The following is a 284670-nucleotide window of genomic DNA, read 5'->3' as shown; positions in this document are numbered from 1 at the left end:
TACCACTTCATTAGACCGGAGGTGAGAGAAATCTCTGCCGATTTTGAATTGCATAAACATTAATGCATAAGAACTTCATCCTCTTCCTCTCATGACTCTTTCATCTTTAATAACTCAAATAGGATTTCTGAATGTTTCTTCTTTCAGATCATAGTAGATTGTTTATTCTTTGTACTTACATGAATGCTAGTTCCTTTTAAAAATGATATTTCTAATCAATCAAATGCTTGTGTCTTACTTGTAAAGTTACAATGAAAAATAGTTTTTTTTTTAGTTAAATCCTTAATGGTCAAAATACTTATATGTATGTCATTGTTTCCATGAGGACACAGGTGTCATCTAGACATTGAAGGGGTTAAAGAAAAACTAAAGCGATTTTAAACTGAGAATTGTGAAAACTGAATTAAGTCAAATTAATTTACTTGAAATATACTTTACAACCCCGATGTTTACCATCAGCCTTAAAATAAACTCTTTTACTGCTGAGAATGATACAGGAATCTAAAATATTTCAGGAAAGATAATAAATCCCACATTATGGAATAATTTTAGATAAAATAAATGCTCTACCCAACAATTCATGTAAATAAAATTAACTGAAGAATGTTTTTAAAGTATTTTTTAAGACATACTAATTAGCAGTCCAAAGTCTTGTTTTCCCTAGGTGTAAATATGACAGGACAGAGATCCATTTCTCTTAGCCACTGTGAAAAATGGATGACAAGAGGGCGGAGGTGTGCCGAGCTAAAAGGGTAAAACCAAAAGTAACGGTTGTCTGTCCCTAATAAATGAATCATTGGATTTAAATAAAACACGTTAATTTAAGTTGTACCTGATAGCTTGATGTTTCAGACACTTTCACATCCAGGGAACCAGAAAGGACAGCATACCAACTTGTACCAATGTCTCCCTGTCGAAACACTGTGAAGAAAATATTGCCAAGCTAAAGATTTATGATCAGTGAAATTTTTAATGAGCTGCCTATCGTTTTATCTGTTGAATTTTGACCTACGTGTTATCCCTTTTTCCAAGCACTCGTAGAACCCACACAAACAAATCTGCTGCAGCAAACGGGGGTGGAATCTCTCCAAAGCCTTCACATTTTTCAGGCGAGCCAGGATTATGTCGACATCTTCACCCGAGCGCTCTGCTGGTCTGGACAAACACAGCATTGAAATAGAAAATAAAAGTAGAAAGTCAAATATTAACATTACCAAAAGCTCAAACAACATGAGGTGAAAGATAAAGTTTAAATGAAATAACTTGAACAATTCTGCTGGCAAAATAAGAAGGTGAGATTTAAAGGGTAGTGTCTGTAAAAACCAAATGCATTCATGTAGTAGTTTAAATTGTTTATAATTCTAGTGTTTAGCATAAATTAGACCATGGAAGTTTCAAAATTGACAATAGCCCCCACATAAATTTTAATTGAAAATACAGTTTTCCATTCCATAGAAATACTGTCTAAAAGCCTATGTTTCTGTTTTACTTTGGTTCAGGCCTTTCTTTGTAACCCTAATTTATAGTGTTGATTTTATGTGTCTAGTTTTTCTTTGTTAGTCCAGTTTAATTATATCTAGTTATTCTTTAGTGTTAGATTCATTTTCTAATACAAGAAATTAGGAAATATGATGTGCACCCTCTCCCTTGCACCCTGTGCCATTTTCTCTCTCGCTCTGTCTCTCCTCACACCTGTAGCCCATTAGCTCATCAGCCCAGGTCTTTTGTTTCAGCGTTCACCCTCACAGTATCTAAACTACAGGTGTCAAATTCCAGTCCTGAAGGACCACTGCTGCCCTACAACTTTTAGATGTGCCTCTGCTGCACCACACATGAACAGAATAATTAGATCATTAGAAAGGCTCTGGAGAACTTATCTACACCAAACAATAAGTTCATTCCAGTGTTTTGTACCTGTGGCACATCTAAAAACTGCAGGACAGCAGCCCTCAGCAGTTTGACACCCCTGATCTTAACCCTTCTCATGCTCAGGAAGAACCAACACTACAGCATGTAATAAATCATTGTGAAAACTATAGGGTAAGTAGAGAAAAATTAAAACAAGAAATTAAGAAATATGATGTGGACAAAATAAAAACTAATAAGAAATTAGTTAAACACAACAAGATAAACAAAGCACTTATAAAATTTTTGAGGGAAACAAAATTGTATATGAGAGTTTAAATAATGGTTGATTATTTTTTCACCGTGGGTTAGGCTGGTTTGAATGTATCACTTAGCAAAATTCTATTTCTTTAATGTCAAAAAATTCAGACGGACAAGACAAATAAGGAAAACAAAGACATATCTAAGGGCAAATGCTTCTTATTGCACTTTGTATCCTTATAAATAAGCTCTTTTTTTTTATAAATGAGACAGCAATGCTGTTATGTGTTTTACATGCAGAGTGAACAAGGTGAGTTTGTTCTGTTTGTTGCGCTTAACTCTTTTCCTTTTCATGACTCCATGGTATTTGTTCAGCTCCTTCTATTACACTGCATCCATTTGAAATCTAGAGCCCCTAATGTATATGTAGGCAGTTGAAATGCAGCTTACAGCACCTAAAAGACACTGTCCTTTCAAAAAGTGAAACCGAATACCAGTAATGAGAAAAAAATTTTTTTTTTAAAAAAGCTTATGGCTCGCTGTTGTTCTAAAAACATTTTTTTGTACTTTGCTGTGTCTTCTACTCTGAAACTAATAATTGTTCATCATGTATTGTCTGACAAATCACTGTTGGGTCAAATGCTCTGCATCAGGGATCTACTTTATTTCACACTCTAAGTGTGAAATTTAAGACTTGGAGACATGCGTAGGAGCAAATCCTTTTTTTGTTTTTAAGTTGAAATCCATTTGAAATATTCTCAAGCTTGATAAATATTTTCTCTGATTTGACTTCATATCATAGATACACTTTTTGACCACTTCATTTAAATTTCAAGATTTGGACCTAATAACTGGGAGTACTGTGTTTGTCTTGGGTTTCATGTAGGAACTGTGCAGAAAAGGTTCTACATTCAAAATTGATTCAACCAAGAATGGTGACAATAAGAGGATTAAATTGGTCGGAAAAGATGAGTCACACAAGAATCAGTTGATTTAAGGGGAGCATGTGGCTTCTGCAAGCAACCAGCGGATGCTCGTGTGTAAATACATCTGGCTTACTCCCATCAGTTTGCTGGTTTTTATTGCTGATGAACTTTGGACCCACTCACTGTTTGCTTTCTTCATCCTTTACCTCTCGATGTATCTCTGCCTCCTACTCATCTCTGAGTGATGTTCAACCTCTGTGCTTCTCACATAAAACTTGTTTATAAGCCAAAAGTGTAAAGTAATGGTTACTATTTTATAAAATCCTTCACAAAACACAGTTTTTCTTAATCCTGATAAAATAATTGTAGTGATATAGCTTTGAAACTGAATTGAATGTGTTGACATCATACTTTGCTTTGCAGCTAATGAGTAAAGATAACTTTTGTTCTTGCATCACTGGATCTCCAGTGTTATGTCTTGGACGAGGAATTGGGCGCTCTCTTAACTTTCTCCTGCCTGTTCGTGAGTTGGACCTGCAGGGCAGGCTGATGCACAGACTTGTTACAAACCAGGCAGAGAACTGTGCTTCCACTTGTATCTCTAGGAACATCCAGGCCCTTTATGTCTGTTTGTTTATGTGAGAAGAGTATCTCTGAATGTTTGACTTAGTCACATTTCTAACATTTATCAGTTCTGGTATTTAAGAACTGATAAATTCTGATAAATTAAGTGTGCACCTAGCATCAGCACACTTGATGCTAGGTGACTCCTTGATTGGTTGCATCATTTGTACCTGAGATTAGCTCTAATATGCAAATATATGCGCTCATAATTCTGTTCAAGGGATGTGGATATTATAGCAGTCAATGGAAGTAGGATTAAGTGTGGAATTTGGATATGATTGTACTATTGATACCTTGTAATATTAGTTTTATTAAATTAATTTTCAACAACTGAGTCCAGTTGTGTTTTTAAAGATCGGCAACAATTGAAACAAATTCAAGTGAGGTAAGTGCTTTTCTCCTTGATTCTTAATAGTGGGGATGTCCTGTTGGTTAAAAAATAAACCATGCTCTCCAGTGTTCCCACTCAACAGCAGATCTTTCACTGTAAGGTTTGTCAAACAGGAGGTCAAAGGCTCCGTTCGCACACGGTAACCTTGGAGCTGTCCAAGGATGCACTATTTATACAGATCCATTAAGTTCCGCTGGGAAATTTAAACTACGGCCGCCTCTGCCGTGGTTGTTGGAAAACAACGCCAAGGTCCTACACGAGGAGAAGCCAAATAAATCTCTATGATAAAATCGTATATTAAGTAAACCAAGAAACTGGAGCATGTAGTTACCTTTTATCCAGACAAATAATCCACTCGGCAGATTCCGACGAATGAGAGGATGTGTGCGCTGCTACCATCGTGTCTGATCCAGTTAAAACTCCTGCTGTTTCTGCTGCTGTTGATGCTGCTGCGGCTGCAGAGGAGGAAGAGGAGAGGAGGAGCTGCTACAACCACTGCGCTTCATCTGCCTTCACTCACTCAGCACTGACTCCTCGCCTCACGCACTCGCTCACTCACTGATTTGGGGAAGAGAAAATCTTGTTATAAGAAAAAAAAAAAAGGCGTGAGCAAAGTCACTTTGTTCTTAGAAAGCTGCAAAAAAAAAAAAAAGGTTCTTGAAATATGAGGAAGGCAACAGTTTACAGAAGATTTGAGATCACTTTGTTTCTCTTTTAGAGTTTAAAGGAGGTCACAATCACTACAGTGCTTTTGCTTCTGCTTTGCGCATTTTTTTGCTAAATTAGTGCAGTCAGTTTGATACAACAGAGCCTTCTGATTTTATAAAGGATGCCAGGTGTTTTTCGAATTTCGTTTTAATTTACAAAATGTTATCAATTTTACTTTTCTCAAAAGTAAGTAGAAATTTTTAAATTTTGTCTTCATATTTAAAAGGCAAGAAAAACATAAAGTCGCTACCACAGAAAAAAACAACAATTTAGCCTTTTCCTTCCCATATTCCTTGACCTCTACATTTCTGTGACCGTCATGACGGGGACTCTAGATGGCGCTGTTTCTTCCTCACGCGTTGAGTTTCTCTCAGAGAGGAAGGTGCCGAATAGAGTAGATGTGTTTGAGGGAAAACCCAAAGCAAAGAGTCAGTAGTTCACACTGCATCAGGTTGTAATTCTCAGGTTAAAATGTGCTGTGATTTCCATTACAGTTTGCATTAAAAAATTTTGAGGTTGGGAGTTATTGGGTTACCATGCATATGGGAGGATACACATAATATGCACAGGACTCTTTGCACACATATAAAGTATGATTGATTTATGTCTATGGAAACAGTAAATTTGAATGCAAACTCTTTGATCTCCATTTTCATAATATCAATACATCTGACATAACGTATACTTGTCCAGGAAGTAATAAAGTAAAGAAGTAAAATCAGAAAATTATGAGCTACAGAAACAGAAACAAGACACAGTAGTCATGGTAAAGCAAAAAGACTGAGGCCATGACAGGGAAAATCTGCTGTGATTACTTAGTGTACAAGGACTCAAGCCACTCAAACTGTGTGCATTCAGCAATGTATTTTACTATTGCAGCCTTACTGCAACTGTAGTGTGGAGAATGGCATTGTATCTTAAGTGGGAACATTTCCATATTGCCCTGAAAAAAAAACATGCTTAGTAAGAAGAGGCCACATAATGAAAGGGTCATTGGCTTTTCTGTGTTACCTAGGAAACAAACTTTTACAGAAAGACTGTGGTGCAGCAATGCCGTCTGTGCTGGCAACATTGAAAAAGAAAAGTCATAGCAAGCCTTTGTTATTACACATTTTTATCACTTGCTGCCTAATGCACATTGTTAGATACAAAGGAAATTTCTCTCACTTCTTTCTCTCCTGGTAAGCTAAACTGCCATTAAAGGAGCATAATACCACACTGAATAATTTTGAAAAATCAGCATGTGCAGAAGAAAAATCCCATGTTAAGAAATTTTTGTTTTTAAAAAAAATATGCCAGTGGCACACTGGTAAATACATCTCCACCTTCATCATGCATCTATTATTGTCCTGCTGCAACTTTGGTCTTTTTCAAATGTCTCAAAACATGACACTAGAGGCCTTTGGCGGACAGAAATTGACCGCAAATGTACACCAAGGAAACAGAAATTAATTGATAATTAATTAGAAGTTTCTAGAAACACTGATGTGCTGAAAAAAATAGAAATATTAAAAAAAAATTTAAAAAACGACTGTCAATTATTTTTGATTCATAGAAGGAGTTGTCCAACAACTGAACCAGCTTTAAAAATAAAAAATAAAAATCTTAACAGGTTTTCTTTCCTCCCTGGTACAAAGGAATTAAAGTTAGCTATTTTTACAACAATTTCTTTAATATTACGCTTTTGAAATAAAGAATAAAATGCAGAGATTATGAAGTATAATGTTGTTTGGGTTAGTACATACCAGCGAAGCCATCACAGAATAAAATCCTCTTCTCCAAACATAAAGTGTAAATTCATAAATGAGTTACCACACAAAGTTTTAATAATTTCTGCTTTTGAAACCATTTCTAAGACAGACTCATCTTCTCTGCACAAGAGGGCGGCATTGTGTCTGTGTAGGGATACTGATGGGATTATGAGACATGAAATGATTAAAATCATGTTACAAAGAAAATAGAGGAGGATTATTTCTCCTGCATTCAAATTAACAAAAAAGTGGACTTTTGTCTGATGGCCTGAAATCATCTGCTTAATCTTTTGGATGTTGGACCTTAGATTAGGATTGTTTTGCCAGTGCCCCACTGGCACTGGCAAAACAACAATACTTGCTGTTGTAGTCTTGCCCTTGCTTGCAAAAGTAAATCTTGTTAAAGTAAATATCAGGGATACAGGACTGGGTTCAAGCTAGGGCACGCACAACACAAAACACGCATTCCTGTAATGCAGCATACCATCTTCTTCCAGCTGCCTCACATCAAAACATTGAAGAGGTTATGCACTGCTGCTTGTTACCATTACCTAAAGCTTACTGGTCACAGATAATATTCTGTTGGTAAGAGGTGTTACATCTTGTGATTTCATGCACAAAACCCTTTACTCTGATTCCTCTAAATAACATACAATAAATCAAATTGCCTTCTGAAAATCCCTGACAAATACATAGAGTCAACCTGTGTGCAATTTAACATGAGTATAAATACAGCTGTTCTGTCACGGTGTTAGAGGTTTGTTAGAGAGCTTCAGAGAACAAAAGGCATCATGAAGACCGAGAAACACAAATTTCTGGAGATGCATAAAACCAAAGTTGAATGATGAAACAATATCACAAAGTTTGATAACATACTGGTATTAAAGGTAGGTGGTTTTATTTGCTGTGAGTAAATAAGCTCAAAAGCATTTCTCCAAAGTAATAAGAGATGCAACTATGAGAGCTGCTTTGTCCCTACCTGCAAAGAAAATAAAAGATTTCCTGAACATCTCCACTTGTTCCTCTGACCAGATCACCTGCTAATTTCTCTTTACAGTTTCCTTTTCTTTTTCATTCCATGTTGTTTGACATGTTGCTACAGCGACCACTGTTGCTTGGACTTTACCCCAAGCCAGTAGACTGTGGGGCATTTCAGAGCTACAGTTGCTAGGAAATATTCCTGCAAGCTCCAAAAGTAAAACACAGAGACACATGGAGCCCTCATGTGCACATGCAGCATAAATCTTTAATGCGTCTGAGCATTTGGAAATAGACTGCTGGTATTTTGAATATATGCCTTTGGAGAATAAAGCAAATTTGAGATGTCGCTTTTGCTGCATATGCAGAAGTCTTTCTTTTAACAGCAAAATTAGAGTAATGAAATTGAGGTTAAAAACAGACTGCTCCATAACTGAGTCTGACTCCAAGGATTTACATAAAACAAATGAGGGGGAAAAGCCATATTTTACACTAACAACAAAGAGCTTGCATAACCTATGAACATGAGTGTGGATGTAAGTAAACTTAGAAAAGGCTCCACATATCAGATAATGACGCCTCAGATGGAATGTGAATGCAGATAACTCTAGAGGAAATGCCTGAGGACTGAGATTTTTCCAAAGACGTCTCATTAGACGCTTGAGGACATCAGTGTATGTACAAAAGCAGGAAACATGCATTTAATACATTCTTAAAATTATTTAGACCAGTGAGGGAGCATAAGAAGAAAATAATATAGAAAGTCAGCATTTTGTGTTACATACAGTTGAAACTGTAAGTGGGATATCTCCTTAGGCCACATAAAAAGATGACAGCGCTCTCAGAAAGCGCCCGATAACTAGAGCACCATCTGTCCAAAGCTTATGCTGCAGTCTGGTTTGTTTTTATCAATAATTGCTATGCTCTTTGCATTTTGTTGCACAATGCTGCGTTAAATAAGGCTGGGTGTTCAAAGTTCCTGATAGTAATTTATATATTGTATTGGAGCAATGAAAATTCATAACTGTGTTAAAATCTCATGTTTAGCAGATATCAATCAAAGTGGAGGTGAGACATATTGTCCTCCAAATCCACTAAACTGCTTTATTCAGTGTGTGTTTCCTGGGTCAGTTGGCTGGGTGATATTTTTGTAATGTAGGTTCTTTGCCACCGAGGAAATCAAAGTACAAGACACTGAATGGCAGTGTCTTGGTAGACAATCGCAGGAAACAGAAAATCTTTATTTCTGAGTGGAACAACTGAACTAAAACTGTATAATATTAGATGTCAGCAGTACAAAAAAATACCAGATATCAGCAATAAAGAGAAGAAAACTGTACTCTGGGGATATCTAAAGCAGGCGAAAACTTAAAACAAAAATTGAAAGTTCAGAAACTAAATAAATGAATAATATGCTGATTTAAGTTTTTTTAAATGAGCAAAAACTTCATGTACAAATATCTGATTGTGGCCTATTTTTATTGAGGTCACATATACACTTGGTGGATAATCTGGCTTTTCTTGTATTGTTCTAAGGAATACCAAAAGGAACCACAAAGCCACGTGACACTAACTTTAGAGGAGAGACAAGGCATGGAGAAACATCAATGACGTGGCATTTACTAACCATCTCAAGCTCAGAACTTTAAACCATACTGCATTAAGCTCAGGTGTTTTACTTGCTTCCTTGTTTTTAATGCTCCATTTTTTTTATCCCAGTGTTCCTGCTTGTTTATATTCTATTAAATGTTGCTGATATAAAACAACAGCTAATTGAGCTCACAGGCATGTCTCTTTCAAACGTGTCTCATAACAGGCTGCACCTTTCAAGCAGCTGTGATTCCTCATCTGCTATGAGCAAGAGGCCTTCTTCAAACATCTTGAACTGTCATGCACACAAAACAGGGATTATCTGGCAATGTTGTTCTGTTTTTAATGTTTGATTTAGCACAAATGTGAAGTTTTGCAATATGTGATAGAACAACAAAAAGTGGTGCATCATTTTGAAATGGAGGAAAAATTATGCAGCATTTTATATTACTTTACAAATAACATCTCGAAAAGTGGGGCAAATATTCCCCATTTTTTACTCCCATAGCTTTAACTTTATGCAATCAATTGCCTTCATAAATCAGTAAAAGGTTACGTCTGAGGCTTTAGTGAACAATCAACATCATGAAAAACAAGGAACACACCAACAAGATCAGGGAGAAAGTAGAAGAGAAATTTAAAGCAGTGATAGGCTATAAAACGATGTCCCAACCTGTTAACACATTTCTTCAAGTCATCGTCTGAAACTGGAAAGAGCAGGGCACAAACACAAAATCTATTAGCACACTAAAACAGAAGGAATGAGCATGGAGAGCAGTAATCCAACAGGTCCAGTGTAACACTGGATGAACTGCAGAGTTACACAGCTCAGGTGAAATAATCTGTCAACAGATAATGGTAAGAAGAAAGCCATTAAAGGAAGGTACTAAGATGTCATGTGTTCAGGCACCCATTAGTCAATGCAGGTAATACAGCAAGCATGTGGAAGAATGTTAGCTTTGACTAAAACTCAACGTTTTTTGCCCACATGCGAAATGCTGTGTCTGTCGGATACTAACATTGCACATCACCCTGAAAAAGTTAACACTTTTAGTGTAAGGTGGTGTTGGCAGTATCATGCCGTGGGGAAGGTTCTCAGTAATAGAGAAAAGGTGGTTGGTCAGAGTTAATGACAAGATGTAGATCAGTCCTGAAGGAGAACCTGTCAGAGGTTGTAAGAGACTGAGGTTAATCTTGCAACAAGACAAAACTCAAAATATTGAGCCAGCACTACAATGGAATAGCTTAATATCTGTTAAATAAAAAAAGTTCATGGGGCATCAACTTTTTGCAGCGGGATTTGAAGATAAAACATGTTATTTCAAACATGAAATAAAGTAATGCATTAAGTACTTGAGTTTGCTCTTTTTATTGCTCAAGCTTTTAGAGCTACTCCTTCAGTGACAAAAGGTAAGCTATCATAGCAGGAGAGTGAGGTCACTGCTAAAAGAATCCTGAAAGAAAGAAACTCCATCTATGTTAATCTGAGCCATTTACTGTTACAGTCCAATAACATTTCCATCTTCATACTCATGATGAGTCCTTTTTTCTTTAAGTAGTTCAACGTGAGCTCTAGTTCCCACGCCTTTCTTTTAACATTTCATTTCAATGCAAGCTGTGCTGTGGTGAAACTGTTGGTCGGGGGGGAAAAAAGAAAAGGAGTAGTGGGTTACAGTCCTGGAATGTGTGCGCGCTCCCGATCTCTGCGTTCCCGACTGGAAGTGGCTGACTGCGCGCGCAGCTAGCTCGCGGCACACACACGGGTCTGAGGAGGCAGGGAAACGCCGCTGGAGCGGGGAATGATGGCGGAGATCGAGAAGGAGCAAGTTTGATACCGGAGCAAAACTGGAATCTCGGATCGAGCTCTTCGGCTTCTAACTCTGTAACGCAACTAGGTGAGAGGCCGGGAAAGTTGTTGTTTACGTTTCGTGTTCACAGCAGGACCGTGTTTGACCGGTGCGAACTACTTCAACGACTCGTACTTGAAACGCAACAATCAATTGTTTGAAGCTGAGGTACTAACGTTCGGGCTTTATTGAAGTGTCGCCGGACTGAGTTGAACTTTGTGTCGCTCTTTATCTGTGGGTGGAGTTGCCAGTGGTACCAACACAGGTTAACCTACCGATTTAAGTACCGCAAATGGTTCTTTTTTGCGTTACTTTCGAGCCTGAGTAGTTTGGCTTAAGTTTAGCTCAAGCTAGCAGTCAAACAACTTATTATTCAGGTCCACTCAAACGGTTGTGCACGCGAGCTAACCTTAAAATCAATGTTACGTTGCACCTGAACCTTTCTGATTTCCGTCTAAAATGTGTTTTTATGTCATGACTAGTGTTCACAGGGTTGTACTAAGGAACGACCTCCCACCACTTTTCGCGGTTAACAACTATATTAAGGAAAGCACAAGTCTAACGTAACTTTTTTTTCTTTTTTAAAGATAAACAGAGCACAAGGACTTTAAAAAGCATATAAATTTAGTTGGATTACGACTTTGCAGTCTTTCTTCTGAGCTCTGTTGAACATTAAATTTGATTTTATGGTTTCCCAGGTCTGGGTAAGTATAGTAAAAGCGAAAACTGAATATGGATCAAAATACACTGACGTCACTCTTAGCAGCAAACCTTACCACCAAGCCCGGTGACATTTAGATGTTTCTTTAAGTTAAAAAAAATTTGTTTATGCTCCGACGAAATAAGAAGTAATTAATTAACTGCTGTGCTCTATTTGTTTTCATCTCCTAAAATAAACATTCCCAAACAACCTGAATGAGACATTTTGATTTATGGGAAAAGCTTGAGTTCCCAAACTTCATATCTTATTCCATTTTCTAAAAGTAGTATGGGACTCTATTAAAATTTTTAATTGAGTTAATTGCAGGGTATGAAATGTATTGCAATTAATCAGAAGTTAACTAGAACTATATGTCGACTAAATGAGCAGCATATAAACCCTTTTTAGACATTTGAGCTCAACAACAATTATATTTATCGTTTCTAATATGCTTGAATTTTTATTTTTATACATCATAAATTTAGTTACAAACAAATTTTGTTTTACTAAATAAAACTCATTTCCTCCATTGTGGAAATGGATGTAAAGAGCTAAAATTAATAATTGGTGGCAAATTCCAAAACACATGGCTCATATTTTGGTATCTGATTGTAGTTTTGGTGAAAAAACTATTGCTTTTCTCTTATCAATCTAACCTCTGTTTCAAATTTTTTGTCATCATTAATGGTTCTCTGAACCCTTTTTTGACTCTTAAAAAACAGAATACATTCTGCATCAATTTCATGCACGACAACTCCTCTCATTTTTTTATGATAGCTATTCCAAATATTAATGGACAGTAGTTGTGACTGAAAGTTCAGAAATTAAATAAATGAATAAGAAATAATATGCTGATTTAAGTTTTTTTAAATGAGCTAAATTATTAAGTTAAATTAAATGAGTTAAATTATTGTCATTTTTGAAATTGTTGTTTAATTCCGTCTCGTGTCTGTTAATTAATTAAAATGTTAATTTTCTTTTCTTTAGATGACTTCGCTTGAATTGAGAGGACAGTGCTCCAGAAAATCTCTGCCGGACCCATGGAAATGGTTGCCTAAACTCAGATTGTAGTTCTCCATCAAAACATTTGCAAGGCTGATTTGTTTTAGAGTAAAGTTGCAGTGATAAACAACCAAGATGATCAAAACAGAAAACAAAGGAGGGGAGAGGAGCCTGAGAAGTGCGTCCCCTCACAGAAATGCATACAAGTCTGACTTCCAAGCCATCAAGTGCTCCTTTGATGGGCCAAAGTCCGAGGATGCCTCAAAAACATTTGCAAACGGATCAAGTGAAACCCGGGATGAGTCTAGGGGAAGGCCTTTTGGAACCAGAGTGAATAAGATCAAGAACATATTTCTACAAATGGATGGACAGCAACCAGAGTCTCAAGAAGTCAAACAAACTTTAAAGTCTGATGCCCCCCATGTTTCCCCAACGAAGCTGCAGTTTCCAGTCAGCGCTCACAGAGTTAATTTAAACAGCGCTTCAAGCCCCGAATCCCACAGTTTAGAGAAAACACCCAAGGGGGAAGATGTTGAGATTGACAAAGTGTCTCTGGCGGAGAAGTTTTCTGTGACCAGAAAACTCTTTGAAAGAGGCGTCAAGGAGCAGCCAGCAGCTGAGAAACAGTCCCCAAATAGAGTGGTTAATCGTCTATCCCTCGGAAGTGCCTCAGATGAAGAGAAAAACGCAAGGAGAGCGTCGGGATGCAAAGAGAGTCCTGGCAAATTGGAGCAAACACCCACATCGGCAGCTAAAAGTTGCTCAGATGAGATAGCTGATGGTGAAAAAAGGCATGTGTCTAGAGTGTCGCTGAATGCAGGGCCTTTGTCAAAGAGGTTGGAAAATTATATAGTTGAGAATGACTCAGACGACAACAACACATCTGCTGGGAAAGAAGGTGTGGCATCTGCTAAACAACACAGCACCACTCAACACGTACAGCCTACCGTTGTATCCAAGGACGTCTCACACAAAGCTACTTCTCCTGTCAAAGAAGTCACTGACTCTTCATTTGCTAATAATGTCCTCATCAAAAATAAAGATAGCAAATCTGGGTCTTGGGGGTCAAATTTGGGAACTAAAGCGACATTACCAGCTAGTGGTGATGTATCTTTGGCAGCAGATGCCACTCCAAAACTTCGCTCATCAGAGCAAACGACCTCAATTAGCCACAGCTACAAGTGCCCCTCACCAGCAGTTGATAGATTTAGTAGGACATCTGTTGGTGATGGTGCTAAACCATCGAGTTCACCCCCAAGGGATGGGAAAGAGCCTTTGCCGTCAGCTGGCGGATTTCTGAACGCAGATCGGAATAAACACCCGGAAAAACTCAAGAGTAACGATGGCCCAGCTCTCAGCCCTACAGGGCCCAAGCCACAAAGCAAGACTTCATCACCTGACTCCAGAGGGGGAAGCACAGTGCGGGCTGAACTGGTGGTGGTACAGAACGAGTCCTCGGACAGTGAGGAGGATGAAATCACTGAAGATAAGCAGAAAGACGAATTCTGTGAAGACCTACAAAGAAGCTTTCCATCAGGACAAAACCTCAACTCTCATCAAATCTCCTCACAAGAGACTATAGAAGAAGCACAAAGGGGGGCAGACACTGAATATGAAGGTAGAGTCTCAGCAGATGACAAGAGATTTGGTTTAGAGAAAAAGGAGGATAACTTAGCTGTGAGTCAGGACACTAATGAAGAGGATGAAGCAGCGGAGGAGGAGGAAGAGGAGGAGGATTCACTAGAGAAGCAAGTGGAGGAGAACATTCTGGATAGAGTCTCTCCAGTAGTGTATGGGATAGAGAACGCAGCATTTGTGGATGATAGAGATGTAGACCAGGTCATCGGGGAAGAGGAGGAGAAGGAGGAGGAAGATGAGGAGGAGGATGATCAAATCTATGGGAATTATGATGAGTGTTACGAAGTTATTGGTCTCTCTGATGAGGATGACGCTCCCCCAAAAAGGAAAATTAGGTTCTCCACAGATCCCATTTTGGTAAGTGTGTTGTTTACGTGTAAAGCATTGTTATTCAGCTCAAATGTAAAATATGTTGTACAGTACTTTCATCATAAACCACTGTCTCACTGACTCAGCAATGGTGTCTGACCTGGTGTTCCCTGTAGACTCAGAACAAATTAGCAGAGGCTGAAAATGAATGCTTTTGTCTGCTATGCTCGCGTCACTCCGCAGAAATCTATCACCAGATAAGCTCTATGACTTAAGAAAAATAAAACGGTTTACTTAATCTTGTTGAACGGGAAGGCGGGTGGTTTGACAGCCTACCTCCTTAATCTCATGAGAGCTGTGAGAGGAGTTTGGAGACTAGGCCAATGTAGTAGTAACGGTATTTTTGGAAATAGTGTTGACTTTGCAAAGTTCCTGTGAAACCAGGACTATAGCCTGCAAAAGTTGCAGTCAGGGTTTCGTGTGAAACGTTATGCTGTATTGTAGAAAATCTCGGCCACTTCTGAGTGAGTGCTCTGAGTTGATGTTTTTCCAAGCATGCAAGGTTGTTTTGAGGATTTTATTGAAACATTTTTAGTTTACTAGATGCCTTTGTGTGACTTCATAGCTGTTTAAAGAAAGATTTCATATGACGTGACAGAAAAAATTTAATTGTTCAGGGGGTTACAAGGAATCTGTGCATATTTGTAGCACAAATTGCTTTCTTGCTGAATTTACGCTGCCTTGTTTTCATTTGTTGGTGCTGCTGGTTTGAATTAGTGAAGTATTGATGACTGAAAACAGTCTGTTTGAATAAGCTGTACATCTTCACAATATGCTGTAAATGGTGTGCTGCAATTATCTGGCCTCTTTCGTGAAATGCTTAAGCACCACTTCACTGTATTTTTGAAAATTTCTCCCACATAGGGTGGGACTTATTCATAAAGAAGAGAGATATTACCTGTGACCCCATTAGAGGTGGAGCTAATATTCAATTGCAAAATCAGTGTTTGTATAATTGCAGGCACAAAGAACTACTTGGATGCAGTACCTGGTAGCCAGTTATATTTTAAGTGCCAGGTGTCACGCTCTGCATCCTGATAAATATTTGACCAGTTGGATAGATTTTTCCTACCTTTGATTCCTAAACCTGATTCAGATTAGAGACAGATGGCAAAGCTTTTGGGTGATAGAAACTTCATTTTGAGGGAAAGGAAAAGTCCAGAATTTAAGTTGTGTGGATTTACTGCAACTTCTTCACTGTTCAACAATGATTCTTTAATTACATGTTATTCAAATATTATGCCCCATTTGGCTGCTGGTTATATTTTTGTGCCACAACTGTCTTGAGTGTTTGGAAGTAAAGAATATCCCTTCTATAGCCTGCTGGAAGTATATGACAGTCACCACAGCTCAGTAGATGTAGCTGCAGATAAAATCGGACTGTTTTTAACAACCGGTAACAAAAGAAGAGTTTCTAGTCTCTAACATTCCTGTCCTAAGCCATATCAGAGGATCCCAGTTTCATGTGTGACAATAGAGCATGCAACACAGTGAATTTTTTATTAGACACTGTTATGTAAATGTCATTTCTTGGTTACTTAATCTTAAGGTTAAATTAAATGAATGAAAGTGAAGCATACTGATTGTAGTTGAATTATGTGGAACTGAATTGACCTTAATCACACTATTAACCCCTCAAAAACTTTAATTACATCTGATATAGAAGGTTGCTGTGTGTTTAAAGAAGATATGTTTGTTCCACTGATGGAGTAAACACAAGAAATGCCTTGTGTTTTGGAAATGGATGTGATAAACGATTTGAATGAATACAAACGTCAAGTTTAAATTTATATATATATATATATATATATACATATATATATACTGTATGTGTGTGTGTAAATACATTTTTTGTTTTGTTTTACATGACTGCAATATCTAACCAACATTAAGATAACACAATCAAACAAAACAACACTCCCTTGTACCCCAGCACGGTTTTCCATGTTTATTCAGGCCTTCAAAATTTGGTGTTATCACAGGGTGTGGATCCCCCTCCCAGTTTCCATCCCAACCATCAGAGGGTCCTGGGAGAGGGAACCAGAAGATGACCCAGAGTGAAGACAAAAACAGATTGCTGTATGTGACTAAAATTAAACTGGGACATTTAAAAGCCTATCCTTCCAGTGTCATATCAGAGCAACAAGCCAGACAGTTGCTCTTTTTTAATTTTAGCTACTAAAGCTGCATAATAAATTGAAACACGACTGACTTTGTAATTTCAATGTTTTCTGTATTGCAAAGGATGAATTGGAAGCATGACTTGGTTGGACATCTTCTTTCAAGTGCCAGAGATTTAGGATCTGCCTGCCAACAATATATTTAGCCAATTGTATGGTCTCTAACTGCCCTTGATAAACACTTTATATATTTGTTGGTGGCTGAGATGCTAAAGCTCACAGAAAATGATGGGAACGTAAGGTAGAAGGCTGATAAAGACACATATGGTTTTCAAACATTTGTCTCTGACATTTGCACATAAATCTGGAAACTCCTATTGAGCTCATGCATTTTCTGCAATTGCAGTAGTACTTTTGGTACTGCAGTAAATATGTTGATACCTAATCTAATTGCTTTAAGAAATCATAATTTGTTCAAGTGGCAGTGATGAACGTATAATGCAGCGTGAGAGATTAAGAAATTAAGAGGAAGTACATAATTTAAAATGATGTGAAATATTGCTCTTTTGGTAGTTTGTAAGAGAAGAAACCTTGTGAAGACTTTAAATCCAAACTTTTGTCCTAAATATGTACCAGGTTTGGGTTCAACTGTTCGCTCAAGAGGTGGTGGCGAAAGGTTTGTGTCGCAGATATTGCTCTGTTTACATCTCTACATGTAGCTTGACTAGCTTTCCACTAACAGTACATTAGCTTTCCACTAACAGTACATTTTACTAGATAATTTGGCACTGGAATTGGATTCATTGGAGCTTTAGCTGACCAGGAGAGAAGAAGTGCTTTGTGCTTGTTGTTCACATCAGAATTGGATCCCTTAGTATCCTAGGTCTTCCTGACAGATGAGATGTCCTGTGTGGAAGAAAGATCCTCTTTGTGAAGGAAAGGAGGGAGCCACTTTCAATATGCAACAGCCGTATCTGGGCTAAAAAGGAAAGCTTGGATGAAGACAGCTTCAAGGACAGAAACAGAATAACTACTGCCAGATGAAGTTGGCGTCTGCTGCTCCACATGTGTAGCAGATCACAGAAAAGCAGAAAGTACCCGCTGCCATAAAAAAAAGTTGGGTTTTTTTTGTCATGCTTAAATGATTCAGATTATCAACTAATTTTAATGTCAGACGGAGATGACCAATGTAAATACAATATGGGCATCACCAGTTTTTATTAGGTGAAGAAAAATGTCGTACCCAACATATTAGAAAAAGATAATTGGCCTCTATTCGTCTGGATAGGGTTACAAAGCCATTTTGTAAGATGTGGGTACACCAGCAAACTACAGTGACTGCTATCCACAGAGGCATTGGTGAAACTGACCTTTTAATTTCTTTAATATGATTCATCCAGAAAGTCACTGAAGAACCCAGAGCATTATTTAAAGGAACAGAAGCCTCAGGTTTCTTGGTTAGTTGTAAGTGTTAATGATTCAACATTAACCAAAACCTAACGGGGAAAAAAGATCATTAAAGGGCATATCTGTCACATTTGCCAACAGTGGTCCCTTACTTCCCCAGTTCATCTTTAACTTTCTTGCTGTGGTTTCTTATATCATTTAATATCTCAGTCTTAAATGGATGAGTGCAGCAGGGGAGCTAAGGGTCTTAGACTTGTTAATAAATCTGGTTTATTCTGCAGAAATAAACTTAACAAGGTGGAATAATGTAATAGGCTAATATAAAACATGATGGCAAAGGCAATATTTACTTCTGGAGATTAATTGATGATGTTCATGATCAGACCTATTTCTTGGAGGGATTTTTTTCTTAAGTAGTTGCAGCAACTCCACAAGAAGTTGTGAAGTTGAGAAGGCAATGTCTTCCAAGTCATTCCTTTGAAAGAATACCACCAGGGCCACAGCAAATGTTTCGGACATTTACCTCTGTCATGCCATCCCTCGGAATAACTTAAAACATTTCAGGAATGCATGAAATCTATATGGTTGTATTAGAATTGAAATGAGCTTGAATGGTTGTAATCTGTCTTTTTACATATATTATCTGGAGCTGAGTGTTTCTCTGCATGTTCTAGTACCGGAAAAAAGTCAGAAGTAATAAAATGTGAAGTGTGCCATGCTGTAGGTGTGTCCTGTTTGGAGGACAAAGAGCACAGTACTTTTTAGAGCATGCTATGTTGTATATCTAAACAAGTTGTCATAGTATTTGTTTCATATTGAACAGAAAGACACTTAAAATGGTTGTCAAGAATAAAGTTCACAGGTCAAAACTAATATTTGCTCCTGCTGACTTTGCCCCACCCCCTACAAAAGAACAGGAAGCCCCAACTGTGGTTCAGTCGAGCAATTACCTTCTGTGTTCACTGGAAGCAGGTGTGGTTCAGGAATTTAGTTCATTGCATTATTTGTTTATCTTTTCTTTATTCCAGTGTTTGTGTTGCTCATGCAGGAAGCATGCACCTTCTGTAATCTGATTTACTTCCTGTGCACCTGCATTTTCGTCTGTAATCTGACTTGTGAATCCTTCACCTGTTTCAGAAAGAACAAAGTTTTAAGACATGTTTTACTTTGTTGTCTTTGCAAAATGCTCGGATTAATATTTTGGCGAGCGAGTCATTTTCAAATGCGCTTTAAATCTTGTTCTAACACTATCAATGCCAATCTGTATTAAAACCACACAAAAATAACAGCTTCCATCTGCAGCTAAATGACCGCTTCGCTGTCATGGTTTTGTTTTCGTTGCCAAAATGTCTCAAAGCAGATCTGACTTCCCTTCAGCCACCTGGGCTGGTGGGTGACAAGAGAGAGCAGAATACTAATGCAGGCAGACCAATGGTGTTTATTAACCCTGTATGTCGTGAGGTTAGAGGTAAATACTTTGAAAATGTCTCTGATTATTAACCTCTTACCACTTTCTACTGAAACAATAGATTAACTGTTGAGAGTTTTAGCAGCTTTGGCAAGGACAAAAATAGCTTTTTGTCGGCCACTTTTGGACAAACCTGTTAAACCTGTTCTTGTGCTCCAGTACTTTGGAAATTTGATCCTATCTGCAAACGTGAACTCTGTGGTTTTGTTTCACTTGACAGTTAAAAAAAAAGCCTAATTTATATAACAACTGAAAGATTTGTCACTGTCTGACTTTAACCCCTTTACAGACACGCACCCACACTCTTTATTGCATGCAGTGTCATTGTTTTTCTTTGACTACTCTTCCCCTGTTGTTTTTGCTTTATCTGCTGCATTCGGTGAACCTGTTGAGATGAGGAAATATTACCACAGTCGGCACATGCATGCAGTGCAGTAATAAAAATCGGTGCTGTCATTACGTCCATAAAAAGTCTTCGTTGGTGTTATTGAACAGGTACAGTTGTAGAAAACTACGATGCACAAGCTTTGCAAAATTGATACCTGACAGTAGAGGAGACAGAGTTATTAACTAGACATTTTGGAAAACATACCTTCAATTTTCAAATCTGAGTCAGAAGTCTGTCTGCATAGAGTTTGCAGAAAGACCCCTGTGAATGTTGGTTCTCTATGGGTACTCTGCCTTTCTTCTGGTATACAAAAACGTGATTTTTAGGTTAATTGGTACTCAGGTGTGAGTGTGTGTGCATGTTATCTGTCCTGTGTGTCTTTGTGTTCCCCAGTGATGTCAGCTAGCCCGCTGCTAGCCCAACGTCTGCTGGAGTTGGGCAGCATTGTAGGTTTCATTGCTATTTTCTGTGATTGCAGCATTTCTGTTTGCAGTGTGTTTCTGTTGCAATTCTTTTTTTTTTTTTTGGAGTTTGTAGCGTGTTTCACCTAAATGTTTTGACATTTGCTACGTGTTTGCACCTATGAATCACGGCATTATTCAGAACCAACAACAATGTCTTCACTAACAATTTGGTCGTTTGAGATACCAAATTAGATACTAAGTATTTCCTTGCACAGTTTATTTATATTTAGATTCACTTGCAATCATGTTGAATGGGCTCCATGGATAAATTGAAGTGCAGCAGACAGAGCAAGTCTTGTTGCAAAATAAGTTTTTCTGTTTCAAAAAACAAAGCTCACACAAATAGAAAGCCTTTCACTATTATCTCTTGTTTGTGTACCTGCTTCCTGAAGCAATCTCCGACTTTGTCAGTAAATCATTGTGAACTCAGTCAAGTGTTTATCATTTCAGAGGCATGTGCACAGGAAGTACTAGAGACATAATATGCTCATTTTCTGGTATTTATCCAGGATCTCAACCAGGCTCCAGTTCCTTTTCTCCCCCCCTGACTATGCTGTGGTGCCTCCTGGCTGCCACCCTTGGTCCAGCTCACCCTCACAGCAGGTTTTAATTTGTTGTCTTTTGGTGGTTCAGTTTACATTACATGCTCCCCAATCCAGTGGACAGCCTTTGTGTTTTTTTGCACTGGCAATAGGTTTTCTCTGGTTTGCCTTTCCTCACAGCTGCTGACTCATTTCCCATTCTGGTGTTCTGTAGTATGAGGGGGAATTGGAGGAAAGATGGAAAAAGTTTCATTTTGGGTGTGGGCATGGATGTGTCTGTGCGTTAAAACATACAGAGTCGGCACAGGCTATTAAGACTGTAGAACATGAAATATAAAACAGGCTGAAACCATCAGCAAGTAACTTATTAAAGCCTAGTGTAAAGGTTTCGTTTAGAATGTAAATTATGCTGTTCGATATGATCAGTGGTTCCAATGGGAACAGTTGGCTTTTAAATATGGTGAAACATGTTTGTTTTCTCTGCAGAAAAAGAAATATTGGGTAGTTTTAATTTGATCCAGACTGTGCATGTTCTGAACTGGTAATTGGAAAATTTGGCAAGAGTGGTCAGAGGGGACACTAACCTTTGTTTAAGGACATTTTTAGCTGGAAAAAGCTCATGAACTTATGATTGATTTTCTGTCTTTCTTACCAACAAAGATGTGATTGTGTGATCAGGTTTCTGCAAAGAACTTTTTTTTTTTTTTCAGAAAGAAGTTTTAGGATTTTGTGGCAGCAGGAAAGCCAGACCTAACTAATCAAGAGAAGATGAGAAGAACATTTTCAGCTCTTAATTACATAGTCTAAACTAAATCTTATATTTCTGCCTGATCTAGTTCTTAGGATGTTAATGTGAAATTTTACAGCTTTTGTCATTAGAGTTGCTTTTAAGTTTCGAAGGTCAACGTAAATAACTTAAATACAGTGAAAATCAGATAAAACAAATGTGTTCTAACCTTTGTTGGTTGCTTTTAAACCAATTAAAAGTCAATACTATAAATTTGTTTGTGAAATCTCAGTTAAACATGGAATCCAATAAATGGCATCAGCCTAAAATACAGACGGGGGGGGGGGGGGGGGGGCTGGTGTGTACATTTTAATTTTTGAAATAAGTGCAATATTCATCCAGCACATGCAGTGTTGTATAAAACTAACACTTATGCCTTCATGCCGGTGTCTACTATTCAGTATAAAATTGCTACAATGGCTTTCTTTGCCAATTAAAATATAGAGCTCGGTGAGTTATTCTGGAAATTTACTGTCTGCACTGCTTTGGGCGGCATCCAATGTCTACATAGTAGGGAGACTGAAGAATGACGATTTACTTTTTTTCATTAATTTCTCAACTGCTGCCGCCTTTTTTCCCACAGTAAAATAGCTTTTAACCTTGTGGCAGATTCCTCACCTGTTCTTATTCTATCATCGTAATCTTGTTATAATGACATCCTAAAAATGTTTTGTATTTAAATCTATCTTAGATATTAAAATTTCTTTTATCTGAGGAATTTAACAATAACAACTCTAAAAACAGAAGACGTGAAACACGTGAAAAAGTCCATTAAGACAGAACAGATTACTGGACTCCAGCTTTGGTTTGTGTCACCAGAAGCGCTGGGGCTTCTGTATAGAACCGTTTCAGAAAAGATCCCTGGGCTCTGCTACTCGGAGTGTCGGTCATCAACCAGATGCTGAAGATAATTAGCGGTTTATTCTATAATGTAATTTTTTTGTGCATAATGGGTGTTGCTAATCTAATCCGAAAAGATTTAACCTGCATGCATTTGAAAACTAAATCTGCATTATGGAAATCTGATCTCTTTGTTAGGAAACATTTCTAGTTTACAGTTGCGTTCTCTGAGCAAATCTATTATGTAACATCTTAAGAACCAAAACATAAGCAGGTTAAGTCAGTATGAACATTTCTATACTTTATCTACTCATGTCATTTAGGTTTTAAAATTAACTCTAAAAAATTCAAAAGATTAAGCTCCTCTGTTTGTTTTTAAGTCGTCTATTTACTGAGAGCTGTCATTCTCCTGTACAAATATTGCAGCCAAATTATCAACATGCTTGTGATGTTTTTGTGACAGAATCATCATGACTTCACCCAGATAAGCAATAGTAATGCTCTAAACTGAAGGTTTTTGTTGACGGTCCTTTGTTGGTTCATCCTTATAATGAGGCATAAGCTCCTCATGGAGTCTGCTAAACTAATCTGTTTTCTTATCAACAGTTCACAGGCTCTGTTCAGGATTTAATTAACTCCTGTCTTGTTTCTAATAAAAAAAATTTTTTTACACTCCAAAGTTCAAATCCAACATGCTGAATGGGTTTCTGTTTTGTTTGGCATTCTTGCAAACATGATTAATCAGTCAGACGCCATCATCCCACCTGAGTGTTGCATGTGTGCTTTTCAAATCCTATCAGAGATTTCGGATGACTGTGATGGCCACTCTAGTTTGGACCTGGAAACTTGCTTGTGATTGTTCTTTTGTTTGAAGGTCATTTCGCCATTGATTGCGTTTTCATTGTGGTCTGAAGTCCAGGAACAATTAGATACTTTATTTAGCTCAGTTTCTGCTGGGTGTCTGAGGAATGAATCTAAGATGCAACAGGATTATATGTTTAAGCTGTGGCTTCTGTAGCACTGTAGAAAAATCAACAATGCCAAACAGGTTTATGTTAAAGACTGTGTATTTTTCCTTTGCAAGCCCCTTGGTTTGTTCTATGTCTTTTTGAGTACATAGAACATGTGCAGAAACAATGTGATTCTGCAGGATCAGGGCTGTGATGAGAGCATATTCAGCAGACAGACTTCTGAGACTCTGAATGCAGGAACAATTTGGTCTTATGCCAATAACTGTGACTTGGATAAATGTTTTGTTTATAATAAACAATGTTTAGGAATCTAGTTATCATCAAAATATATTTTTTTCTTTGACATATATTCAATTTCTTTTCACTGAGAGGAATATTTGTCATACATCTTTGCTTGATTACCTCTCCACAGCTGTGCCCCACTTTCCACAGTACCTCATGATCATCACTACTGCATGTGAAAAGTCTTTTTGAGATGCATCCAACGCTCTGAGAAACCCGCCTGCAAATTTCACAACTCCTGACATCTCTGCAGCATATCGTTAGGGAATTCTTTTCATGCTTTAGTGTCATTACATCTGCCAAATATGTGAAGCGGCGGTCTCCACAGACAGATGAGTAAAAATTAGGCATCTATATATGTTCAAAAAAAAAAGGAGAGGGGATTTCAGTGTTGGTGGTCCAAAATCATTATCCATCTATCAGCAAGTGTTAAAGCAAAGTAGCTCATTTCTCTATAGGAGCTTAAATTGTGAGTGTAATCACACCGTTCTTAAGAAAAGCAACAAAAAAAAAACAATGCATCCTCCTTGCTTCACTGAAAAAGAGATGTTTAAAAATTGAAGCCATCCAAATAACCTATTTTAATATTTTGGACAGGTCTTCAGCACCTTCTCCAATGAGGATTATGATCGGCGTAATGATGATGTGGACCCTATTGCAGCGTCTGCAGAATATGAGCTGGAAAAGAGAGTGGAGAAAATGGATGTGTTTCCTGTGGAAATTCAAAAGGGTGAGTCACAAAAGGAAGTTTTAGTGTATTAAGCAAGTTAATTCAAGAGGAGCATGTAAGAAAAGTGACATTCAGATTGTTCTCCAACCTTCCACCTAAGGCAACGTCATTCTCACCGCAGAGGAGAGCAGCTGCTGTAGAACATAGAATTACAAGTTTTTTTAAAAACAAGACCGTACAATTAATAATTAGAGAGTTTAAGCAGATCTTAGCATCTGGTATCAGCTGTTGGTTTGGATAATGATCCTTCCCTGCAGGTTGTAACTTTGACCCTCAACTAAAGCCTCCCAGTATTTTTTAAATGCCCCATAATGGAGTGGTTTAAAACCCAAAAGGAAACAATAGAGCTACGTCAGTGATTTGGCGCATGAATTAACCACAAACATATCTCCATATAACAGGAAAGAATGTTTTCCTTTTTATTAGCTTTTTATCTCTGCCTTTTCTGTGACTCTGTTTTAAACACAAATATCCATCATTATCCATCCATTAAGTCTTTATCCCTCCATATAATTTATGTAATTTATTTATATAATTTTTAGCATTCTTTAATTACCAAGAGTTAAAACTTCAGGTTTGTTTTACCTTAAGCCAAATGTTAGGCATTTTTAATTTTTAATAAAACTGTGTAATGCAGCTTATTTGTCCGTTCTTCCTGTCTGTCCTTCTATATCAATATTTTTGTCTTCCAGCAGGAGACAATGGGCTTGGAATCAGTATCATAGGAATGGGAGTGGGAGCTGACCAGGGTTTGGAGAAACTCGGTATTTTTGTGAAAACTGTAACTGAGAATGGAGCGACTGAGAAAGATGGACGGTAAGTCTCTTCTGCGGTAGTTAGACCCGTCACAATACATTCTTCCCTTTTTTTCTATTATCTGAATTACAACACGGTGAAAAACGTTTCTATGTTTAACATAAGAGACATGAAAAAAACCCAATAATTTTTATAAGCTGTCTCAAAAGAAAGTAAGAGAAAATAGTTGTTTAATCCTGTCTTTTGAAGCACATTTAATATATTCTGTTTCATGTTGAAGGTGTGTGCATAACCCTACAGGAATGATGTGCTTTAAAATCCTCCTCACATGTTTAACTTCCTCTTCCTGTAGGATACAGGTGAATGATCAGATAGTAGAGGTTGATGGGACCAGTCTGGTGGGAGTAACCCAGCTGTTTGCTGCAACTGTCCTGAAGAACACCAAAGGCACAGTGAGGTTAGTTTAACTCCTCCTCTGCCCTCAGAACAACCTCAATCTAAATATCCAGCTGGCAGCCAAACTGTGCTGCTGTTATCCCACTATAATTAAATAAGCTGGTTGAGAAACTTTTCTTTCGTGAGAGTTTAGACAGGAGGCCAAGGTTCAGTGTACTATGGTAATGATTTATAGGCAAATTTAACTCCCCTGTATTACAAAGTGAGTTCAAAAACACATTTCTAGTTTTCATACTTTAGTGTCAAAGACACAAAAAGCTGTGTAGTAGGGTATCCAAAGCAACATGTGCAATACTACATTGTATAGTATGCTCGTTCTTATAAAAAAACAGGTTTCTGATTGGTCGAGAGAAGCCGGGAACTCAGAGCGAGGTGGCCCGCCTCATTAGTGAGACACTGGAGCAGGAGAGGAACCAGCAGCAGCAACACCTGGATGACCCTTACGACCACTCTACAGAGGAGGTGAGTCAGCTTCACAGTGACCCTTAAGCTGGTCATTTAGTACTTTGTATGAAAAATTTTTTTACAAAAGTAAATCCTGTAATTATGATAATGCAGTAATGACATTTGCGCAGCATTAGCCATTTTACCGCTCCCACACCAATCCCCCCTGGATCATCCAGGAAATTAGCAGCTACCTATGAGTAAGCCATGCGTCACAACTCTTCTGTTGGAAAATATTCATTCAGCTGCCATCCGTTCATCAGAGTTGGGAAATATTTGTTTTCTGAAGTTCAGGCCACCACAGCAGTCTAATTTTGCAACATTGAGACTATCCAGGGATTAAACAGGCTTTTTTAGAGCAGAGAAAGACAAACTTACAAAGGTGTGTGCCTGTGCAAAGAGTGTGGTCATAGTCTTATCTACTGAGTGGGTTGCTCATGTTTGCCTTTATTGCCATGAACATTCTTAGCCAAGCCCCTGAAGTGACTCCTGAGGACTAATTCAATGTTGTTTCCTTCAGGCAAGGGGTAAACCCTGGAAGTATCGCTGTACCAATGTTCAACGTGTATGAGGTCATCAGGGTGTGTTTGAACTCACAGTAACTGATATCTTTCAGGAGGAGAGGTATGAGGACGAGGATGACGACGTTATAGAAGAAAGAATTCTTGGGTCCAATTTCTCTCCAGGGAGAAACGTGGAGGTGTTGGAGCTGCCGGACTCGGAGGCCTTGTTCATGCCGACCGACATGAACAGCTCTCAGATGGCCTTCAAGTTCAAAGAGGTACACCAAATCTCTTCTCCGTTCATAAATGTTTAAACTTCTTGTTGATACAGTATCTGATTTATTAGATGGAACAAACTATCTAATTTTAATCATATCCCATAGCTGCAACTGAAGCACAGCGTTGCTACAGCTGAAATAAATCAACTGAAGGAAAAGGTAGGATAAGAAAAAATGTACGTATCTCGTTTAAAATTATACACATGGCAAATATTAGAACAAATGCAATACCTTGCAAAAGTAGTCACACTCTGAACCATTACAAATTTTGTGGCAACCACAAACTTCAGTATATGTCATTCGGGTTTTATGTGATGGACCAATACAAAGAAGAACATAGTTGTGAAGTGGAAGGACAACGGTTCATGATTTCTATTGTTTTCATGAAAAATAAGTGCAGCATTCATCGATAAGTCAATACTTTGTAGAAGCACATTTTGCTCCAATTAAAGCTGGATATTTTTGATATTGTTCTTCTTCTAGCTTTACATATACCACTATTATTGTCAATTTTGCAAAATAGTTCAATGTCAGTGAGATTTTATGAAGTGTACCTGTGAACATCGGTTTTCAGGTCTTACTACAGATTTTCATTTGTTAGAATGAACTTTGTCTGGACTATTCTAACACGTTTATTTGAAGCCATTTCACTGTTGCTCCAGCTGTATGTTTAGTTTCTTTGTCCTGCTGAAGTTCTGCTTTATTCTCAAGTCTGTAGCAGACTCTAGCAGATTATGTGGGATTTCCCCATGTTACATCCGTCTTACAATCAAGTCTGACTAGTAAATGGTAGCATGATACTGCCACAATCTTATTTCATTGTGGGGATGGTGTGGTCAGGGAGATATGAGGTGTAACCCTCCATCACAAATAGTTTAACTTTGGTCGCTTCTGGCCAGACGACCTTCTTCCATTTTTTGTTCTTCCTCTGCATGACTTGTGGAAAAATGCTCACAGGTTTTCTTACGATTTTTTTCTGTTGACTGATTCTTCATGGATCACTGCAGCTCCTCCAGTTTTACCATGGACCTCTTAGCTACTTCTCTGGTTATACCTTATTATCCTCGTCATGCTGGGTGTTTATATTTCATGCAACTTCATTACTTTGTGTCAATCCATCACATAAAATCCCAGTATAATAAATTAAAGTTTTTGGTTGTAAAATTACTAAATGTATCCAGGTTCAAGTAATATGAATATATTTGCCAGGTGGTGAATGTAGTGGCTCTAGACGGTACCGTAATTAGACAGTACCGGTAATTACAGTATATTGTTCCATATACAGTAATGTATATGGAACAATCTTTGTATTTTTAAATAATTGTTTCACCTATAATTGAAATGTTTCCCCTACTTTAGTATTTAGCTTTAAATTAAAACGCACAGTTGGCATCACAGCTAGAAGAAAACCAACATTTCTGTAAACTTGTGGTACAAGATTGTGTTTTTGTTGCAGCTAAGGAAATCAGAGGAGGACAAGTCTTTGTGGGAAGAAAGGCAATCTGCACTGGAGCAAAAAACTGAGGAGAGCAACGACAAAATCCTAAAGCTGGAGAATTACTGGCTGGAAGCCCAGGCTGTGTGCAAGAGTGTGAATGAACAATTAGCCGAGAATCAGGCTCAGTATGAGGCCCTGGACAAGAAGTACAACAAGGCCAAGAAACTGATCAAAGACTACCAACAAAAGTGAGTTTAATTTCTTTTTTCAGCTAAGATTATGATTTTTTTTTTTTTTAAGTGGTTTTATTAGCAATCAGCTGAAACCACTATGTCATTACCAAAAATACGTCTTCTTGGAGCAACATTTTTCATATCCCCAACAGAGAGATAGATTTTGTGAAGAAAGAGGAGGAGCTGAAAAAGACTCTGGACGAAAAAGACAAATGGTACAAGGAGCAGCTGGAGAGCCTGCAGAACAGGGTAAGAATCAGGGTCAGAAAGTGAAAGCTTCTACACCTGTTAACCTGCTGCTGTCACTGAAATAAACATGGCCATGACGTCTTCTGTCCACAGATTGCTGCCCTGGAGTCCAGAGGGGCTTCAGCTGTGGAGAGTCAGAGCGGTCTGGACTCTGCTGCTGAGGACAGACTCAGCAGCCAAGACTCTGTCAACAACTCACAATCCATTGACTCTCTCTTAGGTATAGTGCACGCTATGATTAAAATCTCAAAAAAAACATAAATCTGTAAAGGTGAACCCCCTTCTTCAGCAAGCACTGCTTATTTTTCTGTTGTAGATCAAGACTGGACTGAAGTGATCCCTGAAACAGCGCGCCTGGACACCAGCGCTCAGAAGGCCAAATGCCGGTTGGCTCAGATGAGCCGGCGCCAGGCTCCAACTCGAAACAAACTAAAGGAAGGCCTGGCTGAACCCGCTCATCATTCTCAGGTCTGAAACTCTGAAGCCCCTCTGTTCTGCTTTAGCATATGGGCAGCATGCTCACTATGGAGGTGGGATTCTGTGTCATAACCTGCAGGATGGACTGCAGATTTGATCAACTGTTGTGATATTTGAGTTTTTCATCATTCTCTCAATATACAGACGTGTTCTAAAAGACAGTAGAGTCCTTTCCTAACTCAGTTTGAAGATGATAACATAACATTGCAACACAGCTAACCAGAGCTTTCATCTACATAAATAGCTTTTATTCTCCCTTCCTTGCATTGTCCTTCTAAATAATTAACTCGATCCCTGCAGGAAACTGAAGAAGAGGTCGAGCAGGAGGAGCAGGAATCTGCCGGGAGGCAGCAGTCAACACAGGAGAGCCCAGCACTACCTGCCGACGTCTGCCACACTGGACAGAAAGACAATCCGGGCGAGACCGGAGATGCTTCTAAAAGCAAATTGGAGCTGTCCAGCAGTCCATCTTTGTCCCCGTCACTGGGGGACAGTGTTGAAAGCTGTAGCAATCCCTCGTTGTCTTCTCCAAAACACACGTCCTCACCACACTCTCCTTCGGGTTTTATGCGCAACGTGAAAAAGAGAGAGTCCAAAGGCAAAGGGAAAGAACTCAAAGGTACACAGGAAGCTAATTTGATGTCTGCAACAGCAAAGGCTTTTTCTTCTCTCTAATCTCTGCTGTTTTACAGAGGAGTTGAGTGAGTCTTCTACAGCGGTAAAACCTAAAAGGCGATTTCCAGATTTTGGGCAAGTATCTGAATTATTCACTGATCATTTGTAGCCAAGATCTCACCTTCTAAAAAAAATAAATAAATATCCCTAATGATCAAAACAGAGGCCTTCGGAAGTCAGGCGGCAAAGGGAGAAAAGACAAAGAGAAAGAGGCCATGAGAGCTTCTTTGGATAGCAGGTATTACTCTGCTAATATTCTATATTTTCTTAATGTTAAGATGTTTTCTAATTCACACCTAGCATCTAAATTCCTTCAAATTGATAAAATGTCATTGAAAAGTCAACTTCTACTTCTTTCAGCAATTCTGTTCCAAAAGTGAAAGTAAAGTATTACTTAGAATAAGCACAAACACATTTCTGTTGATTTAGAAGGTCAAAGTTAATAAAAACCTTAAATGTAGTTTCTCATCAAATTAAAATATTAGATAAGAGTAATAAAACAGTATTTTAAGAAATGCTACATTCTAGTCTTTGAGATACACAATATGCAATATCAGACTCTGGCCAGAAGCTAGATTGTCAAGACAATGCAAGACTTCACAGATTACTCATTATGAGGTTTGTGTCGGATATGAACCCCAAACAGAAAGGCATTAACAAAGTTTGTTTGTTTATAGTAAGTTATATCTTTACTTTCACCAAAATTATCACATATTGCATGTTTTCCTAATATTGTGCAGCCATAATATTCATCCTTATGTCGCACAAAGTGTATCAAAATCGGATATCATGAAAGTGTTATTTCCAAGCATTTTTTTTGGGGGGGGGGATTAATGGAAGGAAAAAGTGTGGTAGAAAATGGTGCATAAACAACTGGGATAACTGGGTTATCCCAGTTATCCCAGTTATAAACAACTGGGATAACCCAGTTATCCCAGTTGTTTATGCACCATCACTGCAGTCTTGAGAGGACCATGAAGCCAAGTCCATTCAAGAGTTTGCAGGAGAGGCTCTGAAGTTTCCGGTTCTGGTCCTGCTGTTGGTTCTGTGTTTTATCAAGTCCAAGTTTGTTGGAGATGCTGAGTTCATTTCCTACCTGGCCATTCTCCCAGAGGCTGGGAAACTGGGCTTCCTTAATGCCTCGGCAACAGTCTGATCATCTTTATGCATTCACTGCATTGATAGATGGATACATGCAAAAAAAAAAGCACACTTTCAGTAGGCAAAACCTTTTATTATTTTTACTATTAGTTTCAAAAATAAACACTTGAAGTATATCACTCTGTTGCAATTTCTACATTTTCAGTGATAACCTTAGTACAAACATGAGGGTGATTTATTTTAGGGTTGTTGCCATAGCAACTGAATAGCTGAGGCTTTGAAGCAGATAAATATTGTAGCTTTTGTCTTTTTTGATGTCAGAGTAGCAGAATTCTGTATCTCACTACTGATCTGATGTCCAGGGGTTCTGCAGAGTTACTAGAGGAATCTGGAGGGAACCTGTCTCCTGCAGAGTCCATGACCTCTGTCCCCACTTGTATGCCTTTCTCCTGGTTTGGAGACAAAGACAGAGACAGAGAGCCATCCTCGTCCAACAGCAGCCTGCCATACGCTGCAAATGAAACCAGCAGTGAGCAAAGCCAGGATCGTAAAACTAAGGTAGACAACTGTTTTGTGAATTTATTTATATAAATTGTAGGCACTGCATTTTATTTTATTTTAATTATATTTAATGTCTCTTCCTGTCCCTCAGTGTCTAAATATTGTGCGTAAAACTGTTCCAAATAGCCAGGATGAACTTCCTTCTTGACTTCCTTAGGCAAAATGTTTGGATCCATAGAGAATGTGGTAACTCCGTTCTGGTTGGGTCCTGTGGTGTTTTTCCATCACATGGTACTATGCAGTTCCTCATCAATAGATAGGCATAACATTTTGTGTATTTGGTAATTAGATGTTTCAACTTGTTTTACTTGGTTACTGTGGGAAAGTGGTTACAGCATTCAGCTGTTCGTATTAGAAATATTACAGTCTGAATCTGCAGTGATGCTGCAAATCTACTGAGTGGAAAGCCTGACTGTCACCCAGATTTTAGTGGGCTGCTGTCCCCACAATTCCCATTTAATGAGTTCAAGACGTGAGCTGAGGCTTTGGGTTCACTTATTGTAGAAATGACTGATTTTGTGGCTGTTTTCTTACTTTACTGCTTTGCTTTCTGACAAGTCTCCATTGACCATGTTTCTTTAAACAGACAAATCTCTCCTGGTCCTCTTTATTCAGTCGCTCTTTAGATTTGGTACAGTATACACGTTTTATTATCCTTCGACTCTAAATCACACTCAGTAGTGTATTACTAACCGATCCAGTCCTACATCCCTGGAATAATTCACTACTTGTTTTGTAGTGGGTATGTGGTAAAGTTTTAACTTCTAATTTTACCCGTTTTTTCCCCTCTTACATTTACTTTAAGAAAGAATTCAGGCTAGTTGGAGAACAAACAACCCATGGGTAATTTTCTAGACTTTATGGCTAATTGGAAAATGCTCTTAAGAGTTTTATGTGTAAATAAATATAAAGCGTTTGACTTCTGCCTAACTTGGTGTGTGTTATCTGAGTTTACGTATTTGTCATTCTAATGAGTCACTTTGATTAAACCAAACAGCCTGCCAGTTTGGATGTTATTTTCTTTCCTCCAAGCTCAGCAGTCTCCTTGTAAAAGTATTCACACCCTTTAATCTTACTCTTTCTTCATGTTAGAATCACAAACTTGAAATATTTTTTGAGGCTACGTACACACTGTGCTGAAAATCTGATCACGCCTTACCCACAGTGAAACATGGTGATGGCAGTAATACACTGTGGGGAAGCTGCAGGACAGCTGGTTGGAGTTTGTGATGATGGATGGAGATTAATACAAGGCAGTGCTTGGGTGAAAGTTCACCTTCAAGCAGGACCAGCAGCCTAAAAACACTGCCAGTAGAATGGTTTATAGCAAAGTATGTTCCTAAGTTAGAATGGCCTAGTCAAAGTTCAATCCTAAATCTTTAGACTTAATAATTATGCTCTACATCAAATCTCTCCACTTGTTCTATTTAGCAAAGAGCAGGCTAACCTTTAAGTCTCTAGATGAAAGAGGCCCCAAAAGACTTGAAGCTATCCACACTTTTTGGGTTCATGTTTGTGAAAAAAATTGAGAATTATATATTACTTTGCTATTTTACAATAATGGGCTGTTCTGTTAGCTTCTCACATTGAATGCTAATGAAATGCATAAACGTTTGTGGTTGCAACAGGGTAAAATGCGGAGACATTAAAGGGGTGTAAATACTTCTGCAAGGCTCAAAGTAACAAGTCAAACGTATAAACATTTATGAAATTAAATCCTTGCTGCTGAAATACCTTCATAGAAAACATTACCTCATACCTGGAGTTAGTGTTAGTATTTGTTTTTGTTGTGTTTTGTTTTTGGGGGGCCAGGTTCTCAGTAGAAATGACCTCCTTGTAGTTTAGAGTGTCATCATGTAATTTGGGTGGTGGATTGTTTGCAGTTTGTAGGATCTGATCTTTCTTCCTCTCACGTTTAAGGTCACAGTCATGACTGCTGTGTAATCAGTATTAACTACCACCACTGTAATTACTTTTAATCCCCATGAAAACATTTCTTCCCTCAGCTGTCGTCCTAAACAGAAACTGGTGTTTTGGTTGATGTTGCTTTAGTAAATGCGTTCCTTCTTTCCCATTGTTCCAGAGTTTTTCAGTCATAGATGATTCTAGCCCTGCCAGTCCCAGTACAGACATCTCTGGGTTAGTCGCTGAACCCAATCTGTCTGGGCGCTCACACACTTTAATCTTCTCTTCCAGCGAGGTGAGTGCTCTCCTTGTTGTTGCGGTCACAAAAGCTGTGTGGGGACGCCCTGGTGCAACTGAAAGGGGACATTCTCAAGCATGCCCTTTGAGCCTCGCCCCCTTTCATAGCACAGATTAAACCGTGAATGGACAGAGACAATATGAGCGCTGCATGTCTGTGTGTTAAAGCCGGTTTGTTTTGTGTTGCCGCAAGTCACGTGGCTTAGCTTTTTCTTAAGTTGGCTATGATTTGGATGGTGCATACTTATGCTTTATCGCGGCTGTGTCCTGTTTTTCCCTGTTTGCTTAGTGATGTTTCTTTCACCTTCTAATCTGATACAGTTCGTCTCTGCAGCTCAGTGTGAAAACTGCAGAGTTTTGGGGTGTTTTCTAGAAATGCACGCTTGTTTTTCTGTGTACTAGTTTGGGGAATGTTTATCAACTTTTACATGCTGTTGTTTACTTGTTTTTATAGATTTAGGAAAGTTAAAATTTGCTTTGCAGCATTTCTGACCCTTCAGTAGAAAGGTAAAGATTTTACTCTGCTTTCTCAACATACTTAAAGTCCTGTTGAAACATATTTCAGCTATCACCTGTTGTTAATATTGAGAAGCACTCTCACAGAAATAGTCATAATGCCATATCATGTGGCTGCTGAACCAAGTTGGGGGGAAATCAGTAGGGGTGCACCGATTTGAATCTTACCCACTGATGCCATCTACTACAGCAAAGGTCGAAAAATCAAGCACTGTCTTTTTCCTCTGCAGTGAGATAGATTTAACTGATAAACCGGCCCACCAGATTATTTCTGCACGTTTGCAGTTAAAAATAATTTTAAAAATCGGGGATCGGTGAAAAATACTGCAATCGGTGCACTCCTATTGATCAATTCTAAGTTTTGGTCAGAAATTTAAATAAACTCAACATCACCTTGAAAAGTACATTGATTTGGACCTTTTTTGATATGACATTTAAAGTTCAAGGAAGTGTCCTTGAACTTCAAATACAGGAATTTGGGATGATGTGAATTCACTGTGAAATTTTTCAATTACTCTGATAAACACGAAGTGAAAATTATGCATACAACCGAAATAGTCTATACATAGTTACAGAGAAAGTACATTTTTAATTTAACCATCAATAAACTGGTTTAGGTTTGACTGAAAATGTAACCTCATCAAAAAAAAAAAATTGAAGTCATTTCAATTTGTTCATTTTCATGTTGGAACAACCAGTTTTGTCTACCCTGCTTAACAGTTAGTGTTCCTATGGGCAAAACATGAACACAATTGTTTTTTCCAACAGCACAATGATCCTAAATGCACATCAAAACTTATATTGGACCCTGTTTCATATCATTTTAATTCGGTTTTTGGATTAGAAAAAAATTCACAGTTTAAACTTGCACACCCAGATCATGTTTTTAAACTTCACTGTAGTTGTATGTGGGATTAATATCCTACCCTGGAAAAAAATCAGGGACTATGATGAGTATATGCAAACTTCTGACTGGAGACGTGTGTCTTACTAAATTTTCTTTATGTAGTGGAAATAGCATAATCCGTAGGAGGAAACAAAAATAGTGCTGACAGCCAGCAGGCGCTCAACTTTTAGATTTGGTTTTCAAATACATTTCAATTAATTTAAACATTTTGCGTGAAGGCAAATAAACAATGGATTAAAAGCAGCAGTAGGTATATTTTTACTTCCATCTATAATATCTGTTTTCTTTACAGACCTTGGATGATGAACCAGTCCCTGTTGGGAAAGAGTATCAGTGGCAGAATCGGCCCATCTCCGATTGGACCAATCAGCAGGTCTGTCACTGGTTAATGGGCATGAACATGGATCAGTACACTCCTGAATTCACCGCAAAGGGAATCGATGGCCAGCAGCTGCTGCACTTAGACAGCGACAAACTGAAGGTAGAACAAATGCACTTTCAAATTATTCAGTAAGACCAAGAAATAATAAAATGTTACTCATTTTCCAGTGAATGCAGCATCACTTAACTCTGGTCTCATAGTTGCTGCCCCCTTCTGGCCAAAGTAAAATAACTTCTCTAGCTTATTGGAACAGAAAATTAGCTGACAGAATTAAACTTGCTGTAAATTAATTCAGGTAACACATTTGTATAGTTTGTCTCAGTGGTTGTGATTACATTTTTTTTTTACCCTAAGGCACTTGGTGTGACAAGTCAAAGTGATCGCTCAACTATCAAAAAGAAGCTGAAGGATATGCGGAAGGCCCAGGAGAAGCTGGAAAAACAGCGGGAGAAAAGAGAGAAAGAGGGCCGACGCAGTGGGAGGCTGCCGGTCCAGGGTGACTCCATCTGCTGATCAGAGCTGAATTAAGTCTTTCCTTGACTTTCGTCCCTGTTCAGAAAAAAAACAAAAAACTTTTCTGCATTTCTGATTCCATGATATTCCTTTCAGGAGATCACAGTGGTTAACACAGTTCGCTTCAATCATTTGGCCAGCTGTGAGGAGTTTTCTACCATTTTCTACCTGTGCAGCTTTTCTTCTGGTGTTTTTTTTTTACTTTTCTTTGCAGTCCAGAGACATTCATAGTGTGAATGAACTAATATAAGTTGTTCATTCGTTTTGGACGGACAACCATCCTTCTGTGACTCTACAGGATATTTGGAGAGAGCTGGTCTGGCTTCTCATGCTGAGACCGTGACGTGCCAGAAACCTCCTTGCAGGACCTGAGGTGGTGGTTTATATATAATAATAGAATGTTTCTATTATTGTTTTCTATCAGTTTCCATTAACTACAGCTAAAAAACATTCTAATTAAATGATAGGGGATATCAAGTTTGGTAAGAAACCAAAACAGATGTTCTAACACTTTTACCACTAAAAAATCTTGAAACTATAATTATTGAGATCTGTTTCCAGTTATATTGTACAGTCCAGATAAAAGCACTATCAATCTTTTAAGCTTCAAGGCAGCAAAGTTTTAAATGTATAAATGAGTTTTATACATGTGCCTGTTAACTGCATTTTTACTTAAATTCCTTATTTTATTGTATACTATCTACATTTTTCTACTAAGTAGAATAGCCAGACAATTTTTTTTTTTTTTTTTGTCAAAAAGGAAAAGAAATGAGAACCTTATCACGTAGGGACCAGGTGAATGCTGCTGCTGTGTGCCTGACTCAGACTGGCTTGAATGGTACCATGATGCTCTGTAAATACTCAAAGGATGAGCCTGTGGCGACGACTGGTGTGGATCCAGAGCCGTGTCACGTGTGAATGCAAGGCTGAACGATGAATGTTCTCCATGAAACCGAAGTGCTTCCTTTATTCTCAAGTCTAGCTCCATGTTTGTACAAAATATTAAGTGTTGGACCAGACGAAAACGATGTTTTCTGAACTCTCAGAGAAGCTAATTTTGGTACATACAGCATCAATAAACTAATAATCACTTCTTATGGCTTCTATTGTGTTTGCTTGTCTTCGTTTCTTAAGTCACAGCCAAATAGTGTACTACAAACGTTAGCTACCCCCAGTTAAAGCAACACGTGTCCTCTTCGGGTGGCATATGGTTTTGAGTTACCATGGAGATATAAACTATACCTATAAATCTCATGGAAACGAATAGTGACAGATTAAGAAATGTGGTCACATCTGGTGTAGGGCTGGGCAATAAATCAATAGCAACATAGATATCTCAAAAGTTCACTCCAATCCAGAACAGATTTCTGGGGGATGTAGGCAGAGGAAAGGCTTAGCCGGTCAACCTCTGATGGCGGGGTGGCAACCAAGGTAACTCCTTGGTTACCTAGAAACAGACTCTCGAGTAATTTGCGCAGCAGCTGTTTGAGGTTTTGCCACTGTGTCTCAGAATTGCTTAAAAATAAACAGGTGGCATGAAGGGACAAAATTATTGCTCAGAAAAAACGGGAATCACCATGACAACATGAGCAGTGACGTAAATTTAAGAGATTCTCAATACAACAGAGCAGGGCTTTAAAATAAACAAAACAAAGAGACTTGGAGTAAGTTTCATGTACGTGATGTGCTCAAAACAATAATTCAAATCAAACTCTTTCAGATAAGTTATATTGCTCAGGATAGATTATTGTAAATTCATGGTATGAAGAGCACTAACACCAGTGATGTGATCAAATTGTTAATTGGAAAAAAAATCTCACAATCTTCCATATATGTTTCAACCTTTCCAAGTTACTTCAAATAAAATTTGTTGTCAGGGTTTAATTAAATTAAATGGGTTAAATCTTTCTCATTTCTGTGACGAAAACTTTAAAAGTGTTTTGTTTTCTTAAACCTCCCTCTTTAGCTTCTTTAAGAATTTCCAATTCAGTTCTCTGCCAAATGTTCAACCTTCCCTAGTCTGAAACAGTGTCTTATGTTCAAAATATGGCTTTTAGTTACATTTTTTCCAGAATCCCAAAGATACCAGTTTAGCAGTTCAGCTGCTAACATGGCACCAACAATGTGCTTTTAAATTTAGTGAAATAAATTTAGTTTTGTGCTCATTTTTGCTGTAGTGAGTGTTACTTTACAACTAAACAGACTTTTAACAAACAGGCATTTTAAATAATTTATTCAAGCCTTTGTCCCAACAGAGCAGCATATACCATATTCTGAGAAACACACAGACACTGAATGTCCTCAACAGTCCAGCAACGTGGAGAGTTGCTGCAGTTGAACCAATATCTGAAGACTGAACCATCACCTCCCTCCCTCTACTCTGTTTGCATAGAGCTTTCAATACAAAATATTCTGTTAAATCTTACAGATAAGTGCTTCTAGTGCAAACATGTCAACAGTGAACTACAGCAAACACAAACAGCTCTCTATACTGCAGCATATTAGCTTATAGATGACAGGATCCTCATACGATCTCATTTGAAAGGTGCTGAATGTCGGTTGAAACAGAAAATCCAAAATGTTACAATAAAATGTCTAATGTAAATATTTTTATGACAGTTGTAACAGAGTCATGTTGAATATTTTCATCAAAACAAAGAAAAAAAAGGTGCAGGTTTGCTTTAAAGTTTCTCACCATCCTCAAGAAAAAAATATCTGAAAATCAAACAAAATTGTTCCAACAACCCAAAAAGCAGCTAATTTACATCAATGCCTCCTATTTGTTCCTCTTAAGACAAAATATCACCACATTTCAAGAAGCACAGCCACAAACTGAAACAACTGACGCCTTTTTAAAGCGAAAAGAAATTCTACCGAACTGCAGCAAAATTATGCTCTTATTCTCAATGCAACAGCTATACTTTAAAAAAAAAAATACCATATGACACCAATTCATTATTCAGATGACAGGAGTGAGAGCTTGGAAATGAATCCAGAGCTGGTTGTGCTTTCACAGGAAACCAGGTCCTAATCACCACATCTGGAGCCTCCCATACAAAACTAGTAAAATATATGGCACAAAACTTTCCTCCCGTTATACTTTTTTCTTCTTTCTTTGAACAAATCACCACCAGTCATCAACAGGAAGCTTCTTTTTTTTTTTTAAACACACTGCTGCAAACAAATTCACTCTTTGGGTTCAGAAACTGCGAAACGTGGTCAGGTCTTTGGGCTCCTTGCTGGGGACGCACCAGTCGTCGGCCTCGTGCATCGTCTTGTAGTGCTTCCAGGCCGACTTGTTGTACACCGGGAGCCTCTCGATTGACTCCGTGGACAGCGCCTGGAACAAGACCAAGAGGAAATTCTGCTATTTTATTTTTCTTCCTCTCGTTCAGCTGAAGAAGCCTTTAAATTCTTGCGCCGAAACTCGGGTTACCCGTATGTAGATCACTGCGTCGGTCCCATATCCCTCCAGAGAGTAGAGCTTCAGGTCTCCCTGGAAGTAGCGGGCGTACAGGCGAGAGATGGGCAGGCCGTAGCCGTAGCCAGCCTGTGGAAAAGCTTGAATGTAATTTTTTGGGGTTTTTTTTCCAATATTTCTCAATTAAGGAGATGTTTTCTTTAACCTCACATGGGTGGTTTCTATGCTGACTGAGCAACAGAATCAATAAATCTCTCCAGAACAGTGAAAATAGAGTTGACCCACTTGTTAACAATAGCCCACTGACATTATGCTTTATCAACACAGACCAGCAGCATAATTCACCTATAATAGAGTACAGAACAGACTATACCTTAAAAAATAAAACTTGTTCACAATAATTTAGGCAGGAACGAAAATAGCAACCAGGAGGTGATAATTAAAAGCCCTATTTATATAATAATGAGCAAGTGAGACCACATGCATGTGTGTGTGCGTTTGTTAACACAATGCCAATATAGAAAGACATCAGCAACGATCAGGGGGAGGAATTTGTTTCTTCTCATAAATCTGGGAAGTTATTGGAGCTAAATAAGTATATTTCCAAAAACATTTTAGAAACTGAAAAAAAAAATCTAAAACTAAAAAATGAAAGACTTGAAACTAAAAAACAATATGGAAACTATTTTTTTTTCCACCCTTGTTTCAATTTTATTTGTTGACAAAACAAAACAAAAATTGTGAGCCCACTTTAGCTCCATAGAGGGTTTTAAGTCTATTTCAAATCTGTTTTGATCTCCAACAGCGAGAGATTTTCCAAAGTATTAAAACACAACCGTGTGGCTCAGTTAGAGCAAGTGCACCACATGTAGAGGCTGCAGTTGTCTGGGTTTGATTTCCAGACTCTGGTTATTTGCTACATGCCTTCCACTTCTCTCTTCACCCTATTTCCAGTCAACTTACTGTTCAATAAAAAGCCATTTGTGCCGAAAACTATTTTTAGCAGCAAAACTCGGTCCGATTATATGATGCTCATCATAAAACGTCTGGGTACTCCATGTCAAGCCTAAAGTGCATGATGAGAACATTTTTAAAAAACCCTGAAAAAGCATGGCTTATTCGGAAGGCCCGACTTTTAAATCCAATAATATTTTAATTCCTTTATTTACTCTACGCAAAACAAATAGCACAAACAACATGGTGACACTACCATGATTTTCTCTTTAAACCGATGGATGATTTATCAAAAATCATCCGTCAGGAGGTAGATGAATTTTGGAGGTGAATTATTTTTGCCCCCTTTTTTTGGGGGGTAAACTTTCTGCTTATATCTTAAATTTATCTGGCCCAATGTGGTGCAAATCAAATTTCTAAAAAAGACATTGAGCAAGAAGAGAGGTGCTTTTTCACTGTTCTCACTGACCAGAGGAGCGGCTCGGGAGTCGTCGATGCTGGGCCGCGGGGCTGTGGAGTACGTGTAGGTGAACAGCCTGTCGATCTTACGCAGAGGCACGCCACCTCCACGGTCGCTCACCTGATCAAAAACACACAGATTAGTCCAACGAATGTGCAAACCGAAGCTTGAAGCTTTGCTTGTAAAGATTAAACCGGACTGGAGGTCAGTGGAAAAAACAACGAGAGTTTCCATTTTACCTTGACGGTGAGATCCTCAGAGCCCAGTGCAACCTGCGCATGAACGGGAGGATACTCCATCGCGTCGCCGTGTAACTCCATGGTGGCCCGCATGGCGTTCTGCAGCAAGCATGACAGAAAGCTTTGACAACGGTACACCAAGGTTTAGAAACTGAGAAACAAGAACAAGAGCAAAGAACGGCTCACCTTAAAAAGCTCAAACACCATGTGGTACAGATGAGACGGAACATAGACAACAGTGACGGGTTTCCCCTCTTCTTTGGCTGACGGGAAAAACAAGAAAACTGGATCAGCTGGAGCCCCTCCACTGTTAAATAGGACAAACATAACTGCTTTCTGAATAAATTACCGTTAAATTCCTCCAGAATGAGCTCAGGAGAGTTCATGTAGTAACGGTCACAAAGGTTTCTTGCATTTTCAAAGGCATCTGCAAGAAAGTGGAGGTTTTTTTTTTGTTTGTTTTGTTGTTGTTTTTTTAGACCTGAATCTTTAAAAAAACAAAACAAAAAAACAATAACAATGTCAACAACAGGTACCTCTGATAACCTCACTGACACCACAGTGCGGGTCGATGCTGCCAATCTGGTTGGGGTGTGCAGGATTCACCTTGACCTTCCCACCAAACAGGAGAGCTGCAAACAACAGGCAGACAGTGAGAGCGAATAACTCTACGCATTAAACGAGGAGCAGGAGTTCACTACGACGATATAAAAACACTGGAGCCAAAAAAATAAAAACACTTCCTGTTCGATACTAGACATAAACATGAACTTTTTCCTAAACATGTTCATATACAGTATGTGGTAGAGTAAATGATATAAATCTACAAATTTCTAAATAATTCACAACAGTTCATAACATTTTTTTTTTACATGTTTAACTGTATCTGACATTTAAAATGTTTATGCATTAAATGAATGACCTGAACTACAGCTATTTTGTGTTTTAAGCAGGTTAGATGGCAGAATCCTATGTGAGAATAGTAATTACAGCAACTACAGACCTGAACTCTGTTGGAGTAAAATATTTAGTTAGAGGGCTTTCAAACCAACCCATGTACAAAAAATTATTTAGCTATGTTTACAAGGTGAGAACATTTGACACTGCACTACACTTTTGTATCTCTTCAACACTGGCTTCAGTGAGTTACGCTTTTACTTGTAGAGGCAGATAAGCCACATGTAGCATCAGGTTTGTTATTGAACATGGAGGAGTGGGTGTGGAGTGTTTATTATGATTTTGTTCATGGCTTGGAGAGGGGGAAATTTCAAAAATGGCCGCAGGAAGTTTTCTGAAAAGACTCTTGAAACGTTTTAGCTTTGACCGCTGATAACAGCTAAATAATTGAATAAAGAGAACGTCTCACTGTGCTGGTTGAGCAGCATCCTGATGGATATCCTGCTCATGTAGAAGCGATCCAGAAAATACTGGACGTTCTGGCTGACCACCGGGTCTGTGCCGTACGTCTCCTTGTACTCCACCACCCCCTGAGCCATGGTGGGAATGACATCGTTGTGGCGATTTCTGATTTTTATCACCGCGTCTGTGAAACTAAGCAGAGAGAAAACGATTAACGAATCTAAACTGCAAGAGCAGAGTAGCTATTTGCATGAATGAAGCACAGAGAAACTCACTCGTATGTGACTTTCTCATCGTCTGCGTTTTTATCTTTGAACTCCAAAATATCCTGAAAGCTCTGCATGTACCTGGGAAAGAAAATAAAGCGGTTCTCTGCTGGTTTGGGAGTGAATGTGAATGAAAAAGATTTCTTTTTTTTTTTTTTTATTTAAAAAAATAAAGCAAAACCTGCCTACCAGCTCTGGACCAGCCCCACTGATGGAGTCTTCAGCAGGTTGTCTGGCAACAAGTTGATCTCCTTCATGATGTTGGCCAGCCTCACAGGAAGCTCATGCCTGAGGAAGGCGAAGGAGGTTTTCTCACACGCATTTTCTGAGCCTGTGAGAGAAATCGAGAGATTTCTGTGGGTGTGTAACTTCCCTCACATAGACCATATTATTATTTAGAACATATTATTCAGAATTTGTATTTATTTTTGGATAGGATAGAAAAATGCAAAAGTACTGCATCGCTCCCCTTCAACTTTATCATATAAATTCTGAATAAAGTACGTTAACCTTTCTGGCTGTATTCACTTCACTTTGAATTCAACAGGCTATGTGGCTTTACAATGCCGTTTCGTTTGGTTCCACCAACCTGTGCAGCTCTTACCGAAGTCCAAAAACTGCTTCATTGACAGCGGGGAAGGAGAAAACCTGGAGTAAAAGTCAACGTCCTTCCCAATGGAGACGCTGCTCCTCAGAAACCTCAAAAGCCTCATGATGACACCTTCCCGAACCTGCTGGAGTCAAGAAGAAGAGCTGCGTCCACGGCGAAGACTTCTTGTTACTGCCTCGCCGTTTGGAGGATTGTTTACACACACGGGAAATCGCAGGTGTTCAGTTGTTTTAATTAACCGTGGCGTACTTGACTTTTTAATTTTGCTTCTGTGTCCACAGTCCCACATACACTGCTGTGTTTCGGCATCGTCCTTTAATTCAGGTGGTCGCGGCTAAATCCGTGCAGGCAGAGAAGTCAACAAGCTAATCCAGAGAGCCATTACAAAGCCAAGAGAATTACCTCCCTTCTCGTCTTCGTGTTGCGTCATTTCTGTGATTGGAAACCGGCGTAAAGTAGCGCCATCTACAGGACTGGGGGGTAGAACAGTTGATATTTTAAAAAAAAAAAATCTAAAAGTATTCTAATCCTTATACTTTTTTTTATTATAGATATTTAACTATTAAACTGCTTGTACAGTTTTTTTACTTGTTTGAATGTTGTTTTTATTTCTACTCACCTGAATATTTTATCCTGAATGTTGAGGTTATTTTTAATCAGTAGAAAGTATCATTTATTTTATGTTGTAAATTTGTCCTTACTCTGTAGACATATTTTTATATATATTTTTTATTTTTGTGTGCTCCACCCACTGTTAGTAACAAACATACTGTAATCATGAGACAGAAACGAAACACACATCAAGTCTGAGTTCTTGTCTGTGCACAAGCTTTGTTGTTCCAATGTTATTTCCATCTGCGGTTCAAAGCGAAAACAAAACAAAATTATGAAAAGTTTTCACATCTGTCTATCTATTAGGGATGCTCCGATCAGGTTTTTTGCTGCCGATTCCGATACCGATCGCCCATGAGGCCGATGTTGCCGATCACCGATCTCTGCCGATCACCTGGATTGGCTGTTAATTTTTCGCTTTAAGTATAAATACTGCTACGGGATCTGGCAAAATGGAAAAATGATCTGGCAATAAATTCACCTAATTTAGATATCCATCCAACCCTTGTTCCTAGTGGGGTTGGGAGGGGTGCTGGTGCCTATCTCCTGCTAACGTTCCGGACAAGAGGCTGAGTTCACCCTGGACAGGTCGCCTGTCTGTCGCAAACAACCACACACACACTTACACCTAGAGAGAATTTAGAGAGACCAATTAACCTGACAGTCATGTTTTTGGACTGTGGGAGGAAGCCGGAGTACCCGGAGAACATTCAAACTCCGTGCAGAAATACCCCGGGCCGGGAATCGAACCCAGGACCTTCTTGCTGCAAGGCAACAGTAATACCAACTAGCTAGCGTGTAGCGGCGGTCCAACAGCGGGGGCAGAACCAGCGTCTTACACCGCTAGCTAGTTGACTTAAATTATTTTTCGGGTTATTTGTTTAGCTTTCTGACCGTGATGCTCTTCCGGGTGAGTGTTTGTAGTAGTGCGCTGCTATGCCTGCTATTTGGCCCCTCCGGAGGTCCCTTTTTTTTGCCTGCAGTGAGCCTCAATGTAGCCAAACTCCGTCAAATGTTTGTTTTTTTAACGTCATATCTATCTATCTATCCATCCATCCATCCATCTCTGTTTTGTATCCTTTCATACTCACAGCCCTGGCGACGGAGGATCACACTCTTTACTTTAATCATTCTTTGAAACTGTCAAAACTGTTTTATATCTCCCTAGTTTGTTTGCAAGGCCGCGAGTAGAACCAATCAAATTTCAGCTCCAAAATTTTCTAAGCTATGATTGGATAGAAGATGTGTCAATCGAGTTGAAAGGGGCGGGACCTCCTTCCGGCAAACAACAGGATGTGATCTCCTAACTGCCGTCATTTCCTCCATATAGCATCAGAAATGTCGGTTTGCAGGGCCACGTTTTGAAGAAGGGTATGTTTTTAGCTTTTAGTTGTTGTTAATTATGTGGAAACTATTTTAAAGCACCTGAGAGTGAGTTTATTTACCACCTTGTCCTGAAAAATCTTGCTAACAGACGCAGAGTTTCTTCGGCGGGGTAACTTAAAACAACTCCCGATCCCGACCCGCCAAAAGCCGCGGAGATTCACCGAGGAAGTAACCATTTTGTCCAGAGAGTGAAATCATGAGTGGTGGATTCAACTTCGGTCAGCCTTCAGGCTTCTTCCCAGCCCAGAAGACCACCGCTGGTGCTCCCGCCGCAGGTTTCGCTTTAACAAACTCCGCTCCTGCAGCCACCGGAGGCGGCTTCAGCTTCGGGGCTCCCACCGGTCAGACCAACCCCAACCCCAACCCCACCGGCTCCTTCAGCTTCGGCAACCCAGCGAAGAGCTCCGCACCCGGTACGAGTTTCTCTTTTGGGACCCCCACCACCACGTTTGGCCTGGGCACGGCCCCTCAAACCACAGCGGCGGCCCCGGGGCTCACTCTAGGCTCCATGTTGGCTCCCTCCACGGGGACTGGGTTCGCTCTGGGCGGGGGGTTGTCCTCTCAGACCACCGCTGCAGCTCCTGCAGGTGGAGGCTTCACCTTCGGAGGTGCCGCTCAGGCTCCAGCTGCATCAGCAGCTGCACCTGCAGCTACGACAGCAGTAGCAGCAGGCGGTGTTCCGTTTGGAGGCTTCAGCTTCGGGGGGTCCAAAGTCCTGGTGACCACAGCTTCAGCATCTCCTGCTCCAGCTGCACCAGCACCAACAGGAGCAGGAGGTGGAGGAGGGTTCAGCTTCGGCACCACTGCCCCCTCCACCTCCGCAGCTGCGACAATCCAGAGCGGAGGTGGAGGATTCAGCTTTGGGGTGAAACCATCGTCAACCCCGGCTCCGCCTGCCTACACCCAGGCTGCCTCTGCGGCTCCTTCAGGTCCATCTCTGTTTGCTTCACCCCTCACCACGGCGACAGCAGCCCCTGCAGCAACCACAGGGTTCTTGCTGGGGACAGCTCCGGCATCAATAGCGAGCACCGCAACACCGTCAGCTACAGGCGGGGGACTGAACTTCACCCTCAAGCCCCTGGGGTCAGCCGCTACCACGGCTGCTGCCTCCACCACCACAGCTCCAGCCGCCACGACTGGCACCGCGGTCGGTTTCAGCCTGGGAGTCAAACCTCTGTCCAGCACCGCCATGACAGCCATCACAACAGCCGCAACCCTCACCACTACCACCGCCGCCACCACTACGAATCCTCCGGTGATGAGCTACGCCCAGCTGGAGAACCTCATAAACAAGTGGAGCCTGGAGCTAGAGGACCAGGAGAGACACTTCCTGCAGCAGGCGACGCAGGTGAACGCCTGGGACCGCATGCTGGTGGAGAACGGAGAGAAGATCACGTCCCTGCACAAGGAGCTGGAGAAGGTGAAGCTGGACCAGCGGCGGCTCAACCAGGAGCTGGACTTCATCCTGTCGCAGCAGAAGGAGCTGGAGGACCTGCTCTGCCCGCTGGAGGAGTCGGTGAAGGAGCAGAGCGGCACCATCTACATGCAGAACGCCGACGAGGAGCGAGAGAGGACGTACAAGCTGGCTGAGAACGTGGACGCGCAGCTGAAGAGGATGTCGCAGGACCTGAAGGAGATCATTGAACACCTGAACACATCCAGCGGACCGGCAGACACCAGCGATCCGGTGAGTTAAGAGACCCTAGAACTGGGCAATAAATGGATTAGATCAATTTATTATTTATTTTTGTTGTTTTTAACGTTGCAGTAAATGACTTTAAAAAAAAGAACGTATATATCTAGAAACAACCAATCAGAGCCAGGAGGTGGGTCTTAGCACTGTCTATCACCTCTACATGTGGTGCTGCTCATTCCTTCTCCCCCTTGCTCTCTGCAGCTAGCAGAACCTGTAATGAGTGCTAAGGCTCATTAGCATGGCTAAAATGAATTAAAATCTAAGCTAGTATGGGTGGAAAAATCTGTCACCATTAAAGCTGCTCTGAAGATGATTGATTAACCTCTCTGTCTTGTTTGTTCTCCGCAGCTTCAGCAGATTTGTAAAATCCTCAACGCCCACATGGATTCTCTGCAGTGGATCGACCAGAACTCGGTTCTGCTACAGCGGAGGGTGGAGGAAGTGTCCAAACTGTGTGATACGCAGCGCAAGGAGCAGGAGAAAACCTTTCGCTTAACCTTTGACTGAAATAAATAGATCTGAATGTGCATTGACATAATGCTACTTTTTGGGAATTCCTTATTTCTCCTTTGCCTCTACATTACTCCTGTTTACCTCTACAGCTTTGTTGGTTTGCATAAATATGAATATTTTTGATTCCATAAGCTTTATAAACATGCGACTTCTTCTGTATTTGAGGAAAAATGTTTCTAATGTCTTTTGAATTAGTAGATAAATAAAATGGATATTTCTCAAAGTAGGTGTCCTTTGCAGAAAGCTGTCACTTGTTGGCACATTCTTCCTATTTGGTATGCTTAACATAAATTACAAGTGTAATGTGAAAGGGTTTATTTACATTCCTATTGCAATGCACTGATTTGATTCATCCTGGCTGGTAATGATTTTATGTTTTTAAGCTGATTGACCAGTTCTGATTTAGATTTTTTATTCTTACCACATAGGAATTTGTTGGTATTGGCTGTAGCATCAAATCCAGGAGGAAATGGAGCAGTTCTTCCCTGATGAGCATCAAAGCATATCTTTTTGATCTGTATTTGTTAAGCTAAGAGAAATATGCACAGTTGGTGCTTGTTGATACCTATATCAATGAAAAATGGACTAACGAAGTAATGAAAAGATTACATGTTCAAGATTGGACCTGCTGATCCCCCCCAAAAGTTGGCTGATAAATCTGTGCTCTTAACTTTTCAAAGCTATAAGGAGTTGAGTCCATTTTTTTGTGTATGTTTGCATTTTGAACATTTTGGGGGGTTTAAGATGAACTGAGGTTGTTGGGGGGCTTGTCAATTAAAGTTTGATTAAACATCAAGTCCCTAGCATAAATCTGGTAGCATAATTGACAGTTGTGCTTGGCAGAATCGTAATTGTTCATTAAAAAAGGTTGATTTTTAATATTAGCTTATTACTCGAAACCAGTTTTGATTCGTCTTTTGGTTTTTTATCCTATTAGTACAGAATTTACTTAGGTAACAACCAAAGAACCGCTGAGGTTGCTGCAATGCATAAACTGCGACATGACATGCAGCGTCACGGTCCACATTGAAGACAGTTTAACATTAACAATGAGGGACAACAACAAAGAATAGGCCTTGCTCCAAACAGCTGAAATTTGCTACTGACATGGATGAGAAATGTTCCTTCTGGAAAAAAGGGTTTTGTGATCAGATAAATGGAGCTGTTTGCTCAGAATCACAAACTTCTCATTCTGGAGCTGAGGTGAGGCTTTCTAGCTTACGGACAGTGCACACATGCAATAGAGCATGTACATCAGTAGTACTGATACAAAAGAATTAATCCTAATTCTTCATTCTAACAGCTAGATGGTTTAAACTTGTACATGGATACATGGTCCAACAGGAAAAGGGTTTGGCTAACACCAGGCTTCTGGCCTCACTGTGGATTTAAAGGCCAGGTTCAGACCAGAACAGTCAAGTAGTTTGAAAGAACTCGACAGGTTTCTCTGCTACTTCCTGAAACATCAAAGCAAACAGGGTGAATGTACTGTACTTCTGTACTAAATTTACAAATTTCTCTTTAAAAACTGCTTTGTCCTATATTCATTCACTTTTGTAAAAGAACATGATTAAAAAAAAGGTGCATCACCAAGTTTTGATAGACATTAAATTGAAGTAAAACTAAAATTTATAAAGTGTAGATTAGGAATGGTAAAGTGTCTACATCTTCACAAAACAAAATTGTCTTAAAGTGTTTTTATTTTTTTTATCCTTTCAACTTACAACACACATTACTGAAAAAAAAGTACAATTGTTGCTTTTTTAACATCTTCCCTTTGGATTCCTCGAAAAGATTCGCCTCAGTGATGATCTACAGTCCAGTGATTGCTACCTGAACATAAATTATGCTTTTAACATTTCATTTTTTGACCTGATGTACCTAAGATGAGTCAAAAAGGAAGGTTTGTAATAAAGTTCTGAAGGTAGAAATCTAGGGGTTTAAATTCATGTTACAGAAAGTGAGCTAGTTGTACCTTCTTTTCATAATTTGAGTTTAAAAATAAAAAATAAAAAAAAGACAGTACAGCTCCAGAAACAGCAGTAAACCAAACAGCTTCGGTTGTATGGCTATTTTCATATAAAAAAATAAATACAAAATGTGCAGAAATATTTCAATATATACAGCATAAAAAAAAAAATCCTTTTTACAGCGTGTAAATTCATTGTTTTCAACCCCAATTTAAAATAAAAGCACTCTATTCACACACCCAGGAAACATTAAAGTTTAGTGGCTCTAATCCAACCAGTTTGTAGAAAGAAATAAACATTCATGAATAATCGTCGTTGATCCACGTCGTCATCCACTGCTTCTTTTCTAAAGCACCAGGTTTCATTTTTCCATCGATGTGGCCCGGAGTTTCCTTTTTTATCCGCACTGCGTGGTAGCGAGGTATGCTGTCGTCTTGTTTGGAGCGTCTGAAGAACCCGCACTGGTGGGAAGAGACGAGATTTAAACAAGAAGTTCTTCAGAGGTGATAAATAAAGGAGAGGAGTGCAAGATGGTTAAACATGCTGTGCGGCGTTTGCTTTACAGAAAAGGCAAGGAAAAGCGGTCTGCAGAGAACAGCGCTGCACACGGAAATACGCTGAAGCATTTCTTGGCAGAACAGACACACATTCTGCAAAAAACGACCTAATTACTGAGCACAAGCTGTTACTCTCACACAGAAGAAAAAGATGTCTCTTTTCTGCTGACGTTAGATAGAAAGTTCCTCTAAGCGAAAGCCTCCAAATGACTCTCATCTTCTGCTCAGTACAATATGTGTCTGATTGAGAGTTTCTGCATTAGGTCAGCGGGTTTGGCTGGGAAAGCGAAGCTCGTTAGCAGCTGCGGTAATAATCACACTTCATGCCGACTTTACCCCCTGATCAGAGGGAGAGAGAATCAGGCTTCATCAGAGAGTTTGTCTTTGTCAGAGGGCTGAACGTGGATCTCTGCCTTGTGATATGCAGCACTGTATTGTTCTTTAGTAGGTCTCTTGAAGAAACCGCACTGAAGAGGGACAAGGGTGGGCAAAGGTTAAGCGTGTCATCATCCACTGAATGTTTCATGACTTTTTCAATCTAAACTCACATTTCTTTTCTTCCAGATTTCAGTTTTTAATATGAATATTTGGTTCTTTAAAAAAAAAGTATTGTATTACATATTAATTGAGAAAATGTTAGTCAAACTACAACTATGCAAATGAGTGTTGGAGCTCAAAACTATTAGAGAAAAGTTAATTGAGAGAGTTGTTCCTATAAGTCACCAAAACATGTACGATTCTAACTAAGACTCATTAGGCACCAACTAATTTAACATGTTTTATGCTGCTTTTCCTGACACTTTGCACTATAATTCCCTCAGCAACAACATCAGAAGCACTTGATAAGTAATATACATCTCTTTATTTATAGCACATAGATTTATCAGGTACACCCTGTTTGGTTGCTTTGTCTTGAAAAAGTATTGATTCCACTTCTGTGCTTTCATATTTTGTCACATTTGAAAGAAAAACATCTGTGTTTTTTATCAGGACTTTGTGTCACAAACAAATACAGCGTTGCTTCATGCCTGAACTTTAAAAAGTGACACTACATCAAAACAGAGAGGACGCTTAGCTATCGCTAAATGCTGATATTTGACATTAAAGTTTCCCATGTAGGAACAGGAAGAAAAAAAAGTGAACCCAACCAATATCAGCGTATGCATTTTTCATCCGTTTTCAATAACTTAAATCTCTCTTTATTAGACATGACATCCTGCTACTCACCACACACAACCCATACAATCATCTGCTTTGGTGATTCAACATAATGTGTGAAATCGATCAAATATTAAAGACAATTAGTTGATGTCAATGCCTTATTTGCATCTAATTTGTGCTTTTCGCTCACCTTCCACAACAGAAACACCATCAATGCCAAAATCAAGATTCCTGCCAGGACTGCTATCAGAATGATCCACCAAGGAACTCCGAACTGAGCCACGTCGCTGTCTGGGGATACGGGCACCTTCACCTAAAACACAATGTTAAGACAAAAATGCTGACCCCAGGGGATTTATATCAAGAATGCTGAGGTTAATATTTCCATTCAGCTGATGAAGTGCTTACAGTAAAGTCAGGAGATTTCAGGATAATGTTCTGAGCCTGAGACTCAAGTACAAGTGAAGCCTTCACAACTAAAGTTATGGTTGGAAAGGAAGCATATTCCTGTGTAAAAACAGAAACAAGAGCTTTAATAATCAATCTGGGCCTCCATCAATACACTAACCAACTCTCCATGGGAAAAAAGAGGTGATAAAAACTACAATTTGTTACCTCGATGAAGGTGGAGTTCCACAAACGAGATCTCAGCTCAACTGCAGTACCATCAATCCCCTGCAGAGGGCACTTTAGCACCACACATTTGCTTTCCTTCTCACAGGACTGCAAAAAAAGGAGATAAACCTATAAGCACTGCATATCTGCATGTTTAAAACAAAGCATGTTTACATCTACTCACCAAAACTTTAGTACTGCTTGAACGAAAAGCAATTTTGCCACCAAGTTTTCTTTCTTTTTTGACAATTTCCTGTTTTGTCAGGGAAGGAGATCTCTTCTGAAATCACATTTATTCATGTTAAACCAACACAGAACAAAAATGTAAATATCTGCAGGAATATTTGAGCTGAAAATAACGTTGTTTTAACACCAAATTCTTAGAAATACCAACCCAAATGTCTTTGAGAGAGTGAATTTCAGATTGAGGAGAGCAGGCGATTTTCTCAGGTCCATGAGATGTGACCTTCACCAAGTACAGAAGCCATTTCCCATCTTTATTGTCTCTGGGCCAATGAATGTGTAGAGTGACGGGGGGAGGAGAGATCGAAGGCGTCCACAAGTTACTTATCTGGAGGAGAAATTCAGATGGCCCAGCTCCTGAATAGAACTCTTAGAACAAGAATTAATGTTCTTACATAAGTTAGGACTAAACTCACTCTAAATGTAAAATTAATCAAACTTCCAGCATCCTCTTCTGTTTTCATTGCAGTTTCTGCTCTCACAACACCTCCAAAGGAAACCTGACTGGGTTTGGCTTCACTGATGGGGCAATAGAAAAACACTCAGTTTATATAAATAAAAAAAAATAAATAAATAAATTAAAAATATATATATATATACATATATCAATGTACCTACCCACTCAATGTCAAAGGGAATTCAGTTATCACTTTGCTCTTTATTTTCACAGAGGAAATATTTTGAGAACTTGTCCTAAATGAGAAGAATACAATTTTATCAAAAGACAGCTGTAAGTAACAATATTTTTGGGGGTCAAGTACAGTTAAAAACAAACATAAATAGTTAACTATAGAAATTTACAAAGAAATCAGTTTCTAGAACTAGAAACTTAAACTAGAACATACCATATCTTCAATAAGAAAGCTGCTACTGAGTGAATCCTTATTATTATTATTTATTGTTAGTGAGATATTTAAAAGATAAATAAAAAGTAATACAGATGTAAGAAGCTATTCAAAAGGAAACACATTTTTTTCTTGATTTTCAAATCAAGACAATGTCTGTGGTTCACTTTGAGAGAGAGCAAAACTTTTATCAGATAATAGGAAGGAGGATCAGAGAGCAGTGAAGTTGCTTCACTTGATCCTTTTTATGCTTCAACCTCAGGGACGCAATTCGTCCCTGAGGTTGGAAATGCTGACAGCCTTTAGAAAATCTCAGACTTTAGTTATAGGTCTTCAGGTAATATCCACAAACTTGAATTTTAGTAAAGGTAGCCAAACTACTCAAGCTTATCTTTTAAACAAATTCATTGATATTTAAAAAGTTATATCCACAATAATATTTTGTTTAAGAAAAATTAAAAACCCTATTTTATACTATCTGATATCTCAAACATACAACGTGATTTCTGCTCCTAAAGTGCAGTGCCATGAAATGCAGTCTTCCCTTTCCAGGTTTATCGTTTTTGATTTTTTTTTGTGACTGCTGGTGAAGAGCAACCTTTTTACTCCATTCCTGAATATTAAAGTGGCACGAAAAGTCATCTATAACATCATGGTTTCCAGGTAACATGATACAGTTTATCACTGCAATATGTAAAGCTCATCTATTGAAATGAGCAGATCACTTACGTTTGGAGGTGCAGATCAATCTCAAACTCAGTGGTATTGAGTTTTACAGCATTGTGCGCAGTGCTCAGAATGATGTAAAACATGACCTTGTGTAAAAAACAAAACAAAAAAAACATATCTCACCTTAAAGTAGCTATAACTTGTCAAGCAACTCTTAAAAGTTCATATGTTTACCTTTGAGTTGCTCTTAAATGGGTTTCCCAGCTCACACTCTGCTTCAGATCCATTATGGTTGGCAGTACAGAGGATCTGCTTGTTTGACTAAAAAGAAAAAAGAAGTTATTTTTAAACAGCACTCACATCCAAGCAGATTTTGACCAAGCAAATTCTATTCAATTAAAATTCCCAAGATAAATATAGTTCTGTTTCACTATAAAGTTGGAGATCTTAAAGCACTACATCCGCTTCACACTGCATATTTTCTGCCCTTTGTCTTAAAGGCTTAAATGAGGCTCCTACATCCACTCGTTTTACACATTTTCCATCCATGCTGGCATAAGAGGAACCCGCATTACACAGGTCTAAACATGCTAAATGAATTTTGTAGAACATCAAGTTAACTCATGACTTTGAAGAATGTGTATCATGTTTTAGGTCAAGCAGTGTTCTGTTGCATCGGGACAGCAGAACTTTGCTCTACGAGAATCCCCCAAGTGTTAGTCAAATTTATCAAAAAGATGGGTAGGGTTGTTTGTTTCACTTTTAGTTTTAAGCAACCGACATGCCGAGGTGAGTAAATCTTCACCAGTGTACACAAAGAATCTGCATTACTTGGAATGAGCTTAATTGATAAGAATTTTGCGTCAATGGTGCAATAATATTTGTATTGCAGTTGCTTTGACAATCAGTGGTACACATGAGCGACATACACTGGCTTTGATGGCTGTGAAATTTACCACATTTTTAAACATATCTTGTGATCAAATTCTGCGTCCAATAGTGTCAAAATGTACCAAAGTGATGCTGGAGCATTATTGTTCATTATTGTCATGTCTTTCTATGGCATTGACACAAAAAGCAGGAAGTAGCGTTTACAATTTGATTTACCGTGCATATTTAGATTACACGTCTTCTACCCCTATTCAAAATTCATGACATTATGTGAAAACATGACCACATACAGTAACATCAAAAAGGAAATCTTCCTTTCACATTCAAAAACGTCCTACTGCTTGTCATGTCTGTGCTGCTGTGTTGTAAAGTTCTCACTGTGGACTCGTACTTACAGATCGAACTCCAGAATACGACAGGATTTCTGGGAATTTCCCCACAAGCTTTGCTTCGTAGGCATCGTCACCATTTTTATTGGTCACCGTCACCTTCACAGCCAAGTCCTTCTTCTCGTAAGTCAGCTTAAACTCTGGTATATTATGTGCGCTGCAGAGATACACAAACCTAAGAATCAGCTTTGAGGAAACAAAATTTCTAACATAAATTTACATTTAGAAGCTCAAAATCTTATCCAATGTAGACAAAGCAGACTTACTCGTAGTAACTAAAAGAAAATAAGGATTTTTTGTTTTACTGCAGTAAATAAACTCAAGCTCAGAGCTTTGTCTTAATTCTAGTTGGATTTACAATTACCATGATATGATTTTACATTATAATTTTTTTTAACAATACAAAATTTTTATTTGAACCTTTTGCTTAACGGGGTGAATTCATTCTTGCTGATTGGTATGTAGTGCAGACTGTTCTCCATTTTTAAATTGCTATAACAAATCCTTTTATTTTTACATCCCTCCTTTACAAAGTTTACCTGCAACAATAAACCAAAAACAAGATGTCATTAACAAGATAAAAATAGCAGTTTCCACAACCTGATATGAAAAAGTATTCATAACACTTCAACATTTTTACAAGTCGCATAACAACCGCAAGCTTAAATTTATTTCAATGACATTTAATTTACTAGACCAGCATGAAGTAAAGCAAACATGTGAAGTAGAAGAACAGTGACACATAGTTCTGTAAATATTTTGACAATAAAAATCTGAGAAGTGTGGAGTGCATTCATATTTGGTTAATTCAGGTAATGATTTTTGGAACCAAGTTTTGGTGCACTCATAGCTGCAAGAACCAGATTGAATAGGCAACATTTATGAACCGTTTTCAAGTATCATCAGATATAGAATTGGATTTGGACCTTGACTTTAACTAGGTCATTCCAACACAATAATAAGCCTTGAAATCATCCTATTGTAGCTATGGTTGTGTGTTTAAGGTAAATGTCCTGCTGTCCCAGTGTTAAGTCTTCTGCAGCCTCAGATTTTCTTTCAGGTTTGGTCTGAATTTAGCTCCAAATGTTTTGCATATTATTCTTCTGTCTTTGCACAATGGTTTTCTTCTTGCAGCTCTTCCATAAAAGTCAGATTTTACACTGGATGTCTAATAGTTTTCTTGTTTTTACGTTCTCCAACATCAGCGCTGTATGACTTTGGACAACCTGAGATTGAATTACACATTAAATACACTATTTACTTCAAAAAGTTACCACTTTGTGTTGGTCTATCACATACAATCCCAATACAATTAACTGAACTTGATGGATGTAAAATGATAAAATATAAATAACTGAAGTGATGTGATTAATTTTGCAAGACACTGTTAAAACTGATATGTGACTTTTTACCTCTGTGACAGCTTGTCGTGGCTGGGTGGCGTCTAAAACTGGCATTATCTGAGGTAGACCATTTCCCATTTTTTTTAGTTTTGCTTTGATAATTTCTGCAGAAACTTCAATGACAACGCTGCGCATCTTGTCCTTAATGTTGTCCTGAGCAAATGCAACACAGTTAAAAATTGAATAAGTTGAATATTTTCCTGTTTAAATACATTAGCCAGTAATAAAAAAAGTCAAACTGACAAAGATCTATTGGGATTGGATTCAGACCTACATATTTTCACTGATAATATCTTTCAGATTCAAGCTAATTTCAATCTGACAATTGTGATTTACCTTAAGCCCGACGTTTATGCTGACACACTGTCCTGCATTTTGATTCTGGAGCTCCAAGGTGCCATTAAACAGGACGTCTGATTCAGGATGAGTCTTAGTCAGAAAAATCACTCTGGAGTTCAGTCCTTGTTTCCTGCGTTCTCCATCTGCCTCTATGAAGTAGCTGATTGCTGCAGGATCAAATTTAATCAGATGTTATTAAAACTAGTAAACATCTACGCACCATGAAAAGTTCTTTTTGTACTCACTGAGCCTCTTGTTGTAGGATGTTGCTGTGTAGTTGAAACATGCTTTCACAGTGAAGCTAATGGTAAAAAAGGAAAATTAACAAACAGAACATCCTGTCTGCAGAGTCTGAGTGCAAGAACATCTGAAGACCCACCAAAAACTGGAATCACAGCCAACACTGAGGTCAATTTCCTCAGGAGAAACCGTAATGTTTTTCCTGATGTTAACAATTGGTCTCGCCCTGGAAGAAGGTTGTTAAATTAAAAAATTAAAGACAACAGTAAAATCTTCATTTATTTTCCTCTTCCTCCATGTTTACCTGTAAATCAAAGCTGCATCTGACAGAGATCCTACAGCCAGGTCTGGATAAGAGTTACCATCCAGGTCCATGTTTCCTGCCAGAGAATATCCAAAATATCGAAGGCTGTGCTCTTTGCCTGAAAGGATCTGAAATGAAGAAGAAGAGATTTTAGAGGATAATGAGAAGAAAAATTAACCAGAACCTGTACAGCAGTAATACTTGTTGCATCTGCATTAGTTTAACTGCTGGGAGTAAAAGATATAATTTATAGTTATAATTAAAATGTGCTTATGGTGAAGTAAAGAATGAATATCTGGATTCAGAATTGTTGTCTGATTGTCAGAAGAATCTCAACATGTTTACTTTCACAAGAGGAGCATTACAGCAAAAGCTATAATGCTCCACTTGATATATAGTTGATAGATATAAGGAAAAAGACAGAAGGTGGAACAAAAAGTTAAGAAAGAATGAAGAATAAAGAGAATACAACATCCTAGTCTGCTTTACAATTGCAGAAAGAGAGAGAAAAAACAGAGAACTAAGAAACCACAGCGACTAACAACATACAGTATGTATATATAACAATGTCACTGAAATTGAAATTATTTATATTGAAATTATTATAATTGAAAAATTATTGGCAGCCACAGTCCAAAATAGAGAGCATCTGCACACATGAATCCAAACTCGTCTAAGTTTAAAATAACAAGCTAAAAGTTAGATTCATGTCACTTGAGCGATAAAGTCCAACTTGTTCAGCTTTCAACAGAGGTACACATATAATCCACAATACAAAAATTATGATACTAAAACAAAATGTCGTTAGAGCCAACCTGTGCAGGAGTTGTTTTTATCCCTTGTGCAGATCCATGATAAATGTAGACTCTTCCTGCCCCCTCATCGTCCTGTGGCGCTCCAACTGCAATATCTACACAGGTATAATTGCTGATTATTTATATACTCAAGCTGCTGAGACTGCAAAGGTTTATTCACTCCTTTGCAGAATCATGTCCCTATTCTTTACCAACATGTAAGGATTCAAAGTTGTCTGATCCAGCTTTCACTTCTAAACTGGGCCTTATTACATTTTAAGTACAACTTCTGTGTATTTAACAGGGATTAATGCGATAGACCAACCCATTAAAGCATAGCATTTCAAAGTGGAAAAAACAATGATGGTATAAATTAAAGTGTCCTGCATTATTCCACCCCTAAATCAATATTTTTCAGAAGCACCTGTTGCTGCAATTTTATGTCCAAATCTATTGGGGTATGTCTCTGCCAGCTTCGCACATCTAGATTAAAATATTCGTCCATTTTTCTTTTTAAAGCATTTCAGTCTCTGACTGAATGGACAGAGTCGACAAGACCAGTTTTCAAGTTTTGCTAAGTTTTTTATGAATATCCTGGATTTGGCCCTAAGAAACCCAATCAAGTATGGCCATCTTGTTGCAAAAGAAAAGCATAAACAAAGCATGATGCTGCCACCATCATGTTTCAAGGGTCAGGCTGCACATTTAGGATGATGTGCAGTGTCAGATTCATCCTTCCATAGTAGTGGGGGAGCTGGCGCCTATCATTAGCTGTCAATTAGCCTGTCTAAAGAGTCAACAATTTTAAATGTAGCTTCCTTCACTGTCTTTTTTCTATAAAAAACACATTTCTTAAGTGCATGACTGACAATTGTCAGGCCAACAAATTTTCCTAATTAATTGTGGTTTTACTCTCTTCTTGATAACTTTTAAAAATCAGTCAGCAAGTGCGAAATGCCCGAAAACAAGATTTATGTTTCAAAGCAGATAAATTACCATTAAGTGAGTCCTGATTAACATCCCCGATGTTTTCCACTGCCAGTCCGAACACTGAATCTTTGGTCCCATTTAGGCGAATCGGAGTTACATTATCCCACTGTCCTGCTTTGTTGATATAAACATAAACGGCTCCACCGATGTCTGTGTCCTTCATGTAGAAGTAAGGGGCTCCCACGACAATGTCTTGCCATCTAAATCATATACAGAAAATATAGGGACACTGTTAGCTTGCAGGACCATCAAAGATTACAGGAGAATTTTCTTCATCTGATGTAATTCTAAGGTAATGTAAGCTTTTAGGCCAAAACTTGGGCCTGTTCATAACCTCAGTTCTTTGTGAATAAAAGCAACCCCAGAGCATGACGGCGCCTCCACCGTAGTTCACTGTAGGAACAAGGTTCCTTCTGTGACAAATTTTTAATTTTAAACCAAAAGATCCAATTTGGATTCACAACACATTCAGCAATGGAAGACTTTGGAGGATTTTATCTAGGCCTCGATGCTTTAATTGGAAGAAAATAATTCTGTCTTGCAGGCTCTACCTACACAGGCGCACCACCAGCACTTGTTGGAAATTCCTGCAGCTCCTCTAGTGCTGCTGTCCTTACAGCCTCCCTGACTAATTTCAGTTTCAGTTCATCTCTTCTTCAATTTTTGAGAAATTTCTGGTTTGGGGAATCTACCAGTTGTCATATACAATGATCATATATCCTTTGTAGCTGATTAGCAAACTAAGACGTCAGCTGAAGGCCACAAATGAATCCAACAAAACTTAACTTAATTTCAACTATTGTAACTGGTATAAGCTATACTGAAAAAAAACTACAAAACGTTCCCTACCCATCACCATTCAGGTCGACCACAGCCACATCGTATCCAAATGAGGATCCCAGTCCTGGGCCATGCAGAAGTTGCTCCACTACGAGTTGCTCGACAAATTTTTTCTTCAGCAGGGCTACAAGTCCCTTGTGATTGGCTCTCGGTGCTCCAGCCACCACGGTCAGATCACGGCTCTTCATGATGTGGTGCCCGGTGTCCAGAGAGAACCCTTTAGTTGAAACATCAATATGGAGCAAAAACTATTTAACTTATAAGGAGAATGGAAAAAAGATGGTAATTACACATTAGTTTGATCTCATTGAAACTGACGTAATTGACACAGACCTCAGTTGTTTCTCTTCTACCTCTTCCTCTTTCTAGTCTATGCCCAAACATGTTAGACAAACACGCAGGCTGCCGTAGGATGTCCTAAATCTATGCATTTTGGAGGCAGGTTTTCCCAATATAGGTTGCTTTAGTCAATCCAAATGTTACTCTCCACCCAGATTGAGTAAAATCTACTCAATCAATGTGTGTGTGTGTTGATTTGAGAGGAACCAACATATACGCACGTTGGCTGCTGTTTGTGATCTTGTAAGTTGTTTGAAGCACATTATTGCACATCTTATGTAAAACCCTTGGTATGATATATATTAACATCTCATGTTTTGCAGCAATCAGTCGGAAACTGTCATTACAAAGTAGCCCAAGTGATACACAAACATTATGTACAGTCTGTTTTTTAGGTAAATAACTCACCAAGGTAGCTGTGGGCTGGCACAGGGTTGTTGGGGTGTTTAAAGTTGTCGTTGTCGTTTTCATACTCATACGGTCCATCGTTATATATACCCCTTTCTATCAACGTGATGTTTCTTTGTTCCACTCGTACCATCCCTGGAGATAATTTCAAAAAACAAAACTTTGATGCAACAACACTGGGTGTAGAAAAATGGTTAAGATAAAAACAGTCTAAGGAATATATAATGATAATGACCTTTCCAGTTTCTTGCTCCTGGGGCTCCAAACACCACATAATGGTAGTCCTTGGTGAAGGTGACCCCCAGACCTTGTTGACAGACTCCATACGATACATGGTCGGTTTCTCCTCGTCTCCCTTCACAAAATTTCCATTGACCTCCATCCATATCATCGTTGTTGATGGTCAAATTCTGACTGAAGACATAACAGCGCCCGAGGACAGACTGGGAAACTCTGCTATGCTTTTGATATCGATGCGCACATGTCTGAAACGAGATCATCCAGAGTTCAGCAACGCAGAGCAATAAGAAGACACAGAGAGCAATGGTACGAAAATGTGCTGTGACGTACCACAACCTTTCCCCCGGGTCCCTGACTCTGCACAGACACACCCATCCACTGGTCCTGCTTACTCTCCTGGCTTGGATCCTCTTTCAGTTGAGGCAACCAAAGAGAAAGAAACAAGACTTGTGTTATTCAAACAGGCAGGTAGGATAGTAGGTATGTAGGCAGGTCGATTGGTTTCTCACCGTCATTATCAAATTCAATGCGCTCACAATTATCAGACTCAGAGATTTCACACTTAAAAAGGCCCCCAGTCACATTGGATTTTTGGTTTTTTAAAGCCTTGGCTCTCGGGGCACCAATTAGTAACCTGAGAAAACAAAAACACAACAAAACATTTTATTTTAAAGATTGTACGCTAGCTTCCACCGTCATAATGCTGCATTTGAGATTCGATCACAATCAAATACAGTAGATCCTCGTTTTTCGCGGGGGTTACGTTCCAAAAAGAACCCGATAGGCGAAATCCGTGAAGTAGAAACCTTTTTGTTTTTTTTTTACAATTATTATACAATGAAATACTCCATTATACATTAAAACCAAAGAACAAAATCTTTTTACAAGCCCAAGCATTTGTTTAACAAATAAAAGTACTGTATAAACGTTTTTTGTTTTTTTTAACAAATAACTACTGTACTGTAAAATAATAATTTTAATCATCAATACGAACTGAAGGCTTCAAATTGCGGAGATCAGCACCGCGACCCGAGTCATTGAATTAGAACGGGAGAAAATGAAAAATGATTATGAAAAAAAATACAAAGTACAGTAGGACAAATAGTGACTGGCATGTATTTCACTGCTCTTCTGACTGAGTCGCTGCATCCTGACTCCGCTCTGTAGCGTTTTTTTCTTCTAAAGCCCGCGGTGCAGATGTGTTTTTTCGAGAGAAGAACATAGTTATTGGTAGTTGTTGTCGCTCTTTTTTCTTCTGGCAAAAAGATTCTTGAAATTGGCAAGCTGTTTTACGTAGCCTACGTGTACATATTAAACGGCGACGTCATTGACACAGGTAGAGAAGAAGCGGAGAGACTGTTTAGCCAATCAGAATGCAGAACACAATGCACGATGCAAATCCGTGAAGCAGCGAGACCGCGAAAGGTGAACCGCGATATAGCGAGGGTTCACTGCACACACTTTTCAAAAAGGTTACACAGAAGCATTTTGTTGTAGATGGAATATTTTGTTCATATCAACAGTAACAATGACAGCAAGCAAGCCCAGAAAACAGAATATAATTAGAATTTTAATTTATTTTTGTCCGTCCTAGTACCGTTTACCAAATTAAGAGAAAATGATCAGCAAACTAACCTCTCACACTCATTTGTCTGGGTATAATCTCGCCCTGTCCACAGCTGCGACTGTCAAAAATGAAACAACAGCGGCATCCTGTTTTGTTAAGCCACAACATCTCTTTTCATTTCTATGAAGTGACCTTTGTTGCATACCTCACTGATGCACAGTTTCCTCTCAGCAGTCTCACTATCAAGTCCATTTGTTCAAAGCATATCAGAAGAAAAAACAGATTCACAAAGACATAACCAATATAGAACTGTTCATACACAAATATTACAATAAAAAGGAACAAACATATAGAGCAAAAGCCCAAACTTCCCAAAAATACTAGTTAAATTAGCAAAAGGACAATTAAGACGAAAACATTTTCCTGATATCCCGAGCAACAATAACTATAAATGTTTCAAGTCCATTTGAGAGGAACACAAAAAACTGATTACATGCCAGAGTTTTTATTCTATTTTTGTCCATAAATTTCGACACATCAAAACCTGTTTATTTGCATAAATAGTACAGTTACAGAAAAAAAAACTAAGTACATCTTTGTTGCTTCAGCTGCATCTTAGACAGTAGCAGCCAAATCAAAGGTTGCCAATTGAATACCTTTGATTATGTAAAACATCATCTAGTGTTATCACCTGAATAATGGCAAGGTTTGACTTTGCATTGTGCAATTCAAATAGTATCAGCATATGAGTTGTTCCCCCACACTGCAAAAACACAAAATCTTAGCAAGTAGTTTTGGTCTAGTTTCTAATTCCACTGGCTGATTATTTCACTTATAACAAAACATTTTCCCCATGTTATAAGTGAAATAATCTACATCAACATTTTTCATCAGTATTAAAGGATTATTGACTCTATTCAAGCTCTTATATCTTGCTGAAAAGCTACTTATGAGCTAGTTTTGTCTTATTTTAAGTTCACTAAGATATTTCCACTAAAAACTAGACCAAAATTGTTGGTAAGATTTTGAGTTTTTACAGTGCATGCTGGTAAACAGCAGCTTCTAGCACAAAGAAACACTAACACCGCAGCCTGTAAACAGCTGGTAATTGTTGAGAATTGATTAAGTTTGCAGGTGTTCACATGCCCCCAAAATCTGGATTTTCATCATGTGACAGGTCTGGAGCTTACAGGTGTTTGTGTTAACACAATGCCAGGATGGAAAGACATCAGCAACAACCTTAGAGACAACTTCTATTCAACCCAAAATCAAGCTTAAAAACCAAAAAGTTTGATCGTCTTACCTTTACTGACCTGAGTTATCATTTTAATCTTACTAAAATTCTGTACGGTACGATGAGAAAAAGACCCACTGAACTCAGGATTTCATCTGTTAAGCACGATGGTGGAGGGGTGATGATTTGGCAGCCACAGTTGTTAAGTAGACCATGAACTCCTCTGTGTGTCAAAGTGTTTAAGAGCCAAATGTGAGGCCATCTGTCAGCTGAAGCTCAGCCCAAAGTGGGTCAGAAGTAGACAATGCATTTCGGTGATTTCTCAACAATGCAGTTATTATGTCCAACCTCAGGCTGAACTCAAGCTGCCACAGAGCGCCAACAAGGAGGACACTGTGTCTCATGGCTGACTCATACCACTGGTCGAGGGGTAGATGATAATCAACACAATTTTGAACTTATCAAAGGGCTTAATAGATGGTTATTTAGGATTCATTCTCTTCAAAAGGTGTTTGAAATCAAGGAGTTATACATCATCTGGACTTTGGATCAGAACTTTGGAAGGTTTTAGGAGACATTTATGGCCAAAAGAAACATACTTGTAAAGTTCTACCTATATGGATGAATTTTCACATGATGAGACGGCAGCTGTCAAGCAACTCTCTGACTGACGCTGTCAAAGTTGTGAAAATGTGCAAAGTAAAACCACAGTCTAGCTCGTGTTTCCTGTCAAAGTTCATAAAGCAATCAGCTATAACAGGTACACCAGCTCCTGATTACAGGGCTTCTTCTTATACTGAGGAACTTAAAGTTCAGTATTTTTTTCCTATCAAGAGAACTTCAGTACCCGTCATTTCTAGACCATCTAAAAGGCTCCTCACCTGCTGAACCAGCTCACAGTTCCAGTGCATGAGGCAGATAACACATCTAGCTCTAATTATTACTACCATTTATTTTCTTTTCAATAGAAGGTACCTCTGACCCACTGGTTCTGTGTTTGCATCTCCCTTTAGAGCTCTCATCCTGCATCCGACTGAAGCAGATGATTGATTAAAGAGAGTGGTTTCTCTCAATCATCGGATATTTCATACAATCTGTTCTACTACCATTGTAAATATGACAATGTAATAAATTAAACAACAGACTGTTGGGCTGTTCGTAATTGGAGTCAAACCTGACTGTATGTGGATTGAATTGGACCACAGATTACTTTTGTTGTGAATATCTATTCATATTTATAAGTTTTCTTCTAAAATCTCATATCCACTGTTCAAATCTACATCTATATAAATGTCATAAAACATTTACAGCTTCAAGAGCTTTAAGATAGAGGTTGTCAGACTGAAAGATTAAGCAGCAGTGAGGTCAGCTTGTTGTTCTTATCTAATTAGTTCACAAAAAAACATTAAATAACCTAAAAATGAGAAGCTACAGAGTCATGTGTGCATTACCAAACTCACCATTCTTAAACTCACAATAGTTTATTTCTTCAAATGTGGGAGAGGAAACCCTGCCCACCCTGTTCTCCTCCCCGCAACCCTGCTGTTTCCTCTCAAACCCATCTATTGATCTGTGATGCAGTGCTGTGGCTCCTCGTTAGCTCAACAAGGACCAGAGGCATCCAAACACACCACAGGACACTTTACAGCCAGCTCCAATTTCATATTTGCACCTTTCTGCATCACAGCCTGATTAAAGAGATAATATCATAATCTAGTATCACAATCTGATTGCTGCACAATTTAAAAAAAAAGTCATATGATGAGCGCATTCTTCAAAAACAAACAAAAATAAATAATAGTAGATACAAACAATATACAATATATTGTACATGTTCATCTTAACCAACAGCATCATCACAATTTTCATAACAGTATTACAATTCTGCACACAAAGACCTCCTTGGCATTTTCTTTAAGTTTTTAATTTCTGCTGATGGGACATAGCTTGGGTCGTTTTTACCAAATATTGGGTCAAATATTGTGGCCCAGTTTTGTTGGGTTGGAGAAGAGACCAGAAGAAGCTTCATGATTGTTTACAGGCTGTCATTTTGAAGCGTACCTTTTCAACGGGATGAAATTAAGATATGATAAGATGTTTAAATTATGCACTTATGATAACGTTGTTTTTGATAATATTTTCAGAAAAACAAACCTAGACCTAACGCATTAGAAATGCGGCAACAATCACATTGATCAGGTTTTAACATCTAGAAGTCATTTTCAGCTAAAATCCTCATCAAAACATTATGTCTCTCACTGTAGAGTAAATGAAAACGGGTAGAGGTCAGTATGGACTCACAAAGTTACCTCACAGGACGTCTTGGCGCACTAAGACTCCCGCAGCTGTACCTTCTTTAGCTAGAGGAGCCTCCACAGCTGTTCTCACTGATTCACTTTACACAAAATACTCTGGCTGCTGCTGACCTGCAAACAGCTGGACACGCATCACAGAAGAAGGTGCAAATATTCAGCATCACATCAATTGAGCAATAAAGTCCACAAGTTTCTATATTCTCTGCTTTAAGTCAAACTTCCTTATCGCTAGGGAAGTTTGACTGGAATGTCTCAGTTGATGATTCACCGATGCCTTTAATCTATCGGGTTACATGCCCACAGATGGTCATGCATGTCCAGTCTAATGGCCTTTTTCTCTGGTTTCGCTGAGGGAATCCAGATCATTTACTCAACATCTTATTCATCCAGGAGGTATCTGACTGCTTCTTCTGTGGTAAATCAGGAATCCTCTTTCACTCAGCCTAACATTGTCTAAAAAATGTGAGAGATTTTTATTTAAACTACTAAAAACCTCATCAGATTTAGTGTCTAAGAGTTTTGTACAACAGCTAAACAGGCTCCCTATCAGATAAGAGGAACACTACCCACATGTTCACGTCTCCTTCTTACAGGAAAAAAAAGCGTGCATGCAGGATTGTGTAAATCCTGCATGCACGCAGGAAAAGTCTCCTTCTTTGCCTCACATAAAGGATTTAGAATAATCCCATCAAGGCTAGAAGTGAAGACTGGCAGAAATTTGAAGCTGCCAGCAATCATTATCAAACATTTGGTTCACACAAGTTCAGAGAAGACAGATGGGGCGAGCGTGGTACTTTGCTGTGTTGTGGTTTTCATAAAGTTAGTGTTTCTTAAAGTTTTACAGCAGAGTTAGTCATTACCCTCGTCTGTGCGCTCCGCTGAGCTTCTGTATGTTTTTGGCTTATTAGCCCATGGATCAGGTGTAAATTTAGAAAGATAAGATAATCCTTTTTTAATCCTGTGAGTGGGAAAATTAGGCTGACACAGCAGGTAGTTTTCAGTACAAAATAAGAATAACAGAGATAACACAACAGAATGAAAAAATGGTGCCATGTAAAAATAAACACCTTACAAGCTAAGCTAGAAATGAACTGTAAATACAAAAACATCACTGAATACACAAAAAGATATACACATAAGATAAAGATTAAGTCCTACATAAGAAGGATCAATAAAGTGTCAAATACCATATGATCTCGGTATCAGAACAACTTCACTGTTTTTCTGACAGCTATTTTGATAAATTGTCTCCGAAGTAAATCATCTAAACTGAGCAGAAGGTTCTTCCTAAATGTTTTCAATGAATAAACATTGGAGAAGAGTTTCTGTTTTCCAATAAGCTATGACATTTTAAATTTGATACCAGTGATGAAATTTAGAAAACAACTACAAGACAAAGCAGCTTAAAACTGGAAAAGCTAAATGTTTTTGATTGGAGACCTAAATGTTTCGAGCTCTAGAATAACTCTGCACAAGTATGGAGGGAAACATTTATTTTAGGCAACATTAGGCAAGGGCGTGCTGTGGTGGCGCAGGGGGTTAGCACGCCCCACATTTGGAGGCGTCGCGGGTTCGACTCCCGGTCCCGACGACCTTTGCCGCATGTCCTCCTTCAAAAATGGCGCCGGCTCAGCTGGCTGCCTGCAGACGCAGCTCCTGTCGTGTGCTGTAACTGCGAAATAATTTCCCTGCTGGGATGAATAAAGTTCTTCAATGCAGGGTGTTTTTATTTTTACTAAATGATTAAGATGAGCTTCAACAATGTGGAAAATAATAGACAACTTGTATCTCCTTTTACAAGTTGTCAATAATAGACAACTTGTATCTCCTTTTACAAGTTGTCTATTATCAAATGACCAAGGTGAGGATGCGGCTGGTTGCCATGGAGTCTCAACAAAGGCCAGTGGTCAGACATCGCTGACTAAGTTGTAACACTGATTTCTTAGGAAAGTCACGTTTGTCATACTTCTTACCTGTTAATGGACAACAGGTTAAAAATGTGACTGATACTAAAAAGAGACTCCAGTGGAGGTAATAAAGTTCTCCTCTTTGAGAAAATAAATGACTAAACAGCTTGAGAAGGGCATTTCCAAACACAAAACTCTGACATTTTTAATTTGAGATAAGAAGCAAGAAAAGGGACAACAAACATTGTTGTTTTATGCTGAGATGTTGAGGAATTCATATACACTTCTAAACAGAAATTTCTGAAAATGCCCCATTTGATATGTAAAAGTAACATGCATAAATGTTACAGTGATGTAATATTTAACAATAATTTGGGCAGAAAATAACCACTGACTTCTCTATATTCTGACTAAGCTATGTTTATCTGTCTCTGGTTATTTGTCTTAGTCTCATTTGAGCAGACAGCTGTTTTCTACAGTTTTATATCTAGAGGGATAATGTAAAATCTCCAGGTGTTAAAATGAATAGCATAGTCCAAAACTGTTAATTAATATTTGGTATGTGTAAAGGAAGAAAAGCAACTTCTTCCTTTATTTTCTAATCTTCCAATGTCATGCTGCATTCAGTCAGGTAAAGGACTTCCACATAACCAGATATTTGCAACAGGCACCTTTGAACCCTGACTTTGGCTTTTAGGCAGTGTTACTTGACATGCTATTGGATGGTGTTTGCAAAGCAGCCAATCCAGGAGCACCATTACATTTCCTTAGCTCTCGGGTCCATAATGCTAACAGATAAACGTGCTCTAGAGTGTGTATGTGTGTTTTTAAGTGAGTTGTCAGCAGTCAATTTAGTCAAAAAACATTTCTGTCAAAACAATAACAGCTTCTTGTTTTCACATTTACTATGCTGTGCTTGCAGTGTTTTTCATCAAAGAAAGTCTTTAAATTATTTAAAATATATCCCATGTGTTACAAAGATGTATTACACTTCCCGTTATTCATATTGAAGTCTATTGCTTGGCAGGATGTTTATTCACATTATGCTGATAATCAAGCTCATATTACTCAATAATTATAATAAATGTTTGTCCCATTATATTCCAAGAAGATGCCAGACCTTAGCACTGAGACTTTAGTGGATTTCCTAATTATCACTTTATTTTGAAAAGCAAACGTTCAGTTTCATGAGCCACACTCAGGCATGATTCCTGCTAGACCTGCAGATTTTTAAAAAAATGGCTTAAATAGAACCTGTCTGACAACATGAAGTAGGCTGAAAGATCTCAAAAGAAATTGAAGAAAAATGACAAGCTGTCATTCTTCAAAGGTTACCAAGACATTCCTAACGCTTTAAGACTCCACTGAACCACAGAGAGAAAACCTTCCAGGCAGGGAGTGGCTAACTCACTAAAATTACTCCCAGAGAACGTCAGCGACTCAGTCACAATGAACCTGTAAAATCATCTAAACTATTTCAGATCCCACTTGACTCAGTTAAGGTCAGAGTTCATGAGTAATAAAGAGACTGGACAAAAATGGCATCCATGGAAAAGTTCCAAAGAGAGAGTGATTCTTGCATTGCCACAAAAAAACACCTTAATGACTCTCAAGACTTTAAAGAAAATATTCTGTGGACTGACAAGACACAGAGTGGAACATTAAAGTTATTTATTATTTACTATTTTCGTAAAATAGGACACACTTGGACACATCTGGCTTATGCATGGAATCAATCCATAGACGCATTTTAGCAGAAAGCTGCCACAGCTTTCTGCTGAAGGAGTCTGTGAAGAGACAGTTCTGCTCTCTGCTCCTACCTGCAGAAAACAAACTATCAAGCCAGTGTCATGTTTCTGGACTCTGTTTGCCTGACAAACATAACATCACTTCCACAGCTCTAGATCACTTCAGATCAGCCAACAAGATTACGCCGCCAATAAGTGAGGTTTCCTCTCCTCTAACACCTGAGATTTGACAAAATTGTATAATTTTGAAGTGAACCTTTTCGATATCCCTACAATCAGTTAATAGAAAATCAGGATGTTAAAGTGCTGCAACATACTGAAAAAGGTTTACTAGTGTAGCTGTCAGATTTACTTGCCAGGGAGCAATTTGGTAGTAAACTGTTCTGTTTGATTCAAACTCTGAGGTGAAGACATGCAATAAAAAAAAATCTGCAAAGTAGGTGTAAAACTGAAGAGAAGCAGATGTTCCACCTCTGGCTGTGCTCCCTGATCTGAACCTTTCTCACAGACACATTTGCATGATAGTTAGATCCACTGTAAAACCACTTTTTTGTTCTTTCTTCTCTTTCCATTTCACGTTTCACGCATCATTCTGACTTTAGAAACAAAAGTACCAAGAAGCTCTGAGAGGTTGGGGGCCTTTTCCTGTAGCTTCAATGAATATGTTGCAGCTCAGTCTAAAAGTATAAATGTTGGATGGATGTAGAAATCCTTCAAACGAAACAGCCCATAATCGACAAAACCTTTGATGTGGGTTTAACTTCAGGAAGGAAAGAGGATTAGACCAAAAAACACTTAAAAGGTTTTTATTATCTCCTGCTGCAGAGGATCTCTCGCGTTTTAACATTTGCAAATATAAACCAACTGCAAAGTTTATTTAAATTTTCTGTTTAATTTAAAGTGATTTTATATACCGTTCAATTCTTTTATTCCCTCCGGTGGTCTCTCTCCAGAACTGCGCTATTCAATGGGTAATTAAATAAAAGCAGGGTGAACACTTACAGGACTTTATTCGGGTTGACTTGCTGGTGCAAGGCGAGGGAGAAGCCGAAGAGAGACCCCGGCTCCCCGCCTTTCCTGATGACATGACGGGTGTCCAGGTTGAAAGCGCGCAGTCCGCTCGGCTCCAGCAGATGACAGAGAAGGAAAAGCGCAGCCTGGACAGCAAAGTGTCCTCTCTGCTGCAGCAGCGCCATGGCAGCGACGTCCACACTAGTCCAGGAGGTAAGAGCCCGGGGGTCCCGCTGCTCTTCCACCCTTACTCACTTTGTTAATGAGGACAGCAGCCGGCTGTTTAACTGGTTGCTCCACAGCGCCCCCTTCGGCCGTCTAAACGGACCCCCAGTCAATAATAGCCCCGTAACTGAGAAACCACAGGTGCCTTTCAATAATAAGACAACTAAACATATAAAAGTAACCTTATTCTAAAAGTTACTCAAATTAATGACAAAGTGACGTGGGCCTGTAATGAGCTAAATTATTTAATTATTATTTTACGGGCAGTACTTTAAATGTTTTGAGTGCTATTGAAAAACAGAACTGTACAATTATTTTTTAAATCTTTCAGTAAAATAAGGATCATATGCATATTTTTGGTTATTGGATTGTTAAATTCTGATCAAAAAGAAAAGAAAAGCAATAAAATTTATAAAAATAAATATTTATTCATTCATTAGTATTTAGTCATTTGTAGAAAAACATCACTATTGTTCAATTCAATCAGCTAAACTTTCTGTGCAGTGTCTGGCTCTAGAGTTGAAAACCACACCCTAAACATGACGACAACCACCAGGTAACCAATGTTAAATAAATAATCCTTTTCATACATGTAGCTCAGGAATCCAAATTCTCCATTCTGCCTAATGAGATAAAGTCATGTAGGCACTTTATCTCATCTGTGCTTTTAAAGAAATACTTTGAAGTTGTAGTCAAGAAAAAGAGGCTCATGACTTCAGCTATGACTGCATTTTCCTGAATGAGATTCAAAAAATGTGTTCATCCAGTCCCACCCAATCCTCCCTCCGTCAGCTGCTGACTCATTCTGCAAAGCAGTTCTTAAAAACAGGAGCTAAAAATACACCAAGGGATGTATAAGATGGATGTTCACTTTCCATAAACTAGGAAACAGAGTAAAAGATGCACCAGTTACCACTAAACAAGAGAAATGACTGCTTACAGTGGCTCAGTCACTTCATGGCAAACAAAATATTTTCTGACTCAAACATTAACTAATGAAGCAACTAGTTTCTCCTTCACCTCCAATACTGTTCTTATCTGGTTCTTTGATTTTTTTCTTCTTTTTTAAAAAGAGTTGCCATTAAAACTTAGTAGTTATAATAACTTCTTAAACTTCGACCATTTTGTACCCTGTGAATTAAACAATGAGCTTTGATTGATTTTTTTTAAATCGTCATTAAATGAAGCTGAAACTAAAACAATTAAATCAAAATTGATAAGAAATGAAGACCTGGTTGGGGATGCGTTGCTATTGTCATTTTTAATGATAGGAAATCTATTTCCCTCTACTTGTATTAACTCAGTTCTGTTCCTTTTAACACAATTAACCAGTAACAAGGGTAACTTTGAAACAGAACCTGCCATTATTTTTAATCTGTGCTCTGGGCAAAGATGAACCTCATGACTTGCAGCCTCTGAAGGTTTTAAAGGTCACAGCATGACTCTGTCTGCCCTGTATCTGTATCACTGTTGCTGTTTCCAATCTCAGTTCAACTTCATGTTTCAAAACCACAGCTTATGATAGTGAGGTAATTATAAGAATATATTTTAATAATACTATTATTCAATAAGCAAAAGGATATGTAAAGATATGTCCTTATATGTAAGGATAAGCAATAAGTAAGGATATATCTGAAATTATATAGACCTTTTGGGTCTGTGTGGCCCAAAACTTTACTACATGTACTAATCACAGTTCTATTTGTTCTAATTTGTTAATCAGCTGTAATTTGTTTACAAAAAATTACTCAGTTTTAATTAGATTTGATCAGTGTTACCCAACAGAGGAAACTGCACATCATAATTCTCAACACTAATTCACAATAAGAGTCATTTTAAGGACCTTAACAAGACAAACAGGTTCTGATAGGGAATTGAGGGAATTGATACTTTTTACCATTTATTTACTGATGTCCACTGTTAGAACAAAAGGTTTACTGTAAGCAGGGAGTGACAGAGCAGTGGACGATATTAAGGCAGTTTTTAATTTTACTAGTCTACCTTCAGCTTCTGGGTTCTAGGTTAACTTATCTGACATCGCCATAGGAATAGAATAGATTAGATCTTGCAGTGGTTGAGCTAGTTGTGTTTAATCTACAATCCATACAATCCATAATATTGAAGGGCTGGAAGCCCCCATTGGAGTTGGCCTGTTGGAGTTAGCTCGTCTGACGCAGCCAAGTCTGACACGCGTCTCCCCTTTTGCAAAAGACAAGTTTTTGTGTCCTTGTGACTCTTTCAGAGTTTATTTGAAGAATAAACCTAACAGATTTAATTCATGTCCAGTTTGTCAAGTCCTGTTGGGTCCAAAATCTGTTTATGTTGATCCTATTCATTCCAACACGATGTCATCATGTAGTCAGACATAGGCAATCAAACATTTTTGATAATTATAGAAGATTCCAGATAAATATATTGAGACCTTGCCTGAAAATATTTTAGTAGTTCTACAATGTTTCTGTTCTAACATCAGATAAAGATAAAAGTCAACAACAAAATTTTTCAAATTATTTTTTTTATTTCTTGAGGAAAACAAACTTTCTAAACCAACTGGTAAGAAAAAGTAACGACCCCTAAAACTAACAGCAGCACCTTGACTGCCAACTAACTGCAATCAAATGGAAATTAGCTTTTCACATCATGCTGAAAGAATCTAGGCCACTCCTCTTCATTGCAAAAATGTTCTAATTCAGCTGCAAAAAAAGCCTGTTTTAAGTCAGTATCTCAGTCAGAACTGAATCTGAACTTTGACGAGACGACTCATAAACATTTATTACGTTTCGTTGAGCCATTCAGAGGAAGACTTTCTGGCATATTTTGGATAATTCTCCTGCTGAATAACGCAAGAGCACTTCAACTTCAGGTAATAAACTGTTTGCTGGGCATTTAAATCCTTCAGGATTTTCCAGTAGGAATCAGAATCGGAGGTTCTGTTGCCGTTACAACAAATCTTCCAGGTCCTGAAGCAGTGAAGGAATCCTCTACCAATTACTTGGGAACTCTCCAATTATTGCCCAGTTGCTTTCTTAATGGTGAACCATTAACTGTCTCTACATATCGTTCAAGTGAGGTACACAGTGCTTTAAACTGGATCTTTTGTGACTTCCTGAATGGGCCCTCAATGTTCTTTTGGAATATTTTTTGAGAAGGTTCACCACCATTTTGTGTTTTTCCCATTTGTGGTTTACAGCTCTTGTTGTGATTCACTAGAGTCTCAATGCTTCAGACAGATGTCATTGCTTTTTTTCTGATCTGGTTTTGAGTGGTATTTAATAAATCAAGTAATAATTTTTTAACTATTTTTTTCTATTTACTCTGAATATCTTTGCCTGATATTGAAATTACTTTGATGATCTGAAATATTCAAGTTTGACAAAAAAGTCAAAACAGAAGGGAAAATAAATCACAGCACTATATGCTTGGTGAGGCATTATACTGTAGCCTGTGGTGGCAGCATTGAAAGAGTATTCTGCTGTTGTGAACAGTAGGTGTTTACGTCAGCTGGACAAATAAACCACCTAATTTTAGACAAACCAGGAGACGATCGGCTGCAGGGCCAGTAAATTGTTCCTCTAGCGTTTACACACTCATAGCAACAAGATTTACTGCAAATAAAACACCTGAGCTTTTAAAACAAATGCTCTTTGATCAAAGGGCATATCTATTTGTAATCTTAGGTTTATCTCAACAAGACTCTAAATCCAATATTTATGTTTCCGTTATTAAGAACACCTGCTGATGCTCGTTAATAAATAATTACTGCCTGAGAGCTTTTGGGTCTAAAGTGCCAGTCAGCTCAGAGATTCTTGGCTTCAAATAAAGGATTGGGTCTTCTTCTGAGCTTGTCACTGGATTTAAATCAAATGTTGACTTTTTTATTGTTTAGCATTTAATAATTTGGAGGTATTTTTTAAAAAAAACCTAGAGATTGAAAACCTAAATATTTAAATCATACTTTCACAAACAACCATATGCTTCCTGGTTCTTAAGAAAATTGCATTTGAGATGTTTGAAGTTTCCCCATCGCAATCTGGAGTGATACGGGACATTATGTGTCATCTTTCAAAACCTGCCAGGATTTCAAAGCTGTTCCTTCATATTTCATGCCCAGTCATCCCGGTGGTTCTGCTGGTGTTGAATGGGGGCGTGACGCCTGAACTAGAATGGGCCAAGATCACACAGCAGAACACACAATGTGGATATTGTTGAAGTTCGAAAGGCCTCTGCTTGTAGCAGTATGAGAGAGTGTGTGCTGGCAAGAGGGGGCTGGATGGGTGTATGCGTGTGTGGAGGGGTGCAGCAGGGTCTTTGTCACATTCCTAATTGCAAATAATACTAGAGTAAAATAAGTGAAAGGCATTCCTTTCACTTATTTTGTTGCTGTGTATTGAACACATCACAGGCCTTTCCATTGCACCCACTAGTTTCAGTGCAGGGTTAAGTCAACATCATCTAGTGTTAATGCGACTCTCTAACTACAAATAATTGTAGTTGGCTGCACTGTTGAGTGATAGCAAAAGGTACTGCGTTTGAATTCAGGCCAGTTAATACATGGCGCTTGCAGGTCTTCCAACATGCATGCGTGGGTTCTGTCCAAGGTCCTCCCACAGTCAAAAAACATGCATGCTGGGCTAATTATCCTCCCTAAACTACCCTTAGGAGGTTGTGTTTGTGTCCATGGTTGTTTTGCGCCACGACAGATTGGCGACCTGCCCAAGGTATATCACCCCTGAACCCATGAATGCTGGAGATAAGCACTAGCTCCCCATAGTCGGGCACAGATAAATGAATGTAAGATAGTCCCATTTTCCAGGTATGAATCAAATTAAGGTGTGTTAAAAGTAAACCTGAAAAATAAAACTGAGTAACAGCTTTCATGTATTCTCCCAAACAGAAGTATTTACGCCCTTTAACCTTTTCACATTCTGTTATATTGCAACTCTGGACCAGTTGCACATGAGGATTGGAGTTGCAAACAACAATGGTGGAGTCATGCAGGTGCTGCAGCTGCTGCAAAACCTCACTAAACCTAACACTTCTGCAACAGCTGCAAAAAGTCCTACCAAAGATTCCAGTCACGCTTCGTAGTTTTCCGCACTTATTTTTTGTTGTTGTTGTTGTTGTTGTTGTTGTTGTTGTGTTTACCACTAGCCTCATGTTTAGGCTTTATGCAAATGTGCCATACTTCATGCTTAGCTCTACTTTCAGGTCTGGGAGACTAAACATAGCCTCTGTGTTTCCATGTGGATTAAAGCATTTCTGGAACTGGTGGCGTGTGAATGCAATGTTTTTGAAAACAACAACCCATTTTAGGGCCCTTTGACCCTGTAATTTAGTTTTGATCTAAACAGCTCAGCTGTAGCTCAATCTGAATGTTAGGGTTGCTGTCCTGGGGTAAGGTGAACTTCTTTAAGGGTAAGAAGGAAAAATAAAACTTTTTTTTTCAATCAAGTACTGAGTCTGCTTCACTGTGTTTTATTAAAGTTTTATACATATAAATAAGTCCGACCATCACAAAGTCAGACTTAATCCAAACAGAGTGATGTAAATAGGTTTGTTACTTTCAGCAGGTTTAGTACCAGACTTGATGTAATTGGTGCATTCTGTTTGGCAGAGCGAAGGTGGTTTAACTGCCTTTTCTTTGAGGTTACAGTACTTCCATTATTGCCCTGAGTGGAGATGTAACAGGATCTGTGAGAGGAGGTGAAGCTGCCTGGCCTCGTATAGTCTGAGGCCAGCGGGATCAGAGAGAAACCAGAGAGCAGAAGCAAGTCCAACAGGTGAAGCCCTGCAGGTGACAGAGCCTTTCTTTCAAGATTAGTTGCGGTTTTGTACAAACAAAATGAAAACTCACATGAGGAAGGTCTGCAACCCCTCCTCACACCCCCCAAAAATGTCAAATCACAGAACTGCCTTTTAGGATTCACTGAAGACTCCTTTTTCATGCTATGAATGTTTAGATTCTTAAAGTTCAGAGAATGTTTAATGATATCCCTAATTTGAATTGAACGAAATTCACCAGTTTCATAATAAAAACACAAAAGTGCCAGAAGGGCTTTTTTTCACCACAACTTGTAACAATATTTATTTTATTAGTTTTTGTGAATAGGATTTGTTTTGATGCCTAAAGTAATATTTATATGTCAGATAATTTTCTGCTTTACTTTACTTTAAAAAAAAAAACTTGACTCAGTCTTTTTTCAAGCTTTAATGGAAAACATACTAATTTCCATTTATTTCTCCCAAATAAAATACCACACTGTTGTAATGTGGTCCCAGCAGAAAGAAAGGACAATAATCAGTTTGAAAAATAGTTCCTTTCAATACAGTTTAGCGAACAAAAACAATTATATTTCTCCATTGGATTACTCTGATTACCTTCTTTCATGTTGAACACTTTTGGTGTTCAAGGCTCTGAAATCCAAACCCTGATGGGCCAGAAGGGCATGCTGCTGAAGTTTCAATGTCCTGAGGGACAAAATATCAGAGATGGAGGAATTCAAGCCCAAAAGTTACTGAGGTGTGGGTGAGAAAGCATTTCCAAAATGACCAGCTGTTTCTAAGCAGCATGCTGTGTACCAAAACATAATACACCACTGATGACTTTAAGATCCCATGAAGCATATGATACAGCTTTAAACACAAGACTCATGTTGTATCTACATTAAGAACAAGGTTTCTTCACAGCAATCAATTAAATGTAGAAAATGTTCCACTATTTGATTAACCTATTTATTTACAAGCAGCGAATCTCAGATTTGTGTATGTACAAATATCTATTTGATTCTGTTTATATTCACTTTGCGTCTAACATGATGACATTTGTAGGTTCTTGGAGCTCAAACAGCAGCACTATTTGTGAGACAGTATGAACGGATACTTGGGTTTCAAAACTGGGTCCATGTCGCACGGGCAGACAGAAGAAACTGAAGCCATGTGTCACAGAGAGCCAAGAAAACTCCCAGTTACCAGCTGGTGATGCAAGAAGTTAAAACATGCTAAGGGCTACAGTCAAAGAGGGAAAAAGACTGTATTGTTTGACATAAGAATAACTTATCTATACTGTAACTGATACCTAATTGTGTTGAAAGCGTCAATTTATGAAGCACAAAGAAACTGGAATGTTTCAAGTTTCTTTTTTATCTTATCTGACGTTGAGCAAAAGTCTAGAATTGCAAATAGGTCAAAATAAGAGAGTACAATTTTCTGGGATTGAGTTGAGAAATCACAGTAAAGCTCAGATTTTTATATTTTGTAAGTTATGTATTTGTACGGGATGCTCCAAAGACCAGGTGATGCACAACCTGAGACACCAAGGCAAAACAGATGTGAATAAATTGATGCATTGTTAAGAAAAAACTGGAGTACGATGGGCTATCAGGTGCAAGATTAATGAAACAAACAGCCATTGCAAGTATTTGACTTTTCTTGAGTTTGTCCTTGAGATAAGAAGTGAATTCTTTGCAATTCAGCAAGCATAATGTAAACCAAAGTCAGCAGGAATTAGATCATCTTAGCTGTGATTCCCTCAACAGAAGGGTGGAATATTTACTCCCTGTTATGTGGAAGGAGATATGAAAACAAAAGTTGTGTCTGCATCAGTGGCTGTTCATTAAACACACGTTGTGTGAAAGTTGGAGCAGCTCATCCTGGTCGTGTTGTGACAGGGCGCTGATCCTTTGTGAGGAGGCCATCCGCAGTAAATCTGCCCCGCTCCACTCGCACAAAGGGTGGGGGTGGTGAGGGAGTGGGCGTGCCACAGAATCAACAAAGAGGGGAGCAGAACCTCTCAGACCTCTCATTATTCCTCCTCTGACCGGGCCCATGCAGACAACACTGGGAACTCTGGGGATTCCTTTGTCGGCCCAGCAAAAATAGGAAACCATTTTTGCTTTTGTCATGTTAGACTCTGAACATTTAATAATTATTAGGTGAGGCTTCGGTCCTCAAAGAGGAACTTACAGGTATAACAGACGAGTTTCAGTAACAGAATTTAAAGAGATTTGCAGAAGTATTGACACCCTTTAAACTTTTTAAAATTTTGTCACATTACAAAGTACAAACCGTGTTTTATTTTGTTGGGCTTTTTTTAAGAGTCCTTCACAAAGCAGCACATATCCTGAAAAATCTGAAAGGTTTGCTGCGAATAATGTATTCATCCCCATTCATTCTGATACCCCTAAAATCTAGTGCAACCAATTGCCTTAGGAAGTCACCTAATTAGTAAAATACCAAAAGGGAGTCTATATAGTCTATATACGTATAAATCAATCCTTAAAATCCAAGGAACAGCAGGAGGGTTAAATATATACATTTCACACTTAAAAGATACTTATCTGTTTAGAAACCCCCCCGAAAAAAACGTAGTATTTTCCTTTTACTTCAAAATTGTATAGTAATAAGTATATATCTTAAAATAATCAATTTGAGGTGGAAGTTAGAGGTTATTACTTGGAAAAAAAACAAAGAACACTGATGGGTATGAATACTTCTGCAAGGCTTTGCATGTAAAGTTTTAACACCTTTGATAGAATCATTCAAAACTATAAAAAGTTAAAAGTAATAGGCTTTTCTTTCAGTATTAACAGTGACTAGATCTGGTATTTTACCATTTTGTTCAGTTTGCAGAATAAGAAACACAGCAGAAACTTTTTTTATTTTAGCAAACATCTTCTATGAATGACTCATCGAACATCAACTTCTGCATCGGTTATGAGCTCAGCACTGGACACTTCCTTACCATTGTTAGCGCCGGCCTGAACTCGTCATTAACGCTTTTGTTGATAAAAATAGTTTCTCACAGGGGGGGAAAAGCCACTGTGTCTGATTGTGAGGAAACGCATGCCCAGTTAAGAACACGCCGCCAAAGACTTCCGACTTAAACTCTGCTCGTGTCCGGAGTCAAGCAAGCTCAACCTTTGAAGCAGAGAGGTCAAGAAACAGTTGGTAGATCATTTCCATGTTTGTAAGAAACACATGAGGTGAGTCCCAAAGACATTTTCCATGCTGACTCTGAATTGTTGGCTTAAAACTTGTTGGAAACAATGGAGAAGCACACCAAGCCCCTGCTGCTACCTTGGTTAGTGTATAAGCATTTTTATGCCAAGGCTGAAAAACTCCTAATAATGTGATTTGAGTTAAAGGGGGAGTTGCCAAGGTGATGAACTCAGTGCCTTGGCTAACTCAGCAGGAAATCTGGAAAAAGAACCGACAACCAAATCAATGCAGAAACAGGAATCTGCCTCCATTTAACACAAGGAAATGTAAACATGAACCTCCCACCCAAACACTGCTGCAAAAAAAACAGTCGAACAATACAATAACAGCAACAACTGAATCATTAAAAGATATAAAAGATGGATGGGTGCAAAGTCAATGTAGCTCAACTGGGGAAAGTAAATGTTGCAACTGTACACAAATCAAAATAATAATTAAAAAAATACTGGAATTACAAAGAAAGTGAAAATAATCAAATCACCCAAACAGTTCAAAAGTAGCAGGATGAGTTGAGTTGGTGTTTGAAAAATATTGTACTTAAAATATTAAGTGTGACTATGCCATATCTGACGCTTTTATAGTATTTTAATAATGAATGGTGACATAGGGGTGAGGCTTGAGGCTAAATTATTGATTGCAGGGGAAAAGTGGCTATAAATTAAATTTCTGCTTCTTTTTTAGATGTAGTGCTAAATATGCTTATAGTTTTAGTTTAAGAAAAAACTGTTTTATCTGAAAGTTCTAGAGACAATAAATACATTTCTAATAAATTATATCCTCATATGGTCACTTGCCTTCTTTTCCCTGAAGTCACTCAACCCTGGAAGGTTCATTATACCAGCTGTTCTGTGACAGAAGAGGAAAAATATAATTTAGGATCAATTTACCAGATATGGCTGACATTGCAATTAATTATTCAGCTTACCAAGCAAGGAGAGGAGTTGAAAATGTCTATATTTTTCTAAAATGGTGCCCTGTCAAAATATTTTAGAGTTTGTGTTTTTTTGTTTCAGCACCTTCTGGTGCTAATTTTAAAAGACACTCTGAAATATTGATAACTTCATAATATATCATTTTATGTAGAAGAAGATGGCTTTAAATATGTTTTCAATTGAATACAAAAAATGTAAAACATAATAGACCCTTATACCAAAAAAAAAACAATTTTTTGTCTGTCACAAGAATAGATTTCATAGTAACAATCATAGACAATCAACAACAGCAAGAGCTTAAAACTAATACAAATTTAAAATAAAATACTATTTTACTTATTTTATAGAACGTTTACAGAACACAGTAGAAAAATTATCTGTTGCAACAAATTCCTGTATTCAGCGACTGCAGACAGGTTTTAATTAGGCTAAGAAAATGAGCGCACATGATGCTGTCAGCATTTCTCAGCCTGGGGTTGGAATGAAAACATTCATAACAAGATGCAGCACAATGAATAACAAACGTCTGGAGCTGCAGAACTGCTGTGTCAGAATAACACTGAATGATGGCAGATAAAATGTTATCCCACATTTATTGAACCTTTTCATTAAGTTCAGGATATTACCATTTAAGCTGTTTTAAAAGCTGCCTTTATCCAGTGCAATAACTTCATGGAAGTAAAATATACTCAGTGGATGTCACTCTTCACTGGGATCTGATAAATTCATGTTGACGTGCCTTTATAATTTCAAAACTCGGAAATTATACAGATTTTGAGGGATGTTCTGAATAATCTCAGAGACCATGATTACATTTGGAGACAAGAAGAGAAAAAAAACTTTTCAAGCCTGAAAACACCATCCCACCTGTGAAGCATGGAGGTGGAGCATCGTGTTGTAGCTGTGTTTGTGAGGAGGAAGTGGCTCACTTCATAAAATAAAAATCATTATGTGGAAATATTGAAACATCTCTACACATCAGCCAGGATGTTAAAGTGTAGGCAAAATGGGCTTAAGCATCCCTATGAATTAGCGACAATCTTTAAAAGACAACAAAGTCTGTGTTTTAGAGTAGCCATAAGAAAGTCCATAAAAATATGGTAAGAACTGAAAAGTTGTTTGAGCAAATCTGAATCAGTTACACCAGTTCTTTAAGTCATTGTGAAAAGCTTGTGAAAATACATACGTTTTAAAGGGTAAATCAACCAAATAATAATAAAATCTATATAAACTAATAAATTTTTTTAAAAGTTTTCAAAAAATTACAAATATTCAGACATGTAGGAGGCAGAAGTATTTGTTGGAATCCAAACTGAACTAAATCAGGAAATTTGTTGTGTGCTTTAATCCTGTACAGTGCGCAAAAAGCTAAACTTGTGTATCTTTTAGCTATGTATGTTTAGCTAAGTACGTCTGTCTTGTAAGTCAGAAATTTAATCAACAAAAATAAGGTATCACTATAACTCTGGCATAAACGTCCACAGAGTTGTTTAGCTCAATTAATCTTCTTACGAGCTCTAACCCTCTTTCTTGGCTTTGCTGATGGATGAATGTTAACTTTATCAACCACTGGCATTTTATAAAAAACAAAACAAACCAAAAAAAATCTTTAAGTAGACGGAACTATACTGCCATCTTATGGCAATGGACGAACGCACCTGTATAATAAATCGAATTACACACGACAATTGATTTATTTAGTCATTAATTTATTTACATTTGTCCGACAGCAAAACTAGATAGGATCTAAAGACCGGTAATATAGCAGCAAAATCAATAGAGGGTGTCTGCTGTCCACTTGCAGGAAGTGTGGAAAATGAACGAAACAAAAAGAAAGAATTTTTGCTTGTTTCGACACTTGGGTGCGCTGTAGTAACACTCTGTGGAAATCATATTATAGCATCCAGTGTGAATCTCACAGTTTAAGTTCATTCTGCATTCCGGTTGGCCATTGGCCTTTACTTCTTATATAAGGTAAGTCAGATGTTCTTTTAGACACTTACTGGCCATTCAGTAAACACACCCAGACTCCTACATAACTCACTGTAAGCACAATCTGAAGATAAAAAAATAAACTAAAAGAAAAGCCAGTAAAAACAATTTACTGCATTTGTGTGGCGATTCCTTTTGCTAATATCTATTTTCACTGCTTCTTGTTTATCTGTCGAAATGGAGAGAAGAGATAAACAATGATCCTGATATTTTGTGACTTTAGTGTTTCTTTTCTTTCTAATTCTTTATAATGCCTTCAGACAACCAGGAAACATAGACCTAAGCAAATAATAGAAACTGGCGTGGGGAGTAGTCAGCCGTGGAGCCCTATACTCATTGGTTGCCTCAGAAACAGGAGCTCTCCCTCTCACTCTCTCATAAATGCGCTCCCACCGCCAACCGTGGCAGATAATCACAGGCCACAGGGAAGAGGAGGACACACCTTCCGCTGATTTTGCCACAGTTTGCACGGGGATGCGTTTTGACTCACAAAAAGGTTCAAGATCTGACTCGTGCTTTTTGCCAAGAAATTTTGCCATTTTTTGCGCACGCATCGTCTCCGAGGCTGCGCCGTTCCCAACCCAAGATGACGGGGGTTTTTGAGAACCTGAACACAGATATGCATTCGAACCAGATTACCTCAAACAATTACCACAGCTTGCACAAATCGCAGGAGTCCCCTACTCTGCCGGTCTCCACGGCGACGGACAGCAGTTTTTACAACAACCAGCAGCCAGGGCACTGCGCCGGGTCTCCCTTTGGCCAGCTCGGCTCTTACCAGTACCATGGCAGCGCCACGGGCTCTGTGCCATATCCTAATGCAAAGTCATACGACCTGGGTTTTAATTCTTCGTATGGTGCATACGGCTCTTACGGCTCCAACTCCTCTCCTACTCCAGCCGAGACAGGTAATCTTTCTTCCTGGGAAGTGCACGCATTTTATCGACTTTTACGCATTTTGTTTGTGATGCAGAATAACGTCTGGCCATTTGCCGGGACACAAATTCCAAAAATGATTTGTGCAGTGTGATTAGAAACTATTATTCAAAACAAGTTCCTTTCTCTGTTTTTAATACATAACTTACTTGTACCCCAATTTTTAATTGGATGCATCTAAATGTAGTTGATTATTTCATGTACACAAACCGCTGCAAATGTGCAAAAAGAAAAAGTTTTGACTAAAAAGAAGTAGCTAAATTCCTAACTTAAATTGCTTTGGATTTTCCCATTAGAGAAAGAAGAAAGCGAGCCAGAAATTCGGATGGTTAATGGAAAACCAAAGAAGGTCAGGAAACCTCGAACCATTTACTCCAGCTTCCAACTGGCTGCTCTTCAGCGGAGGTTTCAAAAGACCCAGTATTTGGCTCTGCCAGAACGGGCCGAGCTGGCAGCTTCGCTGGGCCTTACGCAAACACAGGTGGGTGCATTTGAGGCAAGGCTTTGTGCTGTCACATGTCAACTTTCCTAATTAAACTGACAAATGGAGATTTAAATGTGGTTAATCGGTGTTGCTATCTGTGTCCGGCTCAGGTCAAAATCTGGTTCCAGAACCGCCGCTCCAAGTTCAAGAAGCTGTGGAAAAGTGGCGAGATCCCCCCAGAGCAACACGTTGCTTCCAGTGAATCTCCTCCGTGTACGTCTCCGTCGACTACTGCCTGGGACTTTCCACAGACTCAAAGAATGAACGGTGTCAGCTCGGTTTTACCTCAGAGCAGCGGCAGCCCTCCCAACACGACTGCGCCTTCGTCGTTTTTGGCAAACTACTCTTGGTATTCAACGAACTCTACGACGCATCTGCAGCCTCCTTTGGTCCAGCACCACCACAACTCAGCTATAAGCGCTGGGACGATATTCTGAAATAAAAATAACAACAACAACAACAACAAAAAGCATCGGTTCTAAATCAGACAATAAATAAATGCCAATACCTTGATTTCACAGACCTCGTGTGCGTCGTTACGCGCAGAAGCTAGCAGAAATTAACGCAGCAAGACAGGTTCATGGACTAAGTTTGATGCTGGTGATGTGATGGACACAGATTTCTACACTTATTTTTGTATTTATTTATTTTCTTTGTGTGAGGGATGAATGAACCACTATTACCCAAAGCATTTACAGCAAGGCTACGAGCCCACTTTTACGCGGACGTCACTTTTTTTTGACATTTTCTGGAAAAGAAACCTGAAAACTTTGACATCAGGACAACCTGGCTGTCACAGATGTAGCGAAAATTATATCCTAACTGTATTGTGCCTTTTGCAATATGACCTCAATTTGTTCTGCGGGAAAAATAGCATATTCACTCCTCAGATAGCTTAGTTGATATAAATATACAAGAATGGTAAAGGTCTTTGTAAATAGCTTATTTTATCACATCTTTTTTTTACAGTCTTTGTTGCTCTGACTCTTCTCCTTAGGATGTTGGTGCAAATTCATTAATCACCGTACAAGCTACTGATTGTTCCACCTCTGATTTACTTGTATCCCATTTTTTTATTGTGGTTTGGTCTTATTTATTTTAGCAGTGTTTCATATATGGTCAAATGTTATTTAAATAAAATGTTTCCTGTGCTCATGCATTCAGCTTTTTACTTAGCCACATGCTGTTCAGACTACTGGTTCTTTTAATAATTCATTTTTTTCAAATGTCTCTTTAAAAGAAAAAAAAGGAAAAAAAAACCTCTATTTAGTTATTTTTATTGCAAAAAAATGAGTTCAAATATCTTTTTTTTCATATGAAAATTTTGATTCTTCATTTAGTGGATTTAGTTTAATGTTCAGAAACACATAGAAAAACATTCATACTCTTTATGGAGAGATTTAGTTGGATATATCATTAAAACATACTAATAGTTTGATACATCATCAAAGTGCTCTCAAATATCAACTTAAATCCTCATTAAAAGTCAGATTAAAAGGAAACGCCTTAATTATTTTAGCAGTAATAATTATATAATTAGCATAAAATGCAAAAAATTCTTGTCAAGGCAGCTGCAAACACATCTGGAGATGCTGACATAATTAATAGCTTAGGAATATTTCTACCTCATAGCTGACAGTCGACTGTCATTATTCAACCTTTGTTCACCTTTCCAAACGGGAACAACTCCAAAGAGTTTTAAGCGCCAAATTCTTATTTATCTAACAATATTTAACTAGAATACCTACAAATAGTAGGAACTCCTTAACCAGACAGATACAAACACGTCTAGGTACTTACAAAATGTATATCTTGGTGCTGTTTGCTCCTCGTCTCCGTTGTAGAGCTAAGGTTGCTAAGCAACAGTAACAATTGGTTGTCTTGGGTAATTTGGCATAAGCGATAAAACGTTTAGGCTAATTAATATTATGCCGATATTTTTAGAACAGAACTTATAAAATACAAGGCTGCAAGTATGTGAGAAAAAAATCTTTATGTGCTGGTGGCACTTAATATAGAAACAATGGTTTAGTTTTGCAATATATCATGGCAGACATATAGCTTATATTTTACATACTAGGAAGCAAAATTAGACATGTTTTTTTAACATGTGCTATACTTTTTAAACAATATTAAATCTAAAAGGTCAATTCATTTCAAATTATTACAAGAAATATGGAAACTTCTTGGTTAGTCAACCATGTTAGAAACTTAGTAGTTAAGCCATCATGCTACCATTAGCTTTCATGCAAATACCCACCTTATATAAGCTCTGCAGGATTAATTAACTTGGGTTGCTAACTAACTATGACGATTGATTAGCTTAGGTGGTTTGGGTTGAGTTAGCAAACCTTTGAAGTAGCTAACATACCAGTTATCCATTATGTGTTAATTAAACAATTCTGTTGGATTGTTTTTGTAATTATTTGTACATATTTGACCTTTATGGCACTGGTAGGCAGAGGTAAGTCTTCCTTGAAAGTTGCTCTTAGTAAGTCCCAATCCTCTGTAGACTACCGCAATTCTGCTGTCAACACACCCACAACTAGAAAGATCAAAAAACCTTCTTCAAAAAAGGTTTATGTTCTTATATTTATTTATCCTGTAACTTGTCAGAAATTTAACATTTTTTTTAATCTGTTAACTAGCATTGACCTTGACTTGGCTGACCACATTTTGTGTTTTTTTTTTAATATCTAGCCAAGGTGGTCCTTGTGCTCAAAACCTTTCAAAAATATTCTTTTTTGCATATCTCAAACAGAATAAAGGTTCCATGAATCTCAAATTCCTCTTAAGGAAAGGTTTGGGCAGTCAGAGAGTTTTAAAATAAGTAAATAAATAAATAAATGCCAGCTTGTAAGCTGCAAATCCGTCACCAACTTCAGTGTCGTCAGCTAGCCGCAGTGTACTTACATTGCTTACACAGCATAAAAATCCCCCACTTGAGTGTTTGCAACAAGCAATACAAAGTTACTTTGCGGAGTAACAGACAGAAAGTTTTTTGTGTCTCAATGGTTTCCCCCCAGATAATGCTGCCCAGGGCAGATGGCAATATGTCCCTTATCAAAAACCACCCTTGTTGGCAGAATTTATGGGGATTCTTGAAATGTATGTGCTTGGTATTTTCCATTACCAGTTGTTTAGAAGAGCAGAAAGTAGAAGCATGAGGAGCTACAGCAAGTTTCTGGCATGCCAGAGGGGAAAGATGAGGGAGGGCAAAAAAAGAAGACAAGTTCCTCAGACTCTGTGGAGTCAGGGAGACTTTTTTTTTTCTCCCCCCCAGACGTTTTATGAACTCAGCCTTGCAAGAGAAACGGAGACGGGAACAAGATCCAAGACAGCCTGGAGCTTAACTAGACCATCAGGCAAACACTTCTCACGTCTCACAACAAGCCTCTGATCTCTGAGGACGAGCAAGTTGACCCACATTATTCACGTAGATTGAAGAGAACATAGACACACGCCTTGGAACTGAAGCAACACGCACCAAAGATATTTTATATATTGAACATATTATTTCAATTTTTGAGACTATTGAATGAGCTGTTATAACTCCAGCTGGTACAGTGCACTGCAAAAAGAATCAGCATTGAGTAATATTCATTCAAATCATTTGAAACTTATCAAGTTTGAAAATGCTGCAGTCGATGACAGTTAAATCCTAATATTTAGACTGCAAAATGTTGGGGCGTCAACAAAAATTAGCTGAGGGCATTCAGTCAGTCAATACCCTCATTCAATATTTGTGGGTTCCAGGAGAAAACTACAATGCTAATAGCTAGCATTTGATGGATTTTTAAAAGGATTAATATATCGGATTACTAAAATTTGAGAACTGTGATAAAACCTGTCCTTGAAAAAGTTTCTGTGCTGAAGCAGAAATGTAAGTGTAATTTCAGCTTTAGCTTTGCAACTTTGTTAATGTTAACGTCAAACTTGCTAGCCAACTTCACTTATTAATCCTGAGACACATGACGTCAGCTAACGTCATATCTTAGTCATAATTATCAGAGGAAGGGGCTACATGACATTTGGTTAGAATAGATTTCAGAAATGCATTTTAAAAAAAACTATGCATTTATTTGTTTGTCAACAGTGCTAATGCTACAGTCAGTCCTCCAAGCAAGCTGAGCTTGTTAACCTTGAGGTAAAGTTGTCAGTGAAACACACAAATGTTTCCATGTCATTTCATTAGAATTTGATTTTAAAACTGTGTATCCAACGTAAGCTAATTTTGACGTGCTATTGCTATGGCTAAACTTTCTAGCAAGCTTAATTTCTCTGTTAAGCTTAAATTGCTAATGAACACCTGTAGTTGTGTTCAGGTAGAAGTTTAGCATCCTACCTGATTAAAAAAAAAAAACTGTTTCTGTTTTTGACTTTCTGCTATTTCAGCCACAATCACAAACCAGTTCTTATTCCAGACGAGCAAAATTATTGCAGTTTAACTAATTTGGTTTATTACATTTAAATATTTAATAAATATATTTTTCTAGTTAGATAATTTCTACAAAGACATTTAAATCTATTTAAGTAAAATGTATGTAAATTGCAGTCAATTTGATTGATTTTTCACTTCTCAGTGGGGTATGTGTTAGTCAGGTTGTATTAAATTGATCAAATTATTACCTTTAACCGACTAGAGGCCATAAAGTGGGATCTTTTCCTTGCACAAAATGAGGACTGCAGCATGTCAGTTGTTATATCTGATGGAGACCCCCACCCTCCATCCCTGCCCTCCACCTCCTGGGGAGCTGACAGTATCTGACAGGCCTCCAGGCGTGCAGCCAGCCTGTGTTGTGTCCTAACACATGTATGAACATGCTGAATAGATTCTATATCTTTAATTTATTCTGTAAGCTGTCAGCTGATGTATGTAGCCCAGACGTATGACAGATTTTCATGATCAGTATATTTGCAGCGTGAAACTACTTTTTTTTTTTCTGTTTCTCAGTGCCATTTAAAGCTGTTGTGGTTCATAGTTTTGCGTTTCTCTGGGAAACTTGTAAATGCCACAAACCCCCCTATCCCCATTTAAACCCTGATCTGTAATTTCATCCACATTTGCTCTGGTTGGAGCATTCCGGCTTTCAAATCTGAAAGCCTGCAATTACTATATAATTCTTCGCAATTTCAGATGTCCTAATATGGGGTGTAATTTTTTACACAAGACAATTTCCCGCTATTTCAAGCATCAACATTGTCAAAGTTGTATGTACATAATAAATGGGAATATCAATGCATAGTTTTTAGCCTAACATCTTGACTCAACGATAATTATATCCGTGTGGAGCCTACGCGGAATTAGCCTGAATTGCATGGTAACTGCTGCTTTAAATTTAAAAAAAAAAAATTACTCATAATTTCCCCCAAAGATTACCAAGATCTCGAGTGCACAATGTCATCAGCGTAATGAGGAGTAAACATTTATGCTAATAATCTACAATTTTTTCCCCCTCTCGTCGCCTATAAAAAGGGGAAATAAAGCAGAGATTTCCAGTCATATTCGGAACTCTGCAGCTATAGCATTGGACCGACACGTGGAAGGCATTTTGTGGGGATTTAAAGCGCTGATGTGGAGCCTGTGCAGAGGGGAAGCTTTTCGCCACATCTGCATCCATGCTGACTCCTGAAGCTCCAGGGAAGGGAGTTCAAGATTCAAACTCAAAGGTGGGTGCTTGATGTTTAATCGTTAAGCTTTAACCTTAAAGTCAGATTGCATTTTGCTAATAAAAACAAAAGTAAAAAATAAAAGGAAACAAATTTATATTTTTGTCTAATTTTCTGAAGTGAGTATACAACTTCTTTTAAAAATATGAACAAAAAAAATTATTAATTCACTTCTGCAGTTTGGTAAACCCCCAGTAAAAATAAAATCTTCATATTTTTTTTTCCCCCCGCAACGCTTTAAAAACCGTGGCAAGCAAAGCGAAGTGAACTCGTTACTCTGACATTGTGCCTAGCTAATTTCTGAAGCCTCTCCGCATTGACAACTCGGTGATGTACACCTGCAAGCAATTTGTCAGTCTTATAGCTACACATTGGGCTTAGTCTAAAGGGAACAGTGACAAAATGGCAGCTCACCTATTTCGCTTTTTTTTTTTTTTTTCTTTTTTCTTTAGCAGCAGAACATTTCCTTCAGAGCACATTCTCTTTTGTTAAGGCAGAAAGATCCTCGGTGCGAAAAAAAATTGCTCATAATTACCTCGGAGATAGGAAACTGCATTAGAATAAATAAGGGCGAAATTACTGTAATTATACCGGGTTTGATGGGCTCAACTCGTATAATCAAAGGGAGAATACAGCGAAATAACACTGACCCTCTTGGGTGTGCAGCTGCGCCTTTTCTGGGAGTAGGTAGGCAGATTTTATGCCACAGTGCTCCTGCTTCCTTAGTGGTATATCTTAAATAGGCCTGCAGACATGATGTGGGCTGTTCACAAAGGACTACATGTGCCTCAAGTTCATAAAATAACAAAGAAAGCAGAATATAAGGAGTAATAAACAAGGCCAGAGCCTCTTAAAAATGTATTTCTCTGAAGCTAATAATAATAATAATAATAATAATAGTAAATTGCGTCTTTTTCCTAAAGCATCTCTCCAACAAATTATTTCTACTTATATAAATATATAAAGGAGACGATTTAAAAGCTTTAGATGAACAATGTTTTAATATGAAAATACAAAAACGAGTATTGCATTTTCCTTTTCTTTCCATTCTGCCATCTGAATAAATTGTTTGTATTATTTTAATATGCATTGCTCTTTCACAGCAGTGCATTTCACGCGATCCTTGTGTGTATTTTAAAGCTTCTTTCCTGTTTTACAAAACCGTAACATTTAATTTCATTAGAATTTAGTTTGCTTGTTCGTTTTTCTTTTTGATTTTAAGACAGAGTGCAGGCATTTTTGTGGCATCACAACAAAAAATGTATGCAAACTTGGACCGTAAGTCCAAATATTTATATGCCACATGTCCAGTCAAGAAGCCCCGTTGTGTCGATCTTTATTACTACTGTTTAAGTTGTTGTGCTTCACCAAATAATATTTTCACACTGTTTGAACACTTTACAGATCTGGAACATAAATAATCTCTATCGTGTCAAAAAACTATATATATTAATAGCTCTGGTTTTAAATGTACACATTACAGATTAATGTGTAGTACATATGCTTCAATGGTCAGGAATGGACGCAATCATTTTTACAAGTGAATCTGCATTTCTGATTTGTAGTTCTTTCCAAATGTTTTACCACATCTGCATTCACTGAGCAGAAGCCGGACAAAGGCATGTAGGGCCGATTGTTAAACATGGCCATAATCTAAACGGGGCGCCTTTTTGCGGCTCAAATGGTGTCTGCTACAACAGCCAACATGATCCTGCTTTGTGTCAGCTCGCATTAAAGCTGCACGGCGCGGTAGAAAAGAGGAGGAGGAGGAGGAGGAAGAAGAAGAGGAGGTGGTGCGCAGGAAGAGAGGGTTGAATCAGACACCGTGCTTAAACATAATTTAAATCATATTTTACTGCTTTTGAAACTTTTTCACTTTTATGTACATAAAAAACTCCAGAAACAGATAAATAAATTAAGTGATCAATACAAAACTAAATATCCTCTATGGTGACTAAAACACATGTCGACGAGTAATATACACAAAAAGCCTAAAACCCTGTTTCACAGCGTATCCAGTAACAGCACAAATAATAATAATAATAATTAAAAAAAAAAAAAAAAAAAAACGTATCTGAAAATTATACACAAAATACAGTGACAAGTTATAGCTGCTCATCCTCTGGATATTTTTTTCTCTCTCTCTCTCTCAAAAGCAGCGAATCGGCTGTCCTTTTACATTTGTTCACATAAAATCGGGGCACGGCATAGAAAAAAACAAAACAAAAACAAAAGAAGCTCTGCTTGCGTTAGTGCAGCATTTCAACAACACAGTGTTGTCATCTCAAACACGCACACAGAATGAACACAGACACGTCTGAATAATTTAACTTAAATAACAAACACATAGAAACAACACGGCGACGTGAGGATTTACTGTGGTTGTGTTATGCTGTACGCTATGGGCGGCCTGACCGGTGGAGTCTGGGATCGGTTATTTGGTTTAAAGCCTTCACTGCTGAGGCCTGATTGGGCCTCAGGTGTTAATGCATGGTTTTAGGTCGTCATCTGGCGTAAACAAAAAAAAAAAAAAAAGCTCTTCTCATAAACATGTAGCCTACAGCTCAACAACAGAATTCTTCACACCAATTCGAGTTTAAGAAAGAAAAATAAGAGAAACGTAAACAACAGCAGCCAAAGAAGAAAAAAAGAAAAGAAAAATGTTCCTTTTTTTTGTCGTTTTGATACCCGCTGCCACGGGCTTGCTGCCCCGCGTGGGTGCATTGTGCGCCTTTTCGCTCTCTCAGCGTCCCACCCACCCCTCTTCTCTGCTAGCTGGCACGAGGAGGCCTCCGTGTCAGCTCGCGGGATGCGGCAGCTGCTTCTTTTTTTTTTTTTTTTTTAATTATTATTATTATTTTATCGTGGAGCATCAGCAATGCCGAGGCCGAGCTCGGGCGGCTGCGGGGTCCGTCACCGTCCTTGACGCCGGAGCATCGGCTCACATGAGCTGCGACTGTTGCATAGACTCTTGGTGTGTGGTCGGGTACCACGAGGTGTAGCTGGGGATGTAAGAGCCGGTCGTGCCCACCGACGTCTTCACGGTGGTCGGCGACGTCCATACCGGTGCCACGGTGGGCGAGCCGGTGGAAAGTCCACGACCGGTGGCTAAAACGTTGGTGTCGATTGTGCTGCCGCCTTGCTTCATTAGCTTCTTGAATTTGGAGCGTTTATTCTGAAACCAAATTTTGACCTGGGGGAAACAAAGGACATGTCAAGATTGGAAAGCAGAAAGAAAAATTTTTGTTTTACGCATAATTTACACATGCAGTTAAAACACTAAATATAATAATAATAATAATAATAATAATAATAATAATAATAATAATAATAATAATAATAATAATAATAATAATAATAACAGTGTGTAGGTATTTGATACTTTTTTTTTTTTTTTTAACTTGCCTGTGTCTGAGTGAGACCCAACGACGCTGCCAGCTCAGCCCTCTCCGGCAATGCCAAGTATTGCGTTTGTTGAAATCTCCTGTTGAGCGCTTGGAGCTGTAAACTGGAGTATATAGTCCTTGGTTTTCTAATCTTTTTCCCCTTGCCGTTAAATCGCACCTCCCCGCCTTCCACTACTGTGTTCTTCTCCGCTTCTGGTGCCGCTGAAGGAGAAACAAAGGGAGATGTGTCGGGGAGAAACAAGACGAGGAGGCAGCTGCGACCAGCACCGCTATGCAACAGCGAACACTTGAAGCACAAGTTTTACAGGCTGTACTTTAGGTATAATTACCCTTAATTGCATACATTGTTTATAGCGTTACGCAATAAATAATTGGAGAGTCTAATTCCACATCTGGGGTATCTGTTCCACGCTGCCAGTGCAGGAAAAAAAAAATCCAACAAGCAGAGAAAGGCGCCATTAAATGAGAGGGAAAAGATGCCGCTGCACGCTTACCTGGGTCCTCCAGTCGCGTCTGCGTGAGCCCCGAGCTGTTCTGGTAAGTCTGTACTGTACTCAGGTATGGACTTGTGGGATGGCTGCCGACGGAGTTTACGTACGGATAACCCAGAGATCTGGGGAACGACGAGGCTGGGCTGTAGCTGTCGTGCTGCGTGTGACCTGCAGAATGTAAACAGTGCATGGGGTAGTGTCCGTGAGACATGGAGGAAGGAGACATTTGTTGACTCGGGGGTCCAAACTCCATGAAAACGGCTTTTCCTGATGCAGGGCTATTAAGACCTTCTGGAATCGTGGTCATTGTCATCTCTTCTGGCGGTTCCCTCCTGTCTCCTCCGCGCTTTTGTTGTTTTCCTCCTTCTGTGATCTCAGCGAAAGGACGGGTCCCAATTTAAGCCGGCCTGATTTTTTCTCCTTCCATTCATAAGAAAATGCAGTTTGCGCCTGTGAAAAAGTCCTGGGAGTGATGCTGTGGACCGAGACAAACTCGCTCAAAGGTTTGAATCTCGGACTCATGAATATTCATCAAAGGCTGTCGCTGATTGGTCCACTCTGTGCGAGCGAGAAGCCGATTGGTGAGTGTGGGGCTGGGGGTCCGAAGAACCTGACAAAGTCAAGGAAAAACCACAAAACCTTAGATCTTTTTTTTTTTTTTAAATATATATGTAAAGATGTGATTTTCCTTTTTACAAACAGAGAGCCTATTTTATGATAGCAATACAAGTATTAAAGGTGGAGTTAAACAACATTTTCCTCCCAGTCACAGCTGCTTTGTCTGCTGGCCAGTCTGATTAAAGCACTTTTTGATTAAAGCTCCTAATGTGCCATCAGGACGACGGCGTATATTAGCATAACACTGGCGTTCAATTTTCATAAGTAGGTCTGTAATTAGTCATGTATTTAACACGGAGAGCAACCTGAGGTGTCAGTTACACCTGCAGCAGAAGGACGAGGATTTACAGGCTCAGGTAAGGGCCTAGTGATGGTGCATGACACCTAAAACGTTTGTAAAATATCACAACAGTTTGAAATAATCTGCTAATCATGCAGTTAAACTCATCCAATATTTTAAAGCAGTCGGGTTTTTTTTTCTCTGCATATTTTATGTGATCTAGGTTTATTTTTTGATGCATGCAAATGTTTTCTAAGAGTCTCATTTTCAAGTTAGCATCTATCACTTCCTGTTTGTCTCGTTTTAACCATTACATTAAAAAATAATAATAAACGGAGCAGCATATTTACATAATTTAATGTTTATACACTGGCAGTCGTGCGATCTTAGTGATGGTCACAGGTGTGATGTTAAATCTTCTATCTTGTTTCTTCCATTAAATTTCAACAACAACAGCAAAAAACAGAACATTTAAAAAAAAAAAAAAGAAGAAAAAATTGCTTAAAGATTTACTTCAAAACATGGGAGGCCTAGTTGCTTGGAAGGAAAAGGATACTGGACGTAAAGTTTCCTAGGTTACAAGATCTGATGTAAATAAATTTCAGATCCACATCAAACTTATATGCAGCGAAGCTCAAAAGTATTCATGCCCACGTCAGATATGCATTTAAATTTATTCTCATTCAACCAATAATTTTTTCACGATAGAAAATGGCAAAATATAATAAAAACATTTATCTAAAATAATAACAAAAAACATATTTACATTTTCTTAAAAACTCACGTTGGAAATTATTTACTGCCTTCTAAATAATCAATGAAAAACAAAATCTTCATTTTCAGACTGTAGCAATCAAACCCTTGTTATAATTGCCGACCAACTCTTTACGTTCACGCTGGAGGTTGGAAGGCCTCCCTGCCATCGCCCTAATCTTTAACTCCATCCACAGATTCCCTGTCAGATTCAGGTCAAACCTCTGGCTGAGCCACTGCAAAATGGGTTTGTTTCTCTCAGCCAGAAAGTCTGTTTAAATAGAACTGGGTCTGCCCCTCGATTTGATTTCTATCAACGCCCCTGGTATTAATCAGCTGCTAAAGTCAAAGAATGTCCTTACTTACTTTGTAAAAGAAAAAAAAAAAGAAAGAAAGAAAAATCACGTGACGGAGAAAAAAAAAAAAAAGAAAACAACCAGATGTGCGCCACCCGAGGTCAGAGATCCTCCTCAGGACGAAAGCGGAGCAAAGTCTCCTGCAGGTCTTCATTTCCCCGGGATTCATCTGCAGATCGCAGCTCCTCCGCCGCAGTCTGCGCAGAGCAGAGGCGCAGCCCCGCTCCTCCATCCGCGGTCCCTCCATCATCTCCACCTGAATAACAAATTAAAGGCAGTTAAATTCCCTCACTGCGATTATCAGCGTAATTGCATAATTGAACTGCAAACAGAACGAGTAAGTTGCAGAATGTGTTATCAAAAAATGCCGGCGGCTGACATCACAACACGCGCGCGTGTGTGTGTGCGCGCCACAATGTGCCAGAATGCCCGCGGATGCTTGGGATTTAAAGATTTCTGTGAAATATTAGGCTATAACCAAAGGCTTGGTCCCGTTGTCCCCCCTCTCTCTTAAAATAGGCCAATTTGAAGTGATTTCTCCTGGAATTACTTTCGGAAAATGCCTCAAGATTTTCCTCCATCAACAACGACAATGATAATGGTGGTACAACCGATAATTATCATCTTCCAGAACAGAGGACAGATTTTTTATGGGTACTTGGTGGGTGCGACTGATAACTGTCATTATTTTTCCCACGATTATAGTATCTGCTGACGACTGTGAGCAAAACCATTAGCAGAATTGAGGCAGAATTTGGAGGAAACATGTAAAATAATAGCACAAGTGTACTCCTAAATGAGAGATGTTTATGTGATGCAATGTGGAGCTAGAAAACACTTATTTCATTTTTTTTTCCTCTTTTGCAAAAAGGTTTTCAGTAACCCAAAGTAATAATCTAATACTAGAAGGATTTTCTCAAGCCTCCTAAAGCGCCATTAGGATGAAGCAGACATGTGATAATATTACCGCACTGTCATTAATAATTTGACTCGCCGGCAGGAGGGCAGCGCAGGCCACAGCAGCGCTTCCTGCAGCGGGACTCTTAACTAGCCGCACTAAAAATAAAGTCCTTCATGCACGGATGGATGGAGCGCGGAGGCAGGACTCATTAGGAGTGAGTAGCTCTGTGGCTGAGGGTGTTTTAACACCTGCTGCTCTTCACCTGAGGGGTTAGTGCAGAGGTGGAGAGACAGACGGGGAGAGGTGGTGCAGGACGGGGGGTGGCGGGGCTAAACGGCCAGCATGTCACCGACTTTATTTCAGACCGGTGATAGCAGGCTCACCTCAGCTCCCCACTCATCCACCAAATGTTATCCCGGATGGAGGACCAACTGGTGCGTAAAGGCGCAACCTTTACGCACCCTGCAGCGTCTGCATCTGAGCGACAATTAATTACTGTCACTGCAGGTGAAGAGCAACGAAATTAGATGTTTATTTATTTTATTTCATTTTCTTGTAAATAAGAACATGTAACTTTAATTCGAACTTATGATCAAATTTACGTGTTTTCTTATTTAATCGCTATTCACACCATCATACGTTTAATTCGCCTCAGAAATGTCAAGCAGCATAACGTCCTTAAATAGCAAACATAAAAAATAAAAGAAATTCCACCAAATAAAAATATTTATGGAATTACGGACATCAGATCAGCCACATATCCAAGCGTCATTTGGTGAGCACGTACCAGCAGAAAATGTCAAAACCGCGAAGGTCGCGTTTCAGGTTTATTATTTTTATTTTTTTTTAAAGCAGCCGATCAAACAAGTGAAAATTGTCTTTTGTTCTGCGCCGTCTCCGCCGTTGCTTCTCCCTGCCATCCTGTAATTTGCGGCCGTCAGTTAGCGCAAACTAGATGCAGCACAATTAACTCGATTCTGGGTCTATTTTCACGTTCAATGCGGCGTCAAAATGTGGATTGATTTTGTTTGCTGGGTTATATGTAAACAGGGAGAAAAATGAATACAGAATCTGAAGAATGAGATTGGTTAAAATGCTTTTGTAAAAATACAGAAATTATATTTTAAATAAAAATAATGTGAGGCTTAGTTATTTGTATTTTTGCAGTTTTAATAATTTTCTATTTGTCATTATAACTCCTCTTTAATAATAATATATTGCATTGTAATGGTGCAGCCAGCTACTGTATTTCTATTTGCATAAATGTAAAGTAATATATTACATTTATTTCAAATGTGATCTCTATCATTTCTCTTCTTACTGTGGTGGAATTTATATCCAAATCGAAATAAAGGAAAACCTCATTTTACATAAAAACATAGACATGGGAATTTCACCAGCCAAAATGAATCAAAATTCTCTTCAATTCATTTCTACACAAATTGTTTTACAGCAGCTGTCATCTCAAGACACTTTATGAACATGTCCAATTCATATGCAGATGTATGAAACCTTCTGCTCAGATTAATCCAGAACAATCCAGGCACATAGTCACATTCAGATCCAATTAGAAAGGGTGTAATTTGATTCTAATAACAACATCAGCTGATCTTAAAAGGCCACTTGGTATAAAGTTGTCTAAGGAAGTCTAGTGGGAATATTGTTCAGCAATTTCTTCTCCTGTTGTTAAAAAAAAAACTTGTAAACTTTATTGAAGCATAAGATTTGTTTGCAGAATATTAATGCTATTTTTGTTTGTTTCTAGGCACTGGTGACACCAAGATCCCACTTCACATCACCTTGTGCTTGTTGTTCTCACAGCCAATTACTTCAGAGCTGCAGCTATTTGATGACAGATCAAGCAGAAGCATCTCTTTTTCCTGCACATTAACTTATATTTCCAGATTGTTTTTATGTAAATAACATTTAAAGTCCCGTTCACATCTAATATCCCTAACAGCAAAATCCTCTTTTGCAAACACAAATAATCCCGATTAACCCTCCTGATTAACCCAGCGCACAGTGACAGACACCATGGTGAAACTTCAAAGTCACTTTTCGGCTCCCATTTTTTTTTTCTTTCCATTTCAGCGTTCAGAGGCGCTCTCCTCCCCAGAAGGCAAGGGGGTCGCCGTGTGGAAAAAGCCCCCGGTGAACTGGTAGAAATGCTATCCCCATTACAGCAGCAGCAGGGGTCAGGCCATGGCAGCAAGCATCCAAGCTGCCCAAAATTGGCTGCAAAATGACCAATTACCTGAGTGAAGGCTGAGGAGAAAGGACTTGGAAAAATATGGCTTTTACTTAATTCAGCTAAACTGTAAAAGAAACTAGTGTAACGGCGATGCCTCATACTTGCTGCATGTCGCAGCATCCCACCTGTTAGGAGGGAAGATCTGCGCCTCAGGCAGGAAATGCATTTATAGATAAGTGAGAAACAGGGATAACGTTTTGCGGCGTGACGTAACTGCTGGAATAATGTGAGCCGGGGGAATTATTACACCAAAACAATGATTGATTAAACATCTTTACATGTAGGTCTTATTGAATTAATTCCCCAGCAAATGGAAAACATGCAAATTCGGCAATTAAGTCATTTGCCCATGGAGAGCGCGGCTGCTTGACGTTCAGCTGCCACTGCGCCTTTAGTCTGAAACCCTTTTTAGTTTTTTTTTTCCTGTTAAGAGTTAAGTCTCCAACAAAGACAGGAAGGAGGTCAGCACTCAGCCAACACCTGAATGCGGCTCTCTTTTTTGTGCTCCCCTTGATCCCCACAGTCTGTGCCTGTCATTAGTCTTAATGATGGAAAATTGTCATGTTGATACAAGTCTTGCTCTCCCCCTCTCTTCTTTGTATAAGTAGAAGGTGGAAGCTCCATTTGTAACAAAGTTCTTTGTGACTAAAAGCCGTGGACATTGCATTTGTGCCGCGGGAGAAAAAAGGGGGCTGTAGATGCTCTTTCCATAGCTGGGATAATTATTCCTACTGTGACCTTAATGATTCGCTCTGTTCATCCTGCATCTCATCCACGCGCCAGGCCCTCAGCGGAGCCCCGTGTCAGGGAATATGAAAAACCCATATAATGAAACCATTTTGGGCTGATGGAAAAAAGGGGGCTACTGGAGCTGCACTTGCTACAAAGACGGCTCAATTATATGAGTAATTGTGATAATTTTCCCTCCATTCACTGCCTTCTCTGAAAGGTAAAAAACACAGATGCTGAAAGGGAAATTACTTGGACAATATATAATCTGTGAAATGGTCACAACAGAAAAAAAGATGACTGTAAGAAAGTGAAGGACTATAAATAGGTATGTTAATGCAGGGCCACATAAATACACCCTCAGAAGCTCGCAGACATAAACAAACAGCATGCCACTGAGTCCACAAGAAGAGAGAGAAGGGATGGAGGAGGGGGGGAAGGCAACAAATGACCACAAAAAAGAAGAAGGTAGATGTGCAGCTGCCAAAAAATTAAACCTCCTTCTTCTTCCTATTGACGAATTTCAGCTCCTGAAAATGCACCCCCCATAGTTGGCTATCATTTGTTGTTCTCTGACAGGAAAAGGATAATTATCTCTCTCAGAGGCAGCGAGACTGACATGCCCTTTAGACTTTGCCATGAATGCAGAGGCTTGATGGAAAGCCTGAGGAATAATTTTGTTCTTGTGCTTTTCCTTCATCTTCAAGAGCGTGTTTTATTCCAAAGAACATGGAGATGACAGGATTGTGGAGTGCATTAAACCATTTGGATTCTTTCTGTAAATAAGGCATCGCTCCGTCTGTCAACGTCTAAATTTTGGGGGGAAAAAAACCTCGAAAATGCTTTAAAATGTCAATTCTGTTCCAGTGTAAGAGATATGGGATAGAGAGATGCATATGTTTCTTTTAAATGCAAGTTAAACATTGTTTTATTTTGTTAATAAAAAAGTAGAAGAGAGGTGTATAGTGCTTTGTGAAAGTATTTACATTTTGTGACATTTCAATGAGAAACTTCAATGCATTTTACTGGGATTTTAAGTGACAGAACCACACAAAGTATAACTGTGAAGTGAAAGAAAAATGACACACGTTTTTTAATTTTTTTGATGAAAATACTTCATACTTGTGACAAGTGTTTGCCTTCTGCTCCCTGTTAAACCCACTACACCCAATTGCCATAAGAAGACCACCTTAGGAGCAAATAATTGGAGAAGTTTAAAGCAGGATTAGAAGCAGCTAAAAGACCCATAGAAAACATGGAGGACCTACAAAAAACACAGGAGACTCTTTTGCTCGGATACATATAAACTGTGCACTCCACAAATCAGTTTTGTTATTGGTGAGAAGAAAAGTTTGATGGAAAGAAAGACATCTAGGCTTGTTTAATAAAGAGATGCTCTGCCCAGGTGAAACCAAAATGAAACGTATATGTGAGGGAAAACTGTCAATACAAATCAACTTGAGATCACCAAGGAACATGGTGATGGAAGCATCATGGTGTGGGGACGTTTTTCTCGTGCAGAAATGCGAAATCTCCAGTGGATGGAGCTAAATACAGGATAATCTATGAAGAAAACTTATATTAGGAGGGACTTAGTCACATGAGAATGGCCATTTCTCTTCACTTCAGAGTGATGTGCTGCATTGTGTGGGTCTATCACAACCATAAACGTAAACATAAACTTACTGGTTTTAATGTGATATGTGAAAAACTTCAAGAGATCCAGTAGCCATCATACTTCAGCAGTGATTATATTCTTCTGTTTGAAGATTTTCAGATCTTGGAGACAAAACATTGACACAAGAAGAACCTGCTGCTTCTTTTTTCTCATGTTTATCCACCCCATCTCTCCATCTCTACCAGTTTTCCTTCACACCTCCCATGTGTGACGCCGCTGGCCCGTCAGACACGTCCGTCCGCCTGGAGCAAATCGTCCCAGTCAAGCTGAGCTACATTGCAACCTTTCAGCTCAAACACTTGTATCAGACCGAAATGACGAGTCGACGTCACAAACCGTGTCATCGGTTTCACCCTCCCACCCCAATAACTTCCGTCCCATTGAGCCGCCTTCTGTGTTACGGAGCCAAGACAGCACGAGACCCCCCGGTCCTACTTGATTGTGGCTCTTGTGACATGGAGGAGCAGCTCGGTCCCACCAACAGCCTGAACTCTGCGTCGTACACAAATAGACGCGCACACACAAAACCCTTTAAAGCCTCCAATCTGAAATCAGTGCACCCCACTGTGAACTTCCTGACAGCCTCCTGAAATGTTTTCAACTTGTCAGATCCCTACAGTCGTACTCCAGGGTGCAGAGAACACAGCAAAACAATAATCATGTGATCAGAAATGGAGGCCATGTAAAGGCTGTTTGGGCTGCATCTATCAGCCCCTTTCAGCTGCTGCTCTCTCTTAGTTTCACACAGAAAACCAGGGAGTAATATCGAAACTGTTTGGCCACCTTGTCACAGAAACAAACAGGCTCTGAGCTGTTTGTCAACTGCAGCAGCAACAGCCGCTGAGACTTTTGAGCACCAACAAGTTTTTACAAACAGGTTTATTTATTCTGACAGCAGCGAGCTGGAAAATTATTAGGAGGATGAAAAGAAGATGAAGAAAGTTATTTTCTTCTCTTTTTTTTCTCCTGAGGCGATGACAAGAGGGAGCTTAACTTTCTGTTTTCCCAATACTGACAGAAATGTATTCTGTTTTCAGCATCCATAAAGGTCAAACATAACCTCTGCTTTTAAAGGTCAGCGTTAAATCAAAGATGGAGGTTTTTCATCAGCTGACCATGAGGTACCTTCAGTTGTTGTCCCTTTTTAAATTTCAGCCTTTAAGCAGAACATTGTTGTGTACCTCCATAGACTCATAAGGACTGGGTTCAAATGAGGTAAAGATGTGACAACAAGCTTCAACCTTTTAAGAATCACCATCTCACTTCATGTTCATTCAATCCTAACACTGAATTTAATATATACTGCTCAAAAAAATAAAGGGAACACTCAAATAACACATCCTAGATCTGAATGAAAGAAATAGTCTCATTGAATACTTTGTTCTGTACAAAGTTGAATGTGCTGACAACAAAATCACATTGATTGTCAATCAGTGTTGCTTCCTAAGTGGACAGTTTGATTCCACAGAGGTTTGATTTACTTGGAGTTATATTGTGTTGTTTAAGTGTTCCCTTTATTTTTTTGAGCAGTGTATATTCTTTTCACTTCTGCCAAATCAGGATGTATCCAGGCAATACTGGACAAATTTTTCCAGACTGTAAAAGTAACACAATTAAGCAAAGAACAGTTCAAGTTGCAATTGGGATTATATTTGCTGAGTTATTATATTTTGTAACAGTGTAATATGCAATAAAATTAAATTTAATTCAACATGAAATATGAATTAACCTTTAAAATGGGATTTAAAAATATTTCCCCAGCCCCTCAGTCAGCCAAAACAAAAATGTCCAATCTAACATCATTAAAAGTACAATTTTGTACCCTTTGCTGCCAGCAATAAAATTTAAGCCTAAATTTAAGCAGGCAAAATTCATAATACAGCCTTCGTCATTCAAACTATTATTAAATATCATAAAATAATAAACTTTATGAAAATTGTAAATAATAAACAATCATTAAATTATTATAAAAATTCTAAGAAACAGAGACTTTCTCATATAGAAGCTCCTCCTGAGCCCAAAAACCAAAAAATAATAATAATAACAATAAATAGTCCCTCCTTAGAGCATCCTTTAAGCAGAATGATTAAAATCAACATGCAGACAGTGTAATAACTTTAGTATAAACATACGAGGAGAAAAAAAGAGAATTTAATAGTTAAATCAATTATTTTATAGAACTAGCCTGTCTTCTCAGATCCCTCTGTTTCCCAATAAATGTGCAAAATTTACTGTGTTTTAATTTTACATCATCACTTGTCAGCATTAAAATACGTAAAATGATATAATGTGTGCTGAAATAAGTTTTACGTGCAGGTATTTTACCACTTTTGATGCCTGCCTTGTGTTATTGTGCAACACCACAAAGAATTTAACTGAGTTACCTCTCAGATGTTGCTTTTAGCTGCAACAGCAGAAAGGAAAAAGTCTAAGACACCCGAGCCAATACATGCTCATAAAATACTATGTTTTATTCTAAAATTACCACAAAGTGTATTCTAGTTAAAGAAAAAGTAAAAGTTTAAAAGTTATGAGCGGGATTCCTAGATGGAGGCGTAACTGCAGGGTCCACATCTTTGCCTCTGGCAGCAAAGACACTGACCCTCTGACAGAGGTGGTCTGATTTTTCTCTTCTTAACCGGCAGTCTGATGTAAACCAGTCTGACCTACAGCTGTACCTCCCAGATATTACAAGCTAGGGGAAGAGAGAAAGAGAGGAAGAGAGGGAGAGAAACAGAGAGAGAGAGAAAGACTCGTCTTCCAATTACATCGCTGCAGCGCGACCTGAAGCCCAGCCATCTATAGAGAAAGACAAGGCTGTCAGGGACTTTAATAAATGTAGGGAACGCCGCATGGGAAAAGTGTTGCTGTCTCAATAGAGTGGCACAGACAGGCCAAGGCTGTCAATGGAGCCCCTAATGACAGAGTAAAATAATGACAGACCCCAGTTAGAATCAGCAGGAAGAGGAAGATCAATCTGCAGCCAGAGAGGGAGGGACGGTGCGAGGGAGGGAGGAGGCAGATGAAACTGTGGGCTCTTTCTTTTCCATTTTCTCAGTTTTAGCTCATCTCATACATATCTCCCCGCTGCAGCTGGCTCACGCCGTGGCGGGGCAGCTCTGCATTAAGCGCACAGTGGATCAATAGCCATTACAACTCCCTCACAGCCTGACACTTTGCAGGGCCGTAGTTGACATTTCACTCAGGGCCGCATTGATCCCCAGTGCACAATATTCCAGCCCTCGGTTAGTGGCCGAGCCTGGGGCCTGGCTGGAATTGAAAAGCAGAGGGAGGGGGCTCTAGCCAGCGGAGGGGCCGGCTAACCAGCTGCCCATGCTGCAAGTAAACAGCACACCCCTGGATGCATTCCTCATTTTCAATCCACTGGTTTTCCTGCTGCGGCCGGTCATTCTGAGAGACCGTATCAGAGCATCAAGGCTTGACCTGAGCGGAATTATTTATTCGCGCAACAGATCAGTGGACGTGTAGGCAGAAATAGCCACACTGGCATCGTTGTTACCAGCATGCATGCACTCTCGTAAAGCGTTTGGAAAGGCGGACTAAAATAAGCATTCGGTGCAATTAAAACCTGGGAGTTTCCGAGGAACCTTGCTCAAAATAAACACAGAATGCAGCAGACGACACAAAATTAGATGTAATTTGACTTAATTTCTTTTTAATTGCCTTCTGAGACCAAGATGGTATCTCTGCGTGCAGAATAGCCTCAGATGGCTCCAATGAAAAGTGTGATTCATGCAGTAGATGTTTATTAGAGAGTTGCATTCTCAAATAGACATGACAGGCATGTATGTCAGAATGAAATCAATTATTCAACATGATTAAAAATGAAACATGTTGATCTGTGGAAATTGTATTACAGGTTACAGATATTTTTCATATCTACCCATATGTCTCCAAAAATGCTTGTGTGCATTTTTGTGGTCAGAGAAAAACATTTATTCCACTAAAATGGTTCCATAAACATTTTAAGGAAGAATTTTTTTGCATTTATACCACATGTTTGTGTTATAAGTGATACAAGGAATAAAAGTAGTCTGAACAAACAAATAAAAACAGAGCATAATGTAGAATGTATTGTGTTTAACTGGTGCTGCTTCTACACTTAAATGGCATCAATAATTAGTTTCTTCGCAGTTATTGTAAGGCTTGAAAACTGAAAGTCTAGGTTTCTTCATGTCCATGTACATAGAGTAAAGTCAGGAAAACAGGACTCATCTGAATACTTGGAGTGCTAACACTGCTAATATTTAAATTGCACTTGAAAGCTGAGCAAAAGCAACATATGAAACATATTACAAGTATCTTTCATTTGCAAACAAAAACCAAAAAGCTTTTGTCGCCAGTGTTTTTGAGTTTGCTTCTAGCACTTTCTTTATTCATTTACTATTATTATTATTATTATTATTATTATTATTATTACTACTATTATTATTAGTAGTAGTAGTAATAAGCTGGGTGTGTTTGCTGTCACTGTTTTGGTTTGTAAGTTACTTACTGTGAATTTTCTGTCTGTTTTTTAGGTCTCACTCATATCTTTGCCTCGGATGATGAAATTAATTTATTTTTTTCAATTGCAGTATTCAGTTCTCTATGGCTGCTGTTCACCACGAAGGAAACTTGATATATGGAATATGACTACAAAGTTTATTAGTTTCAATAATCAACTTAAAATAATAAATCTATGCACTTCATAGATTTACTATTTTCAAACTGGTACATTCAAAGCATTATTTTCTGTTCATTTTGTCTTTCAGCTAATGAAACCACACATTTTGCATCTCTTAGACATAAAGGCAACAAAAGCAGATTTTTAACATGGAATTTTTTTTGCTCTGTAATGATTCATAATAGTCAATGGGAACACTGCTGATTTACAGTTGCTCAAAGTTTAAACATAATAGCCCCAAAAAAATAACCTACTGTTCATTAAGTGCTGTATGTAAGTACATTAACGGGAAGTTAAGTGGAAGGAAAAAGTCTAATTGAAAGGATTCTGAGGACCAACTCAAGAGTTTGGGCCAGAATCATAAAGCAAAGACAGCAGCTGGAGTCGGGGCTTCAAGAGTCACACACACAGCAGAATCCAAGACCTGAACTACAACTGCTGCATTTCGGCCTGAAACAGAGAAGCCAGAAACATCCCACCTGCACTAAGAAGATAAAGGACGGAACTGTTGCTTGGTTCTCTTTTCGTGTAACATTATAACGCCCTCAGTTCATGACTGCATGGGATTATAGCTTAATGCCATAATTGAGCTCTTCCTCTGAGCAGAAATTTGATTTAATCAATTGTTGCCTCCTGCTGCACTGTTTGAGACACCAGGCGAGGCATCGCACAAGAACATTTAACACATGTAGGGAAATGTTAATGCACATTTATACTAATTTTACACATAGGAGGTGCAGCAGAAAGATACCTGCAGCTTATACAGTTCCTGTTACCGTACGATGAAGATGAGGATAAGACTGCGCTGTCTTACAGCATGATGACCCAGTTGAGGAGGCAAGGCTTTTGTCTCGTCTTCTCTGTCCAAACGTGCGACCCAGGACAGCCCGGCAGAAAGACACATGAGGCTGACGGAGGACTCCTCCCGTCAACACTGATATACTGCTGCTTTGCTAAAGACTCCAAAAAAAAAAAAACCAAAAAAAAAAAAACTGTGCTTTTCTCTGAGACTCCCTCACCTCCACATCCCAGTGGCTCATGGCAGACCTAATGTTTATAGAGTGCATATTGTTTAAATTGTAGGTTGTCACATGGAATTAAATCCAAATGTAACCTAAAATATTTTACATGATGAGCATAAACTATATTTTAAAAGTCAAAATATGTCACTTGGGATTTATTATGGATGTGAAAAGTCGCTCTCAATGAGATGAACCCGCGCCGTGGGCTGCATTTTATTTTCCTTCCCGTCTTCTTTGAGATCCACCTCCTTTGTAACGCTCCAAAGTCACTTGTTTGTCTGGTCAATTGCTATGTTTTTCCCCCCTCACAGCCACACAAAGTCAAATTGATGTTTTCACTGCTCTGTCTTATGTCAGTGCTTGAGGGAATTATTCAGTCTGCTTTTATCAAATAACGAGAACTTGAATTAGACTAATGCACAAATACGAGTGATTTCAAGAAATTCCAGCATTTCCATTTTTTCAATAAAGAGAAAAGAAAAAACTTTTTTTTGTCCTCTTTTCTTCATTCAAAGAATAAAAAACGGATTGTGTTCATATACAGTAGCTATTGAGATATTCAATGTGTGTTTTATGTTAAGATGTTAAGAGTTGGGTTTCACATTGAGAGTTGCCCTCAGGACAGCCAGACATAGCAATCTGCTCCGGAAACACCTGCAGAGAGCAACACATGTTGGTCTGCGCCCACGAACGGCTGCAACTGCAGACGGCCGTGACCTTGTTGGGAGCGTTTGCAGCTCTGGATGCCGTTTGAAACTCCTTGGGAGCAAAGAGAAAAGCAGCAGTGGTGGCAGATTCTGCATCAACCTTTTTGGCTGTTTGCTGAGCAGCCGCTTGGCTTCTTAGCGCGGTGTGAGAAAGTTTGCTCCCTCCATGCAGCCTGGATAAATTAGCCCCAGAGCCAGAGTGTGGACAGCAGCTGGAGTGCAAGAGTCAGCTCTGGCAGCAGTGATAATCAACAGGGAGGATGTGGGGAGAGAAACCCTGAGGGAGGAGGAGGAGGGTGAAGGGGAGGGTGACTGTGATCTTACAGGCCCAATCAGAGCCCAAAGTGGAGCTGAGGCCTCACGCAGTGTAACAGCACACCATCGCACTGCAACTCTCTACATCCTGGACACAGAGCAGGTCTCCTCCCTAACCGGCTGCTTAACCCTTTCACAGTGTGTAAATGTGCAAGGGCGTGCATGTGTGTGTGTGTAAGCGGCTCCCTGGGCCCTCATTCGCTCATCACTGCACTAATCAGCCTCAGAGACAGCAGCTGCAGGGAGCCCCACTCCTAACCTGGGCTGGAGAGGCTGTTGTACTCAGCAAGAGCAGAGCAAATACAGAGCTTAGTGTTCTCGATGGGGACCGCCGAGAGCCCGGGTGTCCGACACCGACGGCTTCCTCTATTGTGTTGCATTCAGATAAACAACATCTGCACAAAAACGGCCTCTTTATCCAGAGAGGCTGGACCTTTTACTATTTTCAACTCATTTATTCATAATTTTTATCAAAGTAAAAATACATGTTGTCAAGTACAAACTTGACAGCAAGTTTGCTCTTGACAACACGAACAAGCTTAAATCAGCTAAATTTAAAGCTAAATCTCACTGATTAACTTCTTTATTTCAAGAAATTACAGGCGCAGATCGTCAGCTGACTGTATAATTAAGAAGCTATTTTGTGTTAGTAATTCAGATTAAAATGTGAAAGTAGTACTATATATACATATAAATATCCATTACAAACTGAGTGATTTCAGACATTATTTTCTGATCAGTTTAATGATCACAGCCTAGAGCTGATGGAGATTCAGGGCTCCTTTTTCAGGAATTACTGCATGGAGAGGATCAGATGGTTCCAGGAAGCTCAGGTAGCTTTAAGAGCAACCTTCACCTAATCTACATTGTTGGGTCCGGCGTCTCTGACCTTCCTCTTTTGGGCCAATTTGCTGGCCAATCAAGCAGAGTAACACCACAATCATTAAACTATATTTTGGTACCTTCAGCTGTGTGGACAGGTCCAAAGTTCTGCGGTAAAGTTAAATCAGCATTTCCATAAAGCTTGTCAGCAGAACGAAGCATGAAGTGCTTTAAAATTTGCTGGTAGATGATTGTGCGGACGGAAGAAATAGCTTAAAACGCCATGGAAGATTTTAGGCAGCTCCAGTCTTCCTCCAGGCTCTGATTTACAAAATTTTACTCCAGCTGAAAAGAGGAAACTGGACAACCAAGCAACACTCCATTTCTTTTCTTCCTAAAATGCTTCCTATGTCCCACATCAGAGCATTGGCCACCTTTAGTCTTCAAGTAGGTGGAATGACTAAAGGTTTGCACCAGAAATATTACAACCACTCTGCTTCCTCCACAGATTCAGGTTGGCAAAAAGTTGCCATTGAATCTTGCCTAGATTATCAAGAAGTCAAGTGTTTTTGACATCAAACTTCTGTCAGGCATTACTCGAATTTTCTAGCTCATAAGTTATTCAAAATAAATCCCAAAATCTTATCTGCATCCAATTTAGCCAATAAATAGATCAATGTCAAAACTCAGTTTTTACTCGAGTTCTGAGATAAGGTCTGCATCAAAAGTCACAAGTGAGGTAAAAAAAACAAATAAATAAATAAATGTTTGTTTATTTATTTTCTGATTGTTTTCATTCACCCAAAACAATCAGGAAGAGAAACTGAATATCAGAAACTTCAAAAGAATCCACACTAGTGCTATATTTTACAGCAGATATTATCCCAGCAGAACAACATAAGAATTGTTCAACAAATCATTGCTTTGTTGAATCTAACCTGGATTGTATTACAGAAGCATTCACTCACCAACCCAAACAATTCAGGAGTTTTAATCATTTTCACAGATAAAATCTGTGTATAAAATCCAGCAGCAAAGGCTTGCAAACTGCTTCTAGAAAGACTGGATCACCCTCAGTGATCACTATCGTGAAACCCTGGTTGGATCTGTGGTGCCACATGTGCAGTAAATCCAGTCGTAAAATTTCCTCACTTATAAATATTCCATATTCAGCTGTTAGTGGTCTTATAACAAGGTGGACGAGATTGAGAATGATAGAAACAAGGCCATAAAGTAGTAGGCCACGTAAAATCACAAAGCAGGGTCAGGTGCGTAATGCCCAGAGGTCGCCAAGGTATTAGCTACTAATTTTATGTGGCCTCCAGATTAGATCAGGAACAGTGTTTAGAGAGCTTTGTGGAATAGACTTCCATGGCTGAGCAGCTGCAGCCATGCCTTACATCACCAATGCTGCAATGCACAGCAGCGGTGTAAAGCACACAGCCACTGGACTCGAAAACAGCAGTAGGTTGGGGATGACCCCCGTCCTGTTCCAACGTGACTGCACACCAATACAGGACGTACGGTCCATAAAAACATGCACAAGCTAAGAAACTTGACTGACCGGAACCTGATAAAAGCTCTTTGTAATGAGTTAGAGATGAAACTGTGAGCCAGGTCTTCTCGCCCACCATCCGTGTCTGACCTCACAAATGCAATCAGTCGTTCCCAGAACAGCTGAATCTATTGTAGCTGTATAGGATGGGTCAACAACATATTAAACCTTATGGATTTAGACTAGACTTCTCGTTTATGTGTGTATGAATGAAAGCAGATGAGCAAATACTTTTGGCAATATAGTGGTTCTCCAACTATAACCACAGCTTAGGAGAACACCCTGTCCTCATTTACTGCACATGTACATGGGAAATAGAAAACATTTGATGGTACAACAAGGAGAATAATTTCTGTCCACATGCTTGTAGATTTTTTAGACTGCTGGCCTCAGCCAAACTGCACTGTGGTGCTTTTTGTATGAATGCTATTCAGAGTGAGTTCCTTCTTTACTCTCATTTTAACAAACAATAGTAAGGTTCACAGATTATATTAAAGTAATTAATAAGTACAGTTTTTACTAGTAGATAGTACATTGTCACAGTTAGCAGCGCTAATACAAAGGCATCAAAATGCCCTGTTTGTGTTTTTACAAATAGAAAACTTTGTCATGATTCACAAGTCTAACTATTTAAGGTTTTGAACTAGAAATGAGAAAATACAGTCCAGATTTAATAAAAAACAATGAAATTTGCCCTTACTAAAGTGCCTAATAAGATAAATGTGAATCAGATACCAACTTTAGCATCATTATGACGAAAAAAGCCTTCTTATTCTCTTGCAGTGCTTACAATGTGCCCAACAAATCCTGGTGACCACAACTTACAAATTAGGTATGCAAATAATATTAACTAATATTAATTAATTAATATTAATATTAACAATATATTTTTAAAAAATAGATGAAAATACCGGGAATAAAACTCATTTTGCACCAACTGAACCAACAAAATGTCACCCTGGGTGGTCAGTTCTTCTATTTTTTCATCAACTTGAGAAGTGAGGTATTAAATGAGTTACTTGAAACTCACTCAAGACCAAGTCATGCGATCTGAGTACTCAACTCTGTAATGACACGGATGAAGCTGGAACACGTTGGTTTACTTAGTCCATATTGGTCAATAAAAGGTAAACTTGAAGGGCCTCAAATTGTGCCGAGGAGAACTACTAATGATGTTCTTTCCTGCTCGGCTTGAGTGGGTACAGAATAAATCAGAGCGAGTTTAAATAAAGCCCTGATAAATGTTAAAGGGAAATAACTATTCACTGTTAGTCTCTGCAGAGCTGGCTGCTGGGGCTTATCCTCACTAAATCAGGGAGCACGCGTCCAGAGCGGTTCATCAGCGTGTGCGTGACACTCGGCGGTGATGGAGGGCATGAAGGAACGTCCGGACAGGTGGGGTCAGAGCTGGGTCCTGATTGCACAGCTGCTGGTCCTGCTTTAAGACTCAGAGGCAAAGCAGCGCCTCATTCCTACTTCCTGACCTCTAAATCCATTCATCCAGTGATAAACCAGACGGAGCTGCTGTAGTTGCTCTAGAGCACCCGAGTCTAATATCAGAATTGAGTCTGATTTAACCATGATGGAGTTTGTGTCACTGTTTAAACTGCCACAAATAAACACCAGGAAGAACATCTCTATAAAGCCTGGTGTCCAGGAAAGATCTGTGTGCTACTGCTGGAGCCAGCGCAGTCTCTGAAGCCCTGCTCGACATGACATGAAGCAACGATTTTATGTTGTCTGTCAAATATACAGGGGGAAAAAAATCAATGCAACATGACAGCATTACATAAAGAGCCTTTGTGTCTTGATATTTCTTTTCTGCTGGCGTACTTTTGTCTGGAGTGCAGCGAGTCGCTCTGCATGCCCGGGGGGGAGGAGGGGGGCAGCAGTTCTGCAGAGAACAATGTGGGGATCAAGCGGCATGTGTTATCTTTTCTCTGTAGCGTTTCGGCTGCATCTTCACAGATCATTTCATACGGCAACACCATCCATCACAGCCGACAGGTTACTCAGAGTCCACCTTCAACAGGAACTCTGGACTGTGGATGCAAAACTGCTTCAAAATACCAGATTAATGAGGAGAGTTAGGATGATATCAATTCAGCGTGACATTATTTTTGGCTTCAGTCAGTTCATTTGATGTTTATTTTCCTAACCCGACTCTCCATTCTCTGTTTTCACTGCTTGCGAACTCACTTTGTGGCTTCTAAAAGAGGCGAGTTCTATAAATTAACAGTGTAGTTTATGAAATTGATCAATTGCATTTCAAAACGGCAAACGTTTGAAGCACTCACTCAGGACCCTCACACTGAGTGCATCCATCCGCACATAATTAACTGGAGTTCACATTCACATTCATCAGTAGAGCCTGATGGCTTTAAGGCTCGGAGCCTTCAGTAAATATCCTAACATTGAATTACCAGTATCTGTCCTTATCATGCGCTGTCAGGCATCCAGATAAAAACTGAATAGAAACAAGCCAGCAGCAGTGTGGACTCTAGGACTTCCACCATTGTGGATGGTATTCTGCTTTGGTTAAATTTATAGTCCTACAAGTCCAAAGGTCCTGCAAAAAGGTAAAGCTTTGCAATCTAATCAAATCAACTGTTGACTTATTGGCAAACTATTAGAGTAGGAAAGTTAATTTCCCAACAAAACAATGTTAGTGGTGACTGGTGGGTGAAGGAACCCAAATCAAAACTCTCTCTGGGTAGAGAAAATCTTGGGCCCACTCTGGATAATGTTACGGGAACCTCGGCTCAGTGATGCTCTGCAGCAGAGGTGATGAAGCTGGAAGCGCCGCTCATTGTCCAGGTGCAGGCAGACAGCCTGAAATGGCTCCGTCTGCGTGGGCCAGCGGACCTTCAGGCTTCAACCTGCGGAGTCTCAGCCGCGGCTGAATGCTGCAGCCTCCCACTCTGCCTCTCACCCTGAAGAGGATCAGCGGCGGCTCAGAGCTGTCGGGGCTGGGAGGTGAACAAGTGAGGCTTTTGAGGAGCCCTCTGCCAGTCAGACGGAGAGCTCCGGGCCTCCAGCCCTCGGGGGTTAACCTCTCAGACTGCCAAGCAAAATACGGCAAGAGGCTCGCAATTACAGAGACAGTCAAAGGCCACACGCAATTTCCAGAGCTATTTACACAGTTAGAAGCCCCCCACCCCTTCTTCCTTCCAGACCTGCCAAGAATAGGCAGAATTAAGATGGCAGAGAGAGGGAGGGCACTCCTTAAATACCTTTTGGCCTCTTGTGGCTTTAATCCATTCACAAAGCAGCTGAAGGCTGCATGTTTGAAGTGCAGCAGCCATGCAGCATGTATAATACACTGGTTTCATCTGCAAATGCATTCATAAAATCACCTGTTCACTAACAGTATAGGGGAAAATATATTTTCACGGGTTGCGTTCTTCATGACCCAAACTGCACACAACTGGCATCTTCTTCAGAAACTATCCTCAGATTTAACACCCTGATTATATTGAGTAATTTTTATTTCTTTTGCGGTAATTATGTCCTGATTTCACTAAATTTTCAGTTGTTAATGATATCATGTTGCTTGATATTAACTTCTTTTGATTTTGGCCCTTTTTTGGGTCTAATTTAAAAAATATATATTATATTCAGTCCTGTAGAAGTAATCATTCTGAATTTGACTTTTTAAATATTTTTAAGATTTTACATGATAGACCAACAAAAAAGTAGTGTATTATTGTGACTTTGGACATTATTGGTACTTTGTATGTCGGCAAAAAAAGTAGATTTAAATCTCATCTGACCAGAGCATCTTTGTCCACATCTTTCTGTGTCTCCTATGCCTTAGATTTAGTCTCTTCTTTCCACTATAAAATGATCTTCTACTTTATGTTGATCTTTCAATAAAATACAAAGGAAGTGCATTAAAGTCTGTGGTTGTATCTAGGTAAAATGTGTAAGAATTAAAGGGATATGGATATTCTTATAAGGTGCCGTATGTGATTATTTTGAGAGTCCTTTTGGTACCTCTCAGACTTATTTTAGGCATTTCAACTCCATTCGTTTGCCTTCATCTCTTCCTTCACATCCCTTTCAATTTCCCTTTAAGCTGCTTTGTGCTGCTGGAGTAGCATGCTTTAAAATTGTACTTTTATAACGTCTAACATTCGAGATCTTGAGGGGTAAAAAAAAAAAAAAAATCACATATTAATCATGTGTTTTTTTGTAATTAAGCTTTTCCTTTTGAAGTCTACAGCATTCTATGACGTTACCAGGTTTCCAAATAATAAAAAAAAAAGAAAAATGGAAATAATACTCTCTTTTATCATTTGCCAAATCATGGAAGAAAAAATAAAACCACAGATGAGATGCTCCAAAGCCCCCCCAGAACTGCAGAGCAAAGTAAAAACTGGATATATTTGATGGTTCACAAGTTTCTAATGTCTCACAGTGCTCTGTAAAATCTGATTACTTTGTGAGGTCAGAGCTTCCAGTTACAGTACTGTCTCATTCTGCGTTACACTCTCTGCCCGCTACACCGCTCAGTCGGTCATGCACCGTGAGATTGTGCAGAGAGTCGGTGCAAAGCCCTCCACCAGCTCAGCCTCTCAGGGGATCAGAGCAGCCTCTAACCCTGCACAGCTGTTCTCCAGGTCTAGAGCCTCTACAGAGCAAGCCAGTTCCTTTTGCCTCAGGGGCAGCGTGGGGGGGATGGGTGAGTTGGGGGCAAGGGGCTCTGATAATAACAACATCTAACATGCAGACCTGGGGTCAGGCGAAAAATCGTGACCCCTTTCCCAGAAACCTGGACAGGAGCCAGAACACAGAGTCACAACGCTGCCTGGGAGAGGAGGGCGAGGAGATCCACAGGGTGGGTGGCTGGGCCTTTTTAGGTCTCCTTTCACTTCCTGCTTAATGCACCACCACTACCACCAGTCTGAGAGCCCAGGAAGGGAGGGGGCGACAGACTTATAGACGTGGGAAATGTTAAATTATGGATGCAAATACTAAAATGTCTCCCATGGAGTTCAAAAAATGGTGAAAAACTAACAATAGGGTGAGCGAGTTTTGCTGCAGAGTGGCTACACAAATAAAACTGAACCTAGATGACACATTGAATTCATTATTATTCTCCACAACAAAACAAAAAAACTGAAACCTGTATAAAGCTTGTATTCACACTTTTCCAGAGATCCAAACAGTTTATGTTCATGTGCCCAAACAGCTCCAACCCATTCGGGTCCAACGGGTCGGCCAGCGGTGCACTCCCGGTTTCTCACACGCTCCATCCGTTTGGGGAATACTTGGCCCTAATTATCGCCAAGCATCTGGCAAATGTCAGCACGTCTCGGCGTGCAGAACTTCTTATTTGCTCAGTAAGCCTCGCTTTGAGCTGGAACAAATGCAGCAGAGAGCCTTGCAGTGTTTCAAACAGGCGTCCTGGGAGAGTGACATACAGTATGTGTAGTGTTACAGCAGCCGTGTCATTATCCAGCCACTCTTTGGCGCTTACCGAGCGTTCCTGGTGCCACTGGAGGGTCCTTCACACCCACACAAACATGTCCATTACTCTGTTAGTGAAGCAAAATACTCCTGATGTGGATTTGTAAAAGTTTCACAGAGGATTTTTGTGAATGATTTTGATTGAGTTCAAACTGGAATTGAGGATAAGATCTCTTTTAATGCCAGTGTTGTTTTTAGTGCAGGCAGGTGGAGTCCAGCTCGTGACAACATCATCAGAATGTGTGTAAAGATTCATTTAGCTATCGCTCACAACAAAACGAAGCTGTTCTCGTTGTAAGCTCTTCCTGTTAGGAGTGTTTTCCTCCACACTGCAAAAATACATAATCTTAAGTATTTCTGTCTACTTTCTAGTGCAAATATCTTAGTACACTTATAAGACAAAACTAACAAACTCACAAATAGCTTTTCAGCAAGATATAGGAACTCGTTTTAAGTCAATAATTCCTCAAAATCTAATTGATATTGAGGAATTACAGTATATCCGCAATATAATTCCTCAGTATCTGTATAAAAAAGTTGCTGGATGATTATTTCATTTGTAACATGGGAAAAATGCCTTGTAAGTGAAAAATATCTACCAGTGGAACTAGTCCTTTTTTCATCAGTATTTAGGATTTATTGGCTTTAAACAAGGTTCCGAATCTTACTGAAAAGTTACTTTAAGTAATTTTTGTCTTATTTTAAGTGTGCTGAAATATTTGCACTAGAAACCAAAAATACTTGGTAAGATTTTTGTGTTTTTGCATTACATATTACCTGTTTCTCACAAAGTTAAGTCTCACATTATATAATATAATCTCAGATCTCAGTGTAGGTCCATATGTTTTATGAAAGTTTCCAAGGATTACAGAAGACAGGATGTGAATGAAGCTGTAGAGAGGTTTAAATTAAAGTTAGGTTATGAGCTCAGGGAGCAATTTGACATCGGAGAACAGACAAGCACAACTGAACTGCAAACCTGCTAAAACATGGCGGTTCATAAACTGACATTAATCGGAGAAGCAGCCCAGAGATCCATGGTAACCATAGAGGAGCTGTAGAGATAAAAGAGAAAAACTCAGGTTGGAGAATCTGTCGACAGAACAATTAGTTTATAACTCCACAAAACAGGCCTTTATGGAACAAACGAATGAAAGAAAGCTAGAAATATCCAGTTTGCAATTACCTCCAGGCCATGAAGGGTCATGAGGCCACTCTGAGCTGGTTAGATGAAACCTACATGGAACTTTCTAGGCTCTGTGCTGGAAAACACAACAACCCTAAACATAAAGCCTGAGCTGCAATGCATAATTATGTGTTTGTAGGGCCTAGTCAAAGTCTTGACCCCCAGGCAAATTGAGAATATGTGGTATAACTTGAAAATCACTGTTCATAAATGTTTTGCCTGAGCTTGAGTAAAGAAAATCTGTCAAGGATGTGCAAGACTTGCAACTCTGATCGCCCAAATCTTCAACGGTAGGAGAACATATCCTGATACATACCAAGCTAATGTTGTTTTTTATTTGTAAACAGACATTTAAAAACCATATTTTTCTTATTCTTAATTGCTATGCGCAACTTTGTGTCACTCTAGTACATAAAAGCTCAATAAAAAGCATAAAAATTTGTGGCTGCAATGTGTCGAAATGTGAAAATTTCAATGGAAATGTTTATGATACCTTTTGTATATTAATTAAGTCTCTAAATCTGTGCTCTCTCAGAACACTCAGCTAAAATAAAAAGCTAGCATTTGCACAGCAGAAGACGAGCAGAGTTCAGTCCAGTCGGCTCGATCTCAGCCCAGATCTCCGAGCTGACATGATTACTCAGAGAGGCTTCCTGTCTCCTGGACCTGATACCATCTGAGTCTGACTTCTGGCTCCCCTCCCTCACCGCTTGGTCCCAACCTTCAGATAACAACAATTACAGCCTAATGGGACAGTCTGAATTAGAAAACCCCAACGTGTTCGTCCAGCTCCAGCAGCACGGCTCATTTAAGAGATTTTTATCCGACGAGGGCCAGCAGCACGAGAAACCTCACATTTTGACTCATTCGGGAGGCCATTCATGTGCAGATCACAACATAAAACCCACTGTTAATGCTCTTTTTCTACAGATACAATTAAATCCTCCACGCTGGGCAAAAAGGCTGACACATGAATGTTTCCTCCACCTCATAATTACTCACAAGGAATTTTTAGTTAAACACACAAAGAAAACGAGTCCTCTGTGGATTTTTTAACCAACTTCCTGGTGGACGCTGTTAATGTCATATTTCATGCTGCACATGGAGCAAATGAAAACCAAATGCCACAGCAGGTTCCAGTCAGAGTGATTATACGAAGCACGGTGACTTGAAAAGCTAGGGGTCGTTTGCATTTGTTCAAGTCAATTAAAACGGCACAACAGAAGGAGAGGAGCACAAAAAACGGTTTAGGAAATTAGGCCTTTTCAATAAGCTTCGTCGTATTTAACGAGCTGTGAGGAAGGAAAAGATTATTCTGCAAGCATGCATCACTTGTGGCAAAAATAACAAGTCTGCTCATGCTCGCTGTCAATCAGACTAACAAAATGCAGCGCATTATGTGCACAACTGATCTATTTTCATGTCATCTGAATAGAAATCCGGCTTAACGCGGTCTTGATTTGAAAGAAAAGCATGACCCCAATTGGGAAACAAAACCGCACAGAAATCAATCACAACAAACACACTTTTCACGCACAGAAAACTCTGCAGAGGTTTCTTTATGGTTCGCTTTCAAGGATCCAGACTTCCCTCTGTTCTTTTAAAGTGGTTTTCATCAATAGTTCTCCTGAATATCTGAAGGTCTTTCATTTGACTTCTGCTGCTTTTTCTCTCATTTTCAGTGTTTGTGCTGGAGCAGAAACATTCCTCCTCGTCTGTGCGGCAGGTGGCTGGTGCCAATCTCCAGCGGTCAATGGGTAAGAGGTGATGAGAGCATTTTTTAAAACAAAATTTGCCTCCTTACACCCTGTGTAAACATAAGTTGTTTCCACTCACTTTCCATGTCAACTGACTGAAGATTTTCTCCATTCTTTGCAAAACATGCAAAACTCGGTCAGATTTGAAAGTCTCGACACACCTGAGTTAAGTTGGCTCTCCCACCTTCTCCAAATCAGTGAAATTGTGTCAAAAGTTTGTGCTGGTTTGCGCATCTATGATTTTAAAGATAGTAAAAAATGCGTCCAGTGGTCATCAAAGGTCAGCCAGCCAGAGCATGTTTACAAAAATCAAACAAATGTGGTGTGAATCAACTGTGCCCCAAATATTTTTAGCTGAACAAACCAGCACAATAAGTTTATATCTATTTGGTTTGATTTTATTGCTGGAGTAAAAATGAGAAAAAAGCAGCAAAAGCAAAAAAGAAATAAAAAATGAAGCAGATCACCTTGTAAGATTAGAAAATATGCTGAAATGTGTGATGCTAATATCTTGCAACTTTTAGATGCATCCCTGCTCTAAAACACCTGAATTTCCTCTTCAGCACATCATTCACGTTACACAGGTCTGGTAATGCTACAGTATTTATTTGCTTTAGGTGTATTAGAGAAGTGATGCACCTAAACGTTGGAGAATAATTGTGGACTCATGGGGTTGGAGACCTCCTGTTGTAGGAGATTTGCAGACCTGACCAAGTGAGACACCGGAGTTTAAATCTGCAGTTTCACAAGTCATGTCATGTTTGTTGTGAGAGGAACTGTCCGATAAGACTCCTGCGACTCCTGCCTTCAGACTCTCGACAGCAGCACTTTCGCCGCGTCCTTCACAGGAGCAAATTACCATATCAGCATCAGGATCTGAATGCAGCCCTAAGAAAGCACAATCTGCGCTTTCTGACGCACAATTAAAAGATGTCAAACCTGGTTTCTCTTACTCTGTTTTGGTCCCGGCTGTCAGCGCATCAAACATTATCTTAAAGGGGACTCATTTAGGGAAGAAAAGGAACCGTCCAGGTTCACTGACTGTGATGGGCAGGTTCAGTAGCCCGCGGGTATCTGGGGAGGACAAAAGAAATGGATACACGGTGAGGGTGGTGGGAGGAGGTGGAGGAGGTTGGTAAAGGGGAGGGAGGACTCTCTCCTGGGAACCTGGAGGCCAGGACGGAGGAACTCCTCCACACAGGTATCAAGTTCAGCAGGTCCTTCGGTGCAGCCGGGCTCCGGTCCAAACCCTGACTATCTGCCTCACCGCAGAGATGCCGAGGCGCCACGAAGTAACAGAACAGAAGCAGAAATGCCAACAGGCGAAACCAAATCTTCAAGTCGAGCCCGATACTGTTGTTGTGATTCCGCGGGAAAAGTGGCGTTCGGCCTTCCTGTCTGGTCCAGTCCGAGTGACGGGCAATTACTGGAATGATTAAACATCCACAAACACGATCTGGAAGAGGCAGCGATGAATGATGCGACTTCCTGTCCTTTTCTGGCACATGAAATGTAGGGAGACTGAAACTGAAGATGAATCCTGCCACACTTCCACCGTGAACTTTTTCTTTCCAGTTTAATTGGATCAGGTTTGACATTGACTCGTGTTATTCTGATCCATCATGTTGGAAAATATAGACGTCAGGATCAAACTGTGCCTGGTTTATTAGAAGTTCCCAATGTAGAAAGTTGTCACTTTGTATTTATACCTCTTGAATTCCCATCATCCAATCATAAAATAATTTTTTTTTTATCAAATGAAAACATAAAAGAGTGGAGTGTATCTACAGACTAACATTTTTACCCTGTAATATTGGTTGGAGAGGGTCAGTGAACATTCGCGCTAAATATGATGACGATGATGCGACTTCCTGTCCTTTGCTGACACATGCAGGTGGAATATCCCACCTGCAGAGGTGCAATGAGGCAATACCTGGCGATGAAAGCTATATATCGTGTCATGAATTCACGTTCTGCTTATTGAATATATATTTGGCCAGACAGATGGAGTCTAACCGCCTTTAATGAAAACCTGATATTTTCAGTGCTGAGACATTAGAGCTCAAGTGTTGTATTGTCACTGTATCATTGTAAAGAAAACTAGGTTCTCAATAATGTGAGTTAGTTAAAATCAATATCGTAATCACAAGTTTCGGCTATATTATCAAAGTTTTACCGTAGATTTCTGATCGGATTCATGTCTGGTCTTTGACTAGGCCACTTTTATGAATATAGTTTGACCAAAATAACAATAAAAAAAAAAACATGTTCACGTCTGAGTTTGTGGTTGAAACGTGACAAAATATGGAAAAGCTCAATGAGTTATGAATATTTTGCAAGGCAGAGTAGGTTTCAAGTCCCCCAAGAGCCTCACAGATCCTACAAGCAAACTGAGAATAATGACGCAGCATCTAAACTTGTTCGCCCACTAAACGATAATCCCACTTCCCATTAGCAGGTCGGTGTGCTAAGCTTGTACAGCGCGATGCAAAATGTTCACTCAGTGTAGAAAAAGCAGATAAAACTAAAGCGAGAGGAGGCCCTTCGTGACCATGAGTGGATTCAATCAGTCTGAATTAGAGATGTGAAGGGTTCCAAGGTTCGGTCTTGTTTCAAGTGGAGGGGGAGAAAAATTGAAAATTGACCCGCAGCCTTCATTTAGTGACAATGCGCTAAAGTAATATAAAGTATGATGGGTATTCATCACAGTGATCTGCACAAGCAGGGGCAACACAGCAGCACAAAGGGTTTCCAATTGAAAACTATAACGCTCATTAGTCTCAACACTCAACACCAGCACCAATCAGAAGTTACATTAGCTCTGAGAGGGTCTCCCGGACAAATTACACCACTAAAAAAAATCCCACAACACACTGGGAAGTGAATTAATCAGCCTATTGTGTTCTACAACAAGACTTTTCTACATGTCCGATTTTACAGGGATTTATCCGTATGTCACACACTTCGGTTTAATTCTGGCATCATCATTCACGCTACGGCTACAGCCTTGACAGGATGGAGATTTCCATCCTCGCAATTTCACATCATTATTCGTCTCAAAAGAGCATGATGACTGGGGATGAGGGAAAACCCACAGATCCTGCAGAAATTACATTCAGCTATTTTAGACAATAAGCTAAAAATAACCGCGAATAGAGAAAAAACAATATGAGGAAAAAAGAAGGAATAACTAATTTTCTCCTGCTTGAGAAACAGGAAAACAAAATATCAGAGCAAATTTTGCAAATTTTTTGGAAATCTTTCATTTACAAAAACTTGCCTCTGAAAAATTTCTGAATTTTTACCCGTTTGATTATTGTGCATAAGTTTGGAGTCACCGCTCAGCTTAAAGAAGCCAGACTTTTCAACCTCATACTGATCCATAGCTATAACATTAAAGATGTTCTACATTTACATTAATCTCCCTCGAGTTAATACTCGAACTTTTCTACTAACTTTTCACATCAAGATACTGAATTAAAACATATATATGTAACTTAACCTCAGTCAGATTTGAGGGAAAACATCAATATTCAAGTCTTCCCAAAGATTCTCAATTGGATTAAGGCCTTTAACTAGGCCATTTGTACATGAATATGTTTTGATCTTTTTCTCAGATGATGGATTGAAGAGCTCTCAGCGATCTTCAAATTTTAGGATATTGATTCATAATCCAACCATGCTTTAAACATCTAAACTCTATCTCTATTTGTCTGCTTTGCTCCTTGGTTCTACGATGCTGTTTGTTCTCTGAAAACAGGTCTTTATTTTGGGATATCACAGGAGAGAGGCTGAATAAAAATGTCAAATTCCTTGGACTTTCTTTTTAAGTGTCAACCATGTACTTTTTCCTTCTAATTCACATATCGTATACAATCCCAATAAGTTATGTTCAACAGAACAATGTTTCTGCATCAGAACATCATATCTGTAAAAACATAAACTGTCATGTTCTGTGTTTTCTGTGTGTTAATTTCGCGTTTTCAGTGTCTCTGCGTCTCCGTGTTGTCCTGTTCTCCCCTTGATTAGTTCCCAGGTGTTTCTTGTTCCCTGATTACCTGAATCAGTGTCACCTGTGTGTCTGTTCTTTGTCGGGTCCTCGTCTAATGTGTTCCGAGTCCTTCGTGTTCGCCATTCGTTTTAACGGTTGCTACCGGCGTCGAGCCCTGGCTTCCGCTTGGCCGTGCTGCCCGTTGGTTGGACTGTGTTTTCCTTTATTAAAATCAATTATTCATCTTACCTGGGTCTGCTGCGTCTGCCTCACCACCCCCCACCCGCAAATCGTGACAGTAACTGGCAACCTCGTAAATGAAAACAAAAGGGAAAAAAAGTCAAATTTGGTTACTCCGTTTTATTTGTTTTCTTAAGAATGACCCCCATTTGAACAACATACAAAACACTATTTCATTTTTACAATGAAGTCCTTCAAAAAAAACGCCTGAAACTGCAGACAGCAGAGGTTAAGAAAATAATGGAGAATAAATCGAGTTTATTTGAAGGATAGTGAACTTGTGGTTCCATGTGAAATTATTACACATCATTTCATATCGCACAATGTGATCAAACACATGGAAGAAACAGGAAGTCCCCCCACTCAACCTGAATGAATTACTTCCTCTGGTATAGAAACATCAGCTGGGAATCAGGCAGGACTCGACCAGCAGTCATGTTGGCTGCAGCGCGAGTGCTGCGGCGACGAGGCCTTCTGTACAGACCGGACTGTGGCCAAGCAGGATCAGGCCTGCGATGCTAGCCTTTCGATGACTCTCCTGTAGTCGTCCACGGCGAGCTGGTAGCTTTTCTCCAGCTCCTCGTGCTGCGTCTGCGTGTCCAGCTGACCCATGTGGGACACCAGCTCCTCTGGCCGTAAGCACTTCCTCATCTTCGCCAGCTCCCTCTGGTTTTTCTGCACCGGCAGAAACAAACATCCCAAATTAGACTCGTCATTTCTACCACCAAACTATAAACCAGTGATGAGGAATCTGGAGCTTTCACACTCCTGACAGTAATGTGGCACCTTCGTAAAACAAATATCACAAAGGTGACCCAATAACTACAAGAACCTGATCAGGACCGGTAACTGGCCAGAAGAGACGGAGCAGAATCCAGAATTCATTTAGCAAAGAACTCAAATATCCAAAAATATACATGACAACCAAAAGCAATAAATAAAACTGAAATAAAAAAACACACATAATTGAAACCATAAATAAAATGAATTACAATGACTCTGTGAACAAAATTGTCATTAAAAAAATATTAATAATCAGAATGGAAATGATTGAGTTCATTTTAATTTATAATGTGATTATTTGATAAATTGCTTATTGCGACAGGTTTAATGGATAGACATATATAGACAGATAGGCAAAAGGATGGGTGGATGGGTAAATGATTGGATGTACAGATGGATGATGGACAGAATAATAAATGGATAAATTAATTGATGATTGATGCTCAGGTGAACAGATAAATGGATTCTACAGGAAATAAAGTCTAGAAATATAAATATTTTTCCAAACTATTGTCATTTTTTAAATGATCTCAACCTGGAAAACCCTGGTACTCACCTACACATGCTACTTCTGAACTAATAGGCAGCAAAGTCATTAGCTAAGATAAATTAATACTTAAGGGACAATGAAAGAAAATTTGTGACAGTGTTATTAATTTCCCAGGGTTTCAGCAGGTTGCAGGAGAAAACGCAGACGCACTGAGAGCTGAACGATGTGCTGCGTGTGGAGGAACCTGCTCACCCATGCTAGCCAACATGTTCACCAGGGAACTGGAGCTCAGGGCAGAAATGAACAACCCCTCTTACATTCGCAGGGCTGTGGCCTCTGTCATTCAACTGACTACAAGCTAAAATCTCCTGAGGGAAGCAAAAAAAAAAAAAAAATCCCTCTGCATCTGGCCACCAGATCCCTCGCTGCCACTCTCCCAAGGAATTCCTCCGTCCCGCTTCGCCACATAGGTCTTTTCAGTGTCAGTCTCTGCCTTTTGCCTGAGACGTGCGGTTTCCCCACTGACAGCAAATTCTCTAATGGATGGTATGCAAAGTTTCACTGAGCAGCTCAAACAGAAAATGTCACAGGCAAACAGGATGTAGGGAGTTATTCTGGTGCACACATCAACTCAGTGTTTCCCATGTCGAGTCTGAAACACGGACTCAGAGGAGTTTCTGTATTTTCTGTGGAACTCACCCAGAGCACAAAAAACAACAACAAAAACATGAGATAAAAGTGCGCTGGCTTTCAAAAGAGCCAAATTCTGAATAGTTACAGGGTTTTTTATTCCTCTTTTTTTTTTCCTCCCCCTGCCCCGACAAAGTGCTTCAAATGCACGTTCATGAAATGATTTCTCCCAAAGAAATGCAAATCCCGGCTAATGACATGCCTGAATAGAAAAAAGCCTGAGCCGCAGCAAAACCACAGACGCCTGGTGCGCCCCATTGTGGCTCTAACAATGTGCCACTGGTAATCTATCAATTTTCACAGGCCTGAAGATCAATTTTTCTGCTGTTTTAAAAAGGTAACATAATAAATAGTGACAATACAAGACTGTGAGCCGATCAAGCGAGCGCTGTGAATGTACCATTCGTCTTCTCCCAATCAATCAGCTGTAATGTTATGCTAAAAAGAGGTGGAGGACTACACACTGGATCCATGTTTGACAGCAAAGACAATCTGACATTCACATTTATTTGAATACATATGGAAATCGCTCAGAGTGGCGCTCTGAAAGCCGACTCCGTGCGACGTAATTATAACCTCACCCTATAGGGTCCAAAGAGCCTCTTCTTCACCTCTAACCGGTACGCTCTGGCTTTCTCTTCTTCGCTCATGTCTGTTGCTCTTAGACGCAGGATTTCGTAAACTCGCCTCGCATGTTTCTGCAGGGAACAAAAAAAAAAAAAACAGAACGGTTGGCATGATGTCTTTTGTTTTATTATATTTTAATTCAGCCCATTATGACTCAACTGGCATGTATCGGTATTAGACTGCTGTGGTCTGATAACATTTAGTAAAATTAGACAGATTTCATGGTTTTTATGCGATTTTTTTGAAATAAATGATCAATTAATTTTTTATTAATATTTTTGTTAAGTTTTTGCAGCACCTTGTTGATTTTCAACTTTTCTTGGGCCTCTCTGATCATGTCGGTGGAGAAGCCGAGGTGCAGCTTGTCCGCATCGAAGGACGGCAGGTTTTGGCAGAACTTCGTCAGAACGTAGTCTCTCAGCTTCACGTAATTCTCTGATGGATCTTCAGCTGCAAAGACACAGAATCAGACCATTAAAATTTGCTGAAATGACTGGTCTTTTTTTCGATTCATTTCCCTCCTATGTGGGCAGAAACTTTGACAGTGTAGTAAAGAGCTGGAATAACTGGAAAAATTGGAATAACTCATAGAAATCCAACAACTCTAAGATTGACAAGAACGTTATTAGGTGTTGTCCTTATCCTCCTCTTCATCTATTTGCTCTTCTAGTTAAGATAAAAGGATAAAATAAACTTAAATATATCATAGTAGTCAAAGTAAATGCAGTACCATTAAATCTGAATTTAATGGAACAACAGAGCTTTGGGCTGTGCAAACTGCAGCTAGCTATCGTCAGGTGTTGAAGCAGGCATCCTTCTTGACTGAGTGTCTTCATCAGAGCGATGATCACTGGGTCTTTCACCAGGATGCTGCACTTCATGAAGGCTACCTGACAAAGGGATTCATCAGGAGGATAACATTACTCTGGACGGTCCTGTATGTTCGCCTGATGTAAAATCTACTGAAGATATTCAGGTTTAGAAAAATTCATGTTATTTCCAGAGCATAAATCCATCTTTAACACATGGCGCTACCTTTCCACTTACATAATCAAGTTATTTCGTTGTTAGTGTAAATTTTAGTTTGGGTTTGAATTGATCTAGTTTTCAATAATTCACCTTTTCCATTATTTTTAGCATTTTGAAGCTGAACTTTAAATTTGATATATGATCCAGAAACACAAAACAGAAAAATAGTAACTTTTTGCCCCAGATCTGAAGAAAGATCTGCTACCAGAGATCTTTTCTTCCCAGAGAATCATCATCAACGACTCTTGTGTGCAGTCCTTTGAGATTGCAGTGTTGCACATGGTAACACTGAAAAAAATCATCAAAATTTGCCGGAATCTACAGAATAATTATGAAAAAAATGAAGGGGAAAAAAAAGAAAATGTAACAAGAAAGACTGGACAAAGCTGCACCTCTGAGCACCCCAAGTCTCAGTCCACCACAGTTTGTTTTAAGTGTTTTTCCACCAAGTCTTTAACAGAGTGAAAACAGCCTAAAACAGAGGTGCTCAAGTAAAGTCCTCGACATCTACCATTCTGCAAGTTTTACATCCCTTCCTTCACCAACAAGCCTGAATCAAATGGCTCATCAGCATCTTTTAGCCCAGCAACAAGTCATTTATTTGATTCAGGAAGGGATTCATCTAGAAGTTGCAGGATAGTAGATCTCGAGTTCTGGACTTGGACACACAAGGTCTGAAACGTCAGCAGTAAGTTCAGATGGGTTTTTTGGGGCATCGTTCACAGCAACAAAAGCTTCTGGAGGCGAATGAAGAGGCTCTCTACAACACAATCCGGTCATTTTTATCTGAAAATGCTTTCACTTAGTGGATAAGGCTTGGAAACACTTTAATATGTTATTTTTTTGCACAGCCCAAATTATTTTTCATGTCTTTTGCATGTAAACTATGTAGAGATTTTTCCTCCTGTCTTTGCAAAAAAAAAAAGTGAAAATCAGTTGAAATCAAACTTGTGTTTATTTATACTTTCAGCGTTACGTTACTCCTATGAAAACCTTTCAGTTCAAAGCTTGCCTCTTTAACCAACCAGTAATACAGCAGAAAAAAAAAGATATTTCAAGCACAAATGTTGAAATATAAATGAGTCCATCCAGTCTTCAAAGACAGGTGATGCTCACCTGTGATGTCCTGCACTTTTGGCAGGCTGCAGTAAAACCTGTGCACGGCCTCCAGGAGCTGAGCGCCATGGCCCTCTCCTTGGAAAGGAGGCAGGATCAGCATTTGGCTGTTCAGTTAAAGGGAATTGAGGGGAAAAAAAATAGAAAAATGTGAGTGATGTAAGTTGTTGTTTTTCTGAGAAAGAGAAATTCCTTGATTGAAAGCAGCAAATAATAGACTTTTATACTGATTCGTCAATGCAACAAATCAAATCACATAAAAAGCTCATCTATACAGTTGTTTTCAGATACAAATCCCCCTGGATTGGTTCTGAAACAAAATCTGGATGAATGGTTGGCTATAGAAGCCAGTAATTTGGGCTCTTTGGGAAGAGGATAAAGAAATGTATAATTTTCCACTCCTTTTTTTAATACAATAGAATGGGAAGGCACGCGCTGCCCCAGCAATTACCTTACACGTGGTCGGGTTTTGTCTGGGTATACGTAGTAATTATAAACTGTCATGTAGCCAACAGTGGCGTAGAGAGTCTCCCCGTCTTTATTGTACTTTTCAAATCTGCAGATAAAACACAAAGGCAAACAGGTCAATTACAGGCACACTCCCGGAGCAGTGTCCGTTTTAGCCTCTCTGTTCCCACGTCCCCCCCCCCCCCCCCCCCCCACCTCACATCGGCGCGTTCGAACCCCGATTGGTACACCTGCTGCAACCTGAATACATTATGCACTTAATTGGAGTACTGCAACTTAGAGGAAGAGAAGAGGTTGGAGGAGGGTTTGAGCTCCTCCAGATCACTTCAGTCCTTTTTACCCATTGTCGCTTCTAATAGGTGCCAGGGTAAAGAAAACACTGGCAGAGGCTCTTTTTACTGTTAAGACATTGTTCAGTGTTTCAAAAGACAACAGTATTCAATTCAGCTCTTTGCCCCCCAAAAATCTGAAAAGGGCTTTGGGTACAAAGGAAGCTCTTGGCTGATCAACAATTCTCCAACAGGGGGAAATATAATCAAACTGGCCTGGTAATTGGTCACAAGCGCCTCAAAGGGGGGCTTTGTTTTTCAATGACACAATATAAGCTTTAGGATAAAGCACTGGGGGTGGGCAGGCGGGGGGACGGAGGGATTGGTGTCAATTAAGGAGGGCACTCACACAAGAAAGAAGTCCCAACGATCGTCGTCTATGTCGAGGAAACTGGCAGTCTCGATGAACCACATGAGGAAGGTCTGCAGGCGCTCGTGGTACTCCTGGAATCCGGGGCAGCTGATGTCAGCCTGGAGCAAAACATCAGAAAAAAAAAGTTTCAAAACTGGCTCAACAGGCGAGGAGGAGAGCGCGAGGCGTTTGTACCTTGTGAATCTGGTAGGTGAGTTGCTCTGCCTCCTCGTTGTGGACTGTGTATGAGTGGAGCATGGTGCCGAACGGCTTGAAGTTGGCCTCCTTCTCCAGCAGAGAGATGAAGTCATCGGTGTTGGAGGTGAAACCAGCGGGAATTATCTCCCGGATCTTCGCTTCAACGTCGTCGGCCTGGATGCCACAACCAAACCCAACTTAGTGAAGAAACATGTAGTGGACCTAGCAAAACAACTAGCACCTTTCCCTCTGCTACAACCTCAAACATAAATGTATTTTATGCTTTTTGTGATTATGTCTATTGTAACAAGCAATGAATCCATTAAACATATGAAAAATGAAAACAAGCTCAGAAATTTCCATTTGCATGAGTGTTTTTCTCGTGTCTCTCCCTCTTTCTACCAAAAACTGGAGGACAAAAGTCTTCAGTCTGGTGCATTGATCTCAACCATAAGTGGGGAGAGTACACAAAGATTTTACTCAATTCAGAGTAGAACTACTTAAACATGTTTTTACTCAAGCAAAAGAAAAAAGTAGCCATCCAAGAAATTACTCAAGTAAGAGTAAAAAAGTATTTGGTAAAAAAATCTACTCAAGTACCGAGTAACTGATCAAAACATCAATCGTTTAATATTTACAAATTATACCATCAGATAGATTAAAATATAAAGTTATGTGAAAATGTTGGTATTTTAAGGACCAAAATAAGAACAATATATGACATAATTACAAAATAACAAAATCAGGGACAGGAAAAAAAAAAAGTTCTGAATCAATGTCTGTGTCTGGTGAATTTTGGTCTAAAACAAGCTTGTTCTTTATTCAGAGATGTTACTCAGTGGGTAAAGTATCAAGAAATTTTAATCCAATAACAGTAGCAATAATTCATAACAAAGTAAAACTAAAAAGTACAAGTAAATTTAACTAGTTACTACCCACCTCTGGTCTCAACTACCCCTTGTTTGAAAGACAATTTTGTTTACAGAGACTTCTGTTTCCATTTTATTTGTTGTTTTGTTTATTTATTTTTTATATTTAAAATGTCTCCGAGTTCCAAAGTGAAATGTTTGTTAGAAATTAAAGTTTGTTGATCTTTGATAGGGTCTACTTATACTACTGTCATCACCTTTATGTTACTTGAAAATGGTCTGAAAACAACAATATTATCGTTTATTGTAATAACGTTATCATCCAGCAAAATTTGTCATTGTCACAGGCCAATTTGTGTTAAACCAACACCAAGAAACAGTGGCAATGAAAGAAAAGCACAAATACATTTATATTCAGAACCATTAATTCTGACACCCCAAAATAAAATCCAGGACAAGCAATTAGCTTCAGGCATTAAACAGACTGATATGTCTGGTCAGGAGAGCATTAATGAGAGAAGCAGCCAAGAGGCCCAGGATGACTCTGGAAGAGCTGCATAGATCAAGAGCTCGGGTGGGAGAATTTGTCAGCAACTATTGGTTGTAGAAAAGTGACAAGAAGAAAGCTGCCATGAGCCACATAAGGAGCACAGCAAACATGTGAAGGAGGGTCCTCATGTCATGCAAAACCCCAACCTACGAAATGCTTTTCATCCTTTCCTACTTCTCTTTTGTATCTTTAAGCAGCTCCTAAATATATTAGTTTATATTGTAACCAAGTATTTTTATAAGTTATGGAAATAAAAAAGCTCAAATCTCTCGTTTTACTGCACATTTTTACCTACAAGCTTAATATTACAATGTATTCCATATTATTTTTGGCTCTAGAGCTATTAGTAAAGCACACAATATTTCGATGAATGCTGCAATATCTATTATACTAATATTTAAATAAAATACTATTTAATGGTGGTAATGTCTTTCTTCTTTGAATTCATTGCAAACATAGACCTCCAGACAGAGGTCACTCCATCCAGCTACTGGGGGAAAAAAACATATTTTTTCCATCTTAGGACCACAGTCTTATCTTAAAAAGTTGCATCCGGCTCCATCTGCTGTTGGTAAGAACAACTTAATTCTGCTATAGAGGTTCCTCCTAAAACACTTTCTGCTGCGTTAAACCACAATTATCACTAAATGCATTGCTGGTACGGTGAGTCTAAATCAATGACATTTATGTAGTTAACATTTATTGCAGCACAAGCAGTTCTTTGCTCAACTGGTTTAGGTCAAAGCATTTTCATGTGTTAGAGCGGCCCAGTCAAAGCCCAGGCCTGAATCCGATTTAGAATGAGCCAAAATTGTTTTTCTGTTACACAAACTCTGTATCCAATCTGGTTCAGTGATTCTGCAAAGAATGTGCGTAAACATTACTAAACGTGCAAAGCTGGTAGACACATGATGCTAAAGCAGTAATTACACCCTGCAGCAGGTCTGCAAAGCATCGACTCAAATGCACAATGCATTTCTCATGGTTTTTATTTAGAAAACATTTTGTTGTGCTATCACATTAAATATCTATAACTTTTGATTAAGCATGTAAAATGAGAAAAATGTGGAAAAAGTCAAATGAGATCTAGAAGAAACTAGAAAATGTTTTCTCTCTTTATTAAGTTAAAGCTGCAAAAATAAATCTGCAAGTGTACATTTTTAGAGCGGCTGAATAGAAACCCATTAGGCAATTAAAACTGTCAGCTGAGCAGAGGCACCCACCGCCCCAACGGTAACAAGGCCACTTAAATCCGTACATTTACTACTTATGTTAAACCATGAATATGTGATGAAGTTGCCACAATAAACACATTTCTGCTTCTCGCTGAGGAAGAAAACCCCATGAATTGATCTCAGCTTAACAAACCTTTGGGCATCCATAATGGAGCCCTCTCCTCTAATCCTGCCAAGTGAACCCAATCAAACGAATTTGCCCCCGCGTTTTCAAAGAGCCCCAGAGACAAAGGGCCCCTACCCACGGACTTTTTACTCAGTACAACGTGTGGTTAGTTCAGCTGTGATGTTTGCATTGTATCCATTTCCACAAGGATTGACATGAGAACACTTTGCTAAGCAGCCCTTTCACACCATTTACATGTGTGATGGGCATTATTGGAGCACAGAGACCCTCGCTGCTCAGCATTGAAAACCGGGAAATGAAGAAGGTCTGAGCAAAATGCGCCACAAAAGGCTAATGCAACATTCTGCTAATTCTCCCCCCTTTCAGACATCAGCTAATATCTAACTGGAAGTAATGCACCTGCAGCTGAATGCCTCTTAACTATTGTGATTGTTCAGCCACATTTCTGGGGGGACGAGGACCACACTTAAAAGACCATGGACAAACAAGTCGCTTTGTCCGGCCCACTCTCCAACCTACTAGACACTAAATTGCACAGCCTCCAAGAATAGGCACCTCGTTTTGTCCTGAATGTAACTCAACAATGTTCCTTTGCAGCAGTTTGTTGATGTCTTTTATTTCTAACAATAAGCACAAAGGCAGTACAAAGTATCTCATTTGTTGTATTGTTGTAATTTTATCTGATAATTCCATTCAGAGGGCCAGTGCAGCATTGAATAATTATATTCATCTGATCAGAAGTCACAGTTTAAGACATTAGTGTGGATTAAAAACAAATGTTAAGCATTTAAAAGATGTTTGGACCGCCATAATGACGTGGCTTTAAATTAGTTTTCTGGAAGATTTCCAGCAGTGAGGATGTCGTTTTTTTTTTTCTTTTAAATGTTAGAAGGTGAGTTCTGGTCAGAGTTTTGAATCAATGTAACAAGCAGCTGCATCAACCCCCTCATCTTTCGCCAGCTGCACCACACCCCGACCGTCTCCACACACACTCAGAGACAAACACTCTTCAGACGCAGCCTGAACCGTGCAGCTCCCCTCGTTCCCTGCAGCTGCACTCAAACCCTTGACAAGGTGAACCAACGCGCCGGGGTCAGCGCTGAAGTCGGAGCGCTTTCCAGTTTGCATGACGGCTCCAAACTGTGCTCACCAACACGTCTAATAATGACATGAATCTTTAATTGGTTAATGCTAGAGTTGCACTTTATATAAAATTGTGCTATTTTGTGGTAGGTTCAAACAATTTGGGCGCCATGCATTCAAACTGTGCTTGTCAGTGATATACTTATCCCCTTAGGAGGGCGTTGATTGTCCACACCTGAGCTATAGCTTGGTGACAGAGATGCAAAAGCTCTGGGAAGGAGATGATGCTGTTCCCATCATCATCATGCTGGGAACAAAATGTCCCATGTTCCTTTAATATTGCAGCCCTAGATGAAACCATAAAGACTAAGAGTAAAGATCGTCTTCTGTTTCATTTACAACTTTGCCATGTCTTTCAAAATAGCACAAGATGTAAGGAGAAGTGAGATGCCACAGGCTTTAGTTGACCGATTAATGCTGGTATTTCCTCCTTACCTGATTAATGTCATCAAGTAAAAAAAAGAGCAGGGTGCAATATTTCACTTTAGAGTCAAATTCTGTATTTAAGCTGACTCTGATTCTTTCAATTAAGTTGAGCATAAAAAAACAATTCAACTATCAGAAAAACATAAATCCATTCTATTCAAGCATCTTCAGGGATAAGTTCTTGACCAAAAGCTCAACCCTGGAGATTACTTATATATATTTCATCCAGAAACTATTCACAGACCTTCACTTCTTCCACATTTTTGCTACACTGCCATTTTATTCCTAAACGGATTAAATCGATTTCTCAAAACTTCACACGCAAATTTCCATTACACAAAATGTTTTTATACATTTTTATTATTATATATTTTTAGATTAGATGTACACAAGTATTCTTAACAGACCTGTGGCAGTCATTACAGCCTCCAGTCTCTTTAAACATGCTGCCACTAGCCTGGTACAGCTGCTGTCTTTGGCAGATTCACCCGTTTCTAATTGCATAATCTCTTCAGCTCCATGAGATTGGATGGGAAATGTTGGTTCACATCCATTTTCACATCTCTCCATGGATGTTCAAGTCTGGCCTCTGGTTAAGTCACTCAAGGTCAACAACGGAGTTGTCCTGAAGCCACTCCTTAGATATCTTGGTTGTGTGTTTGGGGTCACTGTCCCATTGAAACATGAACTGTTGCCTCAGTCTGAGGTCAAGAGCGCTCTGCAGCAGGTTTTCATCAATCATGTTTCTATACTTTACTGCATTCATCATTCCCTCTATCCTGACAGCATGATGCTTCCACCACCTTGCTTCTCTGGTTTGCACATGATGTAATCCAACCTTGATTCGACACAGATAGCAGAAGTATGCTGCATCTTGAGCCAAACACCTTCCCATAGCCTGGTTTACGTTGAATTGTGGGATGCCAGTGAACAAACTCACTAATATAAACATATTAGTGAGCTTTGTCACACAAGCTAATGTAACTATCAATCATTCAGTGTACTTCTCAGATGATTTTGCTTGAAATAGTAACTAGAAACACACACAACACATACAGTACAGACCAAAAGTTTGGGCACACCTTTCTAATTCAATGGGTTTTCTTTGTTTTCATGACTATTTATAAGGCAAGAAATCCCACTTATTAACCTGATAGGGCACACCTATGAAGTGAAAACCATTTCAGGTGACTATCTCTTGAAGCTCATCAAGAAAATGCAGAGTGTGTGCAAAGCAGTAATCACAGCAAAAGGCTGCTACTTTGAAGAAACTAGAATATAAGGGGTATTTTCAGTTGTTTTACACTTTTTTGTTTAGTGCATATTTCCACATGTGTTATTCATAGTTTTGATGCCTTCAGTGTGAATCTACAATGTCAATAGTCATGAAAATAAAGGAAACTCATTGAATTAAAAGGTGTGTCCAAACTTTTGGTCTGTACTGTATATGAATATACAGTATTCTCTGTGTTTTATTCTATCAGAACACAGAACCAACTCCTGGATTTACACTTGGTACTCCTGTCTGACCAATAAACTGACTGAATGTTGTTGAAATGATTGAATTTTAGATGGTTTGGAGTTTTCTCTGAGTGAAAAAAATAAAAATCTGAAACATTTACATCCAAAGGAAATTAACTAAGTGTGGAAACACCCTCTAAAGGAAGCTCTACCACCCTTTTCTATAATCAGGGTTTGTACAATTTAATTTGGTAAATTATAACAAAAGTATTACAAAAGATTTTGGATATGTTACAAAATAAATATCTGAAACTGCTGTCCAAAGTATAGCTTTTCCAAAAATAAGACAAGGCCTAGAATAAAATTCTGAAGAACTCCACATGTAAAGGAGTCAAATTTCAATAAAGCAATTTTCTTACCTCCACACAATCAAATGTGTCTGTAACTTTTGATGAGTATTTCACTTTGAAGAGTGTGCTCAGGTTTCCGGCGGTGTAGAAGAGCTGAATCTGAAGACCTTTGTACCCAAAAGCGACCTCACTGTGGAGAGAGCAACTCCAGTTAGATTACAAGTCCAAGTGAGTTTGTGTCTATACAAGAGACTCACAAACACAGTATTATAAAACTCACTGCTTCATGCATAGCCTCATTAAAGCATCTGATTATTCTTTTTGCATCTGCCATCATTAAATATACACCTGGCTGGATGTAGTGAATGCTTGCTAGGGTCACTAGTTTCGCTGTGCTGCATTGTGATATGATAATGAAAGAAACAAATACATTTTGGCAAAACAGATTCATCATTATGCAACTGTGTGATTAAGGTTTACCAGCAATTAACGCTTGCTGAAATAATTAATGCCCCAATTACAGAGTTCCTTTTGAGTTGATTGCAGCGAGCGCAAAAATAACCGATCCTAGTTTTGACTAATTTGGAAGCGCAATTTAGAGCAGAGCGGCACGCTACTGTATGTCCGTGCCCAGAGACAGGTGTCACCACCAACAACGCAGAGCTGCTCAAGTTCAACATCTCTTTAGTGGAGCAAATTATTGGAATCCTGCAACTCTGGAATGTTTTGTAAGATCCCACAAACACTGGAAGTATATCTGTGCTGATGTGTCTACACCTGGCTCCTCTTTGTTTATCTAACATGAAAAAAAGAAAATCACATGTTCTGACAGAATGTGTGATCTTTACAGCCCCAGATGTAAAAAAGACAGAAAAAAAAGAAACAATAAAAAAAATCTGATAACAATGATGAGCTTACTGAAAAGCTATGTACATTTGGTTAGAGACACCGTCACTTAATGGAAAACTTGTTTTGATATCGTGCAATGAGACGTGAAACTGCTTTAAAATCTCTTTAAATACACAATTTAATCTAAATGAAAGGCTTAAACTATTCTAAAGCTCTTTGTTTCAATTACAAATAATTTACTTAATCCTAATAAAAAACATAAATGTGCATGTCATCATCTCTAATTATTAAACCAGCTTCTAATTGCCTGAAATAAAAGTGCAAATGTAGGTGGAAAAACACATTAAAAAAGGATCACAATGTACCATTTTTATCACTAGCAGATGTCAAACAAAATATTAAAAGAAGCTTGTGAGAAAGTTTGTTCAAGCCATATTCTGAGTATCTGCAACCATGCAGCATATAAACAAAATCATATACAAGACAGGATGTTATGTATGGTCATAAAGCAGCAAGAACCGTTCTAATGAGGGAATTTCTGTGTTACTATCGCCTCCCAGCAAGATGTTTCACAAATCCAACATGCCGGCTGACTAGATCCTCCCTGTGAGGAGTTTACATGCTGTCCCCAGGCCTGGGATGTGTGCGGCTTTCCAGCTTTCTCCAAAAACTTGGGTTGTTAGGCACTTGCACGAGCCAAGTCAAGACAGTTTATGAGGACTACAAGCGCTTATAAATATGATGCACATCTGAAAGAGCATACGTAAGAAAACAAAAACAAAGAAGCCGTGTAAGAACGGTTGCAGCACTTTTTGTTTTCCAGTCTTGTTAAAGGGGCAGCATTGTGTATTTTCCAGACATGTTGTACCATTTATAGTACAATCAAGTAACTATGTTACCTTGAGTTGTTATAAAAATGTTTTATATATTAAACAGAAATTTAAAGAAATTTGACTTGCAATTTAATGCCTTGAAATCGTGTCTCTGTCTCTTTAAGAAGCTCCTGCTCTTCCCGACACTCATCGTACAACGCTTCTCCATTACGCCTCTAACAACTTTCTTTGGAGCATTAGACTGAGAATTAGTTTATATGATAAGCTCATCAGATGCGCAGTTAAGCCAACTGTTGGCTAATTGCTGCTGCCACTAGTCTGGAGGAGCTGAGTGGGGAGGGCTGGTATAACTACTGGTATGGATTGTTCCCAATTGACGCAGGGTCAAACGTCTCAAAGCCAGATATCTCTTTTTAGTGCTCAATGAAAAATAGAAAAATTATCAAACGACACACAGGAATGTGATAAGTTTGATATTCCTGTAAAATCCTTAAGCAAATAATAATATATTTGTTTTTTGGTGCTGATAAAGACACAGAATGAGTTTATCACGGCTGCACAAACATCATTTTGACTCATACTCTCAGCTTTAGGGAAATGCACACAGAGACTGCAGACAGAGCAGCAGAAGTAAATACATCCCTTTGTCAGGTTTGGCTTGCTAATTCAACTTCAAATATACAATACTGGTGGGGAAAAACTCACTCATCTCCAAATAGTTGGTGACTGTACTCTGGGTGGAATGTGGTGCCATCATCCTCAACGTCTTCAGGAAATCGCACTAACAGCAACAGATCACTGATTAGTCTGAGAGCTTCAGAAAGTCAAATAAAATGTTTAATAACAAATAAATGAGCATATGTCATAAAAAATAAAAACACCTACCTAACTTTAGGCAGGTCGCTTCATTTGTGTCACACTTGTATTCAGCCAGTTTCTTCTCCATCGCATTTACATCTGTGGGTGTCCATAAAACACAATTGTTGCCAAGGAAATGCTCTCCGCTTTTATTTTGACAGAAATGCAGCAATTTTCTTCTTAAGCATATGTGATTGTGTTTTTTTTTTTTGTTTTTGTTTTTTTACTGAATCCAAGTCCACATTAACTGGTTCCTGAGCTCCATATGTCAAAATTTGTAGTTGTCCTTTGAATAACATTGATGTCTGGAGGTCACATGAATAAATACAGCAAGATGTATTAACTACAGCAATAGTTATTAGAGAAGAACTATTATTGTCTTCTGAATGTGCACATGGAGCCAAATAAACAAACAAATGAAAAGCAACTTTTTGGCTAAATTTGAATGTTTCAGATCAAACAGATTTTTAGAAACCTGACAAAATAAAAATATGAAGTTTTCAAATGATGCAATTAACAAAGGGGGAAAATATCCAAACTACCGTAATCTGGCCCTAAGTGAATAAATAATCACACCATGAACCTAAAAACAAGTTGTGCCCCTCTTAACACTGGACTCAGACATGAGCGTTGCATGCAGTAACTTTGTGCATTGCCATGGAGGAATACTGCTTCAATCTTCTTTGCCAAAGTGTTTTAATTTATCCACACTGGAAGGATTCAAGCAAAATGGTCTGTCTAAGATTATCACACAGCATCTCAATCAGATTTAAGTCTGAACTTTAGCTAGACCAATCTAAGTCTTTATTTAATTTTTTAAACATTGAGAAGTGCCCTTACATCTGTGCTTAAGGCTCTGTAATAGACTGCAGTAGAACCAAAGTGTGTTTGAGCTTGAGATCAACCTTCTCACTGAGATTTTTTAGTAAAAAGCTGAAATTATAGTTTTATTAATTAACCCAAGTTGTCAAGATTCTGACGAGTATCAATAAAACACGACCACCACGTCTGACTGTCGGTATGGTGTTCTTTTTACACTGGACATCGCGGTCAGCAAGTCTTCCAAAATTTTCTAGAATTGTCTTGAATCTATTTTGATTGAAGCATGATCCTTTGACAGATACTTTTTCCTGCTTCATGTTGTTGAACAGGTTCTATTTAAAGGATGTAATGATTCTACAGGTACATAATCAGTCCTCTGTAATAAAGTTTATGGATGATATAAATTTTCCCTGAGGAATAGGTTGGTATATTTTTTTTTCTAGAATTACAATGTGAAAACCCATTGAAAACCCCTTATTTCATTCAATTTGATTATTTTCTGATGTTAGAATTTTGTTAGTGACTTGAAACCTTAAAGTGTAAAAAAAAATAAAAAATAAAGTCCTCTATCTGAGCAAATACTTTTTCACAGCACTGTATTGTCAATAGCTCTTTATACCCAAAAATACATTGGGAATTAAAACTATTACTCTATGCTAATATTACTATTGTGTAGCTTTCTGAAATCAATACTACCTTAAATCATATTTACGTCGTCTGCTAAACGTCTTTACATCTGATTGTTAATAAAATGCTAAGTTTCTGTGCTTATAGAAGATCTACAAGGACATGTTACCACAGATAAGCTGGGTTGAAACTCCATAGATCTATAATATAGTTTGTAAATCAGATTACAAAGCATTGTTTTGTTAGAGAAGATACAGCAGGAGAGCTGTCAGCCGACTAAATAGCATCATTCCAACACAGTGAGAACGCCATATTTATTAATACAGCTACACCCAGCATAGATTTTAATATAAGTGTTTCTAAAACCGAAATATGTGATGCCATGACAGTCTGAAAGCAACGTTAGCTTACAGGCGCCCCTCTGCTTCATTTGCTATGTGACGTTAGCTCGTATTTTGCGGTGTTTTGAAGACATTACAGGTCAGGTATGCGCTTCGAGCAGGCGAAGAGAAGTCCTGACATCTATCGAGGAGCGAAATATACGTAAATCAATGCTGAATGACTATAAAACGTAAACATTTAGCCCCTTACCCGCCATTTCTGCACACTGTGTTTTTGTCCCAAAAGACCCGCGGAAAATGGAGTACTTCCGGGTGAACGTGTTTCCGTGGAAACAGGATGTACGTAGCCAGCTTTTTTACTTTTTATTTCAGACCTTCAAAAACTGAGATATTGTACAGAAATATCATATAGGTTTACAGCCAGATAAGAGTTAAATTAGCTTTGTAATTAACTCGGCTTTCATTTAAAAATATTTATAATACACAAAAAGAGCGGAATGTCTGTCCCCCAGACTCTCGGTGGTTTTATTTTATTTTATTTTTAAAAATAATTTTTTTAAAATAATATCCTTATTTTTTTACTTAAATATTTTGACCTGTATTTTTAGTATTATTTGCTGTTATACATATAAATTAATATACATGCTTTTATTCATTTAAAATTTTATTTCATTAAATGCAGTCTATTGCTATGCATGTTCTTATTATTTTCATTGACTTTATACATACATACATACATACATACATACATACATACATACATACATACATACATACATACATACATACATACATACATACATACATACATACATACAGTACAGACCAAAAGTTTGGACACACCTTCTAATTCAATGGGTTTTCTTTATTTTCATGACTATTTATAAGGCAAGAAATCCCACTTATTAACCTGACAGGGCACACCTATGAAGTGAAAACCATTTCAGGTGACTACCTCTTGAAGCTCATCAAGGAAATGCAGAGTGTGTGCAAAGCAGTAATCACAGCAAAAGGTTGCTACTTTGAAGAAACTAGAATATAAGGGGTATTTTCAGTTGTTTTACACTTTTTTGCTTAGTGCATATTTCCACATGTGTTATTTATAGTTTTGATGCCTTCAGTGTGAATCTACAATGTCAATAGTCATGAAAATAAAGGAAACTCATTGAATTAAAAGGTGTGTTCAAACTTTTGGTCTGTACTGTACATACACACATACATACATACATACATACATACATACATACATACATACATACATACATACATACATACATACATACATACATACATACATACATACATACATACATACATACATACAGTACAGACCAAAAGTTTGGACACACCTTCTAATTCAATGGGTTTTCTTTATTTTCATGACTATTTATAAGGCAAGAAATCCCACTTATTAACCTGACAGGGCACACCTATGAAGTGAAAACCATTTCAGGTGACTACCTCTTGAAGCTCATCAAGAAAATGCAGAGTGTGTACAAAGTAGTAATCACAGCAAAAGGTTGCTACTTTGAAGAAACTAGAATATAAGGGGTATTTTCAGTTGTTTTACACTTTTTTGCTTAGTGCATATTTCCACATGTGTTATTTATAGTTTTGATGCCTTCAGTGTGAATCTACAATGTCAATAGTCATGAAAATAAAGGAAACTCATTGAATTAAAAGGTGTGTTCAAACTTTTGGTCTGTACTGTACATACACACATACATACATACATACATACATACATACATACATACATACATACATACATACATACATACATACATACATACATACATACATACATACATACATACATACATACATACATACATACATACACATTTATAGTTTATAATATTGAGCCTGTTTGAAGATGAATTCTGGAAGGAAACTATTAATTCAAACTTGCTCTAATCATGCAGAGGCGTTTTATTATTATTATTATTATTTCTCTGATGTGAAAAGATGTTTCAAATAAAGAAATCACTAAAAGCTAAAAATAAATTGGATCTTTTTCCCCACAACGAAGGTATACAAACATTTCACCACAATGCATTTGTGATTTGGAAACACCTCATGAGGAGACTGGATGGAATGAATGATTTGAAAATATAGATGGATGACTAATGAGTGAGCCACTCATAAGCCTTTTTCCTTGAATGCCAAATGAAATTATTATTATTTTTTTAAAACTTTACATACATAGTAAATATAAAATAGTCATCATGTTGAAATATTCAAGCTTAGTTTATTATTTTGTGAGGGGAAAAAAAACATCTGAACAATTTCCTTACGCAGCTGAAGAATCCTGCTTCGCAAAACAAACCCTCAAAATTTAAATGAAATTGTTTTCTTCTAATTAACGGCATCTTCTCTGATCAAGAAGAGGAAACAATTATGGAATCACTCAAAACAAGATGCACCTGGATAACTGATGAGAAGCATGACTCAAAAGAACGAGCTCTAGGTTGAGACAATGGGAAGAATTATATAACTCAGCACAATGATAGCTGACCCATAGTTAGCTGTATTGGCAATATCTTATTCAGCAATTACAGTTTTGAAGGTTGTAATTCTAATTTAGCCTGTTTAGCCTAAAATATTTAGGCAAATACAATTTAAAGCAATATAGTCTTTTTCTTTAAACAAAAAGATGCTTTAAACTATTACCAGTGAATGACTAAAGTAATACTGTGGAAATATTCACGCAGTGTTAAAGATCATTTTTAATAACAAAAATAGAAAACATTCATCATTTTCTTTTATTCAGTTCTGAAAAAAAAAACTAGCAAAACTTAAATTATTTTCAAAATTTTTACCCTTTAAATGCCAGTTTAATTAATTGAATAATAATAATAATAATAATAATAATAATAATAATAATAATAATAATAATAATAATAATAATAAGCTAATGGTAACCAGCACCCCTCCTAACCTCAATGGGACAAGGGTGTAAGAAAATGGATGGATGGATGAATGGATGAAAGTTAATGGTAGAGGGTTTGGGCGTTAGTGGTGATTAGCAACAAACTGCTCTCATTGAATTAGTATTTTTATAAGACCCAATTCTTCCAATTAATGGCTAAAAATTTCCCAATGACATCTCTTTAAACCATTTTTAAAAAAAATCTCACTAACAGTATAATTTATGCAAGAATTTTGATTTGAGTTAGTAGGTAATACATAAAGTTTTTTTTTACTGCAGTCTATCTGATTCAACATATTTCTTATAGTGGGCATCACATTTTAGTACTTTATTCAGCTTGTGTTTTTGTCCAAGACTCTAATTAGCACCAGTTAGCTCCCTCTTTGTATCTGCATTCTGAAAATGATCTCCAAGATCTGCACAGTCTGACTACACTAAGTTGTTAAGGAAACACAGTCTTCCTTTATAGCTATCTTTAGCTCTTGTACATTGCTTTGTCTGATGTCTCTCATCCTCCTCATAGTATTTCATTTATTCTCTATGGGGTTTAGATCAGTTAGTTCTCTGGGTACAGTGTAAGCATGGCCATTAAAGAAGGTACTTTTGGCAATGTGATGAGGTACCAACACCAGTTAAAAACAAAAAGCTTGTTAGCAGCATGCTGTACTTCCTGGCAGATGGTGGTGTTGACTTTGGGCTTTATTAAACACAGTAGATCAAGACAAGCAAATGTCCTCAAATCATAAATTACTGTAGAAAAAATAGAAGACAATGTCAGGCAGACAGGATGAATAGGAAAGTGAGGTTCATTCTTTGGGCTCCTTGGTTTTCTCTCCCTAGTTCACGTTGTAAGAAGTCCACAATGTCAACTTGGGTGCAAGAATGACCAAATAACTAGACAATACAACAAGAACGAAAAGCAAACTAAAAATTGACAATGAAAGTCAGACACGATACTGACAGGAAAATCGGAACTAACTAAACCACAGTGCACAAGGGAAGACAGGAGCAAAAATAAAACAGGAACAAACTGAGGCTACAAAATCTAAGCAATAAGCAAAGACGATGCAGAACAAAATCATACGAATACAAAGGCCTAAGGATTATGACACAACCAAATTCTTCAATCTATTTTGCTGCACAGTCCCCTTAAAGTTGGAGCAAACTTTTCTACATTTTTTCCTTCCACTAAACTTTCCACAAACGTGCGTGGATACAGCAGTCTCAAAACAGCCTGGTCAGTTAACAATAATATTTTGTGGCTGACTCTCTAGTGAAGAATGTTACCGAATTGAAATTAAAATGAATAGAAATACGGCTAGTGTGAACGGATATATTAGTTTTTTTACTTTGAATTATATTACTGTAGCAAAATCTGTTATCTTTACTTTCATTTAACATCTTCAGAAGTATTTTTTTACGGTGTAACAGGGAAGAATATGCTTGCCCTTGACCGGTTTTATTCCACAGGACTTCAGTCACCTTTACTAAATTCAGCCATGTGACTGTATAGTTTGTTTCTTGTATCCTGTGTTTATGGGCTGCAGGCAGCAGGTGTGTCTTCCCACCAGAGCAGACAGGAACATGCTGCAGCACCTCAGCCGCAGTCATTTCTCCCATCACAACACCGGTCTGGCCGCAGAGAGAGAGAGGGGACAATACTTGGATAATTTTAGCTCAGGGTCCCAGACATCCACATTGCTGCTGACATGCCCGCATGCTGAACCCCAGCGCGTGCGCTAGTACGGTCCACTGCAGCTGACGTCACATCCAGCATGGCGGTCAAGGTGACTCCGTCAATATTTCTTTAGCAGAAATGTGTTTAAAAACGATGTAAAAGCGGCCGCGGGCTTTGCGCTTTGGGGTACGGAGGACGTCTAGTCTGCGCGGACGTGTTGGGGTTAGAGCTTCACCGCAGCGGAGTCCCCTCCTCCCTTTTATTGTATTATTGCTCTGCATCCTGACATATAGGCGCATCTCCCTGGCCTCAAAGAGACAATTGTAATTTCTTTGCTCTGTTGCTTTTGTGCATCTGAGAGATTTGTTTCGAAGCTGTTAAAAAAGACGCTGGAACTAGTTATTTTTTGCTCGAGTCCTGTGATCGATTCTGCTGAGCCGCCTGCGTTAAAAATAAAAAATAAAAAATCAAAGCTGAAAAGTGACAAACTGAAGTCCAGTTTTGTTGATGACAGAGATTTCTGTGTGATTCTTAATTTCCAGACAGCATTGTGTTCTTCTGAGAACTTTTTTTTCATGGAGACTTCAAACTTGTGTGTTACAGGTGCAAGCCACAAGAAGAGCTGACCCTAATGACTTGAAGACTATTTTTCTAAAGGTAGGTTACAATTTTTGTGTCTCAACCTCTAACAAAAGCACAAATGAATAGGAAAACACTTTGTATGCATGGTTTGTTACTTTATCTGTCAGTTCTGCTTTTGCAGTGCCTGGTATAACTCCATCAAAGCTCATATAAAAGGTTTTGGTTAGCGTCGGATCAGCTATAATCTAGAATTACTTTGTACATTTTGAAATTTAAGCTTCTTACTGAATTTTGTTTCATCCTCTTTTCAAAGCCCTGACTAAAACTCACATTCCTGTCATGTGGAAGTTTATGATATGGATGATGTGGCTCTTTGCCCAGGGTAAAATAGCCTTTGGGGCACCCCAACTAAGTTTTCTTCCACTTTTTTGCATTTTCCCATGTGAGGAGGATGAGTGCCCCTCAGAGTTATTCACAGTGTAAAAACTTTAAATGGTTGCTGGCTGAAGTTGCTATCTGATTTACAATTTTTGAGTGGGTCATTCAGAAAAGGGCTATTTAACTTCTCTTGTATATATAAAGAATTAGGGCTGCACTTAATAATATGGGCTGGCCAAACTTGAACGGCACAGATATTCTCTAAAATAAAGCATTTACTCTATTTGTGAAAACACAAAAACCCACTTCACTGTCTTATTTTTATGGCATTAGTACCACTTTAGATTAGTTGTAGTACAGAAGGAGGAGTTGTCAAGCAGGTACTTCTACTGCTCTTGTCACAAACCTGTAGATTTGTTTACTGTAGATATTGTTTGGAGTAAACAATACGCAATACATCTGTCAAACAATATGTTTGACTGGTCAAACTTTAACTCAGTTATTCTGCATGGCACAAAGATTATTTTAAACACGGTTTGGGATTTACAAAACAAGTCATTTCAAAGCCATTCTTTGACATCAGATTGTTGTTGGTGTGCCGAGCAAAGGGGCTTTCCCAGGGTTGAATTTAGCCAAGAACTTCCACTGTTCTTCGTCACGTCTTTAGCTTTGCTTATCCTCTGAGAGTGTCTTGTTTGGAGTGTAAACTTGCTCCTGAACGAAGTGACTCAGTTCGAAATGCCGGTCTCCTCGTAGCCCTCAACATCCCTTCACTCAGCTGTAACAGTGCTGTTTAATTTCAATGCATATTCAGGTGGAAGGGTTAATTATTCACTCTGACTGCCTGTATAATTTGATTAAGAACTACTTGAGGCCTACTGTGAGGGTGAAAAGATACACAATTGTGACGGAGAAGCATGGCAATAGATTGCTTGAAATTAATATTTTCCATCTGAAACATTAATTCAGCAGAGCGCATTGAATTGTAGCTGTGAAAACACTTGGAGTTGGAGGGGTCTCCTCCCACACCCTTGCTTTCTCTCTTTGAGTTTGGCTCGGGCCCATGAGCATGGCCTTTCTGCTGCCGGTTCATGCTCCCCTTCTGCTTCCAGAGCTAAATTGGTGCCAAACATGAAACCCTACCCAGTCTCTATAAATGACTGTACATCTTGAAGCCCTGACACTAAGATCAGGTTTTACTTCAGTCATGTGGAGTAGCATATTTCCTAAGCTTAAAGGTTGATGCTTTTATTTGTGTTGCATCCATCTAAAGCACATTATGGAAAAGCAGAGATTATATATCAATTAGTATAAATGCTTTACAGTAGAAGGACCTAAATTTAGTTTTTAATATTTAATTATTTTGCTATAATGATAATATGTATAGATAAAATGTTATGTTTTTTAAATTTTATCTTTTTGCTTAAAAAATGTTGCTTTATAAATGATTTAAAGGCTAATAATTAGTTTTCAATAACATGTAACAAAATAAACCCACATCTGTCAGATAGCCTTTGGTTATGAAGAGCAGGATTTCACATACTATAAAGTTTTTAAAAAAATGTTCTAAAAATGCCAGCTTCAATGCTTCATGTGCATTTGGGTTGATAACATCACAAGAGGTGTAAGAGTAGAATAGATCTTAAAGATTATGGTACCACTGTGTAGAATACAGATTACTCCTTTAAAAAATAAATGTGGCTGAAAACATGCAAATAAATCTGAAAAACAAGACAAAGACAATTTAAATCTGATTAGTTGCTTTTTCCCCTTCTGTGATGTCACCAGAGGCGTGTGGGATTTGAAGCTTGTTTTTGGGAGGGTTACCTTTCATTGTGAACAAACAAATAGAATACAACAACAAACTGGCCATGACATGTTTTATCAATGTAAAATGGGTTTTGCTGTTTTTTTTACAGAGCAGCCTGACAAGTAGCTTTAAGAGAGAAAGATGATGTGAAAGAATATGAACAGTTCAGTTCTACGTGTCATTATAGCCCTAAAGCATAGCATTGTATAGATTTTAAATGCGCTGTAGCTGGAGTGAACTGAGATTCCTTTGTTCTTGTAAAACACAAAACCATATTGTGACACAGAAAAGAGATCCCTATAGAGAGGGAAGAGCTCCTCATCTTTCTGTGCGCACAATGGAGTTTCTACCTTACAATTTCTCTGTCTAAAACGACATGTCAATCCACTCTTACCGCTGCTTAAAGCTCTGTACATGTGTCCTCTGCAGTATGCCAGCGTGGTGGAGGATGGGGAGCATTACATGACCCCCAGAGACTTTGTGCAGAATTACTTGGGTCTGCACACACAGCCTCAACACAACCCCAAAACTGTGGAGCTGATAGCCGGAGTGGCCGACACCACCAAGGATGGGTGAGTAGAAATCTTGTCTTGGACTGAAATGTCTCAAAACACGCTCCTTATTATTAATGTTAACCGTTTTGTTTTCTACACTTTTCATCCACACACAAGTTTGAGAAATGGTTCAGTTTTCATTTTGTGCTCCAAAACTATTGTTTTCTTTATCAAACTTGCTATCTACAGAGGTCTGTGAAAATTCAAACTAAAGCTGTGAAGCGCAGATCAGTGTTTCCTGGTTTCAATCGCTAGTTAAATTCCTGTTTTGATTCAAAAAGAAAATTTTACCCACTTGTCAGTGTTTGTTCTGTCTGCCTGTTTCCTGCATTGGCTGTTCTCCATTACTTGATTGTTCCATTGTCTTTCTATTGCTCTGCTTTCAGTTGTCATTTCATCCATCCCACAGCCCAAGTTCCCATCTCCTATTTCTTTGTAGCACCCATTGTGTCATGTCTGACTATGCTTTATTTAGAAGGTTTTTTTTTTTTTATCTCGGCTGTCTTGATCTGTTCCACATATTTTTCTTTTCAATTAAATTTGTCCTTATCTTAGGCAAAGCTCATTTTTGTTTTTTAATTCTGCATTCAGAGGCTTGCCAATAGTTTGAGCAGAAGCTGCCTCCTGCTGTATAAGAAGCTGATTATTATAAATGCATATTCTCTGTATATTTTGTCTTCAGTGTTTTCTCAAAGTCGCATTTAAACAGCTGTTGTATTATCTCTCGCCGTTAGGTAGGTCTAAATATTTAAATTAAGTTGGTTTTATATTTCAGATTTAAATGATGGTGACTTTGAGTTTCAAAGTAAACCATTTGCTTTTCACTTGATCTATGTCTTCCTTTGTTTTAGATTTTAATAATGACATTTTCACATATTTACAGAAGCAATGCAACAGCAGAAGATATTGCACTTGTAAAAAGACAGTGGCTGTTCAGTTTTCTAAATATTGGTCTTTTATTATTCTGTTTTAATCCCTCAAGTTTTTTTTTACATAGACAAGATACTGTATGTCTTGTGTGACAGCAGAGTGAGGCTGAATATGTCCTACTGCCAAGTTAATATCAATATAACTTTAATGCATCAAATTGGAAGAAATGACGGCGACAAAATCCAAAATGCACTAATTGGAACTAATCCTGAACTCTGACGTTTTTTGTTTTAACTGGTGTTAAAACTACCTTAACGCTAAGTTTATCTAATAGCTTCATGCCATTAATGCCAATATTATAGTTTGTTTGATCTTATTTGGGTTTATTTAGTTGATTATTCAAGCTGACACAGCTGTAAAATTTGTAATTTTACTGAAAAAATCTGCTCTTTTCATTGAGATTACATCTATTCTTTCTCATCCAAACAGACTGATCTCTTTCCAGGAGTTTCTGGCCTTTGAATCGGTTCTGTGCGCCCCTGATGCCCTCTTCATAGTGGCCTTTCAGTTGTTTGACAAGACTGGCACAGGAAACATCTCTTTTGGTACGTACATGGTATAAAACAAGCTGAGAACAGCAAGACACTTTTTAGCTCTTAATTTTGTGTGTTCTCCAAGAGTCAAATAAGCGCTTTGTAGAGCTTCAGAGCAGGACAGGTGAGAGTATCGAGCGTTTCTACACAACCACAAAATATCTGTTTTTCAAAAGAATAAAAAAAACATAAAAAATTTGCTTCCCATCTCTAAATGTTTTCGTCTGCCCTACCTTGTCTTTTCTTCCTTCCTTCCCTTCCTTATTTTCTTTGGTGTGCTTTCTTCCATCCTTGCATCCTTCTTTTTATCCTTACTTCTTTTCTTCTATCCTACCTTCTGGCTTTCCCTTTTGCCTCATTTCTTTTCATCTTCCCTGTCATTCTTGTCTAGCAGTCAGGGTTGCACGATATGGCACAAGAAGTGTGTCATCAAAGGTCACAAGACTCCTTCTTGCCTCTTCTGTTTGACCTTTTATAAGGACATAGTTTGCATGTTACAGCTGAAGTTAACATGGCTGACTCGACCGGCTTGTGAAAAACCCATGCAGGCTAAAAGTGCTCTGTCTTTTGAATCAGCCGAGTTGTGAGAAGGTTGCTACTCACCAACTCGACTCAGTGACTACTTCCACTGCCAGGTCAGAGGTGTAAGAGCACTACATCGACTTTGACAACCAAAGGCCTTCTAGGGAAGACTCTCGCATTTATTTAAAGTATTTATGTGATAAAGACAATTGAATGGTGTGATAATACAACTGCATGCTGGATGTTTGTCCTTGTGGTTTTTTTTAACCATTTCTTAACACTTTTCCAGAGAATGTCAGAGACATCTTCAGCCAGACGACAGTCCATCACCACATCCCCTTCAACTGGGACTGTGAGTTCATCCGGCTGCACTTCGGCCATGAGAGAAACAAGAATCTCAGCTACGCAGAGTTCACTCAGTTTCTGCAGGTAAACATTTCATGTCAAGAGTTTTACCAACCATGTATATATCAGATCTCCCAGAATTTATCTGCAGTGTCACTGCAGAGACTAATGTCTGGGTTTCTCACCCACAAGATGGCCACAAAATATAAGCCTTCATAATTTTTAACAGCTGATATTTTGAGAACTTTTGCTAAAACATATGTTTGAGTTAGAGCTACACAACTTGCTAATTCACAATCAGTACCACATTATCAGGAATTACAATTTAGCAATGACAAAGGATTGCTTCGATGTGATATTTTTTTCTGATTTTGTATTTCAAGTCTTCTCTCTGCATATTGAAAGTATGCAGTTGAAACCAGATGTTGAGTAAAAAAACCAATACACATTTTTTTTCTCACTGTTTGAAATTGAAAATAATCAAACGTCTCTTGTTTTAGTTTAATTAGAATGACCAACACGATTTTTGTTTGCTGAATCCCACAATGATGAGATCTAGAACATGTCAAATATTGATTTAACTCCCATTTGCACAAGATATGGAGGTCACTGCTTGACACTGTGAAAATGTAGTAATGTGATGAAAATGGAGACAGAAAATAATGCTTTAGAATAAAAGCAACATAGATGACTATAGCCTTGCACATGACCTCGTCTCCTTGGGTTTACATGCATTGAGTAATGTGCCTGTAAAGAATTCGAAGCTTGTTCTTTTGTGGGACTTGACCTGAATCTGAGTGATGGTTTTGTGGTGGGCAAACGGCATCGGTGTATGTGCGGAGGAACCTGGTCCGGGCTTGAGGGCTGTGGTCTCAGGAAGAAGCTGGGTGGGCTTCTTCTCTACTTCACTGCGGGATCCCTCACAGCTCTCTATGGTTTATTATAACTGACTCTAGTTTCCCACAACTGCACAAATGATCCTCTTGTGTACAGGATTTCATACACTGATGTCATTATTGTTGTCTGCTGTCATGGCCAGGAATAGTCAGTTGGCAATAGAATAAAAATTACAAGTGTGTCTATTTAGCTGTTATTCAGAGCTGCAGCGCTGCCACAATGTGTATTTGACTAAAAAAGCAGTACTGGTGAGTATTAGCTTTGTCAGCTGATGAAAATTTATCATGTGCTTTCAACAAAAGACAGAAGAAAAGCATTGGCCAATCCAACAATTAGGCCAGTGTTTCAATGACGGTGCTCCACTCTCCTCTGGTTGTAGGTGATGAGCTCCGACAGCAGGGTTCAGGTTCCCCCGTATCCTCTCCTGATTGCATGGTTGTCGTATTAAATCATGTCTCTGCAAACACACACCTGCCAGCCACTGTGCAGCCGTTCGGCTCTCAGACCAGGCTTCTCAGCACCTGGACTTCATGAGTGTCTGGAGAGAGACAATAGCCTGTGTGACACTGTAGCATCTGACGGCTTCTATATCTGTGGAGATGAAAGAAAGAAAATAAAGTATCCGTCCATCCATGCTCACTAAGCAAGAATCTGCCGTCAATTCGTAGCAAACATTTTGTGCTTTAAAATTTATCAAAACAGATTTCATAGTTCTGAAAATTTGACCCCAGAAACTACTTGCGTTGGAGTTTATTGCACTAGATATTAGCAATGATTCAATTCATCTTTTGCCATTTGCATCTGCCTATTTTTGCAGGAGCTGCAGCTGGAGCACGCTCGCCAGGCATTCGCACAGAAAGACAAGAAGAAAAGTGGCACCATCACTGCCTTGGACTTCAGTGACATCATGTCCACCATCAGGCACCACATGCTGACTCCTTTCGTAGAAGAAAACTTGGTTTCAGTGAGTCGTACTACACACGAGTGACACTATTTAAAATAAAAAATCCTGCTATTCTGACTTGAGCTGACTGTTTGTTCAGGCTGCAGGAGGCAGCACCTCCCACATGGTGAGCTTCTCCTACTTCACTGCCTTCAACGCCCTCCTCAACAGCATGGAGCTGATCCGCAAGATTTACAGCACCCTCGCCGGCTCGCACAAAGAAACTCTCGTCACTAAAGGTACTTCTAATCACCTCCTGAAATTCAGCAATCTCCTGAATTTGACGTGTGCTATGACATCTGGCTGTTCGATCCTATGTTTAACTTTCTCGACAGAGTGGTGTGAGTGAACACACAGGGAACATTAACTGTAGCACTAAATTACACAGGTAAATGAACGTTTTTAATGTGGTAATCCGATGACCCCTCCTCTACATGAGTAGCTGATCCTGTCAGTCACATCTGCTCCCAACTGTGTTGTCCATTGAGATCCAAACATCAGACTTCTCTCTCTCTCCATGGTTTTTCCTCCATTTAGAGAAGACGTGGGGCTAATAGTATTTGCAAATAGTAGCAACATATTCAGGCTCAGACAAACACTTTTCATTTTTCCTGTCGTGCAAGGCATGTCCACACAGTCCACTACGTCAAGTCAGCTTGCAGGTTACATCTGCAGAACTGACGGAAAGGTCTTTTTCAGGGGAAGCGAATAACTAACTCTTCCTTTCCGCAACAACTACCATTAGGTTTCCTTTTAGAAAGACCACCCGATGGCCACTTTGTTACCTAGCAGGCAGCAGCAAAGAACTAAATTTGAACCTCAAATAATAGAGCGATGCTTAGAGTGGATGTTCATGCGGCGAATACTTTCAAAGAAGGAACTTAAGCACATAAAAAGTAGTTTAAAGGTTTATACTTTCCATTACATGCCTTTTCAGCAGCAAACATATAAACTAAGATAAAACACAAAGATCAGTATTTGCAAATACTATTGTAATTAAAGCCTATTTACTGTAGAAAATACCTTTTTTTTATTTCCACCTCTTGGTCTCTAGCTTGGCTTTTTGAGGCATGTTTGTATGACTTCCTTTTTCCTTCCATTTCTTTGAACCGTAGAAGAGTTTGTTCATGCTGCGAATAAGTTTGGTCAAATCACTCCTATGGAGATAGACATCCTGTTCCAGCTCGTCGGCCTCCACTCTCACTCTGGGTAAGATGCTGCATTACCAGCATGCAACAGTGTGGATTCAAAGCAAACCAAAGTCCTCTGTTAATTAATTTGTGTCTACAAAAGTAGAATAACCCAAGGAGTAGATTTTGCTTCTATCAGACTGTCCAGGGTAGGTGCAGTTACAGTCCAGTAGCTGACTGCTATCAGTGTATCATTTACCAATTTGAATATTTGTAAGCCAAGCAACCAAGGAAAACCTGTCCATATTTAGAAAATAATTCTGCTCACCTTATACTAAAATTAATATCTTATGTTTTATTTGTAACTGATGGACTTTAAAAGGGTTTTATATCACACAAAAAGCTAATCACAGTGGATTAAAATGAAACAAGCTCTCTTAAGACCTCCTTGTTGCAAAACCCAATGATGCTATTGGTTACAGACCTATTTTCTCAACACATTTTGGGACATAATCTGACCTCGGACTATCAGGTTCTTCTTAAATAAAAAATCCAGAGTTATTTAAAAAAATTACTGACACATTTTTCTGTAAAAAGATGCATATTGCTCTAAATCCAAATGACCTCTATGTATGCTCACTATACAAGATGCCACTGCTGAAGAAAGCTGGAACACATTTAAAGTTTCTTACTGAACTTTTAGGCTAGCCATAGAGGATATAGTCGAATGAAGACAAAAAGAAATGGCCCAGCACACCACACCGACAGTTCAGTTTGGTGTGGACTTTCTGTAAAGTCCTATGAGATGCCAGGAACCGACCATTGCTGTGCACTGCTAACCAGCTGGCAGAAAGGGGACTAGTAAATCTTTTTCCATAATTACAAGGAAAGTAATTAAACTGTTTGGAAATACTGTATTTTATTCTGAAACTAAAGTTTACATGCTACATGCCAAACTACTGTAAAGAATCCCTCTGCAGTCTAGTTAGCCATCTAGTGTTTTTACTTGACCTTGTCTATAAAGAGCAGAACAGCATAAAGTTATTTTCCACATAATAATCCCTTAAACTAACACTATATTAAGCAGGTCTTTTATTAAATTTTTTGTGTTACTTTGTTAAAAGGAAGAGCAGGAATAATTGATGCTTTTTGTGTTTCAAATAAAAACGATTAAACTGTTACATATATTTGTGTTTAGGTTTTTTTTTGTATAAATATGGTGACACTTAAAACTTCAGATTTTCTTTTTCTGGAGCAACTTCAAATTTACTTTTTTTTTCTTTTTTTTAAATTCTTGCTTAAATAGAATAAATATGTTACAGGTCTTGTTTATTGGCTGTAAAGATGAAGTTGAGGCCCATTTAGCTTAGTAACAGTGGCTCCACTGGCTTATTTTTACAAGACAAACATAAAACATGGACGCAGACTTTATGATGCGTCAGGCCAGCGGGGAACATTTCTGTCTCAGATATTCTGCAGCAAAACACTTTCATTTACCTGCCGCACCTCGGGCGTTTATCCAGCTTTGTTTGTGTGTTGTCTATGCGAGTTTGAATTAAAGATGCAATAACTTCAAGTTATTTGGTAGTAAAAAAAACGACTGGAAAATCTTACATCACTGGCTGCTGCAGCTCAGTGGAGAAGCAGTTTTTTTTTTTCCTGGCCTAACTCCCACTTTCGCTTCATTAAGGCGGCTGAACAACGCAGACATCGAGCGAGTCGCCCCGCTGGAGGAAGGAGCCATGCCGTACCACCTAGCTGAGACTCAGAGACAGGTATCCTGAGTGACTTCTCTAATACTCCTCGCATCCTCCTCCAACTGGCTTTCATCAAAGCCTTTTCCTCTTCTCTATCTCCGCTTCCCTCTCAGAAAAGGAAGCGAAGAAAGGCAGCATGTTCAGGCTCTGAATTAGCAGAGAGCCCATGTTTTTCTTCCCTTGTGAAGTGCATTTCTTAAACTCCCAGATAAAAGTACACCAATTATAGTCACAGAAGAGGAATGGATTGTTGCGTTGCTTCTCTCCATGAAAGGCTCTTCCTATTTTATTCAGTGCGGCTGCACATACGCATCAGCTGCAATCACACATCTGAGGCGCTAATAAGAGGCTTTTATCACCGTGGGGCTTGAGAAGTTTTAGAAGCCTTTAGCGAAGTCTGCTAATGGCAGGAGGGGAGTGGGAGGCAAGGTGGATGTGGGAGAACAAAATAGTTCCTGCCTCCACCGGATAACACGGCTCTGTGTCAGAGCTTTCAGACCACTCGTGCTCCCGAGACTCGTGCTCAGAGGTCTGGAATTTGACTCCTTCTGGGGAGGCGGGCGTGGGGTAGCTGTGATTCTCAAGCCTGCTCGTCAGTGGAAGTAGACTAATTGTTTAAAGCCTTTGATCAAGACCTCGATCTTGTTAGCATGCGGCCTTCAGTGGAAGCATCTGGGAAGAGGAAAAGAGGGATCTGCTTTGCTCCCTTAATGTCTAGTATGGGGGAAGTTACTCACACACCCCCAGACAGCGCACTCTGGTAGTTTAAAAAACATGTACACCTCTTGAAGTTTTTCACATGATTTCAAATTACAACCACAAACTCTAGTGTATTTTACTAAAAATAAATGCGACTTATGTATCCTCCTGTCAACCTTCATTGTGAAGAGAAGCATACCCACAGTATAATGCTGCTACCACCATATTCCACAGTGGGGAAGGTATCTTCAGGGTGATATTCAGGATATATGATAATCAGGGTGATGTTCAATACAGGGTGTATTGCATGTAGGCCAAAAAGTTCAGTTTCATTCACATTTTTACTCTCTCCCCTGCAAGAAGAAACTCCTGCAAACTGACATTTTATGACTTTCTTCTTTCTACTCTTTGCCAAACGCCAAATTTGTAGAGCAAATAACGAATAGATGTCCAGTCCCTCCTGAGCTGTGGATCTCTGCAGCTGCTCCAGAGTTACTATGTTCCTATCTTGGAACATAGAACATGATTTTTTTTTTAATTTCACCTTTATTTATACACTGGTAAATCTTGTTGAGACACAAGGTCTTATTTTCGAGAGTGACCTGTTTTAAATGTACATGCATACAAACTAAAACACACTAGAGTTATTTCAGTTCATAAAATCAGTTAACTGAAAAAGAATAACAAAGGAAAATAAAAGATTGTAAAGCAAGAAGTACATGGACAACAATTCATGCATTATCCTTAAAATACATTTAAAACCCTTCAGTTCAGTGAAGCTGAACAGCTTGATGCAGTTTGTACCAAGTAGAAGGAGCCTTGTAAGAAAATGCAGTTTTTCCAAGTTTTGTACGTAAAGAAGGAATGCTGAATGTAATAAAAGCCTGTGTGGAGGCCGTAGTTGCTCTTTCCAAATTAAAATATACCAATACGGTTGAGCGTGAGAACCAGTGAGAACCAAAGAGTATAAACTGCAATGGTGGGTAAGAGTTTCACCTTCTCAGAAGCTTGAACTCCGTGATAACCAAACATCCAACATCTGTAAAGAGCTAACAGGAGCATTCATATAAATGACTTCATGTAAATGTTCTTGTTTAAATGAAAATCATGATTTATTTTTATAGAAAATAATCCAGATTTAAATCGGAGATGTATTATAATAATTATGTGTCCTTTAAAAAAAATATTTTTGATCAATCAACTAGCTTAAATATATACAACAAAGATGCAAATTCAACATCTTACTGGATATTTAGTAACAATGCATTTTTGGATGATGCGTTGTGTAGGTCTCTGTAGAACTTTATATCGATTTATATCTTCATCCAGCTCCAGCTTCTTCAAATGATCCCTGCCAAACCTATGAAGCATTCACAGAATAGCTGGATTTATACTTGGATTAAATTACACACCAGAGATCTTTATGTAGTAATGTGGTTACTCCTGAAAACGACTTTGTTTCACTGGGTTTTATTTGGGGGTATTAGAGTAAAGGTGGCTGAATACAAATGCACAGCATACCTTCTTATTTATATTTGAAAGTCTTAAAGCGCAGTTTATGTCCAGGGCGGCATGATCAGGTGGGCGCCATTCTTACTAAAAAAGGTTTGGCGTATCTTTAAACTAAACCCCAAACTAATTTTCCATGACTTCTTCATAGTAGCATGCCCAGTCACTAAGTATTGTCGCCCCCTAGTGTTTTCCAAAGTCCAAGCAATGTAAAGCTGTTATAAAGCTGGCTAAAGTTGGTGGCTGATACAGTATGAATCTTACAAGCCCTTACTGAATTAAATGGCTATTTCACTTTTTTAAATCATTTATTATCTCTACTACAATGCTTAAAATATGTAAACTGTTCAAACCTTTCTTAGAACTCAATTTGAGATTCATGAAAGCTTTTTTTTCTGTTTTTAACACACACAAAAGGCATTTTCAATGCTTTTTCACCATCAGTGCCATCTCAGATTGAGACAAATATGAAAAGCACAAAATATAATCAGGCAATCTGTCAATTTTTTTTTTTTGCTTCAGTTCTTAATGTCTGGTAAGAGACAGAGTAAATGGGTGGTGTTTTTTGCTAGAATGATAAGTCGGTGGGTGTGTTTCGGCTTCACTATTCTGTCCCACATTATGTCGCTCTATCACACCAAACTCAAAACAAAATGCATTACAGTTTGTGAAAGTGACAAAATGTGGAAAGGCTGAAGGAATATGAAAGTTTTTGCAAGGAACTGCGTTTATGTAGATTATTATCTGAACACGGAAACGGGTTGTTGGGCTAATGTGTTCCCCTGCACTCCAGCGGAAACAAAGAACATCAAACACCAGTGCAGAGATGATGGAGATAGGAGAGAAATCGTACTTTTAAAATAAAAACCAAATGTTTGGATCACAACCTCCAAGATGAAACACATGTGGAAAACTCTGCTACAGGTCCACACAGTCATCCAGAGCTAATCTTTCTCTGACATTTAATACCGACTGCCTGTGAATCAGACTGTACATGAAATGTCCACATTCCATCTCCATAACATTTTTCTTTCCACAATGTATCCGTTTCACTGTGGCTTGATAGCCCGCCGATTCATGATTAGCGCTGTGATCCAGCCTCCATCTTTCTCCAGATCCATTTGACCGCTGGTGTCTCTTTCCTCCCATACAGCACGCTCACGAAACGTCTCGGCCCGTCTGGCTCCAGGCTGCAGAGTCCGCCTACAGGTTTACCCTGGGCTCAATCGCCGGAGGTGAGTGACATGAGTGACAGCAGAGGCCCCCGGCCCGCCCGAGGGGTAACCTTAGCCGCCCCGACTGGCGCAACTGAGGCCCCGGGGCCGGCCATTGTGTTTCAGGGGAGAGGGGCTGTGATGTGAGGCTCCGGCATTGTGCTGCCGTGCCACCGGTGGCTCCAGGCTGTCTTTGGAGACGGAGCTTTGGAATGACACAAATCTTCCGGAACCGCAGTCCCTGGAATCTCCCTCTCTAATTACACTGGAGGGAGCAGAAACAAGGAACCACTGACATAACCGGGCCACAGACAGGAGCTCACTCCGACTCTGTGAGTGTGCGAGTCTACGTCGTAGACACTCAGCAGTGGCCGATTAAGACGGGGGCCCGGGCGAGATGTCTGTCACGAGATGTAACGGTGAAACTGCAATTTCTTTGTTGCAATGAGTTTTTTCTCACCCTTTAGGTTCTTTGAATGATTAAGAACAATCAGTACACCAACAACCGATGTCAGACAAGATGCAGCATGTGCAGCTGAGAGCAGGGATTTAGTGCAGCTTACCTCAGCATCACTCTAGGTTACAGAAACCAGTCATTTTGGGTTCTTAAAGATGCATTTGAGCTGCTAATATTGTTCAAGCTGTGAGGATAAGAAGACAACTTAATAAATAGATAACAAAAATGCATTGTTGGATATATTTTAACAGGTTGCATCTCTGCAACTCTGTGTGGATGACACTTTAACATGACATGTTATTAATAAAATGCCTTAAAAAGACAACAAAGGTTGACCAAAGTGCTGAAGAGCAACATAAAAACAAACAAATAAATACATAATGGACAATTATTTTATGCGATAAATCTGAATTATTGATGGTAGAAGCCGACAGCATGGCTGGGATTGTTACTTTTACTCATTTTCTCCACTGTTTATTTTTATGGCTAGTGTTTGCATTTGTGGGGTTTTTATAATAGCCAATCTAAACACATAAATGAGTTCTTATGGACTTTTTATTGTCACTTTTATTGTAACAATAAATGCAACATATATTGTGACAACATTTGAAGTCTATGTTGCCCCTCACCAATGGAAAAAACCAAGGCATTCAGAAGCTCTGTCGTCTTTCGACTTGAATCCTGTTTTTTTGAGAATTCAATTTTTACACCCTAGAAAAAGATTCATGTCAGGACTCTGCTTGGGCCACTTCAAGATATTAATATTCTTTCCAGTCAGAAATAAACCTATTATTCAAATTAAAAGATAACTTTAAACCTAAGTCTAGTCTTGGTATGGATAATTTCATGGGGTTCTCTGAAAGAAACTAAAAAAGTAAGATTTGCAAAGTGAGTGTTTGGAGTGGCCATCACAAAACCCTGATCTCAGTCCTATAGACAATTTATGGACTCATCTGAAAAGGTTTGTGTTAGTGAGGCGGCCTACAAACCTGACCCAGTTCCACCAGTTCTGTCAGGAGGAATGGATCAGAACTCCAGTAAACTATTGAGGGGGGGTTGTGGAAAGAAACCCAAAATGTTTCACACAAATCATATTGTTCAAAGGCAATGCTACCAAATATGGAGGAATGTATACAAACCTCTGATTGCTAATAAATTGATAAACGAATCTTTGACGTTCTTTCTTTCATTTCTGTGACATTTAGCAATTAGAAAAAAACGGTCAATTTAAATGATCAGAAAAGAAGAAGTTTTGTTTGATTTTTAACTCGTCTTGACAAGTTTCACTCTTTCAAAATTTCAGATTTTCTACTTTTCTTCATTAAATTAGCCAAAAAATGCAGTTCAAAAATAAAATAGAAATCTCCTTAAATACTGCAGTTCTCTTTGACCTATGCAATTCTCTACTGTTTTTGGTATCAGCATTGACCACTTGTTTGCTCTGCAGCCACCGGCGCCACTGCCGTGTACCCCATCGACCTGGTGAAGACTCGGATGCAGAACCAGCGCTCCACGGGTTCCTTCGTAGGAGAGCTGATGTACAAGAACAGCTTCGACTGTGCGAAGAAAGTGCTGCGTTATGAGGGCTTCTTTGGATTTTACAGAGGTCATTACATTTCCATATATATATATATATATATTTTTAACAACATGTGCATGTTGATTGTGCAACGTGGCCCACATGATGGGAAAGTATCAGGGAGCTAATGTCAGGAGCATGGTTTTCTAATTGATCCCAGAATCCTTTGCCCTCTGTGTTCAACAGCAGCCAGGGATTTTCATTATCTCTGTACCTGGGAGAGTTCCCTGAGCGAAAATGACCAGCGGTATTCATGTACCGTCTGATCTGCCTCTGTCGGAGTGCTGATAATAGTGCTGAAGGCTTCTGATATACAAGCCCTTCACCCCCGGGGCTCTGCTGCTCGCGAGGGAAGTCAAGACTGCCATCTACAGCTGCCTCCAACGCTGCAGCGTCTTATTTCTCCCTCTTGTTCTTGATAAGAGGCCGATCGACTCAGAGGCAGACACGCTCGGCTGTTTTCTGGCCGCATACCAGCAGCGGTCACTCAGCAGCTCCTTCAGAAGTTTATCTGGTTTGATGAAGGATGGGCGCTGAAACAGTATGGCGGCTATCGCCACTGTAGCACCCAGGCCCCCAGGCCCCCCTCTTAATCTTGTCCATGGCCACACAGCTCTCTCTGTTCCCCACCAATAGCTGGATCAACGGATCCTATATTCAGGAGCAGTCATTTCTGGACTTTTGTCCGGTTTCAATGGGACCTTTTGTGTCTCGATGCATCACATGTATCAGCGACTATCTGTAAATATTTACAGGTTTGTTTTAGGCTCCCAAGAACCCTGCTGGTCGCATTGTTCTGGTTGTCAGCGAATGTATTCATACAGCCAAGATAAAAATGAGCACTCATCTCAAGGCAAACTTTGAGCCTCAGATGCTATCTATGAATAATATTTTGCAGGTCTCCTCCCGCAGCTCATCGGCGTCGCCCCGGAGAAAGCCATCAAACTCACGGTAAGTCATTCCACCACGTAGCTGGAGAAAAGAAAAGTTGATACGAATGAGTCTCTGAATGAAAGAATCTGAGCAATCTAAGATGTGGCTGCGGCTCATGTAAAATTTACTGTCTTGCTTTAAAGATCGACTCTCATTTGGCTCATTTTTTCCCCTGAATATTTTCCCTTTTTGTTTTGTTTTTCCAGATGAATGATTTCGTCAGAGACAAGTTCACCACACAAGATAATACCATCCCTCTTCTGGCAGAGATTCTTGCTGGTGGATCTGTAAGTGTTAAATTATGTCCTTAAGTGAACCAAAAACTAAGAGCGGAGTTTATTTCATTTATGTAGCATCAATTCCTTTTACAGTTGCTCCTAAAGGTCTGCACGTCCCTGTTAAAATGATGGGCTTTTGTAATATACAGTACAGACCAAAAGTTTGGACACACCTTCTAATTAAAATGGGTTTTCTTTATTTTCATGACTATTTATAAGGCAAGAAATCCCACTTATTAACCTGACAGGGCACACCTATGAAGTGAAAACCATTTCAGGTGACTACCTCTTGAAGCTCATCAAGGAAATGCAGAGTGTGTGCAAAGCAGTAATCACAGCAAAAGGTTGCTACTTTGAAGAAACTAGAATATAAGGGCTATTTTCAGTTGTTTTACACTTTTTTGTTTAGTGCATATTTCCACATGTGTTATTCATAGTTTTGATGCCTTCAGTGTGAATCTACAATGTCAATAGTCATGAAAATAAAGGAAACTCATTGAATTAAAAGGTGTGTCCAAACCTTTGGTCTGTACTGTAAACAATGAAACCATGATGAACCACTAAAAACCTTCTTCACCTTTAATGTGACATTTATCCTGCACAGTTCAACTAAAAAACAAACAGAAAGCTGAACTAACCCTTGTTCCATAAGAGTGCACACCTTAACACACACTTAAATTACATGAACCCTCAATTCAGTTCCGAGTATAATGCAGTGCAGTCAGCTAGTTAATAGAGATCTATCTAAGGAAGCCTAGCAGATTTTATTGACTTTGTAGCAAGTCAAATCTTGTTCATCCCGAACAAGCTTGTGGCGACAGTGGAAAGGAACAAATCCCTTTTAACAATAAAAAAAGCTCCAGCAGAACCAGGCTTGGTACGAGCGATAAAAGACAGGGAACCAGAGAACCGGGAATACTTTCCATGTCGGTTGTGTCCAAACATTTTTGTGCCAAAAATGGTTAAAAATACTCAAAAACCACAGAAACAGTTTGGAAACACTTTTCAGTTTTAGTAGAAGTATGTTTGTGCTGCTGTTTACCAGGACCCACTTATTGACATTTTGCCATTAAAAACATCCACAATTAAGCCACAATTTAGCTCAGATGTTGTGACTTAACCTATCAAAAGCTTACAAATCCATGACATTATAATTTCATCGTTCCTAATTGGTTTTAGGCATACACTTAAAAAATACTCTTCTTTAAATGAAGAGTATTAAAAAAATATTTTAAAAAATATAGAAAAGACAATTTTCTCGTGTCATAAGTGAAAGAATCTGCCTGTGGAACTAAAACTTTTTAATCAATATTCAGGAGTTATTGACTTAGACCAAGCTCCTATGACTTGCTGAAAAGTTACTTTTAATTTAGTTTTGTTTTATTTCAAGTGTACTAAGATATTTGAACCAGAAATTAGACAAAAATACATACTTTACGTACGAGTAAACTTATGAATTTGAAGGCAGTGAGCTGAAAACTTTTCGCTTATCAATATAGAATAAATATCAGGTTCAAAATTTATAAACACCCTAACTTGTATTTTGTTAATTACCTCAAGTTTAGTCGCTTTCACACATTTTCTGGAGACATCATCAAGACTTGGGTTGAATATTTAATCAGATATTATTGGCAATATTGATCAAGTGTATTTAAACTGGCTGGTTTCTCTGCTGATGAGGCAGATTTAACCACAGCCTCTTCATGTTCAAAGGCCCTCGGGACCATTCTAGAAGGATGATATCTGCCCAATTTATTAATTCACAAAAACATTTTTGATGTTTTGGTAAAAAGGTATCCTGCAGCAACAACCCATATTTGTTTAAGCATTTAAAATATTTTAGGTGGGTCTCCTTATTCATACCAAACTGTCCCACATCATGATACTGCCACCAGCATGTTTGACAATTTGTTTAGTGTTAAGTTTGAAAGCCTCACTTTGACTCCTTAAAATGTGCAAAAGATCATATAAATGACAATGATACGTACTGAAAAAAAAAAAATTATCTGGCTGTTTGTTGGTTGATGTTTGTGTAAAATTTAAAGTAAAGAAGCAAATATTTCCCCATCATCGGGAGCTTTGTTCATTTTGGATGTGCAACTGTGAGAAAATAGACGTAGACTTAGATTAAATAAAATGTTATTTATTTAGAGTTTTTGTTTTCCTCCGTTTACAATTATCAGCCTGTTTTGTCCTCTGACTCCTTTGAATCTTAGACCACAAATCCTACACAAACATGTTCTGTAACGTGTTCTGAGAGCAGCGTTGGATTAAAGATGTAATTCCTTCACTCAGAGTAGATATGAGAGAGGCTGAAAGAATGAAGGCCTGCAGGTTGGGCTCGGAGGAGCGGGGTCTTTGAGGTTGCGACCCCTGTCAGAGTGTAATTGGAGGAAGAGGCCCTGGAGGGTTCTGGATGAAGCAGGGTCTAGCTCAGCGTGATTGAGTTTGACAATGGGGTCCAAATCAGCGGCGCAGGTCCCAGTGCAGGTCTTCACGGAGGACAACCAGGGTGTCCCATCTCTCAATTGTTGCAAACCAGAAGTTTGAGTTTGTTTAATCGGCTCTGAGGAGTTCCTGTTAATTGTCCCACATACACACGCAAGCACACCCCCCTACATGCCCACACACACTCATGAAAGTTTAAATTCAGTTTAATCTGATAACTCGCTGAATTATCACTGCAGAAGATGAAAGACAGGAGATGAGTGCATCAATCTTCAGAGCAGCGGATATTCCTCCCCTCCGCTTTGAAAACGAGCTTTTTTTAGCTCGGATGTTTACAGATAAGACCCCTGCCCTGAATGTCAGTGGCAGCCATCCTGGGGCCTGATTAGATTTGGGGAGGGTGATAAATGTGCCAGAGTCAGAAGGTGCCATGCCTCCAGGGCACCGCTTTCCTGGACTGTCCTGGTGATTCAGCGCTCTCCCCTGGGAATAGGGGTTGAATTGGGGAAGTGTGCGGGGCGAGGCCGGGCCGGGCCGCTCACCCTGCCACAGGAGGCGCCTGGAGGGGAGGCGGCGGGGGCAGAGGGCCGCTGCCAGGGTCACAGCCTCCCAACCATGAGCCAGTGGCTTCTCCTGCTCCGCTCTGACCCCGGTTGTTCCTCCATCAATGCCGGCTTTTTCCTCCTCCTGTCAAGGCCGTTCGGAAAACAGGGTGAAAATAAAGCAACTTTTGTGCTTAAGTTTACTGAGATGATTTAAAAATTCCCATAAGGGGGGAAAATGCTTACACACCATCTCCGTTCTCACCCAGAGTTCACCTCACAGGGGTCAGAGGGACAAAACCCACTCAGGAAAACAGCTTACCATTTACACGCAGATATATTTGTATGTGTGCTGCACTTTGTAGGCTGGAGCATCACAGGTGATTTTCACCAACCCACTGGAGATCGTGAAGATCCGCCTGCAGGTGGCTGGAGAGATCACCACGGGCCCCAGGGTCAGCGCTCTGAACGTCGTCAGGGACCTCGGCTTCCTCGGCCTCTACAAGGTGGGTCAGATCCTCAGGATCCACAGCACAGCCGGGCAGAGGAACACCTGACCAGCAATATGCGCTTTCTATTAACTTTACTGCCTAAAATAGGGTTTCTACACATGTTCTTGAATGTTTCACCCAGTTTTTGGACCATATCTGGTATCCTATTCAAACAAATTCTCATGAATTTTTTTGAAGTTGTTGAACATTATTATTTTTCCACCTGAACTGTAAAAGAATAATGACCAGCCAACACACCAGGAATCAAGGGGAGACATGAGTGTGTCCATTTTTTTATGTGTCACTCATATTATTATTATTATTATTATTATTATTATTATTGGAAAATGTAAAATGGGGAACATTCTGAAAACATTAACATGCTAAAATAATAAAAATACTAAACTTGTCAAGACTTTACGCATAGCAGAAGCAGCCTGCCGTCTAAACTTTAATGGATTTTATAAATCATATCAACACCAAGTCAGGCTTATCTATAAAATAGAAAGAACTTGATTAAATCTGCAAAGGGTTTATGCACATTTTTAGACGTTCATTCAGTCCACCTGAGTCGATACACAAATGCTGACTTTTCTGACGTCTGTTCCATAGTTTGTCCTTAGTTGGAATGGATGGAGAGCTTCTGTGAACATTGATTTTCAATTCTATCCATTATTTAGGTCTGAACTTTAACTAGGCTGTTCTAATACATAAACATGCTAGCTCTAGCTGTATCTTTAAAGTCGTTGTCCAGGGTGACCTTGTTTTCAGCTCCCTCCAATTTTCCACACGTGCTGATGAGAATGACCCTGAGCACCATACTGCCACCACCATGTTTCATTATGGGATTATTCTAAAAGTGAGTCAAGATTTTGATATTGACTGATTCTCTTCTTAGTTGTGGCTCTCAGCTGCTCTTCCAGAGTCACTCTTGATGTTCTTCTTACCCAGCGTGTCAGTGAAAGTGGGCGGCCATGTCTCTTCCTGAAATGTCTAAATATTTTTTCAATATATATATAAAAAAACATTAAAAACCATCTATTATTTTCTTTCTATTTCACAATTGTGCCCCACTTTGTGTAGGTCTATAACACAACAAAACAAAATTCATTATGACAATGATGTGATTGCCTCAGTCAGTTCTGCTCATGCTCTATAGAAAAAGCACATTTATTTGATAACAGCTAGAAATGTTGGATGCTTGATTTACTAAAATAAATTCAAACCTCATTTGAAGTTACATTAAGAATATGATGATTGAAAATGCATTACTTCTCAATGTTCATCAAATGAAAGAAACAAAAACTTCTTAAACAGTCAAATTACTTTCATCTTCAAGTTTTTGCGGATGAAACACTTCAGCATTTGAAGAAGCAGCTGTACGTCTACGTCGACAACATTTCAATGGGAAACAGAAACCTGAACATCAGACATTGTGTTGTTGAGTGTTTTCAATCTTAAAAAATAGTGTTAAACACGCCGACGGTTGCTGCAGCCAACAAGCAACAGCAAATTGGTGAGGGACTGCGCTTCACTCCTGCTCCCCTCCAGATCCGTGTGGCTTTACTTACTGCTTGTGATCTTTTTTTTTTTTTTTTTTAAGTTGGCTTCCTCTTGGTAAGAGAGCACACTGTGGTCTGTGATGGATCTGTCTCCGGAGGCCCGGTGCTTCAGCTCTCCCTGCAGCCCTTCAGCTCCATCATCAATACTAAAGCCCCTCTGCAGGCTGAATAAATCAGCTCCCCCAGCCTTTTAATCCCTGCAGACGAACCAGCTTTACCTCTCTTCTCATTCATCAGTCTCTGAGCTGATGTATTTGTTTATAAAATGTTCTCTTTTTTTTCTTTTATTATTCTTGATAGGGAGCCAAAGCTTGCTTCCTTCGTGACATCCCTTTCTCCGCCATCTACTTCCCGGTTTATGCACACACCAAGGAAAAGTTGGCGGACGAAGACGGAAGGGTGGGCCCGCTGCAGCTGCTTACTGCTGGGGCTATAGCAGGTAACAAACATCTGGGAGGACGGCGCCGTGTTGTTTCATAAATGAACGCGTCACATTATCTGCTCGGAAAAACCCCCAAAAAGAAAGCATGTTGGTTTCCTTCCTGTTGTTTCCCCCCATCAATAGACCGACTATGTTGTGATAGTTTTCTTCCCATCACACCGTGAAGGTATAGCCATTTTGGTCTCTGTGTGACTCCACCTGTGCATACCCAAACTGCTTCATTATGTCTTTGTGTGGCAAACAAGGCGTACCGGCGGCGTCGCTGGTGACCCCTGCCGATGTCATCAAAACCAGGCTGCAGGTGGCAGCTCGAGCGGGCCAGACGACGTACGACGGAGTCATCGACTGCTTCAGGAAGATTCTCAGAGAGGAGGGGTTCAGTGCATTTTGGAAGGGCGCAGGAGGTAAGGCATGCCTGCATCCATCGTTCTTTATCGACTACAGATGAGAGAAACTGACCTCAGGTGCACTTCTGCCTTCCATTAGCTCGTGTCTTCAGATCGTCACCGCAGTTTGGTGTGACCCTGGTGACCTACGAGCTGCTGCAGAGATTCTTCTACGTTGACTTTGGGGGACAGTAAGTACTTTGGGTGTAGAAAATGAGAAACCTGCTCAGTTTCATGCACATCTCAACAATGTCTTGGGGGGGGAAAAAAAATATTCATGAAATTTTCCATCAGCTTCAGAATTGACCTAATTGTGGTGGAGGTCAGTGTTTAATCCAGCTTTTTCTTGGAGGCCTCAGATGTTTGTTAGAGAACATTAGTGAACAAGCCAAACCAGTCAGGGAGGAACATGTGAAGTTTAAAGGGGCGTATTATGTATTTTCCAGGCACATGTATCATTTTGTGGCACAATCGAGTATCTATGACACCTTCAGTTGTTATAAAAATGCCGTACATATTTGCCTTGAAATTGGTCCTCTGTCAAGAAGCTCTTGCTGTTTCAGACTCTGCGCCTTCAGGAAGTCATCACAGCAACATTCCTCTATCAAGTGTTTAATATCTTTTTTTTTCACCAACGTTTCACTGAGAGGTAGAGGGAATGATTAGGGGAGGTGCAATTCCACCAGATGTTTGCTAATTGTTGCTGGCTAGTCTGAAGGAGCTGAGCGGGGGAGTCTTGGAGAGAGGTGCTCTGTGATGTGGAAGCTTTGCTTGAAAACTGCAGCTCTAAAGAGGAACTGTATGGAAAACGCGGTGCTTGGTGAAAACAGACATTCAGGCACCTCCAAACGGTTGCCATGGGAGATTTAAGGATTTCTGAAACATACATTTCATCTGAAAACAGAAACGGATGCAATTGCAATTACAGAGAATTGCATTTGCATTTCTCTGAAAGTGCAATTGGGTGTCTGGTGATCTGAACCAGAAATCCAGGGTAACTCTGGAGGAGCTGCAGATATCTATAGGCCGGGTGGGAGGATCTGTCAACAGGACAACTATTAGTGGAGGACTCAACAAACCTGGCAAGAAAAAAAGCCATCAGAGGTCCGATTTACTGTTCGCTACGAGTCATATTCATGTGACACGCTGCAACTTTTTAGCCTTCATTTTAAAATGCGTCCAACACTGAATACCCTGAACACATCATCCACGCTGTTTAAATCGGTGGTGGAAGTAACATGCTGTGGGAATGCTTTTTATCAAGCCAACATTGCTAAATACAAATGTGCGCCACACTTTTCAGTTTCAATCACACTTATACAACACTGTCTGCTGTTCACTCATGAAAAATCTCATTTAGGTTAAGGTGGATATAACATGAAATGAGAAGAAGCTTGATGGGATTGAGAGAATATACAGCTGGAACCAGCAGTCTGTTCATGAATTGAACTTCTTCCCCGATTACAACAGTTTAAAACACGTTTGATAAAGTCTGGTTTGGACATGCAGTGTTTTAATGAATATTATTATATCAACTTTTCCGTGTTCATGAGAGAGAATAATCTCCCTTGGGAGAGATCAGTTTTGCTGGATCTGAACCACGCCTCAATGATAGTCGTTTATTCACTACCTGTCTCTCTTTCTCCAGTCGTCCCGCTGGCTCAGAGCCCATTCCCAAACCCGCGGTGAAGGATTTCCCCTCTGTGACCGCCGACCATGTGGGCGGTTACCGTCTGGCTGCTGCAACCTTTGCCGGCGTGGAGAGGAAGTTTGGTTTGCACCTGCCAAAGTTCAAGTCCTCTGGAGAGTCCAAATCTGAACCTCAGTCCTCTTAAACGAAGCCGTGGTGGGGAGGCCCGCACGCTCGCCCGTTTTCAAGTTAATCCGAGAGGTCGCCTTTCTTCAAACGCTGCATGGGTGTGGCTTTTATTTTCTTTGCATCGCTTGCACAACTTTACTGTACATATTGTACTTCTCAACAGAGGGACATTATGGCTCAGCGAAGAATTACTGCTCCTTTTATTCCTTGGTGTGTGACAGCTTTGGTGTGCATGGGTTATATTTAACAAAGATGTACAGATATTTTCAAAATATTTATTTTGAAATTATGACCAGGGACGCGGGAAATAATTTAAGTGTATTTATTGTATTTTATTGAAATAAATCATTCAAAGTGTTTCTACTGTGAAACGTACATTCTCTATTTCCCCCCAAAGTTTTGTCTCAAAACGAAGAATCTAGTCGGATCCCGTCACTTTACATGTCGGCTATAAACTCGGCTGAGCAGATACAGCATTCATGACTCCAGCCAGGAGAATTAGTACAAAACGGCATCAAAGTAGAAATTTATCATGTCTAAACGAGCAGAGATGACAACCTGAGCTGCAGTCACAGGCAGACACTAACATACACACACATCTTTGTGAAACATCTTCCATTTTAATATTTAATGATTTAAACTACTTGAACCGATCTATAGTCAATGTGGGATACTGTTTCAACAGAAAACCTTAACCTATTTTGAAAATAATTTGAATTTAATGCACATTTTCTATCTACACGAGCCAAAATTCTGCATGCAGTAAAACACATGGATAGAAATGAAACCACTGTAGTTGGAGTTGTCAGAACTCATAGACGGAAAATTGGTCAGCATGTTAAAAAAATGCCAGGAATTTTAAACATACCAATACATAGCACCAATGACAAGAAATCTGTTTGGAGGAGACAAGGCGAGGCTTTTAAACTGCACAATGTAGTAACCCTTGCATGGTGGTGGCAACATCATTATATGGGCCTCGTGAGCCGACAGTGGTGCAGATGAATCTGTTTGGTGGAAATAAACAGGGAAGAGGCATGTGTCCAGGTTCTTTAATTAACCTGAAATCAACAGAAAATTGAAACTTGGACAAAAACACACATCAGAACTGGCTTTGGAACAGAAAAACCAGGCCAACATCAAACTTCTGGAAAGGACCCAACCTAACTCAAATTTAAAATGTTCATGCTCAGAAATCAACCAATTTAAATTAGTTTGAGATAAAAGATCCATATACAAGAAAGAAGCTTGCAGATGTCTATATAAAAAAAAAGTGTACATGTATGCATGTACTGATGTTTAGTAATCATTCTATGCTGAAACTGAGTGGTTCAGTTTATCATTAAAAGCCTGTAGTTAATATGACCTTTGAGTCCAAGGTAAGTGAAAGAAAACCTCTGAAATGATCACACCACTGGATTATTTTAGACCTGGTTGGTTCATCATAACTTTAATAGAAATAGAACAACTAGAGCATGACTGACATTTCTGAGTTTGTGCAGTGGTGCATCTATTTGGCTTGAAAAACACAAAAGTTAAGGCTCTCATCAACATGCACCAACATACTGACAGGTAAAGATTTTACAGATAAACATTAAGGCATCTGGTTGAAGAGAAGACGACCATTTTTTTTATTTATTTATTTTTTAAATAAATGGCTTCATGTTTGCGTCGCTGTTTGATAACCCTGCTGCTTGGATCTCTATTTGAGGAAGACTGGTGATGGAAATCGGAAAATATTTCATCCTACAGTCATGTGGTCAGAAAACAGGGCCGACAGTAACGAGCACCCAGCTGATCCCTTAAACGCCGCAGCGAGCCGCAGAGACGAGCTCACGCAGCCAGACGCTGAGCGGCCAGCTCCTCCGCGTCGTCTCTGTTCTCGTTGATCTCTGCCAGCGTGCAGACGAAGCGCGTCCACTCGTCGTTTCGCGGAACTGCAATTTGCTGAAAGGAGGGGCACAGAAGAGTTACTCCAGGCCATTTGCGCAGATAATGGCTAAATAACACAGACCCGAACTGCTCAGAGCGGTTCATTAAACGATCCTTTAAATACATCTCATTAGGCTGAAGTGAGTATTTTAAATAATTAATCACTCATTTGTGCAACAAATCTCAGGGTGGCTACACAGTTTGCATGTCAAATCTCTTACTTCTCCAGAGTGAAATGTCCAGAGTTGTCATTATTTCTGGTTTATTTTTAAAGGTAAACTTTACTCTAAACTCAGCACATATTAAGATGTAGAAATTAGAAATTTAAATGTAGAAACTGCAAAAAAAAAAAAAACAGGAAGATGTATGGATGGACAAACAGAAAGATGGATGGATGAAAATGAGGACAAAAACAAACGGGATATGGAATCACTTTCATTCCCTTTTTTAAGTTTTCATACCAATCATGACCTGGAAAATATTAATGTAGCTCATGCCGGATCAACAGTCATGTTTGCTCACCTCTTTAACCTCATAAACAAGAACGCGTCCATCGGAGTCTCCCACTGCGATCTCTCTCCCGGTATGAGCCCATCTGACCCTGTTGAGGGCCGGGCTCCCCTCCACCACAACGCTAGCAGTGGGGACCTGAAACAACAACAGCAGCCGTGCAGAATATCAATCAGAGGAGGAACGGTGCTCTGCGGACAACTCTGCTGCATGTGGAAGCCAGCAGAGGAAGGCGTCAGAGGAGGAACCGTACCTCGGTGTCATTGTTCAGGTTCCACAGGTCCAGGTGGCCGATGCCGTCCACGCATGCAAACAGAGCCGGGTGAGTGGGAGACCACATGACGTCATACACGTAGTCGGAATTGTCTTCAAATGAGTAGAGCGGCTTGTTATTCTGCACAGGAGAAACACATGGGAGCACTCATTCTGATGAAAATAAAACATAATGTGAGTTTTTTCACACACTGGCTGCTCAGAAACTAGAAAATAAATCTTATTCTGATCATTTGTGACCCGACTGTTACTACGACTTTACTTACAACTACGATACTTAGACAGGAAGTTAGAAATGACACAATGTTCACTTGCATATCACACACTGCTCTCTCTTCTGCCTGGATAATTTCTTGAAAACTTCAAAAATAATGCAAGTAAGCTTAAAAGATTACAAAAAAGAAACGGTTTTTATCTATATTTTCTCTTTATTACATTTGTTTAAATTGATAATTAAATGACAGTGTTTTGTCATTTCTAGAAATGACAAAACACTGTATTGTTTAACATATTGTTTTACAGATTATATTTATTTAGACTTCGGATGTAGGTCAACTACCATTAAAGATGATTCAAATAGAAGAAAAGTTTTAAAAAATATTTGTATTTAATTTGTAAGTGTTTGTAATTGCAATTGTAATTTTTAAGTGAAGAAAAATGTATTTGGAAATTGGATTTGGCTTGAAAAAGCAGAGATTTTATTTTTAAGCCCTAAATGCACCTCTATGTATCTCCATCCATTTCCCCAGCTTCATTGTTTCTTCTGAAAAGAAAAGAGAAGCGTCTTTGTAGCATGATGCTGCCACCGCCATATTTCACTGTGGGAATGAACTTCTACAGCGCATGTGTAAGACTCAATGCCCAAAAGGTCCAAATTCTGCGTGCCATAATGTGCGTGCACTCTCAACTCCAACATGAATTGTGTGTCCAAGTCTCTTTCCCACATGACAAAATTAGAAAAAGAAGTTGCTCCAAAACTCACAACCACTGCAGTTTAAGAAACCCCCTCATATCTCCTCCGTTCGCCTTTTAGCAGTCTTACCTTGGTGCTCCACAGTTTGACGGTCCAGTCGAAGGATGAGGTGACAAACAGGTGGGAGAAGTCCAGCGGCCCTGCAGCTGTGTGGCAGTGGATCCCGGTGATGGGGCCGTGGTGGCCCTCAAACATCTCGCTGATCCCCGCTTTGCTGTGGAGCGCACAGATCCGAATGAGCGTGATAACGAGCAACAGATGTGAAGAAGTGACCCTCGGATTAGATACGCATGCTCACACTATGCCAAAGCTTTCAGAGCAACAAAACCCTAAAAAGGTTAACAGTTGGGTTTGCTGCTGCTGCTCGTGACTATTTAAGCGTTTCATTAAGCATGAAGGGACTCAACAGGCGCAGACGGACCTCTCCTGGACACGCTCACAGTAATCATTTACTTAGATCATGTAATTAGCAGCAGGGAGGCAGAAAGTGCCCGCGTCCCTTCAACCATATGTTGCAGAGCTGTTATCCAACTGAGGCTCTGATAATTAATGTAGAGGGGTAAATACTCAGCATGAGTGATGCTTATGCATTATTAACTGTGATGAGAGTATCACACCATTGTAAATGAGGTGGAAAATTATTCCCCCCAATTACAGAGGTGATTCTGCTGTGCAGAACCTCGCAGCGATGCCCTCTCTGGATGCACTGCGGAGGTGGCTGACACGCCACCGAGCGGCTGCGCTGATTCAAGCCACATTTCGACACTCGGGGAGGGCAGCTCCGGACTCACAGACGGGAACATTGTGGGATGAACTGCAGTTTTAATTCTCTCTGGGACAACGGACTGTAAACAAACTGTCTGGAGCGCAGAAACACGCCAAGAGGGGAAAAAATGATTTGTTTCCCCTGCATGTGTGCCCTGTTTATATTGAATGACCTTTGCAAACATAAACTGACAAGCGGAAAAGAAAAACAGGATGACTGGGCAGGAGTGAAACCTCAAACAGCAGGAGATCAAGTGCTGGATTTGGGCTGTGCTGGGAAGCGAGTGGGCTTTATTTATTTGACACCCGGTCCTAGGTGGGCTTAACAGGTTGCCTCAGCTTCCTGCAGGAGTCTTGAGGAAGAAAAAAAAAGAAAAAGGGGGGTGGGGGGGCTGCGGTCGCACCTTCCATGACGACACGACATGTAGATGGAGCCGTCCTCGCTGCCCACCACAAAGTTGTTGACGTCTCCGAAAGGGAAGGACATGGAGGTGACGGCGACGGCTTTGGACTGCTTGAAGACGAGCTCCATGCTGTCCTGTGGAGGGAAAACATGGAACAACGTCCGTTACGGATATCGCGTTTGTTGCCAAGAGCAACCTATTAAACTCAAAGCATAGTTCAATCGTGCGAACCCAGTACTTTGACATCAGGATCTTGGCAGGACAGGTGGTCCAAAACTACTTCCTTCAAAGTGAAGGACGAGTGAACTTGAATGTTGAAATAAATCGGAAGTGACATTCAGCATGAATGAGACTCGGAGTAACATGTTTTAGTCTCCAGTGAACAGAAAGAGAAGTTGTGGAAAGTGACGTCGATTTTCTGCGCTGTATTAGAATTGTAGCCTGTAGTTTTAGCAATGGCAGCAGAAGAAGTGAAGTGTTGGCCACGCTTCCAAATATTGAATTAACATAAACAGACACATCGCTCAGACCAGAGCTTCTCTGTCTGAACAGAGGTTTGAGTTTTCCTCACCTGCGGCTGGGAGAGCATATCCAGACTCCAGGAGCAGATCTTGCCGTCCGTTGAGATGCTAATCAGGTTGTGGGCGTTCTGTGTGCCGACTACGTTCACACAATACACCGGGTGCTGCGAACGCAGTGAAGGTGAATTTATTTTCTGCTACTATGTTGAAGATAAATCAAGTTAATTCGCCCGCGTGGGGCGTCCGCAGTACCGTGTGTGCTGCTGCTGAGAGCGGGGTCCTCTGCACTGGGGTCCTCTTATTGCTCCTGTTGTCCCACAGAACGATCTGCCCAGAGTACGTCCCACCAACCACGACGTTTGGGTGAAACTTTGCAAATGCCGCAGACATCACGGCCGACTGCAAGACCAAAGACAAAAAGGTCAAACAGTGAGATCTCTGATGCTTGTCAAACAAATGAAACATTTCAAGTGAACTTTTGAGGGAAAACTTGACTCAAGGTTTGCATTTCATTAACTGTGGGAGAGACAGACTAGAAAATGAGGTGATTTATTTTTTAGTGTTGCAATGCAACATACCTGAGTAAAGCTGATGCTTCCAGCTGAGAAAAGGTCAACAGAAACCGCCTCCGAGAACCGAACTGAACTGGTTTATGTACGTTTGGCTTCCAGGAGCCAAACTTTCTAGGAATCTTCTAAAAACGCTAATGAGTAATATTTCTTTAGGCTGTTCTTCATATTTTGCCTTCTTTTTCACTCATTTCGATCACACTGCATTTTATTAAACCAATTAAAATGAACCACCTATTTTTTTCTATTCCTTCAAACATCACTTTCAGACGGGCCAAGTGCTGCAGACGACTGTCAGACTGCACAAATCACCAATATGTTCAGGTGTAGAGACAGAAGAGAAAATCTGAGAAAAAGCAAAGTCTAAAGACGAACTTGGTATGGCCTTCAGAAAGCCTGAATATATTACTCTTTCGCCTGTCGCAATAAATTGGTAAATCAATCGCATAATAAAATTAAAATGAGCTTAATGATTTCCATTCTGGTGATTAATATTTTTTTGAAGGGTAGTTTTGTTTATAAAGACTCCATAATCCATTTTATTTATAATTTTGCTTGTGTGTGGTTTTTATTTCCATTTTCTTCATAGTCTGTGGTCGTGTTTTATTTTGGGTATTTAAAATGAATGGCAACTCCAGTGTTAAGTGTTCTGTACAAAATTAAAGTCCTTAAGAGGGCAAACTTGCATTATGCCATTTCCAATATATGACTTAAAAACAATATCAAAACAACAATATTATCATTTATCGCAGTCACTTCTTGGACAATTCCAGTAAAAATTGTTATTGTGACAGGTCCAATTACCCATAATATTTTTAAATGTTTCAGATCACCAAACCGAGTGAAGTTAAAATTGCATTTATTAAAGTAATTGCTCCCTAATCCCAATAACTAGTCAAGCAGTAGTGATAACTGGCAATGGACTGCATTGCTATGGAGGAACTATGGCCCACTCCTCTGTGAGCCTGAATGGTTTTAAAATCAGTCACAGTGGAGTGGATAGGAGCATAAACAACCTGTTTAAGGTCACTCCACATCAGGGGTCAGAACCTCCAGTTCTTAAAGGGCCGGTGTCCTGCAACTTTTAAATGTACCCCTGGTCCAACACACCTGAATTAAATGACTAAATTACCCCCAGAGTTCTCCAAAATCCTGATAACCCGATTATTTCACTGAAGTGTGTTGAAGCAGAGATGCAGTTAAAAGTTGAAGGACAGCAGTTCTTGAGGACGGAGGTTGAAGACCCCTGCTTTACAGCATCTAAATCGATTTCAAGTCTGAACTCGACTTTGCTTCTTGAGTCACTTAGAGGTCAGATATTCAATGTTAGAAAGCAGAGTTCATGTTTCCTTTGTTTTCAGCCAGTCGTCCTGGTCTTGAAACAGCAAAGCAGCTGCAGATAATCACACTGTGTTCTTTTTCTGAAATGCTGTTTTAATGCCATGTGTAACCTTCCACACATGTATTTTTTTGTCTGTGTACACAGAATATTTTTTCGCAAAAGTCTTGGGGATCATAAAGATATGTTTGTGTTCATTTTGATCCACGGTGGTTTTGACCTTGATGGACGTTGCCTTTCAGTTGAGATTTATTCAAGTCCCAAATGGGTAATTAATGCTACAGCAAGTACATAATCAGTCTCTTTACTGAGTCACGAATGGTTTGCTAACCTCTCAAATCCTTTGAAATCATTTTATTTCTCATCTGTTATTGAATTTCTTCCATGAAGTGTTGCTTTTTGACATGTTCTATCCTACTTCATGTTGTCACAATATCTATTTAAGTGACTTTTTCCATTTCATTTTTTTTTAACTTCAGTGGAAACTCAAGGTACAACACCCAACGCTCCCATCAAGGTAAAACTATTAAAAGTACAGCAGTCGAGCCTCAAGCAGCATGTTTCACGTCATCACACTCCAGCTGGAGTTGCAAGGCTCACAAACAAACTACTGCTGAACGTTCCCAGATCCAGACTGCAATCTGAAGAGAGTCCCTGCCTAAAACCCGCTTTTAATTCTAGGATTTCTTGATTGTTTTAATTTGGTACTTTATTTTATTAGTTGCATTTTAACAGAACTTTATTACTTTTATTTATTCTATCTTTGAAAATTACAGCTAAAATTAGCTTGAGTTATTAAACACAGAGAAGAGTGGGGGAAAATATTCTCTATTATTAAAAGCCAGTGTGAATTTAAAGAATCTGTATATTTGCTGCTATGTACGAAAAGCTAAATGAACGTGAAAGGCGTCATCATTTTTAATGTAGTAACATTACTTTAACAGCAAAAGGAATAATTATTGCTTTTCTTTTCTAATTAAAAGCTAAAAAATCATGTTTTAAATTTCTGTTTTTGAATTTGTGTGTCAAATTTAAATTGCTGCGACATTTTACTTCAAGTTTATCTTACTGACCCCATGATTACAGACAGGTAACTCATCACCTGCCTCGTATTCTTCCAGAATATTAATAACCAGTGTGTTCTTTTCTGATTATGCTTCATATTAAAATGAAAAGGTTCCATTTTTGTCCAGGAAAACAAAAATGAAACCAGATTTGTATATCCACCAGTGTTGACAAACTAACTTTCTAATAGAATCCATGTTTGTTTGAACTGCAGTGAAGGTGTTATAAACACTCTGACCGCTTCAGCTACAACCACCTTTTAATCAAATAATCATCGAGAGGGAAATAATGCGACAAAAAAGTAGAGAAAAAGAAAAAAAAACAACCAGCTTTTGAGCCAACTTGGAAGCACAAAGCAAACTGCATTCACACTTCTGTTCAGTTTTATTCATCTCAGCAGCGAGCCTTCGATGACATCCGCTCTGAAGGCAACATGTGGTTCTACTCAACTCGTCTTGGTGAAGGAGCCTCGGGGCAGCATTAATATAAAGCTGAGCAGAGCCATGGCGCTCAACGGCTCTCCCAGCTCGCTCTGTCTGAACACAGAGCCCTTGTTTAGATGCACATGATAACCAGCCCTGCGCCCCCTCCTCTTCCACACCCCCAAACCCACCCACACTTAATCCTGCTGCAGCTCTTGGAGTCCGTTCAGGTCTTGCGCCACGGGTCTTCTCCAGAACATGTGTTTGTGGAAAGATGTGGTGGAGGTGAATGCCAGCGTGGTGAACTCACCATGTGAATGGAGGCAGGAAGGGGGAGCGAAAGGGTTGGCGCTGCTCCACACTTGTGGAGCGAGGTGGATTTTTGGGGGTGGGGCAGAAAAAAAAAAAAACACAGAAGGGAGTTCAAGAAGGAAAAGTGAGGGATGTTGGTTTTGGTACCTGACAGTGGAAGACGTATTCTGGCGTGGCTTTCTTGTACTTCATGTTCCAGACTAAAGCCACGCCGTCTGGTTCGTGTGGAGCCTCCTCGTTGTTGTTGTAGGAGGCGACCAGGAGCTCAGGATACTAGTGAAAGAAAAAGGAAAACAAATGGATAAAATAGACACACTCCTCACATCTAGTTGTATTTGGAAAAGCAACAGCTGCCAGTATAGGGGTGGGCAATATGGCTTAAAAATAAAATCTCGGATTTTTGTCATGTCAGATCCAATTTTAGTACATTTTTTCTCGCTTTCTTTTCTAAAAAACAGCATCGCCAACATTAAGTATTTAATGTTTTTATTCAATCTCCTTTTGTGAATTTGTACGATGGAGTATTAGGGCCAGGCTACAAGAATTTTTGTTTAATTACGAGAATAAAGTCATAATATTAGCAGACCATATATTCGATTTTACCAGAAGAACATCTCAAATTAAGAAAAAAAAGTTGTTTTAATAAAAAAAAAAAAAAAAGCTTCTAGTTATCAACCTCTGACATGAACAGTTTAGTTGTGTGGCTTTTCTCTCCAAAACAGACCCAGTCGTTTGCTCAGTCGATTCAAGTCCTAGTCCTGATAATGATTTAATGCTGACTTGTTAAAAGATAAAGTATTTCATTATTCGTAAAACTGATGGCAAAGTATTACTTCACAAGATGTTAAAATTCCTCATTTTAGTTTTTTGCTATTTTTTGTGAAGGAGCTTTCATAAAACTACAACTGAAGTCTCCTAATATAATGACTTTATTGATATTTAAGGCATGATTTTATTGTAAAACAAAATTAAAAAAAAAAAAAAAATTGGCCTTAATATTCTGTCGTAGCGTTGACCTGAATTCAAGAACCAAATAATAAAATCTGTAAAACATGCTTGTTAAACAAGATGGCGAGTTGAAATCACTCTGTACTATGGAAATAAAACGAGATGATGGATATTATTTATTTTTTTAACAAATTAAATTTTCAAAAGCCCAAACGTCTATGATGAAAAATTGACTCTTTTCGTACATATTTGTGGCTCGTTTCACACAGCTTGTTTGTTTTAGATCCTTAATAATATCCTTTATTCCTTTTATTATTTCATAAAAACATGACTACTCCAGGAACAGTTTAAAAAAAAAAATCAATAAAAAAAAACTTTGTTTCAAAATGGCGATAAAACTGCATCCAAAATCAAAAAGGAAACAGCATCTAAATATACAAACACGTTGTGGATGTTTGCAGGATGCTGCTGAGGTTTTTCAGGTGTTAATGTTGCTCTTGGCTAGAAATACAGTGAACAAAGAGGTGGTGCTCAGTCACTGTCAAAATCCATTGCAGAATCAGGAGTGAAATGACCTTAGACACCAGAGGAAATAAATCATTACAGCCGACGGACTCGGGTACAATGTGTACGGGACCAAACTTGGTTTTCCTGAGGGAGTTTTGGCTGAAAGGGAAATGTTGTCAAACTGAAGCAAGGTAACCATAAAACATGATCAAAGCCCTTTAAAAAGCCAATTAGAAACCATTACATTCAATTTTTCCTTCAATTTTTTTTTTTTTTTTTTTTTTTAGAAAAAGGAGTTTGATTAAACAATTGCTTAATGGCGCTCTGAGGGATGTGTTAAAATGGTGCAACTGTCAGAGAAAATCACCAGTGGAGACCAGTCCAGACAGGTGACGACCCGATGTTTGGACCAGCGCTCGTCCATGAACTGCCTGTTCAGTGAAAGCTTCGCTCCCGCCTGAATTTCCCTGGAGAGGAAATAACATCAATCAATAAAAAGTAATACTTCAAATAAAAAATTACCGCTTTCGAATTAAGCACCATTACCCTTCCTTGTCCTCCAGGTCACGACCGCTGTAGTCAAATAAGATGTCCACGTGCTCGGAGAGCGCTCGCTCGATAATGCGGGTGCTCTGGTCGAAGAAGTTAGCAAACTCCTCGGAGTGGAGGATCTGGAGTTTTTCCTCCTCAGTCAGCTCATGCGGCGGGGCTTGACATAGAAACGGAAACTTATTGTTGTGGAGATGTGGAAAATAAAAAAATTGGAAAAGTACAAAAAAAAATCTAAAACTTTTCCATTTTTGTTAAGCCAAAACCACAAAGGTTAATGGATTTTATTGGGATTCTATGTGGCAGGCCAGTACAAAGAGGAAGGACAATAACTTTTTTTTTTTCTACAATTGAAATTCCTGAAAAGTTTCAGATGAGTTGCATTTGCAAGGCTTACTAGCAACGTTGTTGCCTGTTCTTCGTGACAAAATAGTTTAAGTCAGTCAGACGGATTGGAAGAAAATCTGTGAAAAGGATTTTTTTTTTCACAGGTTTTCTTTGATTTCAATCACATTGTGTGAATCAGTGACACCATGTGTCACTGTGTGGATTACTACAAAGACTTTTGGTTTTATTCCCCAAAAGTAGGCCAAAAAGCAACATTTTTGTCTCAACTGACCAGGGTAACCACCTGGCTTAAGGCAAATTGCAAGCTGAACTTTTTTATGGCGTTATAAGTATGACAATTTCACACTTGGACAATAGTTACTCTGTTGCCAGATATTTCCATCTGAGTTTTAGATCTCTGCAGATCCAGATTAATAGTAGGTCCTCTTTGCTGCTTCTCTAATTAATGTTCTGCCTGCATGGCCTTGTGATGCTGGTTGTTTTCTAATGCTCTCTACCAAACTTCTAAGGTCAGAATTACAGTTCTAAAGGCAGTCGATTTTATTTTAAGGTAAAGGGCTCTGGATTCAAAAGCACTTTGTGATGGTCTATCTAAAGATGTATGAATGTCTTTGGGAGGCATCTATGTGATGCTCTGTAAAAATCCCAACAACTCCAATTGAAATTTTAGTACAGTTAGGATTAGTAGTAGTGAATTACCTTCTTCTTCTACTTCTTTCTGGTGCAGTTTCTCAGTTTGATCCTCGACTACTGGTTGAGCTGGAGCAATTTCTTCCTCCTCTTCTTCCTCTGTTGATCAAAAAGTCATAAAAACTCAGATCACAGATTAAACGAGCCTCTACAAACTTTATCTCCTGATGCGTAAAACAAACCCTAAAAGGTTACATCCTTGTGATTACCTGTTTTTTGTCAGATTTCTATATTACAATAGCATTTAAAAATCAAAATAAAGTGGAAAACTTTCTCAAGAGGAACGATTACGCCGCCAAACGGATGCTTCATGCAGCTTGGCTGTTTTATTTCACACCTTCATTATTTTCGCTTTCAATAAAAGCTCCACCCAGCGATTACGGGCGCAGCAATAGAGTGATTTTGTATCTCTGCCTTGCATTTGTTTGGTTTGTCAGCACTATGTTGCTTTTCAAAGAGGAACCTGCTCCTTCATAGAAGGGAAGTTTGTATTAAAGGGACACGGCGCAGCGGGTGTCTTGTTGTCATAGGGACCCCTGTCTTTTCCCAACTGTTAATGAGACACAATCCATTCAAAGGGAGTCTGGCTGTCAGTGTAGCCGTTTCCTCTGTGTCCCAGTTGCAGGTTGCCCCCTTATGGGCCACAGGGCAGAGGGTGAGGAGCAGCTGCCTCGGCCCATCCTTTTGGACTTGACCAGATGACGGCATGGTGCAAAAGCAGATGGTGATGCAGGGATTGTCTTGCGCACTTCAGAGGTGGCATGGGGATGGCACAGAGGTTTTCCGCATGGCCGCCTCCAGACAAGCCTCCCCCTGAACGGCAAGCCTGCGCAATTACCGTCCTAGCAGGAGGTCCTGCAGCTTCTATTCAGGCTCCGAGAATGTACAACAAAATACAGGCCACACCAGCTGGCAAACTGCACACAGGTTTCACCTCAAAGAAGACTAACGTGATTCTTCCCAAGACATCTTCTCAAGGTGGTATTAAACGTAAAATGAAAGGAGAAAAGACGCAATTCAAACTGGGGAGGGGAACGTTCTTGCTTTGTTTCCAAAAGCGTTTGCAGTTAATCTAAGATCACCACACCACAAGCAAGAGTTTCTCTCCCAGTGAGATAATCTAAATGATAATGTCATCCGTCACTTTGTCCATAAAGTGATTTATCCCTTTCCTCAGACGGAGGGTTGAGGGACGAAGGTTATTGGGAGCGCTGATGAGTTTACAGAATCGGGTTGATGACACGAGTCATTTCGATGTGCAGCCATACCCTACTCCCAACAGGAGAAGGTTAAAATCTTTCCTTTCAAGGGCCTCAATCAGGCTTAAAGGAAAACAGTAATCACTGTCTTTCAGCTAGTCCCGGCCGCGCTCGTCAGCCCTTTCCCTGGCGAGGCAGCCGGAGCAATCAACCTGCCAGGCATTAGGAGCGGACAGACAATCTGAAAATAAAGGGTATAATGCACCTGCCAGCCAAAATGGCCATTTGGAGAAAAGCTAGTGATCCTGGTGACCCCGCTGGGGGGCTGTGCTCGCGTGCGGGTGGGGGGTAGAAGCAGCAAGGGTGGGTGGGTTGCATTTAGCAGAATTCACCCGGATCACCAATGTCCCATACACTGACACCTCTTTCAAAGCAAGTCCAATTATGGCTTTTGTACCACTTAAGAAATAAAAGCTTTTTTGGGGGGGAGGGGGTTGTTGCAGTATAGGACAGGGAGTGGAGGAGTGGAAAGAGCAACGGCAAGTCCAAGTCAACAGACAATACATTAATGCAAACATGGCAAAGGATAAACAAGTATTAAACAACTGTTGTACCCAGCTGGAGAAGTCAGCCAGGCTTCGTCTTCAGCGCCGCACTTTAAGAACTCAAAGATCAGAGATGTACAGAGCAAAATTTTGAGATTAAATTTTAGTCTTTGGCTTTTTTAAAGCTTTGATTTGCTGATACAGATTTTAGAATGATATAAGCAACTATAGGAATGGCACTGAAAGGATTTTCTACAGTCTTTCTTATTTCCGCTGTTGGGGGTGCAGCAAATCAGCGCTAAGGAAATCAAATTGCACTTCTGGTTTGGCTGTTTTGCAAATGCTAGCCAGTAGCATGTCAAGTAGCCTTGCATCTAGGTATTTTAGCAGTCAACACTGCATTTTTTCCAACCAAATATTTTGAATATGATCTACTGAAAAATCCACAAATAGGTGAATTTTCTACAAATAATTTAGAGTTACGGTCTAGAAAATCTATGGATAGATTTCTCCGCGAATACTCCATTCAGTCTGTTATCTGATGAAAGTCCAGCTCTCTTGCAGCCTGAATTCACCACAATAAATCTCCACATGTCATTAAAATACAGCTACTTTTTAAATAGCTGTGATCCCTCTGCCTTCATCTAAAGCTAAGCGGAGAGTTGTGTTGCTACTGCAACCTGGTAGAGCTCAGCATCGTGTGATCAAGGATTAAAAACAAGATCTGATTTGAGTTTTCAACCAGCCAGCATATCACTGGTCTGGAACGATCAAGCTGAAAATCCTATGTTTCCAGGCATTAGCTGATATTTCTCTATTAAACATCACTTACAAACCCACAGAAAACCAGTAGTCTAATACCACAGACATATAATAGTACTACCATCGTTCATCTTAAAAGTAAAGTGTTTCTAACATAAGAGTATTATCTAAACCTTTTAAATAGCGAACGGCAGTATTGGTTGAAGGAAAAAAGTAAACCTCCGGGAGACTCGCATGTCAAAATCAAAAAGGGTGCACATTAATAAAAATCATACAATGAGAAAATTTAAAAAAGGAAAATATCAAATTTTCTCCTTGAAATGATCAGCTACTCTACGACAGATATTCAAGCACTACTAATCATCAAGTGCATAAAAGCTGACCACAATTCCAAGTGGCACTTGAAGCAAGCAGGCCTTTAAGGACTTTATGATTAAAAGTTTTGACCTACCTCTAAATTTAAAATGATTAAAACAATCATATTCAATTAAATATGAGATTTACTGAACCGCTCGGCGTACTTGTGTTCCTGACGAGTCTTTTGAAATGCAGTGCTGAACCAACCAATCCACCCTCCACCCTCCCCACAGCGTCCAACAATATCTTATTCCATAATTACAGCCTTTTATAGAAGAGAGCATATTGATGCAGTCTGGGAATACTGCAGCATTGACACGTTCACCAGTTTAGTAGATTAACACAACACTTCCTTTACTACAAACTTCACACATATGGAGAGGAATTTCTGTTTCCAATCCATCAATGGATTGGAAACAGAAATTAGGAAACAAACAGAGCCAATGTAATTGTTGAAAATTACACCTGAGTCTTTCCTTTTTTGTCATCACAACTCTTCACAAGTTTCAGTGTTTCAGACACTAAATATATCAGAAGTAAGCATCAAGGGCAGTCGAAGTTTAGCCGATATATTGATTGTATATTTTTTGCATGCAGAGCATGAATGTATGACATTTGAATATATATTAGCTGGCAAAATATTGCATCAAAGCAACCCTTTGCAAAAATGACAATCATGAGTTGATATGCTGTGCAACTCTAACGGAAAGTGTGCCGTTTACATTGCTGCAATGAAAAGTGTTTATTCAGTTAACTTTGCAGTCAGGATTTGTATTTTTTTTGTCATCATGCTATTACTTGATAAGACTTTATTAACAGTAAGATGACAATTTAATCCAAAACATGATATTGTAAATGTAAAAACCATTTTTTCCCCAAATTATATTGAAAACGGCTGCAAATTATTTAACATCGGATATAGGAAAACAAAAAAGGATACGATTAAGAAAGATAATGTATTGGTTTTGAGTATGGTTTTATTATTTTCTTAATATAGTTAGGACAAAGATTATGTATGAACACTGGTAAACTCAGGTTTAACACTGGTCGTTCAATTTTACCAGCATGTTTCTTCTGAGCAGAGGTAATGACATTTTGGAGTGGCCCGGACAGAGTCCAGACTTGAGTCTGTGGAGGGATTTAAAGATGAGGGTGATGGAAAGGAGGCCTTCCAATCTCAAAGACTTGGTGCTTCACCACCAAATTGTTAAAAAAAATGTTATTGTGGAAATATCTTTCCTTGATATAATTACAATCACACTTCTATCAAATCAAATTCCATATTTAAATTTAAGTAAAACCATTTTTTAGTCATTTTTTTAGATTGTTCAAATATTTTGCTAATTATACCTTACAACTGTGGTGATTATAAAAACAATCAGATGCCTTCTGGTTTGTAATATCAAATAATGGAGCATCAGAACAATTTAGGTCCCAAAACTTATTACTTTTTTGTATTGTGGGTACAAATACTTTCTTCTACACATAAAAATAAGATAAAGACTACAAGATTTCAAGTTCACTAGGACATCAAGGATTGCTTAGTAGCTCCATTTTGCAGCATTAGCAGAAGCTTCTCAGGAAAAAAACAAACAAAAAAATTAGATAGCATTCTCCTTGATTGCTCATTGTTGTTCTCCCTTATAGGTGTGAACATAGCTGGTGATCTCGAATCTTCAACTCGTTTTTCTGGGATGTCAGGAACACACAGTGGGAACCCTCAACCTGCAGCAGCCAGTGTGCGATAGCCGCTCCCTCTAATGCCACCGCCTGCTGACCTTGAGAGTGCGGCGCCGCTGCCTCCTTTCCACAATACAATAAATAACTCAATCAGAAAGCAGGCCAGACGCCACCCCACGCATCACAAATGTGGCAAACGGGAGCAAGATGGGGAGGCATCGCCGTCTCATCGGGCGCCAGAAGTGATGGTGTGAAAATGCACAATGTCACTGAGTGCGTTTTGTTATGTGCCTGTTCAGTGAAGGGAGAAGACAGGGGAAGCGAAGGAGTTGATGAAATGATTACATAGTGGCAGAGAGGGGAAGGGGGGGCTCTGTGTTGAACAGCTGGCAGAGAGCATCGTTGTTTAACACAGTCTTACTATACCCAGTGGAGGCCAGAGAAATAAGGAGCAAAAAAAGATGCTCTTCATCCTTCACTAGTTTGGTTTGTAGTATACCCCCATAAGCCCCTTTCCAAAACAAGAGAAAAATCTGACCTTATGCACTCTGCATGTCATCTCTGAATTTTCTACACATCAGTACACTGTTTAAAATCCAAACCAAGCTTTCATGGACGCTGAAGACGTGTGTTAACCGGTGCAAACTGAGATGAGTTAAAAGACAAATTCATCCAGTAGCTGAAAGTGAAGGTTCAAAACCAAAATCCTCATCAGGATGTCAGACAAGGCCATTATTCATCATCTGTCGTTGCAAAAAACAAAACAAAAACAAAAAAAAAATCATCCAAGAACAAGCAGCTCACCTGGGAATATTGAATATTTAATACAACATGTGTTCAACATGTGGATTTCGGCACAAATATTCTGTTTGTCCATCCACATGAAAGCTTCGGAGCAGCAATTACATACATATCAACACGCTTCAGAGGCAATAAGCAGCTGAACGCACAGCGCTTCATATCTTCCGCTCCAATCGCATTTCTCCTTCCTGTCACTGGTTTCTCATCCTGCTCGCTAATTACACCAAAGCCAAGCTGATGGTGGGGTTCAGAGGAGCAGAGCCCATCTGAACTGAGTCTCTGCTCTGACTTCTTGTGTTTCCTACATCTCATTTTCCCATCACTTTCATCTCAGGGCTTTGTAAAGCTTTTCCACACGTCATTCATTTTCCTCTTTTCCCCAAATATTCCCCGTTGCCTCCCCCTCCAACCTCAAGAAATAATACATATCTTAAAGAAGCAACATAACGAATAAGTGGAGATGAACAGAGAAATCAGCTTGTGACCAGAACTAGATGATTTTTAGCTCGACCTGTAACTTGCAAATGCAAAACTCTTTTTGTCATTTCCTGCAGCGCTGCAGATGACATATCAAAGGACTACTAGGTCATGGTAACAACAACACTCTTCAGTGTGGAAGTTGTTATAGCAGTAAGAAGACACGAAGGTAATTATTTTCAGTGCTGTTGTATTGCTTAAGTGAAATCAGAGAAGCGGTGGGATCCAGGAAGCTTTTTAAAAGACTAAATGTCTGTGTTTAATTCAAGCTGTGAGAGAGAGCAAGATTTTCAGCAGATTACAGAAAGTTTAAAAAGCAAAGAACATTTCAGTTTCAGCTCCTAATTTAGCATTTAGGATGCTAAAAAAGCATTCTGTTCACATCAACTCTGTAATCATTTTCTTAATTTCAAAATAATAGTAAAACCTGTTTTTTCAGCAACTGAGCTCTCTTACATAGTGTGACGTCACCTCTGCTCCTAATAGGATCACATTATTTAAAAGAAAGTCAAATAGCTTCAATATTATTGAATATTAGATCTAACTCACATTATTCTCACTCTTCTTTCCTTTCCACCGTGAACCCACCACTCCCTGTGAGCTTTAGCATCTTAATCGCTATGAACTATAACAGGTGTGGGTATAAAAGACAGTTTACACTTCATCCAACTTTGCAGCTACATTTGGAAGGTTACATTATTTCATTTACACCCTGATGATTAGTATATATTTGAAGAGAGTATGAAATGATCATTTTAATATTACTTTTTGCAACATTGCAAACACAAATGATTGCTTGGGTACAACATTTAGTAGGATAATACTACACAATTTTACACGCTGTATATCAGTATATACTGATTGTACTGATACGAATTATAGGCAATAGTTTATATATCACGCAATATGCACTTACACTGGCCTGATGAATGGTCTCTAACTACCCTTAATGCCCACAGCTGATGTGTATCTTTAACTGCTGAGACATTAAAGCTCACTGAGTGGCAGGGAAATTACGTAATGGTAAAGAAAGAAAAGTGTCAGCAAATGTGGGTTAATTGTAATTAATATAGTCATCGTAATTTTCAAACACACTGTTGCAATTAAATATTTCCCTGATACCATGCAGTCCTACTGATGTCGCATCCAAGAAGTCCTTTTAAATTGCACACTCGGAAATTGCGATGTTGACTGTGATTTGATATATTGTGCAGCTCTCGCTTCTAACAAGATATTTAATGATCGCGTAGGGACAACTAAAAAAAAAAAAGATATATATATATATATCAATTAATTTTAGAGAGAAAGTGGAATCAGCTAAAATTGGTAGAGACAGGGCAAAGTTGCATAAAAAAAAGCACGGATTTCAGATTTTTTGAAAAAAAAAAAAAAACATCTAAAAAAAAAAAAAAAAAACATAAATCACCTTCTTTAGCCTGGGCGGGGGCTGGTGTCTGAGTCTCCTTGGTGTAGGACACTGTTTCACGTGGTGGGAAGTCCACCTGTGTGACTTTGGCCATTCCCAGTTTTGGAGTCACACGCCTATAAAACACAGAACAACTCAAACTCTGCACCACCTAACATTAACCATCCTTAATATATTTTGCAACAATTCTCACCTCACTCAGAGAAACTCTTTAGCTTATCTAAAATAATTTGTCTTTCTTGGTACCGTGAAAGAAATTGATTAGTTCACAATTTATTAGCGCTATATAATCAGATTTTTTCAACATGCATGACGTCACCGTTTCTCCTGGACTGAATCAACTTAACAATGACCCTGAAAGCTAAAGTAATCATGCCATAGATTGAGAGAAAGGAAAATGACCAGGAAAGGAGAGAAGAGAGTGTCCAGTACCCCAGCTCAGAATCAGAGTGAAGTTGAAGAGTGGACGGGTCAGAGTCCCAGTGCAGAGTCCTGATTAGTGTCACAGCAACAAGGCAGCATTAGTGACAGACAGACCGACAAGCAAGCACAAATGAAGAGACCAGATAATGTTAGCATCAGAACATGCTGATGGGAACGATCGAAAGTCTGTTCAATTTATACCATTACATATCCAATGCAGATTTAAATTCCCAGCAAAAAGAAAAAAAACAGAAATTGAACAATGGATCTGTCCAAACTTTGTCACACCAAAGGCTTTGAGCGTTGTGTAGCCAGAATGGTGGCAGTGGAGAGGGGATCCCTCTGGGAGAAAACATGACCTCCATGTGTGTAGGAAATGGCCATGCTGGTGAGGGAAATGAGTCAACACGTAGTGGGAACAGCTCACCAGGCCTGATGGGACACTGGGGGAGCTTGAATTTCAGCCCAGGGAAGGGGGCTCTAATTAGGGGTTAAGAAGTCCCCCAGGCGTCACAGCAACCCGCTGTTTCATTGTTAATTTGGGAGCATTCTAATTTGGTGGAACATAAATGAAATAAACATGTCCTTGGTTGGCATAAATTTGTCATCACTCACTGCAGCAATGGCAGAGCTAACCTGAGTTTAAGCTAAACTGCAGGATTTACTGGCATCTGTAACCTTTATGTCACAGTAAAATGCAACAACAGGCACATAAAAGCAAAATACACAAGCTGACAATGCATCTCAGCACATTTACAGCAAAACACATCTGCAAAAGGCTGATCACATGTCAAAGCAGGAGGAAAAAAAAAGAAAAAGAGAATTATCTATTATAAGAGACGCAATGAAGCAATAAATATCTAGAATTTGCTTTAGGTAGGAAATATCTTCCGAAACAGGGAAGTCTGGATGCTCTCCACACTTGTAAATTCCTGCGCTGCGGTTTGGACTCTTGTTGAGGGATTCTTGGGTGTGTTTGTGTACCTGGGTCCCACGGCTCCATCAGAGTCCTGGCTGCCGGTTTCACTAGGAGTTTCCGCTGATTTGGGAGCAGGAGTCATGGGAGGAGGGGCTATGTTAGAGACAGAGACAGAATATGGTCAGTAAGCTGAATGGTTCACAACTCAACAGCAGAAACACATCAACGTGTTGTTGGATATGTTTTACCATTTAAATCTTGGAAGAATGTATTTTATGTGTAGGAAATAGTGAATTAAGCAAAGCATAATGCCTCAATTTGCAAAAATTGTATCTGGATTAAAGAAAACATTCTAATACTTTTAGAAAAATTCAGCCAATAAAAACCTACGCACATCTAAGCAAACTTAAACTGCTTTAAAAACACAACCATGGTATCATTGCCTGATTTATGTTCTAAACAGCTTCTGACTTTTTAATGGATCTCTTCTGCCACCTGCTGTTTAAATAGAGAGATTGCTCAGACGTTTTGCACACAGGTTTGGGAAACTTTTACACACACACTTTCTTTTAGAAATACTTTTTGTATAAGGATTTACTCCTCGATCAAGTGTCTGAAACCTGTGGCTTTTAAATGTAAAAGCAAAAGAAGAGGGTATTTTTAGCAGTTCCTTCATGTGGTTTCTGAAACATCACATACGGTTTCCACTACTAATGCAGTAAAAATTTGATTGATTGATGAGTACTTCTATGAGATTCTACTCAAATCTATGTGCTTTAATTGTTTAAGTCCCTTACCTTCTGCTTTATTTTTCATAAATATGAGACAACTCGGTTTGTAAAGAAAGTCTATTTTCTCCGATAATTAAATAAATTCTACACAACATGTTTGAAACTTGATGAGTAAGTTTTTGTACCAGAGTTTCAAGCAGTGACTCTACTTAGTTGCTTTAGGCAGTGTAGAACCATCTCTTAATCGTAAAGATTGCTGAATTTGTTTCCAGGTCAATTTGACATTTTTGGGAACAAATGGGTAATTTTCCTTTTTCAATCAATGAAGTATATTCTATTCTATATCCAACAAGTTTTTATTAAATTCCCTTAGTATAGTGAGAGTGCATTATGTTCATTTTTATACTAAGTATAAGTTTTCTTCAGTTCTCATGGTTGTTGTCTATAGGACTTAGACTGCAAACTATTAGGAGAACAAGGCTTACACAATAAACTTACTTACACAAAAACAAAACACCACAATATTAAAATGCGGTTTGCTTTAAGAGTCAGTCAGTCTAAGGTTGTAAAAACAATAACCCAAATTAAAGAAATATTGAGTTATTTAGCATTGGTAACATAGATATTCATTGCTATCACAGCCATCTTTATCTTATTAAAACTTTATAAATTCTCTGCAACTTGTATACACCACCATGCCTTACTGTAAAATTTTATTCTGCAAATTTTGAGCAATACAGAGATAAAAGTAGATATGTTGCAAATGAACAATATATGCATCTGTCTCAATGTTGCCCAAATGTAAGTTTCTCGACTCAATCTACAGAAGAAACTTCAAATGTGCATTTTGACATATTTGTTGAAACTGTCACTATGTCTCGACAGTATCTGTCTCATATAATGTAGGACATACAGTCTGTGAATAAAAACATCTGCCTTCACCTAATGCTAACGAGATATAACCAATCAGACCCAGGAGGAGGGTATTACTGCTGTCAGTCACAATCTTATGTGGCGTTTGCTCTCTGCTACGCTGCAATGCTAGCAGAGACTGTTGTGAATATTCAGCCTACTAAACAAGGCCACCATTGACGGGAAATAAACAGTTTTCCTGTAAAAGTAACTTGTTTGTCCTCTATTAGCACATTTAGCAGCAAGTACTAAATGTGCTGCTAAATGGTTGATTGACAGCGCCAAATCATCCTTCTTGCTATGATGGGTTGTTTTTGGTCGGAAGCAGTGTATTTATTCAGACGGCAACAGTAGCTCAGGGAGAAGGAAGAGGAGCTTGAGCTTCTCACAAATTATTTGTCTTATAGCATACTTTCACAACATGGTGACAGATTTAACAAATATGTAAAAATATATACATATTTTTACATAATTAATGCATTGTTGATCAATCAGATTATTTTCATCCCTGCCAATTTCAGACACTTTTATTGTTTTACCATACAACAGAAAGCATTATCAATTATGAGACCTAGATAGAATCTGTATTGAAGGATCCAATGAATTTGCGTACCTTAAAAACTTATGATTGCTAAAACTCATATTACTTTATTACTCTTACAGTTAGAGGATAACATCAACCTGGATTTGTCTGCATTTAAAACTAGCTTTAAACTATCTGTGTTGTTTTTAACAACGTAGATCAACAGGCTCAGGAAATCTGATTTTTATTTTTTGTAGTGAAAAATAGAAAGAAAAAAAACCTCCCAAATTTTCAAAACAGCCAGTCATGCACAACACAGTATCGAATTGAGTTTTTCTTTTTTTAAGTAGATTTAAGCAACTGTCTGACCTTTATAAATTATGCAGCTAAACAGTTGTGACTGAATTAGTTTTGATCTATGCAGTTCCATAATTACCAAGACAGTATATCGAAGCAATCCAGCATCAGATAAATAAACATACCAACTGCAGCATCTGGTGTTATCCCCATACTTTGCAGAAGAGCGTCAGCTTCTCGTCTTTTTTTCTCCAGGTCGGAGTCATCCTGCTGTTGTGAAACTTCTTTCTGCTGTTGGTCCGCCTGCGAACAGAGAAACATCAAGCATTCAGGACTATTTCAGGAATCAACATTACATTCAGCTGCTCTCGTTCAGACCTTGCTCTGAAGGAAGACAATAATTACCTTTCTAATTTAAACTAACAAGGCAAGAAACTCACAGCTGTCGCAGAAAATGGCAAATGCAAAAAGACTGAGATGAAGCTCAGTTACACTAGAAAGCCTGGAGGAAGAATCGTTTTAGAAGATTTGAACATTTCCATGATTGCTTTTCATTTCTGTCGTGTACATTGAACTTGGCCAAATATATTTTCCATTTCACTGATGAAGATACAATGTCGGACTACGACAAATCCTTAAGTCAGAAAATTCATACCTTCTTTCGCTCCTCCTCCTTCCTTCTTTTCTCCTCCCGGATTTGGGCCAAACGTAGCTTCTTCCTTTCGAGTTCCGCTTTCAGCTCACTTTTGTCAGACATGATGTCACAGCTGTGGGAAGGGAAGGAAAGAAATATATATATATATATATATATATATATATGCTAAACTGGTGCATTAGATGTCCAAGAGGGATAAGTCAACTTTAAAAGTCACGCCTCTTTCTGATGATAAGCCTTCCACTTAAGGATTTCCTTAGAAAGATCCTAAAGGAAACTCACCTACACTTAATGATTTTCTATGTTTCTTCTGCGAACACACCAGTTAAATATTTCTGATTGATTTTTGACAAGAGGGATTCTTTCTCAACAACAAATAGCTTTCTCAAAACAAAATGGGAATTTTAGTTTGCATTCATTGGCGTGCATATTTTTTAAAGTAAACTACATCTATGTCTAGAAATATACACAACTATCCAACAATCTTAGGACAGCCCTTAGCTTAATCATGTTTTCCATTACCTTTGCACTAAATTATTCACAAATATAATAAACAAAAAAGCAAATATGTTTGAGTGTGACCAGAAAATAATGCAAATCAAGCTCATCTTACTAATGCAACTAAATAAGGAGAAAAGAGTAGATGCCATTCTTGCACAGCAAAACTTTTTTAGAAGACGCTGTTCGCTTGAGAGGCAGCGCTTTCATAGCTTTGCTCTCTAATCTTTTCTAGCACAAGTTACAGCAAAGTGAGAGAATCTGGTAAGATGTGAACCAGGTTCCTGATTATGACAAGCCACAACTTTACATTAAGGGACCTAATTTCAGCTATTGATCTAAGTGAAAGTAGGAGGTATAAAAAGGGAAAAGTATATTTTTGTAACAAATCACTTTAAAGAACAAAACAAAAAAAAACAACAAAAGCCTGACATATAAATTATGACTCAGTTGATCATCCACTGCCTCGTACCTCTATATGAATCATTGTTTTTTGGCAGCAACATATTATTGTCTGTTGGTTTGTTTTAATTTTAAAAAAGAAAGAAAATTAACTCCTTGTATTTACAAAATTATACAAAATAATTACTGCTGTATAACTTTTTATTACATCTGGTGAAAGGACAAAAAAAAAAACCAACAACAGCCAAATGCACCTCGATGTGCTCCCAAATAGTTAACACACTGCAGTACCTTTTAGACATAAAATATGTCACAGATTTTGATTTGTTTAAATAGCAGAAGTCAGTGTGCGTGGATCTCAGCTGTCAGTACTGATAACTTGTTTAGTTGTAACACTTAATCTATTGTCTATATAATATGCGAGTGGGGAAAAAAAATCACGAAATTTTGTAAATACTAAGCCAGTGAAATGTTTTAGAAGATCTATATGAAAAAGTATAAATAAAAGCAAAGCATTAAACACATCTTTCAACAAGATGCTTTTTGGTCACTGTCCACTCGCTGTCATTAGATTAGGTTAAATGAGCCCCACCCTAAAGCTAATACCATATTTCCATATGTTCTTAGTTCAAAACATTGCTTGACTGATTGTAATTATATATATAAAAACGTTAAAGGATATAATCTAAAACTTGTACAACTTTTAAACTTAAAGCCAATTCAGTAAGCGTCGAAATTTAATGAATAAACTGCAACATTCAACCGCTGGCCTCTCTACTGCTAGCATTAGCCTTCCTTGTTTTTCATAATTTGCCTTGTAGCTTAATGCCGTCCTTTTTTTTTAAATCACCAAGCTTTCGCATTTCAGGTTACATGTAACTTTTTATGGAATGTGTTAATAAAGTTCATGCAACAGAAAATGTGTCAATTTAAAAAACGCAAACCTGAAGCGACTGAGTTAGCTTAGCTGCTAGTCAACCGGTAGAAACTAAAAGCTGCTGAATAAAAGGCTAATTTAGATTCTAACACCACTACAAAAAAGTGAACTGATAAATGGCTTATCTTATAATCATCTTAATAATAAACCTTGGATTACAAACCTCGAAGTAGACTTCCAACTTGACCACCAAAACAAAACAATTGAGCTGCCAACTCAACTACAGGTGCCGAGAAGGTTCAAAAGGGAAAATAAACGGTCAAGCGATTCACAACAGGTGCAAAGAAAGAAAACATTAATGCGTATTGTTTTGTACGGTATTCTAACGAATATAAAAATAAAATAGTAATTTGTTCAACATTATAAACCAACCTGTTGACAACTTTGAAAAAATTACCATTATTATATTTATTTTTTCTTTTCTAACAATAATATCATAATAACAGCAAAATTGATTTTAAGTCTAGATTTAGTCAAACTCAATGTCTCTAGAGATACCAGAGACCATAACCAGATTCTGTTGCATCTGGTAACAGAAGCTGTAAAGTTCAATTTCTCAGCTCAAGGATAATGCAGGGCAGTTCTGAAGTGGGTTGTATGCCCAATTGTTGTGAAAAATATGTGTCCACTTGCTTTAAAGGTTCATTCATTCATTCGTGTTGCTACAGTGATTTTATGGCTGGGAACTCTATATTGATAATGGCTTATGAACTTTTTGATGTACTCCTCTTGCAATAAAAGTTTAAAGACTATATTTACTTAGTTTATCTTAACTTCTTTGATGAGTTTTAGAGAGAAAAAAATATTTGTAGAACATTTAATATCACATCTGGTTCATAACATAGTGCTGCTCAGACATGTGCATTGAAATTATTGACTTGGACAACTTTCAACAGTGGAATCATAACAAATCTAAAAACTTAAAAATTAATAAAAAGCTGATATGAAAGTTAACTTATTGTGAATTTTCTATCTATTTGCATGTTATTATTTTTACATCAGTGTCTATAAAAAGCAATCGCCTCTTTTGATGTCTTACTCTTTTAATACTATTACAAATCAATCATGAGTAACATAGTTGGGCTTTTTGGCCAAAAAAAAAATCTTTAATAGAGTAAGAACTGATTTCTACAAAATAGTGCAAAATTAATGTAAAATAAGTGATTTTATAAATATTTACCTCCTTCAAGTCAGTATTCAGTAGTTATACAAGTTATACAATACAATCAGAGTATGGAGAATGTGTGGATAGGTCCCATTAAGACTTTCACATCTGGACACTGCAATTTTACTTCATTCTTCCTCGCAGAACTGTTCCAACTTTGTCCGGTTGCTGGGGATGAGCTGTGGCCTGCCATTTTCAAGTTCTCCCACAAATTCTCTATCGGATTGAGGTCTGGGCTTTGATTAGGCCACTCCAGAACATTTACCTTGTTGTCTTCAAATCGTTTCTGTGTAGCTTTAGGTCACTGATGGCGTCATCTTCTTCATGGAAAATAAATGTTTTCCGAAGTTCTGTAGCAGGTGGAAACAAATTGTCCTCCAGGATTTCTTCATATTGTGCAGTATTTATTTTACCTTCTTCCTTTACCAACTTTCCAGGAGCTGCTGGTGAGAAGCGTCACCACAGCATGAAGATGCTGCTGCCACCGCCATGCTTTACAGCAGGGATGGCATGCTTTTGGTGATGTGCAGTGTTTGGTCTGGAAGGTGATACTACAATCATTTGATCTCCATTTCATACCTTGTGAGACGAGCAGCACCAATTGGCTGGACCTCTGGTTAATTGGGTCGGTCACTTTAAAAGGGGTGAACATTTTAGCACTTATTTTGTGTTGCACATTTTTATTTGTCATAATATTGTGGAAATCAGTTTTTACCTGGAAATTAAATGTGCTTTTTGTCACCATGTCAAAAATAAAATTTTTTTAAGCTATGATTGATCTGTAAAGAGTAAAACATCCAATGAGGTGAGCACTTTTTTAGCTATTGTATTCCACAGTAGAGACAAAATAAATGCAAAGCAAAACATGTAAAGCAATAAACAGTACAAAATTTATTAAAAACTCAGTAAAAGTAATTTTAAAAAATCATCTATATTAGGATAAAAAATTAACTGTGGGATTATGTTCTACAGTGCATATCTATTCCAATGTGAGCGTCTACATCCTGTTCCCACACAGATTATTGATATTTACATGCACATGTAGCAATAAATGTTGGTGAAATATAAACTAAAATAATATTTTGGTGTGCAAAAAAGTTACAATTCAAAGTTTAGTAGTATTTTAAGTTTTTTTGTATTTTCTAAACAGTGTATGCTGGTTTAACAATACAACCATCTTCATAATGTCAGTTTGTGTCACTGCTTGGGGACACCAGGTGGTCCCCTTTTGTGGTGTTGCAAACATATACAGGGACTTGCATCTTGTGCAGAGACATATCAGGGCCAAATAATACAGTGCAAATATCTTCAAACATCCCTTATCTAATTGGTCTTGGCTTTCAACTAAACAGATTTTTTTTTTGTCATTTCACTACATGCAAAAAGCAGCTTTAATTTGTTTATTGTAACCATGCACAATTTTTCAAAGGATATTTGACAATTATTTTGCAGTTTGAAAGTTGAAAAACTAAAAGGTAAAAATACCAAATTACATGCAACAAAAAAAAAATCTTCATTTGCAAACAATCTGGGGGGTCAGAATTTGAGAACTGAGTACAATGCTGAGCTTGATGTTCATAAAGCATGCTGGTGGCTCTGGAATGATTTGGTGACGAAACTGATGTCAGGTGCGGTGTCAAATTGTATATATACTGTATGTAAATGCAGGAAGGGATTTTTCAGATTATGGTCTGTCAAAAATAATACTTCTAACTACTTTAGACCAATTTCCAAAGCAGTAAAAACTTAGAACACAGAAAGAAAAAACAAAGATTCATGGTTTGGTCTCTGTAGTGATTCAACCTCAAAATGATTAAATCAACATTAAATTATCTTGACAGATAAACTAAACAAAGGGCAGCCATCATCTAAAAGGGGACATTTGGATTGTCCTTCATGAACATTGGAGAAAGGTTCCTAAAGACTGATTAATTAAATAATAAGAAAGCTTGAAGAAGACAATGTAAAACAGAGAGATGGACACTGAAAATTATTGCAAACATTATGTGTATTTTTCACTTTTTAATGTTTGCATGTTTCAACAGATATTTCCTGGGAAGCTAGAGATTATTTGAAGATATTTGCACAGCAATTTTTATTCCTATGATACAAACTGTCAGCCTAGCTCTCTGATTTATTTACTATTCCTCTTCCTGACATCTCCATCGGTCTCACAATTGGCTCCATCTTCCAGTTCAGACATTGCCGGACCACCTTTGCTGTTGTCCTCACTTCCCCTGTTGGTATGCAGAGAATGCGCAATCTGGTCACTGGGGCGTTTCCAAGACGCTCGAGTGGCAATCCAGAGGATAAGAGCCCCGAAAACAACCAGGAGGAGTCCCAACACATTCACAAAGATTGCCTCTGGGGGAGAGTCTTTATACTTCGGGTTGGCCCTGTATGTTAGAGAAATAAATAATGTTACACTCATTTGTACCAAACATTTACCTATAAACATCTGAATTGCTTAAATACTTACAGGCCAAAGATAAGTTTTTCTGTAATTCCCATGAGAGCAACTGCTATGATACTGGTGAAAAGAAAAAGACCGCTGTAGACATGGATGGGCATACAAGCTGCTCTCCAGGCCACAGGTGTAACTGGTATCAGGTACAGGCCGACTCCGAGAACAAGCTGCCCATTGAAGAACAAGGGAAGGAAAAAAAAGCTTATCAGATGCTTCAGTCATGCAACTTTTATTCCTCATGTCTTCATGACGCAGAAATGAGCAGGAAAAAACAACGTAAGCAATGAAAAAAAACACATAAGTGTCATAATCAATTATGTTGAGTAGGTTGTGAATTAATATAGGGTCCATTTACCTGCAGACCATACAGTATAACTGCCATCAGGCCCAGCCAGCTGTGCAGACTGTACATGTTGGGGATCTTGGAAGAGTTGTGAAAGTCAAAAACAGCCACCATGGCAATAACAGCGAAAATGAAGGCTGTCAAGTTCAAGCCTGCATGGATGAACTTCATCATGAGTTTACTGCATTGCCAGGTCCAGGGAAGCCTGTAGACAATTATGGCTGCAAGAGAGGATCAGTGGCTCCATCAGTGCTTGAACCACATAAAAACAGCTGACTCATTAAGACTTAGAAAAAAATGCAACTTTTTAAAGTTACACAATGTGAAATCGTTCTTGCTTCCTGCTGCTGATCTACACTGCCTTACAAAATTATTAATGTCCATTTAGGTTTTTTATTATTATTTTGTATCATTAAAACTTCAATATATTCTATTGGGATTTTATGTCATAGACAAACACTAAGAGGCACATTCCTAAAGGCTTACTCTTAATTAATTATAGGTTTTTAACTGGGCCATTCCAGCACATGAATATGCTTTCACCTAAACAATTGTATTGTAGCTTTAGCTGTATGTTTCAGGTTGTTGTCAAATCCTTTGCAGCTTTGAAGAGATTTTTTTTCAAGGATTTTTATAAATTAAACTCTATTCATTTTCACACAAACTCAAGCCAGCATCCCGTTCCTACCACTACCAGACTTCACAATGAGGATAGTGTGTTCAGCACAACGTGCAGTGTTAGTTCCCTGCATTAAAATACCTTTAAAATTTAAGTTCAACCTGATCAGCTGTCCACTGAACCGTCTTCCACATGTTTGCTGTGTATTGTAGAAAACTTGCCACTTTTCCAAAAAGGCTGAATTTGTTAAGTACACCACTATGAATTGAAAAGTGATATGTGAGATGTTCACATCTTAAGATGTTTTTTTTTTTAACTAGGTCAGCTTTGAAGTTCTCAAGTACTTTATCCCAGACCTAACTGCAGTGTCCCTTGGTTTTCAGTAATGTTTTCCAATAGAAATACTTACCATAATTTTACTACTATTGGTCAAAAAACTGTGTATCTTTTTCCTTCCACTTCACAATTAGTGCACTTTGTGTTAAAATCCACCACTTAAAATCCCCAAATAAAGTTTAGAGCTGAAGCATGACAAAGTATGAAAAGATTAAACGGACATGGACATTTTTTCCTTTCAATTCATTGCCAACACCGCCCTCCCCCAAGATTCTGGAGGATAAACAGTCCCGTTCAACATGGTTTCTCCCACTAACTTCCTCTCTGGGCGTCTAAACAGCCACATTCTGTTTTCAGACTTCTTGGAATGAGAGTAGTCATCCATCTCACCTGTGCCCTGCAGGAAAATGAAGCCTGTGACGACCAGCACCGGATGCCAGTTGAATTCTGCCAGTCCTCCGTTCCAGTCCAAGCCTTCCTTAAAGTGGAGAACCCACCTCAGCACGAATATTATGGCGACAAACCCGACACCTCCGGCAGCGGAGAGAGCGAACAGGAACTGCTTCAAATTCTCCATCGCACATCAGTGAGCGAGAAGATCAGCGCTCAGGGTCAGGAGGGCGCGTCTGAACTGCAGCAGCTGTTTTCAAACATCCAAAAACTATTTCAAGCAAAAGAAACGAGGTCACGTGACAGGGAGGCACGCAACTGTTTGGAGGAGTGACATTTTGTAACTCGCGTACTTACGGAGGATTCAGGACCCGTAAAAAAAAAAAAAAAAACAGCTCTTTGTGCTGTGTCATCCTCTGACCTCAGCTGAACACTTGGCCGTTAAATGTTTTTCTCTCTGCAAGGCCAACCACAGACACAGAGTCAAGTCTGCATGACACAACTTTCAAAAACAGCCGTTAAAAGCTAGTATTATGAGAGATGGCTCTCCGCCCAGAGCGTCACTCTATCTTATGAAAACTGTTGCGTCAGTACCATTTAAATGTTTTTTTTCAGTTGTTCATTGTAAATCAATGAGTACTGGGCGCCAACTAGTGTCGCACTGTGTAACAGCTGGTAAGTGATATATTTATTCAGTTCAATTAAAAATACAGCCAAAATTTATTAATTAAATAAATATAAATAATGTAATTATTGCAAAATGTATTAAATAAAGAAGCCAAATAATTATAAGCTTATTAATTGATCTAATTTTGGCTTAAACGGCTCTCCGGGAGATTAAGTGTCGCGGAAACTTAAACTGCACACATTTCTTCTAATAGTTGTAATAGATGATGATGGAAGTGGATCTAAAGAATCCTGTGACTTAGTTTTATCACTGTTAAGTGAAGAGAATCCTCTTGATTGTTTATTAAACTGTAACTTTTTAAGAAGCCTTAATCTGTCAGCAAAGTACTGTTTGAAATTGTTTGCACTTATGTTCAAATTAAAATGAAGGATTTCTAAATGTACTTTTAAAAATCTAAATAAAATGAGCATGTATGTGCACGACAAAAAGCAAGAGAGAGAAAGCAGCTTTGAAAAGTATACAATTTTAATGTTGTAAAAAAAAACAATAAAGTTTTTGCAGTTGTTAGTGATTACAGAAATTTACAATAAAGAAAACAGATATTCAGACAAAATAAAATATACAAGTATCCACAAGTTTACTACTCCTTCCAACAACTTTACAACATTGGAAAAAACATCACAATATCATTCAGTCAATTTTGTCATTTAGTGATGGTCCTGAGTTTATAAACATAGCAGCAGAACTGGCTGCCGTTTTGCTCAATGTGAACAATGGTGTCTCTGTCAAAGAACAGCTCATGTGGATAAGTCTGAAACAGAGGACAGAAATGCATTAACACACACAGCTTGATGTTTATTTCTTTACTTTAGAACCCACTACGTTCTTATTTTGTACCACTCATAGCCATTTTTTCCGAATCTACTGCCATGCGGTACCAAGTAGTTAGTTTCTTTTGTTGAAGCATGGACATAATAGTTATAAACGTACTCAAACATAGAAAAATATATATTATTTTTAAAGGTTTTATATGACCCTTTTTCTACTGACAAGAAAAGGCTAATTAATTAACACAAAATATGTCAAATTAATAAGATTCTTTATATTACAAACCTCATCCCAAGGCTCATCCAGATCAATCTTTCGCTGTAACCGCCCTGTTTGGTTGTCGTGCAGTTGGACATGAGCTCTGCCCTCCTCGCCCTCCCCGTTAGTTACCGCTATGGCCAGAAGGTCGAGTTCATCCTCGTATTCCAGCAACCGAAAGGTCTGAAATATCAAAATTCACATCCAAGTATAGATTTATCATGTGTTGCTTTTTAACAAATGCTGCTAGTATGACTGGAAACCTTTTTGGTTCAGACAGCTAGGTGGCGTTAGATTATGTTTAATTTAGAGATGATCCTTCATCAACTTGTAAGTGTTTTCAAAGAGTGTTCGCTCTTCTCTAAACAGAGGAGTGATCAGATTTTGTGCAGATGGGATTGATTCATAGTAAAATATCTGTCTGCTAAATCTGCTGTCTGTTATATGTCTCTAGATTCTCGGCAACAGCATTAAGATGCATAAGCAGATTTAAACGAGAACAAGGGCAAAAACATGTATGTTTTTTTGTTTTCACATAAATTAAACCAGGGGCCTCAGGGCCCAGGGGCAGTTATATCAGTTAAACTTGATATAACTGCCCCTGTACAAGTACAAGAAGTACTATGCCTGTGTGATTTTGTTTATATCAAGGTTCAGAACAGGCTATTGGTACCTCCTGCATTGGGTCATCATCCAGTTGTTGAAATCTCGATCTCACTGTCCGGCCTGAAGACGTGACGGTGACACGAGGGGACGGCTGCAGAACGTGAGTATTAATAAAAGATCTCATATACAGTAAAGATGTTAAATATTACACCTACATGGCTTCGATGTGTTGTCAGAGAGTAATCCTCTAGCACCTCTGATGGCAAAGGACTGTTTAGTTCACTAATGACTTTCAGCACACTTCAAAAGAAAGACATACATAATCATGCAGTATGTGTAAGCGACACAGAAGACAACAATGCCGCTTTATAATACTATTTATATTGTTAACCTTGACCGGATCACTCACTTTATAGTGTTAGGTCCAATGTGGATGACTCTCCCTGAATCAGCTGGATGGAAGAAGATGACGTCACTCTCAAGAGAGCAACAGTTCATGTTCTGGATTCCATTTTTTGCCTAATATCATAAAGATTTGTAGTTAAAGGCATGGTGCAAACCCAGCTTACTGGGCAAAACTCAACCATCACAGCATCAACATCTTGCATACTTAAATTGGACAACACATGACATGCTGTGGCTTTTTTCATTATCAACAATATTTTGCTACCATCAGTCGCTTGCAAAACTAATTCACACCCTTTGAACTTTGTCATATTTTGTCATGCTACAGCGACAAACATTAATATAATCTGTTTGGATTTTATGTGAAAAACCAACACAAAGTAGTGAAAAATTGCTTCATGAAAGAAAAATCACAGTTTCATAAATTGTCTAAAAACTGAAAAGTGTGTTGTGCATTTGCATTCAGTCCACTGTATTCTGATATTCCTGAATAAAATTCAGGGCAATCATTTGCCTTCAGACGTCACGTAATTAGTAAATAAAATCCACCCGTGTTTCCCTCAATATAAATCCAGATGTTCTTTGAGAGAATCAGAAATTAAACATCATCATGAAAAACAGGGGAATCAACAGATAGGTCTGAGAGGAGGTTGTAAAGATTAAAGCACAATTAAGTTACCAAACACTGAAGAATTAGACGTCTCACAGAGCTCTGTTCAATACATCAACAGAGGAGTATTGGAAGCATACATAAGAAAGAATGGGTTGCAACTGATGTTGCCATTGCAATACTTAGCCAGTATTTTTATATTGCAAGGTTTTCTAATATTATGTCTAGTCAAAGCCTAATGATACACCATTCAAAGCTTACTAGTTTGTACTTTAAAGAGCACTAATCAGGTCCATGTTTGTAATTTGTCCCAAATACTGATGAACAAATCATTTGCTCATCAGCCAAAAAACAGATGTTGTACTGCGAAGATGAAGAAAACTCTAAATTTACCAAAGTGCTGTCCTTCAGTGAACAGATGTAGTGAGTCCCTCTGTGTTTTTTGTGTGGTGGAGTGTAAATGTAGTGCCAAGGGAAGCCGCCGATCTGGATACCATTGTGAGAGAATGCCTCAAAAAGAAGTGGTGGCGGTTCTGTGAAATAAAAAAAAACACATATTTCCAGTAACAATTTGTGTGTGTGTCTGTATTTTTTATTACTTTAATGGCTCTAGTGGCCTTCATTTGAAAGTGGTTAGACAGGAAAATGGATAATGAGAGAGAGGGAAGACCTTCAGCAAAGGTCATCAGGTCGGGACTCGAACCTGTGACTGATGTGTCAAGGACCAGAGCCTCCTTACGTGGGTTGTGCTTTACTCTGCGCCACCACAGCACCCAACAATTTATGTTTAACTCCTTCTAACTTGTACCTATTCTATGAAGGAGGTTCAAAAGACCCAGGGTTTGTTGAAGAGAACTTGCTCAAGTTACCCTAACAATGGAGATTAAATTTGAGTGGTTATATGTTTATACTAGCATGTCAAACAGACGGAGTTGAAATCTAAGAATCAATCCCAATAAAGCAGCAGGATCGCTTGCAAAAAACCAGCCACCCGCTCCGACATTTCATGTTTTCTATTGCAATAAGTTATTGTGCTGCAGGTGTTTTCGGTTCTGAATACAGAACAATTCCAACCACATATTTGAGGTTAAGCCACTGCTGATTTTAAAGTTTTTTTGCACTGAAAACACTGACCAGCAGACAAATATCCTCCCATCTCATTTTCTGTCATCCAGACATCCAGTAATTTCTAGCATCCACAAACATTTCTACGGAATGCTACATTTATTAATTTAATTTAAAAAATATAAACTAAACTGGCATATAATGAAGGAAAAAAGTAAAAGTGGGAAAAAAAAAGCATTCATTTAAAGAGTAAAAATTTCAGAAAATTTATGAATAATAAGAGGGAAGAAAATAATAATAAAAAAAAGGCCAACACAAAATTTGTCCAACAAGCATCTTTGTGTCATTATAAATAATCTTGCATAAAAATTAACAATTAATCAGAAATAATGTTGGTTGCAATCTTAGATGCTACCATCCGGGGATAATACCACCCAAAAAGTATTAATTTATTATTTGGGTGGTATTTGTTATTTACATTTCATTATAACAAGAAGCGTTCTTGTTATAAGAAGAGACGGCTTCTTTATTATTATTTTTTTCTTAGTTGGAGGTTGGAGAAAAAATTACTTTTTGTATTTATTCATAAAAAAAATTGCTAACACTGATGTTTAAGTTAAGAAAATTTTCTGAATATTTGCTGTGGTAATGAGGACTGAAGTTTATAAAGGCTTAATAGATGGAGAACAAAATGAAGGAATGCCACAGGGTTAAAGTGCCTCACCTGTGATCTGGATGTTAACTGGGATACCAAATGGAACGTCCCCAACGGTTCTGTGTCCCAGCAGGGGACTCTGCTGTCCCAATGTCAACTCTTCAATTAAGCACTAACAACAAAGACAGTTATTTTTCATCTAAGGTATTCTATAAACACATTTCAAAGATAGCTTGTTAATGGAGATCGTTCCAGCTGAACACATACTCTTTGGACAACGTGTTCAAAACTGTACAGTTTCACTGACTTGTTACTGTAAGACACAGCAAGGACACCCTGGGACAGAACCACATCTGTAACACCACTTCCAAATCCCTGAAATAAAATAATTTCCATTTTATAACATGAATCCCAATTCAGGTACACTTATATGATTAAATTAACTATACCTTTTTATTTATCTCCAAAATCCCCACAATTTGCAAGGGGAAAACATGAAAAATGGCCATGTGCATGACTGCATTCTGAGATATACCTGCCTGAGGGAGAAAAAGCAAAAAAATTACATAGATTTTGTTAGATATGTTATTAAAAGGAAACAAAAATGTTTAATTCTTAAAGTAGACCCCGTTACTACATAAAAACCATTGTTTCTTGATTTATTCATTCATTTATTTCAGAATAACAACTCAAGATGCTTAAATTATCATTAAATTAGGCATATAGGCTTTCAATGTCTCTATAAAAGTGCAATATGTTTCAAATTAGCTTAAAATAATAGATTTTTACCTGTCTTGCCAAGGGTGTTTCTTTGTTCTGAACAGATTTAATGTAAAATGTTTCTTGTGAAACATTCCAGGCAAGATATCTACAAAACAGAAGTGCAAGGTTTAAAATATACTTTTATAACAAAAAAATAAATTATAACCCATCAAAGGACAAAGAGCTGAGTGTTGAATATACCTGTACTTGTATTTAGGAGAGAGATAAATTCTCTGCAGCTCTTTTCCTGTTTCAGCTGAAATGCGGCAGAGCCAGTTATCTGCTGTCAGAGCTAAGAGGCAGGGTTTATGTTCAGAGGGAGAGGATAAAGTTTTGTCCTGAAACAAACCAACAAAATCAACAAAATCAGGATATACTTTATTGATTAAATATAATTCTAAAGTTGACTTGTAAATTGTTGTAATAGAAGGTAGTTTATCTTTGCAAAAACAGTTACATGTCACAAATGAAGTACGTAAATATTTCTAAATTTTACTCACAAGAGGGCTCTGACAAAGCAGAGCATCTTCAATCTTCTGCTGTTTGGACTTCTTTGGGAATTTGTATAAATTCTGGGGCTGATCGTGGACACTAAAATCAAAAGATTTAAGTTACATACTAGAACAATATAATGTAAGTAATACTATAGCAGACAAGTGAGCTTTGATCTGTCTGAGGAGAAATCTTAATGTAAAAATACAGACTCTGGCAAAAAGTCTAACAGATAAAATCTGAATGCAGTGTCTGAACTCTGAAGCCTAAATTATTTCATTTCTGCTAGCAAAGTGTTGTTGAAAACCGCAAACAATGGAAAGAAATAATCTACTTGCCACCTCTACATGTGACCAATGTACACATGTATCCCAGAGTAGCTGCTTGTATGTGCTTTACTTTACAACAGTAATTAATTTTGCTAGCTAAAACTGCACTAAAGTATGGTATACCTTTGGCTGTATAAGACTGTCCCGTTTTTAATTCAGGTTCCCTGACATGTTTTTGAGAGACAGCTGTGCTCAAATTGCTGAAGTCTCAACATTGAACTTAATAAATTAGATTATTCTGTAAATAATACAAGTGAATAATCCATACTCACCAACTGTAGCAGTTCTGGTAATTATCAAAGTAGATTCTACCACTGTCGTACATTATTGCTGTTTTTGAAGTCTTGCTCCAAACTTTAATGAAGCTCCTGTTTTCCTGCAGTGAGGCAACAATTAAGTATAGTAAAATATGTATTGAAAGCAGGAATTGATACAATTTTAAAGTGCTTCCTTTATGTTACATGAAGAGTGATGCTCCTGAGGATTTTCAAGCAGAATCTGTGTAAAGTCCCAGTATCCCGGATCCCTCTGCTCCTCTGGTTCAGCAAATCAGCTGTGCTAGAAGTCATCTTTCTGCGGGGTGGCGCCATCTGCAGGCGGAGCTTCTCAACAAACCAAAGCCTCCAAAGGTTCAATCAAACGGCACACGAGATCCAGACCTAGGTAAGGATGGGGATGTTCTCCAACCCGAAGAGCTATTTACCAAATTTTCTCTTTCCCAGATCGCAGTAGTTCTCAGCGTAAGTTAGCATGGAAGCCATCAGATATATATAGCTTTTATTTTAGCTAAAAACCTCGATCATAGATTTTTTTTTTTTTGCCAAAAGTGATTTGTATATCTACATAGTCAGAGGGACCTGTCCCAAAGTTAGGAAAAGTTTGGTATAATTTACAGGTAATCGATTTTATCTGAGGAAATTAATGTCGCTTTTCGGTTGGTGTTGTAGTTAGCTGGCCGTTAGCCTGTTCAGCTGCATGTTTGCCAAGCGTCTTCTTCTACGGACAAAATAAGAAAACATTTCCGACTGAAACCACAGCGCCGACATTCGTTAGCTTTAGTTTGTTGATGTAGTTGTATTAGATCCACTTATTTCCTGTAATAAACGTGTTAAAACATAGACACAAATACAAACAAGTCAGACACTCTTGTGCGCTTTCAAGTCGCCACATAAACTATTTTCCATTTACATTCTGCTCATTTTGTAATATATTGCTTTTTGTTTTGGTTACCTTGTTTTCATGTTTTGTTCAGTATTTTGTTTCATTTGGGCGTTTATATCAATTCATCCATTTATTATATGCGTTAATTTGTGTTTCTTTTTCTTACTTTAGAGAATAATAATGATGCCGTTTCTAATCTGTAATTCTTTTCAGTGCAAATTGAACATCTGTTAAATAATTGTGGATAAGAAGTCATGAGATTCATTTACAATTCCTGAAACATTATGGATCATAGTTTTACAAGTACAAAATTGCATTTTCAAAATATTCATATGCACATTGTTACAGATCCACCATACTTAACACTGGGCTTGTTAAGTAGCCCACGTACTTATCCATTTTCCACATACTTATCCATTTTCCACGTACTTATCAATTTTTCCCCCCCCCAGCTGTTTGTAGCTGAAAATCTCAAACTTAGTCTACTTAAAAAGTAAAGTATGAATTAAAAAACATGCTTCTGTGGTGTTTATTTTAATTTTTAATTTTAATTGTGCCTACATGTGTGGCAGTTGAGATTTTGCGAAAACAATTATTATTTAATGTGGAATTCTGTTATTTTTTTCTTAACTGTATAAATGTGCTCAGATTAAAGGTTGATTTTTTTCAGTGTGAGGCTGTGCTGCCTCCGTTAAAGATTAATTTATTTTAGGGTGTTTTTTTTTTGTTGTTGTTGTTTTTCTAAGGACCCAGCAAATATTCTGGCCTTATTTTAAAACTGTGGATTGTTATTAACAATTATGTTTCTGTCTCAGTCTCTAACTATAGATTTGAACTCCTTGATCTTTTGCAGAGTAAATGCATAAACAATGGAGCTGCTCTGTGGTCAAACAAGCTTCTGCTTTCTTCCGGTTTTATGTGAGACTAAAGAGCACTAAGGCAAGACCTACAGCTCCTTTGGGTTCACGAATTCTGACAAACCCTGATGACATCTTTAAACACAACATGTGGTCAGTTTCCGTCTGTTTTTACCTTCCTAAAGTCTCTCGTTAATCTTTATGAATCAAACACTAAAATGGGAAAATCTAGTTTATCCTCCACTTAAGTCAAGACAGCAGTTCTTTTAGTTTTTTAATGTTTTCACTATTAGGGACCATGTGGAGTGGACAAAGGAGGACCAAGAAGCTGCTCGGCAGAGGGCAGAAGAAAATTCAAATATACGACTTCCTTTAACAGAGCAAGGTTACGAACATGTTGCCACATGATAATTTGCCTCATCACATTACGTAATGTAAAAAAAAAAGTTAACATTAATCCAATTTCCTTCCTTCAGGTAAATTTAGCACAAATGCTTGCCAGTACTGGGACCAGTTTTACGAGGTGCATCAGGATAAATTCTTCAAAGATCGCAGGTGGCTGTTTTTAGAGTTCCCAGAATTGCTTCCTTCATCTGCAGAAGAAAAGAGGACAAATGCATGCCGCAGTCATCAGGTAGCAGCAGAGCCAGCTAGCAGCAGCTCCTGCACTAATGGGGAAACGGGACACTGTCAACACAATGATCCCATTCAGCACAGCCAAAAACAGATACCTTTTATTTCCAGGAAGCAGCAGCAGAACCAAATGAAACCATCTCTTCTTTTCCTGGACAGCATGCGTCTTTCAGGATTTTGGAGGTTTTAAAAAATGTTCACTTTCTTCGTGTTTATGCTTATCCCTTTCCTTAGTTTTAGATGTTTAGAGTGTTATTTAACTGCTTTAACTTGACCCTTCACTCTATATTTTCTCAGGTTGGATGTGGAGTTGGTAACAGTGTATTTCCCATTGTTAATACCATAAAGTAGGTCATATTTTTAACTGATTTACACATAATTACTTACATAAAGATTTATATGTTTGATATTTGATCACTCTAATGTTTTATCTACAGATGTATTGATTGGGCTCATGTTCTCATTTTTTCTTTCTTCTTTTAACATGCAAAATGTTGTATGTGTAAACTTTGATTTAATTCAATTAAAATCATCAAACTTTGACCCTGAAAGAGAACAGATTCACCGCATGTTCCATGATTGAGGTAGTAGCATTAGATCCAATGTTAAAAGAAGTTGCAAGAATATCATTTACATTCATGAGTCAAATCATATGTTCGTCAGGTTTATCTGATTTTAATTAAACACCAAACAAAGTGCATCAAAAGAATGAACTGTTTGCTGATGAGTTTCCTGGCAGAAAAAGTGGAAGTTTCCAGTTTTTAATATTTTATAAAAAGGAAAAAAATATGTGCTGATTAGTGGTTACTTGGCCAATTCGATATTTGGATGGTTCACCAGTTTTATTTTGACATTAAGCATGTAACTCCTGAAATTTTCAAGGTCTATGTTTTGTTGAAGTGACGAAGGAGTCTTGATGCAAAGGAACAAAATTATCCAAAGCTGCAGTACATATCCACTTATGGTTATTTGATATTTTCAGAGCTGGTTCTTTTGTTTCACAGGAACACAGACTCCTTTTTATACTGCTGTGACTTCTCCGCTCGTGCCATTCAGCTGGTTAAGGTAAAACTTAGTATAAAAAACTAAGTAATAATGTTGAATTCTAAATGAACAGACATTTATGCATTTCTACTTCATTAATAAAACTTGAGCGAGATGTTTATATCAACCAAGATTAACTTGTTTCAAAGAGTCCTGTTATACTGAATTTGTTGAAAACAGGACTCTTCAAAAGTATTAATTTTATGTGAACTTATTTGACACACTGCAGCTACAAATTTCAGTGTATCCCCATATCCCTTGGATTTTTTTTTTTCTTATAGTGCTTTTTTGATAAATCCTGTTAGAAGCAGTGAAGCAGACGCTTACCGTCCTGCTGAATATTCAACAAGAACTTCAATAGAACAGTTTAACACAAATCATATTCCTGTGTTAGAACGGTCCAGATAAAATCCAGGCCTAAATTCATTTTACAATCCGTAGGAAGATTTGAAAATTCTTCCTACAGAGAACTTTCTAGAGGTCTCAGATACTTTCTTTGCTCTCTAAATGAAACATTTGTAATAAGCCTAGTCAGTGATCTGTTTTGTATCAAATTAAATCTCTATGGTGAGGACTGAAGACAAGAGGGCTTGAAAAAGACCCCCAGAACCTTCAAGATTTTACAGCTTGCATGGAATAATGCAGCCAAATCACACCTGAGCCATGCACAAGAATAACTTTTTTTTAAAGTAATGTCTTGAAGTTGTCATTACCAAATAGGGCTTTTTAAAACAGAGTACCGGTATTTAACACATTATTGTAATTTCATTCAGCAATCTTGAAATAATCCTTGTCTTTCCATTTTTTGCACTCATAACTTTTTTGGTGATTACTTTGCAGTGATATATTTGTATTTGAAGATTATTTGGGTTATTGCAGGCATATTTAATCTTAGAAAAACATTGATTTATTTAAAACTTATTTTACACACCAATGAAAATCTCCCACATTAATTTGGGAACAGAGACAATTTAGTGAATGTGACTTAGTTTATTTCCCTCTAACAGGACCATCCGGACTATGATGATTCTGTGTGTCATGCTTTTGTCCACGACATTTGTGAGGAGGCGGACTCTTTTCCTTTTCCTCCTCAGAGCCTGGATGTTATCCTAGCAGTCTTTGTGCTCTCTTCCATCCATCCTCAGCGGTAGGTGAAGATTACAGTATAAAGAAGAGTTATTTATCAGCGAGCTGCTCATTCACCATTTACAACCCTCCAACCCTCCTCTTCATGTTCCCTCGACTTTGAGTACCTTTTTTTTTTTTAAGGCCCCAGTACGCTGCCACTTAAAAGTATTCATATCCCTTGGATTTCTTTCTTACTCTGCTGTTTTGATAAATCCTGTTAGAAGCAGTGAAGCAGACGTTTACCTTCCTGTTGGACATCCAACCAGAACTTCATTAGAGTAATATAAAACAAATCATATTCCAGTGTTAGAATGGTCCAGTTAAAGTCCAGACCTAAATACAAATGAGAATCTGTAGGAAGACTTTAAAATGTATGTTCTCAGATGTGTCATGCTCTCCAATTCAACTGATCTTGACCTATTTTACAAAGAAGAATAGAATATTTCAGGCTGTGTAAAGCTGGTAGAAAAATACCCCAAAACACTTGCAGTTATAACTGCAGCAAAAGGTGCTCTACATATTATGGACCACAAATGCAAGCAATACTTTTGAGACTTTTAGTTAGAAAATATTTTCATGCTATGCATTTTTTATGTCTTTTAGTACTTCAAAATTGTGCCAACTTTGTGTTAGACTAGCACCTAAAGTTGTAACAACATTCAGAATAAGTATTGTCTCACACAGGATGGATACAAATACAATTCACACAAAGCAGATTTATTTGTTAAATAAAAAACCTGCATATTGTTTTCCTTCGACTTCAGGATTCTGCAGTACTTGGTGTGATTCTGTCATATAAAATCTACCATAATAAAATACAATTTTATGGTTGTGATTTGACAAAATGTGAAGAGGTTCAAGGAATATTTATACATAAGCTGGGTGTCAGTTCAATTAAGTACAATTTAATAGCTGTGCAGCAGTCGTTTCTGAACAGGAGAAGTATATGTAAATGTTTTCATTGCTTGCTTTCTGCTTGATGGATCACACTTCCATTGACTTTCATTTGCTGTTCACTTACAAATCAACAGTATTTGATTATTTGTATTCTGTTTATTTACAGAGTGCAAAAAGTTGTGAACCAACTTTCAACATATTTGAAGGATGGAGGAGTTTTCCTCTTCCGTGATTATGGGAGATATGACTTTTCACAGCTAAGGTTTAAGAAAGGTGAGGCTCCTCATTGACACTAAAGCAAAATATGTATTTGAATAAGAATGTCAGGATTATTACACAATATGCATTAAAAAAATTCCAGGGTTTTCCTGATTTCATTTCTTGATCTCTCATTTAATGTTCTTATTAAAAAAAGAAACAAAATATAAGTTCACCATGAAATTGCCAATTTTCCTATAGCTAGTTGTAAGGAAGGTGAGTGAGTGAGTGAATGAATGAATGAATTAAATCATTAATAAATGATAATAAAGACACCAGGAAAGGAGGAAAAACATAAGGCAAGGAGGAAAGGAGAAACAACATAAAGAAGTAAGGAATTAAACTAGAAAATTTCGGAAGAAATTTAGCCGGGGCCTGCCAAGGCGCGCCCGTCGGGCTTGGGCCCGGCGTCGTCACGCCACAAATCGGCGTCGACGCTAAAGAACGCCGCGACGTAATCAGTGGCACGCGGAGAACCGCAAGAACGTTAAGCGAGGCGGACGTGCACCATTCAGTATGATTTAAAATGTTGTCAAGGCTTTTATTTTGGAAGTTTTGTTAAACTTCATTTCAAAGGGCCAAACTAATCCCATGCGTAACAGTCATTGGGTTAAAATAGTTATATAATGCTCAAAACACAAGTAGCTGATGTAAAAATATTCAAGGCTTTTATTTTGAAATGTTTGTTAAGCTTCATTTCAAAGCGCCAAACTAATCCTATGTTTATCAGTGCTTTGGATGAAAACGTCAAATAAAGCCAAAAAGAGCAGTTACGTCATGTAAAAATATTCAAGGCTTTTATTTTGAAATTTTCAGTATGCTTCATTTCAAAGGGCCAAACTAATACCATGTGTAACAGTGCTTTGGATGAAAAAGTCAAATAAAGCCAAAAAGAGCAATTACGTCATGTAAAAATATTCAAGGCTTTTATTTTGAAATTTTCAGTATGCTTCATTTCAAAGGGCCAAACTAATACCATGTGTAACAGTGCTTTGGATGAAAAAGTCAAATAAAGCCAAAAAGAGCAATTACGTCATGTAAAAATATTCAAGGCTTTTATTTTGAAATTTTCAGTATGCTTCATTTCAAAGGGCCAAACTAATACCATGTGTAACAGTGCTTTGGATGAAAAAGTCAAATAAAGCCAAAAAGAGCAATTACGTCATGTAAAAATATTCAAGGCTTTTATTTTGAAATTTTCAGTATGCTTCATTTCAAAGGGCCAAACTAATACCATGTGTAACAGTGCTTTGGATGAAAAAGTCAAATAAAGCCAAAAAGAGCAATGACCTGATGTAAAAATATTCAAGGCTTTTATTTTGAAATTTTCATCAAGCTTAATTTTAAATTGCCACACTAATCCCATGTGTAACAATTGCTGGGTTAAATCAGTTATATACAGCTCAAAAGAGCAATTTTCTGATGTAAAAATATTCAAGGCTTTTATTTTGAAATTTTTGTTAAGCTTCATTTCAAAGGGCCAAACTAATCCCATGTGTAACAGTTACTGAGTTAAATCAGTTATATAATGCTGAAAAAGCAAGTAGTTGATGTAAAAATATTCAAGGCTTTTATTTTGAAATGTTCAGTATGCTTCATTTCAGAGGGCCAAACTAATACCACGTGTAACAGTGCTTTGGATGAAAAAGTCACATAAAGCCAAAAAAGAGCAATTACGTCATGTAAAAATATTCAGGGCTTTTATTGTGAAATTTTCAAAATGCTTAATTTTAAAGTTCAAAACTAATCCCATGTGTAACAGTTACTGAGTTAAATCAGTTATATACAGCCCATAGCAGCAATTAGTTGTAAAGGCCAGTTCAGTCAACCTCTGTTTCAACTGAGCGGTCCACTATAGATAGAACTACAGCGATGCGTATTCGTAGTCCAAACCAGCAGCCAATAGCCTCTTGAGATCCGTTGCTATGGCAAATAATGGTCTCAGCAGGGTGTGAGCTCTGAGCTCTGAGCTCTCAAACACACAATTGTGTGTTTGAGCAAACACGTTTTACTGACAAAAAGCATTGGAAACAAATCCTTCTTGTTCGGGAACCGTAATACATATTCGAAAAGCGTTTTAAGCGTATGACAGTTCAATATGTCTTCTGCGATAGTCCCGAGATTCATATCTGTACCTCACTCAGAACATTTACAGCGATGAGAGAAAGAAATGTTGTGCCCAGATCTGAACCGAGATCGGCTGTCACTGTAATTTGAGCAAAAATGAGAAAGTTTGGGTCGCTTAGAGGCAAATTGTGGACAAACCGTAACTGGTATCGACGAGCCGTCTTCACTTTCGAAGAGATCACAGACGTATCTACAAAATGAAATTTTAATGGCATTTCTAGGTGAATTTGTGACGACACAGCAAATCCTCAAAAATAGGGTATTTCTAGGATTTTTCCCATTGAGTTATAATGGGGTTTTTTTCGTAGTTTTTTGCGAATTATGTCGCCACGTTAAGCCCAAATCCCACCAGAAGTAATAGCTCCAATGGCGTGAATTTTCTGCACGTTTTGATACCTCATTTGTAGGTGTGCACCCAGCGGTACGAGCCGCATTAACGGTTACGGAAGAAAAATAAAGATTAAAGAGACGCTTCTCTCCGACAATAGTAATAGGTTCCTGCCATTGCTTTGCATGGCAGGCCCCAATAAGGAAGAAGATGAGAGTAGATGAAAGGACAAGGTGGCAAAGAAGAAGAGGAGAGAGGAAAGAAGTACACAAGGAAGTATACGAGGAAGAAAAAAGGATAGACACAACACAACTAGAGTAATAGGCTAGCACAGGTTTTTAAATTTATTTATTTATTTATTTTATCCATACCTTGAAAATAAATTTGAAATAAATACCTTGAAATAAATTTTTATACTTTTGCAGATTTTCTAGACTGTGTAGAAACCCTAGAAGTATATTTTTCCAAATACATATGCCTTCCTGTAATAATTTTTTATTTTTCTAATATTTAGGTCGATGTTTATCAGACAATTTCTACACACGTGGAGATGGAACCTGCGTTTACTTTTTTACTAAAGGTATTGGTAATGACCTAATGTTGTATGCATGTATTCATGCCTAATACAGTACAGTGATGGTGACATTGTCCAGGACTTATGACACCGAACTCAGCTTTGCTGAAGCAAGCAGTTGTGTACTTGTAGCCCTGGTGAATAATGTAAATCCACTCCAATATTTTCTGACATTATATATTTTTGAATTTATCACATTTTTGAACAAAAAAAAATTAAATAAATTTTTTTTATCCAGTTTAGAGAGAATTTGAAAACTGTATTTAAGAAAATCTGAGATATAATTGCACATTATTTCTGGATGACTATTAACCTAGAATTTGGAAATTATTTTTGTAGAAAAAAAAAAAAAGCTCTGGTCACTGATTATGTTTTATGCAACATTTACAGAAGAGGTCCATAATTTATTTTCCAAAGCTGGACTTGAAGAAATTCAGAATCTTGAAGACAAACGACTACAAGTGAATCGTGGGAAGAAAGTTGCAATGCGTCGAGTGTGGATGCAGAGCAAGTACAGGAAACCACCTCTACCATCACCATCCTAGAGACCCAATAGCACAGCTGTGTGTTTGTGTGTTAATATTTGTAATATATATTTGTACTATTTAGATCTCTATTCTGTTATAAAATTTCAGCTGCAGCAAAATAAGTAAAATAAAGTAATAAAACACACTGTTGTCTTTTCATCTTACTGTGTTAATAATAGCATGACTCTTGTAAGACAACTTAGTTAGTCACTGGATTTCTGTCCACCTAATGTACAATACAAAAGAAGTTAGAAAATTTAGGTTTAAGTAACCTAATCAGATTGGAAGAACTGACTGATTTTACTGTCTGCCTACTATTTTAACCTTGTCAAATTTTGCACTTTAATAATAATAGTGTTTTGCAGTCATGCCCACACTACAACCACAATCTCCAATGTGTTTTATTATGCATTTGTGTGATAGTATAACACAAAACAGAGCATAATTGTGAAGGGGAATGAAAAAATGCATGGTTTGAAAAGTATTTCTCAAATTAGAATCTTTGGATGTAGAGTCACCTTTTGCTGCAATTGCAGCTGCAAATCTTTTAGGATTTATCTCTATCTCTTGCACTTCTAGTAACTGAAACTGTTGCCCACTCTTTGCAAAATAGCTCAAGTTCTGTCAGATTTATTGGAAAGCATTTGAGAATAGTGCTTTCCAAATCTTGCTATGGACTTGTTCTGGACTTTGTGCCATTCTAATGAATATGCTTTCTTCTGACTCTGCTATCGTAGCTCTTACTGCAGATAGAGTTCACATTGACAGTTGATAACAGATTCCAGTAGCTGAGTTGTGGATCTCCTCCAGAGTTATAACTATCTTCTCAGCTGCTTCTCTGATTAATGCCTTTAATGTCTTCCTTGTCAGCTTAGTTGTACGGCCCAATCAGTTGTGTTCTTCTTTTTTCATGTTTTGGTGATAGACATAAAGTTGCTCCATATTATATCTAAAACTTGGGATGTTGCTTTAAAATGTAGCAATATTTAAAACTTTTCCATAACTTTATCCCTGACCTGTTGGTCATTGGTTGCAGTAGGGGAGTATTTTTAGAGTGTGTAAGAGTAAACATGGCTAAGCACAAATTTATAAAACATGTTTTAGATTTTCATTTATTAGAAAACGTAAACTCATGATTCATTTAAAAATATGCAGAAATACATACAATTAAAATAAAATAGAAGATTATGGTTGTATGGCAATATGTGAAAACGCTAAAAGGGTGTGAATACTTTTGCAAGGCACTGCACATGCCATTTAATAGAATAAAACTGATAGCCTCGCTTTATTCTCTTTATTACAAATGAACAGCAGGCACATTTTATGAAGGGAAACTTGAAAGCTGTGGACTGTTGAGTTTTCGGTTACTTTGTTGAAATGTGATTCTTGTTTGTTTGCCTTATTAAATGTATAATGTGTAATAATAATTATAATAATAACAATAATAATAATAATAATAATAATAATAATAATACTCTTATATACTCTTAATAATAATCTTGTCTTCTGATGTCCAAAGTTGATTTATTTTCTACATGTAATTATCAGCCATGATTGTGGACATCGCCACGCACGCTCAGACAGAACGCATCCCCTCCACTAGAAGAATTTTTGCACACGCTGCGTGACGTTTCACAGACAACCACTCGAAGACGGAGAGAGGTGGCCCTGGAGCCCGGACGCTCTGCTTAGGTAAAAAAAAGAGGTTTGTGCCCTAAAAGAACAGCAGTTTTCCCGTTTTCTGTCCCTGGTGGTCGGTGTACCTGTGTGAAAAAAACAACATGCGGTCCACCGCACGGCTCGCTTCCCAGTCCGTGTGAGCGACCTGCGCTGCGGCACCCACAGATAAAAAAGTAGCTTGATGAGAATCCAAAGTAGTGGAAGTTTGGAGGGGACGCCATCTTTGGTCCCAGCTCTCCACGTCCCCAACACGGACTGTGTTTTCAGCAGCATACCTCGGCAGGGGTGAAGGCCTCGGAAGGTATCGTTAAACGTATTTAAAGTCTCTACATATTCCCTATTTGGTACTTTGACAGAGGATTAAAGCAGTTCTTCTAAAACTACCGAACAAATTCTGTTCGCGAAAGCTGCTCGGCACTAGCTAACGTTTACAGTGAAGCGTCAGCTTCAAAGTCCATTGAGGCTGTTTGGGCTAGCTTGTAGCACCGAAGACAGGACCGCAGCTTAGTGCCCAGGCCAGTGTTGTAACCTTTTAGACAAATAACCTGCACTGATGCAGAAAAATCTTTGTGGAGGACACATTTAAACGTTGTAATCGACGCATGTTTTACAAAACCATCACGTCGTTGGGATGGCTAACTCTTGAGAACGAGTCAGTTGATGCAAGTAGAACAACCAAGCAGTTTCTGGAAGTGTTAATGTTACATCGATGGAGTCCTAACAAGCAAGGTAAAGGTGTGCAATCCTTTGTGTCCTGATTGTAGTCTTTACATACAGAAATTTGGATTATGTTATATCCAATGATTGGATGTACTTAACGGGACAGGAGTGCATTGAATCGGCTAGTAATTCAGATACATTAGGCAGTTTGAAGATGTCCCTTTGCTATGGATGCTAACATACTGGACGCTTGCTATCCCTGTTTGACCTCATCTCTTTATTTGAGTTTGTGAAACAGCCAAGGGGGATGAAAGCTGTTGTAACTCTCTATTATGTGGCTCTTGTGCCTACTTTAGGGTCAGCATTTTTCACCAGATATTGCGGTGATGGAGGAGTGAGCTGTTATGGCTTCCCCTCTGCTCCTTGTATTATCTCTGTAACATACAGTGATTGACAACAGTGGTGACAACAATGCCACTTGTCATTGTTAAATATGTGCTTCTCCTGCTCTGAAGTTGAAGTTGTCAGTGAATTAGCTCAGGTGTAAACTCTCCACTCATATCATGGCTTGGATTTATTTCTGACTCTGATTGAGTCGTCCTTAAACAGGTGGTCAGTCTGCTGAACAGCATGGAGTTAAAATGACATCCACAACAAGGGCTGTAAGGGTTCAACCGCAGGCTCCTGCAGGGGCTTGAAAATAGATAACAGTCATACACTGAGGCCTTGTGTTTGAGACAGAAGGAAATCCTTGATACAAAGCTCAAATGTGTATGTGAAATTGGTATGCATGTTCTGTCTAACATTGGGGGGTATTGTAGGGCTCCTTAAGCCTGTTGTGAGTGCTATACAAGTCTGATGTTACATTTTTTCCCAAGAAACCACATTTGTTAATCCAAAGTGTCAAATCATAACAAGTACAGGTGAGAGATACTCAAAAAGTAAAAGAATATTTACACAAAAATTAAAGACTGAAATGTTGAGCATCATCTATTTCTCCTGCTGCAGACACAGTTATGTTTTTACAACATTTTTTGGTATTTTGATTGAAAAAAAAAAAAAAAAATGCTTCATATCTAAAATTAACTCTCACTCAATTTAATAGTAACTATAATGTGCTAATTGTGTTGAGTGTTCTCCCTTTTCGCTGCACCGCTGTTTACAGTCTAAAAAAGTACAATGAGCTGATATTATTGCATGGTTAATTGGTCAGGCTATCAGCTCAGATAGCCATCCTGTTGTTGGCTTCTAAATAGATGAGTGCAGTTTGTTCTCCTTCTTTCAGCCAGTGGACAAGCAGTCAGTAGCAGCATGTCTGGGAGGGGCAGGACTACTTCACCCAACAGCCTAGAAAAATAACAGTAACTTAGGTCATTCTGGCACATTTTCCTCTACCTAATTAAAAAAGACTTTTAGCATTAAGGAGTGGTGCAGAAAGCTTGACCAATTTTAAAAGTTTAAAGGGGGAAAAATGTAATAACTCAATTTATGTTGTGGTGCATATCACAAGCACATACCTAATTAGGGGAATTGAAAGAGCAGCTGTTCAGTAAAATATTCTTCAGTTGCTTTTGTAATGAGTTATTAAAGTTTTTTGTTAGTCAAAAGAAAAGGTCGTTTTGCAAAATAAAGCACTCAAGATGTGTTTTAAATATAGCACTTTGCATCAAATGCTGACCTCTTGGTCTTGGCTGATCTCTGTTTAGCAGATCTCACATGACACAGATCTCACGTGTCCAAATATTGCCGAAACAATCGTCATGCTTTTCTTGTTCTTTTTGACAAATGGAGAACACGCACCTGGCATTGGAAAATCCACATCAAACAATCCGAAACTCCACAATATTCAACCTTTTTTAAGTGAGACATTTGTGATGTAGTCCGCACAATCTGGACGGCTGAAGTCATTGGAACCTGCCGTTGACATGGATCCAAATCAGACACAAAGATTGCAATGAAAACCAGCAAAAGGAAGAGTTTTAGAAGTACCACTTCCCTTGAGGGTTGCTTGAATGCCTACAACAGCTGCTTCCTGTGGATTTTGCAGTTCTTATTTTGGAGACCATCATTAGCAACAGTGAACATACCAGTCATTTATTACCAGCATGATTTATATTTGCCAAGTCAAGCTGGTGGACGTTAAAGGTGAAAGTAACGAGCTGAAAATGAGGTGTCTGATTTACTCACACACTTATTTTATTCAGGTGTATTCTCTCCTTACAAAATAATCTAAGTAATTGATGGCAGCTTTTTGTTTTGCTTTCGACTTGTGGCTCCTTGAATATGAAGCAAATGCAGACGGTATTCCTGTGGTTAGACAGATGATTTCGACAACAAAATGTGCTGCTGCAGGTTTGATTGGAAGTCAAAGACCTATTGTGGAGAAACGCAACAAGAATAGTTCTTGGGAAGGGGAGGAGGAAATTGAATGGCTGCCAAATTGTTTCCAACATTTTTCTTATTGCACAGGAGGTGGAATTTCTATTGCATTCATCAGGAAATTTTCCAGCGAAGAGATTTGAGGTTTACGGAGGAAACTCCCTAGAATGTTGAATTGTAGATACATCTGAAGAAGAAAAAGTAATGCCAAATAGGTCCTGGTCTCAAGACTTCTGCAATTTCACTTTCAGTAATAGTACATTTAAATTATAGCTGTAACATAAAGACCCAATGGTCTTTCTTTCTGTTTTTATTTTGTAGATTTTGGTAACCTTTTAGTTGTGTAAGTTCTGAATACTATTGGTCTTTCTTTGGCTTTGTATTACTTTAATTCAATCAACAATCAATAAGTGTACTACTTCAGTATTTACAGAGTAATAATTCTTATTTAGCTTTAAAAGAGAATTCATGACTTAACAATGTAGCAATTTAAGTCCTGACTTCTTAAAACATGCTACGTTTTCCCTACATAACAAAATTGTTTGAATTTATTTCTAAATTAATGAACAAAATTATTTGTTAGACATTGAATCTATACTTAATAGGCGGTTCTGTGGATGAACTTAAAAGAAAATAATAATTTTAACACTTGGAAGTGTATTTCATATATTTTTGAGCTCTATTTAAAAGTGGTGGCATGTCATTTTTATGCGTTACATCTTGTACTATTATCATTACAAGCAGTTTTCATAGTTGTATGTTATTTGCTGAAATAAGCTTCCTTTGTGCATTACATGCAGAGGATCCAGTTTTTATTTTAGGTATTGTGGGAAATCATGTCCCAGATTATTTAAATCTGTTGTAGAAGTGGCATTTTGTGTGCACATATTACAATATCAGCTTGGAAAATGTATCTAATATGAATTAGATTAATTGGCATTGTACGTCAAACATATTTTGATTACTATTGTTTCTATCAGTGGGTTCACTGTTGCAGTATCTGTGTCGTGTAGGTATACTGTTATAATTTACCACCTGGACATTTTACAGCAGTAAATCTCAAACCTGCCTCTGCCAGTTGTAGCTGATTCAGATTTTAAAGAGCTAGAAATAAATTATGTTTTCTACTGAAAATTTAACCTAGTAATAAAGTGTTCATAGTGCAAACAAACAAAACAATAGTTTCTCAAAAGCAACTTTCAGTCACAAAATGTTTTACAAATTTAGTAAAACGCTCCATGTTGTGGAACAGGTATATCCGTACAAATAAAACAGAACCACAATAAATGCAGCATTTAGTCCTTTACAGGACAGGTAATAGTTCACAGCTTCTTTCCACAAACAAAATTTGGTACATTGTCAAATTTTAGGGATGCATGATACAACGGTAGAAATATTGGTATTGACTGTTTGTCAATTTTTAACATATCAGTATCATCCGATAGCTAAACTGACCCAATATAGACAACCAATGATTATTTCCATGTTGTTGCCGTTTATGTTTCAGGAGAGGGACGAGGTTGGCCATGTGGTATTTGCTTATTCATGTGACATGACAGTGATGTAGTGCAGGACTGGGAGATGTTTAACAGAAGCAGAGAAGTAATATTAGTGGTGTGTTAGGTGTTTCACTGTGTTGAAATGGCATTATAATGTATATAATATCAAAAATATTATTGGGTATCAATATCAGCCCAAATGTCTCTATATAGGTGCACTCCTAATTAATTTATTGTTACTAAAAAATTTGGTTTAAGCAGCATTTTGGTCATGATTGATTAATTATTCATATTAAGGCGAGAGGCAAGCTCACCTTGTTGCAGAGAGAACAGCCATGTTGGATGGTACAGCAGGTACCATCCAACAGGATTTTTGTTTTATTTCAAAATAGGCAAAATGATTAGTGAGTTGATAATTTAACCTGTTTTTAGCATGTTGTGTTAGTCCAACCATGATTAGCTTAAAAGGGTTAGCCTGACTAGTGTGTATCAGTGTATAAGTAGATTCTTATGTTGATGTTTCCTGATCCGGCATCTTTTAACTGAATATAACAGTGAAAACTCTTTCTGTTATTTACTGACTGCAATCATAGCAGCATGAACAAACCCAGCATGCCTCAGTAGAAAGTACATTTTCCTCTCTAGGAGCTTTGTTCAGCCTTTGTTTGCTCACAGTTAATTTTATACACTTCACAGCTTTAAGTCTTTGTCCAGCTAAAACAGTTTCCACTTGATATGTTCACTAATCAGAATTAAGATTTGAGTTTCTGACCAGTTGGTTCCTGACTGGTTGCTGAATTCCTTTTATTATTTTCACACATCTTTATTTTTTCCTCCTTTTAAACACGTCTTGAATATTTCAACCTCTTGAAATGCTGGATGCTTTGCTGAGGCCCCGGTAGCTTTTCAAAATGGTTGTCTCATTAAAGCACAGGTTTAGTGTGCCGGCACCTCTGAGTCTGCAGCAACACAGAATCCCAAGGAGCTCCTGTATCATTCCCACCGGAGCGCAGTATTCAGCATCGCCTAGCAATCGAAAGATTCCTGTTGAACTCTCAGGATGGCAGCGCTTTGTAGCACAGAAAAGGCTCTAACCTCCGCTCTGTTATATAATAGATTTGATACCTGCAGTATTTTTAACAATATAGGATTGTTTACGTGTGGGAAAGAGTAAACTGTATTTAAAAAAATGTACAGTTTTTTCCACTGGAGTGGATTTTTTCAGTGCCCCTTGAGAATGGATATAAACGAGTTCTTTGTGTTAATGTTCTTACTACTGATGCTGTGCCATCTGCTCTTTATGGAGCAATGAAAAACTTCAATTAAGTAGGCTACTAAATAACAGGTGTTTATCCACCCAGGCACCATGGAGGAGCTGCACAGCCTGGACCCCCGCAGACAGGAACTGCTGGAGGCTCGTTTTATGGGCGGGGTCAGTGGCAGCACAGGGGGAAGCACGTGCAGCACAAGTGGAGGAACCAAAGTGAGTCAGTGTGTTAAGTTGGTTAAAGTGGTGAAGGGTTTGTTTTTAATACTTTTTGGGGTCTCTCAAACTGATTCCAAGCTAAATGTTTTCTGTTTCCTGCAGGGACTGACCAACAATGAATGTTCAAATCATAGTTTTGGAAGTTTGGGATCCTTAAGTGACAAGGAGTCCGAGGTAAGGCAGAAACATTTCAAATATGGCTTTAGAACCTTTTTACACTCATTACAGTCAGATTGACTAAACTACAATCCCAACTTAATGATCAGATTTTGCATTTAGAGGCACACACTAAATTGAACTGCAGTAGTTGTCACAATCAATGTCAAATCGTATGGGCCATGTATATCTCAGAAATATATGACCAGCTGAATAGTCTTTCTGTCCTATAAATTTCAGTGGCGAACAACCTCTTTGCAAAAGGAAAAAACAATTGTGAAACAAGCTGAACTTCTTTTGTTGAGCCATTCTGGAGGAAAGATGTCGACTCAACAAAGCAGCTGTTTTGTGAAGCTGCAGTTTGGTTGGCAAGTTTGCAATTGGAGGAGGGAAAGTTAGAAAACTCAGGAGGCTGCGGAGGATGACTGACTCAGACATCAAGGCACCTTAGAAAATTCCCCAGCTGTGTTGTTAAAATAAACAATGCAGAATTTCTTAATTTTGATAGTGAAAAAATTATGAATGGACAAAGTGTTCTTAATGCTGGATGTCTTTAAAAAGCTGCTCTTCTAATCATTGGCAACTGAACACTGGTCTGTGTTAGTGTTGAGCTTGTATGTGTGTCGCCATGCAGTGGTTTTAGTTGGTGTTTTGTTGAAGGGTTTGTGTTTCTCCCAAATGTCAACTGGTTGGATTTTGGATACATGAACAACAACCTAATCTATTTCTTTTTTAAACAAATATTCAAGGTGCCCCTTAGCTTCTGTTTTTGTGATTAAATCACTTCTATTTTAGATTATGTAGATGGATAGCTGTAAACTTTGCTTTTTGTTCATTCAGCATTTGGAAGCAGTCACAGTTTGTATAACAGAGTTATGATGAAGTGATTGAGACCACATGTTAAAATACTGCAATATGTGTCACGTTTTGCAATAATTGGATCCATTTTTCTGCTCTGCAAATGCAATTTTCAGTTTTTTAGTTTCCTCTTTAAAGTTAAATAAACACCTCCAGGCTGTTTTTATTGAGAATATTTGGGGATTATGCTTGTGGTCTTTTAAAAATAAAAAATATTCCAGTAAATCTTTGGTTTGTGCTAAAACTGTCCTGTTTTTCCTCATTTAATTCTGGTCTGATGTAAAAAAGAGGCAGTTTTACTGCATATTTGGTGGGTATATTAAACATACCCAGTATAAAATATATTTTATAAGAGCTGTTGCGGTTTGAAGATTTCACTTTGGCACTTATGGACTTGTTCAACAGAAGTGATCCTGGTTTATGGAAATACTGAACTAATAAGATTACATACAGAAAAATCAAAACCCAGATTACAATCAGCAGTGTAAAGAGTTTGGGATTGGCTGCATGCTCACTAAAGCCTCTGTCCAGATGGATAACAGGTTGGAAGTTGTGTTGTAATAATCTCTTTCTTTCAAATGTCATATTTCAGACTCCAGAGAAGAAACAGTCAGAAACAACTAGAGGCAGAAAAAGGAAGCCTGAGATCCAGTCAGAGAGCAGCCAAGGTTTAACTTTTTTTATTTTGGGTCTTTTATTAAATAAGTCCAAAATATCTGAGAGAACATTTCTTTTCAACCTAAAAACTTCCTTCTTTTCTCTTTGAAGGAAAATCGGCTGTGCGAGGACCCAAAATAAGTGATTACTTTGATGTAAGGTTGCAGTTTTATATTCCTTATACATTTTTTCACCTTTCATGGCTTGTTTTAATCTTCTATTAATGAGAAGAGACCTCTGCGGTTTCTAGATGTGCAACTTGAACAGTCCTCTTTATCGCCTCATAGTTTCAGGGAGGGAACGGGTCCAGTCCTGTGAGAGGCCTCCCCCCAGTGCTCCGCTCACCCCAGAACTCACATTCCCAGTCGGCTCAGGGCGTTGCTGTAAGTCATCCCACATCCTCAGATCCACATCTTCTATGGTTGCTCCATTTACTGCAAGTCGGTCTTAAAAATGATCTTCTTCTGTTTCAGGTTAGACAAAATAGTTCTTCTCCTACTAATATGTCTTTTGTGGACCAGATGCCAAATCCAAAGCAACTATCGGTCAAATTTGTTCAGGTGAGGAGGATGGCTGAACTCTGGCATCAAGATACTATTTTTAGTAGCTTGCATTAGTATGAGAATCCTCCACTAACATTTCTGTTCTGTTTGTTTTTTACTCTAGACTGACCTTACAGTTTTGAAGTTGGCTGCCCTTGAAAGTACAAAGAACCTAGACCTTGAGAAGAAGGAGGGTAGAATAGATGACTTGCTAAGGGTAAGAGACAAACAGGACAGGTTTCTGATCACATTAGTGGCTAACAAATTAAATAAAGTCTTCCTAGTTTTTTTTAAAAATGTTATGTAGCTGATGTGTTTCCTGATCCTGCTTCTTAGGTAAACTGTGATCTCAGGCGGCAGATAGACGAGCAGCAAAAATTACTTGAAAAGTATAAGGAACGCTTGAATAAATGCATCACCATGAGCAAAAAGTTGCTTATAGAAAAGGTACATTAGGTTTCTTTCTTTTTACAGTTGAGATAATTTGTGAAATACGATGCAAATCATTGTTTGGTATGGTTGTTCAGAGCACACAGGAGAAGCAGGCCTGTCGGGAGAAGAGCATGCAGGATAGGTTACGTCTGGGCCATTTCACCACCGTGAGACACGGCGCCTCCTTCACAGAGCAGTGGACAGACGGCTACGCCTTCCAGAACCTCGTCAAGTAAAAACCTTTCACCTTAATCGCTCGACTAAAACAAATGTCTTTTAATGCTGGAGATCATTTTGACTTGTGGGCTTTGAAAAATGCAAATCCCATATTTGCATTAACAGGCAGCAGGAGTGGATAAATCAACAGAGAGAAGACATCGAGAGGCAGAGGAAACTTCTTGCCAAGAGGAAGCCTCCGTCCTCCAGCAACTCCCAAGCACCAACCACAAACTCAGAGCCAAAGCAACGCAAAACCAAGGCAGTGAATGGAGCAGAGAGCGATCCCTTTCTAAAACCCAGCCTACCTCAACTGTAAGACTCTGCATGTGTTATCTTTAAAATTTGTAGCTTGGGTGAAGATTTTATATCTATATTGTTGTAGAAATGTGGGTTTTGCTCTGTACTATGTAAAGGTCAGAGTTTCCTATGGAGTCTGGAAGAGGCTGGAGTTTAATATTGGTGTTTTCTGGATAAGTTTGTTAAAAACAAAGTACATTGCCAGAGTGTATTATTATTTAATTTTCTATGTCTTCCTTTCTACCTGTGTTACTTCCTGCACTTTTTCCTTTTCACTTTTTTCTCATCTTTTCTATTTTATTACGATTTTCCCGTTAGGTTTCCTATTTCCTTCCTCTCATTTTTTTGTTCGTTTTCTTTATCTTTCATTTTATCCTTGCTGTTTTCATTTCTTTCTTATTGACCTCCTTATTTGCTTTTGTGCTTTCTCATTTTTCCTGCTTCTTTCTTACATTTATATTTTAATTCTTAATTTTAGTTTTTCCCTGTATTCTTCCATTCTTTCCAATTTTCCCACTTTTTTATCCTCAATTCCTTCTTTCCGTTCTGTTTCCTTTCCCTGCTTCATCTACTTCCTTTTTATTCTTGATTTCTTCTTTTGTTCTGATTAGTAGAGCTGCAGTTAATTCACTTAATTCTGGTTTCATACTTTAAGCATTTATTCTTTTCCAATGAACTGAGATCTGTACTGTGAGTAATCTCTCCCTCTTTGCCTCTCATCCTGATTAGGCTGACTCTAGCAGAGTACCACGAACAGGAAGAGATCTTCAAACTGCGACTTGGACATCTGAAGAAGGTTTGTATGAGATCACATATTTTCCATAATCACTGCATATTGAATACAATATTATTTTTTTTTTGTTTGGTTGGTTTTTGCAGCAGTTGGCTTCAGTCATTTTTTTTAAACATGACTGAAGCATTATCTAGTGATAATGATTGAGTTTTAGGTTTCACACTAACGTTATTTAGACTCAACTATTAGAAAATAGTTAAATGCTTTGATTTCCCATATTGTTTAAGGCCAATCCAGCAGTTTTACTTTGGCAGGTTGTGATGATCTCCTCTCCTCGCTGTCAGTTCTCTAAAGTTGCTTCTTTGCATTTGTGTGTTTACGTGTTTGAATCATTTATAGGAAGAAGCTGAGATCCAGGCTGAGCTGGAGCGCCTGGAGAGAGTCCGCAACCTTCACATTAGGGAGCTGAAGAGAATAAATAATGAAGACAGCTCCCAGTGAGTCTATATATAATCCTTTGACAGATGCTGCATTGACATTGGAACATAATGTGCACACACAGATACTATCAACATCCACTAAACTGTTTTAAAGTCTGTTATTGCTTGACAAAAAGATATGTGGAGAATGAGCTGAAATAATAAATGATGTTTTTCTCCCGTTCTCCACCGTAAGATTTAAAGATCACCCCACGCTAAATGAACGGTATCTGCTCCTACACCTCTTGGGTCGGGGAGGCTTTAGTGAAGTTTACAAGGTGGGCTTGAAAGTGTTGCTGTCTCAGATTAAAGACTTAAAGGTCACCTGGTGCTGGGTTGTTTAAATAACATTTACTACATGTGCTCTTCAGGCTTTTGACTTGATTGAACAACGATATGCTGCTGTGAAGATTCACCAACTTAATAAGAACTGGAGAGAAGAGAAAAAGGAGAACTATCACAAGTATGTGGGTCTAACAGGAAACCAATAGTTCATAATCTACTGTGTCTGGACCTCGTTTTTTTTTGTTTAACGGTGTTAAAACCGCCTCGTTTTTGCCAGGCATGCATGTCGAGAGTACAGAATACACAAGGAGCTGGACCATCCCAGGATCGTAAAACTTTACGACTACTTCTCACTGGATACAGACACGTCAGTAACTGCCTGGATTCTTGTTCTTTCCGTGGTCTCTTGTTCATAATTTCTCGGCTATAATCATTGACTCATTGAACAGGTTTTGTACAGTCATGGAGTACTGCGAGGGCAACGACTTGGATTTCTACTTGAAGCAGCATAAGCTAATGTCTGAGAAAGAGGCTCGGTCTATCGTCATGCAGATTGTGAACGCACTAAAATATCTAAACGAAATCAAACCTCCCATCATCCATTATGACCTTAAACCAGGTAAACGCACCGTCTGAACACTTACTGCCTCTTAACGTTTGATCACAGATTCAGTGTTGACCTTACTCTACTTTGACATGCAGGTAACATCTTGCTAGTGGACGGCACAGCCTGCGGGGAAATAAAAATCACAGACTTTGGTCTTTCCAAAATAATGGATGACGACAACTATGGCGTTGATGGGATGGACCTGACGTCGCAGGGGGCAGGAACCTACTGGTGAGGGAAACATGCGGTCTGCATGAAGGCATCATATTATAATACAATGCTGCAATGCTCCCGGTTAAAACAAGTTGTATTTAATGTGTATTTAATGTGTCTAAGACCTTAAACCGTATTGATCTGGTTCAAAGGTACCTTCCTCCTGAATGTTTTGTGGTTGGTAAAGAACCGCCAAAGATCTCCAATAAGGTGGATGTGTGGTCAGTCGGTGTCATCTTTTTCCAGTGTTTGTATGGAAGAAAGGTGAGACCGATAGTTTGATAATATTTGTCTTTTGGTAACTTGAGCCTGAACCAAGTTTTCCCTGTTTTCCAGCCGTTTGGCCACAACCAGTCGCAGCAGGACATTCTGCAGGAGAACACTATTCTGAAAGCTACTGAGGTCCAGTTTCCTGTAAAGCCAGTTGTCAGTAATGAAGCTAAGGTAGTACTGACTTGCTTGTTTTGGATTGTTTTAAGAAGGTGTGTCTTTTTATATTTGTTATACATTACCTGTATTGGAAAATTTCAAAAATGAATATTTTTCCAGCTCCAAGCAGCCTCGATACAGTGTAGAGGTTCTAAACTAGAAAGATCTGATTATATAAAAATAACTTGACTATATCTTATGTTTGGTTTTAGTATTTGACCTTTTCTTGTTTCAATTATTTGCACTCAAACTGGTTTTTAGATGTCATATTCTAGGCCATCACATGTTGATTTACGATAATTCTATATTAATCAGCATGTTAAGGTACCATCCGCCCTTGATAAAAGGGTGTAGTAAGCCTTTAATTTAATATCTTTTAATACAGCAGTACACACAAAACACAAAAACAAACAAACAACCTAATTAAGATACATTTATACATCAGGGAAGAACAGAATAAATTTTATTTTGTTTTATGAAAATTCCTCTAATTTATTAGACTTTTCATCAAAACCATTTTTATTCATACTTTATTTCCATTTGAGAGTCTGGGAACATTTAATGCATGATCTATTACCACATTTCCAGGAGCTTGGCTTGTTTTCTGAGGCTGTTGTCACCTGGTTTATTACTGCATTTATTAGGGTAAAATAAATTACATGGGTAAAAATTTACTCCAGAAAAGGTGCTTAGTTCAGAGGCAATGCTTTTTAAAAAATTTACTAGGGATATTCGGATAGAGTTTTGTAGCGGAAGACAGCAAAGTTCTTTAAACTCATTAAAGGTTTTATCAACGTATTTATTCAGTCATATCAGTGTAAATTGTCTAAAGCTTGTTTTTTCCCTCAACCTTAAATTAAATAGATTGTAAATTGTTCACTGCTGTCGGTGAGAAAATTCTCATCAAGACTTGGTCAATGTCAGAATGTATCAGAACCTGTAACTGTTTATTAGAAATGGCTCAAATCAACTCTGCAGTCTAAACTTTAAGAACCCAGACTGGACATCAGTTAATGAACCGATTTTCCTTTTTCCTCTCTTCAGGCCTTCATAAGACGCTGCCTGGCCTACAGGAAGGAGGATCGAGTCGACGTTCTCCAGCTGGGCAGCGACCCCTACCTGCTCCCTCAAATGCGAAGATCGAGCTCCTCTGGAAATCTACAGATGAGCGCTGCTAGCGCTGGCTCGGCCTCATCCAGTCTCATCTCATACTGACAGTTTTGAACTTTATAAGAGAGGCGAAGCAAGAACTCAAGTTGCAACTGTGAGGCTCATCTGGGAGGCCTGGACTTGTGACGGGAGCAGCAGAAAGAGCAGGACCGGAGAGCGGGGATGTCTGTTGGCCTCCTCTGACCTGCGCCTGGATTCTTCTCCTTTATCAGGACTTTTATCAGTGGAAGGATGGAGAAGTCGTGTTTTACAGAACGTGTGTTGGGATGGGCGTCCGACAAAAGCACTGAAACTATGTATTTTGAAGAAAATGTGACTGGACACCCCGTAGAGAAGTTGCAGATGAATGGAGCATTCAGTGGCTGAATGGAGATTCGGCTGTGTGCCATTTGATTTAATAAGACTGTCCTGCCAGGATGCAAGTGATTCAGCTGCTAGAAGTTAATTTACTGTGAGGAGAAGTGAGTCATCGTTATGTAGAATTAAAGAAATTTCACTATTGATTTGGATAATTGTTCTGTTTTTTGTTTTTTTCCCCCCACAAATGTTAGGCTTTAATTTGAGTAACTTAGCCATGGGAATGTAATGTGTAGCATATAAGTGGCATCTAGTGTCATGTAGGCTGGAGCAGCATACTTACATACATTAAATGCACAAAGTAACCAAATGTAGAAAAATGATGTATAAAACCCTATGCAGGAATATTAACATATAAATTGGAAACTGTATATGCTGTATAGGTGAATTTTCAAATTTCGAGCTGCAGCAGTGATGTGTTAAAGGAGTTAAAAGTTTTCCTGACATAAAATGAGTTTCCTGGAGTGTTTTCATTTTGCTGCTTTGCCGCTCTTACTTTTTCAAGGGCTGTATGTTCCACTTTGGGTACAAGTTGTACAGTTCTGCTTAGAGTGAATAATAAATTCCAAGAAATGGTTGTTTTTCTCCCTCGATGAATGTTATTGATGACCTGATATCCAATTCCTATCAATATTTACTGGTGCCTTTCAGTGTAGAATATAATCAAAACTAAATTGCACAGGAGAGGCTCAGGCTCTGACAATGGATTAACCGGATGATTGGTTGGATCCAAAACTAAATTCAGTGAAAATCAGATACTTTACAGTAGGTTTTTGTGTGTTAATTTTTGTAATTATGACTTACAACTCATAAAAACTCACTCTGGTATCCTATATTATGCAGGACCATTAAACTGATTAATACAAATGTCACAAATGTGCTAAAATATAGGCCAACAAATTACAAAATTTGTCCACAATGTCAATTGATGCTGGAAGGTTTGCTTTTTCCTTCCACACCACACTTTCATCCTTGTAGATATTCAGTGACTGAACCGTCAGATCAGCGTTGTTGGTAGTTTGATGGTTTTATGGTAGATTTCCTGAGCACAATTTGTCTGAGAAACTAAATGTTGGGTTTTCATTATCTTTACTTCTTGAAATTAACAGAAAAGTTTCGTCTTAACAGTTTCTCAAATACTTAGCCACCACGTGTAGTCAAGGCTATGCCACCATCTTCTGGTGATGTGTGGAACTGCATGTTTTTGCTTAAAAGAATCAGGAGAAACCAGAAGAACAGAATAACTGGAGTCAAGATTATATCAAACTTTACTATGTTTTTTTTTGCAATCAAAGAAGGTTTTACAACACTGCAAACAAACCTGAAAAAGAATCCTCAGCAACGTCTTAAGCTTTTTAAATCTTTCTCTTGATACTTTTCAGTAATCTAACCACTAAAATGAAATGATGCTGACAACCGCATTCGAGTTTTCCACATCTTATGATCGGCTTCTGAGGACAAGTGAAAATGCATAGTACCAGCCTTGAGTTATGTCTAAATTCAGCTGAAATTCCTCACATGTATCTTCAGCGTCCTCCAGGAGCTCATATGCAAACATGGTGTAAACGACCAATTTGTCAGCGACTGACTGCTTATGGTGTGGAAGGACTTGAGGGCGAGGTGTCGTCTTTATGAGTTCCCTCGTGCTAAGATGAGTCCACAGTTACAGTGAAATTAATTGCTCCAGAGTTGGGCACCGATGAATGGCTGGGGGCTTTGGTCAGTGAACTGTTCATATGGATGGTGGAAGAGGGATAGATGGCGGTGTGTGAATTAACAGCAACGGGTGGATAAATGAAGTCAGGAGGAGTAACACTGGAAACTGCAGCTGGAAGGTTGAGAGGAGGAAGACCTGCAGAGAGCAACAGAAATAAAAGCTGCATTAGAAGATTTATTTTATCTTTGAGTAAACAAAATGCATCTTTCAAATCATGACTGTATTTATTAAACAAACCCACCCTTAGTTAAAAAGGTAATCATCCTGCTTGCTAAGTCAGGGGTTTACTATGATTAACCAGGTAGCCTGATAATCGCAAGACCTGTCATATCAATAAAAGACTCAAATGGAACCTGTTTGACAATATGAAGTAGGCCAAACAACTGCAAAAGGAAACAAACAAATGAGGTTCAAAGACATGGAGATCAGTATGGAAAAGGTTACATAGCCAATACTAAAGCTTTGGGATTCCAGGAAACCACAGTGACAGTCATTTTCCATAAATGGAGAAAAATGTTTATGGTAATGAGCCTTCCCAGGAGGCAAAATTACTGGAAGAGTGCCTCTGCAATTCATTCAGGAAGTCACCTAGCAACGCAGCATCTAGAGCTCTGGAGGCCTCACTCACCTCAGTACTCATGGATCAAACTCACACAAACTGAGCAAACACGGCATCCGTGGAAGAGAAACTTCTACTGACCAAAAAAAAACCAAACACCTGTCCCACATTTTCCCCAAAAAACATCCTCTTGTTCCCCAAGACTTCATAAAATATTCTGTGGACTGTTGAGAAAACAAGTGTGTGCACGTTACATCTTACATCTGATTCAGAAAAAAAACCAAACTCATACATGTGATAATGTGGGGCACTGGTGCTTCAGGACCTGAATGACTTAAGTCATAAATTCTGCCATCTACCAGAAAATCCTGATTTTGATGATCAGTTTATTATTCGTTTTTCACATATGCGCATGTTGTTGTGGATGGCTTTTCTCCGTCAATAAATTGAAAACTTACAAACACAAGATTGCTTAAAAGAATGTTGACTCCATAAAAATAATTCATGCTATTAACTATTTTCAGCAAATGAAAACATTTAAACAGGAGGATGTGTGTGATACAAGCAGCTATTTTCACTGTATTTTTTGTGAAATACAGAACTTCAAACAGCATTCACAATTATTTAGAATCTAATCACAGAGAGGTGAAGCGTAGCATACCGTCATGCTGTATCCCACGTCCAGGCGGCAGAACATGACCCACTTCTGGCGAAGTAGCGTTTAGGTTTGGGAAATTATTGAAGGCTGGAATAGCTCCAGGAACGGGAATCAAGCCTGAGCAACAAGAAATCAAAGCAACTTTAGATACAGAGTGGAGTCCGTTTGTTTATAAATACAGCAGCAATCCCATTTTTTTCAACTAACACACAATTTAAGTTAATTGGCAAAGTATCCAAACCAGCAGCAGTTTCAACGAGTGAACAATTTAAACAGCTCAACAGCTCCAAATTCAAAACAAAATACCACCTAATGACTATTGGATTCCTAGAAATATTCAATGCAGAATAAAACAGCCCCACAGCATCACCGGGCCAACACCATGCTTTACAGTAGACGCGGTGGTTTTGTTCAGTGTACGTTTCATTTTCTCTCCTCCAGGCATATGGCTGAGTCAGAGGCTTTAGAATGTCCAGTTTACTACTAGACATGAAGCCCTGTAGGGTTTAGTATGGGCCTGACTGTATGAACTGGAACCTGGGTGGCTGCAGGACCTTTTCAGTCAGTCGAGGGTTTTTCACCACCTGACTCCTCAGGAATCTTACAGCAGACACTGAAAGCTTCCACTTTCTGCACTTTAGCCACCGTTTCTTTAAATTCCAATCAGCATACCGTACTTCCAACAACAACACTGGGAACATTCAGGGCTTTTCGACGTCTTTTTCCGTCCTTATCCGTACTCAGCAATGGTCTCGCTTCTAAACTTGTTGCAAAACGCTGAACATGTAGTGTAATGCTGTCAATAGCTCTAGTATTCGAGATAATTATATGGCGTAACTAACGAGACACTTAATTCATTTTCTTTAACCGTTTATTCTTTTGTGCAACTTTTGGTTACTTGTGATGTAAAAACAAGCTTACAAACCTGGTTGTGTTGCAGCACCATTTACAGGCAGACGGTGTGTTTGCTTGGGAATTGCATGGTTGGGCGGTGGGATGACGGGAATTCCTGAAACAGCAGGATGGTAGTAGAAACATGTCAACGAAAAGGTCAATTTAATATGACTGGTAAATCCAGGATTTGCCAGTAAAAATTTGAAAGAATCTGATTAAAGAATCAGATTCGGTGTTTCACCTGTCGGCGTGTTAACGAGGACAGCCGTTGGCTCAGAGCTGACTGATAAGCTGCTGAGAGGCTGCTCTAATCCAGTTGGAGCAGAAGACGAGATGACAACTGGAACGGTTGGAATGACAGCAGAGAGTTGGACCTGGTAACCAGAATTTCTTTATCTCTAAATGTCAACAAAATCTTGAAAGAGATGAAGCAATGTGTCATTTTTCTGGCTTGAGTTACCACGAACATGTCACCTTACCTCTGTGTAGCCGTCTTTGGGTATATGAGATGCCTTATGATTCTGTGAAGGGGAACGGGAGTTCTTTTCCTCCTTAAGTGTAGGTATCCTGTGCAGGTAACCAAACCCAATCTTGCACCCGAGACTGCGGAAACAGAAATACAGACAAAATAGCAGAACAGCTCAAGAAAGGTTTTAGTTTTTCCAGAAATAAGATGCTGAAACAAACCAAACCCGTAGTGAAACTTTGAAAGCAAAACTAAAACATTTAATGATTTAACACATTAATAGCTTCAAGTTAAGTTCAGTCACAAAGAGCCACACAAAGAAACTCTAGCAGAAATTTTAACCCAGGACCTGTCTGAGTTGAAAAGTCTGGGGATCTATGAACAGCAGATAAACCAGGAGTCACACATTCACCTGACTTGTCAGCATTTCAGTCTTTTGTTTATAATCAAATAATTTATTTTTTTGTTTGTTTTAATGTAATCTTTACTCTGAAAAGTCTGCTTTTCTTGCAAACATGGAAAGCATTCCTTGACAAGTCAGCCGGCGGGTGAACTGGGTCAAAACGATGACGCAGAAAAGTGGGAGGAGTTTTCAAACGCCTGGCCTGCATGACGAGTTTCAAAGGGATCACTATGTCAAAAATGCTGACCACGTGGAAGAGCCTAATATATAAAACTCTCTGGTTAGTTGAAGACCAGCTCTTCCTCCTATGCAGAAGAATCACTGGAGGCATCCACCGTTCCTACTGTTCCAGGAGAAGAGGGCATTTAAGATATGTCTTGCTTGATGCACCAGTTGTTGCAATGTTATACTTTGGTATTTCCTTTGGTCATGCCAAGCTGACAAACCTGCTTGAAGATAAATGACTAATCAGAGGAGTGTCTATTTCTATTCTTGGCTAAAGATGGGAGAGAAAATCAGATTTCACAATCACTTTCAGAGGAGGCACCTGCTTTTTGGAATTAGGGGAAGTTTGCATCTGGCCCATAAAGATTCAAATAGAGGAGGCAGACTTGCACCAGAGGCAATTAAGTTTTGTGCCTATTTATTTTATGTCTCAGTAAAATGATCAGCAACGTAATCTCTCCAATGTGCTTTCCAAAAGTATTGCCTCAATTTTCCATTGTCAAAAGGCAACGCGGCTCATTTTCTCCGCGCATCATACCTGCCATCTCCGCCCCAGTCAGAGTTCGGGGTGATGATCACCTCGCGGCAGTTGTCTGCGTCTGTGTTGTAAACGTAGAGCTTCAGCTCCTTCCCTTCGTGCGCTTCGACGAGAGAGAACAGGTCTTCGCTCTGTTCAGGGAACAAAAGTGCAGACCAGGTATAGATATGCAGCGAATTTGATCTTAAGTGCCTAGTAAAAGTGTCAGTCCAGACAGTAAACAAAGCGGCGTCAGCGTTGTGTTGTTTGGATGCTTTGGTTCAGCAGATGTATTAAATTAAAAAAAAAAGTTGTTGGGAAGATACAGGAGCAATCCTGACAGAAAACCTGTTAGAGCTTCACTTTAAGAAGGATGTCAACCCTAAACATTAAGCCAGAACTACAACGAAATGCTTGAGATCAAAGCATATTCGTGTGTTCAAATGGCCTAGTCAAAGTCAAGACAACATGGAACTTGAAAACGGTTGTTCTCAGACACTCTTCATCCAATCTGACATTCTTCTTTGTAGAAAAGAATGGGCAAACAATGAAGCGCTGGTAGAGACAGAGCCCAAAAGAGACGGAGCTGCGTTTGCAGTGAATCAACAAAGTACTGACTCAGTACCACCGACTATAAATGCACACCACACTTTTCAGATCTTTATTTCTATTTTCAAAAAAAAAACGTAGGGACCAAAGTATAATTTAAATTTCATTTCGAGATTCTTCACCACTCTGTCTGTCTGAAATGAAATTGCCAAAAATATATTCTGATGTTCGCAGTTGAAGAGTGAATCGTTTTGCAAGCCACCACACAAACGACTTCCAATCAGCATAGAGGGTATATATACCTCACGCATAGCCGTGTCCGCTCCGATTATGTAGTCAACGTAGGGCCTCAAATCAGCCAGGCCTGCAGGAGAGTTTGGCTCCACCTCCTCAATAAAGAAACAATACACGCAAACATTAACTCAGTGGATCAGATGGCAAACAGAGCTTCGACGAGACCTGCACACTCACCAAGACGTGCCAAACGTTCTGATTGGCTCTTTCAAAGCTGCAGAAGCGAATGCTGAGCCCCAGAAGGCCCTGGCCGCCCCACGTGTTGCTGGGTGTGATGGTCGTCTCCCGGACAGTTTGCGTCCGGCTGTTGTACAGCAGCATCTTGACCGGCCTCTCCACGTTCACTCTCAGCAGCTCTTTCAGGGTGTCGTTGTCCCTGTTCTGTTACGGACATACGTTAATACTTTAAAATCAAACAGGAAGACGGTGGCCTGAGCCCTGGACCGGGATGCTTCACATAAACACCTACCAGTCTAGTGTCACAAACTGAGATGATAAAATCAAAGAATGGCTCCAGTCGAGCGTGGTAACCCGGGGAATGTTCCTGCACCTGAAAAGGTCAGAGGGGTTTTCAGTTCGGGACAAGCGCACCAAAGTAGAACAATTAGGAATGAAGATGTACGTCCTTCAAACAGACCGCACATGAAATCCTGTTTGAAATGTGTGTTTTGTATCAAAGCAGCAAAGAGAAGATCCAAAATTTAAATCAACAGAGACTGGAGAAAAAATTAAAACGGAATATTTAACATTGTATGCGTTTGTGAATTAGCCATTGAAAAACTAGGCTACCTAAATAAATATAGGCAGCCAATTATAGAAAAACAAAACACTGTCCATATTTAGAACCATCTTTGGCATGAATTGAATTCTTCACATCAGCCTCTGGCATTTCCAAGAAGCAATCTCGGCTCACTCCGCTTCACCTCGTCGGTTCAGTTCACAGACGCCTGCGGGGATTTGTTGCAACGTTTCTGTGACGTAATTTTAAAGAGGCTAAGGTCAGAGTTTGGAATGGGTCATTTAAAAAGATTTATTTTGTTCCATTTCATACATTTTTGTTTCACAAATTTGAAAGCTGAAAATGAACTTTGTGAATTATGCCTCACAGTCCATCTTGGACATAAATACGTTTTCTGAGATTGAGTGTCTGACCCTTTTGGAAACGTTTTTAAACTTTCTAACTTGTCTTCCATTTGATTAGTTGAATTTGATGCCCAGTGTATCCTACAAACAGTGAATCCTGTCCATAGAGAATAGTTTCTTCTTCTTCTTACTTCTTACCTGCTACAGCATAATAAAGACTATTATTCTGTTTTTCCATTTTTTTCCAGATTTGTCACTGAATAGCTTTCGATTTTTGCCTCCACAGTAAATTTATCTTTGTCTTACAGTGTGGCCTAACTTCATTATTACAGCCTTTACTGTTGGACAGCTGGTTTCTCAGCTGACCCTCGTTAACATTGATGAAGGAAGGAAAAAAAAGTTTCAGTCAAACAATGCAAGACACCCTGTTGTCATCTTGATTTGACTGTAAACAATATTAAAATGGCAAGGACTCCTATGAAATATGCTGTTATACAAGTATTATGGATTCAGGCTAAGGTAGCAATACATTACTATATTATACTGTTGTTACATATTATACTGTTGATAAGTCCATACTTATCAGGTCAAACCACATAGTGCAATACGATATCACTGGTCAATCTATCTGTCAAATTCTTATATTTTTTTTGTGTTGTATTTATATTTACTTATATTCTTATATTCTATATTCTTATTCCTTGTTTCTTGCATAATTTAAGGTTTTGGTTACTCACATTTGGTGTGTACCTTAGTATTTAATTTGTATTTTGTATTCTTTTGCACTTTTGCTTACTGTGTGTTATCTTTGTTTTTTGCCTGGGAGCTGCTGGTAACTTCAATTTCCTGAGGGAGTCTTCCCAAAGGATCAATAAAGTACAAGTCTAAGTCTAAGTCATACAGTAAAGACTTAAGCACAGTTTTTGGATTCTCTACCAAATTCTTCCTATTAGTAAGTTCAGGTAAAAAAGTAAAAAAAAAAAGAGAGATGAAAACAGTGGAGTTATTATAAGACTTTTTTTGGTATTTTAAAAAAAAGTCAGTTGAGCATGCCGGGTATGCTAAGAAGTTTCTTAAAGAAGCAAATACAGTTTTGTCCTCTTTGAGTCTGAGAAGCTCTAACTTAATGACCTCAGAAGGGAAACATACAAACCTCTGGGTTAAACATGACTTTGTTTTATGGTGAAACAGGTTCAGGTTTAACTCGTCTGAAGAACAAATAGGCGGTGATGGATGACGGTGACATGAGCCTCTGAGCAAGTACAGAGGCATCGAGAGAGCTTGAATCCCTAACTCTATCAAGAATGTTCCCCCCTCTTTATTTTAAAGAGCTGAAGATGTTTGAGAATAAAATATGGTTGCTGGGTTGTCTACAATCAAAGGATTAGATAAAGTGGATAATCTGCACTATGTCAACAAACCCCACCCTAAGAGTTGTAAGGCTTTTGGGGGTCACTTTTCAATTTTCCTCATCAGTTAAAAACAGCAGATCTTTACATGAAGGGGAGCAGGTCAAACTTGTTAAAAGATATATAAAAAAGAATGAATGTAAATAAAGGGCATCTTTGTCATACGTTATGCCAGTGACTGCTAATTATAGACGGAGACACCTGCCTTACAAGTTTAAAAAAAAAAACAAACAAAAGAAAACCGCCCAGTTGTTAAATAGCGTTTATAAGCGCTCTAGTCTTTGTCTGTGTTCTCTCTGGCAACCTTCAGTCTGACCAGCAGGTTTTTCTTAGAAAGCAGAGGCCACCTAATTCTTCTCATGCCTCTTTCAATCCCTCATGTGCCTCGAGATTTTTGTAAACGAGGCAAATGTCCTTCCAAATATTTAGTAACCATGTTTTTCTATTACGTGCAACTGATGTGACGCTTCTGGTGTGACTAGAAGCGTCACACTAGATGACTTAGCTGTCGTAAGTAGGAATATATATCTGGGTATCCAAATGTATTTCTCAGAAATTGAGATGTTTTTTTTTTTCAAATTACATTTTAGAAAACAACTTTCAAAATGAATTTTAAAGACGTAAACTTTTAACGAAATATATAAGGAAAATGCACGGACTTTCATTCGGTGACCTGTTTTCCCCACAGCAGTATGCCAGAATTTTTAAAGGTCATATTTTGCTAGAACAGTGCCAAAAAGTGTAAAATAATAATTTTGGTCTGTCAAATACACATTTCGGTTTTTTATATTAACTAATGGCTTAAACATGTTAAACTAAAAACTGAAGAAAAAAAAAAGACACTTTGCTTTTTATTAGCCAATTTTGTAGCCAAATTAAGCTGGATTTAATAGAAGTTGTCTCATAATACCTGAAACCTCCTGTTATATAGCATTGGTCTGCGCTGGTTAATATTATGCCACATATTATATAAGGAAAACAAAATTATCACTCAAACCATGCGAGAATAACGCTGAACTTTACATTGGTATAGTTGTTATCCTGCCAAATCTGATTGAATAGTTGCCATCATTCCTGATATTATTTCAGCTTTTTCTTCACCGTTTACATTTAAATTTGTCTGAAAGTATGTTAGAGCACATTATTGTGTACTATTTTAGCATTACATACTAAGCTATGTGTGTTTTTAAAATTCCGACTCTACATATTTCAAAGATTGATAGATTTATTTATTTATTTTTGATTATTTCTTTTTATTTTACTTTATACAAGTAAAACGTTTTTTTTTTGTTTTTTTTTACCTATACGGTCCATAAAAATTTAAACCATCTGATCTAATAGGTGAGGGAATGTAGGAGATACCCAGATTTGAATATTTAAAAACTTTCTAGCTAGTTTCATTTCCAATATTTGCCATATTGGAAATGAATGTAGGATAGTTAATTAGTTAGAAAAATTCTGACACTATTTCTGTTTGTGCCTTTTATTTTCTCAATTAAAAAAATATTCTACTGAGGAGCTAAGTGGAGGCTGATGATTGAGGTTTCAGATTATTGAAACCTCAGTCAATAATCCTGATTACGGATTGAGGTCGTGCTGTACAGAAAATGACACATGCTGGAGATTTTACTTGAGGAAACCATTGCTGTCTAGACTTATTTACTTTCTTCGGCCACGAGAACGAGCCGGTTTGTCTCAAGTTGTTTAGGTGGTCAACAGTTATCAACGCCTCACCTAATGTGCTTTTGATGGACAGAAATACAAAATGTTCTGGTTTTAAAAATGTGGAATGTCATTCAGTGTTTTTAAAATTAAGAAAATCAAAAACACCTTGGAAAAAAAAATCCTGACAAAAGGGTCATATTTTATGCACGAAAGGGTTGAGATTAACTTTAAATAAATCACATAAACTTTTTTTTGTATAAAACCTTAGTATAAGAATATATTATTTTGGTGTTGAAACATTGGATATTGAAATCACAGCTGTTGACCTTTATTGCTCATTAGGTTTGGAAATATACATTTATTGCTCCTAAAGAACAAAATAAGACATTGCCTGCAAGGTGATCAGATTGGTAGACTTCCTTCAATTGGTTCTGATTGATAAAAGGCAGATTGGACAGAAACACGTTTCCACCTATTAAGTCAGTTGAACTGATTTGGGTCAGAACAACATCAGCTGGTACCTTGATGTTGTTTCTTATTTACTAAAACTCTTGCAACATTAGGAACAATATGCTTTGATGCAAAGCCCTAATTTTTTGTTTATAATTTTCATAAAGAAAAAAAAATGAATCAAGAGAGACTGACAACATAAGGTAAGCTAAAAGATTTTAAAAAGGATCCCAAAAGGTCCTGATAGGTGTAAATGATTGAGAAACAGAGTCTTTGACATGTTCACATTTACATTATTTTTATCTGACCTTATAGTTTTCTGTTTTTGAGCTCAGTTGTTTTAGTAAGGCTTGACCTAATTCTGCACTGAGTGGGTCCCAATAGGATCTCCAAATGATATTTTGTCCTCAGTCCAGAGTTGGATTTGCTCCTCGGGTGCAGATTAAACCATCCCAAGAATCACTACTATTCAGACTAAAGGTGGGGACAAGACACACCTTACTCCATTAGTCATGTAGTGGCCACACCGGTTATTCTGGCATCAAGGAGAATAATGTCCTGAGAGCTGCGAGCCGATGATGAGAACGGCACAAACAGGTCCAACATTTAATTTGATTTAAATTCATAGATGTATTTATTTCCTGACGCACTCCAATGAAATCGGAGCGGACCCTCCACGTCAGCCTCGTTAATCTGCTCCACATTAAAGACGAGCAGCTGTTTTCATTTAGATTCACCTCTAAAACAACGAGGAAACGCTTTCTATGGCGCATACATCTCCGTATGTGGATCCTCCTCACGTTCCCTATAAAATACAAACCAGCGCACCGCAGTGTGAATGTGCGTCTAATTTCCTAGAGGAGCGTTGATGTTAGCCGGGCAGGCGACCATCACAGCTGCTCTTACCCGAAGGACGTGGTAACCTTCGGATCCTCCGCCGGGGATCTGGACGCTCTGAGAGCCCCCCATGTCCCCCCTGAATCCGACCGCCGCGGTGGGATATTTGCGCTGGTTTAACTGGCGGCTCCGTCGGGAAGAGTCATGTCGTGATTCCTGTCGTTCGTGGTGTCCTGCTGCACTTCCTGTGCTGCAGTCCTCCCTCCTCCCTGCCAGCTGTGTGATGACAGCATCTTCCGAGCTGTGATGTCACCGACTCCAAAATACGACACGCAGGTGCATCTCAGTGAATTGCAATAGAGCCGACAAGGAAGAACATAATCAAATTTCATGTTCATGCTGGCAGCTACTAACCCCCCCCCCCAACATTCAGCTGACACAAGCCCAGTCAAAAATGAAAGCGGATAGAAAAAGGTAATGTCATGACATGACAGCCGTCAACACCTTTCAGATTTAGCCTGAATTGGTTATTGCTAGCGAGGTTTGTTGTTCTCAAAACGTGGTATCCATCCGTATTAATGGAAAGTAACGTGGAAGGAAAAAGTGCGCGATAACTGCAATCTCAAGAAGATTGTGAATTTAAACAGAGTCAACAGTTTGGAGGATACTCCAAACTTGAAGTGCCATTTCTTCTCCAGCTGCTAATCAGCCAGATTTGATCAGCAGAAGCCTCTTAACGAGTGGTTAACCTTCCAGATAAAATTACATTTTGCATTTCATTTTGACAATAAGTTCAAGAATTTGAGCTGAAGGTTCTGAAATACTTAGAATCTCAAACAGCTTGCAGCACATTAGTGATTTGTTACACTTATTGTATTCTTTTCCACTGTTTCCTTTAAGCTGAACCATTCATATGATTTATATTTTTTGCTTTTTAAACGTCACTATTTCGGTCCATTCTTTTTTCAGTTTGCTTAATGTCAAGATTTCCATGTGTTTTCTTTTTTTCTATCCTTTTTTTTAAAAAAATTATTTTTCTAAACTCACTAGCTTGTTTGTACTTTCTCTAATTTTGACACCCAGATCTCCGGATATTGCTAATTGCTTTAACCAAACTTTAGTGCTGAATTAACTCCTAAAAGTAAATTTCCAACCATTGACTGCTTCAAAAAGCATCAAATAAATAAAGCAGCTTGAGGTTATATGTACATATTCTGCCCAAAATAAAGATGTTCCTACTTCTTTATTTCTTGAATCGTCCTCTGACGCTCGGCTTTAATTTTAGTGGAACGATTCTTGAAGCAGTAATATCAACACAATGCTGCCCCCTACCACAAATCACATGAACTGCAGGCTGTTTGGAACAGCAACTTTGAAATGAATACATGTCAGTGTCCCGTTCCTTAATGCGCAATGAACTAACACGAATTCATGTGTTTCTGTAGAAGTTAGGGGTGTCAATAACTTACTAAAATAAACTAGAAAACAAAACAAAACAAACAAAAAATAAAAACAATTGCTGGATATTTATCTCTGCCAAAGGAGTAGCTCACTTACAAATTGGATTTCACAAAAACAAATGGGCATACAAAAAAGAAGAAGAAGAAAAAAATCAGATTCATGTAGTGCCAGGAAAAGGTCTTTGCTAACCTTGCTTCAGGTATAATTAGCAAACTAGAAAAATAGGTTTTCCATAGAAGACATCTGTAAAGGAGAGACATCTGTGAGGGCGAAAGAGTTGAACATGCAACCTCTTCAGGAGATTGCAGTCACAGGATCTACAATTGTTTGAATAAACTTGTATGAGTTACAACAATACTGATTTTCCCTTCGGAGTCGACAAATCGTTTTGAATTGAATTCAATTTGAACTGAGCAGAACAAAAACTGCTGAGCAACTGAGGCTCGTGTTCAGAAAAAATGATCACCAATTTGCCAGCAATGTGTGTTTTCAAATACATTAAACATCTTCCAAGTGAAGTGATTCAGTGACTGTAGCTTTTTTTTTCATTGTTTTCTTACAATTGAAACAGAAATGTGTGCATTTTAAGCAATTTCCTATCATTTTTAAGTTTCCTTTTTTAACGGTAGTTTCGAAGAGGAGTTTTGTAGATGTTCATTATTATTCCAGAGTGGTGGTGTGGCGTTTTGCATGGAGACACTTACCCTTTCAAGTTGTAGATAAATAAACTCCAGAGTTGAGCAGCTGCTTGGTGATGCCTTGAAACAATAAGACCACTGCTCTGGGTCGCTGCACTAAAATTATTATTCTGCACTCCCTCAAGATTTTACAACTAGAACTGAAAAAAAAAGTGTAATACCATTTTATTTTGTCACTTTAACCACAAAAATCCATCATGCAAGAAAAATATCTTCTGTATATATAAATGTATAAATATATATAAATGCTGATGTATTCGCTCTCTGCTCCACAAGGAGGCAGAGAGAAAGTGCAAACCCGATTTAAATAAAAGCCTATCACTATGCATAAACATTATGTATAAACTTAAACTTTTCCACATTTTCTCACATTGCTACCTTATAGTTTAACTGTTTTTGTTAGGTTTTTATATGAAAGACCAACAGAAGATAATCCTTTGCTCCAAATGTCCGGTTAAGACACAGATGGAGTATATTTAAATACTTGACTTCTGAAGGCAGCTGGTTGTGCTCGATTTATTTATTTTTTTAAAGAGATATTATAAAATAGGGGACTGAACACAGCTGCCAGAAACACTTTTCACATTTTTATTTGTTCACCTTGAAACCACGTATCATTTTCTTTCCACTTTGCAATTACGCTTTATTTTGTGTTGGTGCATCACATAAAACTGAAGAAAATACTTTGAAGTCTGGTTCCAAATGGACAAAAGGTGGAGAAGTTCAAGGAGTATGGAAACTTTGACATTGTAATTTGAACGTCATCACATATTTTCCCTCCTAGTCTGCTGAGTTTTTAAAAAATTTTTTTAGAGGAAGTGGAAATGACTCACTGACCTGCAGAAAACAGCTTGTTTTCTTTGTCAAGCCTTTAACAATCCCCTGCCAACACGATCTTGCTTTTTCGGAGTCAGTAAGCTACAGTATTTCTGCCCAGGGGCTCATATCCCTTTCCCCCCCCAAAACACCCAGTTGTTTTACTAGAAGCCTTTTTTCAAAGGAACGATAAATTAGATTTGCAAGGAAATGGACAAGTTATTAATCTACATCTTAACATTCAGTCTCCACCAATATTAATCAGTCTATGGACACGTCATCATCAAGAGAAGGCCATTTAGATAAGTGTAACCAATTACAATTAGCTCAGCAGATGGAGGCCTTAAAGTGTTAGAATTGATCCGGTTATCAGTGTTTAGTCAAGTGCAGTTAGTGTTTGGTTTAACCATAAAACTGCTCAAATTATGTTGGTACCTATAGATAAATTAACTAATGAGAGATTCTTCTTCTTTGTGCATAGAGCACTCTCACAAGCAAAGCTGTTATCAAAACTAACAATAATGATAATGTAGGCTTAAAGCTAATTCAAAGAGAAGCATTTAGTCTGCTTAGTTGTGTGTGAGCAACGTGAGGATGAAGGAGGGGGAAGGGCTGGCAGGCAGCCTGCAGTCAATATCATCTTTTCATTAGACTTCCCTCACACAATGGGAGCGTCAGTATCTATCAGGAAACTAATGTGGCAGTGATTCCCAAAGGCGGGAGATATATTTAGCACATCAGGGAAGGACTGACAAGCTCCATGGATTCATGAGATAGCAAGAGAGAGAGAGAGAGAGACAGGGAAGGGAAGATAAGAATGCAGAGGAGAAGATGGTCAGTGACTCAATATGGAAACCTTCCTTAAAGTTTCCGCCAAACTAATATCTTTTAAAGGAAAACATGACATTTATTCTCTTCTAAAGACTCGTCTTGGACTTATTTTGATTAGGGCTGAATCATCTGTGTGCAGACCAGACCAGAGCAGAGACACTTTAGAAAGTTTACAGTCTGAGTCAGCCAAGCCACCATCCAGAAATAGCTGCAACAACTAGATGCCCTGCTGTCAGTGGAGGGCTTGATATGGGCAGCTGCACAGGGCGGCATTAGAAGAGGGTGAGTGGGGAGTCATCAAATAAAAAAAATCCAAAAATGATGTTGGCAACCAGTTTCATCACATGGTACATCTGAAATGCAGAGACAGGACATGTGAAAAATAATCTGCGCACCACAGCAGATCAATGGGTTAAAGTTTTGAAGAATCCGTTTTGAAAACGTCCATCGTCTATTTTTTCCTTTTAGATGATTAAAGTAAAAAAAACAACACTTTGGTTTAAAGTGACAGAAGAATGTCATGTTTTTGTCTCTTAAATTGTTTAAATAATAATTTTACTTAGACCACATTTGCATATTCATCAGTAACAGTTTAAACCTTTTTCAAAGTTTTTTCAGATTCTTATTTTAACTCCATGTTGCCGTTTAAAAAAAAAAAAAAAGATTAAGCATTATACAGATTTAATGGCACATATTACGAGTTGATTGACTCTGATATGGAACATTGATTTACTCCAAAACCCACCAGACTGTGACTGACTGCAGGAGCTATAAAACCCTCTTTCCATTTGCATTCAATCATAATATTCTCCTGCAGCTGCCTCCAAATTAGCTGCATTATTATGCTTTAGGAACATTTAACCTCCACGGATACAATCAGTCTAAAAGCACCAAACAAAAGCAGAAATTACTCCTCCTGTAGAAGGAAGTCAGAGGTGATTTTCACTGGTCGCTCCCTCCACCCTTTTCTGCAGCTTCACAAAAGCCTCCATTGACATCGGGTCTGTAATGATTGCTGCACTGAAGCATGAAACAAAGAAATAGCGTCGGCCCGGTGGAGGAAGGGAGGAGAGCTGCTCCAACAGTCAGTCGATCTTTTTGTGAGTGTGTCGAGATAAAACACAGCGAGGCAGATCCTTGAAATAGGCTCTACGGGAGTTAGGAGGAGGAGGGGGCTGGGGCGGGGGTAAATGTTAAGAGATCACAGTCGAATGCATTTTATGACAAAAAATGTGAGGAAAGGGAGAAACGAGGAGAATGGCTTTGGGGGCTCATGAAATTTCAGATGGAAGATTATCAATCACTTAAAAAAGTCTCTTAGGGGCAATTAATCTGACTAATGGTGCTAACAGGACTGAGAGGAGGTTCTGAAAAAAACGGACCAAAAATGTTTAAATAAAGAACTCGAACTTTGATGCAACCCAAAGATTTGATGCTGTAGATGAAATAATATTTTCGACATATTAAGGTTAACATGTACAGCCTTTATTTTGCAATGATAATATTTGAATAATATGATGTAAAACCTGCCATTTCAGCAAACAGTGACAGCAGACGTGACCTGAACAGCGCTGCAGCTGCTTGCTGTTCCATCTCGCAGCTAGAAGGTCCTGGGTTCAAATCACGGTTCGGGATCTTTCTGCATTTTCTCCACTTGCATGCATGAGCTCTATTAGGATACTCCAGCTTCTATCCACAGGTCAAATCCTTATCTGATGAACTGGTCCTCAGAAGTGAGCATCCTGTAATAGGCTGGTGATCCATCCCAGCTGCACCCTGCATCTTCCTCAAAGAAAAGCTCTCTGTATAATTAGCCAAGTCCATGCATTCACCCCATATATTGTTACCGTCACCATCATTCCAGTTAGCACCTCATCGAAGACGCATGAAGAAACCACATAGCTTTGTTAAGCTCAAACGGTGAGTTCAGCCTGCATGCATTGTGCTGCACTGGCTAATCATGACACTATTTAAGGTGATGCAAGCGGAATAATGTGTTTCCTTATTTTACAAGAGGAAAATATGCACAGAAACAAACCTGATAGAAAAATACAAAGAGCACAGTTTGAGAAGGATCTGAAAATATCTCAAAATATCAAAAAAAAAATTCTTATCTGCTATTATATGTACTAATTGTACCGTTATTTAGCCTGCTGTGAAGTCGTCTACCAAAATATGCATGAAGCAGAATCAACAGTTCCTCATGGCACTTTTTAAAAACCTTACATTTTGTGAAATTCTGCATCCTCATTCCATTCTTCCATACTTCATTGCCCAGCTGTGCTCTTACTGTCAGAGTCCAATTGTGGCTAATTTAAAAAAAATTTTTTTCCATCGGATCCTTAAGTCCTTCAAAGAAACCACAGATACCTGTGCCTGCAGATGATCTACAGCACATGTCTTTATTAGTTTTGTGAATACAGCAGTTATTTAGTCATGTTAAAGTGCCTACATTAAGTACTACAAGGGACATTTCATCCCCACAAAAATCAGGAATGTACAGGTGTTTACTCCGTCTTAGTACAGTAGCAAATACATTACTTGGTTCAAGCAAAAATGCTTAATGATAAACAACCGCAGAGTTTTTTTAAAACACAAAATGATGCCTACAGAAAGCACGTACCCATCATAATTTTGCATATTATAGTTATACTCCACTTCACATTATATAGTACAGACAATCATATGTCTCTAAATTTAAAGCTGCCCCGTTAACATGATTCTGTAATGTGCTTTTTGTCAGCAGCAACCAGACTGCCAGAGAGCCTTGATGACATTCAGTCAATGGATCACAACGACACTGCATGGTTCCACGTTTGCACTAAAGTCAAAGTTAAATCCATTTCCGTGAGAATATTCATGACTGTAACCTAATTCTTCTTTGGTTCACAAACACACCAACACATGTTTTACAGCAGAGTTTTTTCAAACAAAGGATAATATATACTATACACAATAAAAGTCTCTCTATATAAATCCAATAATCTGTCACACAGTAAACTGAATATTTGATTTACATACAGAATTTGTTGGTTGTGATTCTAGGACATATTTGGCACAGAGGCAATGAAACACAATCTACACAAAAGTCACTGCAGTCGGTTGCAGGAACTGCTGTGACGTCCCAACTGGCTCGATAAATACAACACAGATAACAATTATTACATGTTTTACATTTCTGTTATATATGCTTTTGTCTATGTTGTGAAGATTTCTTATAATTGTATTTACTATGTCTGAAAATATATTGGAATATTGTCTTTTTAACACAGATAACACATTGAGGGACATTCTTTGTGGCTGCTTTACAGGCACAGGGGGAGGCAACTTTTTTTTTAATGTAAGCACTTTCTGAATTGATAGGCTTTACAGTATTTCTCAGTATAATTCACTTGCTACACATATCCACATCTGGATGCTAATGAATTGAACTTTTCTCAGCATTTCCATTCTAGAAAAACTGGTAGTATAAAGTATATGAGGTGTTAAAAGAAGTCCTTTTGTCATGGCGTCTGTACATGTTTTTTGTAATTTTATTATTTCATCGGACATCTGTTAAAAAAAAAGTAACATTTTTGTTTTGAACACAAAAAAATAATTATTTATTTTTTCAAGATTCATATTCTAAAACTCTCCACACCTCATTTGGGGCCTGCAAAGTATATGCTTTAAAATATATATGAACTGTGAGAAAAAATGGAACAGTAAGAAAAAGGAAAATAATCTCTTATGGGGGAAACAATGTTTCAGGACTGTAAGTGATTATTCTGTATGAAACAGCGCCCCCTACAGTTACAATAGAAGCTAATGCTTGTCTGAGATCGCAAAAAACAGGGGAATATTTTTAGCTCTCAGTACTGGTTTCTGATGAAAACGCACAAGCGCTGATTGCTATGAACCTCCAGCATTGAACCAGTATCCTCAACAACACCAGCATTGAGGAGTACTCACTCATTTTATCAGCACAAAATGGTTAATGTTGCTTTTCTATTTGCCTGCAGTAGCGAGCTGTGCTGTCATGCCAATACTAACTTTTACATGAACAAAAAGAACAGAGAGAAATTCTGTTTTTAACGCCTGTCCCCCTCTATAGCAATACTACTGCAAATAATACTTTTATTAGAATCCTCAGTTATGAAAACTTACGATGGTTCTTGCTTATGTAAAATTAAGTGGATAAATCCATCAAAACGTTGTTCGCCAGAAATCCAGAGAAAATGCTAGATGTGCAGAGTTTTTAGCTGTTCAAACGATTATAACCAGATTTTTAGCATTGATGCTGCTCTAAAAAGCTTTAAAACATCATCTTTTGTGTACTTGCACACATTTTAATGGATTCATTTCTTTCTGTTTGGATTTTAAATCTTGTCTTAGATTTCTTGTCAATGATTTTCTTACCAAAAATCACAATAAAAGATTAAATCTCCAGATTTTTATTCCTTCTTATTCTTGTCTTAACTTCATGTCTTAAAGTCATTTAATGTGCTATGTGTGTTACTAAATGCTCTTTTTCTAACAATATTTCATTTTCTTTGTAAACAGATTACTTCTACACGAAAATGACCCCATTTCAATTTATTCACCTTATTGTGGTTTATTCCCACTTTGCATAATAGACGAGAATGCCACTGTGGTTTTTTTTTTTTTTTTTTTTTGTCAGATGTGCAAATGTTTTCAATACATACATCAACGTAGCTAAAGACAAAACCGACAGAAACACACGGGGTACATTATTGTTAATTGTGCATTGCCAGAAAATACTGGTAGGCAAAAAATGTTACTGTGTTGAAAAGACAAAGGGTAAAGCAAAGCTCAGCACTCGTTAATGTCGGAGAATACAATCTGCTGTAGACTCTCACAGTTCATGGCCCAGTCGCTCAATCTCCTCAACCAGGAAGTCGATGTCTGACCTGGTGGCTGCAGGGTTCGAGATGACCATGCGAAAGAAGTTGACTTTGTCTCCCTGTGGTTGGTAACCCACCATAGTGGTGCCCGACTCCATCATCATGGCCTTGATCTTGGGAGCCACCTGTTGCAGATATTGTACAGTTAGAAATCTGCTCTGCAGTGCCTTCTGGAGGAATTTAAATATGAAAACAAGTTGCCTATAGTAAATATTGTAGAAACAAGTTATTTTTGTTTTGAAGCGCCGTAGAGCAGAAATGTGCTGCAAAGTATTGACTCAGGGGGATTAAATACAAATGCATTTCAAGTTTTTTCTGGTCATATTGTGCTGAAACAGTTAAAAATCATATTTTCTTTTCTTTCTGCTTCAAAGTAACACATCTCTTTGTGATGTCCTGTCACATGAAATAAAAAATATATATGCTAAAATCTGTGACTGTAATGTGAGTAAAAGTGAAAGGTACAAGACTGTGAATTCCTTTGCATGGCACAGTAAACCATTATGCCTGTTTTTTCCCCCCATACCACGTGTGTGTCTTTATGAATGAGCCACAAGCGAGGAGAGAAGTTTGAAAAGAGACTTAATTTGCAGATTAATGAGTCATTACCTTGTGCAGTCTCTCGCGCTTCTCTTTCCCATCAGGCATGCCACGAAGGCTCGGAGGAATGTACCAGAAGCAGACATTAGTGTGCTGCGGCTGATAAGAGAAAACAACATTTGGAACGGGTGCAGCTTGTTACTGTGTCAGCAAAGTAAAGTGATCTAATCAGTGCTGAAACCGGGGTAAATTATGAATATTGCCTCATCATTTTGCAGGTTGATAAAGCTCTTGTGGAAAGAGCCGCATGAAAACTGTTTAGATCTTACCTCTGACTTGAACACCATCTCAAATCCCTCTCTGTTTTTTATTTTGTCGTAGAGGTAAGCCGACAGATCCAAGCACTTGTCTATGTGCTGCTCAAATCCTACTGTTCCCTTTTTTGTGGATAAAAGAAAATGAAATTACTGTCAGTTCTTTAATATGCTAGAGTCTGGCAGTGAGCTAAATCAAATAATTGCTCACCTTTGCCTTCCACATGAGCCAAAACTTAAAGATATCAACATGGCGTCCGCACTGAATGGCCTTGTCCCCCGTGTCATATGTGACATCGTACTGCTTGTCTGGCTGGAACAGGTAGCCCGCACACATAGAGTTGCAGCCTTGTAAAAGTCCCTGCAGTGGGAACAATGAAGATGAGGGATAAACAGGAGGAAAGAGTGCAGTGTTCAACTTCACTGATCATAGTATCTTCACCGATGGAAGAGTGGATGATACAGACTTACCCTCTCTCTGACCAGAATGGCAGAGCACTGCAGTGGCACTCCCATCATCTTGTGAGGGTTCCAGGTGACTGAGTTTGCCCTGCACAGATATGGAAACAGTAAACACATCTCTGTGAGGGATTGAGTGTGTCAAGTTTGCAAAGACAAACAGCAAGCTAAAACCATATACAGATGTAATTTCAGCTAGAGTGACCAATGGAATACTTGTCAAAGGAAGAGGAAGAAGCTGCAGTGTTGGGAATCATAAGGGGTGTTTCCAGATTGAATCTTGATTTTGATCTATGCATAATAAGATATTTGGGGTTCTCTCAGTTTAGTAGCATATTCATCATACTAAAAAACAACCAAAAAACATTGTTTTATGTACTTCTTTAATATTTATTGATGCAGTGAACTAGTGACATGTCATGGGTATACTAGGCAGATTTTTCTGTCCTATGCGAGAGCCCCTGAGTGGTCAAGTAATTATCAGCAGAATAAATAAAAAAATAGCATCACTTTTCAACATATCTGATACTATAGTAATGTAAAAAATAAAATAGTAAAGGCAGGTGAATCTCACTTTGGATACAATAAAGAATGGACATAGGTCTAGTGGCTATAAAATCAAAATAAATGTTTCCCAAATCATAGTAACATCACTTCTCTTGCTCAACTCAGCATTATAAAAGCTTGTGAGCTTGCAGGGGGACTCTGCCTATTTTCTGATTTATTTAGTCAATAGTGGTTTAACCACTAGGTGGCAATCATCAAATGTTTATGCCCATGATGGTCAGGTCACTTCTAAGGATGGAAAAAGAGACAATAACAAGTGTTTTTACATTTTTACATAGTGGCACAATGTAAATACTGTGCCACTACCTTTTCCATTGCATTGCTCAAGGAATATACAAAACAATGGAATACTATAAAAAATGAACAAATTGTGCTTTATTTCTGTATGTTTAGACTTATATAAAGTGTTTTAGAAACACCAGCATGCATGGCACACAAAAAAATTAAAACAGCTTTATAGCAGTTCAGCTTTCTTCTTCTTTTTTTTTTTTAGGACTGCAAACACAATCCTTTTTTTGTACTGAACATGCCGTTCCCTCAACAGGATGTTTTACCTTTCTACTCCATTCAGCTTGTGCCTGTGTTTCCTGGACATCAGCAAGCCTCCTCCCCATGCACCCTGCACAGCACAACATGCTGTAGTGTAATAACACTGGAAACACTGATACAAGTTGTACAACGGATGGCAAACATGTATTCTTTAGTTAGTTAAAAGGTAGAAATTACATATTCCCTTACATCTACATGAAGCCATATGTTATACTTCTCACAGATGTCTGCGATCTCATTGATCGGGTCAAAGGCTCCGTAGACGGTGGTGCCAGCAGTGGCGTTCACAAACATTGGAACGTACCCCTGAAAAGCAGAAGAAAACAGAGGACTTGGTCTAACATGTGATTATTAATATCAAAGAGATGGGCAGAGAAGAAAATTCTCTGTAAAAGCATCCCTCTTTTGGTACTCTACTTTCATTTCTTCTACAGAAATTACTTCTTGGAGAGAAATTTTAAGGCTGCAGTGTCATAATGTGAAACGACAGCAGCAGTGGTTGCATTAAAGTGGCATATCTGCTGCGGCACACAAAGCTGAAGCTCATGTGAATGTCTCTGATTACAGGAAGTACTGGACAGAGGGGAAACAGCTGATTGGTGAGGTGTTATCAGAGGTCTATTTTTACCTTTTGCTTGACCTCGATTACTTTTGCCTCCAGATCAGCAGGAATGACTCTCCCTCTGTAAATAAAACCAGCATCAGTATTCCATATATTATAATATGTTTCCAAACTATATCAAACACAAAACAAACCTCTCATCTGTCTTTAGTAGGATAAGGTTCTCTGTTCCAAAGCCCAGAGCTGCACTTGCTTTCTTGATTGAATAGTGGCTCTGCAGGAACAAAAACACCATCAAATGAATGGATCCAGCTTATTGTACGCTTAAGTTAGCATGTTTAAATTGCTGAGATGATCAGGGAGAAGTGCTGAACTAACATGCTCAGAAGTGAAGAGCACCAGTCGGGGTGCAGCTGCCATGCCTTTGGTCTTGACTTCAGGGAAGGACTTGTATCTGGCAATCATCACACTGTACATGTTGGAGATAGCACCACCTATCAAGTCCCAAAAGAGTGCAAATTTTCAGCTATTTAATATGAACCAAAACCAAATGGCCGTATGGGTACATTGACAAATGTTGCAATAAGAAGCAGCACATTGGACTGAATTTTGCTTTGTTTTTATCAAGATTTGTGTTCTTTTTAAGCTCTTTGGTTGTCCTTTTACCTGGAGAAAATATTCCGTCTCCCTCTCCGTTTGGCCAGCCAATTATCTCTCTCATCTTCTTGAGCGTCAGCTGCTCCATTAGCACAAAAACAGGGGCGATCTCATAAGTGAACCTAAAGCAGAAAAAATGATCACATTTACTTGTGATAAAAAAAACACAACCCAGAGTTTTCCTGCATAACACACAGCTCTGTTTTAGGTTTCAAATGGACACTGACTTCCAGAGGTCACAGGATCAGCCCTGAGTTCCTGAATGAAGCTTTCCTGAAACGCTCTTGGCTGACAACCACTTTCTGAGGAAATTGGAACTGAAATGGCGCTCCAGCTGTAAAACTGCAAATGAGAAAGCCCTGCAGAAGATAGCGAGGGGACCTGAGAAGTTTAAGTTGTCGCTATCATTTATCAGGACCTGTTTCAGATCTGCTGCTCTGAAAACCATCAGAGACTCTGAACACCTTCTACAGGAACATTTTAGGGCTGAAATTATCAATCAGATTAATTGTGATGAACTGATTATTGAAATAATTGTCAAATATTTTTGTGGAAAATATTTTAGTAATCGATTAATCGATAGACTAAGAAAAGGTAATTTGCTGAAAAAATAACATATTCAGAGGAATAATTAGGTCAAAACTGTATTATATATATATATATATATGTTTTGCAATTAAAATAAAAACAACTGTCATCAGAGAAACGGCACCGCACCATGACAAACAGAATCATGAGACTTTTACTTCAAAGTTAACCCAAGGTTTCTGTCTCCAGACAGACTGTAGAACAGCTATTAAACTAATTTCACTTTTTGTTTTTACTGCATTTTAAATTTTTACCTCTTATTTCTCCCCCAAACACAGTTGAATAAACCAAAAGATATTAGGTTGTTGTATGCAAATGACAATAATTAATTGTATCTATATTCTGAGTATTCTTAGACACTTACAATCTGACGAATAGAAGCCATTTTATTGCTGCGTTCTCTCTTTAAAATGCACCATTTGGTTAAAATTGTGCAGAACTGATAACAATAACGTGGTGCTTTGTTCTCCAAAGACTTCAATGAATTTCTTTTATCTCCTCAGAGCACATGGGGCTTGTTCAAACGAGCCACGCATTGTGAAGCCTCTCTGCGACACAGTCAATTTGGAATTACAGTACTGGCAGACTAATCCATCTTTTCCAGACCAGTGACACTCTAATTACATAAGTGTACCGTCCGTTCATGCAAAGCAAGTAAAATGAATCTGAGGAAGATTCCATTACGTCTGCAATATGGCTCGGCATCTTCAGCAGAGGCAAATGTGCAGACCAAAAGCAAACAAGTCACAGATGTCATGCGTTAATTTTGCTGCACTCATTCCTGCAGACAGGCCACAGTTACTCTGATTATGAAAGAGCAGAATGTGATTGTCAGTCTATTAGTGTCAGTCGATATTTATCTGGGATAATTAGAAGTGATGGAGTAATTAATAAAGGTAAATTGGAGCGTAAGAAACCTCATGCAGGTTAGAAGGGATGTTGCCACTGAGAAAAGATGGGACAGTTTTTAAGGTTTGATAGAGATGTATAATATTTATCTCAGCTTATCAAGAATAAAGGCAGAGAGTATCCTGCAATATCATCATAATGTTTGAAAATATTCTCATTTTGTCGCATTAAAACTACAAACTTCAATGTATTTTACTGGACTTTTATGCAAGGGACCAATGCAAGGACTTATTGTTGTGTTTAACAAGAACACAGAATGATTTTTCAGAGTTGTAACTTTAAGCTTTACAGCTTGAGACTAAAGAATAACTCCACGGTCTGATTTAATGCCAGTCATTTGACTTTTTCCCTAAGTTTTAGCATCTGTAAAACTGGATGTAGGTGTTTATTTTAAGCAGATAAATTGTATTACACAAAGGTTACTGAAATGCAGTGCCTTAAAAAATTAAATATCTTTTCTGCATCTTGTCACATTGCAACCAATGCATCAATATCTCTCATAGAAATTTCATCTAATAGAGAAGTTCATGGTTGTATAAAGGAAAAAAATTTGGGGGGGGGTTTTCAAGATTTCTTGCTGATACAAATCTGTAATGTGTGATTGGCATTTGTATTTAGCCCACTTTACTCTGATACTCCTAAATAAAATCCAGTGCAACCAACTATGTTAAGAAATCATGTAATTAGTTCATCTATGTTTTACATAATGCCAGTAAAAACACACCAGCTTTGTTGAGTTCTGTTGACAAAAATCACAACTTCGGTCTTCATGGAAGATTTCCAAAAGTATAGACTTTGTTGAAAGATGTAAGACTTTTCACATAAGGCAAACATAACAAGACGTTCTGGTGAGAATTACACTTCACTGTCTGACTCACAAGCAAAACAGGATGTGTTGATGAAAGATGCAGCACATTACTGTGAACACACCACTCACAATGCAAAATACAGTGTTGTGGGAAGTTCTGAAAATCATTCTTAGTACTCTTAGTTGCACAACTTTCCTACAATTCACCTTTTTTAAGTGGAAAAAAAAGTGTAATTTATGTCTTTACTATAATAAACTGATAAAGATTTGGTGTCTTGTTTTACAGAATGTTAATTACTACAAAAGAAAATCCATCTTGTCTATCTCACAACCATTAATCTATCATTATTTATGGCTTATAACTAATCTTTAACCAAGAGTAAGGAGCTGATTAACTAAAGATCTTTTATTATTAAGACGAAAATAGATTGTTATATCTTAAGTATCTCTTTTTGTGTCAACCATGTGTTTTGTGTGGATACAGTCTGCTTTTTGTCTAAAGTCACCTAATGAATAAAAGGTCCAATGGATGAGAATAATTTCTGCAGAACTACTTTAGTATTTTGTTTTTTTTTTTTTAAATTATTTTATGGGCAAAGTATAAAGCTTTTAATTCTGACTTTCTCCGCAAGTCCTTTGTTTCAGTTCTACACTGTACTGTACAGTAGTTGATAGTTTGATTTAGCGATCGGGGTGCTAAAGTTGTAAAGGGTGAACAATAGAGGCATAAATCTCTGGTTTATGGTATTGATCTTAGGCTGTAGGAACTCTGGGAACCCTGAGCTGGCATTATCTCCACAGTCATACATTGGGCTGTATCTGTTTATGAGGTACACTGCTGCAAAATGCATCCACCATGATGACCACCGGTGTAGCTAAATGAAGGATTCTGTGATTGACAGTTGCACAAAACGAAGGAAGGGGCGTAGTTAGCATGAAAATGATTTATTGCAGGACAGAACCTCCCACAGAGACCCGGGGATGCTGCTCACACTGTGCACACACGGCTCAGAGTGAGCTGAGGTTGTTTCTTTCCATTTTGTTATGTCACAGGAACTGGCATAACATGAAACAAAGACACCAAGTAAACTGTGAACGCTAATCAATATGCAATTTAGTTTGCCTGCAGGGTTGAATTATGCACCCACCTCCTATAAGCACGGGCCAGTATCGACAACAGTGCAGGGGCGTAGCTGCACTAATGTCCTCGTTTGTGTTCTTTTATCTCCGTGCTTGACTGACAGTCCATTAGGGAGTTCTGGGGTTTTCTTCAGCCAGAGACAGTAATTACTGTCCGTCACTTCAACTATTCCTCCAGCTGATAATGTCCACTCTTCATGGACCATTGGAAAGCAAATGGGAACAAATACAGTGTGATTTATCCCAACTGTACTCACATATTAGTGTTGGCTGTGGAGGTGAGCCACTCTCCTGCCAAGCCCACAATGTCTAATCCAGTGGACAGCTGGTTAAAGAACCTGGGGTGGCCTGAGGGTGATAAAGAGGCACCTGTGAATTAATGCAAGCTATCGACCCGGCTGCAGTTCTCTGGCCTCCTACCTGTTCTCACTCCATATTTCAGGGTGTCCCTGCAGTCCACCAGGATCTGCTCCAGAGACTCGGGCTGGTCGGAGAGCTCCAGGTTGAAGCCCTCCATTCCCTCCAGCAGCTGGTGGGGATGGTGGAAGTCAAGGACCTTGGTGGATCTGTCAAAGGTCTTCCTGACGTAGCTGGTGAGGATTTCCACAACCTCCAACAGGAACTGCAAGGTAGTCTCTTCTCCGTTCTTTGATGGTAACAGATCTGCAAAATGGGAAAGGTTTCAATTCAGTCCACAACAATTATCATCATCTATATGGAAATACCTAATCAGTTCAATACACAGACAAATTCAGATTCTGTCATATACTTTACACCATCCGGTAAAAGGTTATCTAGCTAAAGATCTTCAGCCAGTTGCATTCCCAAATTTCTGTTGAATTTGTGTCTCTTAGTTGAAAAGCAGGGCTGCACAGTTGCACAGTTGGTAGCACTGTTGCCTTGCAGCAAGAAGGACCTGGGTTCGATTCCCGGCTCAGGGTCTTTCTGCATGGAGTTTGCATGTTCTCCCTGTGCATGCGTGGGTTCTCTCCAGGCACTCCGGCTTCATCCCACAGTCCAAAAACATGACTGTCAGGTTAATTGGTCTTTCTAAATTCTCCCTAGGTGTGAGTGTGTGTGTGCATGGTTGTTTGTTCTGTCTGTCTCTGTGTTGCCCTGGACTGGCGACCTGTCCAGTGTGAACCCTGCCCCTCGCCCGGAACGTTAGCTGGAGATAGCACCAGGACCCCTCCTGACCCCATTACGGACAAGGGTGTTAGAAAATGGATGGATGGATAGTTGAAAAGCTAGTAAACCATGCATGGCTCCTTTAAGAACATTCACTCCAGTCTTTTGCTGTTCAACCTGTTTTCTTCCTGTTTTCAACCTGCCACCACCACCACCATGTGGATAGTGCTCTCGGGGTGACATTCATTGTTAGTTTGTGCTATAACTATATTTCAGTTATGCAACAAAAAGTTTAATTTTTGTATGATCAGACATTGCAATGTTCCACATGTTTGTTGTGTCCTATTCATGTCTTGCAAACAGGATTTATAGCTTTCTCTCAACAAATGTCGTTTCTTGCCACTTTTATGGAAAAGTTGGATTTGTCTTGTCCATGATTAAATATTTTCCTGTCGATTGTTCCAGAACATTTTTGACTTATTATGTGAAGTCTGAAGGCTGAACTGGATTTATTTATTAGTATCAGAATTTAAAAAAATAAATAAAATTCAAATGCGTGCCACACTTTTTAGTTTTTTGTTATTGCAACGTTACAATCCAAGGATTTTAAATATGTCAGCAAAGGTCTGAAGCTATGAATTGAGAACATTATTAACGATAATTGATCTCAATCAAATCTCTATCGTCACTCTGGACGCTCAAATTTGCTCTGTATTTAACTTTTACTTTGCTATGAATCAACTCAACTTCAGTTGCAACAATTAATGAGGAATTGCCTTTAACACAAATTTCATTAAGTGAGCTTTATTTTTATTTTGGTATTTCATCACAAATCCGCTTCTCCACCAACTGCAACAAGTCTAAAAGTTGAATTTCTTTCAAAATCCCATCGTTTCCCGAAGCCTACCTCTGGCGTACAGGTTGGAGAAGTCTGTCTCTGTCCGCCTGAAACGCGCGTCTCCTCCGGCGTTATCGCAGGCCATGAGGTTCTGGGCCGTGCGCTCCTTCAGGGAGCTCACAATCCTGCTCCTCTCCTCCAGACTGTTGTTCTTCTGCAGAAATCCTAAACGATTAGAAGAAGGAGACGCGTCCAGAGGATGACCACACTGCCCAAACATGTTTGTAAAAAAAAGAAGAAGAAGGAAAAAAAAAAAAGCTCAGTGGTAAGTGTTTTCTTTTTTAATTATCTAATCTCCCCTGTTCCCCCGGGGGATGCACCGTATCGTCTCGGTCTGTTTTTTATGAGTGAAGGGAGCCATCCGTTCCCTATTTATAGTCTGGAGGTGGGGAAGAGGTGGGGTGGGGGGGGATCTGGAAGGTGAAGCAGGCGATGACATCAGCACCAAACTCCAGCCAAGCAAAAACAAATCTCTGTCATGTACAGGCTGTAAATCCCCATAAAAGCGTGGGATTTTTCACAGCGGTGCGCAGAAAGGAGCTCAAGAGCCGATGTGAGAAAAAACGACAGCAGCGCCTTCCAGCAGGCCGCGCTGATTAAGGAGCCTTATCGGGACAACAACAGAAATTTCAAAGGCCGGCATCACTTTTACCTAAGATATTATTGTTTACTTTTTTTGTTTCTTTCGTTTTGCTGCGGTTAAACCACCTACAATAATTAAATACTCGTAATGAAAAGCAGCAGAAAGCGGAACATAGCAGAAAGCTGCGCTGCGCACTGAGGCGTGATATCCAACATTATGGTGGATGTCAGCCCGTCCTTGGTTGGCCGGAGTCAGACTGAAAATAGACTCTCAAAGTAGAAATGGGAAAATCCATCCCAGATAATTTCCCTCTTTCATTTGTTCCCGCACAGGGGGAGGGGGACATGATAACCTCTGATGACGCTTTTCCACTGCCGGTTGAATTTAAAATGTGGTTGCAATTTAAGAGAGAGAAAGAATAAATAAATAAATTATTTTTTTTTGCATTCTTTACATTTTTAAATAGAAATTTTAGTCCTGCGGACAACAGTGGACTGATGTCATGAAGGATGCTGTCAAACACAGCTTTGTCGTCTACTTACACTCTAAAACATGTTTTGTTGATTTAACTGTAAATTAGTGCATTCACAGCAACTCTTTACTATGGAAGCAATACGAAGCTGTGAAGTTGGAGAGATTTTCACAGTAAAACTATTCTTAGCAGGTTTGGGCTGTATAATCTGCAAACAACATACTGATGTACATGTAGATTTGCAATGTATTGTTTACTGTAAGTTAAATTTCAGTAATATCGGAGGACAAAACACGCTTCTTGAATTACTTTAGTTTTTTCAATCATTGTTTTTATTTGATTTGATTGGAGTTTTTTTTACATGAGCTAATATATATATATATATATATATATATATATATATATATATATATATATATATATATATATAGTTTTTTTTCTGTAATTAATGCACTGAGCTGCACAACATATTTGCAGCAATCATTTTTAGTAGTTTATTTCTATAAATATGTTGGACAGAACTGAGGCTTTGTGCTGAAATGGTTTAACATGACTCTACAGTAAAATGCAGAGGTAACAGGGTGATTAATTGCATCTGCACTGCAATCTCTCCTTGAACTGTAAACCTTTTTTTTTTGTCATTTTAACAGCAAATTGTTGTATTTACAATTAGGGTTAAAATAATAAACATGTGTGTTCCTGCAGGGAAAGTGGTTTTTAAGAGTAAAATGATTGTATATCCAGCAGTTATATAGAGCACGAAATTTTTTTATCTTGCTGGTGTAGATTTACAATAGTTACTGTAATTTAAAAATAATGACCAAAATAGAAAATGGGCAGCATTACACACTGATATAAAACAGGCTTAAGTGGAAAATTTTGATTGATTGTCATTTTTAAATTTTTACCAGAGCCAATGATTTTCCTGTAATTAATACATACGTACAGCCATAACATGACTTACCATAAACTTCAACATCAAATTATGTTGTATTTTAGATAGCAGTAGGAGTGTAATTTATTGTTATTGGATTTGTGCTGTCCTTTGATAGCAGCACTGGTGGCTCCCTGCAAAACTTAAAATACAAGAGCTGCAGTGAAATTCACACTTTATTGCTGTTATTTTAACAACAAACAATTTACAGTGTAATATTCAGAAATAAATATACCAGTGACGTGCGGTCAGGGGAGGCAGGTGAGGCTCTGCCTCACCTGTCATCATGGAAAAATAATAATGATAAAATCATTTATATTGCTATTTTCACCCTGTGGTTTGTACTAAACCTATTTTTCATTTAACTTAAAAAAAAATTCAGATTATTGTTTCTTCAAAATCGCTGAATTTCTGAATTTTCCCATTCAAATGCTCGGAAGCTCAGCTGGTGAGGCAGCAGCGAGCTGAGCCTCACCTGGGATTGCGCGACTTCTCGCTAACTGCACTGGCTGCCATTCTGAGAGCATGTTCCTCCTGTCTGTACGTCGCCAAAAAAATGGCTAAAAAACATTTAATGTATGAGCTGATTTTCCACAATTTAGCTTATGTCTATAATGTACAGTGTTTTTTTTTGTCACCAATTGTGTGTGTAACGTGTTTCATGTGCTGAAGAGCGATCAAAAACGGCAGAGAACAGATTCGAGGTGAGGCAGGCAGTTCTCTTGCCTCATGGCAGGGGGCGCTCATGATCCCAGACATTGTGATTCCACAACTGCAGAGTAAGAGTAACAGCGAGCTAGCCATGGAGCTAGCCATACAACAAGGTCAAGTGCAGCGATATATTTATAGTTTTCTCCTCTTACCACAGCAATTAATTAATAATCGCAAAATAATACTAAAACAATACTACTGCAACAGACTGAATGTTCTGCTTTTTGCGTGGGAAATATTTGAGTGTTTTTTATTGTGGCGTTGTTGTCAGTTGCTATGGCAACGAGTCTGCGCGTAGCTGCGCTGATACCGAGAGCGACAAAAGACGTGGTTTTGAGTTGTACTTTAACGGTTTTTCCCTTCGCTGTGGAGCACAGCACGAAATGAATAATATCTACATGTCCAAGTTTGATTGAGTGAACGGAAATAGTCTTTTTGCCCTCCAGCGTTGTCCACATGCGCGAAATTTCCTTACGTAAACAATAACATAACAGGGGGTCTATATTTGTACATCTGAATATGATTAAGTCAGTGCCTCACCAGCTATGAACCTCACCGCACGTCACTGAAATATACATATATAAACTTACCACAGATCTTCATGCCTAATTTTCTTGTACATCCATGAGCTACTCCACACCACGCATCATAACCTAAACAAACAAACAAACGAACAAACAAAAAAAGACTATTGTAATATTATCTTCATTCTCTATATTGAGTGTTTTTGGGTTTTGCTTTGTTTATGGAAACATGCATGAGAGACAGTGATGCAGCATCCAAATCCTATCTGGATTTGCCTGCATGGTTAACCGTGCGTCGCCCTTTCATCATCCACGGGCCTTCCACATTAATTAGACGTTTAAGTTCGCTGTAGCCTGCTGGTCTAATAGAGTGAAAAGATGCTGGTTAAAAAAAGGCGAACGGTACTTCTGCAGACATCAGCCGGCTGCTTGGTGACAGATAGAGAATTACTGCGTTATCAAGGGCTTCCAGCCTCAGAGGGGATGGGGCACCTTGGAGGAGAGGCAAAAGCGGAATTCTCAGTTTCATGCGATTTCAGGGAGAAGAGGAAAGGGGATTTCAGAGAGGGGAGGTATTGGGGGAGGAGGTGATCATTCCAATTCCAGCATCCCAATTTAACCCTTGCCTTGGACCATTAGATAGATCATTGCCCCCACTGCTCAGCGCACTTGAAGAGATTTTTCTCAAGCTGGAGGCATATCAGGAAGAAGGCAACCTAAATGAGCAGATGTGCAAATGGACGCAGGATTCAGAGCATAAAAACCATTTAGGCTGCAGAAGTTTGGAAAGAAAACAGAAAAATCACGGGCCTAATAAGGCATAATTATCGCTTTTAATCAGACATATCAGCTGACAGCAAAAGAAGAAAAAAATAATAATAATAATAATAAAATAAAGAAGAAAATCCATCTTTTTTGAATTCATACAACAGATTAAATTCTTTTTTTCATATCTATCAAATAATTCAAGAAATAAGTTTATTGCTCGCTTTATTCAATATTTAATTGTTATTTTGGAAAGACTCCAAGCAACAGACAGGGAAAAGCCGGCCCGGCGCGGCTGAGCGGTCGCTCTCTGTTCCTGCTAGAATGAAGATTACAATGATCATGAGAGCCATTAGAGTCCAATTAATGTGACTGAATTAGCGAGCACTTCAGGGCCAATTCTCAATTGCTCCATGCGGGCACTCAATGCAAGTATATATATATATATATATATATATATATATATATATATAATTCATTTTAAAAACATGTAATCACTGTAGGGCATGTTTTGCTGTCTGTCAGCAGGAAGAGAGGGGGGGGTCCGCATGTTGTCACTCCCCCGCCCCCCACCACCCCCATCGATGTAGATGATTAATGGCGATGGCCGCAAAGTAAATAGCACAAGTGAAAATAGTATTTTATCGGTGATGGACCTACTTGAGCCCGGCGGCCGTAAATTTGTCGAGTTGGGATCCGCTCCGGCGCCCGAGGAAGAGGAGGAGGAGGAGGGTTCAGACGCCGCCATCACTCCCAGAGACCCTGAGCCAGAGTCAAGAAAGCCTGGTCACTTTTTTTTTTCTTTATTTCTTTCGTTTCTTCTCCTCCTCCCTCCCCCTAAAAAAAAAAAAAAAAAAAAAGAAAATTCACTTTAGGCGATCAGAGAGGAGAAGGTGAAGTGTAGGTGAAAATCCCAAATTAATCTTTAACCCCCCAACAACAACAACAACAACAACTAAAAAGAGATAATCAATCTGGACAAGGACTCTGTCTTACAAGTTTAGGTTGAAATCTGCAAGATGTAATAAAATATCTGCACATCAGAAGCCTTAATTTTACAATTTAATAATAGCTAATTATAATCATTTTTGGCTCAATGCTCAGTTAGAGATTCACGATTATCATAACCAGCAAATGTTTAATATCCTAAAATAATACAAAGCCAAAAAAAAAAAAAAGAATGGAAGAAAGAAATAAAAAAAAGCTTATAAAAACTTTATTTTGATTTTATTCTCCTCATAAATTAATAGTGCGATCAGCAGCTTCATCAACGATCTGTTTTAGCTCCTGAATGACAAATGTCAGGGTCAAGGTGATTTCATGTACCAGAAAATAACCCAGAGGGGGTTTTATTCTGTCACAGAGAAGTAACGTGTTTAGAATTTAAAAAAAGAGACGTCCAAATTAAACACTAGCTGAAAAAGAAGCGGTTATCAGCTATTAAAAAAAACACCTGTTAGAGCAGCTCAGGTATAAATGAGCTTCTTCAGTTTACAATGTCTAGACGGACAAATGCGCACATCCACTTACCGAGCTGAAGAGCGTCCAGGTGAACAGTGTCAGTCCACCTCCACCCAAAAAATAAAAAATAAAATGTTTTTTGGAAAGTGTGTACTTATTACCGGAATAAATCCTGAATGGGAGCTCCCTCTCCACCGACACGGGGAAGAGGAGAAAACCTGTGCTCCAGTCTTCCCATAGATCCCAGTCAAGGTGACCCCGCTTACCGGTGAAGATGCAGCTTTGATTTGCTCTTATTTTAAAGAAGGAAAAAAGCATCTGCTTGTGTGTGTGAACCTCTGCGCACCGGTGAGTCACAGCGTGGAGCTCCAGCAGCACCTCCAGCTCCCCCGGTGCAGCAGCAGCAGCAGCAGCTGTCTGCAGACTGTCTGCGCGTTTGGCTCCAAATGGCGCCGCTTTCGGCCCCCAAAGTGCGACTTTCCCCGAAGTAGTTATTGTTTTCTATCCGGGTCTGGTTGTGATCCTGGTCACGGACATGATGCTTGGTGTTATGAACAACACACTACGTGAGGTGGGATCTGGATGGGAGAAAGAAGGAGGGAGGAGAAAGGAGGAGATTTGGTTTTGTTCTAAGGGGGAGAGGGCGGGGGGGCGACATGAGAGAAAGCACCCAAATACGGCTTTAATTAGGGCCATTTAATTTAAAGATAAGAGTGCTTCCTTTAAATTATGAGGGTTTTTTTTTTTAGTGTTGCTAAAATGGTTTAGCAACGCTAAAACCATTTTATACACAGTCACACATCTTATTATTTTTCCCCCGTCACATTTTATTGCCCTTCTTTATGTGCAGACCGGCAGGCGTTGATGTAACCTGCGACACATCCAAAGTGCAGGACACAATCTGTCCACAAGGTGGCAGCGAGAACCCAGAGATGATTCCTACAGGAGCACAAGTGGGCCACTCCATTAAAAAAAAAAAAGAAAAAAAAAAACATTCCACGGATCTAATTATACACAGAGGCATTAATCTGGAACGCCGCGCCAGGCATGCGTGACGGCAGAGACACGAGTGGACACAACCGACCGCACGCAAAGATCACACAGCCGCAGTTTAGCGAAGATGTGTTGGCTCTGTTGGTGATGGATGGAGCTGAAGGCGATTAAAAAAGGTCGATTCACATGTTGAGCAGCAGGCTGTGGTTAAAAACCGGAGTGGATGGTTTAGTTTTCAGCACTGGACAGCTCCACGAAAACACTGTCTGGTCCTGGAGGACCGGAGCTCTGGTTCCCTGTTGTGTCAGAGCTAATTCAGCTGACAATGAGTTTAGATCCATTTAACATTTATTACATAAATATCTGCATTTTCTCTTCTCTAAAACAATTTTTTTTTTCCCTGGAACTGTTACTGAGAACTGCTCATCCTGTCCAGGACTGATCTGGCCTCAAGTTCCCTCTGATATTGCTGTCCAAACTTTTAGCTGTTATATTCCTTATAAGGAAATACTGTTCCTTTTGAAAAGATGAGTGGATGTTCAACACATTGTTAAACACTGAATGTGTGAAGGACTGAATGTTTTAACAGTTTCACATTTTTTATGTAGCATTACACTGCAGTTAAGATTTTCATATGATTCATGATATGCAATGGGAGGCGAATGTATCATTTCACATCAGTTCCACAGATTTCAAAGCGGGTAATTTGGATGTACCCGCTTTGGGTTGGACTAGTCTAGCATCTAGTCCAACCCTAAATAAAATCTAGTAGAACCAAAACACCTTTTAATAAACAGAGTCTCACTGTGCGTTATGCAGGGTTAGGCTATGAAACATTATCCCAAGCTTTAGATGTCCCACAGAGTATTGTTCAATCCATAATCTGAAAATGGAAAGAGTTTGGCACAACCTGAAACCTAGAAACACACGGTTGTCCACTCAACTAACAGACAGTAAAGAGCTCTAAGTAGAGAAGCAGCACGAGGCCGATGTAAACTGCAGACATCTAAAGCTCCAGTGACAGGTTTTCTTTAGCAGGGACAGGAAAGCAGGTCAGAGTTGATGGGCTGATGGATGAAGCTAAATAGAGGCCAGTTCTGGAAGAAAACCTGTTCAAGGCTTCTAATACGCTTCAGACGGGGACAGAGGTTTACATTTCAGCAGAACTAAGAATCTTTGCCAATCTGTGGTGGCAAGAACTACCTGATGTCAGTTTAAGTTTTCTGTGCAGATATTTCAGCCTCTAAATATGCAGAGCTGGTAATTAGAGTGAAATGTGAATGTAAAACGTATTGACATACCGCGGCTAAACAGGAATGCACAGGACATTTAAACTTTTTAAAAAGAAATTTGAAGACTATGGATCATTTTTCTACTAATTTGCAGTTATGTTCTATTTTGTGTTGATTTATGGCACAAAATCCCAATACAATTTAATTACATTAGTGGTTTTAATGCGACAAAACATAAAGTTAATGTGGTATGAATAGGTCTGCAAGGCACAGTAACTATAAGAGTGAGCATACTGTGAGAAATCTCTCTGTGCAACAAGAATAAGAACACCTTGTTCAGATGGATTACCCTCTGAAACTGGTTTTGCCTTATTCCCTGGATACATGTTCAGCATTCTTAATGTTTACTTTCTCCACATCTATTGTTGAACTATTCAACCTACTATAAAGACTTGGTGTCTGTGAAAAAAGACCAAAACTATTTTAACTAACCCTTTCCTTGAAGATTTATTAAAACACCCACAAGAGGGAGCACTATACAAATTGAGAGGGTAAGAATGAAAGAAGCGAGGGCTGCCAGTCTGCTGTGACATTTCTGCTTATGATGGAAATTACTTTCAAAAGTGAAAGTAATGAAAGTGAGTTCAAATTAAGACCACTAAAAGAGATGTCGCTTAAAATTTAATAAATGAATAAATCTAACGTGCTCCTGTGTGCCTCGGTGGTTCAGATGCAACTGAACCCTAAAAAGTTTTAGTGTTGTTAGGCCTGACTTTAACACTTCATAAGACAGGGTGGAAATAAATACCAAAATGTAACAACTGCTCCTACAGATGAGTGAGATCTTAAGCAAAATTTAGGAGACACAGATTAATTCCCTGGAAAAGTAAAAGTTAAACTCCTGCTGGGAGAAGCTGCGCTGTGACACGCTGGTGCGAAACCTGCAGCTCAGAGCGGAGGATTTGGAATGAACTGCTGCACCGTGTGAGAAGCCCTGTTTGATCTTACTTAATCAGGTGAAACTATGACAACATCTGCAGCAATCATAGGATGCTGAGGGCCGTAGCCAGAATTTTAAAAGAACTGAAGTTAAAAGTGAAAACACACCTATTAGCTCGACCCTCACAAAACAGAAAGAACGTTTGTGAAATCAATGTTCTTTGCTTTTGAGAAAAAAATTAATAAATTAGTAGCAAACAGGTTATCAATGTTTGAATAAAAGGTAGAATAAATTTTGAATTACGGTAGCTTCTGACAAAGCTTTACAACAATATAAAATATATACAAGACTGAACAGACACACACACACACACACGCACGCCCACGCATGCCCGCACACCCCCACATACATACAGCTCTGGAAAAAAATTAAGAGACCACTGCATTGAAGCCTATTGAAAATATCATGGTTATTCCACCAAATATTGGTTTCTGAACTCTACCTGAGTTAAAACATTAGTATTGTTGTTTCTGAATGAAAATTAACTTGTTTTCTTTGCCTTATTTGAGGTCAGGAAGCACTGCGTCTTTTTCGTTATTTTGACCGTTTCTCATTTTCTGGAAGAAGAAAAATCTTCTCTCTGATACTCAAATTCCTCCAGTCACTTTCATCTTTTGAAAGATTTTATTACTCTTTTTAATATGTTTTCAGGACCTTGCTCACAACATCTCCTCATGACATGATTAACAGGTATGTCCCAGCTAGAGCATTAAAGTTATCCAATGCTAACCCTACAAATGGTGCTTAAACTCTAATGTGGTCGTAAGAGGCTGCTTTTAGTTGTTATGGCCTCAAACTCTAAAATACTCTCAGAGACTACTGACTATTGATTTTATAGCCTTTAAAAAGGGTCTTAAAACTTAGTTTATTAGTGTGGTGTCAAATTAGCAGGACTTATTGTAGTCAAGTTTAACACTTTCACTTTTTTCTGTCTTAATTTTCTCCCTTATTGTTCAGTTCAAGTCAGGAGTTAGACTGACAGCGGTAAACCAACAGGTTATCTGAGTTTTTATTGGGTGAAACAAAGATAGGATCTGCTTCATTATTTATCAGATAGCCTTATTTAATGGAGTCATCCAGAAACTTTCTGTAAAAATGTTGCAGCATTTCATATTTTGGAATGATGGCGCTACATTTACTTAAAAAAAAAGATAAAAATCAGTTGATCTGCAAAAGAATTTGCTGCAATGTTATCAAACTTTACATCAATTCCCAGAAAGTGGCCGATTCTAATGAAAACTACAGATACTCGTTCACAAACCATCTTTATTTTAATAATTCATGCAACATTTTAGATCCAAAACAAATAAAGGTGCTTAAAACTTAAGCAGATTGAGTGAAAATTACCTTTATTTAAAAGTCCAAAATGTATCAAGTGGCATGCCCTGCCAGACTTGAAAACAGCACAAAGACTAAAAAACATAACCTCTGTCTTTCTGTCATTAAAATTGAGAAAGAATCATCCATACTCATACTTCTTCAAGACACTCCAACAATGACTCATTGGAGTGGGAGACGTCTTGTTTAAGAAGAAAATAAACCTGTTAGTTTGTGCTTCTTAAAGGGAAAGGGAAACAAAAACAATGAAAAAATTGAGTCTCAAGAACTGGGCCCTGTGGGACCTCACAGGAAAAGGAATCAGAGTATGATTTAAAATTGCCCAGGCTGACACAGAAGGTCTTTTCTGTCAAGTCAGACCTGGACTAGTCAAGGGAAAGACGATAAAATGTTGTGATCTACAGGATCAATGATGATGCTGTTTCGTCCAATAAAATTAGGATCACACAGTTTATACAACAGTGAGCGGTGCAGATTCTGTGTTGTGATGTGAATAAAAGCCAGCCAAAAGAGCTCCAAAGTGTTATGTGCTAATAAAAAATCAATCAGCTGCATGTAAATGGTTTTCTGCAAAATTTTCAAACAAAAAAAAACAGCTTACGGATTGTGCTAAAACTTGCCTGTACAGTTGGACTGGTGGTGCTGCTCTGCTGCATGTTTCCAGTCATTTGAAACAACAAGCAAGAACAGAAGGGCCTACAATACAATTTACCTGTTTAAATAGCTTAGCTGGGAGCTCATATTGGGAGAACCTGAGGCGTTAACAGACACAATTTCAAACAAAACAAGTTCAAGCTAACTTATTGCATCTTAATGACATATGTGATCATAGTGCTCTTTAATTTGAACCAAATGTTTGAAAGTCAAAACTCTTGTCCAACTTTTTGGAAGACATCTGTGAATGTATAGATGAAAAAAACAAAAAAGAAAAAAAAACTAGAGCTGATTATTTTTTTTTTAGCTTCTAACAGCAGACTGATAATTTCCCATCAGTGTTGGTGAAATGACACTGTTCCAGCTATCATGTAAAACTGATACCAGCTTGTAAAGACAAAGATGATCTTTGTTCAATAAAATAAAGACAAAAGACAGAGCATAAAAAAGTTTGAACGCTGACTGTTTCTGGAACAAAAACATCCTCACTGGTCCCTGTAGTTGCTCTGTTTGCTTGTTGGTACGGCAAGCAGGAATGTAAATGCTTATCTGCATCAAAACATGTTTATATATTCAATGAAGACCGAGAGTGAGAGACTGGGAAGGCTTGGTATAAAGACACTGACATGTTTTAATTACATTTTAATCACTGCACTGATGTATAAAACATGAAGCCCAGCGTGAGACCAGGCTCTCTCTCTGACCCCTTACACACAAATTTCCATTCGAGGCTCGCCATTTTAATCAGAAGTGGCATAAAATTTCTTCTTTATCACAACACTTTTATATGTCCAGATACACGACGTCGAATCAGAATCCAATTTAACCATTTTTCATGCTTTAAACACCCATTACCACTTTTCCTTAAGAGCCAATTAATACGGACAAAAGAGCAATCCTTTAATTTTCCCATAAAAATGTAAATAGATAAAAATGACTGGGAACAATCAGAGGAGTTATTTAATACCAGAAAATAAACCCAGGCGTCTCAGAGAAGTCATAAAGCAGTGACATTGAGAATTACTTTGCCTTTCTGCCTGCTTCGAGTGAAACTCAAAGTTTCAATAAATTGCCTAAATTTGGACTCAAAATAAAATCTCATTTCAGTTTCTCACCTTTTGAAAATAAAACTGATTTAAATCATATTTCAGAGATCTTAGTGTCCTTCCTGGAAGTCTGTCCTCTGAAACTCCAAAGAAGCTTGTCTTCCAAGACAATCAGTCACAATTCATCTACAGGTACGGCAGTAGTCAGCTAACCCAACTCTGACGAATCAAACTATCAGGAAATCTGACTTAAATATGAATAATTAGACGAAAAGTTGTCCTTATCAGGTTTAGACACAAAAAAGGAAACACTGAACAGAGTACAACAAAATATCTGATCAGAAGGCGGTCTGGTTACACTGAATGATCAAATCAGTTTGACCAAAGAGAAAAAGGAGGAAGTGTGAGTAATTCTAATAACTTTTTTCTCAGTATCTTTAGATTATTTAGAGATTTCTTGTGGCGTCTGATGAAAATACCAATTTAGCAGGAACTTCACACACGATGTTGAAGATTTTGAAGATGAGAGAAATAATCCTAATATAACACATTTGAAAGTGAATCTCGATTTGCGGTTCCTGTTAAAGCAGCACTGCAATACAGCTATCTGCTGCAAGAAGTTACAAAAGCAGCATTAAAACTTCTATAAGTTATGTCCTTTTAATATCTCCAGAGCGTTTAAGATCAATTTTTCAATTCACAGAAGTTTAGCAGATATTTAGGCAGATAGTTAAGGTAGGTTTAGGTAGTTTTCTGTGTTGGTGTTGGTGAGAGAAAACTCCTCATGCCATCACCTGAGAGTTTACAACCACCTGAAACAGAAACAGCACAGTGTTGGAGACCAAGATGTCTACATTCTGAACAGAGAAGATGGGTGATCTGAAGGAGAATTTAAAGTTCATGGTTAGGTTATTTATGTGAAAGCACTCTTACAAAATATATTGCCTACAGCTTAAATTCTGAAGATATTTTTCATTGTCATTGTAGAAATAAATGACTTCCTAAGAGAGAGGGAAGCAGCACCAATGTAAGCTGCTGGTAACACCATTTATTCTGGATGCAAATACTACAATTCTCTTTTCATGTCCCAAAAAATCTGCATCAATCAATCAATCAATCAATCAATCAATCAATCAATCAATCAATCAATCAATCTCTATTACAGTACCGTTATGTTTTGGATTTTCTTGGGCACAGTAAGATGTTTCAAGTAATCACACAAATTCTGTTTGATTATTTGGAACATCTGAAGAGATCCCAAGAGCTTCATAGCTTCATCTACTACAGCTAGAAAGAAGTGATCAGGCCCAAAATCTGGGTGCAGTGATGGATCTTAACCTTCAGAGACACATAAAGACAATTGCAAAGTCAGCCTTCTATCACCTAAAGAACATTTCTTTTTTTTTTTACCCCTCCAGGGGGTCTTTTGTGGGCTCTAGTGTCCCTTATGTGACAGTAGGCTGACAGGAAACAGGGGAAGACATGCGGCAAATGTCGTCAGGTCCGGGAGTCGAACCCGCGACGGCCGCGTCGAGGACTCAAGGCCTCCAAATACGGGTCGCGCTAACCACTACGCCACCATGGCACGCCCCCTAAAGAACATTTCTAGCATTAAAGTACTAATGTACCACCAAGAAACTTATCCACGTTTTTGTCTTAAGACAGATTGATTATTTCAGCAGTGTCTTCACAGGTCTGTCTAAATATATTGTTTGGGATTCTTTTGTCTCCTCCTGGATGGAGGACACCTGCTCCTCCTAAGAAGGGTCATCAGGTTTCATGTTTTCTACATTTGTGAACAGTGGCTCTTCCTGTGATTCACTGGAGTCCCAAAACCTTAGAAACACCCTTGTAACCCTTTCTAGTTTGATAGATTTCAATGCTGCAGAAAGTTTTCTTACTCAGAAAATTGCAACATTTATATTTAATCCCATGAACTGTTGCAAATCCTGAAGATAAACAACTTGGAATTCAGTTGTTCCAAGTACTGCAACAGTAGTACCATTTCAAAGAAAGTAAAAAGAAATACTAACATCTTGCAAGGCTCAAAGAGGAAGTCTAAAGGTTAGTGACAGGTTAACAATATGTTTTGAAATATAGGAATTCAAAGGCAACATTCAGAGGCACAGCCATACAATAAGTTAATCAGACTGAAGCTTTTACATTTTTTCCATCTTTTTTTTGACTCTAGCTGTAAAACTGCTAATTTTACATTTGATGAAGCAGAATTGTTGGGTGTCAAGCAATGCGGTTTGTGTGTCTTTAGATTTCAAAAACCTCAGAATAAAGGCGTGCAGGTGTGTTTGTGCCTTGCCAAATTTTTCCATTCTCTGTGCTAACACATATCATACACCTCAATTCATTTATGAGAAAAGCTACCATATTAATAAAATAAACATAGCACTGTGCTTTGATTAATTATTTTTGTATGATTAGGATATAATAGTTATTTGACTTGAGATAAGGCACAAAAAACTTATTTTCCCCCTAAATTTGATGTGTAAATTGTTAATTTTCAATGCCTATTCACAAGTTTGGATAAATGAACTGCCAGTAAAATCAAAAAGGCTTTTCAAATTGATCTGGTTCATGCAGATAATGTGCTGAATACGACGATTTAAACTACATTCAGACAACAGGTCAATGACAGAAAATGTGAAACGTCTAATTATTTCATTTAATTCTAGAAAATAATATTAAACCACAACATATTGTGGACATATTACGGCCTCCAAAATCTTTATCTTTAACACTGAACTCAAACCAAAACCTTTGTGAGGAAACAATCTAACTGCACTCAATTTCCCCATCCACTGCATGGCGCAGGCGTTGCTTATAATAGGATCAGAATCTGGATAAAGACTTCATTGCTTGTACTGAATCTCATCCTGCTGTGTCGTTTTGGTTCCTTTCATTTTTTTCATTCTTCTGTGGAGGAAAAAATGCCATTGTTACAGAGATTATTTAAAAAGAAAAAACGTTTGATATTACTCACAGCTTTTCTGGTATGCGTTTCAGTACATCGTAGGCTACAGTAGAATAATACGTAAAAACAATAAATCAGCAGCAAATTAAACAAACAGTGAAACAATTATGAATTTAATTAATTTAAACAGCTAATTAGTAAGAATTATTTACATAATTTGCATTTTTAGGCAGTAATTCTTGATCAGGCACTACTGATCAAGAAAAGGTCATAACCAACTCCAGTAATTGTGAAAAATCTAGCAGAGAAATAAATCCAGTATGCATGTACTGGTTTGCATTTAGACCAGTCTTTGTATTTTGACCAATTTACTGATTTTTTTTGATCAACAAAGGCGCATTAGCTGTTTCCTTGACTTGCATGAAAACACAGGAGATAGCTATAAAATTTAAAACACATTTCTCTAGGATAATGTGCACTAAAGAAAAGTTACAACTTCTGGTATTTTTTTCCAACACTAATATTTTCTTGCTCCATTGAGCCACCACAACTTACAAAAGGGGGCGCTGTTGTGGCAAAAAAAAAAAAATTATAATAAAACCTTCCAAAAACCCAGCAGCTGAAACTTCCCTGAGTGGCAGCTTTCAGCCTGACAATTTTATTGATCTGAGATGAAACAGACATGACAGCAGACGGACTTTACTTACTGAATAGCTGGAGCAGATGGATGAATCGCTGACTGATGCTCTGGATCTGTTAGATACAAAGGACTTTATCGCTTCTTATTTGTGCTGTTCAATATCATGGACTGAAGAACTTTAGCAATAGAAAACTGAGAAAGAGGGTGAAGAAGGTCAAGATGAAACACTTGAATTTCTTTTGAGAAGCTTATAAACCTGTAACAGACAGCTGTATGCTTAAAAATAATTAAAAAAAAACACTAAAAAATGATTCTACCAATCGTATTTTAAGGATCGTCTACGTAACTTCGTCCAACTCTTCAAAATACAGTGATTCTTGATCTCCACTCAGCCAGTAATATCAGTCCTGGGCTAAACAAATGAATCATTTAACACAACATTAAAGGATACAGAAAGAAAAAAAAAGTAAAATCTGCAAAAAGGAACATTTATTCTGAGGATCTTGAACTTCAGGAAAAAATATATATCAGTTAGAAAAAATAAACTACACTTCATGCATTTCCAAAACGCTCATGAAGGTATGACTGAAAAGCTTTTACTCAACTGGTGCACCAAATTTTCACCTCTGAAACCCGGGCATCAATATAAAAATCTATAGTTTTAATTATTATTATCTTTTTTCCAATACAGACTTAATCAGCTTGGAATTTGATGCTTTTAAATTTAGAAAAATATTTTACTTATTCTAAACATTTTCTAGGCAAAATATTCTCATTTTTTCCTTAAAAAATAACCAAGAATGTCAGCAGTTTTTGCTAAAGCAACGCCATTTACAGACTTCAAAAACAGATCAAAATTGTATTTTCCTCAGTCTCTAAACTCCAAAAATCAAGAAGAAAATATTAGGAGTTTATAGTTTAATCCCATAAAATTGATTATTGGAAAAAAAAAAATCAAATGAATCCTTTTCTATTGGGACATTTTGAACAATAGTAACAGCTTTTGCAACTCATGTAGATCTTTTACAGGTAAAATACATTTTTAAAAATGTCTTGTCGCCTCCTCAGTGAGATAACAGAGGCAAACTGAATGAACTCTCCTTAGATGAGGGGGGCATTTTTATAACTTTTATTCTCACGCAGTACTTTGGGTCATAGCAACAATAGCAGATCTTTTCAAGAGCATGCTTTTTTTTAATAATAAAAAAAGAAAACACCCCCATATGGAGCAAAAAACAGACACTTTCATTCAACAAAAGCTATTAAATAGAATTTACAGGGGAGTGAAATCTTCCACCGAAGACAATGGATCAAAACACAAGTCATAAAACTTGTCTTTTCTTTGATGCTATATAAACAGTGAATATCCCAAACTTGATTGAACTTCTCAAATGAACTCGTTAAACTTTATACACACAGAGAGAAATGTGTCCCACAGACCAGCAAAGTTAAAAACTACGGTCAGGATGTTATAAATCAACCCGAAAAGTCCAAATATCCTGTAAAAAAAAATAAAAATGCAGCCTAATTTGTACTTTAACCAATACTGTATTGCACTATGGTACTGTTTGTCTTCTGCTTGAAATAACTAGCAGGTGTGTTGAGCCTTAAAGAGTGCTGGTCAGGTCGCTGCCTTGCCATTTCGTACTTTTGGTCGTTTCATCCCTGCAACTGACAGCTGATATTTCAAGTAATTTCCCTTTATTTGCTTGTGGCCTGGAAGTAAATTTTATATGTTATCTTTTTAGAAGGTCAGGGGTCATAAAAGGTTAGTTTGCTTAAGAGTTGATTATTCCGTACAATCAGCACAGCAGTCAACTGAATTGGAGATTGTTCAGAAAAGAAAATAAGATTGAATAAAATTATAAGTCTCTTAATTCATTATCGTTGTATTTTCGGGGAATAACAAAATGTAATGTGTGTGTGTGTGGGGGGGGGGGGGGGGGGGGGGGGGGGGGGGGGGGAATAAGCAGCGCTACAGTGTGCAGGTAGGAAATGGCAACGCCTGGGTACGAAATGGGGCGAAGTGAACCGTGTTACAACATATTCCTGGTGTCCTCTCTCTTGACGTGATCAAGCGTCTTCTCGTGGCACTTGCTTCTCTTATTCTGGTGGGTTTTCACGTGTTTGGCAAGATGGTCGCTCCTCATGAACCTCTTGCAGCAGTCCGGGCACACAAAGCGCTTCTCCCCTGTGTGAGTCCTCAGGTGTCTCTGCAGCTCATCCGACCTGGTGAAGCTCTTGCCGCAGAACAGCCAGTTGCACACGAACGGCCGCTCCCCGGAGTGCCACCTCAGGTGCGCCTTGAGGTGCGACGTCTTCCCGTAAACCTTCCCGCAGCCCGGTATGTGGCAGATATGCTGCTTCTTCTTGCCGGGCTCGTCGCTGGAGGTGGACGACTGGCAGTTGGGGCACCTGCACCGCCTGCACCTCCGCGCGGTCGCGAGGGGCGACTTGGTGTGCAGCAGAGCGGCGATTTGCGTCTGGTATTGCGCAAAGTCCGTGTGCCCCAGCACCAAGCTTCTCTGCAGTTGGAAGCGGTGGGGACCCAGAGAGGAAGAGTGGCCGACGTGGTTGCCCTGCTGCAGGCTCCACCACGGGATGTCCTCCCCGGGGTTCGGGGACAACTGTCTCTGCTGCTGGTGGACCAGGCCGGACGGTCCCGTCACGAAGCCCGGCATTTGGGGCGGGATGGGCGCCGGAGCCGCGTAGCTGACGGCAGGGACGTAGGTAGGAGGACAGGTGGACTGGAGGGACTGCATGGAGCAAGGTAACATCTTAACCGGGGAGAAGTCATAGGGGTACGAGGGGTCCGCCGGAGGGGTGAGGGGGAGTTCGTGGTGGGTGCTGAAGGAGCTCTGGATGTGCGCAGACAGCTGAGGCTTGGAGGATAGTCCGAAAGTAGAGTTGCCGGCCAGGCTGCTTTGGGGGCTCCCCTCGTTAGTCCACGGGTGAAATAGTCGCGAGGGGGAGCCCAGAGTGGGATCGTAGGGGACTTGGAGGAAGTCTGGGTGGTTGGATCCGTGGTGGTGTCCGATCCGGTTACAAGTGGCGGCCAGGAGCGCCAGCGGGGAGTGCTTACAGTTCTCTGGAGAGGAGTTTGGAGTGCGATCCTGGAGGACAGAAAGACAAACAACTCGTGGATAAAACTGGTCACAAACACAAAAATAAACCGCAGCCTAACTTTTGTAAAATATGTATCTGGGAATAACAGGGGGAAAAAAAATTAATTGAGGATAATAAACTTTTTTTTTTTTTTTTGCAAGAGCATACTGGACGAATTAAAACGAGAAATCTCATTCTTTCATACATTTTCAACACGTGCGATTAGGCAAAAATAAATAAATAAAAAAATCCCATCCACAGGCAAATGCATCGCTTCCAACTTTAAGAAGTCAGAAACCGTGTCCTTCATTCCGCTTAATATCTAGAAGAAAACTGTTCACGTAATTTGGATAGAAACATTCAAATCGACACCGTGTAAAATGTGTCCGCTTTAAATATTTCCTAAAAGCTTCAAGTGAAAAAGAAAGTTGAGCACAAACCTGGAGAAAAGCTTGCAGTGTTTCATTCCGCAGAACAGCCACCGCTGCCATGGTGCGCGTCCTCCTCCTCCCGATGCAAACTAATAATAAACAAACGCGCTAATTTTGATGAATATGTGGCATTCAGAGCAAAAGAAGAAAAGGAAGGGGGGAAAAAAAAACTGATTCTGGTCGGGGCAGGTCTTCACTCTCCAGTGCCTCCTCTCGCCGATATATCCTCGGTCTATCTGAAGAGTGAGGGATCACTTCTTAGAATTTGATAAGGACTTTGGTGGGCCGCCAGCCAGTCAGAAATAAGATTTATTACTTTGAAGTTTGCCGCTGCCCAATCATCAAAGAATGGCGGCTCTTTGAGAGGGGAAAGCAAATCCTTTGAATCCACAAAGCTCCTATGGTGTGTTTGTTGGTCTGGATAAAGGAGCTGATTATTAGGGGGGCTGGGAAGGGAGGAGATAAAGGCGGGACAATTAATGAAGTAATCACTATGTGGGAAATGTATATACACAAATAATTGGATTTTCTTGATCAAAGACCTCCATGCCGCCTGGAGACCCCGGTATTGGATGCTGTAGTCATCTGATCCTCTTTTTGTAATTAAGGATTTGTAGCAGAACCTTATGTGACAATGTGACATTGTTATCTCTGGAGATCTCCAAGAGCGTTTTTGGCTGTGTTGTTTGATGGAGGGGAAAAGACCAAAATCAAGAGACTCAACATGAAGTTCTCATCTCTGAAGAATCTGCCTCTCTTTTACATTTTTAATTTGAATCCAGATTTCTTTTTGTCGTGCCTTTGAACTGTAGCTTGGCATTAAACACTTAATTATGTCCTCTCTGAATTATTATTTTTTTTCAGTCATCTATTTTATCACATGCTAATTCTAATTTAGAGGGTTTATTTCTATCCTAATTAAACAATGAAATCTGCACTAACAATAGGAGCCTACAACAGTAATTCAAGTTGACATCCCTGCCCACCCAATACTGATAAATGGGGCCCATGACAGGGGCCTAGATATAAAGCATATGCGGGCCCCATAAAACTTTTTACTTAGGCTAGGTAGGTTATAATTTGGCCTTCACAAGAATGATCTGTTTACAAACTACAACTTGTATCAGCAAAACCATTTGGCAATCTTATATCTTAGCTGGTAGGCATTAATTGAATGAGGTCAATTTGCTCAATGCAACTAAGGTCCAGATGAGTCCCACTTTTTACGCAGAACTGTCCTGCGTAAAAAGGACAGTTCTGTCCTGTCCTTTCTTCAGACAGGACAGACTGAAATCAGCCTTTACAAACCTCATACACAATCTAAGCTGGGATCTTTTCCAGAACCGATTTCCTCCCAGTCAGTATTTACATATGAGGCCCATTCAAGAAGCACATTGTGAGTCGCGCTTATCCGTCCGGTTTGCGCAGAATTCATGTGGGACCTACAACATGATGGGGGGAACAAAGTAAGTTGATGAAAAGTAACTTTCACGGGTTTAACAAAACGGCTTCACTCAGATCTCTTAATTATGTTTCTTTGTCACCCTTGAGGACAGGAGCCGAATTTCCATGAACAATAATGGCATAGTTCAGTTCGCTATAGAACAATAGAAACACAGGCTATGGAGCAAATTAAATCCATGATACAGCAGTAGTTTGTAACATCAAGAATCAGGGGTGTTACATCATTGTGGGATGGGGACTTGTTTTATGTGAATAAATTGTTTTATCAGAATCATACTCAAAGTTTATTAAGCAATACAATTTGCAATACCAATAAAAACCTACACGAAAAACTAACATCCGATAATTCAACTTGAAGCTCCATATATGGGGCTTTTAAGAGTAGAAATGGTTACATGATGGACCCAAGATTTAATCTTCCAAGGGTTACATAATGGCCCGATGTTAACTGCTTGTAAAGGTCTAATGCAGGACATTTGTGGTTTAAACAAAAGGGACCCATTGGTCTTAGATGTTTTCTAAAATCTGAACCCATTTGAAAGCCAGTTAAGAACCACACAAGGTACCCAATTGGTATTGATGATACTGAGTTTACAGTGTTAAATCAACCTGAATGGGTCCCATACAGGAAGTAGATTTGGTCTGAAGCCCACTAAGCCTCAGAAACCTGAGAAAAATGTATATAGGGCACATATACAAATACTTACTAATATACATATGGGACTCATAAGAGTAGGAAATAGATTAAATAATGGGTCCAAGTAAATTACTTGTATAGGTTTGGTGCAAGCAGTGGTGGTTTTGATATGGAGCAGGCAGTTGCCCAGGGCGGCATTTCTAAGGGGAGCACAACAACCACTAGATAGACATAAATGTAAATGCACTGCATTTTATCCCTTAAGTTTGTGCATTTTTGTTGCTAATTTTATCATATCTGTTGTTTTGGTTCAGATAATATAATGACTGTACAACTATGCAGCTTTCATAAGATAACACCCCAAAACTTTTGTGGCAGAAGTGGAGAATTGGAAGTTTGCAGTTAGCTCTCTGATCTTTATCTAGCTTCCCTGCAGAAACAATCACTGTCCTCTCAACTAGTTTGGAGCGGCAGATTTTGAATTAGATCTGTTCCTTTGAAGGGATTAATGTTCCCAGTCCTCTCCCACGGCTTTACACACAGTCATGAGGGAGAAGGGGTGGGAGAGGGGGTCCTGCTGGGCTGCACTGGAGCCTTGTTAAACTACAATGCTAGTTGCAGAAGACATGAAAAACAAGAAGACCAACCTTGTTTACATCAAGCTATGGCAGATGTAGTTTCTCATTTGTTTTGAAAAATAAAAATAAATAAAAATCAGCAAACGAGGAAGTCCTTGCTTTGGCGCCACACATATTTAATCTATCATTTTGCTTTCTGTGGTGGAAAATTACTACAAATTAACATCTGTATATAGTCATATATTGTATATTCACAATATATGAATAAACCTGATTGAGTATTTTCACCTGACAGTGCTTGGTAATAGCTTTCTTCCACAGCACTTTCAAAATAAAAAAAGGAGCAAGCTGAGGGAAGCCCCAATACAGATATGAGTTAGTAGGTCATTTCTTAAAATCAAGAACTGTAAATCTTTTAAGAATCGACTTATAAATGAAAATTAATAATAAGAATAAACCAGAAGTTCTCATCAACCATAAATCAGATTTTTACAGTCAACCATTTTTTTTGTGTGTGTTTATCAAAGTTGGGATGCACAATGCTTTAAGCTTTATCATCAATTTTAAATGAATTAAAAAAAATCTAACTAGATAAGAGGGGATTACTGTACAATAAAAAAGTGCCCAGTCATTATTTGTTACTAAAATATGCAACAGATTTAAGTTAAAGTTTTAAAGATGAACATAGTCATCATCACTGTTAGCTTGAGGTTGTCCGTGCATCGCCGTATCTGTCTTTGGAGTCAAACTCTGGCTGAGACACAAAAAGCTGAACCCCCTGCAGCTCCAAATTTTGGTGAAATCCATCAAAAGTGGGGTAGGAGTAAGTTCTTCTACCTACTCTATTTTAAACCTGGAAAGAAATGTATTCTATGAAAATGTGGCTTCCTAATATTTTAAATTAGTTGGATCATGTTTAAAATAAATCTGAACCTACAACTCAAAAAAGGCCATAATTCCTTGTACCTCTTACAATGTCATTCACCTAAACACAAACAAGGCAGAATATTCCTCTTCAGTTGACATTTTAAAAACTTATTTTGTGAAGTCCTGCAGAGAAAATGACTATTAATATTCACAGTTTTTTAAGGTAATGACATTTGTTAATTTAAAACATATATAACCAGGTAGTCTCTAAAAGGTAAAAAAACAAAACAAAAGGTTTATCTAAAAACAGTCCTTGGTCATAAGAGACGCTTTTCTGCATATATTAGAAACTTCCCAGCTTGAACTTGTTAGATTTAGATGAAAAGAGCATCAGCAGAGTCCTGCAGAACTTGGTGGAAATCATTTAAGTATTTCTGGTGTATTTAAGCTGAGAAAACCTCTAAGCACCATATTTGCCCAATTTGAACCTAAAGCTACAGGCTTACTCATACTGTGTTTTCAGCATGTCATGTGATGTTTGTGCTTAAGTATTATAAGATACTAATATTATCATATTACTTACTAAATACATAATTTCCAAAAATCTGGGTTTGCAGAAGCTTTTTGAGTTTTAATGTCAATGTGACATGGTATTAGATTTCTTATCTGAGGGTCTCGTTTGGCCTGTGCAAAATATCGTCCAGAGTCTTTTGGTGGTGGATGGACATCAATGTCTTATTTGTCTGGATTGACAGCATCTGTGAAAGTGTGGCTATGTGATACAACTACAGAACCTCTGATGGGAGATAACTACATTTTTCATATTTTTCCCGCTGGTTTGCATTGATTCTAACTTCATTTACAGTTTTTTTAGTGAACAATGCTAAACTGGTATGCAAGTCCTCAGACTCAACAAAGAGAGAGCCTCAGAAAACAGAAACACATATTTCCCATCCTCTCTGAAATTTGTATATGAGCCGCAACATGCTGTCAGTTTTTCTGCTTCGAGGTTTAAATGTCAGATAAATGTCTTATGCAGTAATCTGCTCTTTCATGTCAAAGCAGCAAACTGTTAAGGCGGAGGGAGGGAGCCCACTGGAAAACAAAATCATTTTTTGTTTGTTATTCATTAAATTGCACATATAGACTCCTGATTTCCAGTGCACTTCTCCAAAAAATCAGCTGCACATGCAGGCTGTCCAGACATGCAAGACAAATTTC

General features: G+C 38.7%; 17 protein-coding genes and 1 long non-coding RNA gene across 35 annotated transcripts in view; 7 read left to right on the top strand and 11 right to left on the bottom strand.

Annotated features, from left to right (window-relative positions):
- rapgef4a (Rap guanine nucleotide exchange factor 4a) overlaps positions 1-4634 on the bottom strand; it is a 35610-nt gene extending 30976 nt beyond the window's left edge. Inside the window, exons 1-3 of one of the 2 annotated variants that reach the window (XM_032568720.1) lie at positions 4379-4634; positions 1013-1155; positions 833-921 (exon numbers count right to left, since the gene is read on the bottom strand). In XM_032568720.1, coding sequence (XP_032424611.1) covers positions 833-921; positions 1013-1155; positions 4379-4446 — 300 coding nt within the window. In that variant the 5' untranslated portion in view covers positions 4447-4634. The remainder of the gene's footprint in view (positions 1-832; positions 922-1012; positions 1156-4378) is intronic. The other variant, XM_032568721.1, reaches the window with a different exon arrangement.
- Positions 4635-10819: 6185 nt separating this feature from the next.
- Positions 10820-37417, top strand: ppp1r9ala (protein phosphatase 1 regulatory subunit 9A-like A). 5 transcript variants are annotated; one of them, XM_032567598.1, is made up of 20 exons: positions 10820-10969; positions 12609-14618; positions 24497-24629; positions 25325-25445; positions 25738-25842; positions 26174-26303; positions 26902-27066; positions 27172-27225; positions 28523-28752; positions 28890-28986; positions 29080-29206; positions 29303-29454; positions 29764-30082; positions 30156-30213; positions 30302-30376; positions 31602-31797; positions 32387-32431; positions 33884-34000; positions 35718-35906; positions 36162-37417. In XM_032567598.1, the coding sequence occupies exons 2-20, from the start codon at positions 12759-12761 to the stop codon at positions 36318-36320; spliced, it is 4332 nt and encodes a 1443-aa protein (XP_032423489.1). In that variant the 5' UTR covers positions 10820-10969; positions 12609-12758; the 3' UTR covers positions 36321-37417. The 5 variants fall into 5 exon arrangements, with proteins under 5 accessions (XP_032423489.1, XP_032423488.1, XP_032423493.1 ...); XM_032567597.1 differs by having other exon boundaries at positions 25322-25445; XM_032567602.1 differs by lacking the exon at positions 32387-32431 and having other exon boundaries at positions 10821-10969.
- Positions 37418-38536: 1119 nt separating this feature from the next.
- On the bottom strand, positions 38537-44120 carry pdk1 (pyruvate dehydrogenase kinase, isozyme 1). 2 transcript variants are annotated; one of them, XM_032567610.1, is made up of 11 exons: positions 43624-44120; positions 43209-43350; positions 43029-43100; positions 42761-42945; positions 41931-42026; positions 41744-41821; positions 41581-41657; positions 41395-41493; positions 41165-41275; positions 39757-39870; positions 38537-39660 (listed from the first exon to the last, which is right to left on the bottom strand). In XM_032567610.1, exons 1-11 carry the CDS (start codon positions 43730-43732, stop codon positions 39520-39522), a joined length of 1224 nt encoding a protein of 407 aa, XP_032423501.1. In that variant the 5' UTR covers positions 43733-44120; the 3' UTR covers positions 38537-39519. The 2 variants fall into 2 exon arrangements, with proteins under 2 accessions (XP_032423501.1, XP_032423500.1); XM_032567609.1 differs by having other exon boundaries at positions 43609-44117.
- Positions 44121-45485: 1365 nt separating this feature from the next.
- nup62l (nucleoporin 62 like) lies at positions 45486-48715 on the top strand. Of its 2 annotated transcripts, XM_032567608.1 has the most exons (3): positions 45486-45612; positions 45716-47314; positions 47672-48715. In XM_032567608.1, exons 2-3 carry the CDS (start codon positions 45824-45826, stop codon positions 47828-47830), a joined length of 1650 nt encoding a protein of 549 aa, XP_032423499.1. In that variant the 5' UTR covers positions 45486-45612; positions 45716-45823; the 3' UTR covers positions 47831-48715. The 2 variants fall into 2 exon arrangements, with proteins under 2 accessions (XP_032423499.1, XP_032423498.1); XM_032567607.1 differs by having other exon boundaries at positions 45548-47314.
- An 803-nt stretch (positions 48716-49518) lies between these two features.
- itga6a (integrin, alpha 6a) lies at positions 49519-71121 on the bottom strand. Of its 4 annotated transcripts, none has more exons than XM_032567606.1 (26): positions 70847-71121; positions 61583-61707; positions 61404-61483; positions 61069-61318; positions 60834-60968; positions 60096-60303; positions 59253-59446; positions 58278-58372; positions 57463-57590; positions 57298-57384; positions 57164-57219; positions 56916-57085; positions 56589-56732; positions 55597-55715; positions 55183-55333; positions 54131-54217; positions 53957-54042; positions 53001-53075; positions 52799-52901; positions 52534-52710; positions 52324-52419; positions 52140-52247; positions 51933-52031; positions 51715-51837; positions 50682-50830; positions 50131-50267 (listed from the first exon to the last, which is right to left on the bottom strand). In XM_032567606.1, exons 1-25 carry the CDS (start codon positions 71038-71040, stop codon positions 50723-50725), a joined length of 3198 nt encoding a protein of 1065 aa, XP_032423497.1. In that variant the 5' UTR covers positions 71041-71121; the 3' UTR covers positions 50131-50267; positions 50682-50722. The 4 variants fall into 4 exon arrangements, with proteins under 4 accessions (XP_032423494.1, XP_032423497.1, XP_032423495.1 ...); XM_032567605.1 differs by having other exon boundaries at positions 50153-50267; positions 50700-50830; XM_032567603.1 differs by lacking the exon at positions 50682-50830 and having other exon boundaries at positions 49519-50267.
- A 12246-nt stretch (positions 71122-83367) lies between these two features.
- On the top strand, positions 83368-85580 carry dlx2a (distal-less homeobox 2a). Its single transcript, XM_032568062.1, has 3 exons — positions 83368-83909; positions 84234-84418; positions 84532-85580. The coding sequence occupies exons 1-3, from the start codon at positions 83588-83590 to the stop codon at positions 84856-84858; spliced, it is 834 nt and encodes a 277-aa protein (XP_032423953.1). The 5' UTR covers positions 83368-83587; the 3' UTR covers positions 84859-85580.
- A 6340-nt stretch (positions 85581-91920) lies between these two features.
- Positions 91921-97171, bottom strand: dlx1a (distal-less homeobox 1a). Its single transcript, XM_032568064.1, has 4 exons — positions 96078-97171; positions 93993-94599; positions 93497-93699; positions 91921-93284 (listed from the first exon to the last, which is right to left on the bottom strand). The coding sequence occupies exons 2-4, from the start codon at positions 94300-94302 to the stop codon at positions 93033-93035; spliced, it is 765 nt and encodes a 254-aa protein (XP_032423955.1). The 5' UTR covers positions 94303-94599; positions 96078-97171; the 3' UTR covers positions 91921-93032.
- On the top strand, positions 93706-121811 carry LOC116723274 (uncharacterized). 3 transcript variants are annotated; one of them, XR_004339949.1, is made up of 5 exons: positions 93706-93817; positions 93917-94035; positions 98663-101392; positions 109557-109559; positions 121801-121811. It is a non-coding gene; the product is annotated as an uncharacterized LOC116723274 (long non-coding RNA). The 3 variants fall into 3 exon arrangements; XR_004339950.1 differs by lacking the exons at positions 98663-101392; positions 109557-109559; positions 121801-121811 and adding an exon at positions 106097-107752; XR_004339948.1 differs by lacking the exons at positions 109557-109559; positions 121801-121811 and having other exon boundaries at positions 98663-101575.
- Positions 121812-123409: 1598 nt separating this feature from the next.
- On the bottom strand, positions 123410-140184 carry hat1 (histone acetyltransferase 1). Its single transcript, XM_032568580.1, has 12 exons — positions 140133-140184; positions 139953-140063; positions 138120-138191; positions 137940-138015; positions 135622-135742; positions 129389-129565; positions 129191-129312; positions 128496-128600; positions 128045-128151; positions 126198-126349; positions 125854-125970; positions 123410-123984 (listed from the first exon to the last, which is right to left on the bottom strand). The coding sequence occupies exons 2-12, from the start codon at positions 139969-139971 to the stop codon at positions 123814-123816; spliced, it is 1239 nt and encodes a 412-aa protein (XP_032424471.1). The 5' UTR covers positions 139972-140063; positions 140133-140184; the 3' UTR covers positions 123410-123813.
- Positions 140185-144435: 4251 nt separating this feature from the next.
- Positions 144436-169591, top strand: LOC116722964 (calcium-binding mitochondrial carrier protein Aralar1). Of its 2 annotated transcripts, none has more exons than XM_032567401.1 (18): positions 144436-144601; positions 145096-145149; positions 147692-147834; positions 149176-149291; positions 150091-150230; positions 151861-152007; positions 152087-152225; positions 153102-153195; positions 154807-154891; positions 158235-158316; positions 160200-160358; positions 161230-161282; positions 161471-161551; positions 164898-165038; positions 166886-167024; positions 167273-167431; positions 167514-167604; positions 169062-169591. In XM_032567401.1, the coding sequence occupies exons 1-18, from the start codon at positions 144590-144592 to the stop codon at positions 169246-169248; spliced, it is 2022 nt and encodes a 673-aa protein (XP_032423292.1). In that variant the 5' UTR covers positions 144436-144589; the 3' UTR covers positions 169249-169591. The 2 variants fall into 2 exon arrangements, with proteins under 2 accessions (XP_032423292.1, XP_032423293.1); XM_032567402.1 differs by lacking the exon at positions 144436-144601 and adding an exon at positions 144631-144815.
- A 677-nt stretch (positions 169592-170268) lies between these two features.
- On the bottom strand, positions 170269-195190 carry dync1i2a (dynein, cytoplasmic 1, intermediate chain 2a). 2 transcript variants are annotated; one of them, XM_032567403.1, is made up of 17 exons: positions 195067-195190; positions 193067-193178; positions 192597-192714; positions 190014-190101; positions 189009-189098; positions 188607-188722; positions 181369-181458; positions 180319-180481; positions 180140-180239; positions 178465-178590; positions 174863-175009; positions 174661-174774; positions 174090-174223; positions 172990-173134; positions 171928-172068; positions 171687-171812; positions 170269-171179 (listed from the first exon to the last, which is right to left on the bottom strand). In XM_032567403.1, exons 2-17 carry the CDS (start codon positions 193166-193168, stop codon positions 171066-171068), a joined length of 1914 nt encoding a protein of 637 aa, XP_032423294.1. In that variant the 5' UTR covers positions 193169-193178; positions 195067-195190; the 3' UTR covers positions 170269-171065. The 2 variants fall into 2 exon arrangements, with proteins under 2 accessions (XP_032423294.1, XP_032423295.1); XM_032567404.1 differs by lacking the exon at positions 189009-189098.
- Positions 195191-196936: 1746 nt separating this feature from the next.
- Positions 196937-200566, bottom strand: cybrd1 (cytochrome b reductase 1). The gene is made up of 4 exons (XM_032566706.1): positions 200224-200566; positions 198891-199099; positions 198548-198702; positions 196937-198464 (listed from the first exon to the last, which is right to left on the bottom strand). The coding sequence occupies exons 1-4, from the start codon at positions 200408-200410 to the stop codon at positions 198203-198205; spliced, it is 813 nt and encodes a 270-aa protein (XP_032422597.1). The 5' UTR covers positions 200411-200566; the 3' UTR covers positions 196937-198202.
- A 789-nt stretch (positions 200567-201355) lies between these two features.
- dcaf17 (ddb1 and cul4 associated factor 17) lies at positions 201356-207483 on the bottom strand. The gene is made up of 14 exons (XM_032566700.1): positions 207323-207483; positions 207134-207237; positions 206541-206631; positions 206242-206378; positions 206068-206146; positions 205728-205817; positions 205546-205653; positions 205348-205450; positions 203952-204091; positions 202953-203062; positions 202759-202843; positions 202611-202694; positions 201965-202120; positions 201356-201662 (listed from the first exon to the last, which is right to left on the bottom strand). Exons 1-14 carry the CDS (start codon positions 207449-207451, stop codon positions 201555-201557), a joined length of 1524 nt encoding a protein of 507 aa, XP_032422591.1. The 5' UTR covers positions 207452-207483; the 3' UTR covers positions 201356-201554.
- Positions 207407-216538, top strand: mettl8 (methyltransferase 8, methylcytidine). The gene is made up of 11 exons (XM_032566705.1): positions 207407-207524; positions 208876-209032; positions 209173-209264; positions 209356-209513; positions 209624-209695; positions 209810-209859; positions 210517-210577; positions 211564-211703; positions 212748-212854; positions 215809-215874; positions 216259-216538. Exons 2-11 carry the CDS (start codon positions 208881-208883, stop codon positions 216411-216413), a joined length of 1053 nt encoding a protein of 350 aa, XP_032422596.1. The 5' UTR covers positions 207407-207524; positions 208876-208880; the 3' UTR covers positions 216414-216538.
- Positions 216539-218076: 1538 nt separating this feature from the next.
- On the top strand, positions 218077-232111 carry tlk1a (tousled-like kinase 1a). The gene is given in 23 exon segments (XM_032566699.1): positions 218077-218298; positions 218300-218335; positions 218337-218376; positions 223975-224096; positions 224202-224273; positions 225706-225781; positions 225882-225925; positions 226058-226153; positions 226244-226330; positions 226437-226529; positions 226649-226759; positions 226840-226976; positions 227087-227275; positions 227990-228056; positions 228393-228490; positions 228669-228750; positions 228844-228935; positions 229035-229124; positions 229207-229376; positions 229460-229595; positions 229730-229841; positions 229914-230021; positions 231051-232111. Coding segments are annotated over 23 exon segments (2271 nt in total). The 5' UTR covers positions 218077-218256; the 3' UTR covers positions 231222-232111.
- A 672-nt stretch (positions 232112-232783) lies between these two features.
- Positions 232784-243540, bottom strand: LOC116722546 (Golgi reassembly-stacking protein 2). 3 transcript variants are annotated; one of them, XM_032566704.1, is made up of 11 exons: positions 243329-243537; positions 242920-242987; positions 238285-238365; positions 237993-238196; positions 237824-237910; positions 236994-237124; positions 235841-235964; positions 235603-235735; positions 235393-235476; positions 234471-234584; positions 232784-233385 (listed from the first exon to the last, which is right to left on the bottom strand). In XM_032566704.1, the coding sequence occupies exons 4-11, from the start codon at positions 238134-238136 to the stop codon at positions 233180-233182; spliced, it is 1023 nt and encodes a 340-aa protein (XP_032422595.1). In that variant the 5' UTR covers positions 238137-238196; positions 238285-238365; positions 242920-242987; positions 243329-243537; the 3' UTR covers positions 232784-233179. The 3 variants fall into 3 exon arrangements, with proteins under 3 accessions (XP_032422595.1, XP_032422593.1, XP_032422594.1); XM_032566702.1 differs by lacking the exon at positions 242920-242987; XM_032566703.1 differs by lacking the exons at positions 234471-234584; positions 242920-242987 and having other exon boundaries at positions 243329-243540.
- Positions 243541-249434: 5894 nt separating this feature from the next.
- On the bottom strand, positions 249435-267141 carry LOC116723269 (glutamate decarboxylase 1). Of its 2 annotated transcripts, none has more exons than XM_032568059.1 (17): positions 266608-267141; positions 265738-265914; positions 264379-264441; positions 261098-261253; positions 259483-259725; positions 259320-259410; positions 255627-255739; positions 255339-255454; positions 255155-255234; positions 255027-255081; positions 254588-254704; positions 254404-254468; positions 253295-253373; positions 253035-253184; positions 252839-252946; positions 252579-252668; positions 249435-252094 (listed from the first exon to the last, which is right to left on the bottom strand). In XM_032568059.1, exons 2-17 carry the CDS (start codon positions 265823-265825, stop codon positions 251921-251923), a joined length of 1788 nt encoding a protein of 595 aa, XP_032423950.1. In that variant the 5' UTR covers positions 265826-265914; positions 266608-267141; the 3' UTR covers positions 249435-251920. The 2 variants fall into 2 exon arrangements, with proteins under 2 accessions (XP_032423950.1, XP_032423951.1); XM_032568060.1 differs by having other exon boundaries at positions 265738-265839.
- Positions 267142-278332: 11191 nt separating this feature from the next.
- Positions 278333-280699, bottom strand: sp5a (Sp5 transcription factor a). The gene is made up of 2 exons (XM_032568731.1): positions 279913-280699; positions 278333-279480 (listed from the first exon to the last, which is right to left on the bottom strand). The coding sequence occupies exons 1-2, from the start codon at positions 279961-279963 to the stop codon at positions 278404-278406; spliced, it is 1128 nt and encodes a 375-aa protein (XP_032424622.1). The 5' UTR covers positions 279964-280699; the 3' UTR covers positions 278333-278403.
- Between the last annotated feature and the right edge of the window lie 3971 nt (positions 280700-284670).

This window comes from Xiphophorus hellerii, chromosome 7, assembly GCF_003331165.1.
Source record: "Xiphophorus hellerii strain 12219 chromosome 7, Xiphophorus_hellerii-4.1, whole genome shotgun sequence".
NCBI lineage: Eukaryota > Metazoa > Chordata > Actinopteri > Cyprinodontiformes > Poeciliidae > Xiphophorus > Xiphophorus hellerii.
The sequence above is the reverse complement of the archived record's forward strand: the minus strand, read 5'-3'. Positions and strand labels throughout refer to the sequence as shown.

Excerpts from the sequence above, each read along its gene's own strand:
- cybrd1 (XM_032566706.1), bottom strand. The coding sequence starts at position 200,410 with ATGGAGAATTTGAAGCAGTTCCTGTTCGCTCTCTCCGCTGCCGGAGGT. Across the intron at positions 199,100-200,223 it reads CATTTTCCTGCAGGGCACAG|CCATAATTGTCTACAGGCTT; the intron begins GTGAGATGGATG and ends CCTCTCTTGCAG. Across the intron at positions 198,703-198,890 it reads TTATACTGTATGGTCTGCAG|CTTGTTCTCGGAGTCGGCCT; the intron begins GTAAATGGACCC and ends TTCAATGGGCAG.
- hat1 (XM_032568580.1), bottom strand. Across the intron at positions 129,566-135,621 it reads ACACATTTGATTGTGTGGAG|GCCGACGACGTTGAAGCGAA; the intron begins GTAAGAAAATTG and ends TGTGGCATCCAG. Across the intron at positions 129,313-129,388 it reads TCACCTACCAGATTCACAAG|GCTGACATCAGCTGCCCCGG; the intron begins GTACAAACGCCT and ends GTTTTGCTCCAG.
- dlx1a (XM_032568064.1), bottom strand. The coding sequence starts at position 94,302 with ATGACAATGACCACGATTCCAGAAGGTCTTAATAGCCCTGCATCAGGA. Across the intron at positions 93,700-93,992 it reads GACGCGACTGGAGGACCCAG|CGGCACCAGAAGCGGAGAAG; the intron begins GTAAGCGTGCAG and ends TTTCTCCTTCAG. Across the intron at positions 93,285-93,496 it reads TGGGTCTCACTCAGACACAG|GTCAAAATTTGGTTTCAGAA; the intron begins GCAAGTTAAAAA and ends TGTTTCCCCCAG.
- sp5a (XM_032568731.1), bottom strand. The coding sequence starts at position 279,963 with ATGGCAGCGGTGGCTGTTCTGCGGAATGAAACACTGCAAGCTTTTCTC. Across the intron at positions 279,481-279,912 it reads CACTGCAAGCTTTTCTCCAG|GATCGCACTCCAAACTCCTC; the intron begins GTTTGTGCTCAA and ends TCTGTCCTCCAG.
- LOC116722546 (XM_032566702.1), bottom strand. The coding sequence starts at position 243,391 with ATGGGGGGCTCTCAGAGCGTCCAGATCCCCGGCGGAGGATCCGAAGGT. Across the intron at positions 238,197-238,284 it reads CAGTTTGTGACACTAGACTG|AACAGGGACAACGACACCCT; the intron begins GTAGGTGTTTAT and ends TGTCCGTAACAG. Across the intron at positions 237,911-237,992 it reads AGAACGTTTGGCACGTCTTG|GAGGTGGAGCCAAACTCTCC; the intron begins GTGAGTGTGCAG and ends TTCTTTATTGAG.
- LOC116723269 (XM_032568059.1), bottom strand. The coding sequence starts at position 265,825 with ATGGCGGCGTCTGAACCCTCCTCCTCCTCCTCTTCCTCGGGCGCCGGA. Across the intron at positions 252,947-253,034 it reads GGCTCATGTGGAAGGCAAAG|GGAACAGTAGGATTTGAGCA; the intron begins GTGAGCAATTAT and ends TCCACAAAAAAG. Across the intron at positions 252,095-252,578 it reads AGCGCGAGAGACTGCACAAG|GTGGCTCCCAAGATCAAGGC; the intron begins GTAATGACTCAT and ends TATCTGCAACAG.
- mettl8 (XM_032566705.1), top strand. The coding sequence starts at position 208,881 with ATGCATAAACAATGGAGCTGCTCTGTGGTCAAACAAGCTTCTGCTTTC. Across the intron at positions 209,860-210,516 it reads CCCATTGTTAATACCATAAA|GAACACAGACTCCTTTTTAT; the intron begins GTAGGTCATATT and ends TTTGTTTCACAG. Across the intron at positions 210,578-211,563 it reads GTGCCATTCAGCTGGTTAAG|GACCATCCGGACTATGATGA; the intron begins GTAAAACTTAGT and ends TCCCTCTAACAG.
- pdk1 (XM_032567609.1), bottom strand. The coding sequence starts at position 43,732 with ATGAGGCTTTTGAGGTTTCTGAGGAGCAGCGTCTCCATTGGGAAGGAC. Across the intron at positions 41,276-41,394 it reads CTGAGGATCTCACCGTCAAG|GTGAGCGACCGTGGAGGTGG; the intron begins GTAAAATGGAAA and ends GTTTTTGATCAG. Across the intron at positions 39,871-41,164 it reads ACTCCCGAGCCGCTCCTCTG|GCTGGCTACGGCTACGGCCT; the intron begins GTCAGTGAGAAC and ends GCTTTTCCACAG.
- dlx2a (XM_032568062.1), top strand. The coding sequence starts at position 83,588 with ATGACGGGGGTTTTTGAGAACCTGAACACAGATATGCATTCGAACCAG. Across the intron at positions 83,910-84,233 it reads TCCTACTCCAGCCGAGACAG|AGAAAGAAGAAAGCGAGCCA; the intron begins GTAATCTTTCTT and ends TTTTCCCATTAG. Across the intron at positions 84,419-84,531 it reads TGGGCCTTACGCAAACACAG|GTCAAAATCTGGTTCCAGAA; the intron begins GTGGGTGCATTT and ends TGTCCGGCTCAG.
- dync1i2a (XM_032567403.1), bottom strand. The coding sequence starts at position 193,168 with ATGTCTGACAAAAGTGAGCTGAAAGCGGAACTCGAAAGGAAGAAGCTA. Across the intron at positions 174,775-174,862 it reads TCTCAGCAGCAGCACACACG|CACCCGGTGTATTGTGTGAA; the intron begins GTACTGCGGACG and ends CTGCGTTCGCAG. Across the intron at positions 172,069-172,989 it reads TCAAACTGTGGAGCACCAAG|AATAACAAGCCGCTCTACTC; the intron begins GTAAGACTGCTA and ends TCTCCTGTGCAG.
- LOC116722964 (XM_032567401.1), top strand. Across the intron at positions 152,226-153,101 it reads AGAAACTCTCGTCACTAAAG|AAGAGTTTGTTCATGCTGCG; the intron begins GTACTTCTAATC and ends TTTGAACCGTAG. Across the intron at positions 167,025-167,272 it reads TACTGCTGGGGCTATAGCAG|GCGTACCGGCGGCGTCGCTG; the intron begins GTAACAAACATC and ends GTGGCAAACAAG.
- nup62l (XM_032567608.1), top strand. The coding sequence starts at position 45,824 with ATGAGTGGTGGATTCAACTTCGGTCAGCCTTCAGGCTTCTTCCCAGCC. Across the intron at positions 47,315-47,671 it reads CGGCAGACACCAGCGATCCG|CTTCAGCAGATTTGTAAAAT; the intron begins GTGAGTTAAGAG and ends TGTTCTCCGCAG.
- itga6a (XM_032567603.1), bottom strand. The coding sequence starts at position 71,040 with ATGGCGCTGCTGCAGCAGAGAGGACACTTTGCTGTCCAGGCTGCGCTT. Across the intron at positions 55,716-56,588 it reads CACGACAAGCTGTCACAGAG|GTAAACTTTGTAAAGGAGGG; the intron begins GTAAAAAGTCAC and ends TTATTGTTGCAG. Across the intron at positions 52,032-52,139 it reads GGAACTCCACCTTCATCGAG|GAATATGCTTCCTTTCCAAC; the intron begins GTAACAAATTGT and ends GTTTTTACACAG.
- ppp1r9ala (XM_032567597.1), top strand. The coding sequence starts at position 12,759 with ATGATCAAAACAGAAAACAAAGGAGGGGAGAGGAGCCTGAGAAGTGCG. Across the intron at positions 29,455-29,763 it reads AACCCGCTCATCATTCTCAG|GAAACTGAAGAAGAGGTCGA; the intron begins GTCTGAAACTCT and ends CGATCCCTGCAG. Across the intron at positions 30,214-30,301 it reads AGGCGATTTCCAGATTTTGG|AGGCCTTCGGAAGTCAGGCG; the intron begins GCAAGTATCTGA and ends TGATCAAAACAG.
- dcaf17 (XM_032566700.1), bottom strand. The coding sequence starts at position 207,451 with ATGGCGCCACCCCGCAGAAAGATGACTTCTAGCACAGCTGATTTGCTG. Across the intron at positions 207,238-207,322 it reads TCAGGAGCATCACTCTTCAT|GAAAACAGGAGCTTCATTAA; the intron begins GTAACATAAAGG and ends GCCTCACTGCAG. Across the intron at positions 205,451-205,545 it reads TTGAACACGTTGTCCAAAGA|TGCTTAATTGAAGAGTTGAC; the intron begins GTATGTGTTCAG and ends CTTTGTTGTTAG.